The sequence below is a fragment of the Balaenoptera acutorostrata genome, chromosome 10 (genome assembly GCF_949987535.1).
Source record: "Balaenoptera acutorostrata chromosome 10, mBalAcu1.1, whole genome shotgun sequence".
NCBI classification, from domain to species: domain Eukaryota; kingdom Metazoa; phylum Chordata; class Mammalia; order Artiodactyla; family Balaenopteridae; genus Balaenoptera; species Balaenoptera acutorostrata.
The window spans coordinates 18,106,133-18,394,490 of NC_080073.1; the positions used below are offsets into that span (position 1 = coordinate 18,106,133).

A 288,358-nucleotide genomic window follows, 5' to 3' on the forward strand; every position below is an offset into this window, starting at 1 on the left:
AAGCCTGCGCACCGCAACGAAGAGTAGCCCCCGCTCGCCGCAACTAGAGAAAAAGCCTGCGCACGGCAACGAAGACCCAACACAGCCAAAAATAAATAAATTAAATAAATAAATAAGGACTTCACTTGTTCATTTTTTAAAACTTTGAACAATGTCTCAGGCTCCTATGAGTATGTGGGTGGGGGTGAAGAGTGCGGGGGTAGGTGGAGAATGTGATGCACGGTCATAAATACGTCTATTTTCACATATTCAAAACGGAATCTGAGTATCTTCTTTGGTGCACATGGAAAACAATTAAGTCCCATTATTAAGAAGCCAAATCTGGTTATTAATTGGAAGGGCATGAGTATGAGAAAGAACAAAGAATCAGAGAGACCCCCCCTGAATTCTCAGAGACAGGCAGTGGCTGCGCTCCAGGGAGCTGAGCCCCTCCACGACCAACACACTGAACACAAAATGTCATTTTTTTTTTTATTTTTAAAGGTCAAGTTTTTTTTTTTTAATTTATTTATGGCTGTGTTGTGTCTTCGTTTCTGTGCGAGGGCTTTCTCTAGTTGTGGCAAGCGGGGGCCACTCTTCATCACGGTGCGCGGGCCCCTCACTATCGCGGCCTCTCCTGCTGCGGAGCACAGGCTCCAGACACGCAGGCTCAGCAATTGTGGCTCACGGGCCCAGCCGCTCCGCGGCATGTAGGATCTTCCCAGACCAGGGCTCGAACCCGTGTCCCCTGCACTGGCAGGCAGACTCTCAACCACTGCGCCACCAGGGAAGCCCTCAAAATGTCATTTTTTGACACCCGATTTAAGATAGAACTACTGCTCCTCCCATCCCCCCACTCCCCATCTTCCTCCCTTGCTTCACCTAGGTCCTTAGAGGTAATCACTGTCTTACATGCATTTCTACTTACCTTGTCTGTCTTCATTAATTGCTGTGTCTCCAGGCGCAGGTTCATAAGTAGCCCCTTAATAAATACGTCTGGATGAACAAAGGAGCAAATCACTGCCTGGATTGACTGATGGCTCTTTCTCAGATGCTGGATTCTAGCATGCTGGTTATATCTTCTCAGAAATCTGGATGTGGGGCTTCCCTGGTGGCGCAGTGGTTGAGAGTCTGCCTGCCAACGCAGGGGACACGGGTTCGAGCCCTGGTCTGGGAAGATCCCACAGGCCGCCGAGCAACTGCGCCCGTGAGCCACAACTACTGAGCCTGCGCATCTGGAGCCTGTGCTCCGCAACAAGAGAGGCCGCGATAGTGAGAGGCCCGCGCACCGCGATGAAGAGTAGCCCCCGCTTGCGGCAACTAGAGAAAGCCCTCACACAGAAACGAAGACCTAACACAGCCATAACTAAATAAATCAATAAATCCAAAGTTTAAAAAAAAAAAAAAGAAATCTGGATGCATCCCAATCACGGAGGGCCGGCGGGAGTCGTGGCAGTGGCCACAGTGAGGGCATGTGCAAAGCGGTTGTCCCCCTTCATACTCTTCTCCCTCCAATCGAGTGATGCGCACCACGTGTGGCGAAATTAATCGCCACTGGAAACGTCTTTAAAAGGCTTATGTTGTGATCCCTCATTGAGACCACAAGTTATCATGTCCCCCAACCAAAATATATGTGTGTGTGTGTGTATGTGTTACCATGTCCTGAAAGTCACAGGAACAGAACAGCAAGGAGTAAATCTTTGACATTAGAAAAGCAAGTATTGGGCTTCCCTGGTGGCGCAGTGGTTGAGAATCTGCCTGCTAATGCAGGGGACACGGGTTCGAGCCCTGGCCTGGGAAGATCCCACATGCCGCAGAGCGGCTGGGCCCGTGAGCCACAACTGCTGAGCCTGCGCGTCTGGAGCCTGTGCTCCGCAACGAGAGAGGCCCGCGCATCGCGATGAAGAGTGGCCCCCGCTTGCCACAACTGGAGAAAGCCCTCGCACAGAAACGAAGACCCAACACAGCCAAAATCAATCAATCAATCAATCAATCAAACATACGCATCTGATTCAAGATCCTCATTAAAAAAAAAAAAAAGAAGAAGCAGCATTTAAAAAAAAAAAAAAAAAAAAAAAAGAAAAGCAAGTATTCATTATTGGGAAAACGACTGAAACTACATATTTTCTTGCCAAGCAACAACCAAGAGTTTTGCAGAGTCTAAGAAAGAAAGAACACCCACAAAGAAGTGAAGCTGTGTTTTGTTTCATTGCAGGACCATCACAAGCCACTGCAGGGCAGACAAACTGCAAAATTTGCCAGGAGACGGTGAGGCTGCTGTGACCCGCGAAAGCTCTGAGCAGGAATACCACTCAGCCTGTCTCATGCTTCCGTGGGAGGCTTATTTTCTTACTTTACGTAAAGTAGGGGTGTATCTTACAATTGAGATGGCTTGAAATATAGTATGTGGTTTGCCTGACAGATAATTCATCCTTCCCTCCACCACTTCCCCAGGGGCAAGGACATCTATTTCACACACAATAATTCTTTAAGGATTCCTTAAAATCCAAAGGCTTGTTTAGTTGTTGTTTTTTTCTGGAGAGGGGGGGGTTGGAGGGGCTGATTTTACATGTCCCAGTGTCAAACTGCTCACACCGAGCAAACAATGGCCACAAGTCAAAATATCATGAGGTCCCTTAAAGGAGGCCTGTTGTTAAATAAATTATGGTACATCTACCACTGAAATACTATGCAGCCGTTAAAATGACGGGGGTAGCTTTCCAGGTACTGATGTCAAAGAAGTATCACAAAAATATATAGGGAAGAAAAAAGGCCGAGGGTATCTCAATGTGTGTAATGTACATTCACTATGGAAAGGGAAGTCGGGGGAGACGTAGGGACCACCACGGTGGTTTGCAATGGAATTAGGTTATCTTTGGAAAGATACAATTTCTTTAAAATGCTGTTTTTTTGAACTCATACACAAGCAGCGCTTACTACATGCCAGACTCTTTTCTAATGGTTAGTCCTCATAACAGCCCCGTGAGGTTGGGACCTCCTCCTCATCTTACAGTCAGAGGTCACACAGCCAGCAAGTGGCAGAGCTGGGACGGAAACCCAGGGAATCTGCCCCAGGATCTTGACTGTCAGGCACTAAGCCCGGCTGGTACGGGCACCTCCCTTGGGGTTCAGGAGGAGGATAAAACTGAGGGATTTGGAAGGAACACTAGTAGGACAACAACAGTCTGGTATATACCGCTCTGCTCTATTTGAATTTTTGCCAGGTATGCATTGTCTAATTTTTAAAATAAATTTAAAAAGATAGAGGATATACTCAAAATGTCTAGCTGGAAAAACATGGGTGATAAAAAAAAGATGTGAAGCTAGATTGTGAAGTTCATGGAGTGTGAAACCAAGCGCTTGGGTTTGTGACTGACGAAGCCTTTTGATGTACCTGACCTTGGGCAGGTCTGAGTGTCTCTGAGAACCTTCAGATAACCGGAATGGCCTCCTCTCTGCTGCCCTACTAAGTCTACAGTTCTCCTAAGACAGCACCTAAGCGTAATAGGTAAAAATCATTGGGCTTTGGAGTTCACACAGTCCACTTTCTAAGGGTCCCAGGGCAAGTTGCCTTTCTTTACATCAAGTACCCCGTTTGTAAAATGAGATAATATTAAGCATCTCATAGGGTTGATGGGAAGATTAAATGAGATTATGCATGACACGTGCTAAGGATACATAGAGCATAAAGTCAGTGCTCAGTTGGTGCTTGCCATTATTACCAGGTACTGACCAGGATTGAAACCTCGACTTTGATTCCAGCAAAATTGTTGTATTCCCCAGGGACAAACCCTATCTCCCCCTCCATGACTCTCTTCCTTAAAAGAAATGCCAGGTCCTGGATTAGACCTAGCTTTATACCCATAATTACCTTGAATGCTCCCAACAATCCTACCAGGAAGATAGTTATTTCCCCCACTTTACGAATGAGGAAACTGTAACTTACCCAAGGAACCTCAGGTGGGGACTCTGAAGCTATGACTTAACCCACGCCTCTGTACTCTGCCCATTTATACCGTGCTACCTCCTTGGTTGTCCTGCTCACCTCTCAAGGCCAAACTGAACCCCACCTCATCTGAGACGCCTTCCCAGACTGCCACAACAGCACTAATGTCTGTGCTGTGCAAGTCGCAAGCTGCCTTTTGCTAAAAACTTGCAGTTATTGTTCTCCAAACATGACTGAATGGACTGAGTTTACTCTTGTAGCCCCCCAAATACACAGCAATTCATACAAGTTGCCACCTAAGAATTTTAGGTTCCCAGATTGAAAGTGGGAGATTATGTGCATTCCTAAATGCATATGTGAATTCTGTTGATGACAATTAAGCTCAACCTCCCATTCTATAGCACTGCAAGCAATGGAAAGAAAAACGATCCAAAATGAAGACGGCCAAATACTAACCATGTATTTACTCCTCAAAGTCTCAGCAAACATAGGCACCATTAAAGGCCTTGCAAACCTATTCAACCACCAAGATTTCTTGAAGCAAAGCATTATTGACCAACTATCAAGCCCCGTTATAGCACATTAAAGCAGGACTTCGCGGGGCTTCCCTGGTGGCGCAGTGGTTGGGAATCCGCCTGCCAATGCAGGGGACACGGGTTCGAGCCCTGGTCCGGGAGGATCCCACATGCCGCGGAGCAGCTAGGCCTGTGTGCCACAACTACTGAGCCTGAGCTCTAGATCCCTCGAGCCACAACTACTGAGCCCGTGTGCCACAACTACTGAGGCCCGCGCACCTAGAGCCTGTGCTCTGCAGCAAGAGAAGCCAAGGTAGTGAGGAGCCCACACACGGCAATGACGAGTGGCCCCCGCTCGCCGCAGCTAGAGAGAGCCCGCGTGCAGCAAGGAAGACCCAACGCAGCCAAAAATAAATAAATAAATAAATAAATAAAGCAGGACTTCGCTAGTTTAATGACACAACTTACCACTTCCAGAAACACCTGTCCCCTATCAGGCAAGTGTGTAGTGTGGTGACTTTCTATAGGTCAGGGGAGCTGGTCACACAGTCACAGAAGTTTGTCATTTGGATGCACATTTTCTGGCGATTCAGTCTATCTGCCCCTGGATTTAGGAACATCCAATGGCGTGTACTGCTCCCAAATCCACAAACTTTGCAACAATGAAAGGCTTCAGGGATGAACTTGGAACCCTTCTAAAGCAGGGAGAAAGTAGTCACAGGAATCAAGTGTTTGTGGAGCCAGTATCCACAAAGCCCATTTAATTTCAACTGTTACCACTTGCCAAGCATAGGACTAGCTTGCAAGATTATAAAAATCAGTAAACCAGTGGTGTCTTCTGACTAGGACACTGGAAATTACTGGCATTTTTGTGTATTTGTCATTATTTTTAGTTAAAAAAAAATGCATTGCCTTTGGGAAGAAAAACTCTGAAAGCGTACAAATAAATCCAAAGACCCCAGACTCAACTGCTGAATTTTACACTGGAAAAAAAAAAAAATCTGTTAAAATACGACAGTAGCGTACTCTTCATTCTAGATGGGCAAGTGGTCAGAGACCATGCTTCTTATTCCTAATCAATAGAAGAATCAGTCTTCATATCAGTAACCCAAAACTCTATACTAGCTATAGCATTTAGTAAATAATAAAGTGGGGAGAAGTTAGAGATCAAATATGAGAAGAGAAGCTGAAACTCAATATTTAAATTCAGAAACATGCTGATAATACTCCTATCTTCTGAGTTGAGAGCCACAGATGTCACCATTTACTATCACCTACTGTGCAGTAATACATATGAAGAAATGAGAACCCACAACGGAAAATGGAATCCACCCTCTCCACTGAGGGCAACTCTACACTTTTAACCATGTAGTTGTCTGAAACTGCCATTTCTAAAATGATTCTAATACAAATGGTGTAGATCTGTGCATGACAACTAGTGCCAGATTATGCCAAGAGAAATTTTTACATGGTAAATCTCTATTTTACAGATCCCAGGTACGAGTTGCCCAGCAAAGAACAATCGTCCATTCAACTCAGATGCACCATCTCTGCAGAAACACCCTGTTATCACTTAAGCAACAGACCTGTAATGAAGTCATGCAGCTCCTCTCCCTATGGATCAGGAAATGCTTGTGGATCTTAACCTACCTAAGGTGAGAGAAAAGGGGGCATTGGAGGGAGGGAGTGTGAGCTATTATGGCAAATAAAGTAATTCCACACATAAAGATATTCTTCTAGTTTATATTTTATTGCATTATGAAAATAATACATTTATTTGGCAAAGTAATCTAGGCTCCAAGTTGATGAAATAAAATAAAATTCTGAAGAAAGTGTACTAATTATTTTTAAAATGTGAAATATTAGATGTATTCTAACCAATACATACTAGCATTCTTGCTAGGCCAATAATCCAATAAACCTAATTATAATAATTCCATATGAAATTACAAGGTGTTTTTGCATTCATCCATTTTATGATCAGAACAAATCTCGAGAGAACTAAGCTTCATCTGATCAAAACCAATGTATTTAAGAAACTCCTGTTCAGAAGACATTGTGAAACACTATCCAAAATTTTTATTTCCTTTGGTTCTACAAATTGCATTTTTGTCCTTACCACGTTACATTTCTCATAATCAAACATCGCAGCTTTAGATTCTGCCCCAAGTATCTTTATAAGTAAACTAGTATATTACAATTACATTATTTGAAAAATTGCTGACTTTACAAATGCAAAAATGCATAAGTACATGCCTATCTACACCAGCAAAACAAAACACTCTGAACCTCCATGCTTTAACAGGCCACACCTTCTTACCCAGGGTTTCTGGGATGCCTTTCCAAGCCAGAGGGTTTTATAGCTCTGACAGGCAATTTCATTGCTCCATCCACACTTTTGAAAGGTGTAGTTACAATAAACCCTAAGTGGATTAAATTTATCTGATAATCAAACATTTAAAATATGACATTTTCCACTACTCATTTCTGTTCGCCAACATTTTCAGAACTGAAAAGATATATTTTTAAAAATGTACTGGGATAATGTTTTCACTGTCTCAAAAGGGAAAAGTGCTAAAAGTGTATTCCATGTATATTCTCGCTCTCCTCATCAGCATTTCAAATTCTTTTTACATGTTGGGTTCAGAGTCTAGAGTCTAACAGGTAAACAATCTGCTCAAGGCCAAAACAGAAAATAATATTTTAATCACCAAGGTCCTAATTCTTTAGATCTTTTAATATGACTTTGCTGATGTGTGTTAAGAAAATGTGCCTAAAATTAGCCTTCTAAAAATACACATCTGAATCAGTTACTATTAGAACTGACATTTCCATGAAGCAAAGTCTATGTAAGTGCACCTATGCATATACTCGAGGAAATTTACTTCCCAACGGACATCGTATCTCAAACCAGCTGAACAAGGTTTCCCAGTTTAACTACCTAAGTATTCCACCTATCCTAAAGAAAATATTCCATGAGCATTCTACAACTATCTGTATAAACAGCAACAAGTTAGATCTATGATCAACATAAGAATATCTAATAAATATTAAAACTATTAAACTATAGATTAAAATGCAGATCTCTCATAGAGTTGAGTGATGGCATTTTGGTACATTCACCATTATTGTACTTTATTTAATAAAGAAATATATTTGCCCTTGCCAAAATAGCAATTGCAAGTTTACAAATAAAACCACAGACCTCAAAGTCATGATGCTAAATCTTCAACTTATATTTAACAAAAGTAAATCAGTTTAAAAGTGGTCCATGGCACAATTAAAATAAAAAATATCAAAAGGTCACAGGATCTTAAAGAATAGGTTTATTGACAATAATTTCATAAATATTCTAAAGAAAATTTCAAAATTTCTAAACTTAAAATGTTTAAAATCTGCTCTCACTGGCAAAATATCCCTCAAGAAAATAAAGAAGAGGTCACTACAAATGAATGTCACATTTAAAATTTGCTTCATTTTAACATTTCTGCAAAATTTTTTTAAAAAAATTTACAATGTGTGATTTTTTTTTCCCCTCTTGGATAACAGTAAGTAAATCAATACTCAGTTTTTATTTCAACTATGAGACATAGTCACAAATATATCATCTAGCTGCTGTAAACCTGACAGTCAAGTCAGTCAGTAGTATCATATCCTACAGACATAAACGGAGCCAACTCATTTTGGTATTTTTAGTCATAGCAACTGAAGTAGGCAAAATGCAAAACTTGTGGTGGCCGCCCAAATCACCCCAGAGCATATGATACAGTGTCAGAAAATGTTTGCATCAGTTTTATAAGTTCATCTGTGTACTTCAGGTATCTGAAATTAAAAAAAGGGATTCTTATATATTTTGATAAAAATGTACTCAAATATTTCATAACATTAATATTTATTGCTTTATATGAATACTGTATTGAAAGCCCAAGCATTCAGTTTACACACAGAAATTATACAATTATATACCGCTTCACAAAGGCAGTGAACACATTACATTCTACAAAATCTACTTTACAGAAATTTAAAAATTCTAAATATCAAAAGGTACAGCTGAAGAAACAGGTATAAATTTGGCAGCCAGTAATTTAGACAGGGAAATTGCAGCTTGCATGACTTTAAATTATGTGAATTTGAAAATATTGAGTTTAGAATAACCATTGTGCTTTGTGTTGATCTGAAAAATATAACACTGGCTGTCGAAGAAGCATGTTCAAAAATATTTAATTCACTTCAAAATGTCATACAAATTACGGTGGTTTTTATGTACCCCTAAAGCTTCAGTCATTTAGCTCCGGTACATTACTAAAGTAATATATTAATTCTTCCAGTACAGTGGTGTTTCATACCATTGACATCTGTATACTCTAGAATAATTTAGAAAGAAATGTGTAGTATTCACACTGTTCAGAAAAGCAAGCAAAAGGTAAAGGAACCTGCCTGGTTCTTCTGAGATGGTCTCGTGTCAGCTTTATAAGCATTCATTCTATAAAATAGTAAGCTAATGTTTGAACACAATTTCCAAGATAAAGCACATTTTCTCATAAATAATGAAGTCTTTTTCTCAGGCACCTCAGAAGTATACAAAAGAATTTTAGTTTGAACAGATCTCTTGGAATGTGTTTAACCTGGTATTTCAACAGACTTAAGATTTCCAGGGTTTCACAAGGGCCAGATTTTATTTGAATTACTCAGAAGAGAAAGAAACTGTCTTCTGAAAGAGGTGAACTCAATCATTACCAATAGAAAAAGTATCCACTGTATTCATCTCTTATAGAAAAAGAAAAATATAACATTTCCCCCCTTAGAATAATATATATATATGTATATATGACTTAAAGTTCCATAGTACATAGTCAAACAATAAAATCTGGAAACCAACATGAAACCCTATAATTCACATGTTAAAATGTTGAAACTATGACCAAAATATGAAAACTGCTAGAGCTGTCAGAAAGAGACAAGACAAAAAGCTTTCTTGCATATGTATAAACTAAATGTGATAATCTCCAAAAGTTTTCAAAATTATAATTATCTTCCAGTTTAAAATTTTTAACTCTAAATTAAAAAAAAAAAAAAAAATCTATACACAAACCACTGATTTGACCAGACCAAAAAAAGTCAGCGGTAAGCAGGACCCAGAGGAGCTGATATTCACAGTTCTTACATGTACAACTCTTTCAGGATTTATCCCATAAAGTACTTTATTTTACAACCTGCTTCTCTTGTAAAACTAAAGGTCCACTTTATTACATAAAAGTTTTATACAGTGTAAAACCAGAACTGTATGTAAAATACTGCATCTAAATATTTCTAAATAGTTAGTCTTGTTCCATTGGTTCATCTGTGACTTCTGTGGCTTCCATGGATGATTCTGAGAGAATCTCTCCAGTTTTACTGGAATTGGATCCTATTAATTCTTCCGTTTCATGGCAATTGGAACTACTTACAGGGCCTGTATTTTCACTACCTTCAGAATGTAAACCTCTCTCAACTTCAGTCAGATCAGATTCCTCCATTTGATTATTTTCCTCAGAAGTCTCTTCATTCACAGTTAAGGCATCATCAGATTCTTTTTCTTGATTTTTTCTTTCTGGGATCATTTCTCTTGATGTCATAAAAGACTCTAAAAATAAGCAAATGTTGTTGTAGTTAAATTTGATTTTCAAAATACCTCCACAGTTAAGTTTCATGAATTCTGATACTCTACAGTTCAAATCATATCCCTGAAACTCAGCAGCAACTAGAGAACACATACAGGTGGGAGAAAAGCCCAACATCAGCATTATAAGGAGTTCCATTATGTTAAATTCTTTCACGCAAAAATGAAGTACAAGAATTTGGGGATCTCCTTACTCCACCCTTTTACAGATGGTCTCTAAATACCTTCTTCTTCCTCTTCATCCTCTTCTTCATCCTCTTCTGTACAGTGCTGCCTGGTACAACTACTTTCTTTGTCTTTATTCTGAGATGAAGATGGAGCTTCTGTTTCTTCTACCATAACTGACGAAATTTCACTGGAAGATGTTTGACTGGCCATCTCTCTGACGTCACTTTCTTTGTCAAACCTGAGTCTTTTTACCTCATGCCCCTCAGCTTCCACAGTATCTTCATCTGGATGTTTATTTTTTATAGGGCTCACTGAGGAACCTTCTGATTCAGATGTCGAAGAGTCACTGTAAATATTGTTTTAAAGTGTCATTAATAAGACTGTTTCTTCATCATCTACATTCTCATTTTTAAGGTCTAATAATGTTTAACTGTATTTCAGTGTCAAAGTTAAATTATAACATCTGGGCAAAGAAAAACACAAGAGAATAATTTCGAGGACACCTAAACTGTTTAATAAATATTTCCCACTAGCAACTTGTCAATAAGTTACATGACCTTTCTGTTCAATTCTCCAGTAAGTTAAATGTCCTCCTATAATAAAACTACAAGTCTTCCACAGGGACATACTCTTTTTTTTTTTTTCTTAAATAATTTATTGTGAAATATTTTTAAACTCACAGAAAAAGAACGATCATATCCCCCTAAAGCAGATCCCCTTAATTAGCAACTCACTGCATTTGCTACATCACCCTGTCTCCATCTCTGTTTATTCTTATCGTCATTAGTAATTTTCTGAACCATATGAGAGTAAGCTGTAGATAAGATGCTCATTATTCCTGAGTAAGTCAGAACATAGACACCTTTCTGCATCATCACCAATTTAAGAAATCAGTTCTGATAAGACCCTTTTGTCCAGGCAGGCCAATACTCTTTAATTCCTCTCACTCATTCAGTGTTCCTTCCCTTAATGTGATGTACAAAATTTGAGATGGGATATAAATAAAAAGGTTTCCTTTTATGATCTACAATGAGAAATGATTCACAAAATTTCAAGTCATTTATAAATCTTCTCTTTTCAAGTAACTTTCAAAAAGAAGAAAAAAATGTATCATGACCACTTTTGTAACACCCTATTATAAATAAAATCTCCCCAAATTAGCAGTTTAAGTCTTTTCTCTGCCCATCGTCAGCATGTGCTAATGCTGCAAAAAGCTGCAGCCCCTTTTAACTGCATTAAAACCTTTTCTACCCCTCAAAACAACAGTAAATTGTAAATAATAAATAATGAGGGCTGAAAAACTATCAATAAATGTTAACTCTTTTGGAAAACATGTTTTCTTTTAAATATAAATCACATACAAACCTGTGATTTTTGTCCTCATTTTGCTTTAAGTTTGACTCTTTGCTGTCTGTGCTCTCAGGTAAGCCATTTGTTGTCATGGGGACTGACAAAGAAACCTTTGGTCGATTAAGTGGCCTGGGTGTTCCAGGTCCATTTATATTAGACCTACGGTAAAATAAATGAACATCATTTTCCCATTTTTGTGAAAAGTCATCCCTCCCAAGGTTTGTTTATATGAACATATCACAGAAACATTTTCTTTAATTTTGACTTTCAGAACCATGGGTTACCAAATTAACTAATTCTGTTTGGTATATCCTAACCCGCCATAAAATTCCCAATTCTTAAAAAGTATATTGAATTTCCTACCCAAAATTAAGAAACTGCAACTCTTTGAATAATAAAAATCAATAATCTCACCTTTCAGTGTAACTTGGTGAATTTCCAGGAAACATAACACCATTCATTCGATTTAAACTATTGGAATTGTTCTTCCTACAAGAAAAAAACACTTTTATGGATAGTTTAATTCTTTAATTTTGATGAGAATCACGGGTCTAAAAGATCTTTTGTAAGATATCTCACTGTCACAGAACCAAATGAAAGACTTCTAAGAAAAATAACTATGGGATTATCTTACTATGTTATTTAACAATATACAGGTACATTCTTCAAGAGTTCTAAAACAAATTCACCGTTATTGGTCTATGAAATCAGATATTTTAACCATTAAACCAGTGTTTCTCAACAGGGGGCAACATCTTCCAACAATCCCCCTTCCCTCACTCCGCATCCCCAGGGGACATATAGCAACATCTAAAGAAACATCTTCCAACAATCCCCCTTCCCTCACTCCGCATCCCCAGGGGACATAGAGCAACGTCTAAAGAAATTTTTCATGGGAAGTGGTGGACACTACTGGCATTCAGTGGAAGCCATGGACAGTGCTAAATCTCCTGCAATCCCAGGACATCCACCCATAATAAAATACCAGTGGTGCCAAGGAATGTGCCCTAAACTGCTACCTTAATTTACTATGTAAATCTTAGCAACTGGAAATAATTTTCCATCATGAAGAGCGATGTCATCAAGTAGCTATTACAAACCTAAGAATTATGCCCTACAAATGACCTGTCTCGGAAGGGATACCAGGGTCCGACAGTACATAAATCCAACAGTGTTAAGACTGCAGTAAATCATGAATCTCTTTAATACAAACCTTTTCACTGGAAAAACATATAGGTAATGTTATTGGTAATATTCTACTTTGAGGACTGGATGGTAGTTTCATAAACATTTACAAATGTTATCATGCTTAATTACATATAAAATAAATGCAACCTATTTTTAAGACTAATACATTAGAAATGATTTAATAATTAGAATATACTAGAAAAAGAAAAATCTCTATACTTACTCTGAAGAAGGATAAACACAGCTAACAACCATCACATTCTGCAATAACAAAAACTGGTGATTAATATGAGGGAAAGTACCACAAAATGAAGTTTAATTATTTGTTTTTAATTTCTCAAAATCTCCCTGGTATTAAGTTTCCATTTTATTACATTTCTACCAATAAAAGAAATGGCTAAAAATAAAAATCTCTAATCAAGCAATGAAAACTGAAACAACAGCGAAAGACCAAACTCTAATATCCCACTAAACTATTTGATTTTTGCCAGCCTCATTTTTTTTTTTTTTTTGACTCTACTCTAGTTACTTTAGAGCCCTCACATTATGTATTACAGGTAATAGAACAGAACCACGGTCTCTTATTTGAGATAGAATCACACCAAGATATTTAGAGTTTGAAGTATTTAGGCCTACTATAACGAACTTCCTTTTAAAGCAGTACCCAATCAAAAGCTTGATGTATAGCATGATATACCTCAAGGAAAGAGACTCAAACCTTTTATATAATATAATCTTCCTGGTAACAATAACTTTATTAATAGTCAATATTCATTGAAAGTTTGCTGAGCCAAAGTAAGTGCTTTTACATTTAATCCTCCTCACAGCCTCATTATGATCCACACGATACAGATTAGGAAACTGAGACTTAGGTTATGTACCTGGTCCATGGTCACACAGCTATGATTACTGTGACTCGTTATCCAAAGATTGCCCAAGTGGAATTACTGAAAGTCTCTGAACTGAAAGTAAGTACTGAAGAACCATCTCAGTTTCCTGCCCTTCAGGAATCTTACTAAATTGAAGGTACAGAAGCTCAACAAAACACATTAATCCAGTAAGGCCCTAAGATCTATTATAAATCACTAGGTAATGATTTTGGATTCCTGCTCCAAGGGTAAAATAAACTGAACTTCAATTAGAACCTTAAAATAACACTAGACTATGTTTTAGGATCAATCACTAAAACCAATGGTTTTAACAAAACCACTGGTCCACAATCTTGGTTCCCATGGGGCTCCTTCATTCATTTTTCACTCCAGACAAGTCTATGTCTTGCTTTTCATTCTCTCAGACTGTTTCCTTTGTCCAGAATGCCCTGCCCCTTTAACATCCCCTCACCCACTAAAAACCTAATGCTTCTCTCATTCTTAAACATGATATATATTCTTCTCAGTATCTAACTTAAATGCTTTGTATTAGCGATTTTACAAGTTGTGCACCTCTGAACTCCAGAACTAAAGAAATGAATTCTGTGGGTAAACACGTTTGCAAAACCCTCTATTATTAAAATATCAATTATAGAACTTCTTGGAGCTATTAATATGTTAAGATACACTAAGAATTTCCACGAGACAATAATAAACTGCTTTTCCCAAGCTTAACTGACCTCAAGCATTCCTCCGCCTCCCTCCTATTAAATCTTTCTCTGAAACTTAGGACATAATTTGGAAAACAAATTGGGAAAAACTTCAGGTAGGCTGAGAAACCTATTTCAAGAAAAGGTGCCTGAAACAGAGCCTACTCAAAGTTCTTTTCTGAAATCTATTATGCTACAGTTTAATATAATTCCAATAATAAAATATATACCTTTTCTACTCCTCTGAGAAATTTGTCTGTTCCTGTATAGTTTCTCCTTGGATCTGTGAGCAATTCACATAGTCGCTGAATAGTAAAAGGTATACTGCAAAAGAATATAATTTTATAGTTTGAGGTCATTAATTATCAAGAAAATTAGGAACATTATTACTCCTGCTATTTCAAGCTTTATCTAGTCACCCCTGTGTTAAGCTACAAAAGAAAATGCTACAAATAAATGGATGAGTCACTTAAAAATAGGCAAGGCAATAAGCACACCTGTCCTCTTATTTAAAAAGAAAACAATGTTCCCTCCCTTGCCTTAAAAAGCAATAAAAAAGAACATTCAAAATTAACAGAAAGCTTCAAAACTGAGAAAAAATTTTAACATTCTTAATTCTGACAATTCAATTTTAAGTTTACAAGAGAGGCAACACAAATAATAATCAAGTAAGAGTTTATTTAAATACAGAAACTTTCTCAAGTATTCTTTTGCACACAAAGATTTTTTTAGTGTTCAAATAAAACTACAAATGTTTTGTTATCAGACAGAATAAGACAAGTGATTCCAATGAAAAAGTTTTATAAATATAGTTATGCTCCATAATTAAAATTTTATGTACAACCTACATGTTTCATCAAACTTAAAATACATACAAATACACTCAATATTTTGGTAGGTAACTTATTGTTTACCAAATACTTCAACCACAATCAAATTTTCACTTGATCACAGAAAATACAAAACTGAAACATAAATTGGACCTAAAATCATGTTATAAACAGCAGTGTTTATCTCACACACTATTAGCATTCCTGAGAGTTACAATATGAACAGCAAACATGTGAGCAGAGAGATGACAAGTGCAGCTAAAAAGTGTAAACGTAAACTTTAGACTTCAGTTATTTGCCACACAAATCTATTTATTCTCCTTATAAAGACAATTACAAAGCCTCAAATTAACAGAGTTATTATTCACAAAGTTATTTCTAAACGTTTACAGGCAGATCGACACAAAATTCTCTCCCCCCCACAAAGTAAGGCCACTAGTGATTAATAATGCAGGACTCAAAAACCCAGTCTAACTTCAAATTCCATGTTCTCCCTTCCACTACACCGCACATACGTAAAATCGTAAATGTTTATTTTCTAGTTGGACAAACGATGTTTAGTTCTCGTATTCTTACCACCAACACTATTCTTATGTTCTTTTAAAAATTCAATATACGACCTATGACAAATTTTGAAAAGGTATAAATATTATTCATATGAAAACAAATATTTTAGTTATGCGACAGACCAAGTATCAATCATCTCTCAAGTCGTATATCAAAGCCTAAAAGTCAGAAAACTATCATTCTGCCAAAAGATTGAGCACTAAGAGGCGAAACATGTGTCTCATTATCACAAATATTCAGAAGCAACCAGAAATACAGAACAACTTCTGATATTAATCAAGACTGCTATAGGAAAGTTCTTTGGTTTCTGAGAAAGAGTAATGTTTTTTTCTTCTTAAAATTCATAGTAAAGTACACTGTCAAAACTAATTATCTTTGTTTTTCCAAACTGTCTTTTTTCATATTTGACTGAAAGCTTCTTAATGGCAGGATATCTTCACATACAAGATAGTCAATATATAATTTATTTATATACAAATATATCTGAAATGCAGTACCATCATGGATTTCAAAATATTACTGGTATACCTGTACCTTAGCCCCTCTTTGAGTTCACTACCTTCCAAATCCTAAACACACACACACTTCCAAATGCTATTCCCTCATTAATGACCTCAGAGTGATACTAAAATTAAAAAGGAGTTTTTACACATTTTCCAAAAATTAGCAAAATAGCACCCAGTGTTAAGAACATTCGAATACTATTTAACCAGCAAATACTTAAACAGACATTGTCTAGTTAGGTCTATTCCTCCAACTAAATTTCTTTCACACACTGATACTAGTACTTTCTCTTAAAATTAACTTTAAAAGATGCGTATCTTCCAACTCCCTGCTTAACAATGTTTTTACACTAAATGTTTTGGCTAATTTTCTCTAGGAAGGCAGGTAAAATGTTAGTCAATTATTAACACTGTATGCGTGGGTGAATATTAATACTGCTTTATGAGGAAAAATGTATTATGTTTGCATAACCATGTCAGCCTATGACAAAATGAGTTTATTCTTAGACACTTTCAGAAGCTTTTAAAGTCATTTTACCAAATGTCCAATAGATGGCACTAAAATGTTATACAACTCTCCCTCAACTGAACAGGCTTAAAACACAAACATTACTTGCAAATCAAAGTATCCACTGGAAACAATATTATAATTCTGACAACTGCATTGAAGATCTCTTCATAAAGTTTGTACTTTTTAACCTTTTAAGTAAACATGAGAGCCTACTATGAAGCAGAAATATTCATATTTACTCAATAGCAGACCCGACAGACACATAATGTAAACAATTACAATTAAAAACAACCCAATTACAACAAGAAATGCTAATACAATTGTGTATACAGTGCTACGGAGACAGAATAAACTGTATGCCAGGGAATCGAGGATAAATGTGGGAACACTTAATTTAAGGTGGGTCTTTAAAAGGAGGTATAAGAATAAACCATATAAATCCCAAATGAACGCCTGGTACAACTATATGAAAGTTCTGCTTTCTGTTACTCTTCATTACACATAAGCACACAAGATATTTTATTCTAACTCTGGAGAATATTAACGCGTTACCCAATAAATATCACTAGCTAAATTAAGACACATGCTAAGAAGAAAAAAAAAAGCAAAAATGCATGCTGCTAACTCTCAATGAAAAGCATGAACCAGAATCCCGAAAACGGGAGAACGGGGGAGGATGTTCATTAGCAAAGATGTATTGTAATTTAGTAGAAAAATATTTTGGGTTATTTAAAATAAAATGCAGTCAGTTTACTCTGCAAGATGTCACCAATATATTACCTTATTTACCCACATCATAAGATGAAAACTAAGATTATATAAGGAACTGAAAGAAAAAAACTTTTAAAAAGGATATGACTAGCTTGCATTTTATTAAGCAAACCAAAAAAACCTATGTCTACAATGTCTAATAAAACTTAAAAAAAAACATTAAGTATTTCAAATTGTATTACTCAGAAATGGTACAGAACGCTATCAACCAGTCCACTTTTAATGCACAAATTACGTATAAGGCAGTGTGGCTTAAAAAAAGAATACTGGCTAGCCCACTGTGACACCTTGCCCGAGTCGAATTTACCTCTTTAAAGCCTTCATGTCCTTTTCTGGAAAAGAGAGATTCTGAAAGTGCACTTCTCGTGTGATTATCATGAGCACTGAATACGACATCATGCATATAAATCACTTAAGGCCTGAAATATTTTAAAGTGTTCAATAAATCTTAGTTCCTATCATCATCCTGATCCCATCTGACCTTTAATGTAGATTGTGAGAAGGCACAAACCCTCCAAAGACCAACTACAGTGAAACAAAGCAAAAAATGTTTTTAAAAATATTCTTTTTAGGACTTCCCTGGTGGCGCAGTGGTTAAGAATCTGCCTGCCAATGCAGGGGACACGGGTTCAAGCTCTGGTCCGGGAAGATCCCACATGCCGCAGAGCAACTAAGCCCGTGCGCCACAACTACTGAGCCCGCACTCTAGAGTCCGCAAGCCACAACTACTGAGCCCTCGCGCCACAACTACTGAAGCCCGCACGCCTAGAGCCCATGCTCTGCAACAAGAGAAGCCACCTCAATGAGAAGCTCGCACACCACAATGAAGAGTAGCCCCCGCTCACCACAACTAGAGAAAGCCCGCATGCAGCAACAAAGACCCAATGCAGCCAAAATTAAATAATTTTTTTTAAATTATTCTTAATTCCAAAGAAAGTAGCTAACCCTGATGAAATAGGATCACACATTTTACATTACTTATATACCTGAATTTGACTGCAATCTGTCCCCATCTACTGACTTAAAAAAAAAAAAAGACCAAGTCTTGTATATCTAAAACCTATGGGGATTCAAATACCAAGAAAGCTGCTGAACATCAGAGAAAGACATCTAAGCACAAATTAGAAATTTTAAACACTAACACTAAGCCCTAAACATAGAATTTTCTACCCTGTATTTTAACTTGAGAAAGACTCTAAGTAACTAAAATTTATGTTTTGTTTTTAATTTATCTTAGTCTGTTTAAAGGTTTAATCATCAAGATGTGCCAATATTCTGGATATATACCAAGGTATTAAGAAGGCATCCAGAAAAAAAGAAATGCACATTTCATTCAGAGTCTAAGATTTTAAAAATCAGATAACCTATATCTTGCCTTTATGTTATTATATAAGCAACGTTCCTCATAAAAAAAGATAAAGGAGTATAAAACACAGAGGCCATTAAAGTAAAAGGCTAAAGAGATAACCACAAAACCAGATATCCTGTTTAAAAACTGCTAAAACAACCAATCACTTTTTTTATGCATAAAGATGTGATTTTTACCACATCTTTATTTTCTATTAATGACCACATTTATACTGTGTCTTAGTTAACAGAATTACTCGTTTGACCTGAACTATTTAAGTAGAAATTAACTTATATATCTCTTAGATATCAAAGGTTAAATGGGTTAAGTTTTGTTTACTCTTAAGTCCTACAGAAGTCAGAAATCACCACTGGAATCTTGTGATATTATCTGACCTAAAACAATATGCTCTTTCTGGATCAGGCTTTATTTAACATCTGTATCAACATACACAACATAAATATTCATACGCATATATTTTACAACTCAAATCAAATGTTAGTAATTGAGATTTATTGAAAACAGCACTGTAAAATGGCAAGTATAGAAAATTAAGAAAATGAAGAATTAGCCTCTTACAATAATGGTAAATAACCGTAAACTAGTATCTATACCATTCCCCATTCCAAAACAAATCTATAGCAATTGTCAACACTTTTAATCAAGTTAACCATCTTCTACAGTGCCTGAATTACTTTACTTGCCTCAAATAAAAATGTTAAGAAAAATTAATTAGGTTTCTGCTATTTCCTCTCTTTTTTTTAATACAGCAGGTTTATTTCCTCTCTTTCAATTATAAAATTTTATTATAGAGCGCATCACATCAAACCTTATTACCACCAGACAAGGCAAGGCAGGAAGGAGAATAAGGAGGGAAGGGTACTAAATAATTCTGATTCTCAACTAGTTATGCTAAAAAAGGGAGTAAAGAAAAAGAAATAAACAAATCAGCTGAAGGATTCAATATGCTCAACAAATACTGGCACAAATAACTAATAAAAAAATGCAATAACTCTATTTTTCTCAACAGAGGAGCAGAAATACCAGCAAGCAATAAAATAGGTAAAAGGAGTAAAGGAACAAAGTAACAAAAGGCTGGAACCCATTCCATCCCTGAATAATCTGAGCTAACTGTAAAGCAAACAATACAAAATCAAAAAAGGAGTAAATGTTTTATATCTACAATCCAGATTTTATAGTATTCAAAACCTTGTATATGAACCTTTAAAAAAAAAAAAGTATGAAGAGGCAAAGTCTCAGGTGCAGAAACTTACAAGATATCTGCACTTGTGCACACATGCATATAAAACAATCACGTGAAAGTTTCCAGGACTAAGCAAAATCTAGTTAATTATGTACATTAAAATAACTTTAGAAGACGCACACGTAGAGAATGGACTTGAGGACATGGGGAGGGGGAAGGATAAGCTGGGACGAAGTGAGACAGTGGCATGGACTTATATATACCACCAAATGTAAAACAGATAGCTAGTGGGAAGCAGCCACATAGCACAGGGAGATCAGCTCAGTGCTTTCTGACCACCTAGAGGGGTGGGATAGGGAGGGTGGGAGGGAGACGAAAGAGGGAGGAGATATGGGGATATATGTGTATGTATAGCTGATTCACTTTGTTATAAAGCAGAAACTAACGCACCATTGTAAAGCAATTGTACTCCAATAAAGATGTTAAAAAAAATTTTTTTAATAACTTTAGAGAAGAAATTCTATAGTCAGACTATAATCATGCCAAAAGATATGCACTGGACGCCTTAGAGATGATGTAACAAAGATTTTTAGGTATCAAGTAGTTGTGCAGTGTGCCTAGAACCCCTCATAAATACACAGCCATGCCGTTTTAGGCAACTACCCACAATAAGTGAAACTTACTGCTTATTTTAGAGAGGGCTTAGGTCTAACAGACTGTCAAAGGTGGAGGAAGACTTAAGTAATTAATTTATATTCATTATTCTTCCATTTCAATAATTAGGATTTAAAATAATCTTTTTAAAACTACTAGGAATGTAAGTTATTCTCTCTACCTCTCGAAATCTCTCTCTGTGTACCATTATAGGAATGAACTACTAGCTACAAGCAATTTCTAAATTATATTCATGGCGTCTAAGACAGGAAGAGGATTTTCATAAATGGCCTCAGTTTGAGTAAGCCTACATATACTCTTGTTCATTATAAACCCACATAGAGGGCATAAAACGGCAACTGTCTTTTAACCGACCATTCATTGAAGTTTCTAATTTCGTTAATTTTTAATTTTTGGTGTTTCTCACCTAAGAAACTGTAACTTCAGTTCTGGAGAGTAGCTATAATCCATCTTCCCCTATAAAATTTTAAAGTTCAAAAGTAATTTTAAAAGGACAAGAAAATATGACTAAAAATTTTTTTTAAAGAACTTTAAGCATTCAACTATGTAATTCTATCTACCCTGCCCCATTAAACAAAATACAGATATAGAAACATGCTTTTATTCCTTTCACTCACTCATTCAACACCTGTTTGTTTGAAAACCTACTATGTTCAGGCATTCACTGTGCTAGGCCTTATATGGAAAAGATAGTCCCCCCTGGTGTCCAGAATCTGACAGTTCAGGAAGTCAAGCAAACAAGTGAATGGACAATTTCCGCTTTAAAGAGGGAATATTTATATACTGACAATACTAATTTTAGAAAACAGATAATCTTTTCATGCCAATATATGTATTTTAAGATATACACACCATGCGGCACATGGGATCTTAGTTCCCTGACCAGGGATCAAACCTGTGCCCCCTGCAGTGGGAGCATGGAGTCTTAACCACTGGACCACCAAGGAAGTCCCCATGCCAAAATATTTTGAAGCATTTAACACAGAGCTTTCACTAATTAAAAGCAAAAAACAAGAACAACAAAATGAAGTTACCAATAAGAAAATCACCAAAAGATTTAAAAAAACAAAAAAAAAACAGATATGAAACCACAATTCATAAAAGAGTCATTAAGGACATGGATGTTCAATTTCACCTGCAATCAGAGAGACACAAATTCACGTACATACCCACAAAAATACTGAAGAAATAAACTACGTGCATTTATATAAACATAGAAGCATAAATGAAAATATTTTGAGGTCAATTTGGCAATATTAATAAAAATTTTAAGTGTGCATACACCATGACCTAGCAACTCCTTTTCTACAAATTAAAAACAAAGCAACACCAAATCTATACATATATTCAACATATGACATTCATCAACACAAAAACGTATTTACAAGGAGGCTCACTACAAGCACTACTTGTAACAGCCAAAAAATAAATGCCCATCACCAGTGGGAACAGAGAAAATGAACTATATACATATAATCTGTTCACATAACAGAAAATAATGCTGCTATTTCAAACAGACAAACAGAAGACACAGCTGTAAATGTACTGATATAAAGAAGATTTCAAAGCTCTTCTAAAAGTAAAATACAACTAGCATATAACATGTTCCTATTTTCTTTATATATTCCTAGGACAACTGGGGATCTTTTTAAAACTATGAACATACTTACGTTTTTTATAATTTAAAAGATGATCTATTACAAACAGCAGAAGAGGTATATTGGCAAGGACATACTCTCAAACTAGCTAAAAAAGAACAAAATGCTACTTCTACCCACCACTCTTAGCAAAAATTTTTTTAAAAGCAACAGCTTATCTATGTCTATTCAAACACAAAAGTAAATTTGAAAAATATTACAGACATGCTTTTATGTACCATGTACCAATATATTATGATACAGGCAAAAATGGCTGAAATGAAAAATATTAATGTATCACTGATTAACACTTGGACTCTGAACTTCCCTGGTGGTCCAGTGGTTAAGACTCCACACTTCCACTGCAGGGGGCACAGGTTCAATCCCTAGTCAGGGAAGTTCCACATATCACATGGTGTGGCCAAAAAGTAAAATTAAAAAAAAAAGACTTGGATTCTGCCTGATTAAGAAAAATAATTCGGGGCTTCCTGGTGGCGCAGTGGTTGAGAGTCTGCCTGCCGATGCAGGGGACACGGGTTCGAGCCCTGGTCTGGGAAGATCCCACATGCCGCGGAGCGGCTGGGCCCGTGAGCCACAACTACTGAGCCTGTGCATCTGGAGCCTGTGCTCCACAACAAGAGAGGCCGCGATAGTGAGAGGCCCGCGCACCGCGATGAGAAGTAGCCCCCGCTTGCCGCAACTAGAGAAAGCCCTCGCACAGAAACGAAGACCCAACACAGCCAAAAAGAAAAAAAAATTAAAAAATCAGGTACTTATAAAAAAAAAAAAAATTGTTTAGAAAAAATTTTAAAAAAAAGAAAAATAATTTGTAAACTGCCTTTCTGAAAAATCAGAGAAAAAAGCATAAATTCAAAGTATTTATGGTTCAAAGATGAAAAATATTTTAAAAGTAATTATGTTTATGTATGCTGAGGCATTTAATGACTGTTCAAGTCATTTTCAGAGGTAGGTCGACTACCTATTTAGCAAATTAAAACATTATACGAATATTTAGATTAATTTAATACCTACATATCTGTGTTTCATCCAATTTAATTTGAAAGAATTGAAAATGGTATTACTAAATTCAGAATCACAAGTAGCTTCACACCTACAAAGCAGTGGTATAATTTAACCTGTTTCACCATAACTCGTAATTTTAAATGAGAGCCATAACTTATTGAAGTAAAAGATGAGTTACCATAATGTCTAAGTACTATCTGTCTAACTACCTCTGCACTATTTATAAACATCCCCAAGAAATATTCTTAACCATATTCAATTCAATAGTACATCTTACGTATGCTTCTAATACATAGCATGTCTTCATCTTGGCATGTGCTTTAAAAAAAAAAAATTAGTATTGATAAGTAAACATATGCATACAGTTAAAATAATTTTCAACAGTACAATAGGGTACACAGTGAAAATAAAGTCTCCCTCCAATCCCAAACCCCCAAGAGCAGCTCAATGATAAAGCTTTAATTTCTCCCAAAAGAAAAGTATTATAGGAACATACTTAAAACCAAAGCTTAAGAATTTGATATTTTAAGCCAAACTGTTAAGCAGGAGAACATGACATGTAATATAGGGTTAGGTGAATTACACTATCTTGTTGCAAATCCCATGTGATTAAGTAACTGAAGAAAAAAATGAGACCATTTATGCTACCTAAAAATACTCACAAATGAAATGTGATCAAATAAAAACTGCCCCTAAATATGAATTCATGGTAAACATACCCACAAATTCATTAAATTAGGTATTGTCACTCCACACTCCAAATTGTTAATGCCAATTTAAATACTGAACAATTCGTGCTTCCCTGGTGGCGCAGTGGCTGAGAATCCACCTGCCAGTGCGGGGGACACGGGTTCGATCCCTGGTCCGGGAGGATCCCGCATGCCACGGAGCAGCTGAGCCCGTGCGCAACAACTGAGCCTGCGCTCTGGAGCCTGCAAGCCACAGCTGCTGGGCCTGCGTGCCTGGAGCCTGTGCTCCGCGGCAGGAGAGGCCACCACGGTGCGCCCCCCGCCACGCTCCACGGCAGGCAGGTGGCCCCTGCTCGCTGCAGCTGGATTTGGGGGGGTGCCGCGCATAGCGGCAGGGACCCAACGCAGCCAAAAATAAAAATTAATTAATTAAATACTGAACAATTCAACTTAACAAATACTTCTTCCCTTCAATAAAGGGAACCCTAAAAATATAAAGTCGTGAAAAGAAAGTTTTTAAAATAACACAGAGTACGACACACAATTTAAAAGGTCAGCTTCATTTTAGTGGAGAGTAACTTTTCAGTACAATGTTTTACCAAGGGCTAAAAATGGTTACTTACTGGAGGGAAAAGAGGGACTCTAAAAAAATGTTTTAAAATAAAAAGTCACTAAGTAGAATCTTTTCATAAATTGTTACTTTTCATTTTAAAAGAAATGTTACTTATTTCAGTGATAGAAAGGTTCTAGACAAAGTATAAAGATTTATAATATCAAATATAAAACAGAAAGAAAAAATTTTAAAATATTTGATTAATGTTCCCACTGTCATACACATTTAAAGTCTAAATGCCACTGACCCACATAAAAGTGGTTCAAGTTTTTTTTTTTTAAAAAGCTGTCAATATTTTAAATACTTGTAAGCTGGAAATCAATAACTACTATATAGATCACAGGACATAGAACTTGTTCTAATGGATAATCAGTTATCAAACAACCACACATCAAAACTTAGAGAAAAATCTAATGTTCTCCTAAAAATTAAACCTTTAAAGTAGAATTAAATGCATACCCATTAAATCCAGTGACAATTTTCAGTATCCTTTCCTTCATTTCATCAAAGGGAATATATTCGACATTAGGGTTGGGAGGACCTCTTGGTTCAGGAGCTGAAGTTCTGAAATCATCCATCACTTTCTCCAGTTTGAAAATAAAATAGCCTTTAAACTGGGACCACTGAATCCTATAAGCAAAAAATTAAAAAAATATATAATACCACGTAGGGTCACAATTCTTGAACAAAAAGCACAAATACAGAATTTACCGTGACACTAATGCTAACAAAATTAAGATCTGGAAAAGTAGTCGTGAAAATGTCTTCGTTCAGTAGCCTGCACCACGCCTGATCAATCTGACTCACAAGGTCCAAGTTCGTTCCATCCAATTCTCCCAAACTCCTGACCCAAACAAAACCTAAATCAGATTAAAATCTTTAAAATTAACTACTTCTGGCTGAAAGCTTATTGTCTAAGTCCCCCTCTCCACATTTTTAAAACATTATCTTGTTCTGACTCTATCTATCCCTCATAACAAACCTAACCCAGGAGGCGTTACTGTCCCCATTTAAAAGAGGCTATTGGAAATTGGCCCAACCTTACATTTATAATTTTAAGTGGACAAATGAGAATGACTCCATATACTAAGCTCTTAACATCCAAGGTATAGTGCTTATATAGACTAGTAAATGTTTCTTGTTTTTTATCTCTTAAATAGCAAAATAAACTTAAATTTCTCCTTTTTCTTTTGCTTTTAACTAAAATTTTTAGTATTTTGTCATTTAAAAGGTATATATCATAGGTTCTATCCAAGATGTAGCCTGCAAAGTAAAAAAATACATAATATCCTTGTGTAATTTTCACATCTGTTCATGAACTTTTAATATAAGCATCTTTTTACCCCCCCTCTCTCACATTTTACCACTAATATAAGGATATTTTGTGACACCTGCCCTAACAGCCTAAAGTCTAGGAGATGCAAGAGTCAGGAAGGCCAACCATTCCTCCAAACACTATAACCATTACTGGCAGCAGACAGATCTCTTACACGGGAGATGACTTAAGCAAGATAAGACTGCTAGTCTGCAATCACTCTTCCATCCCATCCAGCAACCCTACAAATAAGGCAGCAGTTCTCAAAGTGAGGCCCAAGAGGTCAAAGCTATTTTCATAAGAATAGAGTTGACTTTTTCAATGACAGTAGGTGCAAAAGCAGCAGTGGGTAAAATGGACAACACTTCAGCACAAATCAAGGATGCAGTACCCAACCATACTAGAAGTAGTCGTTACCTTCTTTATCAACAGAGACTCACAGTTTAAAACAAAACAAAAAAACCTGTTTCACTGGAAAGTTTAATAAAACAAATTTACTAACTTAATTAAATCTGAACCTTTGAAAACACACACATCTTTTTAATATCCCGTGTAACAAGATAAGAAGTATACATAAAGGACATCTGTTGCATAACAAAACATTATGGACATCTCAAGTCACAAAAAGTTAAATACTGCTGCCCGTTGAATGAAAGCCGTTTTTACTTGAAAGGAATGTCAAACAAATAATGCTTATTCAGACCAAGAAAAATTGCTAGACATTACCTCAAAAATGAACAAGTGAGTCTATCACTTGAAGAAAATCAACTGCAATATTGGTGGCCATTGATAAGATTTCAACTTCAAAATAAAAATGTAAAATCTAGAAAATGTTTGTTCTTCACTGTGAGCTTCAAAGGTTCCTGATACATTCCCAAGACATTTCAAAACCTACCACTGTTGATATAAAAAATATTGTGACACACCCCCCCCAAAAGTATAGGCAACAAGAGAAATAAATTGAGCTGTATCAAAGTCAAAAAGTTGTGTATCAAAGGACACTATCAGCAAAGAGTGAAAAGGCAACCCACAGAATGGGAGCAACTATTTGCAAGTCATCTATCTGATAAGGTTTTAATATCCAGGACATATAAAGAACTCCCACAACTCAACACCAAAAAAACAGACAACTCTATTTTAAAAATGGGCAGGGCTTCCCTGGTGGCACAGTGCTTAAGAATCTGCCTGCCAATGGAGAGGACACGGGTTCGAGCCCTGGTCCGGTAAGATCCCACATGCCACAGAGCAACTAAGGCCGTGCACCACAACTACTGAGCCCATTTGCCACAACTGACATATCTGCACGCCTAGAGCCCGTGCTCTGCAACAAGAGAAGCCACCGCAGTAAGAAGCCCGCGCACCGCAATGAAGAGTAGCCCCCACTCACCGCAACTAGAGAAAGCCCGCGCGCTGCAACGAAGACCCAACGCAGCCAAAAATAAATAAATAAAAATAAGTAAATAAAAAATAAGTAAAAATGTGCATGAATAGACATTTCTTTAAAGATATAGGAATGGCCAACAAGCAAATGGAAAGATGCTCAACATTATTTAGGGAAATGAATATCAAAAATCACAGTAAGACAGAACTCCACATCCATCAGATTGATTGTTATCCAAAAAACAAACAAACCCCACACACAAAAAATAATAACTACTGCCTGGCAAGTATGTAGAGAAACTGAAACCCATGTGCATTGCTTGTGGGAATGTAAAATGGTGGGGTCACTGTGGAAAACAGCATGGCGGTTCCTCAAAAAAATCAAAGAATTACCATATTATCCAACAATTCCATTTCTAGACACCCAAAAGAGGTGAAAACAGAAACTCAATCACATGAAACTCACTTATACACAATGGTAGAAACTACCCAAGTGTCCCTCAACAGACGAAGAGATAACCAAAATGTGGTATATACAATAGGATATAGCCTTAAAGAAGAAGAAAATTCTGACACATACTAAAACGATGATTAATCTTGAACACATTATGCTAAGTGAGATAAGCCAGACACAAAAGAACAAGTATTTTGATTCTACTTTTAAGAGGTATCCAGAATAGTCAAATTCAAAGAGACAGCAAAAAGGCATATGCCAGGGTCCTGAAGAAGGGATGGGCGAGATGTTACTGTTTAAAGGGGTACATAATTACAGAAGATCGATAAATGGCCAATAAGCACATGAAAAGATGCTTGACATTATTAGTCATTAAGGAAATGCACATCAAAACCACAAGATACCATTCCACACCCACTAAAGTTGTTATAATAAAAATGACGGACAGTGCTCACTTCAGCAGCACATATACTAAAACTGGAGCAATACAGAACAGGATTAGCATGGCCCCTGTGCAAGGATGACACACGAATTCGTGAAGCGTTCCATATTTTTCGTGGATGGAGCTAGAGACTGTCATACAGAGTGAAGTAAGTCAGAAAGAGAAAAACAAATATCGTATATTAATGCATATATGTGGAATCTAGAAAAATGGTACAGATGAACTGGTTTGTAAGGCAGAAATAGAGACACAGATGTAGAGAACAAATGTATTGACACCAAGGAGGGGGGCAATTGGGGCAGGGGGGATGAACTGGGAGATTGGGATTGACAAATATACACCAACATGTACAAAATAGATAATTAACAAGAACCTGCTGTATTAAAAAATGAAATACAAAAAAAAAACTACAGGCTTCTTTTTTTCTGATTATAAAAGTAATAAAGCTCAATGTAGGTATGTCAAGCAAAACAGGAAAAATATAAAATCATCGGCAATCTCACCTCAACATGACCATCATTAATATTATTAATATCCTCCAGAGAGTATTTATGAATTTTCATATGCACTACTTCTTTCATTTTATGTAAATGAAGTTTGAATTATGTACATTTTCCATTCAACAATGTGTCATTCACATTTCCATTTTCAAAATATACTGACTTTCGTTATTCTAATGGTTCAGTCCACTGAATAGATGCATGACAATCTCTTACTGACATATATATATATGTGTGTGGCCGTGTATTTCGTTTATCTTTCACAGTTAATGCACTAAAACCTATATTCTGGTAAACGTTCTTGTGCATACCAATTTATATTACCAATAAAGGTATATGCAAATACTTCTAAAAAAAAATGATGGACAATAAACAAGTGTTGGGGGATTTCCCTGGTGGCGCAGTGGTTAAGAATCCACCTGCCAATGCAGGGGACACAGGTTCGATCCCTGGTCCGGGAAGATCCCACACGCCGCGGAGCAACTAAGCCCCTGCACCACAACTACTGAGTCTGCGCTCTAGAGCACGTGAGCCACAACTACTGAGCCCATGCACTACAACTACTGAAGCCCCACGCGCCTAGAGCCCAAGCTCCGCAACAAGCAAAGCCACCGCAATGAGAAGCCCACGCACCGCAACGAAGAGTAGCCCCGCTCACCGCAACTGGAGAAAGCCCACGCACAGCAATGAAGACCCAACGCAGCCAAAAATAAGTAAATAAATAATAAATTAAAAAACAAACAAGTGTTGGGAAGGATGCAGGGCAATCGTTGACGGGAAGTGCAAAATGGTGTTGATGGGAATGCAACCTACACATTGTTGATGGATGCAGGGCAATCGTTGATGGGAAATGCAAAATGGTGTTGATGGGAATGCAACCTACACATTGTTGATGGATGCAGGGCAATCGTTAATGGGAAATGCAAAATGGTGTTGATAGGAATGCAACCTATATACATTGTTGATGGGAATGCAAAATGGTGTAGCCATTTTGGAAAATAGTTTGGCTTGGCAGGTCCTCAAAAAATTAAAGAGAGTTGATGTGTGACCTGACAACTTACTCTGTTAAATGACTGAATTACATCGTATGTAAATTTTACTACTATTATTTTTAAAATATGGTGAGGGAGATTATCTAAAGCTAACTGCATGACTACGTTTTCCCTCCTTTCCCTAGTCTTCTTTGGGAAGGGGAATTTGAGATTTAACAAGCAGAGGCAGCATATTATAATCTCTAACATACCTAATATTAATTTCTGAGTAGTATACAATTGTCAATGATTACTCAAATTTATCTTTAAATTTCACTAGACTCCCTACAGTCATTTAACTAATACTTACACACACCAGGGGAGGGTACTGAAATAGCAGTCTTACACTTTTCATTTCTTAAATTAAGAATCTTTTTGTAGTTTTAATAATCACCCACTAAGTCATAACCTGTTTCATTAATTAGAATTTCCATATACACATGGGTTTCTTAACCCACCTTTCCACTAACTGCTTGAGAATCCACCCATGACATCCAAACAACAGCAGCAACACATTAATGGGAATAGGGAGACAAGGAGTGATAGAGACCAGGTAAAGCAAACTATGAGGAGCTTCAAAGACTCTAGGTCACCAATTCTAGGTCAGATGGTAACTAAGTCCCATAAAATGAAATGAATTACGTACAATTTGTATTTTAAGTTCCAAATGTATCAAGCACAGTTACTCTAAATCAGATCCAATAGATGCAAGTCAAATTCCTATGCCATATATAATTGAAAAAATGCTTCTATAAAATGTGAAAGATAATGTTTTTGATGTAACACAACTGATAAAAACAAAAGCAGAAAATGCTTCCCTGAAAATTATGTAATGTGAGCACAAAAACAGGCCAAGAGTAAATCAACTAAAAATTTGGCAACAGAAATAATTTTCTTAGGAATGTACTCACAGGACAAGAAACTACAAAACAAAAACAAAACAAACAAAAAAACCCTTATTTTTCACATGAAAATAAAATTATTCTAAACAGATGCTCATGAAACATAAACACGTTTTCAACTTTAGAATCAACTCCTCCACATAAAAATTTCCTCCAAAAGTAAAATACATACTCAGAATTTAAATCTACTTTGCTAAAATTAACTCGAGAATTTACTGAAATTCATTACTCATTAATTTTTTTAAGTAACTTAACCTCCCTTCACTTGCTTTTCTTCTCTTTCCCTTCATGCAGTTTCTCCTCTACGAAGGCAAAACAACTCTCATCACTAATAAATATATCCTCCTTCCAAACACCACACTGACCTTTTTCTTCCACAGGAACTCTCAAGTACTAATAAAACAAACATGTTTCCCTCACAATTCTCAGGTTAAAGGTATTTTTCAGAGACTCAAGAGCCAAAAATCCATCTCTTATTTCCCAGCTAGTTCTAGAACATTTTAGTGACCAGTAGCCACATCTTAACTTGTTGCCCCTTACAGTTCCAAATTCTATTAAGATTACTTCCTATTCAGACTAATTGCTTTCCACACAAAATCTGTGTGGGAAGCTAACAGAAGAGAGCACAGGAGAGCCCTACACTATCTCCAACGGAGAGCAGATACTGTACCATTTGTAAACAAAGGGGAATATGGAAAAAATGAATGAATGAAAACAAAAAGAAAATTAATAGGGCTGATCACTGACACAAGGTGACAGGCTTTGAATCAGGAGACTTAAAAGTGCCATAGAATTCAGTCGTAACTATCTGACTGGAGCAAACAAAGACAAGTAAATTTAATCTGAATACTGAATTACGTGAGTGATAAAGATGGGCAAAAATCAGAACACAACTGCTTACACAAAATCTTGACATTTTTAAGAACTTCCTTTAAATTACAAATCACTAGCTCAGAAAACCTCTACAAGTGGGGTCCCAACCAAGAGAATATTCCTTGCATAATTTATTTTGCATAATTATACCTTTAAAATATATTATACTTTATCAATTAATTGAGCAAGCATTAAAATGTCAGTGGAACAGAGAGCCCAGAAACAGACCCATACATAAATGGAAACTCAGTATATGGGAAAGGACAGATTTTTCAGCAAATAGTCTGAGAAATGACAGAGCTACTACAAACTTTTACTACAGTTTAAAAATTTAAAAGATGTCTGTTCCCCCCCTTTCTGATTATATAAATAGGACAGTCATCAGAAAAAATTACAAAACACAGAAACAATGAAAATTGTCCATAATGTGCCCAGTAGTCTTACTAAAGTACATGTTTAGTGTATTTTTTCACTAATATTTATTTATTTAAATTGGGTATCCTTGATTAATATCCCTTTGTTTCCCTACCTCATTCACTGTGGGTATTGTCACGGGACCAGTAGTCTCTGAAAGTAAGATTTTTAATATGTATCACATATGGTAGTACCATTATTTAATAACCACCATTTTAAACAAAGAATTTAGGTTTGCTTCCAGCTCATTACAATTAAAAATAACTGTGTTTAATATCCCAATAATAAACTTTGTCGGCATCTGTTTATTACCTTAGGATAAATTCCTGTAAGTGGAATTACTGAGTCAAAAGTATGAAATATAAGGACTTTTCATACATATATTCAAAAGCCCCTCAGAAATGCTGTACCACTTTATAGTGCCATCAGTATAGAAACACCTATTTCATTCCAGTATTACATGCTTTCAAAACTCTTGTATATTTAATAGCAGAAAAACACTTTAATTTGCCTTTCATTCATTGCAAGTGAAACTGAGTATTTTTACCTATGTTTACTACCCACAAAACATTCCTTTTGGGTCTGAATAGGTCCTTTGCAATCCCTCATCCTGTAGTCCCTCAATTTTGGCACCACTGACACTGTAAGCCTGATAATTCTTTGTCAAAGACGGATGTACTATGAACTGTAGAATGGTGAGCAGCAATCCTTGATCTCTACCCACTGGAAGTCATTAGCACCCAACCTTCAACTGCCCCCCAAATTCTGACAATAATAAATGTCTATAAATATTGCCAAGTGTTTCCTGGGAGACAAAAAGCATCCCCAGTTAAAAACCACTGCCTACTCCACCCCTTTAAAATTGTCTTTTTCTTACTCTCATGGTATTACAGAAAAAGTAAAATTACTATGTAACACAAGTATGAACATAACTTTTGCATTCTCATTTTGTACCAACTGCTGCAAAAATAAAAATTGTCTTCATATGAATGTTGAAGTGACACTAAAATATTTATCTAATTGTTCCTATGTTGAAATTATCTTTGAAATGTCATATATTTCTTTGCTCAGAAACTCATATCTGAAGATGGAATGGTACCTGCTCCAAAGCAATAAAATTATGACACAAATTCTGAAGGGTAAGTATTTGGCACTAAAAGTGAAGTTTTCAAGTTAAGAGTGCTAAATATCTAATGATAATTATACACAAAAAGGATCCAATCAGATGGAAAAGAAAGCTTCAGCAGGTAATGCTAACGTTCAGGTAATACCTTAGTGCAAACTTGGGTTTCTTCTTTGGCAACTTGTATATTCGTGATAAGGACTCTAACATGTCTAAAGATTCAAGTTGCACTCCTCTACTCACCCATCTCTCTCTACCAATTAAAACAAAAAGTTCAAGAAACAGTGTGTTCTGGGTTAGCTTGATTTATGCTTAACTCTTAGCTAAACTTTGACCCTTTTTTGAAAATCTTTCTCAAATTTACTAACAGATCAACATGGATCCTTCCCTTCCACACAGACAGTTGAACCAAACAAGTATGAACCAAAGATAGATCTCCTCTAACAGTATGACTCAGGCTGAAGACAGCCGATTTAGAATTCAGAGGGTACTAGGTTTTTTTAAATAGCACTAGTTTAATGGCTGCAGTGGATCTACCCTCCTCCCTGCTACTAGAGAGTAACTCTTCTCATCCCATTCACCACTGATGCTATCACTTCTTCCATAATCCATTTGATACTAATGCCAAACTGCCATCAACAGAGATGAGTCCATTCTTCTACCACCACATTTGCCAGAGCCTAGGTAGGCCATAGGCCCTTTTTTCATTCTACAAACTCACAATGTAATGTCAGTGTCAACAGCAGTTAGAAAGCCCAGAAACAATGTAAGACATTGATCCTTAACAAAATTAGTTTGAAAAACAAGATACATAAACAATAAATAGAAATAAAACAGCATAAACTATCAGATGCAAAGATTTCAGTGATGGTATAATAGAACAAAGAAAAAGGAGAGATGAAATGTAGGTTTAGAGCCATCAAGAAAAGCCTTCAGGACAAAGTGAGACTTTAAAAGGTGAACCTTAAAAGCATGAGTAGAGTACGGAAAAAGGAAGTGGGAAAGTATAGGACTTAAACATAGAAGTTTAATACGGACAAATGACTTTTTCAAACTCAGCACTACTGACAGTTTAGGCTACAGAGTTCTGTATTGTGGTAGGCTGTCCTGTGCATTGTAGGATGTTCAGCAACATCTGCGACCCCTACACTGTGATGCCAGTAATCCCCACCACAAATGGTGACAATCAAAACTGTCTCTAGACCCTGACAAATGAACCCTGGGGTTGGGGGGAAGGGAGGCTTGCTCCCAGTTGAAAAACACTGCAATACACAATCTCTTTTGTTGAGAATTACACTGGTTCCTGAAAAACAGTAAGGCTGGCAAAATCAGAGGTGCAACACCAAACTCTCAAAAAATTTGAAGAATAAAACAGCACGAATATATATATTTTAAGAGACAGAGGAGAAATTCTAAAATGTACATGAGTCATTCAAAAAACACTCATTAGCATTAAAATCTATCTCATGAATCACTTCTAGTCGTACAGGAAAATGCGCTGTGGAGATATGATCTAGAATTTATTTTTCCTCGGGTGTAGTCTTCTGTTGAGAAAGGTGAAGGGAAAAAAAACAACAAACAACAGCAAAAAGTCCTTCCACCTGGACCCAGATATCAATTCATGTGGTGCAAAGCAAAGGAAGCTTTAAATACTCAAGTTTTTAAAGGAGGTTGAATGAACATACATAAATGGTTTTATAATTTGTTAATGAAATATAAAATGAGTTAACACAGCAGTGGTGGTAGATTACTGTACATTTTAGTACACAGTGTTTCATCCTGGAGAATCCTTTCAGAGTTTGAAGGTGAAGCTCAAAGTGTCTTTATAGTATTTGCAATATTGGCTTTTTATAGTGTGGTATGTGTCTATTTTGTGCTATTCCATTTACAGATTATTTTTATTAGCGTTTTGAAGTATGACCCAGAGTTATGCTATCTTACAATTACTAATAAAGATATAATTATTTAGAAAGCATTTTTCTCTATCTACATACTCTCAAAACAAAGAAAAAATAATAACCACTAAAAGCATAGTATCTACTGAGAAAACAACTTGTACTCTAATCCAAGAACTGTCTGAACATGTGAAAAACGAACACATCAACACTGAAATGGATAACCCTTCCTGAGAATCTCCATCTGCATAAGATGAAACTAAGAAGATTAACTGTAAATTTTTTTTTCAGGGAAATGTTTTTAAAACAAGTAACTGACTAGCCCAAAGCTAACATCATGCTCAGTGGTGAAAAGCTGAAAGCTTTTCCTCTAAGATCAAGAACAAGACAAGAATGTGCACTCTCACCAGTTTTACTCAACATAGTACTGGTAGTCCTAGCCACAGCAATTAGGCAAGAAAAAGAAATAAAAGGCAACCAAGTCCAAAAGAAAGAGTAAAACTATCTCTATTTGCAGGTAACATTATATTATGTATAGAAAACTCCAAAGACACAACCAAAAGACTGTTAACACTAACAAATGAATTCAGTAAAGTTGCAGAATACAAACTCAAGATAGAAAACTCAAGTGTGTTTCTACACACTCATAATTCACTACTGGAAATAGAACTTAAGAAAACTATCCCATTTACAACAGCATCAAAAACAATGATACACTTAGGAATGAATTTAAGCAAGGAGGTGAAAGATCAGTACACTGAAAATTTTAAGACACTGATGAAGGAAAGTGAAGACACAAACAAATGCAAAGATATTCCATGCTCATGGAATGGAATAATATTGTTAAAATGGCCAAATACTACCTAAAGCAATCTACAGATTCAATGCAATCCCTTCCAAAATGCCAATGGCATCTTTCAGAGAAACAGGAAAAAAAAAATCCTAAATTCTTATGGAACCACAAAAAACTCTGGATAGCCAAAGCAATCTTGAGAAACAAGAATAAAGATGGAGGCCTCACACAATCTGATTTCAACTATATAACAAAGCTATAGTAATCAAAACAGTATGGTAGTGGCATAAAAACAAACAGATCAGTGGAACAGAACAGAGGGTCCAGAAATAAACCCATGCATGTATAAATACAGTCAATTAATTTTTGGAAAAGGAGCAAAGACTACACAAGGGGGAAAGGATAGTCTCTTCAATTAGTGGTGCTGGGAAAACTGAATAGCCACATGCAGAAGAATGAAACTGGATCACTATCTTATACCTACACAAAAATCAACTCAAAATGGATTAAAGATTTGATCATAAGACCCAAAACCATAAAACTCTTAAAGATGATTTTTTGGATCTGACTCTAAAAGCAAAGGCAAAAAATGCAAAAATAAAGAAATGAGACTACATCAAACTAAAAAGCTTCTGCACAGTGGAGGAAACCATCAATAAAATTAAAAGACAACCTATGAAATGGCAGAAAATATTTGCAAAGCAGATAGCTGACAGGGTTAATATCCAAGATATACAAGAAATTCATACAACTCAATAGCAAAAAAAAAATAATAACCTTATTTTTAAATGGGCAGAGAATATGAACAGATATTTCTGCAAACAAGACATTCAAATGGCCAACAGGTACAGGAAAAAGTACTCAACATCACTAATGCTGAACTGTACACTTTAAAAATGACTATATGTCAATTACATCTCAATAAAGCTAGCGGAGAATGATTAAAATGGCAAATTTTATATTATGCATGTTTCACCACAGTAAAATAGAATATAAATTTAAATAGCCATATTTAAAAGATACTACTTTTCAAACTGAGAGAGCCTCACAAAGGTTGACAAACAGATTAGGGATCAGACATCATAGTAAAACTGCATAATTCTGGAATCAAAAAGAAGATCCTGCAAAACTCCAGAGATACAACACAGGTCACATACAGGGCTTCAGACTTAACAACAGTGCAGGAAGAAAGCAACAGGAAAATGCCTTTAAAATTCAAAAAAACCTCTTTTCAACCTAGAATTTTGTACCCCATCTATCCATTTAAGTAAATGGGTAGGGGAAAAAAAACATTTTTGGACGTTGAAAGTACAAAAAAAGATGTATTTCCTATCATGCTTTCTCTCAGTCCACCAAAACAATGAAGTAAACCAAGAAAGAGCATGTGACATGCTATCAAGGAAACTAAAGACCCAAGACGAGGAAGTGAATTTCAGAAAAATGATAAAGGCAGATTCCAAGAGCGGAGGAATAAGGCAGGTCTAAGAGCAACCACTCCGGAATGGAGCAGTTAAGAAGGCTCCACAAGAGATTTTTTAAAAATATAGAATTGGTAGAAGACCTAATATGTCATATTTTGCAATGAGATCTAAACAACTAAAGTTTGGGGTGGAATTAGCCATAAGTATACAGAAAATTAAATGGAAAAAATAGCATTCACTGAGACAATGAATGTAACAAATGCTGAGCTGACCAAATTTTCAATATAATTATACTGAAGACACTGGGCAATGGAAGTGAGAAGTATGTATGTCTGAAGGAGAGCAGATAAAAACAACTAAATCCTCACTGCGATTATTATGAAATCAATAATTAATTCTAAAAATTTAAAGAAAAAGTGATTTTCTAAGACTGTAACTTAGAAATAGGCAGATTAACACCCCTTCCCCCAAGAAAACAATGATTTTAAAGTGGTTATCTCTAGGGAATAGGGGAAAAAAGGAAAGCACACAGAAGACTTTTTTTTGTTCCCTTTGTTACATTAATAAATTCCCTAAATCCCGTGCATGTAAAACTTCGATGAAAGTAAAAATCACATGGTAAAAAAAAAAAAATTAAAAAGCATTGGTGGGGCTTCCCTGGTGGCGCAGTGGTTGAGGGTCTGCCTGCTAATGCGGGGGACGCGGGTTCGAGCCCTGGTCTGGGAGGATCCCACGTGCCGCGGAGCAGCTAGGCCCGTGAGCCACAACTACTGAGCCTGCGCGTCTGGAGCCTGTGCTCCGCAACAAGAGAGGCCACGATAGTGAGAGGCCCGCGCACCGCGATGCAGAGTGGCCCCCACTTGCCGCAGCTAGAGGGAGCCCTTGCACGGAAACGAAGACCCAACATAGCAATGAATCGATAAATAAAAATCTTTAAAAAAAAAAAAAAAAGGAAAACAAAGAAACAGAACCACATATCCCTTTAGGAGTTGATATAGTGCAGCAAGATAACCCAGCTGTTCACACTTAAAAAGCATTGGTGCTAGAGCCTGAAAGCTTGGTTGGGTTCAAATTTTAGTTCAGCCACTTTTTCATTTGTGTGACCTAAGAGAGATAACTCCAGACTCCCTTTCTTTCCCATCTCTAAAATGGAGGTAACAGTATCTACTTCACAGAACTGCTGTGAGGATTACATTAGTGTAAGCGGACTGCTTAGCAAAGTGGCTGACACCTAGTAAGCACTCAATCAATCAATGGCTGTTTGTCCTCAAGAAACTCAGGATGTGGAGACCATCTGAGTAATATTGTAGAAATATGCAGAGTTTTCCAGACGGCTTTCCAGGTGTAAGAATGGATTGGGACAGTGAGAAAGACCTCTTTTAGGGCATAAGATGGTTGGGCTTATCTTATATACTGTCACATAACAGATATATAACAAATTGAGGCAATCTCTCCAGCCTAAGAGCACTTCTAGAGCCTCTTTAATTATTCCCTTCTATTAGAGAAAGGAGAAGATTTACCCAATATTCCTTCTTCACCCATTCACAAAATTATTTCCTTTTAGAAAGTAAACGTAATATTTTAGCTAACGTAAGAATTTAGAACAGGAAAAAAAAACCCTACACATCACGCAGCTTTGTCAAACCTTAGCTAGTCATATTTTTAATAGTTCTGAACTGGAAGATATTTAAATGTATTGCACTTACTGCAAAAATTCTTTGACTCTACCAGTACGTCCAATCCATTGATCCTACCACCTTTTTACTGTCCCTCACCAACTTCATTATCAAGATTAAATTATAATTAATCATTAAACATTAGTCATCCCCTTGCATACAGCTGATTCTCTAGCCCCTCTCTGGCTTCACTGTACTCACAAAATCAACTTTACTAGTAGGTTAAAATGCAATCCCCACCAAATCTGTGCCTACACAGCAGCACACATGGGCCCAAACACAAAATTAAAGAAAAATGCACCACTATGCTGGGTTGTTTCAAGTACACTACCAGATTAATATTTTATTTCCCTAGTTTATTCACTCCCAGACTCTTCTAGGTAACTATTTCATATCTTCTCTCTCCTCAAACCCCCACTGAGCTCTCCCTCACTCTGTCACACTTAATGACCTTGAATTTCCAGAGTCCCACCACATTTATCCACCTCTAGTAGGCTCATGCACACCCCGAATTCCCACCTGTTATAAACTACCCATGTTCTCATCTACTTACATGCCAGATTCTCCATTTGCACACCTACTCAAGAGCATCACTTGTGTAATTCTCCCCTTTCTTCTATCACAAATCAACTTTTTTTTTTTTTTTTTAATTAATTTATTTATTTATGGCTGTGTTGGGTCTTCGTTTCTGTGCGAGGGCTTTCTCCAGTTGTGGCAAGTGGGGGCCACTCTTCATCGCGGTGCGCAGGCCTCTCACCATCGCGGCCTCTCTTGTTGTGGAGCACAGGCTCCAGACGCGCAGGCTCAGCAACTGTGGCTCACGGGCCCAGCTGCTCCGCGGCATGTGGGATCTTCCCAGACCAGGGCTCGAACCCGTGTGCCCTGCATTAGCAGGCAGATTCTCAACCACTGCGCCACCAGGGAAGCCCCACAAATCAACTTTTTAAATCTCTAACGGATCCTTTCCACTACCTTACAAATACATTTATATTTCTCCCATCTCAAAATTTTGTTCTTCCCTCCACTTACCCTCCTAGTTCCCCCATCATTTATTTGCTCTCCTTTGAAGGAAAACTCCTTGAAATAGTTGTCTCCCTCCCATTATCCCTCAAACCCACTCCAAACAAGCTTTCAGTCCCACCACTAAAATTAATCTGCTCTAATCAAGGTCATCAATTACCTCCATATTGCTAAATCCAACGATTTCTCACACCTCATCTTAACAGCCTATAAAGAGTACTTCACACAGTTGATCCTTTTTCCTTAATTACTTTCTGATACTGTCTTTTAACTTGCTGATCTTTCCTACTCATTGTCCTTTTCTGGTTTCACAAAATGCTCCATGCTGGAGTAATCCAAAGCTCAACCAATCAATTCTCTGTCTACAGTTGGTGATACTGTCAAGTCTGGAGGTTTTAAATACTATTTGCCCATGAAATCTCCGGATCTCCACATCCACCCATTCAACCACCTGCTCCACATCAAAATAGCATTCAGCATGTCCAACAGTGAACTGCTGGTCTTTCCCACAAATTGCTCCTCCCACATCTCTTCCCATTTCAGGTGTGAAGAAATTCCATCCTTCTAGCTGCTATGGCAAACCGGAGTCATTCCCGACTCCATTTTTTCTCTCACACACCACACCCTATCTTCAGGAAATCCTGCCAGCTGCACCTTCAAAATGTATTAAAAATGTTGACTAATTCTCACCACCTCCTGCTACCACTTAATCCATCTCTTCAAAAACATTATTATCTTCAATAACTACTGCTTCTAGTTTACTTTACCTAAAGTCTATTGTCAGCACAGCCGTTCATACAACTCTCTTAACACTTAAGTCTGACAATGTCACTTTTCAACTCAAAACTCCACAGTGGCTCCTGATTTCACTCAGAGTAAAGTCTAAAAAGTCCTTACCATGGTCCACATTGCCTACATGATTTGACACCAATCCTCTTTAACCTCTCTGATTTCCTCTCCTTGGTCAGTCTACTCCAGCCACAGTGGCCACCTTTGTTAGTCTGCAAAAAGGTGAGAGACACTCCTTCTTAAGGGCCTTTGCACTGGAAGTCCTCTGCCTGGAATGCTCTTCTACTAAATATATGCATGGCCAACTTCCTGTCTCGCTCAACTGTCACCTTCAAAATGAGGCTTACTCTGACCACCTTATTTAAAAGTACAACTACCTCTCCACCCTTAAACTCTCATTTCCCTTACCATTTTTCTTATTCTTCCATTGCCCTTACAATCTAGTAACATAATACAAAATGTTATTTATTATATTTATCTATCTGCTCACATATTTGTTGACCAGTACATATCACAAGTACCAACAATATGTATGGCAAAAAATAAGTGCTCAATAATTATTTGGTAAACATCCTGAAGCCTACTCTGGAATAATATTCACAACCCACCTACAGTGGAAAAAAAGAAATCAGAAAGAAAAATACCACTTTCCAAGCAGATTTGGGAAGTATTATATGTGCAATTGTTTTAGCAATAGGAGCATAGATTCGTATTTGAACTGCAATGCTTAATAGTAATAGCAGCAAGCACATAACCACTAATGTCAAACACTGTTCTAAGCATTTTGTACTTAATAACTCAATGCTCACAACAACCCACGAGTCAGGTAGTATTATTTCACCCATTTTATTATCAATAAAGCAACTAAGAATAAAGTGGTTAAACAACTTGCCCATGGTTCATAGCAAGTAAGTAGCAGAGCCAAAACTTCAACCCAGGCACTCTGGCTTCAGAATCTATACTCTTAATAAGTCAATACATCTAGTTATAGGTAAAGTATAAGGGAAAAAAAAAAAAAACCCCACAAATATGCATCTCTAAGCTACACTGTAGTGGGAAAAGATTTTAAAAAGTCTACTCGCCTTCAGGGAATTCACAATCTAAACAAAAAATAATAACATAACAAAATACACATAAAATGATAGAAGCAATCATGAAGTACTGTAGCAGACTAAGGCACACCTAACCCAGGGTCAAGGAAAGCTTCCCAGACCCTTAGTATATCTCTTAAAAGATGAGCAAAAAGGAAAAGAAAGGTCTTTCTTCCAAGGAGAGGAAACAATATGGGCACAGGCACTAAGATGAGGGAGCATGATCCACCAGAGAACTGTGAGTAGTTTAGGAGAGCAGAAAAACAAAGGAAGCAAAACTGGGGGACAACAAGTAGAGACATGATCATTTTAAATATCATTATAATGATCTTAAACTTTAATTTGAGCAAGGAGAAAGGTGCATAAGGATTTTAATTATGGGAAGAACATATTTACACTGTAGCACAACCACTGCTAAGAGCATAGATTAGACAGACTTTCTAGAAAGGGCAAGTAAAACTCCAGTTAGGAAACTATTTAGAAAGCCTATACAGAAACTCAAGCAAGATGGGAATGATGGATAGACAATGTCTAAAGAACCATAACCTGATGTGGTCTGTGAATCCTCATGTCCATTCACACTAACACTACCCTATTTCAGGTTCTCATTTCCTCTAGATTAAACTCCTGTAATAGCCTCCTCAGTGACTGCCCTAACTCCCAAGTTTGCCAAGGCAAAGCTCTATCTCTCCCTTGCTCAAAAATCATCAATACCTTGTAAAGTCTTTGTAAATGCAAAATTCTATACAACAGCAAGACACTCTCTGATCTATCACAAATCTACCTTCATGGCCCTGCATCTTTCCTATTTCTTTGTTCACTGTTCCTTCTAGCTGGACTAAGCATGTCTCTTATACCATGAAGCTCTTCCTAATTCTCCTTGCCAGAAATCAACCTCTGACTCTACCGTTCCCAAAGCATTTAATGTGTAACTCCCTTAAAACAACTATTATATTCTGCTCCAGACCATGATCACTAGTTCTATGTCTTTTTTTCCTTACAAGATCAGGTTAGGAATCTTAGGAAGCTAAGAATCATATAACAGAATTTCTCTTTTGGGAGGGAACTGTCTTTGTCATGAAAACACTTTGAAACTAACTTAGCAAAAGCTGCAGCTTTAAATCATAATTAAGCGTTTCAGCAATTCAGAGAGGTTGGTAAGTATACTGAATTTCTCAATAATAGAACAGGGGTTAGTTCCAACTTCATCTAGATCCTTAAAGGTCAAAGACACTTCCTGCTGACATGTAAGTCACAGTTATAACCTCACAACAGTGAGATAAGTTTAATACACTTTACCTGTATGATGAATTGGGGGTACTGTATATGCATATATGCTGGTTACAGCATATACCAATGAACTGGTTCCCCACTTTCCCAGAATAATACAAGGATGGACCTCCAGTAGCCAGCTGCTTCCCTAACCACACCACCTGCTCCCCTTCTAAAAGTGAATTAATCCTGGGGTGGGCCAACTGGATGCTCTCCCCCAGAAATGTGAAATAGGGAGGAACAGGAATTTATTGGAACTAAGTCACCCCTTTGGCAGGAACCTAAAAAACATGTCCAGCAACTTCTACTGCTGATGCCCTGAAGTACCCCATCCTCATCACTGGCTTGGTGATATAGGTCAAACTTTGATTCCAAGTGCTACCTCAATATTCTTCCAATAAATCTTTCTTTCTCTTCTTGTTTTCTTTTGGGCTTACGTGAACCAAAATCAGTTTGTGTTGCTTTCAAGCAAAAAAGTTTTAAATTAATTTGATGCTTTCAAAAAGCTAAAGATTCCTTCAGAATTAAATCTTTAATGTCCTAGCTTTAAGCAGAAATCTGAGCTGTGAAAAAAAGGCTCTTCTGGATTTTCACATTACAACTTAAAAGTTTATTTCTTATATTTTCTAATTTAAAATGCTGTGATCCTAGTATATTAATTTAAGTCTGAGTGGGCTTTCCCGAATGAGCCATTTGAATATTCAGTCTAGCAGAACACCCATGGTATTCAGAGAACTGGGGTTTTAAATTTCTCCACATGTAACTCCAGAATGTCAAAGATCTGGCACGTCATTATACAAACTGAAAATCTCTTTACGACACATCATTTTATGGCTATTTTCTTCTTTATCAGAACTTCAACACTCACTGTAGTTTGGTGAATTTTATCTTTTTCCAATATAAATATCCTAGGCCTTCAAAATACATAAATGCTCCTGCATTGGCCCTAAAGCTTGATTTTCCTACATTAGAAATTAGATCTGAATTTAAAAATGTATGTATTTATGAATTTGAAAGACTAAAGGTTGCTTTCAGCCAATCGTATCTTCAAATTTTTTTTCAATGTGAGCTTTTCGCCTTTTAAAGGTATAAAAAGTGTAATTAATTGCTTAGTCAGTGAAATTACAAATTTAGAAAAATTAAACCACGAATGGTGAAACTTCGTAATAAAAACATTCGAACTGGAAACTAAAAAGCAAAGTTGATCCAATTACATTTGTAAAGGGCTACTGGCATTTCTTTTTCACATATGCCTGAAAAATGTGAATTTAATTCCTCAGAACACAAAGGTTTGCTCAAGTGTGCTTTAGTTTTTTCAGATGGCTTTTTTTAAAGCTACTATTAAATTCTCCTTTTTTATTTTACTGAAGCATATAAATATTAAGCATATTTGGGGGCACAGAAATGGGAGTGATTTTCACTTCTTTTATGAAATACTGCAATGTTCAAATTGTTTTAAATAAGGTACCCTATCCTGATCTTATAATTAAAAAAAAAAAAAAAACATTTTAAATACTCGGCCACATTTCTCAACACTATGCCTCACACCAATACCAAATTCAGTAATTTTAAAAATTACCACATTTAGAAAACTTCATTCCATTAATGCGATTCTATAATTTGAAGTTTTTGTACAGTTCAACTACAATGTTTCAAAAAGCAAAACCTTCAATCAGTCACAAACAAGAATATGATTTTATCCACAAATCCTCATACCAACAACTTTTAAAGACTACCAACTAAATATAAAAGGAATATACTTTTAAAATGTTTAAAATCTTTTCTTACTTGAAACATGCCAACACTTAAATCAATCTACTTACACTGTAAACTCAGAAGCCTTTCTTTTAAAATAATTCTTCCAAACTGTCTCTACTACCCATCCAAAACATTTAAATATGTACTTTTCCTAAACCTTCAAAGAGCTAACAACACTGTATTAATCAAATCTAAATCAGGAGCAACTGTAAGACTCTCCATTATTCTAAGAAAACTAGGACACTATTAACGTTTGCAAGACATTCACTTTCAAAGATATTAAAACGTGGAAAAAACACACGCTGATGAGGAATATTTACAAAAAATTAATTTTAAAACGTCTTTCTGGGTAGCAAAGAGATTCTAGGCTTAAACTATTAATTTAATAAAATTTGTAATTATGTCAAAATTTTGAGGTATATCTGGAATTTATATACATAGCAGAAAAAATTCAAAAAGCAACATCTTAAAGCAATTTCAATTTTATTCCCATCGAATCTAACCAAGCTCTATTGCACTTCACACATTATGAAGCTAGTATTACTTGACACTAAAGCTTTCACCTCCCCACACAAAACTTAAAAATAGAAATGTATATCAAAAATGATAATTATTGATATCAGATTACTCTTAGGCTTATAGCATATGCTGACTTAAGGATCAACTGAAAAAAATTACTCTCTTAAGGAACTACATTTTTAAGTTTCCCCAGTCCTAATTTTAAAGATAAACTTAACATAGTTTATACCGGCAAATACTGATAAAAGCAGTGAGCAAAATATTAAATGAAATGTAACACATTTAAAATAATAAACACTATAACGGACTGTGGTTTGTGTGCTCAAAAGTGCATCCCAAGGTACCTAGCACAGTACCCAGTACAGAATATATGCTCAATAATCATTTGTTGACATCTCAATAAAGATTTGAAGGAACTTAAGCAAACTTGATACACAGAAATTACACAAAAACTAACTTGAATAGTATATAACAAGGAAACCTCTGCATTCAGAAAATTTCACACCAGCATTTTTTACATAAAATGTCACATAATATGCATTTACTATCACATAGTATGCATTCAATAAATCCCAGCCCCTTTTCCTTCCACTTTCTTTTTAACAGTGTACACCTAAAATGTTTACTTCATAAAACTCAATTAACATCAAAATTTTTAAGAATACATCAGCATAAAACAATCCATATCTGAATGTAATCAGTAAATATAAAAAGACATACAAATCATTGGCGAACGTTACGGAATGTGTTTGTGTCCACCCAAATTTCTTATGTTGAAGTCCCTAGCCCACAGTGTGATGGTATTTGAGAATAAGGCCTTTGGGAGACAATTAGGTATGAGTGAGGTCCTGAAAGTAACACCCTCCTGATGGGACTACTACTTTTAGTATAAAAAATGGGGGGTGTGGAGGGCAGGCAGGAGAGCAGTCCGCCAGGCCCCACCCCCTCCATGTGTGGCCACAGCAAGAAGGTGACCTTGGGCAAGCCAGGAAGAGTTCTCACCAGAACCCAACCATGCCAGCACTGTGAGCTCAGACTTCCAGCCTCCATAACTATAAGAAAATAATTTCTGTTGTTTGAGCCATCCAGTCTACGGTATTCTCTTACAGTAGCCCAAGCTAAGACAGCAAGTCTACTACTTTGAAGGAACAGTGACATGTAATACAGAAGCATATAATAATCAAAAAACAAATTATGGCCTCTAAGGGCCTAGCTTGGTAGAAAAAATAATACTTATATTAAAGTACCCATACAGGGACTTCCCTGGTGGCGCAGCGGTTAAGAATCCGCCTGCCAATGCAGGGGACACGAGTTCAATCCCTGGTCCGGGAAGATCCCACATGCACAGAGCAACTAATCCTGTGCGCCACAACTACTGAGCCTGCGCTCTAGAGCTAGCGACCCACAGCTATGGAGCCCGCATGCTGCAACTACTGAAGCCCATGTGCCTAGAGCCCGTGCTCTGCAACAAGAGAAGCCACCGCGAGAAGCCCGCGCACCGCAACGAAGAGTAGCCCCCACTCGCCGCAACCAGAGAAAGCCCACGCACAGCAACGAAGACCCAACGTGGCCAAAAATAAATAAACAAACAAATAAATAAATTTACTTTAAAAAAAAAAGAAAAAAAAAGCTGGGCTTCCCTGGTGGCACAGCGGTTGAGAATCTGCCTGCCAGTGCAGGGGACACGGGTTTGAGCCCTGGTCTGGGAGGATCCCACATGACGCGGAGCAACTGGGTCCGTGAGCCACAATTACTGAGCCTGGGCGTCTGGAGCCTGTGCTCCGCAACAAGAGAGGCCACGATAGTGAGAGGCCTGCGCACCGCGATGAAGAGTGGCCCCCGCTTGCCACAACTAGAGAAAGCCCTCGCACAGAAACGAAGACCCAACACAGCCAAAATTAAATAAATAAATAGTTCTTAAAAAAAAAAAAAAAAAACTATCTCCAAAAATATTAAATTCACTTTACCACAAACAATTCTGAATAGAAATATTTTGTTGTTAATAAAAAAGCTACCTCACCCGCCTTCCCAGCAGTACACAACAGTGCAAAAATTACAAATACACCTGTAAAACCTCTTACATATCTCAAATTTCAAATCCTTCTATAATATGTAGTTTCTCGTTTCATCACCTGTAAATATTATCACCTATCTCCCAATACTGCAAAGGTAAGATTTTGGGGTGACAGAATAACAAATCCAAGATGCACGTATTAAAGAGGCTTACACATTCCACCTAAAATACATACATCAGTTCATCACCTATATGCTTCATATGTATACTGCAAAATTACAATTACTGAAAGGTTTCAGCATTTGGGGTCACCAGAAAATGATCAAAATCACAAATGTTAGGGTACATCAAGTCACCTACCTTACTGACCCTTTCAATAAATATCCCCTAACATAGTTTTTCTTAAACCACAAACCACCACACCCAACCTCCCCATACTTGCCACAATCCCTCCCCCAGGAAACCACCTGTGGTGTCAGTGCCTAGAAGGTCACATTATACCGTAGCACAAGGAAAGGAGGGGTGGACAGGTATGTGGGATCTGGCTTAGGTAAGCAGCATGAAAGTCTTAGAATTTACAAAAATAACAGCGGTAATAGATTCCTACCAAATGCATAGCTTCAAATTCTAAGTAGTTTTGTAACGATTCTAAGATAGCTACAGTAAACAGGAAAGATGTGAGAAGACAACTGAACGAGTGACAAGTGGTATAAAGTACTGGTTATGGGAGAAGCTGAAGTCAGAATGGCTGAGTTTAAATCCCAATTCTGTCACTCACCAGCTGCACAATCAAAATTATTTAAGTTCTGCAAGCCTCAGTACCCTTATTTTTAAAAAGGAGACACCTACTTCAAAGAGTAGTAGTGAAGATTAAATTAGGGTAGGCATACGAAATATTTGATAGTGTCTGGCACAAAAGAATCGTTCATTAAAAGTTTGCCTTTTAGGTGGCTTCCCTGGTGGCGCAGTGGTTGAGAATCTGCCTGCTAATGCAGGGGACACGGGTTCGAGCCCTGGTCTGGGAGGATCCCACATGCCGCGGAGCAACTGGGCCCGTGAGCCACAACTACTGAGCCTGCGCGTCTGGAGCTTGTGCTCCGCAACAAGAGAGGCCGCGATAGTGAGAGGCCCGCGCACCGCGATGAAGAGTGGCCCCCGCTTGCCGCAACTAGAGAAAGCCCTCGCACAGAAACGAAGACCCAACACAGCAAAAATAAATAAATAAATAAAAATATAACCCTTATGTTAAAAAAAAAAAAAAAAAGTTTGCCTTTTAGGAAGAAAAAAACCCGATAACCCCAAACAGGAGTTCTTATGTGAAAATCCTAGTCCCTTAAAGATTTCTCATTCACCACTTTACAATCAATCAAAGACTCTAACTAGGTAGGAGTACTCACAAGCACCACATACAACAAAAAATAACATTAGGAGAATAAGATTTAAAGAGTCAAAATACTCAAGAGGCTCCACCCCCTGCAGGGAGCCCAGACAAATCATAGGGAGATAGTACAAGTACAGGTACGCACGTCTGAGACAGTCTAAGTCAGACCTGGCCACAGGAAAGAAGGAAACGATAATAGCTGAAGCAAAGTTTTGGCAAGTAAAATGAACAGCTAGCTCAGTCCCAAGCATAAAGAAGCCTGATGAGATTAGGGAACTCTTGGACCTGAAAACAGATCACTGTTACTCGTCAGTATGTTTTCATTCTTAGGATTTCATTTCAGTAAGCTGCAAAAACTTTTAAGTATCAAAACTGGTATTAAATACATGTTATTTTTACTATGAATTTTTATTTTTTATAACACAGTATATAAACAAGGCATCTAAGATTTGCTGAATGCCTGCTATTTCACAAAAACTCTGCGACCTAAGTGTTGTTATTCATATTTTCAGCTGGGGAACAGAGGAAAAGAGGGCATAGGTGACTAACTTGTTCCATCATGGTCGTTCAAATAGGTTACAATGAAACTAGAATTTTAAGGACAGCCTGCTAACCTAGAGTCAAGCAGATTACAAGCACAGAGACAACAGAGATACCTTGACATACACAGCTCCAAGTGTGTCTTCACTCTACAATAAAGCTATCCCCCTCACCCCACCCCAACAAAGTCAAACTGCTAAGTGGTAACAAAAAAGCCCTACTTGAACTACCACATACATGGCACCTTTTTTAAAAGCAATGGGTCACTATTACTATTATTTTACATTTTTACTAACTGAGACTTAAATTAGCTCTTACACACTATACAGTCAATGGTGTATGTTCTCAATAATATTCAATCTATTTTGGTAGGAATGGAGTTTGGAGGGTGGTTACAAGAAGTGCCAAACCCAGGCAGCCTGATATACGAAAAGGATCACTGTGGGTGAAACCACAGAGAAGAAAGATGAGCAACTGAACACATCTGAAGGCCTAGCAAAAATGAAGATCTAAAACACATTTCTCACATTCATCAGGTATTTTAAAGTACAGTGCTTTCACAGGCATATGTATTAAATGAAATAACAGCCAATGTTCTCCCCTTCAACTGTCTATACTCTGTTTTAGTAAATGATTTAAGTTTTTTTGCTATTGGTACTGATTTAGGTAGACAGACACAAACATACACACACACTCACTCACTGCCCCCCCACCCACCCACCCCCCAATAATAAACTCCCATATCAGAAAGGTAAAAGACCTACAGTCCACAGAACAGAACAGAGGGAAACCACTGTAAATTCTGGACCATAAATTCCTCATCTTCTTACTAATAAGATGTTTTGAAGCCACATGAAGTTGGTGACAGGCTTCCAGTAATAGTCCATAAGCATTATGAACTCCAATTTATTGGCAGGCACAAAGAGATCTCTGGATATAGATAAAAAGGCACACATGTAGGTAACACTAAGACAGACACTCTGGTAACCGCTTTGTGGCTCTCATGAGTTAGTGGTAACACTGACTGGTCTCTCTCACCCAAGTACAGACAAGTGATTCTCAATTTTTTTACTGTCTCCAAAGCACTAACCTATGTAACATACTCCCAAGAGGTAACATCTTCACCATCAGCAGACATTTAACGACAACCACTGTGCCTGTGCCCCACCCTTTACCACTGTTACTGCAATACCACCCCTGGTAACTACTGCCACAACACAGACTCCCACAGGCTTCTGAAATGGAAGGAAACTTGGAAATCATCTTTTATAAGCTCCTCATTGAGTACCTGAGGGAAGTGTGGCCCACAGTAATTTAAGTGACTTACTGGAGACTAAAATAGTAGCTATGGGGAGGAGGGGGTTGTCACTATGCACAAGTCACAGCGTTAAGCACTTATAAAGTATAAACTCAGTGAACCCCCATAACATCCCTTGGGATGGATTTACTTTATTTCCCATATCTTACGATAAGGAAATCAAGGCACAGAGAACTCGGCCTTGGTGACAGAGTAACTGAGTGGTAGAGCTGGGAATTCAAACCCAGGTCTGTCTTGTGCTCTCGTGACTCTCCAACCAGATTAAGTACCTCAGACTTGCTTCATGAGCCAAATACACTCTATTTATGCCCAACACACAGATAATTCTAACTTTTACGCTCTCCCAAATTTTAAGTATCTATAGCTACATATTTTCATTTATTCAAGTCCTCACAAAAGCTGAGGCAACTACATGGTATAAGCCCCATTTCTGAAGTGAGGAAACAAGCTCACCAATTATTTGTCCTAATTCACACAGCTAATTCTGACAAGCTAATTTCAGAATCAAGCCATGCTCCTTCCCAGAATGACGTTACCACACGCTAACTCTCATGAAATTAGAGGACTAGCCAACTACTAGTAAAAACTGGACTGAACATGGAAAATATGAACTCACCTGCACACCAAAAAGATTGACGATTTGAATTTAATTCCAGTCAGAAAACAGAGTTGACACATCTAGCTTCCAGTGCATCACACAGTAGATTTTGTACAGCGTACATGACACATCAGATTTACAGGTTTGATGTGATGAAACAAATGAAAACTACAATTTTCTTCATGTTCCTATCTTAACCACTGCAGTTACTAAAATATTTAGATGCAAAAGGGCAACCATTTAACTAATATCTACTCAAAACCCACTGTGCTTCCTCTGTGTACCACTGTGATAATGATACATGATAGGAATTTAGATGGCACATGGGTAATTCATATTAATATTTTAGTATTTACAGATTTTAAACTGACATAGAAAAATATAACTAATGCAACAAGCCACTTGTTTCAGACCTCCTTATTTCTCACAAGACTAAGAGGAAGAAATTAACATGTTGATTATACTTCTGGGGAGGGGTCAAATGAGGGCTTAATCTCTATCTGTAGTATTCTCCCATCTTAAAAAAATCTGAAGTAAACTGGGGCTTCCCTGGTGGTGCAGTGGTTGGGAGTCTGCCTGCCAGTGCAGGGGACGCGGGTTCGAGCCCTGGTCTGGGAGGATCCCACATGCCGCGGAGCAACTGGGCCCGTGAGCCACAACTACTGAGCCTGCGCGTCTGGAGCCTGTGCCCCGCAACGGGAGGGGCCGCGATAGTGAAAGGCCCGCGCACCGCGATGAAGAGCGGCCCCCGCACCACGATGAAGAGTGGCCCCCACTTGCCGCAACTAGAGAAAGCCCTCACACGAAAGAAATAAAAAAAAAAAAAAAAAAAAAAGATCCACAACTCTGGGGGAAAAAATATTCAAGCAGATCAGGTGATTGTATTTAAAAAAAAAAAAAAAAAAAGAAAAGTAAACTGACCTCAAAAAGAGCATTAAGTAAATAATTATACAGATACTACAAGGATGTGGCAAAAAATCCCAAAGGCAGTATGTGAAACTGACATTTTAGAAACAATGTTCCAGTGTTCGATACTATGTTAGACAAAACAAAATTCCCTCCCTAAAGAAAGCCACAGAAGGATCTAACAGTCACATGGACTTAAGAAGATTTTATTTATAATAATGCAGATCTCAGTTGTTGATTACTACTACTTTTTAAGTAACTTTTATTTTCTTAGTAGTATTTCAAAATTGCTGAACACAAAGAGTTTGAAACTGCAGGGAGAAAAAAAAGTAGACTCAATATAAGCATTATCAACACAATAACAATTACTATTTATTGAGTAAATAAATAATGTTAACACTGTTTATGAAGCAGTGTATTTCCGTGTACTACATATTCATGCTATGAAGTACTACTATTATTCCCTTTTATAGATGAGGAAACTAACTTAACAGGGACTGACTTAAAAAGTTCTCTAAGGGACTTCCCTGGTGGCGCAGTGGTTAAGAGTCCGCCTGCCAATGCAGGGGACACGGGTTCGAACCCTGGTCCGGGAAGATCCCACATGCCACAGAGCAACTAAGTCCGCGAGCCACAACTACTGAGCCCGTGTGCCGCAACTACTGAAGCCCGTGCGCCTAGAGCCTGTGCTCCGCAACAAGAGAAGCCACTGCAATGAGAAGCCCGCACACCACAACAAAGAGTAGTCCCACTCACCACAACTAGAGAAAGCCTGCATGCAGCAACAAAGACCCAACGCAGCCAAAAATAAATTTAAAAAAAAGAAAAAGAAAAAGTTCTCCTAAATAGTGTAATTCTGAGAGGATGGCAGAGGTGCTACAATTTTTCATCTCTCCAAAACCCCTTATATCAAACGTAACTAGACAGCAAACCCAAAACCAATAAGCAAAAACATTTACAACAAAACTCCCTGACAAGGTTATCTCACAAACCCCAAAATGTAAGTTAATGAGGAAATACTTATGGTCACGTGACCTATACCATTATCAGAATCTGTACAAGAGAAAACAGAAGTCATAGTGAACAGGAAGGGCCTACAAATAGGAGAACCACAAAATAGCCAACAGGTGTTCACAAGAAATCATGGCAGGTCAATGTGAGAACAGTAGCTGAAACTGAGATAGGTTTTGCCCACTCAGAGTAATAAGTGAAGAGAAAGGACCTCCAGTTAGGGCTGAAAGGGACAAAGTCTTGCTTCATGAGCTCTTGAAAGTGACCCACCAGAGCTCCCGTCCAGAGGAGACCCCAAAGACAAGAGAAACAGACAACAGAGATGAAAGAAAGACAAGGTCCAAATAAAAGTATTGATAGAACAGAGCCTAGAAATTTCAGAAAGAACGCTCCATATTCTAACACTTCACAAAAATAATGAGCAAACTCTGTGAAGTTAGGACAGCTACTCTGAACCATGCCTCCTCCTCAAAGTGCAGAAAAACTATTCTCACATAAAAACGCAAAACAGAAAAGTATCAAGGTCAAATCTAATATGAAATTGTTGTAAGAAAAAAGGAGAATAAGGAGCAAAATAACATCCCTCAAGACAGCAAAGGGAAGCTAGAAAGACTTGCTCAGAAACAGATCAAAACCTTACACTATTTTCAAAATGAGCTAAACACATTGAGAAAAATGATACAAGTCAGAATTAGAGAAACTCAGAAAACGAAGCAATAGAATACAGCAAAGAATCAGAAAAGAAAGAATTACTTCAGGAAATACAAAGACTAAACTAGAAAGCACACAAGAACAAATGATCACAACACACAACGCAGTTAAGAATCCTTCAAAAGAGGAAATTTTAAAAAATCAAAATGGAATTAAATTTAAAATTTCACTTTAAAAGACACCATTAAGAGAATAAAAAGACAAGCCACACAGTGGTAGCAAGTATTTGCAAACCACATTAATAAAGAATTTGTATCCGTAACATATAAAGAACTCTCAAAACCCAATAACAAATCAAACAACCCCATTTTAACATGGGCAAAAATGTGAAGAATCAATTTACTGAAGGAGATATACCAACAGCAAATAAACACATGAAAACATGCTGAATATCATTAGTCATTAGGCAAATACAAATTAAAACCACTATACAATAGGCACCTATTAGAATATCTAAAGTGAGAAAGACTGACTGTACTAAGTGTTGGAAAGGATGTGGAGAAACCGATCTCAACTCCCATGATACTGGTGGAAAAGCAAATTGGCACAATCACTCAAGAAAACAGTTCAGTATTTTCTAAAGTTAAACATACACGTACCATATGATCCAACCATTCCACTCCTGGATGGATTTTTACCCAAGAAAAAAAAAATGCATACAAAGACACATGCACAAATGTTCACAGGAGCTTTGTTTAATAAAGAAAAAACTGGGGCTTCCAGGGTGGCACAGTGGTTAAGAATCCACCTGCCAATGCAGGGGACACGGGTTCGAGCCCTGGTCCGGGAAGATCCCACATGCCGCGGAGCAACTAAGCCCATGCGCCACAACTACTGAGCCTGCGCTCTAGAGCCCGCGAGCCACAACTGCTAAGCCCGTGTGCCACAACTACTGAAGCCCGCACGTCTAGAGCCCGTGCTCCGCAACAAGAGAAGCCACCGCAATGAGAAGCCCGTGCACCGCAAAGAAGAGTAGCCCCCGCTCACCGCAACTAGAGAAAGCCTGTGCGCAGCAATGAAGACCCAATGCAGCCAAAAATAAATAAATAAAATAAATTAAAAAAAAAAAAAACTGGAAATAACCCAAATGCCCATCAACCAGTGAGTGAAGCAAGAACTGTAGGATATCCATGTAATGAATACAACTCAGAAATAAAAAGGAATGAATTGTTGATTTCTGAACAACGTGGATCAATCTCAAATTATGTGGAGTAAAAAAAGGCAGACAAAGAATATACTGTAGGGCTTCCCTGGTGGCGCAGTGGTTGAGAATCTGCCTGCTAATGCAGGGGACACGGGTTCGAGCCCTGGTCTGGGAAGATCCCACATGCCACGGAGCAGCTGGGCCCGTGAGCCACAACTACTGAGCCTGCGCGTCTGGAGCCTGTGCCCCGCAACGGGAGGGGCCGCGATAGTGAAAGGCCCGCGCACCGCGATGAAGAGCGGTCCCCGCACCACGATGAAGAGTGGCCCCCACTTGCCGTAACCAGAGAAAGCCCTCGCACGAACCGAAGACCCAACACAGCCAAAAATAAAAATAAATAAATAAATAAAGTAGCTATAAAAAAGTTATAAAAAAAAAAAATGCAAAACTCTTAAAAAAAAAAAAAAAAAAAAGAATATACTGTATGATTCCATTTATATAAAATTCCAGAACATGCTAACTAATCTACAGTGACAAAAAGCAGATCTTTAGCTGCCTGAGGAGAGGAGAGGAGAGCACACACAGGGAGGGGAGATTACAAAGGGCATGAGGAAACTTCTGCGAGTATTGGATATATTCTCAATCTGGAGTGTGGTGATAGTTTCATGAGGGTAGATGTCAAAATTTACCAAACTATATATTTTCAGTAAACGAAGCTTACTGTTTTCAATAAATGAAGTTTTTTAAAATAAGCATTATTAAGTAAAGCTATTTTCTAAAAACAGAAATGAGGAAAAAAACCCAGGAATTCTTACCTTAAGAAACTCATCCATCCTAAAACATCAAAAAGATCTGAACTGCTATCTTTCAGATTTTCATTCTCGTATTTACAGTCTTAGAAGTTAGACAAAGCTCAGTTTAGCCATAAATGATGACAGAAACTGCAAATTTCAGTATCAAAAGTTAAGGCATGCCCAAGTTGATTTAAAAAAACAAAAAACCAACAAAGGCTAAATAAAGCTAAATGTAAAAACACCAGCTGTTTGAATCATAAATTAAAAAATATTTTCCAAACTCCATAAAGAATCTAACACCACCAATCATTTTAATACAAAATACTCTCAGTAAATGTACAAAGACCTAAAGATTTGGGTGGGGTGGGAGGGGTGGACAGGGATGGGACAACTGATGACCTTTTTAAGTCCTCTCTCAGGACAAATAATTGTCCAGAAAAATCAGGTTGAATTTCCCTAGCCACTTACTGATCCAGTCAAACAGGATATTAAAGAGCTTTCTTGTAGAAACTTTCAACTGTTTATACATTTACAGCCAAAGTATTTTATCAAAAAGGGACGGCAGTTTGTACACACCTGGTAAGAGGTGTTAAGTATTTAACTCCAAATAATCTTGTTTGTCAAAACTATGAAGTAAAATACTTTTCCTCTTGATACTGTAAAGAGGTATAAGTTTGGACCAACTAGCAATCAGTATAAATACAAATTAGTTATTCTGCATCAATTTTTTTAAATCAAGATGTTCTAAGAGACTATAATTCAGAGGCAAGAATTACCTTTCTTTCCTGAAGCGTTCCATTTTTTAAAAGCACTAATAGAAATTTAAGATTGAACACATCACAGTCACATTCCTAAGGTGACTGGTAATTTTAATAAGCACCAAGGAGTTTCAGCTTGTCTGCATGACCGTTAAAGAGGGTTGTTGTTTTTTTCCTTTCTAAAATCAGGCCAGTTATTAAAAGGCTACGCTGCAACCATAAGCAAATCTTGTGAGAAATGAACATTTGCTAATAAAGCCAAAGAAAATATACATCATTTGCTGAAGCTTACACTCTTTTATTAGGCCTCAAAAAGAATTTTAAAACTAGGCATGAAGTAAAGGAGCCAAAAGAAAGCCCACTTTTTAAAACTACCCCCCAAAAAAACCTCTCCCCTTCCTGTTCCCTGCCTCCTACATAAAGACTACAAGGCACCAAATCTGCACTGCTCTCTACAAATAAAGTTAGCCTGAGTGTGAAAACAACTGCCAAACAACTACACACACAACAATGAACTGAAATGTTCCTCTGAAAACAGTGCTAACTTCATAGTATAAGTTTCAGATTCACAGCATTTGGAAACAAGCCTAATAAAATGCTGAGCGTATGTTAACAAGTTAGCTATCCTAGAAAGTTTACAGGACAGTAAAGACTGTAGCATCTGGAATTTGTCAGATAATCATCCTGAGTGCTCAAGAGAATAAATATGTGACACTTCAAGCACCCACATATATAAATATGACAACAAAAGGTTGCAAACAGGACAATATGAGAAAATACCACCAATAAAAGAATCTGAAACAGAATCAAAGCCACAAAATTCTGGAAATAAGCCTGTTTGTTATGGCCAAAAAACAGTCATAATGGAACATGCATTCTTCTTTTTCTCTGGCTCTTCTAGACTAACACATTCTAAATGCGCAGAAGCATAAAGAAAATTTTAACAAAGTTTTAAAATTCGTTACTGGACACATACAAAGTAAATAAAGCATATACACTTAGTAAATACTTTAAATTACTGGAGCTTGTGCAGTTTAGACAGATGGAGTATTCAGTGCTTCTGAAATACACTCCTGTCCCTGTCCTGAGCAATTCTGAAGGATACACAGATCTATAACAACGATTACATGTTTTCAACTCACATTGTTTCTCCAGTCTTGGCTACATGACAAAGAAACTGATCCAGGACCGGACAAACTTCCTTTTTCCCCCTCTTCTCAAAATCTAGATAAGGGAAGAAAGAAAAGTTATTAGTATTTCTAAAAGTCCACCAACCATTTCCAATGCCTTCTAACAACAAACTTTCCTCCCAGTCCTTCCTCATATTAAGCAGCAATTAAAAAAAATTTTTTTTTAATTTAAAAAAGCCTCTCAACGAAATATCCACCTCTTACTCTCCAATTTCAAACGTCAATCTTCACAGGTAACGAGACCCCTCCTAAAGCGGGCACTCAACTTCGCCACAAACCAGCCCTAACGCAGTGCTTCTCAAAGTGTGGTCCGGGGGAACACCAGGACCACATTCATCTCAGAGACCGGCTAAAATACAAACCCCAGATCCCGACCCCACAGACTGTTTATTTACGTGAAGTTCATAAATCTGCGTTTTAAGAAAACACCAGCTCCCTCTCGTAGCCGTCCCCCAATCATCCTGGGTATCAAAGCCTAATTCTCAGAACGCCGAAATCATGCTCTCCTAAGTTTGAGAACCACTGTTCTCAAGCCTGTTGCTTGGAAGGCGAGCAATTCAGAGCCGGGAAGGCGACCACCTGAGAAGGAGGGCGCGTGGAAAGATGACTTCAGAAGCCCCGAAAAAGGCTCCCTGAGACACCTGAAACTTGCTTTGCCGCCCCCTCTCCTCCCCCCACCCCGAAACCTTTCACTTTTCTTCTCCCCCCCGTGGCCCGGCGTGCGGGGGCCTGATGGAGGACGAAGCCAGCTTGGAAGGGAGCTGCGGGCCCAAGACCCGTGCCCCGGGAGTGGGAGAGGGGCCGGGGCCCCCGCGAGAGCTTCCCGGCTCCCCTCCCCCAGCCCAGACGCCGGCGGCCGACACAAAGCCCAGAGCGGGGCGGGAGGGAGCTGCCCACGGGGCTCCCCGCCCCCGGGGAAGCGGGAGGGGGATGGGAGCCGGGGAAGCGCGCCCTCCCCCACCAGCCCGGCCCGACCCCGCGAAACCACTTGCCCCGAAGGGAGATAGGACCGCGGAGGGTGAGGAGGAAGGGAGAGGGGGCAGCTACCCCCACCTTTCAGCGCCTCCTGCAGCCTCTCGACGTCCATGGCTTCCCGGAGTCCCTCGCAGCCTCCGCCTCCTGCCGCGGGTCTCCCGGGGACCGGAAGGCCTCCCCCCACCCCCCCGACGCCCTCCCCCTCCCTCGCACACACTCCGGCACGCAGGCGACCGGGGGGGGCACCGAAGGGAGCCGGGGGAAGCGAGCGAGAGAGCGAGACCGAGAGAGCGAGCACCTCCCCAAGCCGCTACCACCAGCCCTCCAACATGGCGCCCGGCACGTCATCGCGCGCACGCTCCCCGCCGCCGTCCTCGCGCCCGCGGCGCGCCCAGACCCGGAGCTCGAGAGCGCGTGCGCGGCGAGGCGTGTGGCCCCCGGCAGTCCCCCGCAGACCCGGCAGGGCCGGCCACCCTGCCTCTCCCCGGGGATGGCCCTAGCTACCTGCGCCGACCTGAAGACGGAGTGGTGTAGGCAGGGGGGTGGGACGCAGACCCCCTGGATGTGAGTCCCTGCCATTTGCTAGCTGTGTGACCTTGAGCAATTTACCGAGCCTCTCTGAGCCTCACTTTCCCCATCTGTACGATGAAAGCACTAGTATGGACCACCCTATAAGGTGGCTGCGAAAATCAAGTGAGAGTGTGTACACTTGGCGGTCAGAGTACACATTTAAAAAGCACTCAGTATTACTAGTAATCGGAGCAAAAATACCTCCTTGCCTGAATCCAAAGCTCGTCGATGACCCACTCTTGAAGAGAAGCAATGCACACAGCAAAGGAATGAAAAGCTTAGGCAATAGAACCAGCTGGATTTAAAGCCCAACTCAACTATTTACTCCCTGTCTGACGTACTTAAACTCAGGTAGCCTCAGTTACCTCATCCGCAAAATGGGAGTTTGTAAAACAGCCCTGAGACTTGAGTGAAATGGCGACGGTGAAGCACTGAGCACACAGGGTGCCTGGAACTTAAGCACTCAGTTAATGTGGCTGCTGTTTTTATTATCATTATGATTTTGATTACGTTACATAAGCGCCCAGGAAGTTAGAGCGGGCAGAGACCACAGAAGTACTCTCCCGCCCTGACATTTTACAAATGGGATAGATGAGGCACGGAGAGCTAGTCTGGCGAAACAGCAGCAGAATCCAGAACATCTGGCAACTAGCTAGTGTGTGGACATTTTTATTATCCTCTCATGTCTGTGAGCTTTTCAAGAAAAAGATACCGAACTGTTCCACCTTCTCTTCTCAAAGCCTAACACAAATCTGTGAAAGGAAGGAAGGGAGAGAGGGAGGAAGGGAGGACAGAAAGCTGTTTCTTGACTGGTGTTAGAAGGTGCAAATTTGGACACAGCCATCACAAGTGCTGACCCTCTTAAAAGATAGTGGCTCTGACCCTGAACCTAGGTGGCAGATGTAGGCAAAAGCCCCCCGCTGCAAAAAAATACTTTTCTCGATTTTGCCATCAGAGAACCAGTCCTAATATCTTGAGACCCTTTCACTGTTCTAAGCATCCTGCTCCGTTACAAATAGCCTTGCAGGGGATGTATTAGGGTGGCATCATCACAGTGGGCCAACACTTTCAATGCCCTGGATTTAGTTTATTATGGTCCCTTCCAGTCTGAAGGGGCCTATCCTCTACATAGCAAAGCTTAGCCGCCACTCTCTCTGCCACCCGGTACTCTCTTTAAGCAGCTGTCTTCCCGTATGGCCTGTGCAGGACAATACAGTTGCCACTAGCCGTGTGTGGGTATTTAAATTTAAATTAATTAAAATTAAATAAAATTTAAAATTCAGTTCCTGAGTTCGTCAATGAAATTCAGTTCCTCAGTCATACTAGCCGCATTACATGTGTTCAATAGGCCCATGTGGCTAGTGACTTTTGCACTGAGAGAAGATTCCATGATCGCCAAAAGTTCTTCTGGAACTTTCTGTTAGAGAACGTACCATGCTAATTTCTTCCACCTTGCTCTGTCCCTTTTCATCAGCTGTTCCCCTCACTTGGAGATGCTTCAACTTCCAAAAACTGGATAAGGTCCATGAAAGGAGACAAAGTACCCACAGCAGTGACAGCCGAAGGGAATCAGGGAAAGTTTCCCTAGAGGAAGTAGAAGCGTTTAAGCTTGAGAGATGAATTCTGAGAGGAAGGTAGCCAAGTGAAGTGGAGAGGAGATGCTTTCAAAGAGAAAAACTCTAGGTGCACGGGCGCTGAAATGAGACAGAAGATCCAGGTAGGTTCAGTCTGGCTTAAGCTGAGAGTGCAAGGGCAGAAGAAGCAAGGGATGAGGCTGAAGAAATATTTTCTTTGGTTCATTTCTTCCTTCTTCCTTGGAATGCTTCTCTAGCCGGCATGCTTCCCAATGTCTGCGATTGCTAGAGCCTCCTATTGGTACTAACTCCCTTAGAGCAAAACAGAATAAAATGTGACGTCCAGCCTCCACGAATGACCCTGAAGATCCTAGCCTCCTGGGGTTCATGTCCCAGTGTAGTCTTCTCCCAGGTGAATCAGGGAGAGCGGGTCCGTGTGAACAATAAGCGTGGGGGAAGGGATGGTACTTGACTTCTGAGGCTAGCTCATAAAAGGTGCTGAGGCTTCTGCCCTGGGCGCTTGGATTGCTCTTTCTAGAGGAAGCCAGCTGCCATGTCACAAGAACATCAGAGCAGCCCTGTGGAAACGCCCAAATGGAAAGGATTGATGGCTTTAACGTGGGTCCTCGAGCCCCAGGAAATCCTTCCGATGACTGCAGCCCCAGCTGGCATCTGGATTGCAACCTTATAAGTGATCCCAAGTCAGAACCACCCATCTAAGCTGCACCTCAAGTCCTGATCCACAAAAACTATGAAAGATGACAAATCTTTATAATTGTTCTCAGCTTCTAAATTCTGAGGTAATTTGTTACACAGCACTAGATAAATAATGCATAAAGGAAAATATTAATAGTAACAACTAATATTTATCAAGTATTCTCTATGTGTCTAGCATTCTTCTAAGCACTGTATAAAAGTATTTAATTTAATCCTTGCAAAAATCCTGTAAGTGATATATTTTTAAAAATATTTATTTATTTATTTTTGGCTACATCAGGTCTTCCTTGCTGTGCGCAGGCTTTCTACAGTTGCGGCGAGAGCGGGGGCTGCTCTTCGTTGCGGTGCGTGGGCTTCTCATTGCGGTGGCTTCTCTTGTTGCGGAGCACGGGCTCTAGGCGCGTGGGCTTCAGTAGTTGTGGCACCAGGGCTCGAACCCGTGTCCCCTGCATTGGCAGGCGGATTCTTAACCACTGCGCCACAAGGGAAGTCCCCCTACACGTGATATTATCATCCCCACTTAACATAAGAGAAAACTAAGGTATAAAGAAGTGAACTAACTTGTCCAAGGTCACACAACTACACAGGCAAGGGACTGACCCATGATTCAAAGCCAGACTGGTTTCAGAGGCCCAGACTCTTTCTTGTCCTCAGGAAGTTTGCAAATGACCAGGAGAGATAAGACATAATTATAGACTCTGATGCAAAGTAGAAGGCAAGTATGCAAATCTGGTGGTCAGAGGCCTGCGACATCTCTTTCAGGCAGAGATAGAAGTTTTACTTTTTGGAAGGGCCTCACTTAAACACTGGAAAGGATTTGCACCAAAAGAAAAGAGGCTTCCAGGCAGAGGGAACGGTAATAACCAGGCAAACTGTCCATGAGGGCTTCCTAGGTACCGCAGAGAACGCGTGCTTGGAATCTGTTCCCCCACAGAGTCAGGGTGTAATGGAAGAGATGTCCCTTAAATGCAAACATGCAAGAAGACTGGCCCGTTCCTCTGAGGGTACACAAGAGGGGGAAAGCCTGATGACACAGAGGAGAAGTTAGAAGATAGAGACAGAAGAAGATCGGGAAAGAGAAAACAGCTGGGACTGTGTCAGAAAAAAATGTGCAAGGATCTTCAAATAACCCCAGGGAGAAAGACTGGAGTTGGGCCATGCCTCTGGGATGAGCCTGTGGGGAGGGACAAGAATGGGAGATTGAGGAAAAGTCTAGAAAAATCCACACACCGTCTACAAGGGCTGAAGGGCACAGAACAGGCTGCGTTAAAATACGAATAGAAAGACTTAGGCCTTCCCTGGTGGCGCAGTGGTTACGAATCCGCCTGCCAACGCACGGGACACGGGTTCGAGCCCTGGTCCAGGAAGATCCCACATGCCACGGAGCAACTAAGCCCGTGCGCCACAACTACTGAGCCTGCGCTCTAGAGCCCGCGAGCCACAACTACTGAGCCCGCGTGCCACAACTACTGAAGCCCGCACGTCTAGAGCCCATGCTCCACAATAAGAGAAGCCACTGCAATGAGAAGCCCGCGCACCGCAACAAAGAGTAGCCCCCGCTCACCTCAACTAGAGAAAGCCCGCGCGCAGCAATGAAGACCCAACACAGCCAAAACTAAAATAAAATAAAAAATAAAATAAAATTAAAAAAAAAAAAAAAGAAAGACTTGGAGGCTCTTTGATTCTCAGGGCCTTTTATCCATGCTTTTTAGTCTTTATTTGTATATCACAATGAGTGGCAGGATGAAGCTGAGGTTGGAAGGTGGACAAATTAGAGTGAATCCAGGTTTCTAAACAAATAGGAGAAGAGCTTCACCTATCCTCAAGGTTCACTTTTTTCCAAAGACTTTCAAAAGCTAACCGTTTCTTTATTGGAAATAAGGGCAACAAAGGGTGTGCTCCGAACGACCCAGGGTTGTTTCCTGCGGTGCCATGACAGTGTGGGGGCCACTGGCAGCCACTCTGGGCTGAGCGCAGCGTTAAGAGAGGAGGCTGGCCGAGAGTAGCAAGTACTGCCTGGGTGGATGCCTGGATGAAGTCTGACTGCAGTAGCGGGGGTGCACTTCAAACTGTGTGAACGAAATGGGAATTTATGAGGAGGGAAGGGTACGCCATAGGATCAGGGACTCTCTGTTCTGGAGGCCAGGAGTCTGAGATCAGGATGTAAGGCAGCCCACGTTCCCTCTGGAGGGTCTAGGGAAGAGTCTGTTCTTTACTTCTCCCAGCTCCTGCTGACTGTGGGCGTTCCTTGACGTGTAGCTGCATGCATCCCTCCCATCTCTGCCCCTGCGGTCACGTGGCCTCTTCTGTCTATCACTTCTCCCTTGACCTTACTCTTAAAAGGACACTAGTTATTGGATTAAGAGCCCATCTGGTTATCCAGGCTGATCCCCTCAGCTCAAGATTCTTAACTTAAATTACATCTACAAACACTCTTTTTCCCAGGAAGATAACAGTCACAGGTTCCAGAGATTAGGATGCAGACAGAATCATTTTGGGGCTACCATTCAGCTCACTATAGTAATTAAACGATTTTTGTGGGAAGGTCCTTTGACACTTTGTAAATATCCCATTTCTCATCAAATTTTCACTCCTGAGTTCTCGCCTCCATTGACGTTTCTTGGCTGAATTAATTATGACTATGATGGTTGCCAAATGGTGGTTTTCTAATTCCATCATTCCTTTTACATTTATTAGTTGGCATCTTACCAAAAGGAAAGTGTCATCTCCTCTCATTTATTCATGTTTTATTTATAATAATTTAGACTCACTGATTCCTATTTTATTCAATGGGTTATGATTCATTGCTATCATTATTTATTTTGATACCTAAATTGTCCTATACTTGGCCAGTGGGACCTTCTTCAAGCTGGCTTCTGCATCCTTTTGACATGTCCCCATTATTCTTGGAGCGCTTCTTTATGGTCGGGTACAAAAAGGTATTCCAGGCTCATCTTGCATCTTCCTTCCCCAGCCCTGGAATTAGCCATTTCTCCAAGAAGTCCCAATTCCTTTTCGTGGAGAATGCGATTTAGAAACCTAGATGAGGCTCCTAGGGTGTTCATGACCATTGGGATGTCATTGCTTCTAGGCCTTCCACATATATATTTATTTCTGTATCTAGCTATATCCATCTATCTATCTATCTGTCTGTCTATCTATCTATAGATAGATAGCTAGTGAAAACTATGAGTTCTCAGCTTCCAATTCCAATCCAACACAGGAGAATTCATTCTAGTTTTCTCCCTTTGCATACACATAACTCTCCAACATTGAACCTGGCTGCCATTCTCCTCAATATATTCTTTTATTCTGTCAATCTCCCTGTTATGCAAGCAACCTATCACCAGTCCCTTTAACAGTTGCCTTTCTCACCTGTCTTGGGCTCTGACACCCTGCACCAGGCTACTTTCCCCACCTCCTTGCAAATTCCTACTTTTCTTGGCCACACTTAACTGGTTTGAGGCTGAATTATTCCAGAAGGAAGGGTAAATATTATTAATATTTATAATAATAATAATAGTAATTTTAAACTTTTCAAAAAACTGATAAATAATGTTTTATAAAGCAATTCAAAGACTACAGGGCAAGCAAACATCCCTTAAGATGTTCTCCCCCAGCCAGTACCCACCACAGCTAGATGGAGCTTTATGAGTTTGTGGTGAATCTTTCCAGATGTTTATTAGGTGTTTACGTGTCTCACCTGTAGTATTACAACAGCCTCCAAATGTTCTCCTGCCTTCTGTCCTTGCCTTCCTACAATTTATTTTCAACACAGCAGCCAGGGTTTTCAATAAGAAGATCCGATCATGCGCCAATCCCTGCAGTCACTCCTCATTCCACTCAGAGTAAAAGCCACAGCCCTTGCCCTGGGGCCTCTACGCACAATCTGCCCCTCCCTCCCCCAACCTCGTCCCCTGCCCCCAGCCCTTCTTCAAGCACCCGGGCCTCAGTGGCCTCCATGATGTACTTTTTTTTTTTTTTTTTTTTAATTTATTTATTTCTGGCTGTGCTGCGTCTTAGTTTTTTTTTTTTAATGGGATTTATTTATTTATTTATTTATGGCTGTGTTGGGTCTTCGTTTCTGTGCGAGGGCTTTCTCTAGCTGCGGCAAGTGGGGGCCACTCTTCATCGCGGTGCGCGGGCCTCTCACTATCGCGGCCTCTCTTGTTGCGGACCACAGGCTCCAGACGCGCAGACTCAGTAATTGTGTCTCACGGGCCCAGTCGCTCCGCAGCATGTGGGATCTTCCCAGACCAGGGCTCGAACCCGTGTTCCCTGCATCGGCAGGCGGATTCTCAACCACTGCGCCACCAGGGAAGCCCCATGATGTACTTTTAACCTGCAAGTACACTCCCCACTTAGGATGGTGCCCTACCTCTTCCTTCTGCCTGGATCCCTCTTCCCTGGGGTATCCACGTGACCCTCTCATCCCCTTGAGTACCACCTTCTCAACGAGGCCTACTCAGGCCACGCTAAGTGCCGTGGCACCCTCCATCTTCCCCTGCACCCCTCAGCCACCTCCTCTCTCCCCAGCCCCCACTCTATTTCTTTTGCTCCTAGCCCTTCTCATCTCGTAACATATTATGTCATTTCCTTTTTAAATTTTGTTTATTGCATGTCTCTGCATCACTAGAACATAAACACCCCGAGGACAGAAAACTTTTGTTCCCTGGTTTGTCCCAAGTGTCTTGAAGCTTTATGCAGTGTCTGTAACACCACAGGGTCTCAATAAATAAATATTTGGTGCATGAACATTTATTGAAGTAGTTCTTCTTGGCTTAAATTTCTCTCCAAAGGTAACGTATTCTTCTGCAGTTTGAGTTTTGGTTTTTCACTTAACAACATGTCTTGGGATCTTTCTGTTTTATTTTAGATACACTAATTAAAATACTATTTTGCGTAGTACTTTGAAGTATAGATGGAGTATTATTATTCAACCAGTCGTCTATGAATCACACATACAGCTACTCCGGTTTTTCTCTGTTAAAAACCAGGCCTTGCATAATTCAAATCTCGGTGTCCTCCTTTATAAAATAGACAGTATTCACCTCATAAGACTGAGGATTAAAAGAGATCCTGGGGTAGGACTTGGCAAATCTTTTTTTTTTTTTTTTTTAATTTATATTTGGCTGCGTTGGGTCTTCATTGCTGCACGCCGGTTTTTCTCTAGTTGCGGCGAGCGGGGGCTACTCTTCCTTGCGGTGCGTGGGCTTCTCATTGTGGTGGCTTCTCTTGTTGTGAAGCATGGGCTCCAGGCACGCGAGTTTCAGTAGTTGTGGCACACGGGCTCAGTAGTTGTGGCTCGCGGGCTCTAGAGCGCAGCCTCTGTAGTTGTGGTGCGCAGGCTTAGTTGCTCCGCGGCATGTGGGATCTTCCCGGATCAGGGCTCGAACCCGTGTCCCCCGCATTGGCAGGCAGATTCTTCACCACTGCACCACCAGGGAAGCCCAGGACTCGGCAAATCTTTTATTGCATTTTTATGCTGTTATTATTACCTGTGCTGTTGCAGCTACTACTGCAAGCCTCCTCATGACCATTTCTCCAGGATAGTAATTGTTGGAGAGGCACGTTTTTAAACAGCAGTGCCTATGGACTTCCTCAAACAGAGCTGTCACCTTCTGAAAGTATGTCACTGTACACCCACCTGTGGACTCAGTAATTTTGTCAATCTGATGAGTATGAAAAATAATACCTCTGTGTTGTTTTTTGTTTCCAAGATGTAACTGTTAGTTGGAATATTTTTTCCTTTTTTTTTTTTTCTGCCAAGAGTGTAATTTCATCTTTTTTTCCATCTCAGTCCCTAAAGGCTTTCCAGACAACCCCAAATCACATTGATGGGATCTATCTTCTGGGTTGTCAAAAGCTATGTCACTTCTGCAATGGCCTAATTATATGTGGATTTTGTTAGTGTCACCACCCAAAAGTGTGGAGTAGGAAAGTGGGGAAGGAGTCAGCCTTGATCAGCAAAGTCGCAGACTTAGAACATAAAGCTGAGCCCAGGAAATTCTGAGAGTGTGTAGTTTATGCCAGAAACTGGTCTGTGGAGACTGTAGTTAGTTAGCAAGGCACAGTCTCCTGGACCTTACGGTCTAGTGGGACAGAGAAACGTAAAGGAAGTAGACAACTAAGTAAAGGCCCAGGATTTACAGATCGTAGTAAGTTCCAAGAAGGAAATATACAGGATAATATGGTATGAAAGCCATGTGGGGAAGCCACTTCTGGTGGGGTGATCAGGGGAGATCTGTCTGAAAAGGTGATGTTTGGGTTGAGGCTTGAAAATAAGCCATGTGGGGGAAGAGCTGCAGAAATTAAAGATGCAGAGGCTTTCAGACAGCAAGGGGAAAGATGTGTTCAGGGAAACTGGAGGAGGGCTGGAGGATGGTGGGTGAGGGAGAGGAGAGCAAGGATAAGGAAGGCAGAAGCTGGAAACTGTGATTCCTTCTAAGCCATGTTAATGAGTCTGGTTCTCATCTTTAGGGTGATAGAAAGTAGGATGTTTTAAGCAAGGAAATGGCATGCTCCAATGTGTGTTTGTCAAAATCACCATAGTTTCTTGTCTGGTCTTCCTTTCTAGGAGCGCCCAGTGCCTTCTCTTCTTTCAGGGGTTTCCAGTTCCTGTCATTTCCTCTAGCATCCTAAAATCTACAACTGATGACACATCACCTAGACTGTCATTCTCATGGTTTGGAGTGAGTTAGCATTACTCGGGGAGCTTGATAAAAATGGGTATTCTAGGCCCTTACCCCAGAGATCCTGACTTAGTAGGCTGGAGGTAGGAGCCAGAAATCTCCATTTCATCAAATTCCCAGGTCAGTGGTTCTCAAATCAGTCTGCATCAGAACCACCTGGAGGGCTTATGAAAACACAGATTACTGGGCCTCACTTCTAAAGTTTCTGATTCAGTAGGCCTGGGGTGGAGCCCCAGGATCTTTGACTCTTTTTTGTTTGTTTGTTTAATTTTTATTTTTGTCTGCATTGGGTCTTTGGTGCTGCGCATGGGCTTTCTGTAGCTGCGGCGAGCACATGCTACTCTTCATTGTGGTGCGTGGGCTTCTCATTGCAGTGGCTTCTCTTGCTGCGGAGCACAGACTCTAGGCACGCAGGCTTCAGTAGTTGAAGCAGGTGGGCTCAGTAGTTGCAGCACGTGGGCCCTAGAGCGCAGGCTCAGTAGTTGTGGCACGTGGGCTTAGTTGCACCATGGCATGCAGGATCTTCCTGGACCAGGGATCGAACACATGTCCCCTGCATTGGCAGGTGGATTCTTAACCACTGTGCACCAGGGAAGCCCCCCCAGAATCTTTATTTCTAACAAGTTCCCAAGTAATATTGATGCTACTGGTCCAGGAACCATGATTTAAGAACCATGGTCCAGGGTGATTCTAATAAAGGTGATCCCTGGGACCACACTTTCAGAAACACAGGCCCAGGGACTAAAGCTAATCTTGCTAGTATTCCATAAGTGTTCTTCCTAATATCTCCCAGCCTATCTCTCTGGCCTCATCTTGGTCCACCCACTCTCTGCCCTAGGCCAACCCCTAGCATTCTTTGCTCTTGGCACAGAAAAGTTCTCATCATTGCTAGAACTTGTCATGACTGCACTTGCTGGCCTTTGCACATGCTGTTCCTTCTCCTTGTAATGCCCTTCCCCCAAGCATTCCCTTAAGACCCTGCTCAAATGTTATCCCTTCTGTGTTGAGTGTTCCCCATCTCTCTGCTAGACATTTGTTGCTCCTTTCATTGGATTGCCTGACACTTTGTACTTATCTCTAACATGGGAGCATGAAAACTTTTTTGACCAAAACCAGTAGAAAAAATTCATTTTATATTGCAACCCAATAAACATATACTGATATATTACATATAATTAACATATGATTTTATAAAATAATACTGACCTTAACATGCACTCTGCTATTTTTTTTTAAAGCTGGCTGTGACTTTTTAAATTGATTGTGGTATGAAACACACAGCTTTGGGGGCTTCCCTGGTGGCACAGTGGTTAAGAATCTGCCTGCCAATGCAGGGGACACGGGTTCAATCCCTGGTCTGGGAAGATCCCACATGTCGCAGAACGACTAAGCCCATGCGCCACAACTACTGAGCCCGCGTGCCTCAACTACTGAAGCCCGCGCACCTAGCGCCCGTGCTCCTCAACAAGAGAAGCCACCACAATGAGAAGCCCGTGCACCACAAGGAAGAGTAGCCCCCGCTGGACGCAACTAGAGAAAGCCTGCGCTCAGCAATGAAGACCCAACATGGCCCAAAATAAATAAATTCATTAATTAAAAAAAACACACACACACACAGCTTTGGCACACTTTTCTCATACTACATTGTAGTTATTTTTGTATTTATCTCCTCAATTAAAGTGTAATCTGAAGGTTAGGGTTGGATCTTATTCATCATGTGTTTCCAAAGCCTACTGGGGCACTTAATAGATAGTCAATAGGTATTTATTGAATGAATGAATGAATAAATAAATGAATACAGGGCCTATTGCTTTTTTTAAAAATATATTTATTTATTTATTTATTTATTTTTGGCTGTGTTGGGTCTTCGTTTCTGTGCGAGGGCTTTCTCTCTAGTTGCGGCAAGCGGGGGCCACTCTTCATCGTGGTGCATGGGCCTTTCACTGTCATGGGCCTATTGCTTTTGATTGTCCTTATCCAATATTGATCCAAACATTAATATTTAGCTAAATACAAGTCAGTTGGATCAATGGTTGAATCAACTGGATGCCCATAGAGAAATCAATGAAGGTCAACCCTTATCTCTTGCCATACATAAAAATTAATTCAAAATAGATAGTGTATCCTCACATGGCTGAGAGAGAAATAGTGTCTCTCATGTTCCTTCTTATAAGGGCATTAATCTACCCTCATGACCTAGTTACCTCCCAAAGGCCTCACACCCTAATACCATCACATGGGGTTTAGGATTTCAACATATGAATTTGGGGGGGAGGACACACACATTGTCTATAACAGTATAAAACCTAAAACTATAAAATTTGTGGTATAAGACACAGGAGAAAAACCTTTGCCACTTGGGACAGGCAATCATTTCTTAAAACACAAAGCATAAAACAAAAAAGAAAAAGTTGAGAAACTGAACTTTACCAACATAAAATCTTTTGCTCTTGGAAAGACAAATTGAGAAAATGAAAAGACATGACACAGGCTAACAAAAAATATTTGCAACATATATATCAAAGGATTTGTATCCAGAATATGTAAAGACTCCCCAAATTTAAGAATAAGACATGAGGGCTTCCCTCGTGGCGCAGTGGTTAAGAATCCGCCTGCCAACGCAGGGAACACGGGTTCGAGCCCTGGTCCGGGAAGATCCCACATGCTGCTGAGCAACTAAGCCCGTGCACCACAGCTACTGAGCCCATACACCACAACTACTGAGACAGTGCTCTAGAGCCCGCGAGCCACAACTACTGAGCCCAAGTGCCACAACTACTGAAGCCCGCATGCCTAGAGCCTGTGGTCCACAACAAGAGAAGCCACCACAGTGAGAAGCCTGCGCACCGCAACGAAGAGTATCCCCTGCCCACTGCAACTAGAGAAACCCCACACCCAGCAACAAAGACCCAACACATCCATAAATAAATAAATAAATAAATAAAATTTTAAAAAAAAAGAATAAGACATGAAAAACCAAATTTTTAAAAAATGGGGGAACTTCCCTGGTGGCACAGTGGTTAAGAATTCGCCTGCTGGGGCTTCCCTGGTGGCGCAGTGGTTAAGAATCCGCCTGCTAATGCAGGGGACATGGGTTTGAGCCCTGGTCTGGGAAGATCCCACATAAATAAATTAAAAAAAAAAAAAAAAAAAGAATCTGCCTGCCAATGCAGGGGACACGGGTTCGATCCTTGGTCCAGGAAGATCCCACATGCCACAGAGCAACTAAGCCCGTGTGCCACAACTACTGAAGCCCACGTGCCTACAGCCCGTGCTCCGCAACAAGAGAAGCCACCGCAATGAGAAGCCTGCGCAGCGCAACAAGGAGTAGCCCCTGCTCGCGGCAACTAGAGAAAGCCCACGTGCAGCAACAAAGACCCAACGCAGCCATAAACAAATAAATAAATAATACAAATAAAAAATGGGCAAAAGATTTGAACAGACTTTTTACCAGTGAAAACATATGAATGTCAAATAAACACATGAAAGGATGCTAAACATCATCAGTCACTAGGAAAATGCAACTTAAAATCACAATGAGATACCACTTCATACTCACTAGACTGGTGAAAATTAAAAAGATTGTCCACATAATCTTGGCAAGCACGTGGAGAAACAGGAACTGCTAGTGAAAATGTAAGTGGTACAACCAACTTGGAAAACAGTTTAGCAGTTGCTTGAAAAGTTAAACATACATTTACCATAGAGCTCAGACATTCCAATCCTAGATTTTACCCAACAGAAATGGAAAAATATGTCGAAAGACATGTTCAAGAATGTCCATAACAGCTTTATTTGTAATAGCCAAGAACTGGAGACAAGCAAATCCATCAATAGGAGGATGAAATAAAAAGGAATGAACTATGGATACATGCAACAATATGGATGAATCTCAATGATGCTGAGTGAAAAAAGCCAAGCAAAAAGAGTACATGATGTATGATTCCTTTTATGTAAAATCCTAGAACATGCAAACTCATGTATAGTAACAAGAATTAGATCAACAGTTAGCTGGGAACAGGGGTGGAGGAACGGATGGATTGAAAGGGGTATGAAAAGACTATTAGGGATGATGGAACTATTTGTTATCTTGATTGTGAAGATGGTTTCAAGGGAGCATACATAAGTTACAATCAATCAAGTTGTACCTTTTAAATATAAGCAGTTTATTGCATTTCAATTATACCCTAACAAAGTTGTACAAAAATATTAATGACTAGCTAAACACAAGTCATAAATGCAAAAACAAAACAAAAATCCTAGTCTAAAATAGAATGCATTTAAAATGCATAGCTTAAAAAGGAAAATAATGGATAATAGAATTCAAAGCATTTGGGGATCTAAGGTGGGGGAGAGGGAGGAGGGCAAGGAAGAAGAAGAATTCTCATAATAAGTAAAATAAGATCATAAGTATTATTGAAATTCGATTACTCATATAAAAAAATTATCAGTTGCAGATGATGGAACACAGATTTCAGTACAGTGGGGCCCAAATCCAAGGAAAGGCTGGTAGAAGAGTGGGGAAGTGAGACAGAGAAGGGAAGGAAGCCAGTAAAGAATATATTATCAAGGAAGTTACTAGTGCGGGCAGTCTGAGCTTGCTCCCAGTGTAGAATTCTGCGATGGAACTCCAGAACAGACAACTAAGAGTTGAGAGGAGAAGGAGCTGGGGTATTTATCCACCAATTCCCGTCAGTCAGTGGTTGAGAGCTACTTCCAGATGTGTTAATTTTCCAACACTTCCAGACTGCCCATAGGCAAGTAGAGCAGGCTGCAGTGGAAAAGGAGAGCCTTCAGGCAGAGAGTCACAGGGGCTGGAAATTAGATTCTAAGCTGGCATGCATGGAAATAACGCGTGTTAAGGAAATAAGGCAGGGCATGCTGTGCTGGTCATCCATTGCACGCCACATACTGTGGTTATTTACATAGACAGCAACCTTAAGAAGTTTACATTTCAACATGTGATACACCAACTATTTTCCTAATTAGTTCTTGACTTTATCTAAGTTTCATCTCAACTGAACACGACCTCTTAATTTTATGTTGACTTTCTCCTAAATCACCACGCACATGCAAAGAACAGCAGAATATCAGGGGAACCATTATAAATAGCTATCAAGTTTTAAACTTGATTTTTAAATTTATTTATTTATTTATTTATTTATTTTGGCTGCACCGGGTCTTAGTTGCAGCACTCAGGATCTTTGTTGCAGCATGCGGGATCTTTTTAGATGTGGCATGCGGGTGACATGCAGACTTTTTACCTGCAACATGCGAACTCTTAGTTGAAGCCTGCATGTGGGATTTAGTTCCCCGACCAGGTGTAGAACCTGGGCCTCTGCACTGGGGCTGGATTCTTACCCACTGGACCACCAGGAAAGTCCCCTTGATGTTTTGACCCATGTTGACAATACCATTTTTTGGCTGCACTCAGAGACAATGTATTTTTCCAAAGACGGAATGATTCTATTGAAATGACATGAAAATTTTATGGCTGGAATCCTAGAAGGATGTGTGGTTTTCAGTAAAATATTAATGAAACAAAGCATTGTTAGAGTGACACATATTTCCCTTGGCATCGATTAAGCCTCTGAATCCAGAGCTATTTCTGGATTTTTCACTTACATGAGCCAATACATTCTCTCTCCCTCTCTCCCTCTCTATCAATTTGAGTTGTATTTGCTGTCACTTGCAATTTAAAAAGTTTTTAACTAATACAGAAATTGGCACCAGGAGTGGGGTTGTTTCCATGCATCCAAAATCCCACAAACGTCCACAACAGAGACATAAAAGAGAGATTACATGAACACAGAGCATTCAGGTAGAAAGGAACTTAAGCACCGACTGACCCAACCAAGTCATTTTATGGGCAAGTAAATAAATCTCCAAGATATTAAATAAATCAATATACTTTTAGTTAATGATACTTTACAGAATGGATTATTATAAGCCAGCACCCTGAACATTTGTAGGAGAAGTAGTTTTTGGAAACAACACTCAAAATAAGTATAGTGTGTTACGAAGCTTCTCTGATAGGAACTGGTCCCAGTTCATGGTGCAGCAGTATCACTTTACTTCTTTTCAGTAAATATTTTTGGAGCACCAGAAATGTATTAGCCATTGAGTTAGGTGATGCACATAGAGCAGGGGAAAAGAACAGCAAGGACTGTACCCTCAAAGAACTTTGTATCTAGTGGGAAAGGCCGTCAATTAACTCAGAGTTTCACGCAAATAAGTATTGTTCCTGTGATAATACATACCACAAAGAAAAAGTCCAGGATTATATGAGGGAATGTAAGAGGCAGAACTGCCTTTATGTAGGGGATCCAAGGAGCCTTCCACAAGGAAAGGATATTTAAATCGATACCTGAAGGATAGTAGAATTTTGCCAGGTGAATTTCTAGGGTAAATGATTCCAAGCATGTGCAAAGCCCCCTGATGGGAAAGAGCTCCGCTTCCTAAAGGAACAGAAAAACAAACTAGCATAAGTGAACATTAGGGGAGTGAGGAAGAAGAACTCAAATGAAGCCAGGGAGATGGGTAGGAGGTAGATACACAGGGACTTTCTGAGAACTTTGGACGCTATTCTAGGAGCAAAGGGGAAACACTGAGGAGCTTTACACAGGGTGGGGATGGGTTAGGGTTTGGAGGGGACCAGACTGAATGCAAAGAAATAAGAAAGGCATTAGAACAACAATCCAGGTCCGAGAGAAGAGGAATCCAGGGAGTAATGGTTTGAGTGGACACAACAGTGAAAATAGAGGAATTTCTGACTGACTCGGTGAATATTCTGGAGGTAGAAGCAATACAGTTTTTTGTTTGTTTGTTTTGGTACTAGTTTGAGTTGTTCGTGCTGTCACTTGCAATCTGAAGAGATGTACAGAAATCGGTATCAGGCGTGGGGTGCGTCAATGGGGATGTGATGATTTAGTGATGAGGGTGATGTGAAATTTGACAGAGGGCGAAACAAGTAATGAGCAGGCTTCTAGGATAAGGCAGGGGGTGGGTTGGTGACACTGACTGACTTAGGGAACCAGGAAGGAGGAGAAGAAGGGAGAACCTTATGAGATCATGATCAAGGACAGGAGGGCTACTTGTAAGCTATGAAGAGCTAAAGGGCGTGATAGGAACCAAACAGAAACAGGATAGCTTTGGGAATCGTGAAACTACTGAAGCCAGAGAGTTTCAAACTTTTCCACCTACGTTCCTCTAAAAAGACAAGGAAGGCAGAACTTCAGCATGTGGACCCTCTGGTAAGTAAACATCTGACCCCACGGCAGACTAATCAATAAAAATGCCGTTTTTTCAATATGATACTTTTTAAGAAATCCATCAGCCATTTATTTACTGGAGGTAAGGGGGCCACAAACAAGGAATTTTTAGAATCTTGGAATTTCATGTTTTTGTGTTTATTGCTCACAACAATCTATGAGGAATCCTTGTCCTGTTCTAGTAAGTGGGAAGTCTGAAGCACAAAGATGGTCAAAACGGTTGCCTAGGTCACATGCAGGCAGAAAATGGTGGAACTAGGATTTAAAGTCAATGTTGTCTAAATATAGTACCTGACTCTCATATCTCACATAATAATTTGATGTGGGTTCCCAGTTATTCCAGAAAACCATATCCAAATACCTTAGCATTTTAAAAAGTTTTAAAATATGAGGAGGAAACTCAGATGAACAGAATACCTTGTGCTGATTTTTAAGAGTCTAGGGATTGGGGGAAAAAACCCTTTATGTAGACTCAAAACCCTTGGTATGTTATTTTTGATTATCTTAGTAGCTAACAAGTCAGGTTCAATTTTGCTAAATAAAATATAAGAACGCAAGAACTAATTTCACATTTTCCAAATTTTCTTCATTGTATCTCAAACACCAGACACCTTTAAAACCAAATAACATAACTTATAGTGTGGTATTTTATAAACAAAGAAGATTTTTAATGATTTTTTAAAATAGGCTAAACTACTTGCTAAACCAAATATCTCTTTAATAGCTGGAAGGACTTAAATATTACTATTTAATATTATAAAATGTTGAAATCTTACAAAAGAAAAGTAACACACTTCCAAAATAACACCAAAAGACAAGACTTTTTTTAAAGCTTTTAATTAAAAAAAAAGTAAAACAGGAGATGGCATTTAAAAAGACAAGATAGTAATTAAATCATAATACTTATGTTCCTTTTAATTTGCTGTAATAATTCCTTTTCTTTGGAGTGTTCTTTCATATGCTCATTTCATCCCAAAGAAAAATCACTAAAAAATAAGTTTTCCAACATAAAAAATGCATTCAGGTTCTCCTTGGGAGCTATAAACAATTGGTGCACTTTTCAGTGACAACACAAACATGTAAAACTGATGACGCAGAAATTGCACCTGATTCTTACATGTTCATGCATATGGTGATACAAACAAAGTGCTTTATCTTGAAGACTCAAGAGAATATTTCCAGTTTTGACCTGTGAAAATTTCTCTGTTTGCCAGAGAAATCTCATCAGCTTTTTAAATGCCAGCACGGCAATTGTGAAATGATTTCACCTAAGGTGTCACCATCTATGATTCTTCAATTCACAGAGCACAATAGATGCTGGGTCTTTCTTTAAAAAGCATGTGAGGGGTGTGTGTGCGTGTGTGTGTGTGTGTGTGTCTGTACGTATTGTGTAAATTTTTTTTTAATTTTTGGAAAATTCTCATCATAAAGATTCGATTTTAGGATTAGAAGTTAGTTCTGCCTGCACAGGGATCCCCAAGTGCTCTGGCTCTGCCACTAATGCCAAGCATCTTGGTACCACTGAGAAGCTAACATCAAAGCCAGGAAGGGAAAGGAAAAAATGAAAAAGAGGAAGATGAAAAAGTAGAAGAGAAACAAGGACATAAAAAAGCTTGCTTACCGTACTGATAAACGGGGATATAATGATTTGTACTCTCATGGCATTCAACAGATTTCTGAATTCAGCATATTTCTGAATTCAGTCATGAAATCATATTCATTTTGGTTTATCCAACACATGCGATTTATCTGTTTTGTATAAGTATCAGGCAATATTTATACATAACCCTAAATCTGTGTGTATGTTGTGGCATCTTCAGGGTGGGTTGGAGTGATTATTCCATTATTGGATCACTATTTTGTGACTGTGAATAAGGTTTTACACAGTTTGCTTGTTTTATAAACACCATAACTGCAATGAAATAAATATTCACACACTTCTACAAGTCCGTATAAATATCCATTTCAATAATAAATTCAGTAGAAGTCACGACAATTTGCAGTGGAAACACTGAATATGGAATAGACATTTCAAATAAATAGTTAAGCTTGGAGCAATATACCCTAAATGCTAAATTGTCTTGGAAGTTGAAAGAAAACTTAGATTTTCTAGCCAGTTAATTTTTCAAATACTGGAATTTCTGACGTAAGTCACAATTTCAGAGATTTATACTGGGGAAAAGAAAAACTCAGCAAGAAAAATATGGTCAGCATTTCTAGTGACCCTGCTATTGAAAGTTCCAATATCCATGCACACAAAAATACTACACTTTGCTATTAGAAAGTGTTCTTTCATTCTCCAATGGAACTCTGTAGTCATGCCTTACACAGAATTTTAAAGGAAACAAGGAGAGGACAGGGGAAGACAGAAGGACAGAAGAGACCCAGTCTCACGGTCGTCCCACAGACTCGACGTACCACAGGGGGCAATGTAACCTTTGGCAAACTTCAGACCACAGCCGGCATGTTTCAGGAGTCCACTGAATTAAAACTGTGGTTATCATATTCCAAAGGCGCTCACGTAGTAGTTTTCTGGAAATTATCAAAGGCAGAGAAAATACTGCCTCCTGGCGACATCCTAACTATAAAAAATAATTAGCACTTTTTGGCATGGGGATTAGAAGATCAGAGTTTTTCTAAATTCTCCACCGAACTCACCTAACATTTCAGGATACAGCAAAGGAAATCCCAGGGAGAAAACCACACCAAATTCTAAGGTTTCACAGTCTCATAATGCATCATTCGAGAACGTTCTAGAGTTCTATCATTGACCTTCGCTGGAAATCCTATCGTGCATCTTCAGACTAGAACCCACAATTGAGAGTTGTGGGTAAGCCTGACTCTCATAAAAGAAAAGGAATTGCTGTACGCCAAGTCTTTACAAGCAGATTTTTTGTGGGACTTGCCAAAAGAGGAAAGGAACTTCTTTAGGTCTGTGAGCCACCAGCAAATCTGAGTGACATCTGTGGGGTTTGCTGGCTGTGCTGAACAAGTAGAAAGAAAACTGTAATGGAAGTCAGGGGATCATCTTCACATCCTGGCTCTTTCACCAAAATCCTTTTTGTGGGATACAGAATGCATTTTCCCCGTCCAAAGCACAGTCTCGAAATTCCCCCCACATGCTTTAGAAATCAAATAATGAATGATGTCACTTTCAGTGGTAAAATGAGGAAACATAAAATACAACAGCAAAGACAAGAGTTTCACACCATAATGGTAATTTCCCTTAACAAAAATAACAAACCACAGGTCACCCAACTTATCAAAAGGAAAGTACGGGTTATTACTCAACCATTTTAGATTTAAATTTGTTACTACCATAATGGTGCTGCATACTGATATTGATTGATACCTATATATTCTTTGGTAGTGCTCAGACTTTCATATATTTTTTCAGGGTAAGACTTTTTCTGCTGTTATAGAACCTACGATATCCTACTGGATTCCAATATATCGGATACCATATTTGCATAACCAAAACAAAAATTTTCATTTTATACTTTCAGATCACTGTCTATATATGATGAAAAATATTTAATATTTTTGTTTTCAAAAATTTCTCTGTGAAACGGGATGTATCTTATACACATCTGTGTGTCTTACAGAACAGTAATTATATGGAATATATTTGTTTCTTTGTATTACAATTTCCTTATTTGCCCAGTGGAGATGATACAGGCCCCTACTAAGTTCACTAAGTTGTTGCAAACATCAAGGAGATCATTTATGCACACATTTTTTTGAGATAAATGAAGCATTATGCAAAATGCCCTTATGCTAATAGCAGCTACAGGAGCAACTAGGGATTAACTTTGATTCCTTTGGGGAAAGAATACCGAACATCCTCTACTGTAGCTAGGTGATAAGACACACTTTGGCTAACAGCCAGATAACCCTAGAGAAGAAAAAAAAAATTTAAGAGACCTTTCTAAGGCTGGTGGGAAGATGAATTTTCTTGCCAGTGGAATCCACTGAACAATTTATTTGTACACATTACATTCCAAGTCGGCCTTTAATTTCCACCTATTGCCCAAGAGTTTAAAGAGAGAAGGCCACACCTACTAAAGTAAGAGAGAAAACGCTTTTGTCTCTGGGTCAGCACAAAATCACATCTCTGCTAAATAGACCGCTTAGGTTTAACACAATTACTGAATTTCCTTTCAGAAGCTGTGGGTGCATAGACATGTCTTATGATTTGGAAAAATCTGAACAATTTTTCTTAAAAGACACCCCCAGATATGCTTCATCCTTTATCACTGCCCAATTAGCTAAAATCCGAATGCTTCTCCCCGATGTATTTTTTTTGAAGTAGAAAAGGATAGCTTTATTGCTTTGCCAGGCAAAGGGGGATAGAGCAGGCTCCTGCCTTGAAAAACTATGTGTCCCCACCCCAGAGGATTTGATGAGGGGTTTTATAACAATGGTGAGGCGGGACGTCTGACAAGATTAGGGTGTGAGCAGGGCTTGTGCTCCCTTAATCTCGTCTCACGTGGTCGGTCCCCTAATCTTGATCTCTGTCCCCGATGTATTTTATTTTATTTTATTTTATTTTATTTTATTTTTATTTTTTAAAGATTTATTTATTTTTATTGATTAATTGATTGATTGATTGATTGCTATGTTGGGTCTTCGTTTCTGTGCTAGGGCTTTCTCTAGTTGTGGCAAGCGGGGGCCACTCTTCATCACGGTGCGCGGGCCTCTCACTGTCACGGCCTCTCTTGTTGCGGAGCACAGGCTCCAGACGCGCAGGCTCAGTAATTGTGGCTCACGGGCCCAGCCGCTCCGCGGCATGTGGGATCTTCCCAGACCAGGGCTCGAACCCGTGTCCCCTGCATTAGCAGGCAGATTCTCAACCACTGCGCCACCAGGGAAGCCCCCAGATGTATTTTAAATAAAGCGTTGTAGGCATCATCATTTTGTCTAAATTTTTAGTCTCCTACATAACAATCTCAGCATAGGGTCCCACTTTCACTTAGACTACCTGTTTTAGATACATGTTTATACGATGGAAAAGACAAAGGCAAGTAAAAAAAAGGCTAGAAGGGACTACACTAAAATAAAAATCTTTTTCCCTGGTTGATAGGATTATGGTTAATCTCATCTTGATTTTGGTCCAATGATCTATATATTCTCTGTAAGTTTTAAAAATTTGTTTTCCAACAAGCATGTATTTCTTTTATAACAAGGGGTGGGGCGAACCCATTGCATAGAAAGAGTCTCAAGAAAAGTGGACAAAATGTACCACATCAGATGCCACTGACGTTGTCTCAGACACTTGGGAATCAGAAGGCTCACAAGAGTTCCTTTTCACAGCTAGCTCAACCTACTTCAACAATGTTAAGTGAGCAACAATATCATTTTCTAAAAAAAACAGAGAGAGATAAATAGCACTTTAGAAAAAAAATTAAAGCATATTTCCATGCAGGGGCAACTGATTTAGCAACATTTAACAAGTCTTTTTAAACTCAGTTGTCATAGAGCACCATGAAATATTCACATAAAAGAGATGCAGGCAGCTTGAAGATGAGTATTTCCTCGTTCATGAGATGCCTAATTGACTTGCGACAATAGGAAATACTCAGCGCCTCTGGTTCGGGCCAACATGGATGATGACATGTTTCTCATAAGCCCTTTTCATGGTTTTCTCAATTTGCTTCAGAAAAACTTGTGGGATTCGTCCACATAAAGTGTGCACAGTCTCCAAAAACTTCAGCTGAAGAGGGTAATACATGGATTGAAAGAGATTGTCTTGAAAGGGAAACTGAAAGATGAGTTAAAAAAAAAAAAAAAAGAAAGAAAAGTGTATTTTAGTTACTGGAATGCCATTTAAAACGCAAATAACTTACTGAGAAATGACACAGGGAATTACTGTAAGCATGCAGGCACAGCTTGGTACGTTTTTGGATACAGAGGAAGGGACCTCCGAGGACCGAGGTTCAAATCCTGATTCAAGGTTCAAATCCTGATTCAGTCCTGTGCAACCCCAGGCAATCACTTACCCTTTTGGGGCCTGTTTCTTTACTTCTTAAAAAAAAAAAAAAAAAAAAAAGATGATTTATTTGGGTTCTAAAAGCTCTTAAAATCTAAGAGTGAAGTATATTTCCCAGGACAGGATATTCTATAGCATGCTCTTGCCGAGTAGAGGCAAGACTCAAGTATAAACAACAAGGTCCTACTGTATAGCACAGGGAACTATGTTCAATATCCTGTGACAAACCCCATAATGGAAAAGAATATGAAAAAGAATACATATATGTATAACTGAGTTACTTTGCTGTACAGAAGAAATTAACACAACATTGTAAATCAACTATACTTCAATAAAATTTTTAAAAAAGATTCAAGTAGATACTTGAAATCTACTAAAATAAAACACTGAATTGTTCATATATCTTGCCTTTGTAGCAATCTTAATGAAGGAACTATGGTAATCTCATGAAGTTCAGAGTTTAACAATTACTAGTGAAATGTATCATCAGTGAACTTTATTTTAGTAATTCAGGTACCAAATATTGGTTGTTGGTTTTTTCCCACTTAATATTGGACTTTAAAAAGAAATTATCAAAAAAATAAAAAAAATAAAAAAATAAATTATCTTGTTTTCCTATGGAATGTGTCTGTATTTCCCAAAATAAATCTTTCAGACCACCTAATTATGAGCATGAGTGCAAGTTTTATTACAATCTTGTCGAAAGGGAAAAGGCCTCTAGTAGGTCAAGTCAAAGATTCATTGTTGGCAAGGACATTCTAAACAAAAAGACTAGAGAAAAAAACAAAAGGGAAATAAGAATGATGAAAAGTCAGATACTATTGCCTGACAGCAGAGTGGGTGGGTGTCTAGTTTCCTAGAACAAGTCTTAATCCCTTAAAGTTCATCAGAAATATTGCTTAAGCGTGTTTATCAGAAACGTGAATTTCTTCCCAGAAGGAGATTACACATTATGTAATGCAAAAAAAGCGTTCTGTCCGAGACCATGTTTGGAACACTTTTTCTTTCACAGCACAATTTAGACCATTGATAAACTCCTTTTCATCACTGTATCCCCAGTGACAGGAACCGAATAGGTCAAAACCGTGGAGCCCTCCTTGATTCCTCTCTTTCCCCTACATCCTTCACCTGGTGCAACAGCCAAGTACCGTAAACTCTACCTCTACAGCACATCCCGAGTGCGGCCTCTCATCTTCCCGACACCACACAAGTGCACGCCAGCCCCATCTCTCACCTGGAAGGCTGCAGTAAGTCTCATAGATAGCCTTTTTGTTTTCACTCTTGCAACCCCTGCACCAAGTTACCATGGAGGTATTTTTAAAGCATAAATCAGAGCACATCGTTTTCCTGCAGGGGCTTCCTGCTGCAATTAGAGTAAGATTCCAACCCCTCTCCTGTCCCCAAAGGTTCAATGTGACCTGGAACTCTCCCTGCTCATCTCCTCCTCTCTTCCCTTTTCTGTTCATTCTGGTTACTGTGGCCTCTTCCCTGTCGGTGGGCACACAAACTTACTCCCGACTCAGGGACTTTTCCCAGGTTATTTCTTCTACTTGGCAGGATCTCTCCCCAGATTGTCCCAGGGATCAAGGCTCAGGCTGGCAGAAGCCTCCCTGAGGACCTGAGCTCGTGAACCTTCCTCTCCATCCTGGATGCCCATCACCCTGCTCTGGTCACCTTTTAACCTTCCACTATCTGATAAGAGTTTTATTGATTTCCTGGTTTATGTGAGTACTGTCTGGCTTCCTCACCCAGAATATACGCTTCATGAGGAGCGGGCTTCGTCAGTCTTGTTGACTTCTGAGTTCCCGGAACCCAGAATTGTTCCTGCATAAAATAGGCTCTTCAGAGTGATTGTTGAAAGAATTACTGGCAGAATGTCTGCCTCGTATATAATTTTCCTTGGGTCATGATGGGGGGAGATCACACTTACCCTTCACACAAACATACACACAGGGTTAGGGTATGTGAGTATGTGTGTTTGTGTGTGTGTGTGTGAGAGAGAAAGAGAGAGAAGGGGAGGGAAGAGAAGGAAGAGGGAGGGACAGGAGGAATATTTTCAGAGAGAGATAAAGGAAGAAAGACATACAGTGAAAGAGAGAGAGAGGAAAAATATTTATAGAGGGGAAGAGAGAGAGCAAGTGAGAAAATGTGGACAAGATAAGAAAAGAGTGTGAAACTTCTAATTATTGAGAACAACTCTATGTTGGGTGCTGTACTAAAAGTGTAAAAACAATCATTTTGTTGAATTTTCACAACACGTTTTATGAGGTAGATAATATTATTATCCCCATTTCACAGATGAGGAAACTGAGGCTCAGTAAGTCAAGAGCACAGAGTTAATGACTAATCACCAGAAAGTGACAAAATTGGGACGTGAACCCAGGTCTGTCGATGCCCAAAGCCAAGCTCTGACCCCACTGCACTGGGGTGCACAGTGACGAGTGGAGAAATAGGTCTTTTATGATGAAGTCTGTCTATATTTACTCGAGTTTCAGGATGGGGTTAGTGATTGTCCTGATTGAAATACATGAACGAAAATTGTCTTTTTACTCCCAACTGAGGAAAATCAGTGAGTGTATTATGCAGGAGCATTTATGAAACAGTTATTTGGCCCTCCTTCTGATCCACCCAGAAAACAAACAAGACCGATTGTAATTCTAGAACCGTAGTTGCTCAATCCCAGGCCAGGGCTGACAGATTACAGAACATCCTGGGGCATGGCTCTGATGTCCACGTCTGCTGCATTCTTATTTAACTTCCACTTGTACTCCTGAATGGGTTTTCGCCTGGAGTCAGTGTTTGAATATTTAAATGTGATATCACTAAGTACAGAACAAATCTTCTGTGTAATTAAATCACCTGGCTTTTGAGAAACAACAGCAGGAATCCCAGGAGAAGAAAGAGGTGTTAGTTTATTGGCACGTGAAATTCTTTCCCTCCACAGAAGACAATTCTGGGGATTCCAGAATTGGAATTCTCTGGGATTCTCCTTAGCAAAATGCATACTTTCACACGTGCAAAAACGCATTACTATGTTGCAGGATTCACCCTCACCTCATTCCTGCCAAATCCTTTTCATGAATCATGACCCAGATCCCCAAGGAAAAAACCCTCTAATAAAATCTACATGCCTTCTGTCAGGGGTTGGCAAATTTTTTCTGTAAAGGGCTAGATAGTAAGTATTTCAGACTCTGTGGGCCGTACAGTGTGTCATAGCTACTCATCTCTGCCTTTGTGGCATACCAGTGGCCACAGACAATACGTAACATGAACAGTTGTTGCTGTGTCCTGATAAGACTATATGAACAGAGAAATCTGAATTTCATAAAACTTTCCTGTGTTACGAAATATTCTTCTGTTCATTTTTTCCCCAACTATTTAAGAAACCATTCTTACCCCACATGTCTTTCAAAAACAGGCCAGACTTGGCCCAATGTTTGGCCCAAGTTGGCCGACTCCTACACTCTATGTTTTGGAATGAAAGTTTCAAAAGGGAAATCTCTGAAAGCAGCTGTTGCTGGTTCTGCCCCAGCAACTTCAAGGGGAAAGGCAATGTGGAAAGTAGTGTTTCCCAAAGTGAGGGATCCAGGTACCAGCAGGCAGTACTTGACGTGATATTAGGTGGTGAACCACAAAGCAAGGTCCTTTCGACCTTCCCAGTTACTGCAAGGAAATTATCACATAGGTCTTTAACTGCTCCTGCTAACCAACCTCCTCACGGGAGTAAGAGGGGGCCTCAGCTCCAGGCCAGAATAGTTGGCGTGATCTGCACTCAGCCAGAGGCTGAGTGAATTACAAGGCTGTCTGGCAGGTCTTGGGGTGGGGGGGCGGGGGAAGCTGCCCTCCCAGACTTGGTGCATGGCAGCGAGCTGCAGTTTTCTTTGTGTGTATAAGCCACCATGGCTTATACGCATGTCTGCATCCCTGCCCCAAGCACCTCCATGTGGAGGCCTCCTTTGGGAGGTGTGTGTGGGGGAGTACCTTTCTCCTCCTCCCCTCTTCCTTCCCTCTCCTCTTCCCCAAGGTTCATGGGTCCGTAAAGATGCAAAAGCCTTTTATTCAGGAGATATTCCTGCCTCCGTGCTGCAGCCACTTGACCCTCAGCCAGCATCCTTTGGTGTATAAAAATGGACCACCGAGAGCCGGTGCCTCTTCTTGCCTCTTGCTTGTACTGCGGCAGTCCATAAATAAAACCTTGATTGTCACTTTGGTTGGGCTCCTGGTCCTAACTCAGGAGTCCCCAACTCCTGGTCCTCGAACTGGTACCGGTCTGCGGCCTGTTAGGAGCCGGGCTGCACAGCAGGAGGTGAGCGGAGGGCGAGCGAGCGAAGCTGCATCCACTGCTCCCCATCACTGGCATTACCGCCTGAACCATCCCCCACGCCCTCCCACCCTCCCACCCCATCCGTGGAAAAATCGTCTTCCTTGTAATGCGTCCCTGGTGCCAAAAAGGTTGGGGACTGCTGTCCTAAATGACCACCTCGACACCTGCTTGTTCAATAGGGTGGAGTTGGCAATCAGGCAACACACTTAGCTTGAGCTGAATAATATTTTATTTTTATTGTATTACCTATATCCTAACCTCTGATCCTTTATTACGGCAAATGGCACAGAGTTTCTCTTTCTTTTTTTTTTTTTTTTTGCTTACTGTTTTTTGGGGGGGAGGATTTTTTTTTTTCATTCAAACAGGAAGTCACAAAAATTATAATCATCCTCATCAGTTCACTCAGTCCCATGTAATTAATTTTTTTTTTTATCTTGATCTTTTGTTAGCACTTTTATGAATTCATCAGTTTTCCATTAGAGTTCTGAAAATGCTTATTCATTCAGTTCAGCAGTATAGTCAGTTACCAAGGGTTTCCCTTTCTGATAGGACACTTCCTCCTTCAGCGAATTTATTTCAGAGAAAAAAAAATGAGTGACTTTCTTGGAAATATTAAGTCAAGAGTGGACAAAGTATAGTATCAGGTGGCAAGTGGATGGAGTGACATAGCGTGAGTGAGGCTGGGGAAAAGTGGTTAGAACTCAATGCTTCTGGGAATTATTTGGCCTTCAAAGGGACGGGTGACCAAAGCGCCTGCACTGCTTCATGCTGATAAGTACATGTCTGCTGAATGGGGGGTGAGAACACACTTACATCTCGGATTGCTTCATAGAGCGCTTTGAAAGTTGGCTGCTTCTCGTCATGGTAGACGCCTCGGTTCCCATGCAGGACAGACACGCCTTCCCGCTCAGCCGCTCTGCAATTGCTTCCGTACATGCAGTGATCAGGACGGTAGTTCCACTGGCAGGGGAACACGTACAGACACTCTGGTGGTGACAAGAGAAAGATATGTGTGTACAATCAGTGTCAGCGATGAAACCAACGTTTCCATAAACTGCACACCACACAGGATTTCAAAGCACGTGACTGTGCTTGTGACTTGTAGCTCAGATTTTACCACGTTTGTCGATATTCTGAGATCAGGAATTGAAGGAGCACACATTAGTGATGTTGGAGGTTTTACCCCAAAGAGGAGGGCGATATAGCATCTTAGACAAGAAAGCAAATAAGGGCAGCAGACAGCCTGGATCAGAATCCCAACTCTGTCACTCAAAAACAGTGCAACCTGGGCCCAGTGACTTAACCGTCCTGTGGTTCAATTTCCTCATCCGCAAGATGGATGTAACAGGATTGCCCTGTTATTTTGATGATTCCATTTTTAAAAAGCTCATGTAAAATGCATAGCAGAGTGACAAGCACACGGCGGTGGTCCATAGCATTAGCAGTTACAATCAACTCTTTGAAAAGGTTTTGTGAAATGGACCAACTTGAAAAATTAGAGACAAGATTGAAGCAAAGGGTCTTCCCTGGTGGCGCAGTGGTTAAGAATCTGCCTGCCAATGCAGGGGGCACAGGTTCGAGCCCTGGTCCAGGAAGATCCCACATGCCCCGGAGCAACTAAGCCCGTGTGCCACAACTACTGAAGCCTGCGTGCCACAACTACTGATGCCCGCGCGCCTGGAGTCCGTGCTCTGCGACAACAGAAGCCACTGCAATGAGAAGCCCGTGCACCGCCATGAAGAGTAGCCCCCGCTCGCCGCAGCTTAAGAAAGCCCGTGTGCAGCAAAGAAGATCCAACGCAGCCAAAAATAAATAAATAAATAAATAAATACATAAATAAATTTATAAAAAAAAAAAGATTGAAGCAAAGGTTCTTCTTCAGATTAAAAAGCAACCAACCAACAGAAACAAAGTGAAGGAAAAAACAACAAACAAAATACTACAATAGGAAAACAACAACAACAACAGAAAGCAACACAAAAAGAAGTCCCCCTGTCAAGATGACTATGTACACTGTGGGTGAGCATGTGCACACGTGTCCTTGTGCGTGTTTGCATCTCTAAGCCAGTGGTTCTTAGCCAGGGGTGATGCTACCCTGCAGTCTCCCGGGACCACCTGGCGGTGTTTGGAGGGAGACATTGGTCGTCATACATGACAAGGCTGCTACTGGCATCTAGTGGGTAGAGGCCAGGGATGCTGTAAATATCCTCAGTGAACAGCAAGCCCCACCACTGTAGTAGTGCCAAGGTCGAGAAACTCTGCTCTAATCCTGATGGACTCAGTAAATTTCCTCTTGGTGACTAGGGATTATAAAATCAGCAATAAGCTCATAACCCATGAGCTTCCCGGCTCCTGCTTCCTGGTGGCTTTAAGGGCCAAGGCTAGAGGAGGATGGATCAAAGTTCTCTGCAAACGTGTGCCACTGACCATGAGAAAGGCCCCGTGTGACAGCACAGAAGGCTTAGAGCAAATCAATTACCAGTGTCAGAAGAGCGTCATAAAGATGTGCTTGTTGGTTGGGTTGATGGCATTCCCTTCTCATGGAAAGGACCCCTGCTTAGAGGTTATTTACAGAAACCTTCGAGATGGAAAGCAAAGAATGAAGACATCATCGGGCATCCCCTCTGGCAGACGGTGTGTAATATTTCTACCACTCAGAAATTACATGCCACTGGGGAATTCCCCGGCAGTCCAGGGGTTAGGACTTGGAGCTTTCACCGCCGAGGGCGCAGGTTCAATCCCTGGTCATGGAACTAAGATCCCGCAAGCTGCATGGCACGGCCAAAAAACAAAACAAAACATAAAACTCACAGACTGCTGTGACATCCAAGCACCCTCTAATTCCTAATTGTTCACAACACACTATGAGATCTTCCTTTTCTTGGGAGAACTCCATTCCACCAGGATGTTTCCCTTACTTGCATTCACCTCCACGCTTGCGCATACACAATCCACAGCTGGGAGAGACCAGTGCTCATCTTGAAGTTATACTATCAGGGTCTGAATCCCAACTCCTCTATTAGTTGTGTGACTTTTCTGCACTTCAGTGCAGAGGGTGGATGTGAGCACAGTGGGAGTGAAAATATCTAAACATGTTTTTGTGCTTCTGAACTGTGACCTGACCCCAGCCCAATAGCTGCCTTTTTTTAATCCAATGAGTCACTTCACTCCTTTCTGATACCTGCCCGGCCATTTGGATTTGCAGTCCCTGCTTAAGCACCTGCCAGTATTCTCTGCTGACTGAACTGCCCTAGACACTACCTCTGTTTTTGTAAACGCACGGACTGATGGAATCAACAAATATTTATCAAATGCCTGCTATGTGTACAGGTCCTGCCTTCATGGAGTTTAAGATTGGTGATGAAGGTTTTTTCCTCTTCCTAAGTAGTTTAAGGACTCCACTACAAAAAGAAAACTTTTCCTCTCTTTGCAGCCTCCTTAGAGGACCGAGCCCATTGAGGGCATCACTGAAAGGCAAAACACAAAGACACAGAGTCTAAATAATATGTTACTAAAGAACTGATGGATCACTGAAGAAATCAAATAGGAAATAAAAAAATACCAGAGACAAATAATAATGAAAACATGACAATCCAAAACCTATGAGATGCAGCAAAAGCAGTTCTAAGAGGGAAGTTTACAGCAATACAACCCCATCTCAAGAAACAAGAAACATCTCAAATAAACAACCTAGGGCTTCCCTGGTGGCGCAGTGGTTGAGAATCTGCCTGCCAATGCAGGGGACACGGGTTCGAGCCATGGTCTGGGAAGATCCCACATGCCACGGAGCAACTAGGCCTGTGAGCCACAACTACTGAGCCTGTGCGTCTGGAGCCTGTGCTCTGCAACAAGAGAGGCCGTGATAGTGAGAGGCCCGCGCACCGCGATGAAGAGTGGCCCCTGCTTGCCACAACTAGAGAAAGCCCTCGCACAGAAACGAAGACCCAACACAGCCAAAAATAAATAATAAATTAAAAATAAATAAATAAATAAATAAACAACCTAACCTTACCCCTAAAGCAATTAGAGAAAGAAGAACAAAAAAACCCCAAAGTTAGCAGAAGGAAAGAAATCATAAAGATCAGATCAGAAATAAATGAAAAAGAAATGAAGGAAACGATAGCAAAGATCAGTAAAACTAAAAGCTGTTCTTTGAGAAGATAAACAAAATTGATAAACCATTAGCCAGACTCATCAAGAAAAAGAGGGAGAGGACTCAAATCAATAAAATTGGAAATGAAAAAGGAGAAGTTAGAGTGGACACCACAGAAATACAAAGGATCATAAGAGACTACTACAAGCAACTATATACCAATTAATGGACAAATTCTTAGAAAGGACAAATTCTTCCAAGACTGAACCAGGAAGAAATAGAAACTATGAACAGACCAACCACAAGTACTGAAATCGAAACTGTGATTAAAAAATCTTCCAACAAACGAAAGTCCAGGACCAGATGGCTTCATAGGCGAATTCTGTCAAACATTTAGTGAAGAGTTAACACCTACTTTACTGAAATTCTTCCGAAAGCCTTTGTAATAAGACAGGTAGGGTCAAAGTTGGCTCCTACCACCTCCTAGTTCTAAAAACTTGGGTGAGTTGCTGAAACCCTTGGCCTCAGTTTAGAAGCACTAAAGAGAAGTTAAATGATGCAGATTTGAATCCCAGTTCTACCATGTGTTAGCCATGACCTAACAGCAGAGTGGCTAAGGAGCAAGCTTTAGAATCAAGCTGTTGGGTTTCAGTACAGAACTCTGCCATTAGTTGCATGAACTCAAGCAAATTACATGATTTTTCTGGGCCTCAGTTTCATTATCTGTAAAAGGGGGAAGAACTGTAAATATCACTTGTAGGATTTGGGGAAGTATTAAATGAGTTCATATCTAGAAGTACCTGGAACAGTGCTTGCTGCACACAGAAGGTACACCCCGTAAATGTAAGCTGTAATCATTACTATTATCATTGCTATTGCCATAACAAGAACTATTGCATTATGCTACTAGAAGGATAAAACAAGATAACTTAAATGGAATGAGCCTGGCATCCTTCCGGACACATAGCACATTGGTGGTAAATGTTTTACAGCAATTGCCTCTAGACATGCAGGTGGCCAGACTTTCTTAACCTTTTATGAGTCACAGATCTCTCTGAGAATCTAATGAAAGCTTTAGACTCTGCCTTTGGAAAAATATATGAAGAATATCTGCTTACAAATTTAGGGGTTTGTAGATTTCCTGAAGATCAGCTAAGAACCACAGCTACTGAATATCACACGTGAAATTCGGTCCCAGACAGAATTCAATTCACGTGTTTACCTTCCCTTCAGAATTTTCCAGAGGAAGAAACGCGAAGTACTGTGAGAATAGAATTGAAACAAGTATTTGTTCACCACAGTGCAAGGCATTGGTGTCACTGGGTGATAAGGCACTGCCCCTGCCCTTGGAGAATTTATACTCTTCTAAGGGAGATACTACAGAAATGAACTTTTTTTATTAGAGTTTATAGAAAGGAAGGCATTTTGGTAAAGCTTTACTTAAACTTAGACTTATATAGTAAGGATAAGATTCTGACAGTTAGAAATAGAAGCCTGGAAGAGCATTTGAGGAGGAGAAAATGGCCTGATCATGGCGAAGAGTTTGGAAATCAGAGTGTGTTTTAGAAAAGATAAAGTATTTAATTTTGGGGGGGCAAACTCGATTTCTTCAAAGAGGTAAGATAATGGTAGGAAAGTTGTTATATAAATAGACTGCTTTGCCCTAAAATATTCAAGAAATATAAATCTATATTAGGTTGCAAATAATCAACTTTGATTCTAGCAGGTGAGGCAAAAAATATTTTTTTTTCCTTTGGAAAGAGAGGAGGTAGCTCAAAAAGTCAGAGGGAAAGCTGAATTGGGGCAGGAAGTGGGGTGGCTCCTGGGATCTGGTGTGGGGACTAATTACTGTCAGCTTCTCGGCATTGCTGCCAGGATGAGCCAGCCTTGCCTACTTTCTGCTCTTGGATTCCCAGACTCAGGTTCCCAGGAGATGGTCTGACTAGTTAAGTGCGAGTCAGGGGTGGGCAGGGCTCTAAGACTGCATGCAATGGGGGAAGAGTAATTCCCCTGAGAAAACTGCGTGCTGTTACTAAAAGAAAGGGCAATCAAGAGTGCACAGGTGGACATTTCGATGAACCTATTTGCAGGGCAGGAATAGAGCCACAGACGTAGAGAACGGACGTGTGGACACAGAGGGGAAGGGTAGGGTGGGATGAAGTGGGAGATTAGGTCCGACATAAATACACTACCATATGTAAAATAGATAGCTAGTGGGAACCTGCTGTATAGCACAGGGAGCTCAGCTCTGTGCTCGGTAATGACCTCGATGGGTGGGATGGGCGGGGGAGGGAGGTCCAAGGCCGGGGAATGTCTGTATACATATAGCTGATTCACTTCATTGTACAGCAGAAACTAACACGACATTGTAAAGCAATTATACTCCAATAAAAAGAAAAAAGAGTGCATAGGTGAAAATAACAGATGTGCCTTTTCATTCACAGATACGTCTGGCGTGGGTGACATTGCGAAATCTCCTTCTCCATGGGGTGAAGGAGGAGGAGAGGGGCTACACCAGCACCCTGGGCTGGGCTGAAGATGGAAAACCTCTGTAGAGCAGCTGATGAACACGTAGCGTGGATTAATGATGGTTATTTGGCACACGATGAATAACTATACTGAAACGAATCTAGTTTAAGCAAGATTATCATGGCTGTCAAAATCTAATGCTTAAAAATGACAGCACGGTGAAATGTGCAGGTTATTTTTTTCTGCTGCTGAGGAAATAATACAGTGAATGGTTTTTAAATTCCAAATCCCCAAAGCCTCAAAACACTGCAATTTATTAAAAAAATTTTTTTCAAGCCAATCTCTCTTCAAACCCTGGGTCTTTGCTATTTTTCCTCTCCATTTTACGTAGATAAAGCAGCTCATTAATTGATTATTTATGAGTCTGAAATCCCTTAGTGATCCTTTTCCGGAGTCTATGTTTATTTCCAGAGCCTCCTAACTGCTTGCAAAGTACTGTGTGAATTGATTGCTCCTTACATTTCTGATCATTTCCTACTCTTGGGGTCTCTAAGATTATGGAATAGTTTATGTCTGATCATTTTAACTTCCTGGTGGAATAGGCTTGCTACTTACTTACTACACTATATCAACAGAACGGAGGCTGTTTGCACGACTCATAGCGTTTTGTTTGTTCTGCTTTGTTTTTTAATGTCTCATTCTGGAACTGAGCTTTCCCGGCCTCCTCTTCTTCCTTCTTCCAGAATGTACCTTGTTCCAGAAAAGGGCAATTTATTCCTCCAAGAAGATGTCTCTGATCACACAATTTAAAGATGGAACCCTTGACAGTTCCATCAGCCTTGACAGTGGCTCTCTCAACCCCTGATTTGTTTCCTTCATAGCACTGATCACAATTTGTGATTTCGAATGACTCATTGTTACTCTTTGGAAGTTGACCTCTCCCAATTCAAGGTAGGTTTTGTAAAAGTAGAGACTCTGTCTCCTCTGTATGCTGCCATATCCCCACTGCCTAGCCCTGTGGCTGGCACCTAGTAGGTAGGTGCTCACTGAATGAACAGGAGAATCAAAGCATAGACATTCCTCTACCCTCTGTAGCTTTCCCCTTTCTCTGCTTTCTCCCTCTCCTTTCTCTCCCCAACATCCCTTCCTCTCACTTTCCTGGCTGTGCTCTTTCTCTTCCATTTCCTTCCTTCTTCCATTCCAGTCTCTTAATCCCATTCCTCCAACCAGCCAACACCTCTGAAGATCAACTCCAGTTAAGGCATTAACCCTCACACTGGAATCACTCAATGAAGACAAAGTAGACGTAACCCCTTCTCACAAGGACCCTACGATCTTCATTCTTGAGCTTCGTATCAGAGCTCATGAACTTCTCAGACTCCCAAAACAATGATCTGTTTCCAGCTTTCCAGGACAGTCCTAAAACCAAATAATTGGGCCTGTCCACCGCAAAACACATTCACAACTACCAGCTGCTGGAAGCTTTTGGTGAGGTGAGTATATAGTGTGGTTGCACACCCAGGCAGGATGAGAACAAGGCCTGGCAGGGCCTCTGAAGAGGCCTGTTCCATGTGACTGCGTGTCCTGCTCTCTGTGGCCCCAGCAAACCCTCCCGACTCCCTAGTATCAGGTTCAACTCATGGACGATCTATGTACATTCCATGCGCGTTTCAGCTCTTCTCTCTCTTCGTGGACAGAGCCCTAGTGCTTCTCCTCTGGCTGGATGCCCTGCCTTGTCATCTATACTTGGCTGGTTTCATTTCTTCCCCTGGCCACCCCCACTTTTCTAGAAATTGCTTTGAAAGAAGGGACAGACCTCGGTGGTCATGTTTGAGAGAGGAAAATGCCACGTGATCTTGCTATTCTGGCCCCTGAGGACCGGATCAAGGGTGGTCTCCCCATCGAAAGAGAACCGGTTCATAGCTGGGCTGGGAATCAGTTAATAGGCTGGGACAGGCCAACCCTCCGTCCCCCCTCTCTCTCTTACCTTCAAGAATCCGAATTAAGAAACCTAGTCAACCCATCATCATTGGCATGGGCTTGTAAGGTTGTGTTGACTTGGGGTTGGGCCATGTACAAGCAGACATTATTGCTGGACAGACGGAATGGAATCAGATGGGCATGGAGAGAAGCAACACAACAGACACCATGAGGACTCTGAGGGATGAAGAAATGAGCTTTGATCCTGAGCAGCCGCCCAGAGATGGTTCTCATGAGGCCTGGCATGATCTGACCCATGTGTTCATGGGACTAGCACCTGGACCTTTACTTAGCTGGTCTGAGTTAAGTTTTATTCCCTGCAACCTAAGTGCATGAATCCAAGCACATCTTTCTACATAGCCTTCTCTTTTAGCCCTTGTCAAATCTACCCTTTCTACGGAAGTCTGCTCTTGACTCAAATTCACCTGTAAATATGTGAGTTCAGTCTTTCACCCCTTGAAGAAGTTGCCGTGGCTCACCTGCCAGGAAATGTCCCGTGGGATGAGCTACCTGCATGTCCCCCATGGGCTTCAGCTGTCTTCTTGTGAGTCAGTCTAGTACCCAGCACAGCAATTACACATCCACAGGCATTTACTATCTAATTATAGAAAGAGTTTTAAAACATTTTTAAGCTAATGGCTTTTAAACACATTTTAAAAGCGATGGGATTGGCTACGAGAGGCTATAATAATAAAAACATTCTAGATATGGGCTTGGGTTTTGTGTGTATTGCTTCACCAATGGCAACCCAAAGAATCATAACAATAAGCATGTTTATCTCCTGAGTCATGGCCAATTTTCTCTCTCTCCTTTCCAGGGATAAAGGTGACACACTTTTTTTTTTTTTCAAATATAGTTAGTTCTGGTTTATAGAAAATGCTCCCAATCAATATAAACAAAGAAAAACCTTTCAATGTGATGGATATCACTGGATTTCAGGTCAAAGAGCTCATGTTTGATAAAGTACCTAGATAAAGTATGAAAGATCAAAGGCAGGCCATACAAAGAACAATCAAGGAATTACCTAATACTCACTGACCTAAAGTTAGGAAACTCGGTTATTTACTTGCTACTGCTCAGACCCAAGATTTGGAACAACTTCATAATTAGTTTATAATATCCTTGTACTCAGTGGACCTAAGATGGGCAGTGTGATGCCATTAAACTCAGCTGGTTTTCAGCCCTAATTAAAGACAAGGGGCTCGCATCTAATGGCAGAGCTGCTTGCAACCGTCTTTGAGTGTTATTTACTCACTGATCACGTCCTCAAATAATCTGCAACAGGCTAAGAGGATTTCTAGGGAGGCAACTATGCGAATGTTTTGAATTCCTTAGTTTGGGAATATGGACAGATAGGCTTATGGAAGAGAGTTTAAGCCACACAACACAGAGGAAAAAATGCAATATTTAAAGGGCAGAAATAATGCAGGAGAGAGAGACACATTTGGGGATACCTGCCCAGCTCTCTAGAATCCCCCCTTCTCTGGGACCTTCCCCTCACCCCCAAAGACACGGGGCCACAGTTGGAGTGGCCTGGGTTTGTGCCCCTGCTCTGGCACTCATTAGCTATACCACAAATTATTTAACTCTCTTTCCCTTGGTACCTTTGTCTATAAAATGGGGATTCTATTCTCAGGGTTGTTGTGAGGATTCAATAAGAAAATGCTTAGAACAGCACCTGACACTCAGAAAATAATCCATGTCAGCCATGATTCCTTAGCTCCATGCTCCTGGCCTAGGGGACCCACACTGCCAACATCTGATTTCTCCCCCAGGAATTTGGAACTGGGATGAAGTTAGTCTTTCCATGTGGCTGGACGTGGAGCATGAAACCTTGGTACTTTGCTTTGAGCACAGAATGAGACCCTTCAAAGAGAGGAATACACAGTCTCACCAGGGGAAGCAAAGTCCAACCTGGGCTCCTCATCCTTTTCCCTCTCCTGATTTAGGTCCTGGGCCCAGCCTGCTGGCCTTTCTGCCCTAGGTTTCTACAGGACACCAGTTTGCTTATTAAAAAAAAGTATCCTTTGTGCTTAGACTAGCTCCAGGGACCTTTTATTTGTAGCCAAGAGTCCTACTCAGTATAACTACACCTAGAAAAAAAGATGAAATCCGCTTTAGAAGAAAAAGGAGGGGCAGACTTTCAAATCCCCGTTGATCCCTGTTGCTATCAAAGTGAAATGGATTAAAACATGCCACAAACGAACAGCCAACACATCCCCTTCATCAAATGAATTAGTATTGGGACTCTTTGCCAGAAATGTACCCCGTTCCATAACAACCTGCTTTTTTTCTTTTCCAGGATTTGCTCCTTTTTGATCCAAGGGCATGTGAGATTAGGTTTTATTTCAGAATTTTGTTAAAAAACAACAAAAAAAGGTACATACACAGAAGTCTTTATAAACAGGAGTCTCTAGTTCAGAATTTTTAAAGACACAGGAGAGGCCTGAGGAGGTTGGGGTGAAGAGTGCTTTTTTCCCTAGAGATCTTTCTCAAAGAGAAAACATGGTTTTGGTTTTAATACCATTAAATAAGGTTGTAGCAAAGATGAAAGAAAAGGAGGAAAATTTTTAGCTTTAGGTGTCAATACAAAAACACAGACCAGAAATCTACATCTCCTTTCCTTCCCCAACTACCCAAACACTGACTTAACAATATAAGAAAAATTTCTTTAGCCCTAGGTGAAAAGAAAGAGGGATGTGGGAATCCAAGTCCTTCTTCTAGACCCTTTTAACCCTGAACAAGTCACTTTATTGTAAGGATCCCAAGAATCAATTCCCTTCAATCTAGCAATTGTTCAGGCTATGGCGGGCCTCATGCCTAGATTATAATGTTTTCATTTAGTCCTGTGCCGCCCATTGATTTTGCCTGTACTTCTTGGAAGAATGGCGCGGCAAAACCTAAAAGATATTCTTGAAAAACGGAGCCCAGTGTCGGGGGTTTCAACATTTGGCCTTTTGTGTCAGCAGCGAGAGGACCGCCCGCGTGAGACCCTGGGGAGGGGGTGGGGTGGGCGATGAAAAGGCACCCTTTGCAGGGGACACAGGCACAATTCAGGCTTCGCCAATGCAGCCCAGGCTGGAATGTGCTCTGTGGGGCGAGGTGGGCGGACTCCTCCGAGAACTGCATTCTTGAAAGAGAACCTACCTGGGTTGAAATAAAAAATAATATTTAATAAGTCCTGGTCTCCCCACGTGATGGCATTCTTGTACTTCTGGTACAGAGGGTACAGCATGTCCTCCCAAGCCAAGCCTGTTGGAATCATGCTGTTCTGGAAAAGAGAAAATCATCAGAGCGGCTAAGGCACGGCAAATACATCTCATGCGCTGAGAATCAATGTACAGGGACGGGTTCTCCCCTTCACCGCCCTGCTCCCCAGAATGAAAATGAAATCAGCAGAGGAGGGGACCTGTTGGCCTCAAGGCATAGGACAAAGCAGAACTAGGGCTAGCGATTACAGGTGTACACATGGATGGTAGATGGACCAGAAACTGGCAGTTGGGCCTATGGCTTCTGCTCAGAAAATCATGCCCCATGTGGCGGAGGGATAAATCAGGAGCTTGGGATGAACATACACACACTAGTGTATATAGGATAGATAACCAACAAGGACCTACTGTAGAGCACAGGGAACTCTACTCAATATTCTGTAATGGCCTATATGGGTAAAGAATCTGAAAAAGAGTGGATATACATATTCACTTTGCTGTACACCTGAAACTAACACAACATTGTAAATCCGCTACACTCCAATAAAATTTTTTTTTTAATTATTTACTTTTAAGACAAAAGCAACATATTCAGACTAAATATTCAAACAGCACACAAAGAAGTGAAAAGTAAAAATATTTTTCCTCCTGCCTCCTGCAATTCCCATTCCCACTTTCCCTAGATGTATCCACAATTAATGACCAGTCTCTTAGATACTCTTCTGGAAATTTCTAAGGCATAAAAGGGATCACCTCTATGGCATCATGCTCTGTTGCATTTAATTTTTTCACTTAATATTTTTTAGAGCTCTTATCTCACTTATAGATTTGATCTAATTCTTTTTAATAGGAGGATAATTTTTTTGACTTGTTCTCTACTGATGTTCACTTAGGTTCTTCCAGTTTTTTGCTAGGATAAAAGACAAGACCATGAACAGCCTTGTACGTTTATCTCTGTACATTTACATAAATATATCCCTAGGGTAACTCCAAAAAGTTTTCCAGGGTTTTTGAAGCCTGGGATACACAGAGCGTTTAAACATGCAATTCAGAAATGCAACATAATATTCCCCAATAGTAACTCTGCTGAACAGTTTAAATTCCATAATCATCTGGAATTTTCCTAAGCCAACAAATATTCCATAACTCTCCAAATACTCTTCTCTCCCCTGGCTTCTTCCATTCTCACCTGCAAGCCAGCTACTTCTAAAATCAATACACTGACACTCCTGGAACGACACTGTTGAGGAGACAAAATCCCAATGTTTAAACAAGGAAATATAACATACTTCCTTACCTTGAACTGGGCACTTCTTATCCGAGTTAAGTTCATCAGCATGACTCCTGAGTTAACTCCCGCGGAGCCATAGAAAGGGTGCCGAGCAAAGCGGCTGTACCAGCCGATCTTGGGGATTTCATGCTCGGGGGCCATGGCCGCAAGCTGTGTGGAATTAAATTGCCTCAGAAGCTTCCAGATGTCATCAACAGGTCTCAGAAAGAGAACATCGGTGTCTACGTAGAGGAGGGAGTCCACATCTTTTAAAATCACCTTTGTGTGTATTGGGTGAGGAGGGAGAAAACAAGAAACAAAGGAAGTGGCCTGATAAGTCATCGCTGCCAATGATTTTGTTGATTAATGTTAATTCTAGAAAGGGTCCCACTCTTAGCTTCCATTCCTCCCTTCTCCTTGGACTTCAGGGATAAGGGTCAGTCAAAGGGTAGAGACTCAAAGGAAGATCCATCTTGATTCAGACTGGTCCAATTCCAGGACCCTGGACTATATTTGGTAAGGGTTGAAGGTCGCAAGGAATGAAAACATTAGCAAATGACTGTGGCTTTCTTCTCCTCCATCCTCCAATAAGGCCATCTGTCTTTCTCGGTTTTTTCTTGGAAAAGCTAGGGCTAGCATTAGACTACTTGAAGTGGACAATCCGTAGATTAGCTCATGCCAGGCTTTTGGGTAAATACTCTGTCTCTGGATCCATTTCTTTTAGTGTTGATGGATATGGCTCTGCATCTTTTTGAAATAGTATTTTCAGCTAAGATTTAGACTTGGAAATCTTGGCAAAACAAGTCATTGGCCAGCTTTGTCTGCAAGGATTGGCAAACGTTTTTCTCTAAAGGGCCAGAGAGTAAATATTTTAGGCTCTGTTGCAGCTACTTAACTGCTGTTAGCATAAAAGCAGCCATGGACAATATATAAACAAATGAGCATGGGTGGTTCCAATAAAACTATTTAGAGACAATAAAACTGGAATTTCATTTAATCTTCAGATGTCACAAAGCCTTCTTCTTTTGATTTTTTTCAACCATCTGAAATGTAAAAGCCATTCTTGACTCAAAGGCTGTGGTTTGTCAACCTCTGTTGTAGATCATTCAAGCCAGCCACCTTAAGTAAATAAGTTTTGCTATGCTAAATGCTTAGTTTACCAGAATTTTGCCCTGGGGTTTGAGACTTTAAAGTCGTAGTGAGTAATAGAGTTATTTGCCTTGTTTTGCCATTGTTCCCCCAATTTAGAGGTAGCTGAACCAAAGAAGGATCATCATCCTAAAACCACAACACTTGTTATGGACTGAATGTGTCTTTACAAAATGCATATGTTGAAGCCCTAACTCCCCAATGTGAGGGTATTTGGAGATGGGGTCTTTGGGAAGTAATTAGGGTTAGATGAGGTCCTGAGGGTGGAACCCTCAAGATGGGATTCATGTCCTCATTAAAAGAGACACCAGACAGCTTGCTCTCATTCTCTCTCTGTCTCTCTGTCTCTCTCTCTCTCTCTCTCTCTCTCTCTCTCTGCCACATTAGAACATAGTGAGAAGGCAGCAGTCTGCATGCCAGGGAGAGTGTCCTCACCAGAACCCAACCATGTCAGCACCCTAATCTCAGACTTCTAGCCTCCAGAACTATAAGAAAATAAATTTCTGTGGTTTAAGCCATCCAGTTACAGTATTTTGTTATGGCAAGTTAAGACACCACTCCATTGAGATCCTAATATTTAAAACTGATGAACATGGGCACTGCATGATACAGGCATCATGGGGATTTCAGTCTTGAATAATTTCAAAACTTACATGATTAACTGCAGGATTTACCTTTCCTTCCTCATCTACTAGAGGAATAGAATTTACAAATCAATAAAATGAAATAAAAAAAATAATGATCATCTACCATGTCATAAAAGAAGACATCCGTCTTAACAGTTTAAAGATCCTAATTCCAGAATTAGGATGAATTCTTTAAAATGAACACACAAACGTAAACAAACATCTACCACACTACACTTATTTTTTCTTATTTAACCATGGACAGGTAAAAACTTTGCCACAGATTAGCACCAGTCTGCTGAGTTGTTTTCTTTTTAAATCACAACTCCAGAGCACTGTGGAAGAAGGGCAAACTCTCTACAAAAGTAATAGTAAATTATACAATCATGATGCAAGTTACTTATCACATGGAAATACAATTTTGATGTTTTGCGTGCTCAAGACCATCCAAAGAACTCAACATCCTGCCAATCCTATTTTACTGGGAAGGAAAACTAATGCACAGAAAAGTGTTCTGTCCTAGTTAATGTGTCAAATAATGCTAACAATCACTGGATTTGGGGCTAATAAAGTTGCAACACGGTAAAGTCACTTTCCAGAATGTGTTTAAGGAAATGAGAGACTGCACAGTGTTTCACTAAAAAGCTAATTTAGAATTACAGAATCAGAGGACGAGAAAGCTATTTCAACCCATGTGAAAGAGAACAGATTTCTCTTTATGGCTGATTATCTAATAAGGCCTAAATAAAACTGTATTAATATTAATGTTTTAATCAATTAAGGGTTATGCAGACATCTAGTCCCTAAATTCAAGCTCACTGACGATTAATTTTTTTCTCGGTCTTAAATCAATACTATTGTTAAAGCTTTCATCACTTTCTTCAATAAAATAAAAGTGTTACCATCTTTCATCAAAACAAAAAAGAAAGCAAGAAGAGTTGAAAAAAGGTCTGGAAAAGGAAAACTAAAAAACCCTTCAGGATGGAGGCATTCCATCATGAAATAATAAGCAAGATAAATATATTCATTATACAGTATAGAAGCCGGTTAAAAATAAAGCAGGGAGAGGGGCGGGGTCCCAGGTAGGAAGGGGCTTGCAACTTTAATTAGGGACGTTGGGAAGGACTCGCTGAGAAGAAAGAGGGCAAGTACAAATAGCGGAGGCTGGACCACTCTTAGAACAGCAGGGAGCCAGGGCGGCTGGACCACAGTGGGCAATGAGGAGCCAGGGACGAGGATGGAGCAGAGTGGGGGCCGGTCACTTCACTTAGTTAGGGCTTTGTTTGCCTTTGAAAGAACTTGTTCTTTCACTGTCAGTGAGATGGAAGCCATTGAAGGGCTTTTACCAGAGGAGTGGCATGGTCTGACTTGGATTAAGGATCACTTTGGATGTTACACGGAGAAAAGACAATTGGGGCACACAGGGGAAGCAGGGAGACCAGTTAGGATGCTATTTTAATAATTCAAGTGAGATGCGATGGCGGCTTGGCTCAGGTGGTAACAACCCAGGGAGTGAGAAGTGGTTGAATCCATAACACAGTTTGAAATGGAGCCAACAGGATTTCCGCAACAGATTGGATGTGGAATGTGAGAGTAAGAGAAAAGTCAAGGGCAACTCCATGGATTTTAACCTGAGCAACAAGTATGATGGAATCGCCTTTAACTGAGATTGCACCTGATGTGTGTCAGTCCCGAGTTACCTGCCTGGCCCTGGCACATAGGTACTGGATTTGGCAGATGCTAAAGCCTCGCTCCCTCCCTCTTCCTCTGCATCTGCCCTTCCTGAAATATAAAGAAGATTGTAGTGGTCCTAGGAAGGGATGCATTGATGGCGGATTTCTGGGGTGATGGTCGTTTGTCTAGTTCTCGACCACAGTAGTGGTTACACAGGTGTGAGCGTGCTAAACTAAGCATACAGCGTTTTGGGGGGCTCTTTTTGGTAGGTAGATCATATTTCAAAACTGACACACAAAAGTAGCCCTAATGGTATATCTCAGAGACGGAATAGATGATAGTCCTTAGGAATCCTGAGTCTGGCATTCCTGAGTTCAAATCCTGGCATCATGTGCCCTGTGACTCTGGACAAGTTCCTCAGTTCCCCGTGCATAAAAAGTGGAAAGCAAGACCTCCACCACGGCTCCTGTCTTTGGGTTGTCACTAACATCCAGTGAAATAAAACACACACAGGGAACTCGGTACAGCGGCTGGTATGTAGTAAGTATCCAATAAATAGCGGTGTTGCTACTATAAGAAGTCTCCGTGTTTTTTCTTTTAAAACTCACGTGTAATTAGTTACCATTCACATCAATGCTCACAGCACTTCAAAGCATGTGTCGACCACAAAGTGTCTTTTATATAAACAAAGTCAAGCTGAGAAAAGTTGAAGTTTTCGAACATTTCTAATATCGTGATCCACATGTTACCTCGACTGAAAACAAGAGCACCAGGCCTTTTTACTCTTTACCTGAAAAAATAAAAGACCAGGAGAAAAACTCCACTCTTCCTATAACATTGCGTCTCTGGAGGCTAATTCTGCAGCAATTATTGGTGGTATTAATTTGAAGAGGATCATTGTGGCCACTTTATAATGGGCAGAGGAATATTTACCGAAAGGACGTAAAATTAGCCATTCTAATTCCCTTATGGCAATTAGCACTAGAAATGAGCCCTCTGTTTTCTTAGAGAAGGGCGAATAGAGGACAGACGACAGCTATTTGTATATGATGCCGCTGTGGCCCCGTCCACCACCCCAACCTGGGCAGCTGCCTCTGGCCACGGGCAGCAAGATGATCAGGGGCCACTGGCTCTCCTTCAAGTTCATTTTGCTGCAACCTTGTTCTGACTTCGACAGTACAACTTTGTGGTTGAAAGTTCGGGGTTTGAAATCTAACCATCTGTGTTTGGATTCTGTTTCCACTACAAACTGTGGTCTTGGGCAAGCTGCTTTAAGCCTTCTAAGCCTTAGTTTCCTCATCTTTCTTTTGGCCGTGCTGGGCGGCATGCAGGATCTTAGTTCCCCGCAGGGATCGAACCCGTGCCACCTGCAGTGGAAGCGTGGAGTCTTTAACCACTGGACCGCCAGGGAACTCCCTGTTTCCTCATCTTGTAGATGGGATTGGTCACTCGCTTCAGAGTGCTGCCGGGATGATTAAATGAGATAATGCATGTGAAGCCCCTGACATACACACAGTAAGGACTCAATAAATGCTATGTGACATTCTTATGGGCTCACTCTCAGGAGGGCTAGCTCCTTGATTCATAGCCCAGTAACTGGCTGCAGTAGTGGTGGTAGTAAAAGAATGAGGCCTGTGCTCTGTTCCCAAAGAGCTTTGGTGGGGGAGACAGATAAGAGGCAAAGCAAAATAAGATGTGGCTAACGGTAGGAGTAGCACAGAAGCACTTGGCAGGGCTGCTAAACCATTCTGGAGTGAAAAAAGGACAGAAGTGACAACTAAGCTGAGAGATAGGCAAGTGAAGAGCAGGGCAAAGAGTACTGAAGATAAATAGAACAGCATGTGCAAAGGCCCAGAGGCCAGGAGAGAGCAACACACCAGGGAGGATGGCCAACTGGTTGGTGGGGCTGGAGCTTACAGTGGGAGAGCCAGGAGCCAGGGGTGGGGAGAGATTAGGCTGGCCAAGTGGGCAGGGGTCCGATAGCAGGAGCTATGCTGACAAATTTGGACGTGATCCTAAGAGCCATGGGGAGATGTGAAATGACATGAACCAGAAACCTTGAGGTCTGATGTTTCCTCTCCTATCCCCATTGCCCACATCCAATCCTCAGCAAGTCCCATATGCTCTTCCTCCAAAATACATCTGAATCTGCCCATTCCTCTCCCTTTCCACTGCCTTACCCTGAGTTCAAGGCACCATTGCAGCTCCCCTAGAATTCTGGAAGGGTCCATTCACGGGCCTCCCTGTGCACACACTTTCCCCTTCAATCTATTCCTCACAGAGCGGCCAGAGGGATTTTTAATCTCCAGTGTCATTTCTTCTTTGACCCATGGGTTATTTACAAGGGTGGCTGTTTAATTTCCAAATATTTGGGATTTTCCAGATATCTTTTTATTATTCATTTCTAATCTAATTTCCTTGTAGTCAGGGAGCACACTCTGCATGATTTCAATCCTCTCAAATTCACTGAGACTTGTTTTATGGCCCACATATGTATGGTCTATCTTGGCGAATGTTGAATGTTTATTGTTCTGCAGTTGTTGGGTGGAGCATTCTGTAAATTCTGTAGCTGCCAATTAGGTCAGTTGGTTGATAGTGTTGTCAAGGATTTCTAGGTGCTAACTGATTTTCTGTTTGCTTATTATAACCACAGGAGCTCTATGGAGTTTTATCTTCAGACACAAAGAAAGAGGGGAGAAATATGAAGTTACTGCAAATTCGTTTACATCAACAGATATGATTTGGGAGAGTTCCCTGGTGGCCTAGTTTTTAGGATTCTGGGCTTTCACTGCCATGGCCTGGGTTCAATCCCTGGCTGGGGAACTGAGATCCCACAAGTCACGTGGCACAGCCAAAAACAAACAAACAAACAAACAAAAACAGATATGATTTGGGAGCCATCATTTATTTTCACACTAACAGACAATTATCAAAAGAGGAGTGTTGAAGTCTCTCACTCTGATTGTGGATTTGTCTATTTCTCTATTTCTCTAAGCATGGTTTTGCTTTGTAGATTTGGAAGCTCTGTTGTTAGGTGCATACTCATTTAGGGTAGATACACCTTCCTGATGGACTGAGCCTTATCGTTATGAAAGATCCAGAGGGCTTTTTAAAAAAACTTACATTAGAGGATGCCTCTTTCATCTTTAAACCCCTTCAAGACTTTTCACTGTGCTTTCATTACACATGAACCATGGTCCCTAAAATGCTCTGCAGGATGGACACACTCTGTCCCTACAGGGGACCAAGTTCCTATCAGTGGTGATCTTTCACCTCCTAGCACAACTTTCCATTATGGCTCAGTTACTGTCAAAGTCAACAGAGGGTGAGGAGGAAAATGCACTTAATAGGAAGTTAACGAGCTCCTACTTCTCTTCCTGCCTACAGCCAGGGTTTCCTCTGTCGAAGATGCTCTTAAGTCTTTCTTTAGATAGAAACTAACACATAAGTCCCCCCCCCCCCCCCCCCCCCCCGCCCCTTTCAGAAAGAAAACATAAAGTAGAAACTATCTCATTTAACAAGGGAATCATCTTTTGGAATGTTCTTTCTCACTTCATTCCCGAAATTCAATGCACCCAAAGTGAAGAAGATAATGTGCTCAAATTTGCTGAAAAACAGTATCAATTATGAAATACATGTGCAGCCCTGATGCTTTATTCAGTTTCATTGTTTGTGAGTTCACATTTTAGATAATTGCCTAAAGTATCAAAACTATGATTAGGGTGAAAATTAATGATGTCCCCAAATTGTATCTGTTGATGTAAGTCAATTAGCAGTAACTTCACATTTCTCCCCCTTTCCTTGGGTCTGGAGATTAAGCTCTAGGGAGCTCCTGTGATTTAGGATCAGCATCTTCCCCCGCCTGTGAGTGAAGTGCTACCAACAGCTTCCCGGATGTGAGGCAGAGCTTTCCACTTACCATTCTCGAATGCCCAGCTCTAACTCATGCTGTAGATCTGAGCTCAGGGGTGACCTCCTCAGAAAGGCTTACCCTAGAGCCTCCTTCCTCTCTCCCTCCAGGCTCCCCATCACACCACTCTACATACCTCTGTCTGCAACCAATGGCCTTTTGTTAAATTATTTTCTCCTCTGTTGCTTGCTTCCTCCAACTAGAATAGAAGTTCAGACAGGACAGAGACCTTCTGGGTCTAGTTAACTCCTAAAAGTTTATGTGCCTAAGGCAATGCCTAGTAGCCATATTAGGCATCCAATAAATATTTACACAAAGTAAGGAATTCAACTGCTGAACTGTTTCAGAAACATTGTAACTTTAAATATGTTTCAAGGCCGATTGCAGAGGAAAGGACAGGCCCTGAGAGATAAGAAGGTCTGTGAATAGTTGAAGAATAGAAGACCCAAGTTCCTGAAGAGAAAACCAACATAACCCCTACCATGCTGAATATCATTCTTTTGCTGGTGTGGTCCAGGGCGGCACCCTCCAGGCCTCTGTTGATGGTACAGCTAAGTCACTTTGTATGTATATCATCCCATTTCCTTACCTCCCTAGCATTTTTAAAAGACCCTAAAAACTAAAGGAATGGAACTGGAGCTGGAGGAGGCAAAGGACAGAACAAAAGCAAAGACAAAAACGCCATTTAGATTCAAGTAGGACTGAATTCCAGAGGAGGGAATCTTTGTTAAATCATGTTAGTGATAATTAGGAGAAGGAAAAAATATTCGAAGAGGATTAAAGCAGGAAGTGGAAACAGAGAGGAGGAAAGGACAAGTTTCAAGAGGAAGTAAAAAAGAAACACGTCTTTTTTTGTTTGTTTTCTTACCAAGGGGGAAACATCTCCTACATTTATGAAAAATAAAGACTTGAATATAACTAAAATAGCAACAATTCATTTGTACAATCTGAAAGCCACAGTCTCCATATACACTAAGTCAGATCATGACTAAAGAAACGAAGGTCTCCATGGAAAGGCACAAGAAATGCAGCCACCGTTTCAGTCTGGGAAAATGAAGAAGTTCTGGAGATGGATGGTGGTAGTGGTTTGCCCAACAATGTACTGAATGCCACTGACCTGTACACTTAAAAATGATTAATTAAAACATTTTATGTTATGCATATCTTACCACAATAAAAATGGGAAAAAACGAAATACAGATACCACTATTACATTTTTTCAATTCAAACAATGTACTCAATGGTGTTTACTCACCTATTTCTTTCTACCTTTGTGAATTTTTATTTCCCTCAACAAAATGTATTCTAGGAGTTATTCTAAGATGATCTTTAATTTCCACAATTCTATCAGGTTCCTGTCCTTTATTTTTTCTTCTTTTCCTGTTTTGAAGAGTAATTCGTTCCTAGAGCACACACCTCTCCAGGTGAGATGTCCTTCAAAGCTGACCGAGAGCCCACCTTTGCCAATGAAGGAGCCTGGGCAACGTCCCCTGCCACCTGCCTCCTTCTCTCTCTAACAGAGAACTTTCCCCGAAGGGGGTAGATTCCCGGGAAAATGTTTGGGGTCCCCTGCCCCTTCTCATTCTACAGAAAGATAAATTGAATGGGATAGAATTTCTCAAGCTACTTGGACTTTCTCCTCTTGGACCAAAATTCCCAAGTCTCCAAATCAAAATCAGAACAAAAAGGAAATTCTACGTTTCAATACATATTTGCAATTTCATCAAAATAAATTCCCTTTTCCTCTACCATCATGTCACATTCCTTTTCAAAAAATGCATACTGGACCTATCTTGAAGCTATTACAGAGAAAATAATTACTGGGGAAAGGGAGAAAGTCAGGTGATGACAGACATGTCCACTGATGGCTGGGTAACCTCTCAGAGATCCTCTAGTAAACAGAGTGGAAATCTGAGAGACGCAAAAACCATGGTAATTTAATCCTCATTTCATCCTCATGACAACCTAATGAGGTAGTACTATTATGACCCCCATTTTATAGATGAGGAAACTGAGACAGAGAGAGGTTAAGTTCCTTTCCCAAGGTCACACAGCTATAGAAAATATTCAATCAGCAGATATTTTTGTCAATAAAGTAACTTAGAAACATAAAGGAATAATAATCCCTCTGTTTTTTTTAGCACGTGTTATGTGCTAAGCATCATTCCAGCCATTTCCTATACATAGTACATTGTTTCCAGTGCCTCAACAACCCTGCCAGAGTGGTATTATTAATCTCATTCAATAGATGAGCTTAAATAACTTACCTAAGGTTAGCACTAGTAAATGGCAGCACCTGGATGAAACCAGGGCTCTCTGACACCAAAGTTCACACTCCTTGTGCTCTACCATGTTGTTTTTCATCCACCACAAAGCAGTAATTGTACTTGTTCACAACTGGAATGATGGATGTGACTAGTGCTAGAGCAATTGTTCTTAAACCTCAGTGTACATGAGATTCATTTAAGAAGCTGGTTTGAAATGCAGATTCCTAGGCCCTACCTCCAGATTCTGAATTATTAGGTCTGACCTGGACCCCTAGAATGTGCCTGTATGTATGTATGTGTGTGTTTTTAAAATTTTTTATTTTGAGATCATTTCAGACTTATGGAAGAGTTGCCAAAAGTCCAGAGAGCTCCCATGTACTCTTCACCGAGCTTCTCCTGTGTTAATATCTCATATAACCGCCCAACATTTGTTAAGACTAAGAAATTAACCTTGGTACAACTCTATTAACCACAGAATTACTCTGATTTTACCAGTTTTTCCACTAATGTCTTCTTTCTGTTCCAAAATCCAATTGGTATCTCACAGTGCCTTGAGCTGTTAGGAGTACTTACTCTTCTCCAGTCTGTGACAGTTCTTCAGTCTTTCCTTGTCTATTCACGAGCTTGACAGTTTTGAAGAATACTGGTCAGCTATTTTGTACAAAGTCTCTCAATTTGGGTGTTTTCTCATGATTAGACTGAGCTAATGCACTGTCAGGAAAAATACTACAGAGGTGAAGTGTCCTTTCTCTGTGCGTGCCCGTCTCTGGGTGTACATGATGCTGATATATCAATACGTTACTGGTGACGTGACCCTTGATACCCTGGTTGAGGTTCTGTCTATCAGTATTCTTCACAGTAAACTTACTATTTCTCCTTGGTAATTACTAAATATTGTAAAGGAGACACTTTGAAACCATGAAAATATCCTGTATCTGGTTAAACTTATACCCCCTAATTTTAGTATTCACTGGCAGATCTTGCCTGCAGCAATTAGTACTGTAGTATTCTGATGGTGATTTTCTATTTCCCTCATTTCTTTCTACATGTATTAATTGAATTCTTCTGTAAGAAAGAGTTGTCATTTCTCCCCATCTATTTATTTGTTCAGTTATTTATTTATATTAGTATGGACTTATGAAAATTATTTTATTTGGGGGTTAAAATTTGATATATATTTTAAAATAAATAATTATTTATTTTGTTGCTCAAGCTGTTTCAACTTTGGTCATTTGGAGCTCTTTCAGATTGGCTCCTGTGCGCTTTCAATATGCACGCCCTTCCTTTTTTTCCACATCCTTACTTTCTAGCACCACAAGACACTCCAGGCTCGTCTTGCACTTTCCCTGCCCTCTGTTCTAGAATCAACAAGTTCTACAAGGAGCCCTGGTTCCTTTTATTGGAGGATGGAATTTAGAAACCAAGATTTGGGTGCAAGGTGTGCTCATTGCTACTGGGGTGTCACTGCTTCTAGCCTCTCTTAGTGGATCTCTAGGAAGTACTTGTATGTATACTACCCAAGGTATACATACATATCTCTATCTATCTAGTTAACTACCTATCTATCTATTAAAAAAAACATGAATTCACATTGATACCTGATCTCACGAGGCTGTATGTGCCTTTGAAAAATAATTTGTTAAAGAAACAGAAAATTTTGAGCTTAGATTATCAGGGTATTGGGTTGAGTTTTGAATTATTGGGCATGATTTTAATAACTGAGGCTGGAGGTGGAAGAGTGGAGAGGCGTGGTCCCCAAGCAACAGTATGGAGGGGGTTAATCTACACAGCATCTTGGAAAGACCATGGCAGAGCAGCCTGGCTGGAATGGGAATTCATGATTTGGAATAATGCTGAAAAGTTAATAGGTGCACTCGGTCGGAATGCAAAGGGCCCTGAACACCAGGCTGAGGGGGTGCGACTTGATCCTACAGGGACTCTGGGAAGGCTCTGGGCTGAGAATCCACATGAGAATATCATTCAGAAACCAAAAATCCAGGAGTGACATGCACGAGGGAAGGGACACAGATGGCAGGGATACAAATAAATAGATCAGTTCCATCATCATTTTCTCTACTATCATTGCCACATTTACTGTTTGTATTAATGTAAATATACACAGAACCAGCACACCTGGCCAGAAAGAGGCCAGCACCTTCTGTAATTCTCTGTAATTCTGGCATGCCTGTATGTATTTGCAGATGTGAACAAAAAGTTTCTATACATTACGAAAAGCTTTGATGCTCTTTTTTTTTTCTGACTGGCTTGCCATTTAAAAAAATTGTCTAAATGATACAATATACAAATTCATGCTTGTGTGTTATAAAAGTATGGACAATTTAGCAATCCACAGCATAAGAAATTCAAATTTTTCTTTTTCTGCCTATCCCCACCACACCATCACTCCATGCCCCTGCAACCCTCTCTCCTCTTTTTCCCATTAACTAACCATAATGGTTCAGTGAATATCACCCCAGACAGTTTCTACACATTTATCTATATATGTGACCTTTGCAAGGCCAGGAATTCAGACCTCAACCCAACTGTTACCTCCTCAGAGAGCCCCACTCCCCATCACTCTCTAAACACTTTAATTTTTCCCCATTATTCTTATTACTACCTGAAATGAACTTTAATTGTTTTTGTCATTCTTCCCTGACTAGGATGTAAGCTCCATGAAAGCAGGAAATCTGGATAACTTGTTCACAGCCATATTTCTAGGGCCAGTCACATAGTTGGGGCTGAATAAGTATTACCGAATGAATGTTTGTGTATATGAATGTTTGTGTGTATACATACACACACATAAATGCACATACTTTTGGATTTTTTTAAATTGAGGTACAGTTGATTTACAATGTTGTGTTTTATTGGTGTACAGCACAGTGATTCAAATATACACATATATATTCTTTTTCATATTCTTTTCCATTATAGTTTATTACAAAATATTGAATATAGTTTCCTGTGCTATATATAGTAGGATGTTGCTGTTTACCTATTTTACATATAGTAGTGTGTATCCGCTAATCCCAAACTCCTAATTTATCCCTCCCCACCCTTTTCTCCTTTGGTAACCATAAGTTTGTTTTCTATGTCTGTGAGTCTGTCTCTGTTTTGTAAGTAAGTTCATCTGTATCATTTTTTAGATTCCACATATAAGTGCTATCATATATTTGTCTTTCTCCGACTTCATTTAGTATGATAATCTCTAGGTCTATCCATGTTGCTGTAAATGGCATTATTTCATTCTTTTATTATTAGATTCCACATATAAGTGCTATCATACATTTGTCTTTCTCTGACTTACTTCATTTAGTACGATAATCTCTAGGTCTATCCATGTTGCTGTAAATGGCATTATTTCATTCTTTTATTATGACTGAGTAATATTCCATTGTATATATGTACCACATTTTCTTTATCCATTCATCTGGCAATGGACACTGAGGTTGCTTCCACGTCTTGGCTATTGTAAATAGTGCTGCTATGAACACTGGGGTGCATATATCTTTTTTTTTTTTTTAAATGATAGTTTTGTTTGTTTGTTTTTTAAATTTATTTATTTATTTTTGGCTGCGTTGGGTCTTCATTTCTGTGCGAGGGCTTTCTCTAGTTGCGGCGAGCGGGGGCCGCTCTTCATCGCGGTGTGCGGGCCTCTCACTGTCGCGGCCTCTCTTGTTGCGGAGGACAAGCTCCAGACACGTAGGTTCAGTAGTTGTGGCTCACGGGCCTAGTTGCTCGGCGGCATGTGGGATCTTCCCAGACCAGGGCTCGAACCCGTGTCCCCTGCACTGGCAGGCAGATTCTCAACCACTGCGCCACCAGGGAAGCCCCCACATGTATCTTTTTGAATTAGAGTTTTCTCCAGATATATGCCCAGGACTGGGATTCCTGGATCATATGGTAACTCTATTTTTAGTTTTTAAGGAACCTCCATACTGTTTTCCATAGTGGCTGCACCAATTTATGTTCCCCCCAACACATACTTTTGGATTTTTAAAAATACCAATGGATTCACTCTATGCATACTTTCTGATTTTCTACTTTGAGATATTTCCCTTTTGTTTTGGCTGTGCAGAGAACAAAGAACTTTCTGTTTGATTCTATATATTCTCAAACATCCTTTATAATGTTAAAATAGTTTAAGGCAGGGGAGAGAGTTATGAACACTTGAAATGTATCATTCCCATATAGTGTTTTCTTCCCTGTTCCATTGGGAACTTGTACAAAAAAAATATCCACTCTTGATTAGATAGTGACTCACCACTTAAACTGTTTTGAGATTTTTAAGGGTCACTAAATTGCTAGCTTAAAATGCAGTGGCCCAGGAGAAAAATTACATCAATTTTTATTTTTGCTTCTATTGTGCCCTCTTGTGGAATGACATATAACTCACATACTCATTTTTGTGAAGTTTTAACAAAGAGCAGATTGTACCCATGTCCTGGCTACTACATTCAGACATGTTCCCATCAACGAAGTAGACTCTTCTGATCAGTTTAATCTCTGATCTCCATGCAAACTAGATTCAGATTGCCTCTGAGTTGGGCAAATCAATGATGGCTTTGTTCAGGATGCTTCTCCTAAAAGTCTGGCTCGTCAAGCTTGTGTTTGGTCTTTGATTTCATCATCTCAGCTGTTGGGTCAGCTGTTATAACTGCAAGCAGGACATTTTCCATAGGCCTTGCGTTACTAAAGGTGTCTGGTTTCTCTGGCATGCTCTGAGATAATGGCTCTCTCAGATCTTCCATCTGCTTCCATCCCTTTGGCTTGTTTCCTCCTCTTATCAGGTGTTGCAATCCCAGCCAGCAAGTACACACTATCTTCTCTTGCAGGCTATAGACATCCTGTTAGCCCTGGCAACTGTCATTTAAAGCAGAGACCAGTTTCTTAGTCAGATGATGCCTTCCCAGAGAATGTGCTCTCTGCTAGGGAGTTGCTGGAAACAGGATCATTGGGTCACAAGGAACTGTAGCTCTTCCCTCGCATTGGACTGGTTTTCAACGAATGTTTTCATTTTCCCTATATTTGAGAATCAAATCCAACTAACATGTACTGAATATATACTGGGTTCAATCTAGCAAGTTATAAGTGTTAAATCTTCATATCCTCTCTACGACCCTTTGATGGACTTGGTAAAGCCCTTATTGTAAGTCCATTCATTCATGCATCCGATCGTCCATCCTCCCTCCCTCTTTCCCTCCCTCCCTCCTATCCTTCCCTCCTTCCTTTCCTTCCTTCCTTCTCATCCAAACATTCCAATGGTTTTACTGAGTGCCTTCTGCTAATATGTGCAGGGCACTACTCTACTTGTTGGAGACCAAAGACCTTTCCCATGATAGGGCTTACATGCTAGTGAGAGAAACCCAAAAATAAAACGAATAAGTAAAGTAGGTAGTATTCTAACTTTAAAGATAGCAGCATAGAGGAAAAAATAAAGTGAGGGAGGGGAGCAATTTTAAGTACAATAGCTTGACTGAACAAGTGAGTCTGAACAAAGACATGTGTACTATTTTTATACCCATTTAACAGATAAGGATGGAAGGTTCCAGGGAATCTTCCAAAGGAGGTATTTTGGAACATTTTGGGAATCTTTTCTACAAATACAGGAGAAAATTCTGGCATCTAGACACTACAGGAAGCAGGGCAGAATGACTATACTATGGGAGAAACTTGGGCTCCAATCCAGGCTCTAAGATTTACTCCAGGAAAATGATTTAACTTCCCTCAACTTCAGTTTCCTTGTTAGAAAAAAATGGTACCAATTAGTACATTCTTCAAAAAGTGAAGAGTTGATGAAATCATGAACCTGAGGATCCCAGCATGTACTAGTGTGACAGTCACTGCCTGGTCACTGCCCACCAACCATTCAGATCTCTCCTTTCAGTGGTATATCCTGCAACCATTCAGATCTCTCCCTTCAGTGGTATGTCCTGAAGACCTGTCTTAAAGCCTCATTTCTCGCACTGCTTTCAACTGCACCCCACAGTAAGAAACGCATTTATATCATGATACTAGGAGTACGTGCACACATAAATATATAAAATGGAAACATTTTCAAAAATATATTTGTCCTTACTATAGTGACGTATGTCCCTTATTCGATACTACTTTAGTTATTTAATTTTTTAAAGAGCTTACCATTAGCCACTAAACTGATGTCAAGAGTTACCAGTGAGTAATTTTCTAGTATTTGAGAAACACAGGGGTCGAACTGTTAACAAAGGCTTGGTAAATAATTTAACGTAGATAGACAGACAAACAGACATATGAACAAATACATAAAAAATGTCCTCAACATCTCCCACCACATTTCCCTCTCTCACTGAAAACAACCAATTCCAATTCTTTAAACTGATTCTTTGGGTATGTACCTCCACACCTCTAAATAACACGCTAAAAGAAAAACAATTCTCTGAACTCACAACTTCTGGCACCAAATGTGTGGGGCTTTTCCCCACACCAACCAATTCGCCAACACTCCAGACACCAACTGGGTGTCCTACAATTCAATTATGACACTGACTACGTAGGGTGAGGTCCAGAAGGGTCCTGAGCCCAGGAGCTTCTGTCTCCATAAAGTTTGCACCACCCTCCCAGCACATGGATGTGTTCACCCATCCAAAATCTCTCTGGATCTCATCGTTTACAGATTTTTATGGAGGCTTCATCACGTAGGCATGATCAATTATTAACTCAATCTCCAATCTCCCTCTCTCCTCCTAGAGGATGGGGAGTAGGGCTGAAAGTTCCAATCATGGCTTGGTCTTTCTAGTGACCGGCCCTCATCCAGAAGCCCACCAAGAGTCATCTCATTAGAAAAAAAAGACATGCCTATTAACCAGGAAATCCCAAGGGACTTAGAAGCTCTATGTAAGATGCCTCTATCACACCCATTATTCAAGAAATTACAAGGGTTTTAGGAACTCTGTGTCAGGAACCGGGACCAGAGACCAAATATATATTTCTCATTCTGTCACAAATGCCTCATCTACTGACTTCTTACCCTGGAAGAGAATTTAGCTGCAGTACTCGGGATCTTCACTGCGGCATGCGGGCTTCTTAGTTGTGGCATGCGTGCAGGATCTAGTTCCCTGACTAGGGATCGAACCCGGGTGTCCTGCACTGGGAGCGTGGCATCTTACCCACTGGACCACCAGGGAAGTCCCGAAATTTTCTTGAAGTAGTTTCACTGTTGATTTCCTATCCTTTGTGTTCTATGTTCTCTTTCCAGGGCTCCTGTTCTTTAGATGTTTGATCTATCCTCTAATTTTCTAAACATTGTATTGCTATCCTCCAGATCATTGGTTTTTATTGTTTTTTAATTCTACTTTCTGAATAAAAACCTTTTCTCCCAATTCTTCTATTGATTTGTTCATTTCTACTACCACAGTTTGAATTTATGAGGTTTTTAAAATCCTCTGTTTCATTTTTTAAATAGAATCCTATGCTTCTTTATGTAATACCTTCTTTTATTTCTCTGAGAATACTGATAATTTTTTTAGAAGTTTTATTCATCCTACATAGATGATCTTCTCTATGTTGATGTTTTTCTCTTTATTTGTCTTGACCTCTGTCTTTCCTAGTAGAGGGGGTTTCTCCAAATATCTAGTGATTTCTGGATTTCCATTAAGATTTAAGAGCAGTTTGGAAGTATATGGAGGGAACTTGTCAGCTGTATCCTTCAGTGTAGGAAGCTCTGGCTGGGCCACCTTCGTGGGGAAACTCCTGATGTCAGTGTCCTTAAATCCCCAAAGATATTTCTTCCAAATCTCTGTTTGGAAGACATAATTTTCCTTGTAAGGTTTTGAGAGCTATATGGGAAGAAAGGTCTGTGGTCTCAGCATTCATATTTAAGTTTTAGATTGAACCTCATGTTTCAACATGATGCCCACCACTATGCCTGGATTCCTATAGTCCAGAAATAATCTATTTTATCTTCTCTAGAAACGGAACCTCCATTCTTTTGCCCAGGGAAAGAGAGAGGCAGAATCCCAGTTACATGATATAAAATTGGCAATCTGGGGGTCTAAGTGTTCCTCAAAGAATCTTGCAATGAAACCACTGATTTTAGGAATATTTTCACTGCCAGTTCCAGCTGGTGCCACCAGTTCTCTGGCCTTTTGGGATTGTGTCATGTTAGTCCTTTGCTCCTGGGCTTTCTCCATTGCTGGTTAATGATACAGATGTCTCAAGCGGACTAAGTTGGTTACCACCAACTTAGTGGTAAAATCTATTTCAAGCTTTAATTGCCTCCTCTTCTGTACTTTTTATCCTAGAATAGAAGGTTTATGCTACTTATAAAGTAAATTATCCATTTTAGTATAGTTTTGGGAAAGAATGAATATAAATCAAATATTTTTTGTTTTTTTTTTTTAAAGAATTGTGTTGCATTCTTTTTTAAAAATATTTATTTATTTATTTATTTTTGGCTGTGTTGGGTCTTCGTTTCTGTGCGAGGGCTTTCTCTAGTTGGGGCAAGCAGGGGCCACTCTTCATCGCGGTGTGCGGGCCTCTCACTATCGCGGCCTCTCTTGTTGTGGAGCACAGGCTCCAGATGCGCAGGCTCAGTAGTTTGTGGCTCACGGGCCTAGTTGCTCCGTGGCATGTGGGATCTTCCCAGACCAGGGCTCGAACCCGTGTCCCCTGCATTGGCAGGCAGACTCTCAACCACTGCGCCACCAGGGAAGCCCCTCATTGTAGTTTTGATTTGCATTTCTCTAATGATTAGTGATGCTGAGCATCCTTTCATGTGTTTGTTGGCAATCTGTATATCTTCTATGGAGAAATGTCCACTTAGGTCTTCTGCCCATTTTTGGATTGGGTTGTTTGTTTGTTTTGATATTGGGCTGCATGAGCTGCTTGTAAATTTTGGAGATTAATCCTTTGTCAGTTGCTTTATTTGCAAATATTTTCTCCCATTCTGAGGGTTGTCTTTTCATCTCGTTTATGGTTTCCTTTGCTGTGCAAAAGCTTTTAAGTTTCATTAGGTCCCATTTGTTTATTTCTGTTTTTATTTCCATTTCTCTAGGAGGTGGGTCAAAAAGGATCTTGCTGTGATTTATGTCATAGAGCGTTCTGCCTATGTTTTCCTCTAAGAGTTTTATAGTGTCTGGCCTTACATTTAGGTCTTTAATCCATTTTGAGTTTATTTTTGTGTATGGTGTTAGGGAGTGTTCTAATTTCATTCTTTTACATGTAGCTGTCCAGTTTTCCCAGCACCACTTATTGAAGAGGCTGTCTTTTCTCCATTGTTAATCTACTTTCTATCTCTATAAATAGATTTGCCTATTTAAGAGATTTCATATAAATAAGATCATAGAATATGTGTTCTTTTTTGAATGGCTCCTTTCATTTTGCATAATGTTTTCAAAGCACACCCAATGTTGTAGCTTGTATCAGTACTTCATTCCTATTTATAGAAAAATATTATTCCATTGTATGAATATACTACATTTTATTCATCCAGTCAACAGCTGATGGATATCTGGGTTGCTTCCATCTTTTGGCTTTTATGAATCATGTTGCTATGAATATTTGTGTACATGTGTTTTCATTTCTCTCCATTATCTAGGAGTAGAGTTGCTGGGTCATATGGTAACTCTATGTTTAATCTTTTGGGGAAGTGGCAGACTGTTTTCCAAAGTGACCACACCATTTTACATTCCTACCAGTAGTGCATGAGGGTTCCAATTTTTCCACATCCTTGCCAACACTTATTACTATGTCTTTTTGTTTAAAGCCATCCTAGTAGTGTGAAGTGGCATCTCAATGTGTGTGTTTTTTTAAATTAATTAACATTTATTTATTTATTTTTGGCTGCGTTGGGTCTTCGTTGCTGCGCACGGGTTTTCTCTAGTTGCGGCAAGTGGGGCTACTCTTTGTTGCGGTGCACGAGCTTCTCATTGTGGTGGCTTCTCTTGTTGCAGAGCACGGGTTCTAGGCATGTGGGCTTCAGTAGTTGTGGCACGTGGGCTCAGTAGTTTTGGCTCATGGGCTCTACAGAGCAGGCTCAGTAGTTGTGGCTCACGGGCTTAGTTGCTCCGCGGCACGTGGGATCCTCCCAGACCAGGGCTTGAACCCGTGTCCCCTGCATTGGCAGGCGGACTCTCAACCACTGTGCCACCAGGGAAGCCCCTCAATGTGGTTTTGATTGCATTTCCCTGATGACTAATGATATTGAGCTTCTTTTCACATGTGTATTGCCCATTTTTGAACCTTCTTTGGAGACCTGTCTATTCAGATCCTTTGCCCATTTTTAGTTGGGTCATTTGTCTTTGATTACTGAGTTGTAAGAGTTCTTTGTATATTCTAGAGAAAAGTACTTTATCAGATATATGATATGCGAATATTTTCTCCTATTCTGTAGATATCTTTTTGCTTTCTTGATGGTGCTCTCTGAAGCACAAAAGTTTTCAGTTTTGATGTAGTCCAAGTTATCTAGTTTCTCTTTTGTTGCTTGTGCTTTTGGTATCACATCTAAGAAACCACTGTCTAATCTAAGGTCTTGAAGATTTACTCCTATATTTTCTTCTAAGACTTCTTTTTTTTCAGCTCTTATATTAGGTCTTTGATCCATTTGAATTAAATTTTACATATAGTTTAAGGTACAGAATATAACTTCATTCTTTTGCATGTGGATATCCAGTTCTTCCAATACCATCTGTTGAAAAGATTACTCTTTCCCCAACTGAATTGCCTGGGAACCTTCGTCTAAAATAAATGGACTGTGAATATGAGGGTTTATTTCCGGACTCTCAAATCTCTTCCACTGATCTATACTTCTGCCTTTATGCCAGTACTACACTGGGATAGTTACTGTACTTTTGTTGTAAATTTTGAAATCAGGAAGTGAGAGTCTTCCAAGTTTGTTCTTCTTTTTCAAGATTGTTTTGGATATTTTGGGTGTCTTGAATTTTTAAAAAAACTTTATATATATATTTTTAGCAGTTTTAGGTTCACAACAAAATTGAGAGGAAGGTACAGAGATTTCCCATACACGCCCTGCCTCCACACAAGCATAGACTCCCCTACTATCAACGTCACTCACCAGAGTGGTATATTTGTTACTAGGGATGAACTTAAAGTGACTCATCATAATCACCCAAAGTCCATAGTTTACATTAGGGTTCACTCTTGGTGTTATACATTTTATGGGTTTGGACAAATGTATAATGACATATATTCATCATTATGATATCATACAGCGTATTATCACTGCCTTAAAAATCCTGAGCACCACATATTCATCCATTCCCCCTCTCCAAACCCCAGGCAAACACTTTTTACTGTCTCCATAGGTTTGCCTTTTCCAGAATGTCATATAGTTGGAATCATATAGTATTTGGCCTTTTCAAATTGGCTTCTTTCCCTTAGTAACATGCATTTAAGGTTCCTCCATGACTTTTTATGGTTTGATAGCTCATTTCATTTTAGCACTGAATAATATTCCACTGTCTACATGCACCACAGTTTATTTATCCATTTACCTCATGAGGGATATCTTGGTTGCTTCCAAGTTTTTACAATTATAAATAAAGCTGCTATAAAGATCCAAGTGCAGGTAGACGTAAGTTTTCAGCTCCTTTGGGTAAATACCAATGAGCACTACTGCTGGGTCATATGGTAAGCACAGATTTAGTTTTGTAAGAAACTGCCAAACTGTCTTCCAAAGAGGCTGTACCATTTTGCATTCCCACCAGCAATGTATCACAATGCTTGTTGGTCCACATCCTTGAGAGCATTTGATGTTGTCAGTATTCCAGATTTGGGTCATTCTGATAAGTATGCAGTGGTATCTCACTGTTGTTTTAATTTGTATTTCTCTGATGACATATGATGCGGAGCACATTTTCATACGCTTATTTGCCACCTGTATATCTTCTTTGATGAGGTGTCTGTTAAGGTCTTTCACCCATTTTAAAATCAGGTTATTTATACTCTTGTTGTTGAGTTTTAAGACTTCTTTGCATATTTTAGGTAACAGTCTTTTTTTTTTTTTTTTTTTTTTTCATGTAATGTCTGAAACATTTATATTAACATATTTCCATACATATTTCCATACAAATACAAATATAAGATTTTTAGAAATTTCATGTAATGTCTGAAACATTTATATTAACATATTTCCATACATATTTCCATACAAATACAAATATAAGATTTTTAGAAATTTCATGTAATGTCTGAAACATTTATATTAACATATTTCCATACATATTTCCATACAAATACAAATATAAGATTTTTAGAAATTTCATGTAATGTCTGAAACATTTATATTAACATATTTCCATACAAATAACCCAATGAAAGTTTAGTATTAGTTGTTTTGTTTGTTTTTTTATACTGCAGGTTCTTATTAGGCATCAGTTTTATACACATCAGTGTATACATGTCAATCCCAATCGCCCAATTCAGCACATCACCATCCCCACCTCATCGCAGTTTTCCCCCCTTGGTGTCCATATGTCCATTCTCTACATCTGTGTCTCAACTTCTGCCCTGCAAACTGGCTCATCTGTACCATTTTTCTACGTTCCACATACATGCATTAACATACGATATTTGTTTTTCTCTTTCTGACTTACTTCACTCTGTATGACAGTCTCTAGATCCATCCACGTCTCAACAAATGACTCAATTTCGTTCCTTTTTATGGCTGAATAATATTCCATCGTATATATGTACCACAACTTCTTTATCCATTCGTCTGTTGATGGGCATTTAGGTTGCTTCCATGACCTGGCTATTGTAAATAGTGCTGCAATGAACATTCGGGTGCACGTGTCTTTTTGAATTACGGTTTTCTCTGGGTATATGCCCAGTAGTGGGATTGCTGGGTCATATGGTAATTCTATTTTTAGTTTTTTAAGGAACCTCCATATTGTTCTCCATAGTGGCTGTATCAATTTACATTCCCACCAACAGTGCAAGAGGGTTCCCTTTTCTCCACACCCTCTCCAGCATTTGTTGTTTGTAGATTTTCTGATGATGCCCATTCTAACAGGAGTGAGGTGATACCTCATTGTAGTTTTGATTTGCATTTCTCTAATAATTAGTGATGTTGAGCATCTTTTCATGTGCTTCGTGGCCGTCTGTATGTCTTCTTTGGAGAAATGTCTATTTAGGTCTTCTGCCCATTTTTGGATTGGGGTGTTTGTTTCTTTGATATTGAGCTGAATGAGCTGTTTATATATTTTGGAGATTAATCCTTTTCCGTTGATTCATTTGCAAATATTTTCTCCCATTCTGAGGGTTGTCTTTTTGTCTTGTTTATGGTTTCCTTTGCTGTGCAAAAGCTTTGTAGTTTCATTAGGTCCCACTTGTTTATTTTTGTTTTTATTTCCATTACTCTAGGAGGTGGATCAAAAAAGATCTTGCTGTGATTTATGTCAAAGAGTGTTCTTCCTATGTTTTCCTCTAAGAGTTTTATAGTGTCCAGTCTTATATTTAGGTCTCTAATCCATTTTGAGTTTATTTTTGTGTATGGTGTTAGGGAGTATTCTAATTTCATTCTTTTACATGTAGCTGTCCAGTTTTCCCAGCACCACTTATTGAAGAGACTGTCTTTTCTCCATTGTATATCTTTGCCTCCTTTGTCATAGATTAGTTGACCATAGGTGCGTGGGTTAATCTCTGGGCTTTCTATCTTGTTCCATTGATCTATGTTTCTGTTTTTGTGCCAGTACCATATTGTCTTGATTACTGTAGCTTTGTAGTATAGTCTGAAGTCAGGGAGTCTGATTCCTCCAGCTCCATTTTTTTGCCTCAAGACTGCTTTGGCTATTCGGGGTCTTTTGTGTCTCCATACAAATTTTAAGATGATTTGTTCTAGCTCCGTAAAAAATGCCATTGGTAATTTGATAGGGATTGCATTGAATCTGTAGATTGCTTTGGGTAGTATACTCATTTTCACAATGTTGATTCTTCCAATCCAAGAACATGGTATATCTCTCCATCTATTTGTATCATCTTTAATTTCTTTCATCAGTGTCTTATAGTTTTCTGCATACAGGTCTTTTGTCTCCCTAGGTAGGTTTATTCCTAGGTATTTTATTTTTTTTGTTGCAATGGTAAATGGGAGTGTTTCCATAATTTCTCTTTCAGATTTTTCATCATTAGTGTATAGGAATGCAAGAGATTTCTGTGCATTAATTTTGTAACCTGCAACTTTACCATATTCATTAATTAGCTCTAGCAGTTTTCTGGTGGCAGTTTTAGGATTCTCTATGTATAGTATCATGTCATCCGCAAACAGTGACAGTTTTACTTCTTCTTTTCCAATTTGTATTCCTTTTATTTCTTTTTCTTCTCTGATTGCCGTGGCTAGGACTTCCAGAACTATGTTGAATAATAGTGGTGAGAGTGGACATCCTTGTCTCATTCCTGATCTTAGAGGAAATGCTTTCAGTTTTTCACCATTGAGAATGATGTTTGCTGTGGGTTTGTCATATATGGCCTTTATTATGTTGAGGTAGGTTCCCTCTATGCCCACTTTCTGGAGAGTTTTTATCAGAAATGGGTGTTGAATTTTGTCAAAAGCTTTTTCTGCATCTATTGAGATGATCATATGGTTTTTATTCTTCAATTTGTTAATATGGTGTATCACATTGATTGATTTGCGTATATTGAAGAATCCTTGCATCCCTGGGATAAATCCCACTTGATCGTGGTGTATGATCCTTTTAATGTGTTGTTGGATTCTGTTTGCTAGTATTTTGTTGAGGATTTTTGCATCTATATTCATCAGTGATATTGGTCTGTAATTTTCTTTTTTTGTAGTGTCTTTGTCTGGTTTTGGTATCAGGGTGATGGTGGCCTCATAGAATGAGTTTGGGAGAGTTCCTTCCTCTGCAATTTTTTGGAAGAGTTTGAGAAGGATGGGTGTTAGCTCTTCTCTAAATGTTTGATAGAATTCACCTGTGAAGCCATCTGGTCCTGGACTTTTGTTTGTTGGAAGATTTTTAATCACAGTTTCAATTTCATTACTTGTGATTGGTCTGTTGATATTTTCTGTTTCTTCCTGATTCAGTCTTGGAAGGTTATACCTTTCTAAGAATTTGTCCATTTCTTCCAGGTTGTCCATTTTATTGGCATAAAGTTGCTTGTAGTAGTCTCTTAGGATGTTTTGTATTTCTGCGGTGTCTGTTGTAACTTCTCCTTTTTCATTTCTGATTTTATTGATTTGAGTCCTCTCCCTCTTTTTCTTGATGAGTCTGGCTAATGGCTTATCAATTTTGTTTATCTTCTCAAAGAACCAACTTTTAGTTTTATTGATCTTTGCTATTGTTTTCTTTGTTTCTATTTCATTTATTTCTGCTCTGATCTTTATGATTTCTTTCCTTCTGCTAACTTTGGGTTTTGTTTGTTCTTCTTTCTCTAGTTTCTTTAGGTGTAAAGTTAGATTGTTTACTTGAGATTTTTCTTGTTTCTTTAGGTAGGCTTGTATAGCTATAAACTTCCCTCTTAGAACCGCTTTTGCTGCATCCCATAGGTTTTGGGTCGTCGTGTTTTCATTGTCATTTGTCTCTAGGTATTTTTTTATTTCCTGTTTGATTTCTTCAGTGATCTCTTGGTTATTTAGTAACGTATTGTTTAGCCTCCATGTGTTTGTCTTTTTTACGTTTTTTTCCCTGTAATTCATTTCTAATCTCATAGCGTTGTGGTCAGAAAAGATGCTTGATATGATTTCAATTTTCTTAAATTTACTGAGGCTTGATTTGTGACCCAAGATGTGATCTATCCTGGAGAATGTTCCGTGTGCACTTGAGAAGAACGTGTAATCTGCCGTTTTTGGATGGAATGTCCTATATATATCAATTAAATCTATCTGGTCTATTGTGTCATTTAAAGCTTCTGTTTCCTTATTTATTTTCATTTTGGATGATCTGTCCATTGGTGTAAGTGAGGTGTTAAAGTCCCCCACTATTATTGTGTTACTGTCGATTTCCTCTTTTATAGCTGTTAGCAGTTGCCTTATGTATTGAGGTGCTCCTATGTTGGGTGCATATATATTTATAATTGTTATATCTTCTTCTTGGATTGATCCCTGGATCATTATGTAGTGTCCTTCCTTGTCTCTTGTAACATTCTTTATTTTAAAGTCCATTTTATCTGATATGAGTATAGCTACTCCAGCTTTCTTTTGATTTCCATTTGCATGGAATATCTTTTTCCATCCCCTCACTTTCAGTCTGTATGTGTCCCTAGGTCTGAAGTGGGTCTCTTGTAGACAGCATATATATGGGTCTTGTTTTTGTATCCATTCAGCCAGTCTATGTCTTTTGGTTGGGGCATTTAATCCATTCACGTTTAAGGTAATTATCGATATGTATGTTCCTATGACCATTTTCTTAATTGTTTTGGGTTTGTTTTTGTAGGTCCTTTTCTTCTCTTGTGTTTCCCACTTAGAGAAGTTCCTTTAGCATTTGTTGTAGAGCTGGTTTGGTGGTGCTGAATTCTCTTAGCTTTTGCTTGTCTGTAAAGCTTTTGATTTCTCCATCAAATCTAAATGAGATCCTTGCTGGGTAGAGTAATCTTGGTTGTAGGTTCTTCCCTTTCATCACTTTAAGTATTTCATGCCACTCCCTTCTGGCTTGCAGAGTTTCTGCTGAGAAATCAGCTGTTAACCTTATGGGGGTTCCCTTGTATGTTATTTGTCGTTTTTCCCTTGCTGCTTTCAATAATTTTTCTTTGTCTTTAATTTTTGCCACTTTGATTACTATGTGTCTCGGCGTGTTTCTCCTTGGGTTTATTCTGTATGGGACTCTCTGCGCTTCCTGGACTTGGGTGGCTATTTCCTTTCCCATGTTAGGGAATTTTTCGATTATAATCTCTTCAAATATTTTCTCTGGTCCTTTCTCTCTCTCTTCTCCTTCTGGGACCCCTATAATGCGAATGTTGTTGCGTTTAATGTTGTCCCAGAGGTCTCTTAGGCTGTCTTCATTTCTTTTTATTCTTTTTTCTTTAGTCTGTTCCGCAGCAGTGAATTCCACCATTCTGTCTTCCAGGTCACTTATCCGTTCTTCTGCCTCAGTTATTCTGCTATTGATTCCTTCTAGTGTAGTTTTCATTTCAGTTATTGTATTGGTCATCTCTGTTTGTTTGTTCTTTAATTCTTCTAGGTCTTTGTTAATCATTTCTTGCATCTTCTCAATCTTTGCCTCCATTCTTATTCCGAGGTCCTGGATCATCTTCACCATCATTATTCTGAATTCTTTTTCTGGAAGGTTGCCTATCTCCACTTCATTTAGTTGTTTTTCTGGGGTTTTTTCTTGTTCCTTCATCTGGTACATAGCCCTCTGCCTTTTCATCTTCTCTGTCTTTCTGTAACTGTGGTTTTTGGTCCACAGGCTGCAGGATTCAGGTAACAGTCTTTTATCAGGTGTGTCTTTTGCAAATATTCTGACCCAGTCTGTAGCTTGTCTTCTCATTCTCTTGATATTGTCTTTCACAGAGCAGAAGTTTTTAATTATAATGAAGTCTAGTTTATCAATTATTTCCTTCATGGATTGTGTCCTTACTGTTGTATCCAAAAGGACATCACCATACCCAAGGTCATTTAGGTTTTCTCCTATGCTATCTTGTCAGAGTTTTATAGTTTTGCATTTTACATGATCCATTTTGAGTTAATTTTTGTAAAGTGTGTAAGGTGTGTGTCTATATTCATTATTTTGTATGTGGTCATCCAGTTGTTCCAGCACCATTTGTTGAAGAGACTATCTTTGCTCCATTGTATTGCCTTTGTGCCTTTGTCAAAGATCAATTGACTATATTTATGGGGGTCTATTTCTGGACTCTCTATCCTGTTCCATTGATCTATTTAAGGTTTTATTTCTATGAACTGGTATAACATCTTTCTTAAATGTTTGGTAGAATTCACCAGCAAACCCATTTGGGCATGGTGCTTTCTATTTGGAAGGTTATTAATTATTGATTCAATTTCTTTAATAGATGTAGGCCTATTAAGAACATCTGTTTCCCCTTGGGTGTGTTTTGACAGATTGCATCTTTCAAGGAATTGGTCCATTTCATTTAGGTTATTAAATTTGTGGTCATAAGAGTTGTTCATAGTATTTTTTTAATTGTACTTTTAATGTCCATTAGAAAGAATCTGTAGTAATGCCCCTTTTTCATTTCTGATATTAGTAATTTGTGTCATTTCTTTTATTTATAACTTGGCTAGAGGCTTATTGACTTTATAGATCCTTGAATTTCCATATAAATTTTAGGATTAGCTTGTCAATTTCTGCAAGTTTACTGAGGCTTTTATATGGCCTAACATATGGTCTATCCTGGAGAATGCTCCATATGCACTCAGATGGATGTGTGTTCTGCTGGTATTGGGTGGACTGTTCTACAGGGGTCTGTTGGTCCAGCTGGTTTATAATGTTGTTCAAGTCTTCTATTCCCTTGTCGATGTTCTGCCTACTGCTTAATCCATTACTGAATGTGAGGCATTGAAATCTCCTACTCTTATTGGTGGATTACTTATTTCTCCCTCTAATTCTGTCAGCTTTTGCTTCAAGTATTTTGGGGGCTCTGTTGTTAGGTGCATGAATGTTTACAACTGTTATATTTTCTTTGTGGACTAACACATTTATCATTATAAAATGTTTCTGTTTTTCTCTAATAATGTGGCTTTTTATATTCTATTTTATCTGATACTAGTATAGCCACTACTGCTTTCTTGTGGTTGCTGTTTGATTGACATATCTTTTTCCATCCTTTTGCTTCCAACCTATTTGTATTTTGAATCTAAGGTGTGTCTCCTGTAAACGGCACACAGGATTGTATTCTTTATCATCTATCTCTGGCAATTTCTTTCTTTTGATTGGATTTTTACCCATTCTTATTTAATGTTATTATAGATAATAGTTGAGTTTATGTCTGCTATTTTACTTTTTGTTTTCAATATCGCATGTCTTTTTTATTCCTGTAGTCTTCTTTTAACTGCTTTCTTCTGCACTGAGTATTTGCTAACGTAGCATTTTAATACATTTTTCACCATATTTTTTGAGATATTTCCTTGGCGGTTGCCCTAAAGATTAACATATATGTATCTTATCAGAATACACTTCAGATTTATATTAACTTCATTCCAGTGAGATATACAAATGTTAGTCATATATAATTCTATTCCCTCTTCTCCATTTTATGACATTGTTGTACATATTGCATCTATACTGTTACAAACCCAACAGTATAATTGCTACTTCTTAAAATTTTATGTGTTTAAAGAAGCTGAGAGAGGAAGAAGAGCAAGTATATATTTATGGAGTTTGTTATATTAACTTTTTCATATGCCATTTTAAATTTTCTTTATTTGGTCCTGTGGATTCAAGTTACTATCTGGTGTCATTTTCCTATTCCATACAATTTTTCTCCATTCCAACCTCCTTTGTGCTATTATATATATATATATATATATATATATATATATATATTTATATATTTATATATTTATATATTTATATATTTATATTTATATTACATTTCTATAGTACAGGCTCAACACATGATTATTATATACATAATGTTTTATACAATTGTTTTTAAAATCAATCCAGAGAATAAAGGGTAAAAAATACTCACTTATATTGTCTTTTGCATTAATGCCTTTATTGGTGCTTTTTTTTTTTTCTTTAATGTGTTTTTGAATCACTGCCTGGAGTCCTTGCTTTCAGCCTGAAGAACTTCCTTTATTCTTGTGGTTCTGCTGTAAATGAATTATCTCAGATTTTGTTTATCTGGGAGCAACTTTATTTCACCTTCATTTTAAAAATTATTTTGCTGGATATAAGATTTTTGGTTGACAGTTCCCCCTACTTTTTGGCACTTCAAACAATGTTATCTCATGGCCTTATGGCATCCACAGTTTCTAATGAGAAGTCAGCAAATTATCTCATTGGAGTTTCCTTACATGTGACAAGTTATTTTTCTCTTGCTGCTTATAAGATGTTGTTTTTGTCTTTCAGGACTTTTACTATGATTTATCTGTGTGTGGCTCTCTTTGAGTTTATCTTACTTGGAGTTAATTGATTTCTGATGTGTAGATTGTTTTTCATCAAATTTGCAAGTTTTCAACCATTATTTCTTCAAAAAAAGTTTTTTTTATATTCCTTTCTCTCTCTCCTCTCCTTCTGGTGCTCTCATCATACATGTCCTGGTGGATCTGATGGTGTTTCACATCTCTGAGTCTCTGTTCAATTTTATTTGTTATTTTTCTCTGTTCTTCAGATTGTATAATCTTTATTGATTATCTTCAAGTTTACTGATTCTTTCTACTTTAAGTTCAAATCAATAGTGAGCCCCTCTAATGATTTTTTTCACTTCAGTTATTTTACCTTTCAACTCCACAACTTTCATGTGGCTCTTTTTATTTTTTTATTTTTTTTTTATTTTATTTATTTTTTTTTTAATTTTTTTTTCCCCCTACTTTATTTATTTATTTATTTATTTTTGGCTGTGTTGGGTCTTCGGTTCGTGCGAGGGCTTTCTCCAGTTGCGGCAAGCGGGGGCCACTCTTCATTGCAGTGCGGGGACCGCTCTTCATCGCGGTGCGCGGGCCTTTCTCTATCGCGGCCCCTCCCGTTGCGGGGCACAGGCTCCAGACGCGCAGGCTCAGCAGCTGTGGCTCACGGGCCCAGCCGCTCCGCGGCATGTGGGATCTTCCCAGACCAGGGCTCGAACCCGTGTCCCCTGCATTAGCAGGCAGATTCTCAACCACTGCGCCACCAGGGAAGCCCTCATGTGGCTCTTTTTATAAAAAATAATTTAAATTTCTTTATTGATAGTCTCAATTTTATGAAACATTGCCATCACATCTTACTTTACTTCTTCAAGCACAGTTTCCTTTTGTTGCTTGAATATATTTATAATGGTTGTTTTGAAGTCTTTTTCTACTAAATCTGCAGCTGGGTCCTCTCACCAGGCAGTTTCTGCTGCCTGCATTTTTCCCTGTGAATGAATCACACTTTCTTGTTTATTTGCCTGCCTCATATTTTTTTGTTGAAAAAAATTTAGATAATATTTTTAGCATGTTAACATATTTTAGCATGATAATACATTTTAGGATTTTTTAGCAACTCTGGATAACTCTCCCCTGCCCACCTCATGCCCCAACTCAACGTACAGGGCTTGTTGATGTTGTTTGCTTGTTTATTTGTTTAGTATCTTGACTGGACTATTTCAGTGAAGTCCACTTTATCCACTGTGTGAAACCTACGATGTTTTTCCTCAGTGGGTGCAGCCTTGTGCATGATCACAGTCACCCAGGATGACAGTGGTTTTATCAGGGCTCTCTCTGATTGACTCTTCTTTTAATCATCCTCTTAGGCTGTGCATCTCTGTTGGTATTACACCCAGCTATTAGCCTTCACTAATTGCCAGCTGATTGCTCTACTGTTTTTGACAACGGCCTGAGCTCAAGTTGATCCTGCAGTATGATCCATTAAATTTTGGCCCATTTGCAGGGATACTTTTTGAGGTTGGTCTTTGAACTTTGTTCTGACACCAGGAGGGCACTTTTTATTTGTCTCTTTCCTTGGTTGTCCCTTGTAAACTAACTAGCTTATCGTTTAGCCTGTTGCTCTCATGAAGTTTTCTCTTAATGAACAGAGCCTCTGAACCCTTGGACATACTTACCTGAAATTTAAGCTCTGTAAGACATAGCTAGTAGAGATGAGAAATGCTGATGACCTGCCCCTCCCAAGGAAATACCATATCCCTCAACTGGGAGCTGGGAGGATCCCTGTGTTCTTGACTGAATTGTCTAGAGTTGGGTTTCCATCATGCAGAGCTAGAAGGGGAGAGGGAGGGAGTGGGTCATGATTCAAGTGTCACAGACTCTTGCTCGTTCTTAGTAAGTTTTAGTAGATTTTCTTGAGTAAGAAATCTGGTTCTTAATGTGCTTAGGCCCTTAGGACAATTTCCAAAGACTCTAGATAGTTGTTTTAAAAATAATGTTCACAGTTATGCTTGTTTCACTGGGGAACAATTTCCAGAGATCTCATGCCACCATTTCAGATGTCATCACCCTCCCAGGCTCTTTTTCTGCTGCAGTAGCTAAGCTTTTAGAATTTGTCTCTCAGGCTGCTTCAAGCAATCATCATTCTCACAGAGTGAGCCCTGCAGGGGACGGGGAGAGAGACAGACAGAGCCCTGGTGACATTATAGGAGCCTTGGGATCTAGCTGTGCTTGAGATGAGCCCTCTGATCTGGACTCCACAGTCAGATAAGTGAATAAATTGCCTTCTTTGCTTAGCTTGTTGAAATTGAGTTCCTCTCACATGTAACCAAGAGTTGTAACTAATACCCTGAATGTCAAACTTTTAATAATGTGTGAGTAAATGATAAGTACTGTGGAAAGCTTGTTCAACAAAATTAGTATCTAGGGTCATTTTCATGTGATATTTAGGTAGTTAATCTCATCCTGATAATTTATGGCCTCTGAGTGCTTGATGAAATATATAGACATCACTTATGGTGATTCTAATTGATGTTCCTCTTAATAAGGATTTTTAATACATTCCTATTCACCTGTCAGTATTTGTTGCTATCCAAAGGGTTGTTTCCAAGGAAGTCTCAATGTTAATTGCTAATTCTGAGGTATAATATTAATAATAATACAGAAGCCTAACCTTAATCATAAAAAGTTCTAATAAGTCAGGTAAACCTCTCTTTTCCATCGGTCTATGGCAAACTTATTAGAACATTTCTGGTAAGCATACAGTTTTCCAAATATTTGAACCAGATAAAGACCTCTTTAACAAATTAGAAGTAGAAAGAGGGAAGACTTATGTTGTTGCCCTTGATGTGATATAGAAAATCTAGGTAATTAAGATTTTTGCTTATTTGGCATGCTACTACTTTGATATATTAAAGAATGGGACAAGTTTGTTGGAAACATAAGAGTTAGAAATTCTCAGGATGTATTTATAGTTCAAGACTGTGAGCAATTTTATCCAGTCTCTCTTGATAATATTCTTCCCTAACTCCTTCCTTGAATGTGGATACTTATGACAAGTTTTATGAGCAAGACATCAGACATTATTATAATCCTGGAACTTACAAAACTTGGTTAAAAAAGTCTTTCTCTGGATGAGGACTGGAAAGCGCCTTAACCTACCTCATATTACCATGTTTGGTGCCACTTGCCAATAAAGGCTCTGTAGATTCTGTAATCCAGTGATCTCTTGTCATATTTTAAATACCTCTAGGATCTCCAGAGGAGCACATTATTGAGAAGACAGGTCTTTATAATCAAACAGGCACAGTGTGTAACAAAATGTAGAGATCCATTATGCAATCTCACTAATTCCTATTAAATGAGGAAAAGGTGATGTGAATTCACAAAACTCAATTATTCTTATAGAATAAAGCCTTTTGGCCTTCACTAAGGAAAAAGGGAAAAGTCCTCCAAGGTCAATTTTAATTGACAGATTTGATTTATTTGTGATTGGCATATTGTTTTAAATACTTTGAGCTTCTGAATTACCTGAAAGCAGAATGCAGTCTAGGGAGCTTAATCAAATCATCTGCTGTTTACTTTGCACTAATAATGGTCCTTAGATCCACCATTCACAGAAATAGAAAAGTAAGCATCCACTGATTTAGGACTTCATAAATCTTGAATTGGTGGGATCTGAATTCCACTAATTGTACTTGAGAATCTAACAGTCTTGAGTTGCAAAGACTCATGCTCTGATTAGTAAAATCTTACCTGAGAAAGGGTTTCATCTACAGGTTTGTGGTAGATGACACTCCCTCAGAAAAGAGGTAAGGGCTTCCCAGGTGGTGCAGTGGTTAAGAATCTGCCTGCCAATGCAGGGGACACGGTTTCGAGCCCTAGTCCGGGAAGATCCCATATGCCGCGGAGCAACTAAGCCCATGCACCACAACTACTGAGCCTGCGCTCTAGAGCCCATGAGCCACAACTACTGAAGCCCACACACCTAGAGCCCATGCTCCGCAGCAAGAAAAGCCACCACAATGAGAAGCCTGCACACCGCAATGAAGAGTAGCCCCAACTCCCCGCAACTAGAGAAAGCCCGCGCAGCAGCAAAGACCCAACGCAGCCAAAAATAAAAATAAAATATTAAAAAAATTTAAAAATTTTAAGAAAGAAAGAGAAGAGCTAAGACTGTGATTCTCAGTCAACTGACTGACCAGGGCTAGAATGTTTGCATTTTATTTTATTTTATTTTATTTATTTGGTTGCACTGGGTCTTAGTTGCAGCTCGTGGGCTCCTTAGTTGTGGCATGCGAACTCTTAGTTGTGGCATGCATGTGGGATCTAGTTCCCTGACCAGGGATCGAATCTGGGCCCCCTGCATTGGGAGCGCGAAGTCTTAACCACTGTGCCCCCAGGGAAGTCCCTGCATTTTAGAATCTCCATCTCCTCTGCAGTGCCTCAGCAGCACACTAATCTGGTTTTATAGAGACGAATTTAAAGGAAAACATCACCTAGACTTTATTTCAAATTACCCTGAGGATCAATATATCTCACTGATGTCCAGAAACTCCATGTTTATAATCTGCTGTTATGATATACAACTCAGGGAAGGTAAATGTCCTGTCAACCGCAATCTCTCTTTATTATTTTTAAGGAGGGCTAATTTCCATTATCAAAAGCAGATAAGGAATGCCAGCACTCATTTGTCATTCAAAATGGAATAGACTTGTTTATCTGGGGATGAATGAAAACCATCATGTGGTGGGTTTGTTTTTTTAGTAGTGGCAATAAAGTCACAATTCAAGGTCAGGGAAAATTCAAATGTGTTCTACTGGGTTGCTACTATTTTTTTGCATAGGTTGGGGAGACAATTTTCCAAAAATAACTTGGGATTTCTAATATTTTTTCCCCTAAAACAGAGATAAGAAGCAGAAGCCTGAGATTTTCTCTCGTCTTCTAAAACAGTAGTTAGTTTTCATTTCACCAATCTGGAGATTTTGGTTCTGATTTGGGGTAGTCTTTTCTTACTCCCATTTTTATGCAATGACTCCCATCTCACAACCTGTATAAAAGGCTGTGGCATGTGAAAAAAAGGTCATTTAGTAGTGAGTGGGCTTGTGCAGCTAATCAGCACCAAGAGTACAGCCAGACCTTGTTTTTTTCACAGGTTCTGTACAGGAAATGATAAAACTGCCATTTGCCATTTGGGATTTCAGACCAACAGATGGTAAGACCTCCCTGTGTGGGTGTTTCCCAGGCACCTCGAAATCAAAATATGACCCAAATTAAACTCATCTTCTCCCTTACAAATAATGGTCTTTCTTTAGCCTTTTCCATCTCTAAATAGCACTGCCATCCATTTTGCAGGCTGAACTATAAGAAACTGCCTTTTTTGTAGGTCATAAATAGCTGAATACTGGCAATTTCAAACAGATCAACCTCCATAGTTGTTCAGGTCAGAAACCTGGGTGAAATCTTTATCACCTCTTCTCCCCTTCAACTCCCACAGCCAGCCAGTCACGGGGACTGGTAATTCTATTTCTCAGGCAAGGTCTGCATCCATCTCTAAGGCAACCGCCATAGCCGAAGTCAGTATTAATTGGCCTCAGCAATTCCACTGTCCACACTTCAATGAACCGGTGAGTCCTCTGTATTACCCAAGTCAGATCATCTCACTTTCGTGCTAAGAATTGTTCAATGGCGTCTCACTGCCCTTAACGCAAAGACCAGACACTCCAACATGGTTTATAGAGCCTGCAAGCTCCAGCCCCTGCCGACCTCTTCTATCCTATCGCGCTCTATTTTCTGGTTACTGGGACCTTCTATCTTCTCAAACATGTTCCTGTCCACTTTTGCAGTAGGGCCCCTTTGTACCTACTATTCCATTTGCCTGGAACCCTTTTCTCTCATTACCCACCCCAGGCCCTAGTCTCTCAGTAACCCCCTACTACTCCTTCTTTCATGTCTCAGCATAAAAGCCATTCCTCAAGAGAACCTTCTAGACATCCCCCAGACCAGAGTGGAACCCCATGTTACATACATCCATGAGACTCTGTTCTCCACCTCAGCATGGATCACATTCCTAATTACCTGTTCAATGCCTTGCTAGACTCAAACTCCAAGGAGGCAAGACCAATAGATAACTAATAAGGACCTACTGTATAGCACAGGGAACTCTACTCAATATTCTGTAATGACCTACATGGGAATAGAAACTAAAAAAAAAAGTGGATACATGTATATGTATAACTGACTCACTTTGCTGTACAGCGGAAAGTAACACAACATTGTAAATCAACTATATTCCAATAAAAAAAAAAAAAAAAAAGACCACAACTGTCTTGCTCACCACCATATCGCCATCACTAAGCCAGGGCTTTGCACCTAATGGGCGCTCAATAAATGTTTACTGAAGGCATGACCTTCACAAATGTCAAGGTTGCAATTCACAGTTCAAAGCTGCCATCTTTGTTCACTGATATTCTCAGTTTGGGAATATCTTCGGTGATTTTTCTATTTAGAATTTTAAAGAAGGAAACAAAAACATTCAATGTGAAAATTCAAAATGGAAAAGGTGAACCAGAACTCTGGACCTTCTGTGAATTATGCCCTAGCATAGCTACATCTAGAAATAGTTATTATTATAAGAGAAATAATAATAATCTAAAATAACATTTATTGAGCACCAACTATGTGCCAAGCTTATGGAGGAAAGTGAGGCTTAGAGAAGTTAAGAGATTTAGTGAGGTCCACACAGTTAGTAAATGGTGCATCCATAGTCACAAAGACCCATAATCCAAGACATGCTTTGGATGTTCTCAGTCCCTCAATCTTTGGGAAAGACAATTTCTCAACCACAGGGACCCTCTCTCTACACCCTGAAGACTAAGGGCATCAACTACAGAATCCAAGAGGAACATATTTTCCACTGTAATTAAAATGTCTCTAAACACACCCTAGTTAATTCCATGATGTTTCCAAGAGCAATTCTCTCCCAAGCAGCATCTTATTAAAAGCAGGTGTTCCTACCGGAAGAAAGAGTCTCTGGGCAGCACACGGTTTGAATAATTTCTTCCATTCCTGAGGGTTTCCAACCGAAAATGTGATGGGGTAGATTCTGTACTCAAACTTCTTTGTATATGAGTCTGGCCACTGTCGTAGCTGAAAGACATGGAAGGTCAGGGGAGGGTGATTAGACTCCAGAAATATGAAAAACACCTAAAGCTTCTGCATGGCCAGGTGGAAATTATTCAGGTAGCATACAAAGAAAGTCTAACTTTATCGCCACAATTTATGCTCACTGAATAAAAAGACCATTGCTAAGATTTTAAAAAATAACATCCAGAGTTGGCAAGGATGATGGGAAACTGGCACCTAAACTGCAAGGGTAAATTTAAACAAACTTCCAAGATGGCAATTTAGAGACTAGTGACAACAAATCCCAAGACAGAGGCACAAGGACTTTCACCGAAACATAGTTTGTAATAAAAACAAACAAACAAACAAAAAAAGCTTGCTCAATACTCAATGCTCAACGATAAGGAACTGGGAAGATGTATTATGATGGAACTATGCAGTGGACTAACGTACAGTTAAAATAAAGTAGATCTATATGTGCTGTCATGAGAAAATGGTTACGATATATAGTTAGGTTTTAGTAAAAGCAAAGTACAATACGAAATTTATAATATGGTTCTATCTTACAGGGAAAAATATATGCATACACTAACACGCAGAGAAAAATCTGAATAGATACGCGCCTAATTGTTAAACGTGGGTACCTGTGGTGGAGGTGGTGGTGGTTTCATTTTCTAAGTTTATATTTCTTTGTTCTTTAAGACTTTTATGGACAGTGTATATTACTTTGTCTGCATAAATTAATTTTATAATAAAATTATTTTAATTTATAGACTTTATTTTTCAGAGCAGTTTTATGGTTACAGAATTGAGCAGGAAGTACAGAGACAGTTCCCATATACCCTCTCTCCTTCCCCTCCCACCCCCCAGTTTCCCCATCATTGACATCTTGCATTAATGTGGTACGTTTGTTACAACCGATGAACCAATATCAATACATTGTTAAGAAAAGCTCATAGTTTAAAGCATGATGTTCTGTGTCTACCACTATAGTATCATACAGCATAGTTCCACCGCCCTAAAAATCCCCTCTGTTCCATCTATTCATCCCTCCTCTGTCCCTCCTTTTCATCTCTGAACTACTGGCAACCACTGATCTTTTTACTGTCTCTCAGTTTTGCATTTTCCAGAATGTGATATGGTTGGAATCACACAGCATACAGTCTTTTCAGATTGGCTTTTCTCCTTGGCAATATGCATTTAAAGTTCCTCCATGTCTTTCTGTAGCTTCATAGCTTATTTTTTTTTATCACTGACCAATATTCCATTGTATAAACATATCACAGTTTGCTTACCTATTTATCTATTGAAGGACATCTTGGTTGCTTCCGGTTTGGGGTGACTATGAATAAAGCTGCTCTAAACATTCATGTGCAGGTTTCTGTGTGGACAATTTATCAATTCATTTGGGTAAATACCAAGGAGTGCGATTACCAGATTGTATGGTCAGCCTACATTTAACTTTCTAAGAAACTGTCAAACCGTCTTCCAAAGTGGCTGTACCATTTTGCATTCCCACCAGCAATGAGTGAGAGTTCCTGTTACTCCATATCCCCTTCAGCATTTGGTGTTATCAGTGTTATGGATTTTAGCAATGCTAATGGTATGTAGCTGTATCTCATCATTTTAATTTGCAATTCCTTAATGACATGTGATCTTAAGCATCCTTTCATATGCTTATTTGCATATGTATCTGTGTATCTTCTTAATTCTTTTTAGTTAATGCCTTCCCAGTGCCACAGTAACTCCACTTCTAAGAACTTATCCTAAGGAAAATTCCAAAAGTACATACACACTTATTACAAGGTTGTTTACTGTAGCATTGTTTGTAACAGTGAAAAATAGGAAACAAGGTAAATAAGAAATTGGTGAAATAAGCTCTGGGATAGGCTTACACAACAGAATGCTATGCAGCTACTAGTGACAATGTTGCAGTAAAAGGTCAGCAAAACATGGTAGTGGAAGAGCCAAACCTAGCCTGCTACAAATAGCACACAAGCCAAGAATGGGTTAAACATTTTAAAATAGTTGAAAAAAATAAAAACAAGAATAACATTTTGTGACATGTGAAAATCACATGAAATTTGAATTTCACTGTCCATAAATACAAATTTTATTGGAACATAGCCACACCCATTTCTTTAGGTATATCTATGGCTGCTTTTATAAGAAGGAATACAGGTGAGTAGCTGTGAGACCAGATAGCCTGCAAAGCCTAAAATACTTACTGTCTGGTCTTTCACAGAAAAAGTTGGTCAACCCCTATTTTAGAAGAAATTCAGTAATATAAGTAACAGTGATAGAAAAGAATATATAGAATATAATCCCATTTCTGATGTTGATATGACAAGAAAAGAAACGTAAATAAATACACCAAAATTGTTCTCCTCAGCATTAATATGATGGTTGATTTTTTTCATTTCTGATTTTATAACTTTTTTTGATAGTTTACATTTTTACTCTCTGTCCACTAATATAACTTTTTTTTTACAGTGTACATACATTGCTTATATAGTCGCATAAAATTTTTTGAAAAACCACACCATTGGGAACACTTTAAATTTGCAATTTTGAGATGGATATTTGGGAGAGAAATCTTCAGGCATAAATACCCAATACAAGTGCACGAACACATCAGAACTGACACTGGGCATGAACATTCAGTGCAACAGTACCAACCAATCAGAACAGACACTGGGCACAAATACCCAGGACAACTGCCCAAAATCATCCCTGAAAGGAGAACGGGAAGGTCCCATAGTCTACTGATTCCCTTGACTCTTTGATCTGTAGCATCCTATCTTCTAGAAGGGTTTATCTACCTTTGCCAATCCATGTCTTTTAAGTGGAATATCCAGTCCATTTATATTTGTTCCTATGTCTACATTTGAATAGTATACTGACTCCAGCCACTAGAAATTCCTGTTGACACCTCTTCCTATGTCAGAGCTACACTCACACACAAACACGATGTCAATGCCCCACGGGGCCCCACCTATCACCAGAACGGATTGGTGGCCATCCCCGCTTCTGTGTCGCACTATTTCCTAATTCTGACTCTGGGGCAGGAGCACAGATTAACCAAACTTAAATCATATATTTGATCCTGAACTTCCTGGAGAGGCTAAGAAATCAACCAGCTGGCATTTTCAGCTTTTATACTGGGAGATGACAAAAATAAATGAAACTTTCAAATATTAAATACCAACAATGGAGACAGTAAATACCACCAGACAGTATACTTAAGCAGCTTTAAAAAAATTTCTACTTAAATGTAACAGAACTTGTCCACAATGCCAGTTTCCAGAGGGATAATGATGGCAATTAGCATTTTGTTTTGTTTTGACCCTGAGGTATGCGGCCCTGAGCATCTCCAGAAGTTATCACAAGACACTCTGGATACTCCCACAATGCCTCAGTGTTGAAACTGACAGCCTTCAGAAGGATGGTATAACCTGCCCCTCCACACCAGCATCTCATGTGGCTGAGCGGAAACCAACTGCTGCTGATCTATAGCTTCAGGGCTAACACAGTGCCCAACCCAGGGAGATGTTCCAAGGAATCTTTGTGGAATGAGAGAATAAATAGGTTATCTGATTCAGCCTCACAATTACACTCTGCAATAAGCAGAGCAAGAATCGTTTGTCCCTGTTGTATATCTATTATAGATTTTTGCTTGATACAGATGAAGAAATCGAGACTGAGAAAAGTTCTGTGACTTATGGAAGAGCCAATATTTAACATCTAAACTTGCACCATAATCCCAGCATGGAAAAGAAAGGGGTGACTCCATATGCCCTGCCGTGATGTGAACACCCTATGATAATCTCCTTTGCCAATGAAGCTTCACTGGTCTAACAAAGAACTGAGGAAATAAGCCATCAGAGGGATAAAGTCAGCAGGGCAACGTAAAACGTGGCTCAACTTCACAAGTATCTGCAATATTTCCCCATACTTTACCTCCTAATTTATAATGTCCCAGGTACTATGGCTCATAACAAATTACCCCAAAACTTAGTAGAATAAAACAACCATTTATTATGCTCAGAGATTCCAAGGATCAGGAATTCAGACAAGGCACAGAAGGCACGGCTTGACTCTGCTCCCCAATGTCTGGGGCCTCAGCTAGAAGGCTTGGAGGCTGGGGGCTTGAATCATCTGAAGGCTCGTTCTCACGTGTCTGGTGGTGGAGGTCAGTTACCGACTGGGGACCTCAGCTCCTCTCTGTGTGGGCGAGTTTGGACTTCCTCACTGCATGGTGGCCAGGTTCCAGGGCCAGGCATTCCAAGAGAGAGCCAGGCACAAGCTGTATCCTTTCAATGATCTAGCTTCAGGACACTTGGCATACTCTATTTTATATACACATACATATTATGTATGTAGACGTATTAGCCCTTGCCTTATAACAAATTACTCCAAAAGCTAGTAGCTTAAAACCACAAACATTCATTAACTCACATCATTTTTTAGGGTCAGGAATCTGTGAGTTGGGTTGTTCCAGCTCAGGACCTCTCATGAGGGTGAGTCATGTGAAGGCTGGATGGGGCTAGAGGTCCTGTCTCCAAGCTCAAGCACACGAGTGTCGGCAAGAGGCCTTCATTCCTTAACACATGGGCCTCTGCAAGAGCTGCTCTGACATAAAAGCTGACCTCCAAGAGAGAAAGAGTGCAACCAAGATGGAAGGTGCAGTGCCTTATTAAACCTAATCTTAAAAGTGACATAGCATCACTTCTTCCCTATGCTACTGGTCACACAGGCCAGGCCTGGGACAGCGCAGGAGGGAAATATACAAAGGTGTGAATAACAGGAGGCGGGACCACCGGAGGCCCTTTGGAAAACACAATCTGTTACACATCTATAGTTACACATACACATCTTCCTTCTCTTGTCTTTTTTAAGTCCAAGCCTGTATTGTGTTCTGCTCTATCCTCGTGCCCCAACTTTTAGCATGCAGTAGGTGCTCAATAAATACTTGTCCAATGGATATTGTACATGACCTGACTAGTGTTGACCCATAGCCACTTCTCCTCCATTCCTTCATGTAGGATACCTCTCAGCCTCCTTGGAGTTGGGTGGGCCTTGTGACCAACTGCTTCTGGACAGTTAAATAGGGGCAGAGATGTCACTGTCAAGCTGAGGGAGTGAAAAGCACAGTGGGGATCCGATAGTCCCAACCTTTCCTTTAGTGGCATCTCAAGAACTGCAGAGGCCAAATGTTCCAGCAGGTGCAGCTACGTGCATGAATGGTCTCTGTCAACTGTGGTCCCAGGCTGAGGGGGCCGTGCGGACAGGCACCCTGCTGGGCCTGCAGGAGACATGCAGCAGGCATGTGGAAAGTCTCTGAGCTTTCTGGAAGCTGTCACTGTAGCCTGAGCTAGCCTATCAAGATTACAGATAAGCATCTCTTGTATCACTTCTGCTGCTCCCAAGCTACAGAGGGGGAAACCGAAGCCCAAAAAGCCCACAAGACTTGCCCGAGATCACACAGCAAGAGTGGAGCTAAATTTTGAATTCAAGACTTCTGTCTACTAGTTTGGGAGGTAGTATGGTATAGTGGTTAAGTTCGTGGAGGTCTGAGTCAGTAACCTTGAACTGACACCTGATGAGCTAATCACTAAGACTCTCTGAGCCTCAATGATCTCAGTTAGTAAAACAGGGACATGGTTATTACCTTCTTCAAAGGATTCTTGTGAGGATTAAGTAAGAGTAAATCATAAGTCATAAGCCCTTGATAAAGGCTATTTTATTTTTAAAATTATTATTACTACTATTATTGTTATTATTATTAATTATAATTCCCCTTATACCACAGCTTCAGAGAAGCTACCTATGTGTGTTTCAATGTTTTTCTTTGCCCCTTTCACGGACTCAGACCTTTCTCAAGCCATTTTCCAATCAATTTCAAAGCCCCAAGACTGTTCTTCCCTGACTTCTCTTGGTGAGGATGTCGAGGTGATTTTTTTTCTTCATTTTTTTTTCTTTTTTTTCTTTTTTTCTTTCTAATAAGCTTTCTGTTATTAGTCTTTCTCTGCCCAACATGCTGCTTTGCCCTTTCTCATCAGCATGGCTACCCCAGCGGCAGGATGTAGCCTGGTGACACAAGTCGGTAGATACAAAACAAAAGAGCTTCTCTCTCTGCCAGCGCACAAGAGCTCACCGCAAGAGAAGCCTCTCCAGGAAAACAAAGCTCGGTCTGCAGTCACACACGTACCAAGCCTGCGGAGAAGAGGCATTTCCAAAGCTCTCCTGCACTGGGAGGAAACTGTTACTTATTCCTCAGTACAGGAAGAGTCAAATAAATGATGACCCAGCCACATGATAAAAGACTGTGTAGTCAGCAAAAAGGGATGAGGTGAGAATCTAGGAGTCCTCACCTGGAACGATGTTGATGTATGGCTTTAAGTGAGGAAAAGCAAGTTCCAGAATAATACATAGAGAGTAATCTGGATTTTGTAAAAGAAATATGTTTTGATAAATAAATATAATAAATAAGTATATTATATATTTATATATACAATAAAAGAATACATGCATGTGCATGTGTTATACATGTATGTGTCTATACTTACACAAATATACATGTATACACACAAACATACACAATCACACAGATATGTAAACACACACACACCTGCATATGAAAAAACATATGGGAGAATCACTCAAAAGTGTTTGACTCTGACAGTTTCTTGTGTGGGAAAGAACAGTAGCAAGGACTTCTACCTTTTTAATTTATAACCTCTATACTGTTGGAATTTATTTTGATGAGCGTATATTATTTGTCATTCAAAAAACGTACATACATAGATAAAAAATAGCTACGTGACTTCCACTAAGAACAATGTCAATAACACCAGGAGGGATGGAGCCCTAGGTCAAGTGCTTTAAGTGCATCACCTCATTTAATCCTCACCATGTCTCTCTAAGGGGGGGTGTAATTACCCCTATATTATAGACGAGAACAGTAAGGCTCGGAGTCAAGGGTTCATGGGCGCACAGCTGAGTATGCAGCAAAATAATTAGGAAACAGGATAGGCATTTCCCGCAATGCAGTCTGTCTGCACTCAGTAAACACCGTGCCACAGTTTCTGCACATTCACCTGTTTGTCAAACTCGGGCTTCAGAGAGTCTTCGGTGAAGATGTGAAATTTCATCTTCCTGTGGCTGAAGAGCACAGCCGATTTGAGCATGACCAGTGTCTCCTCCAGCCGATTGCCACAGGCCACCACGGCCAGGTGGATCCAGAGCTCGGGGGGCAGCACAGCTTGGAAACTCCTGAGTTCTCCAGGCCTCCTAGAAAGAAGAAAAACAGGTGAAAGCTGTTATTAAACTCATAAAAGAAAAAAAAAAACCAGCTAGTGAAGGGTTGGAACATTTCAAAACATGAACAGGCACAATCTGTTATATTTTATAAAATGATAAGCATTTTGACAATTCTTCCTGCTTAGAGAAAAATACCGTTTATTCCCATATTTATCCTGGCAATAGCAGGATGAGTCACTGTTTGGACTGCTATAGGTGTCTGAGGCTTTTTCCGCCAGCATTCAGCTGTCTAGTGCCTGCTGGCTGCCTACTGGCCCATGTTTGGAAATGGTATTGCTAAACTCTGACAGCTGACACAGGGCTGTGGAGCTCCCACTCACATGGGCCATGGAAATTAGATTTGAACGCAACTTGAACAAGAGGAAGGTGGGCGGTGGCTTTCCCATGTGAAACGAGCAACATGATACTCCCATGATCTGGACGGTTTCAGCTTGCAGTGGAATGCATGACCACCGGACCAAAGGAAAATCATGCACACCCGGGAAGTGAGCAAAGAAAACAACGCATGGGCCTCCATTCCATCTTGGGAGAGTCTTAAAGAAACAGGTGTTAATCCTAACTGTCTCGCTCAAGACTGCGGAGCTGGTAGGTATGAAATTCAGCTTCCAGTGTGAAATGCATATTAACGAGAAGAAGGCAGGAGAGGGGGCAGGTTAAGCTGAAAATTACCAAGGTATCAAATATCCAGTCAACAGCTGAGAGGGGAATAGGGTCCAAGAAGTCCAGAATCATCATCCAGCTATTTCCTCGTAATAAAAGATTTGTTCCAGACAAGGAGACACAGCCAAGCCTCAGACACACCACTGAGAAACATTTGCAGGCAAGCTGGAAGAAGTTGGCCTGGAAAAGGTGCCCTGAGACAAATGAAACTAATTTACTTGCACAAAAGATCTGGAGACCAGGGGAACTTGGATGTGGAATGCTACCTTCCTTCCAAAAACTTTGAGTTCAATCAGCGTGCTGCTCCATTATTCACTGCTCGGTCGAATAAAGGCAGCCTTGCTCCAGATTTCTTTCACCAAGAGGAAAGTTGAAGATGTGGGTGGAGCACTTTCGATAGCTTTCCAGTTTGATTACTTAAGAGCACGCTGAATAGAAGCACAGCCTCCTGGCTTAGTTAAGCCCAGATTCGGAGAGTTACTGAGATTCCAGTTATTTCGGGGATCGGAGGAAAAGACAAGTAGAGATGTCCTACGTATCTCCTGAAATTGTCCACGTCTCTTCATGCCCCTGCTGCTACCTGATGAGATCACCATCTTCCCTCACCTGATCGCTGTGACAGCCCCCTAGATGGTCCACCTGTCTCCAATCTGATCCTTAACCCCCATCCTATGATTTCTTCTTGTGGGTGCCAGAGTGACGTTCTTCTAAAAATGCACATAGGATCGTGTTATTCCCTTGATAAAAATCATGTAAAGCTCCTGACTGCCTTCAAGGTCAAGTCCAAACTGCTGACTGTGGCTCCTACTTGTATCTCTTGTAACTGCCTCTAGCACCCCCCGCCTGCATGGGCAGCCATTCATAATCACAGTCACACTTACATTGCAGCTCTCCAGCTCACTCCTAGTCATGAGACCATGCTGGGTTGCCTTCGGGCCTTGGCACATACACTGTCTCTCAGAAATGCTCTTCTCTGCTCTCTTTGCCTTGCTAACTGCAGCCCATTTATTAGTCCACAAATCTATACTGAGTGCCTACTACGTGCCAGACACCGTTCTTGGTGCCAGGAAGACAGTAGTGAACAAACCAGACCGAGATGCCTGCCCTTGCAGAAGTTACATTCTACAGGTGGTAGGCAAAAGACAAAGAAAGAATAATGGTCATAGCAAACAATAACTAAGTAACTTATACAGAAAGTTATCCAGTGGTATAAGTGCTAGGAGGAAATAGATAATGGAGCCAGGAGGGATACAGGAGTGGCTGATGGGCTGGAATACATTATATAGTGCAAAGTTAGGGAAGTCCTCACTGAGAAAGTGAGATCTGATGACAACCTGATGGTGGGGAGGGCAGGAGGGAGTCATGTGCTTTTCTGGGTGAGGAGGATTCCAGGCAGAGGGGACAGTCAGAGCAAAGACACTAAATCAGGAGCATGCCTGGTGAATTCAAGGACCCTTGCCTTCAGGACTCAGATGTCTTCTCTCCCTCAGCTTCATGGATGGGTTTTCATACCTGCTATTAAAGCCAACTCCCAACTAATTTATGCAAAGGGATGGGAAGGATGTGTCACAGATAATGCTAAAATCACAGTCAATTAAAAAAAAAAGACAGTCAAAATACCAGCCAAAATATGCTACAAAAGAGATTTAATGCAAACTCCCTTGCTTAAAATTATGTTCAATATCTAAAAACACAGGTATCCAAAGGTACTAAAATAATAAATACAATAGCTTAGATATCTTAAATACGAACCATTACCCCACCCCCAAATAGAACAACTCCGCCTAGTTTAGCTTTACACCTTGGGCTTCTACATAAATTAAAAGTTTTAACCTCAGTAATCAGGGAAATACTAATTCAAACAATAAAGAGATTCCAAGTTATTTTTGCACTGGCAAAACATAAAAAATAAAAGTTGGACCATACACGTCTCAGAGTGGATATGGAGGTGGGGGACAGCTCAGATGCCGCTAGCGGCAGTGTAAGTTGACCCAAACACTTTGGAAAGCCTTTTGGCAACATCTATCAGGAGTGAAGATACATATATATATGCCCTCACTCTCTGGTTCTACCCCTACATATGTGACCTGAAGAAACTCTTGCACGTTTGCACAGGACCCACACAAGAACGCTCACAGCAGCCCTGTGTATAATAGTGAAAAGCTGGAAAAAACTTTTCTGTCTACACACAGGAGAATCATGAATATATTTGACAAGTTTAAGTGGAATACTACACAGCAGTGAAAACGAACAACTCAGAAAGTCACGTGTCAACATAAGGATAAAGAGAAGAAAGAGCAATTTGTAGCAGGATACTGAGAATGAGACCATTTCGATGAAGCTTGAAAACCAGCAAAATAGCACTGCATGTTGTTCACAGACATATGGAGTAAAAGTCATCATGCATGAAGGATGAGAAACATCAAAGGCAAGGCAGTGGTTATTTCCAGGGACTTAAGTTTTTATTTCTTAAGATGAGTGCAGGGTTCACAGAAATTCATGATGTAATTGTCTGTTTTATTCATATGCCCAAATTATTTGACATATACATTTTTTTTCTTTTTGATTAAAAAAAGCTTGCACCTCCCTGCAGCACAGTAGGCCACTTCCTTTCTTTGCAGATTTCAGTGATATGGGACTGCACGGTACACAGAGCAGGGGGCTGGGGCCTGCAATCTTTTTTGGTGTCTGGTGACAGGTACTTAAAAAGACAAATAAAAGCCTCTCCTGGTGGCAGTTCAAGTACCAGCGGCTGGGGTTTAACGAGACCTTTGCTGCCCCTACTGTGTTACCTCTCACGTTACATTAAAAATCCTGGGCTTCAGGTAATAAGCGTCTGGGCTGTGTGGTCACACGGAATAATCAAGTTTAAGGGTGCTGAAACGGTGTGCTTTTCACCAGATCTTACCAACAGCACACTCAGCCCCTCTCAAATGTCACCTGAAGGCTCTGCAAGGATCAAGGGAAGTCCAGTCTATGAACCTAGGACTTCTTAACCCCTTGAGTCACCAGGTGTTGGTGGCAAATGGGAGATGGGGAACTGCACTTCCCCTGCTCTGACTGGTGGTTAACTATGTTCATATTTACACTTTATAAAAGAAGACTGGAGTGGACGTTTGCTGTCCAGGATTTTTAAAGACCTGTTGCTGAGGCTGGAGCTGATGGCAGGCACCTTGGCCACCACACTGGTGGAGCCTGGAAGGCAGTCAGCGGAGTAGAAAGCAGAGCTATAAGATGGTGGGTCAGATCTCAGGTGGCATTACTTGAGCACCTGAATCCAGGTGCACTGACCCTAACCCTGGAAGTTCATTGATCAAGCCCATAAATTCTCCTCTACTTAAGTCAGTTTGAAACAAACTTACAACTTAGCAATCAAAAGTGTCTTAACGTAGGTCTTAAAAATAGGTTTCCAATCACCTTGGACTCACTCCGCCTCTCTCATATTCTCATCGGGAGTCATCCTTGAAATGCTCCATGAATCCATTCCCTCTCCGTAGCTCACTGCTAGGACCTTGATCAAATCTCCATCACTCTACCAGTTTCATAGGTGGAGGAGACACCAGATACCATCTCGCACAGCGGATTCCCGACCTGGCTGCATATCATCATCACGGGAGGTGCTTGTTAGTATTGAAACCCCAGCTCACAGAGATTCTGATTCCGTGGGTCTGGGGTGAGGCCCCAGAGTTTGCATATTAACACACTTGGACCACAACCACCTGCAGTTCATCTCCAGCCAGGAACTCATCATCTGAGCTGACCTCTCACCTCTCCTCTGTCTCCCGAATTCTTCCCCGAGCCCTCAGGAATGCCCATTCTATCCCCTGCCTTTTCTCACGGTCTCCTCTTCACCTCTCGCCTTAATGAAAACATGCTGCCTTGTGAGGACGCCCCCTCCCCAGCAGACCCCTCGAGTGGCAGCTGTTCTTCCTGCCCTGTCCTAGGAGCCTCAGGGCAGTAGGCGGGGCTGGTTTTCTGCTTCTCACTGCGGCGCCCAGACACGGACCACGTCTCCATGGCGAGGTCCGTGGATGCAACTATTCCACCCTCCTCGTTGCTGTCATCTCTCAGCTGCCGGTTTACTCCTCGTCATTCACTGAGGAGTTGAGCTTCTTGCCCACACTGTTTCTCCTCACCCCAGTTCCTCAACATCCTTCGGGACTTCATCTGCTCTTTAGAAGATGGTTCCCGATCCTTCAGTTTTTTTTTTTTTTTTTTTTTTTTTAATTTTATAGCTACTTTATTTATTTATTTATTTATTTTTGGCTGTGTTGGGTCTTCAGTTCGTGCGAGGGCTTTCTCTGGTTACGGCAAGTGGGGGCCACTCTTCATCGCGGTGCGGGGACCGCTCTTCATCGCGGTGCGCGGGCCTTTCACTATCGCGGCCCCTCCCGTTGCGGGGCACAGGCTCCAGACGCGCAGGCTCAGCAGCTGTGGCTCACGGGCCCAGCTGCTCCGTGGCATGTGGGATCTTCCCAGACCAGGGCTCGAACCCGTGTCCCCTGCATTAGCAGGCAGATTCTCAACCACTGCGCCACCAGGGAAGCCCGATCCTTCAGTTTTGTGAGCTGAACACCCTGCCCCTTTTCCTTCTCACTTCCTGAAGCACCTAGTGCTGGGCTCATATCCTGGACCTTCACACAAACGGTTCCACCTGGAATGTTCTTCCATAGCTCTTTGCGAAGCCGCCTCCTTCTCTTTTGGACAGTAGAATGGCCTCCCCTCACACCTCATTGAAGGAGCACCGTCCCTTTTATTTTCTATCACGGTCTTTGTTTATTTCATTCCAAAAATGAACCTCAGCTGGTGATTATATATTCTTTCATTGTAACTTATAGCAAGTACACAATATTATTTACAGTCAATATAAGACAGTGTATCAATAAATAAAAAATATCTTTAGAAAAAAGACTGGAATAAAACACACAATGCACATTTTCAACTTAAAAAATGTAAAACATGTGTTGAAATAGTAAAGTTGGTACATGAAAAAAACTTCTTGCCCCATAAAAAACGGGGTTTTTTGCATGTTACGTTCTGGTCTTTATTCCATTGAACACATATTTTTACAGCTGCAGTAATGCTGTACATATAATTTTATATGCTACTTTTTTCATCTGATTCTTTTATTTTTCTTGTTACTTTTTAAGCCTTCATGACCATCATTTTATTCCATCCAGCTAAAACACCATGGCTTATCATCATTTCCTTTGTGGTGTTGTTTCCAATTGTTCTCAGTTATATATATTAAAAAATCTTGCACTAAGCATGGGTGGGCCAATAGATTTTTTTCTTTCTTTGCATTATTTCCTTACACTACATTCCCTGGAATGGATTTACTGGGTTAATAGCTATTACCCTAGCAAGAATGTAGTAATTTTGACAGTTTCTCAGATTTACCCAAGAGTTCTTGGAAAACACCAGACTATGAGAAGGAAAACAAAAAAACGTAACAAACATTAGCCCAGCCACCTCTGAGCTCCTTGTATGAGGTAACCGTGTAGCTGACTGCTGAAACAAGATGAAACACACTTGTCTATGGCATCAGTGCCTCCAAATTCCTTGTGTTCTGAAGGGGTGATGCTTAGGTTGCAGTTATCATTTAGACACTGCATCAAATAACACTGAGTCTCACAGTGAGAAGTTATTCCATTTTCAGTTCTTTTTCAACAAGGGCAATAAGAAAGTCTCAGTTGATGCCAATATGTCTTGAACACCTTTCTTTTTCTCAATATTTATTTATTTTTGGCTGTGCTGGCTCTTAGTTGCAGCACGCGGGATCTTTAGTTGTGGTGTGCAGACTCTTAGCCACGGCACATGGACTTCTTAGTTGTGGCATGCAGACTTCCTAGTTGCAGCATTCATGCGGTATCTAGTTCCCCGACCAGGGATCAAACCCAGGCCCCCTGCATTGGGAGCACGGAGTCTTAACCACTGGACCACCAGGGAAGTCCCCTGAACCCCTTTCAGATGTTGCCTAATCCTCCCTTTCAACTGAAAAGACAGCAGACTTTAGATACAGAACCTTCAGCAGGAGTATCAAGTTAGAAATGAACAACATTGTTTGGTTTTCTTAGTGCTTGATTTGACAATTACCTTCTGTTTATGTTTTTGCTGACAATTCATGGTGATGTTATAAAATTTCCTTTAAAAACAAATATACTTAGGATGTGGAGAAATTAGCACCCTCAAACATTGCTGGTGGGATTGCAAAATGGTGCAGACACTTCAGAAAGCAGTTCTACAGTTCCTCAAAATTTTAAATATAGAACTACCATATGACCCAGCAATCCTATTTCTCGGTATCTACCCAAGAGAAATGAAAGCATTATGTCCTCACAAAAACGTGTACATTTATAAATGTTCATAGCAACATTACTCACAATAGCCAAAAAGTCCAACCCAAATGTCCATCAAATGATGAATGGATAAACAAAATGTGGTATATTCATACAATGGAATATTATTTGGCAATAAAAAGGAATGAAGTACTGATGCATGTGACAACATGTATGAACCTTTAAAACCGTGAACTGTGAACCTTGTGAAAATATAAAAGACCGCATGTTTTATGACTCCATATGTATGAAAAGTCCAGGATAGAAAAATCCATAGAGACATAAGGCAGGTTAGTGGTTACCAGGGACTCACAGAAGGGACAAATGGGGAGTGACTGGTTTTATGGGTATAGGGTTTCTTTTTTGGGTGATGAAACTGTTCTGAAATCGGATAGCAGGGGTGGTTGCACAACTCTGTGAGTAAACTAAAAACCTCTGCAGTGTACACCTTTTAAGGGTATTTGAATTACATTGCAATAAAGCTGTTTATTAAATACATAAAGGCACACGTTTATAACAAGGATAGATTTAAACTTTTTCCTTTTAAAGTTAGCATATGGTAGTGCAGTCATGTTAAAAGAATCATGATACTGGGCTTCCCTGGTGGCGCAGTGGTTGAGAATCTGCCTGCCAACGCGGGGGACACGGGTTCGAGCCCTGGTCTGGGAGGATCCCACATGCCGCAGAGCAAATGGGCCCGTGAGCCACAACTACTGAGCCTGCGCGTCTGGAGCCTGTGCTCCGCAACAAGAGAGGCCACGATAGTGAGAGGCCCGCACACCGCGATGAAGAGTGGTCCCCCCTTGCCACAACTAGAGAAAGCCCTCGCACAGAAACGAAGACCCAACACAGCCATAAATAAATAAATAAATAAATTTATTAAAAAAAAAAATCATGATACTGACGTGGGAACAACTGAGGCTTGGCAAACGCCGCCCCCATTGTCCTGGCTTAAGCCAGCCCTGTGATCCAATGAGAAATGATGCTCATAATGACACAGAAGGCTCACAGCAGAAGCAGCCTCACCACCTCCGCGGTGCCCGAGACGAAGCATCTCCTTAATTGCTTAAAAAGTCTCAAGCGTGTGACTTAATTAAACTTCAATTTCTGGAGTGTATAAATAATGAAATACGGCATTTGTGTGTATGCTATTTACTTTGGAGCCTATTACTGCAAAACACACTGAATTATTAAAGCGAGTAATTGCTTCTACTCAGACCCTCTTTTCTGCCCTCTGCTGCTACCTCTGTTTCCAGGGCTTCTCCTTCACTGACAGGCTAAGTTAACTCAGGTAAACCTGATGCTATGATACGAGCCGGCAGTGTGAGCTGGATGGAAAAAAATCACAGTTCTTTCAAACACAGCCTGAAACAGTTGGTGACTAGTTTTAACAGGGAAGGAAACACAGAAATATGAGGGTGGGGAGGGAAGCAGACAAATGTTAAGAGGTTGAATATGCTCACCCTAGGAGAAGACTTGACTAGCAGAATGCCACTGCCCTCTCCCCTCGTCTCTTACAAGACGAAGCCATGGCTATCTGAATGTGGAAGTTTGCAAGTGAGGTCAGAGTGGCAGTTGAAGACGTGGAAATACCTTGATTCAGCCCCTAGCAGGAGCATCTGGTGATGGGTGGTTATATCTGCCTTAAGTGTTGGCAGCCAGAGGCACTAGTGAAGCTCTTCACAAACCACAGGTCTGGGAACACGGGAGACCCTTGACAAAAAATGTCCGCCCTGAAGCTGTAAGTAGAGCCTTCACTTAGCAACCCAGACGTGACGCTCAGGACTGTGCTAACAGTTAAATCACTTTTAACAACCCATGGTTTGGAGTTAAATCAACTATCTTTAATCTTCCAAGACAGACAGAAAAGCCTGAAGTCCCAGCATTACATGAACAGTGTTGACACAGTGCCAAAAATATCTGCCATGAGGGGGAGGCTTGATAAAATCATTTGATAAGTGCATCCAATTACTAATAGTTTGTATTTAGTTTGGATCATGATATTTGAAACATGGCTGTGTTCCTAAACAAAGTCTAGGTCTAATGCACAGGAGGTGTTCAATGTCCAAAGTTGGTGACTTTGTGCGTCTCTAGGTGTATGTGTCTGCTTTTAGCCATCATTGTACACATACACATGCTTTATGATTAGGAAGTAGCAGAGCAAGGATGCAAACTCAGGGAGCTGGACTTAAGAAGCCCTGCTTTTAGTTATGACGCTGTATTTGGGGTCACACACAAGCGAGTCAGAAAAGGAGCCCCTCCAGGCAGATGAAGCCTTGATCTCTACTCAGAGCTCCTGACTCAGTGATCCGAAGGTGGGCTGGATTTCAGTCCTCACCCACAGCCCCGCCAGGTGTGACTCGCACGGCACACCTGCACCATCTCTACCTCCATAATCCATCCTCTCGCCCTTAGCTGAGGTCATGCACAATTGGGTTTATAATTCTTCTCCTTCCAAAACTCTAGGATGCTGCCTGGACTGATTCTCATTTCATTCTTATCCCCCCCACCCCCACCCCGTGATCGTTCCTGACACACGGGGGATTCTATTTCTCCATCTCCCTCTTCTTTTCAAATTAAGACGTTATTGAGATTTAAAAAATATGAACCAGCAGCGCTGGTTTGAAATAAATGTCTGGTGACATACGAGGGAGAAGAATGAGGATAACATATTCTGCGAATGGGTACCTCTATCTCATTTCCTGAAAAAGAGCATAAGGGACTTACCAATTTAAACGAAGGAAAAGTGGTCTCCCCAGCTAATTTCCATCCTCTTATGGCTCAGGCCAATAGGGATTTTAAATTTTTATGATAATTAATATACTTTAAATTGTTTTATAAATATATAAGTAATGCATATATTTATCACAGAAAAAGTGTAAAATACAGACAAGCAAAGGTGGGCGAGGGGTAACCAAACCAACTTCATAACCTCTGTTAACGTTTTGGTATACCATCTCCCAGAGTTATAACCACTATATGTGGGTGTGTGTATATAAATATGTAAATATATAAAAACCTTTAAAGAATGGGATAATTTTTATAATCTGGTTTTTTTCCCTTACAAATACGAACAATTTTCAAATTTAAAAAAAGAAAAGAGATTTTATCAAAGGGATCTTCTTCAAAGGGATTCTGGAAAGCCATCAAATATTTCAAATTTCAAGATTTGTTCCCAAGTACAGTATGGTTGTAAGCAATATGGATCTAGATGCACACAGACCTGGTTTCAAATTCTAGGTCTGCCACTTGGCTGTCCCATCTTGGGCAAACACTTTACTTCTCACCCTCAGTTTCCCCATCTGTAAAAAGGGCTTGTTGATTCTAATGGCTCTTTGCTTTTGGTTTTGGTGTTTCTTACCAGCGTCCATTTCCAGGTGTTTCTGGTAAGAGCACCTCAGTTTTCTTCGGGGGAAACTACGGTTCTCAGTTCATGAGGTTTGGAGGGACTGAAGCATCCTCCCCCAGGTGCGGCCATCAGGGGCTGGTGTGCATGTGATCCAAGCCAGGGCGGTTAGACGCAGCCCTGGGACTCTTGCTGGATGGAGTCTTTCCCTTCAAGGTTACTAAAGGAGGAGGACTTAAGCCCAGACCCGTTGGAACTATCACATGGAAAAATCTGATCTGAGAGTGTGGCCCACACAGAAGGAAGCAGAGTTAAAAGATGGAGGCAAGATGGTCACACATCCTGGACACACCCATGACTGAAGCTTTATCTCCTTTGCACATCACAGTTTTATGAGCTAGTAAATCCCCTTTTATGATTAAGTGATATCAGCTGATGAGCTGGGATTCCATCACTCCAAATGAAAACGAATTTGACCTATCCAGTAATAGTACCCACCCCTTAGGCTGTTATGAAGATTAAATGAAATAACGTGGTGAAGTGCTTCATACGGTACCTGACATGTTTTAAGTCATCATTAAATATTAGTTGTTATCATCATTATTATTAAATATTAACTTAGAGGCAGCAGAAGCCTTCATTTTTCTCCAAATATTTTATGTCCATGCTCAAAATGGGCGAGGCAGAGCAGCAAAAAATTTATTTTAAGTGTCAATACTCTAAAGTATTGCAAACGAGATTTGAAGTGTTTGTACATTTTTAAAAGTTCTCAGACATTAACACCGACGTCCATTAACCCATTCCTCCTGAGGGATGAAATTTGATACTTGAACACTAAGGCTTGTTACTTTGGAACCAGTGGTCAGACAACCCGGCTCCTTTTAATTCCCACAAAACTGGGATGAGGAAAAAGCAGAGCAAGGGTTCAAGCCCAAGCAGAGACACAGGCCCCTGAAGAGCAGTGTCTGTGAACAAAATTCTGCATTTTGGTGCCTGAGGACACCTCCTAATTCCCGAAAACCCTTCACTTACCCTCTGCTTTTCTAAGCTCGGAAACAGTAGTTCTCTGCCCTTGAGTAGAAATCAAAGTTACAGACAGCCTGACTTCCAGGTCTCAAAGTCTCCAGAACAATCGCCCAACTCAACCAGAGGCAGCGAAAAGGGTCCTGTCCCATCTATTCCCCGAGCTTTTACTAAGGACCAGGACACTGGGGTTAGGGTAGCATTCATTATATGCGGAAGCTGTCTTCATTTCCTCAAGACACAACCCAGGGAAAAGCCTGCCTAAATCCACATCTTAGCTCTGGCTAACATTTGCTGAGACCTTCTCGTGTTGCAGGTACCGTGCCAGCCTTTGACTCACATCGTTTCACTTCCCTGTTGAACTTAGGAGAAAGCCTAGATTGGCTGAGGAGCACTGACTCATTCAAAGCCACACAGCCAGTCAGCTGGATCTAGTTAGGATTCAGTTGCTAAATAATAAAGCAACCATGGACACTAACAGGGCTCAGAACAGTACGTCACTTGCTGAGTGACCACCACGAGCTAGCCCTGTGCTTGGTGCTCTATGTGCATTATTACAATTTTAGCTCTTTGGACCTCAGTTTCCTCTTGTATAAAAGGAAATCACGCTTCAGATTATGTGTTCTCTATTGCCTCCTATTTATGGAAAGCTTGGACTCTAAATTGTACCATGATGAATTTTCACCAGAAGATGACAGTCTTCTGTGTTGCTAAAAGAGGTCGGGGGGAGGAGCATCCAAACATCACCCTCAAATACACCACAGTCACTCTTGACTGCCAAAAAAAATCACGGACTCCCAATAACGGCATCAAGTCAAGAAACTCCTCTTTCCAGGGGGCAGTTTTCGAAATTTAATCGTATGAGATAAATCAAGCGCTGGGGAAGATCTGGAGGGGAACATAAAATGAATTCCGTCTTCAACTGAAGCCTCTTATTTTCTTTTTCTTTTTTTAATATTTTAAATGGTGGCAAGATAGATATAACATAAAACTTTACCTCTTATTTTCCTACAGTAAATTATAACATGAAGAGAAGTATTTCCAAAGAAAACAAATCTGTTCTCAAATTTTCTTCCAAGGACTCTCACCTATGGAGTTTCTAGGGAGATGTGTCAATATGGCCACTATTTATGGAATTTTCTAAAGGTGCTAAAAGCAGGTGCTACATCTCCACATCAGTCAGGACGTTATGGTGGTGAGTGACAGAAACTCAATTCATGGACGCTAGGACAGGGATGGGACAGTGGCAAAGGGCAGAAGCTGGCCTTGGGAACAACGTCAGAACCCACCCCCACCCCAGTTGCTGGATGTTGCTTCTCACCCCCCTCCAGGTCATCCTGGGTCCATGAACTCTCCATGCAGACCAGCTTTCTCCACCTGGCAAAGACACAGCTGCCGATTCCTGAGTTTCCTATCATACAGCTGCAGCCACTAGAAACAGTCTTCCCTTATGCTGTCTCTGACCCCAATTTTTAAAATCCCTAAAAAAAGGCTCTAATTTGGCTTAGGAACCTATCCCAGAATCACCTGCCGCCTGGGACAAGGTCAGGTGCACAGAATGGCCACTCCAGGGTGTGATGGACCTTCATTTCCTGTGTGCCCCCTACAGCCATTCCCCTCTCTCTCCATCAACAGCACTGAGGTTATGATTTTTTTTTTTTCTGAGGTTATGATTTAAAGAACCATCTGGTTCTGTTAAGAGGATTCTGGATTCAAATAACAGAAACCTCAACTCCAGCGTGAAACAGAAGGGCCCTAGATAGGGCAGGCCTCTGGATCTGTGGCTCCCAGGACTCAGTACTGTCCTCAAGGACCCATAGTCTCCTTCTTTCTCTACTCTACTGCCCAGAGTGATGACTTCAACCAAAGCTGGTTTTCTAAGGATCGTGGTGACAACTGGGACTATTTATTTCCTTGTTCATATCTAGAAGATAAAGTCTTTTGTCCAATAATGTAAAATAAGTCCTTCCCTTCTTATTCCGTTCCCTTCTTAATCAGGAGCTGATTGGGCCAGCTTGGGTCATGTAACACCTGTAGACCAGTAAGTATTGCCAGAGAAATGAAAGTATGTCTTAGCCCTGGATATATAGTTTACACTACGACAGGGATGGGACTGTCATGGCAGGCTTAGACCATTGCCTGGAGGTACAGTTCACTGTCAAATTGGGGGTGGGGTGGGAGAACGGAGGTCAGGAGCCAAAGACAAGTCTATTACATCACCCTCCCCCTAGTGGTTTAGGTGGTCTTGGCTTCATCCCTAACTCAAGGGGTGGCCCTTGCTTGGTTTACTTCAATTAGCTAATCCCGTCCCACCCCTCTACTCCTTCCCATTTCCTCATCCACACTGTAGGCATTTAAACCAACCAAAGCCAATGAGATGGGAGAAAACTTTTGCTGGTGCTTCTAGGGAATAAAAACACTCCCTCATCCAGAGAAGCAGGATGATCCTGGAGCATCTTGTAGAGCCAGAGAGTAAGAAAGTGCTCAGAAAGGCAAAACTGAAAACAAAAAGCCGAAACACAGTGATGGGGGTCTACCAAAGGAGCAGAGCAGCCAACTGAAAGAGCTACTAATCACCCAGAATGAAACAAGTTCAGCAACAAAATAAAGTCATACTGGATTGTAACTCAAAGTACAAAATCAATAGCTACGAGTCCGTCCTGACTTATGACTGAATAATAAAGGGGGGAGAAGAAACACAACATCTCCCACACAAAAGAATTTCAAATTATTTATATAGAGATACTCAGCCCTCAAGGAGGGGGAACATAAATCCACACTCCTTAGGTGGGAGTTGTGAACAGTGACTTCCTTCTAAAGAGTAGAGTAGAGTGAGGGGGGAAAGAGTAAGTCTAGAGTGGAGAAAGCTGACAAACACTAGCTCAGCCAGTGACCAAGGTCAACGTTAAATCATGTCGATAGTATATGCACTTGATAGGACGTGATGAAAATGGCACTTTACCGCTACGGTTTTCCTCCAGATAACCCATAACCCCGGTTATCACCATGAGTAAAACATCAGACACATTCCAACAGCAGAGCACCTTATAAAATATCTGACCAGTGCTCTTCAAAACTCACAAGGTCATCAAAAACAAGGGAAGTGGGGCTTCCCTGGTGGCGCAGTGGTTGAGAATCTGCCTGCTAATGCAGGGTACAAGGGTTCGAGCCCTGGTCTGGGAGGATCCCACATGCCACGGAGCAGCTAGGCCCGTGAGCCACAACTACTGAGCATGCGCGTCTGGGCCTGTGCTCCGCAACAAGGGAGGCCGCGATAGTGAGAGGCCCGCGCACCGCGATGAAGAGTGGCCCCCGCTTGCCGCAACTAGAGAAAGCCCTTGCACAGAAACGAAGACCCAACACAGCCCAAAAAATAAATAAATAAATAAATAATAATTAAAGGTGCTAATAATTAAAAAAAAAAAACTAAGGAAATCTAAATACATTAAACATTAGTAATAATGTATCACTATTACTTGATAAATGATAACAAATGTATTATACCAGTGTAAGATTTTGCTCAGAGAGGAAACTGGGTACAGGGTATATGGAAACTCTCTGTACTACATACTCCCCAACTTTTCCACAAATTTGTTCTAAAAAATAAAACCTCTTAAAAAGAAAAACATTCCCTCTCTTGGAAGGATGTTACTATTAGAGATCCTTACTATTTTCCTAAAGGGTGTAAGATTGTTTTGAATATTATTAGATAACATGTAACTTAATAATATAAGTAAGGTCTTAGTATCAATATAGTGCTGGCACAAGGGGGGGTTGCTGCATTTACTCATTCAGTAGTTCATTTGACAAATATTTATTGAGTACCTACTGTGAAATCATCTCTGTTCTAGGTGCCAGTGGTACATTGATTAGTAAGACATGAAGTGTGCATGAAGGGGGGAGGAGCAAACAAAGTAGGATTTTCATACAACGATGAGTGCTATTTAAAAAAAAAACGAAATAAGAGTAAGGAGGTAGAAGATGATGGGCAGGGTCCTTTTTTCTAGGGCAGCTGGGAAGATCCCGCTGAGGACAGAATCTGAAAGCAGACCTGAAAGAAATGAGGGAGCTAGCCACACAAGGTGTGAGCAAAGAACATTCCACCACAGGAAAAAGTAAACAGTGCTGAGGTAGGAATGAGTGCATTTGAAGGCCAGTGTGGCTGAAGCAGAGTGAGTGAAGTGGGGAAGGGTAGGAGATGAGGTCAGAGAGCTAAATGGGCTGAAATCAAACAAGGGTTCAAAGGCCACACTAAGAAATTGAATTTTACTCTGTATGATGGGAAGTTAGGCCCTGGAACCAGCAAAGTGACCCAGTTACATATTTAAGATTATTCCAGCAGCTGTATGGAAAATGGACTGTAGAGGGCGCTAGAGTGGAAACCCCAAGCCAGAGAGAAGCTACTGTAGTCGTCCATGTGTCAAACTATGGTGTTTAGCTCAGTGGTAGCATGGAAGTGGTAGATATAGTGGGACTGGGGTTATATTTGGGGATAAAACCAAGAGGGCTTACTAACTGAATACACGGAGAGGGTGAAAGAGGGGTCTCACGGACCAATCAACAAAAATGAATTTGACAAGAATCAGGACTCACAGTGACAAAATATCATAGATGGTCCCCAAGATCTAGAAATCTGTAATGTGTTCTGGGGCGACCAGCTAATTACAGGATGGCCACAGACTTGGCATTTTGCTGTATAACATCATCCCTCTTTAGTGAGACATTTATTCAGGCTTGAACCCTCTGAGAAGACTTGTCTCAGAGACCAAAGAGAACTGCAGGAAGTGCTGTCTCTTGATGAGCAAATACGCACGCTTCCTCTCGGGGCAGCTCCAGAGGCTGCCAAGTGTGTAATGTGTTTCTGTGTTGTCTCCCCTCCCCCCTCCCCCAAATTCTGGGAGGGAAGCAACTCCATTCACCATTGCACACTGAGTACCTGCCCCAGGATACATGTGCAATAAACATTTGCTGAATGACTGGGGAATAAAATGACAGAGGTAGCCTAAGTCTCCCTTAGAAGCCATATTTTAAGAGAAAACAGCAATAGCCAGGCTAACACAGAGACGAAGAATAAAGTTCAGGAGGGGGTTGAGGCTGACTAATCACTTGGAGCTCTAGGCTACAGCCAGTAAATGAGAAACAGTGATTTTGCAAGAGATGGCACAAAGGGCTAAGCAACAGTCATTGTTGGGATTTTGCAGCTGAACTTGTTGATCTCATCACAGGACCACCAAATGTCAGAGCTGGAAGAGATCTTAGAAAACTTGTAGATCGACCCACTCGTTTACAGATAAGCAAATTAGGGTGAAATGGCTCAGGACTAGCACCCAATCCTCCGGACTCCAGATGCCAAATTCTTTTTCCTATCACACAGATGGGCAGTTATACTGAACTTCCTCTTCCGTACGTAGGCTCAAAGAGGAGTTTTCAGAAGCAAGCTGGAGAGATAGTCTTCTGAAATCCGAAGTCTATACTAATGTAAAATTCTCATTTTAGAATTCAGTTCCATGAAAAATAAATGATCCCTCTTGATAAACTTTTCCCCTTATCATTCAAAGAAAATAAGGCAGCCCATCACAGTTCCCTTTTTGACATGGCTACCAGGAAGATTAGAGCTAAATTGAACACTTAATCCTCATAACAACACTGGCCTCAGTGGTTAAGAATCCGCCTGCCAACGCAGGGGACATGGGTTCGAGCCCTGGGCTGGGAAGATCCCACATGCCACGGAGCAACTAAGCCTGTGCGCCACAACTACTGAGCCTGCGCTCTAGAGCCTGCGAGCCACAGCTACTGAGCCCACGCGCCACAACTACTGAAGCCTGTGCGCCTAGAGCCCGTGCTCCACAACAAGACAAGCCACCGCAATGAGAAGCCCACACACCTCAACAAAGAGCAGCCCCTGCTCGCTGCAACTAGAGAAAGCCCGCGTGCAGCAATGAAGACCCAATGCAGCAAAAATAAAAAATAAATAGAATTCAGATTTGGAAAAATTAGTAATTAAAAAAAAAAACAAAAAACAGTGGCCTTAGTTTTTGACAAAAAGTACTTCTTTCCCACTCCTCCTTATGACTTTTCATGTTTCATAAGTATTTCAATGGCCTTATTGTATATGTCTCTGTTACTGTTAGTCGTCTCAAATTTGTTTTGGAAGGCAGCCAGGTCTAAATCACCAAAAAAAACAAAATAGAAGGAAGATTTCATTTCTCTTGTGCACTGGAACGGCTACTTATAGTGTGGTGTACGTTTTCAGATCCCACCCTTGACCTAAAACTCAGACCTTACCTCCTGGCTTTATATTTATAGAAAGGAGAGCCCACCACAGGACAGACTGCATACAAATGACTAGTTATAAAATTGTAGGTCTGCCTGCTAACTAGGCAAGTCCCTGGAAACTTCTCCGAAATGAAAACAAGATGTGGAAGGAGAGTGCCATGCTTGCTGTGCTGACGTGGCAGGATTTCACTTACACCAGGACCCTGGGGGGGGAGCAGTGCAGCCTGGCCTGAGGATGGTCAGCAGGTGGTGGACTGGGTCCCACCTAACTCCACACTTTCTGCCGACTACTCCCCAGGCTCGAGGTACGAGATCACGTACGTAGCCTTCGTCTCTTCTGGATTCTAGCCACGTAAAGAGATTAAAGCACTCATTTTCTGAAAACATGAGACTTTCTTTTCCCTCCCTAAAATGAAATTCCTCCTAAACCACAAAAATTTAACCCAGGCAGGATTAGGAAAGCAACAAAGGCATCCATGCAGAGATCTTTCCTCTTGCTCCCTTACTGCTCTGTCACTATTTCTGTCCAGGTAGCAAACGAAACATTAATAAGTCCCTGAAAATGTCAACTTCGCCAGAGGACGCTAGACTTTCATGTTTATGCATTCGAGCCTGAGACTTCCTGTGGCTTTTTTGTTTTTTCCTCTTTCCTGAGTTTGAAAATTTTGTTCTTTATTCTTATGGTGTTGCCCATGATTTCCATGATAATCTAAGAGATAACGTTTAGAAGAAAAATGGCTTCAGGAGGTACTGTTGCTCATGGAAATAGTCCTTCCCGAAAACAACCATTTGGATTCTGTTCATGATCTCTTCCGAGTCAGAGCCAATTTGTTCAGACAGAGACAAGAAGATGCTGCCCCAATGTTCCCAACACCTTGAAGGATGAAGACAGTTCCAAAAATCTACGACGTTTCTTCAGAAAAATTTCAGGAAAATTATGAATGCAGGCAAGCCTAGTGTATGACATCTGCATTAGTACGAAAGGGCTCAACCTGTACCAAGACTGCTGGGATCTGTATCCTCATGGAACCTTGGACAAATTGCTAAACCTTGTGTAATATTTTCCTCATCTGTAAAATGGAGATAATATTAGTGCTTAATCGGTGCTTACTTCACAGAGCAGGGTCTCAAAGTTTGGTGTGCATCAGAAACAAGGGGAGGGCTTGTTAAAACACATACTACTGAACTCAACCTCTTGATTTTTGATTTCGTGGGCCTGGGTGGAGGAGGGGAGGGGTGAGACTCAGCATTTCCAATAAAGCCCCAGGTAACTCTGGTGCTGCTGGTTCATAGAGAACTCCAAGAGAACCACTATCACAGGGTTATGGTGCAGATGGCGTAGTTAATGAACGTAACCTAAGTGTTAATAATGACTATTTTAATGTACTGTGGTTAACACTATGCCTCGTAAAAAGTTAGCTGTGATCAATGGTGTCCATTCTAATTATCTTCCAAGTTGTCCCATCAACTTACAAATCATAGCAACTTTGCAGTTAAACCGTAATAGAATCCATTACAAGAAACCTCAGTACATAGGAGGGAAAACCCTATTAACTTCCTAACAGAAATATCCTTATTTTAAAGAGTGAATACATTCATAAGAGATTGTAAATGGTTCTAAATAGACTTAAAAGCAATTCTATACACCACTGGGGTTTTTTCCCCTAAAACTTGTCCATACTCATCTGTACATCTCTTACCAGGCAGAAGAGAAACAAAAGCTGACACAGCTACTTACTGAGGTTTCCTGACTTTTCTCTCACTTACAGTAAAAACGCCAAACCAAATTTAGTCATTACGGTGAAAAAGAAGTCTTCCACTCGTTTCGAGTAATTAAGGAGCCCAGCAAATGTGGACGTTGCAACTGGCAGTTAGAAACATCAACAGTCTCCAAAGGGTAGAGGAAACAGAGGGCTACAAGACAAGGGGATTGTTAAAAAGCTCTCCACAACAAAGGAAATGAACGCAAATCCCTAACCTGCGGGCGTTCCAGCAACCCTAAGGCCAAAGATGAAAAGCTGTGGCGGGTTAAGCTCTGCGCAGATAAAGAGGATATCAGACAGAATGTCGAAGGCTAAGATGTTTTCCTTGCAGGGCTCTGACCACACATGAGTCTGAAAAAGAAGGAGGAACAGGGAAAGCCCCACGCTTCCAAGGAGAACACTTCTTAGTACACTCAGGTCGAGCGCCTCTTCTAAGCACAGGCGGAGATTCGCGGTTCAATGAGAGGCAGCCAGTACTTAGGAAACATCTAACTTTTCCAACTCAATCAGATCTAAGTTTTTGGTAGAAATTCTCCAGTGAAACATGAGAGTTAGATAAAGCATTCTTGCATCGTGATGGCTTTTGAGAAATTCGACAAAGGGCGCATGTTTGCAAGAATGCAAAAAAAAAAAAAAAAAGCCTTTGCCCTGACAGTTAAAAATGTACCATGCAGACCACTTTCCCTGACATTTCTCTCTCCAAAAGGTACGTGATGACCAGCACTGCGCTGTTACCAGGACTCCACGAAGACGGTTTTTCATTTCTAGCGGGGAAAGAAAGAAAAGTGGGCAGCCCGTGGGTGAACTTGGAGTTTGTCCCTCCAGCCCACAGCCTCCCTTGGACGGGACACGGGTGGAAGGAGGGAGACACGGGTCCGCGGATGGGATTCTGGGGCTGCCACGACTCACCTCGCCAACTTCTTCAGGCTCGCGGCGCCCCGACGGCTGCCTCGGGGGCGCGGACGCGGAGGCCGGCGCCGGCGAGCGCTCTGGCCGGCCCCCGGGAGGGCACCCGGGCCCGGAAGGCGCGCGGGGGCCGGCGCGGGGCGGCGCGGCGGGGCGGACGCGGGGCGAGCGAGCGGCGCGGGGGCTGCGGCGCGGCGGGCGCGCAGGGACAGCCCCGCGAGCAGGAGCGCGGCCAGCGCGAGCAGGAGCAGCGCCGCCGCCTTGTTGCGGAGCTTCATGGTGTGGCGCGGCGGCGGCGGCGGCGGCGGCGGCGGCCCCTGGGCAGCGCGGCCCCTCTGCGCATCGCGGCGCGCCGGGCGGCGGCGGCGGCGGCGGCGGCGGCGGCGGGGCGAGGGCAGCGGCGCGCGACGGCCGCCTCCTCAGCCACCCGCCGGGGACTGGGGTCCGAGCGGCTGACGGACGAGCCGGCGCGCGACGGAGGAGGAAGAAGGGGAGGGAGGGGGAGGCGTGAGCCGGCCCGAGGAGGGGCAGCCCGCGCCTACCGTACTGTGTGGAGTAGCCGCCCGTCCGTCCGCGCACCCGCCAGCCGCCAGGCGCTCCGTCTTCAGGTAGGGCAGCCTACAAACCTCTCACCTCCTCATTCATCCATTCATTCACTCATTCATTCATTCATTCGTTCATTCATTCATTGTCTCCCACTCCGTTCCATTCCCTCGTTTACTTCCTCAATTCCGTCACTCATTCACTTACTCTCCCATTCCATCTTCTCTTCATCGGATTCTCTCATTATTCCATGCATTTGCCCCATCGTTTATTTTTACCCATCTATCCACGCACTCGTGCACCTATCCATACATTCAATCAGGCAGGAACATCTCTGTCCCGTTTTCGCAATGCAGGGCCTGGCACTTGGTGGGTACCTGTAGGATAACCACTCCAGATCCACATTGTCTAAACAAGTTACTGAGTGAATTCTAGAGTCTGGGTTTGAAATCTGACTCTGCCGCTCATCATCTAGGCTAGGTGATCATGAGCAAGTGGCACAACTTTCTTGAGCCTTAATTTCCTTATGTGCAAACTGGGATTGTATTGCTGCCCTCCGCAGAGCCGTTGTGTGGACATTACATTAAACAAAGCATTCGAAGAAACTTGCACAGTGCCTGGCTCACAATTGGTGCCCAATACAAGCTCTGTGATAATTAGTACAATAAAACAGAGCTTGTCATATATACATAAATGCACATTTTTTCTTTCTGACATAGATTTGATATAGAGTAATATTCACAACCTAGTGTAGAAATGAATTCTTCTGAGACTTTAACAGCCCCAATCACCAGATCAAGTTTCCAGAGTTTCCCAACTCTTCTTCCAGGGCATCGCCAATCATAAATGGGAAGCGTGAGGGCACCTCCTCTTATTATTCACCATGAACTGACAGCCAGCATTCTATTAACTCTCTTTTCTGCTTGGCCACAGGACAAGGAACAGCAGTTATGACAATGTCTCTGAGATTCTACAGGATTCCATGTTGCCTTATAAATCGTCTAAAATTCAGGTATATTCCGAATGGTTCTCATATTAGCATTACATTTTAATTCTTTGAGATCCCATTGTATTTAAAGTTCTAGGAATGAGAATATTTAAACACCTGGAACCTCTGGCCAAGTAGGCACCTAAGAGATGGCAGGATGCAGGCTCAAGGTGTGCACAGCAGATGTTGCAGGTGAACGAGCACAAAAAAATCCATCGATTTCCACTGAGGGTGAGGTATCGTCCCGCTAGGATGCATTTGGAATTGTGGGAAGGATGTTTTGGGTTGTCACAATAACTGGCAAGTTCTACTGGCACATACTAGACCTCCCACAATGCTCAGGACACTCCAGCAGCACAAAGAATTGTCCTGGGCCAACTGCCAACAAGGGGGCACTGTGGAGAAACACTGGGCTAGGCTAAAGCCTGGTGTTCAGGCCTTCCAAGTTTAGAAATGGCCACTATTATGTTAGTATGTGGCCCAGTGAAGCAAGAATTCCCAAACTCTGTCTTGCCACTTCCTCTGTTCCTCAAGGAGACACGTGCAATAAGAATAAAATAAGGCAAAGTAACACTTGGCTGACAGCTAAGGTTTTGGCCTCAAACACCAAAGTAGAACTTGGAACAACTAGGTTTGACCAAACAGAGGGCTCTGTTTTCTTTAACTTTGCTGAAACAAAGGAAAGGCCTGATTTATCTCCTTCCCCTGAGTCCAAATTCATGTTTTGGTTACCATTCTGATATCTAACATCATGGAAAAAAGATTCCAGATACCATATCTATGAGTCATCCCATTTGTCACTTGGATGTCAAATATACCAAATGCTTGTGTATTTGTCCCCCTACCCCAGAAATCTGTTTCTCCCCTTGTCTAGATACTCAGTTGCTCAAGCCAGAAATTAGGTGGGAACCATCCTTGGTTTCTCTGTTTCCTCTCACCTCCTGTATTAGTTATCTGTTGTTGCATAACAAACTACCCCAAGTGTGGTGGCTTAACATAATACACATACAACCTCATGGTTTCTGTGGGTCAAGAATCCAGCACAGTTTAGCTGGGTCCTCTGCTTCACAGGCTCTCAAAAGGCTGTAATCAAAGTGTTGGCCCGGGGGTGGTGGTCTCATCTGAAGGCTCAACTGGGGAAGGATCTGCTCCCAAGCTCACTCACATGGTTGTCAGAAGGGTTTCAGGTCATTGGACTGAGGGTTTCTGGTCCTTGCTGGCTCTTGGTCAGAGGCTGCCCTCAGTGCCTTGCCAGGTGGCTCTCTCTATCAGAGTAAGTACATCAGAAGAGCCAGAGAGAGAATGCCATCAAGACAGAGGTAACAGTTTTTTATTATCTATTTTTGGAAGTGACATCCCATCACTATGCCATCTTCTCCTTGTTGGAAGCAAGGCATTAAATTCATTCTGCACTCAGGTGGAGAGGATTACACAAGGGCCTGAATACCAGGATTACTGGGAGCTGTTTTAGAAGCCTGCTTCCCTCACCTCCCATATCCAAAGAGTCAGCAAGTTCTGTTGACTCTGCCTCCAAGACATAATCGGCATCTCTCCACTTCTCTCCTGAATTGTCAATAGTGTTTGCTTGACAAGATCAAACCTTGCCCAATTCCTAATGGCCTTGTTCCCATAGTATTTCACATAAGTTAGTCCCACTCCATCCCCCATGACTCTGAATTATATAAGTGGCTCTTCTATGGCCTAGAAACTTTCTAATTGATCTCCTTGCTTTTTCCCATGGCTTCTTCCAATCCTTAAACCAGAATAATCTTTTAAAAACATAAACTGAATCCTATTTCTCCTTTGCTTACAACTCTTCAGGGATGGCAACAAATTTTTAGATATAATACCCAAGGCACAATCCATGAAAGAAATGATTGATAAGCTGAATTTTATTATAATTAAAAACTTCTGTTCTGTGAAAGACAAAAGTCAAGAGATTCGGAAGACAAGCTACAGACTGGAAGAAAATATTGGCAAAAGACACATCTGACAAAAGACTGTTATGCAAAACATGCAAAGAACTCTTAAAACTTAACAATAAGAAAACAAAGAACCTGATTTAAAAATGGGCCAAAGACCTTAATAGATGCTTCACCACAGGTGAAGAAACACGCCCTGATTGTCACGGTGTGGAAAAGTACTCGGCAACCTGAGAGATTATTCAGGTGATATACAGATGGCCAGTAAGCGAATGAAAAGATGCTCCACATTCTTTCACCAGGGTGGTTCAGTGACTAACGCTCCGCGCTCCCAATGCAGGGGGCCCGGGTTTGATTCCTGGTCAGGGAACTAGATCCCATATCCCGCAACTAAGAGTTTGCATGCTGCAACTAGAAAAAGATCTTGCATGCCTCAGCTAAAGACCCTGCATGCCGCAGTGAAGATCCCATGTGGCACAACTAAGACCTGGCACAGCCAAGTAAATAAATAAATATTAAAAAACAAAACCAAAAAACAAACAGTGAGATACCACTACACACCTGTCAGAATGGCCCAAATCTTGTACCCTGACACCACCAAATGCTGACGAGGATGGGGACCAACAGGGACTCTCATGCATTGCTGGTGGGAATGCAAAATGGTACAGACAGTTTGGCGGTTTCTTACACAATGAAACACACCCTTAACCATACAACCAGCAGTCACACTCCTTGGTATTTATTCAAAGTAGCTGAAAACTTATATCTATACAATAGCCTGCACTTCAGTGCAGGTTATTACTAATTAGTTATTAGTAATTTGTAATAGCAGCTTTAATAGTAATTGTGAAAACTTGGAGGCAACCAAGGTGTCCCTCAGCAGGTGATGGATCAATAAACTATAGTGCATCCACACAGCTGGATGTGGACTTTGGGTGATAATGATGTGTCAATTCATATTCTTCAATTGAACGAATGTACCCCTCTGGTGCTGAGGTGTTGATGGTGGAGGAGGCTGTGTATAAGAGGAGACAGTACGTGTATTGGAATTCTCTGTAGTTTCCCTTCAATTTTGCAGTGAACCTAAAAAAATTGCTCTTAAAAAAAAAATCTATTCTTTTAAAAAGCAGGTATGGGATTTTTCACTCAAGTACTCTGACTCTACTGTCTGTGTTGTTAACCATGCCCCCCAGAGTATAATGTATATATGTTGCTTGAGCAAAGAGAAGGCTGTGAAATGACCTCTACAAGAAGGTAGCCAATAAATACCACAGTGGGCAGGACAGGAGGTTTGGGGTTATGTCTGTATCAGTTAGAAGGAACGGAAGAGAATATCTGACTAACTGTGGCTTAATCTATGGCTTTTCCAACTTTAATGGGTGGACAAATTATCTGGAGGTCTTGTTAAAATGTAGATATCAAGGTAGTGTGTCTGAGCCATGGCCTGAGAGTCTGCATTTCTAATAAGCTGTTAAACATTGCTTCTGCTGCTAGTGGTGATCCAACATTTTAAGTAGCAAGGACTTGAATAATAAAGACATCTTTATCTTACATAGTAAGAAATCCAGAACAGATGGAGGACAGGGGTGGAAGGAAATGTTTCCACTGGATACCTACTGTGAACATTTTTGTGTTTGTCTTTTGGTGAGCATATGAATGCATGTGTGTCGGATATATACTAGGATGGAAATTGTTGTGCTACAAAGTAGGCATAAGCTTACCTTTAGTGGATGCTACCCAACAGTTTTCCCACGTGATTTTATCAACTTACCCACCTACCAGTAATGCATGAGAGTCATGGTTGCTAAACATCTTTGCCAACATTTTGTTTGTTTGTTTTGTTTCATTTTAACCACTCTGGTGGGTGTGTAGTGGTATTGTAGTTTTAATTTGTATTTCCCTGAGGACTAATGAAGTTAAGCATCTTTTCATGTATGTATTGGCCAATTAGACTCTTAGTTTATGTCTTTTATGAAATATCTGCTCCAGTCTTTTGCTCATTTTTCTGTTGAGTTGCCTTTGATTGATTTGTAGGATTCTCCAGAATCTGCATAAAGAACCCTTATCAATAAATATAGTTTCATTTTTAAACGTAAATCTTTGATTAACTTGGCATTTATCCTGGGTGAGTATGGGCCCAACTTTTTTTTTTTTTTCAGATGGTTGTCTCAACAGCAGTACTGCACAGTCCATCTTTCCCCCATCAATTTGAGATGTCGCCTTGGTCATGTGCTGCATTCCTAGGTGTATTTTGAGATATTTCTGGGTTTTCTATTCCATTCTGCTTGTCTGTCTCCCGTGTGAGAGTGCAATTTTACATACTTAGCATTAAAACATGCTTATATATCAATCAGGATGAGTCCTATTGTTTTAGAGCTTCCCAGGCTATTTTTATTTGTTTTTCCATATGAACTCAGAACTAGTTTGTCTCATTTTAAAATTAAAAGAACAACTTTATTGGCATTAAGACAAATTTTTTTTTTTTTTTTTAAAGTTTTTTTTTTTTTTTTTTTACTTGATTTTATTTATTTATTTATTTATTTTTGGCTGTGTTGGGTCTTCGGTTCGTGCGAGGGCTTTCTCCAGTTGCGGCAAGCGGGGGCCACTCTTCATCGCGGTGCGGGGACCGCTCTTCATCGCGGTGCGCGGGCCTTTCTCTATCGCGGCCCCCCGCCGTCGCGGGGCACAGGCTCCAGACGCGCAGGCTCAGCAATTGTGGCTCACGGGCCCAGCTGCTCCGTGGCATGTGGGATCTTCCCAGACCAGGGCTCGAACCCGTGTCCCCTGCATTAGCAGGCAGATTCTCAACCACTGCGCCACCAGGGAAGCCCAAGACAAATTTTTAAATTAACTTACAACAAATTAACATCTGCACAATCTTGTTTTTCCAATCGAGAGTGATTAAATGTCCCTTATTGGTTCAAATCTTATTTGGTATCCTTCAAAGATGCATAAACTTTTGATAAGCATAACTGAGCGGGTGGGAAAATGAGGAAAATCTCTGAGGCCAAGAAACTACAAGAAAGTAAGAAACCTGAGAGATTATTCAGCACTGTAGTCAAATTTTTCTTTGGACAGGAAATAAAACCTAGAGCCCAACCAAGCAAGGTATGAGGTTGGAGTGGGAACACTTGAATAAACTGGGTCCCCCAAAGAGTGACACTCTGACTATAACAGTCACAGACTATATAAAGCATCACTCAGCTGAGCAATACCATCTTATCAGGCCCATCCCTAGAATTCTCAGGGTCTGGGGCAAGAGTAAAAATGGAGACCCACCATTATAGCACAGGGAACTCTGCTCAGTATTCTGTAATAACCTATATGGGAAAAGAATTTGAAAAAGAATAGATACATGTATATGTACAACTGAATCACTTTGCTGTACACCTGAAACTAACACAACATTGTTAATTGACTATACTCCAATATAAAATAAAAATTAAAAAAAAAATGGAGACCCACCTACCATACGCTTAACTATTTACAAGTTATAAGTCAAACTAACCACTGTCAAATGACATATGTTCTATGCTCCTGCATGGCAAATATGTTTTGATAACAACCTTGAAGTCCAGGAGGAGCTTTAAGATTTCTACATGTATGCCTGGGGATGATAGAGAGCAAGTACTCAGCCCCAGCCTTGAGCTCCTCCCCTCCTCCCTCCACCCTGGCCCATGCATGGGCACCCCTGTCCATATGTCTAAGCTTTGTCCACGCCACTGCAAACAGCTGCCCTTTGGCCACGCTCAGGTCCAAGGGTGTGTACACTAGGGGCCTTTCGCCCTCAGAAGGACCACTCAGGAAGGAGGCCTGCACCAACCCTGGAGATGGGCTCAGGAGCATTTAGATAAGGAATCACAGAGTCTTGGCTATCCAGAGTGTGTTCTAGAAGGAGGAGGGCCCAGGGCTCTGGATGGGCACTGCCTGGCAAGGGCCAGAGTGGGTCTCAATAAAACATGGGGCCTAGCAGGAGCCACTCTACCTGTGGTTTGAGGACAATAAACGTCCTTGCGCTGATGAGGGGATTTCTCAGCGGAAACTGGAACGGACTGTACAGCTATGACATAGGACTTTGGATGTCTCCGTAGATGGTAGTATGGAGAGATGACCATGACTGAGGATCACACAGGACTGGGCATTCCTGCACGTGTCTGTGTAACAGAAATGACTCCAAGCATCAGATGCCCTCTCAGACCCACCCCACTCTACTCAGTTCCATGATGTTTGCAAAACTTCCTAGAAATAAAATGGCACCTTGGGGTGAATTAGGGAGGAAGAGAAAAACCTTAACCCCTTGAATTTACCCCAAAGAGATTAAAGAAAAGCTCTGAAGTGACTGAGTTTACCATAAATTGACAGGCACACTGCTGCTAGAGAGAGAAATTAAATTCAGATATGGAAAAATCAAAGTTACATTTTTTGGTACCTGAGTTGAAAGTTCATACCTAACACGGATTGTATTGGTGCTTTGTAGGTACACTAGGGTTTTAAGATCCATCTACTTTTTTTTTTTTTAATTAATTAATTAATTTATTTATGGCTGTGTTGGGTCTTCGTTTCTGTGCGAGGGCTCCTCTAGTTGTGGCAAGCAGTGGGCCACTCTTCATCATGGTGCGCGGGCCTCTCACTATCGCGGCCTCTCTTGTTGCGGAGCACAAGCTCCAGACGCGCAGGCTCAGTAGTTGTGGCTCACAGGCCTAGTAGCTCCGCGGCATGTGGGATCTTCCCAGACCAGGGCTCGAACCTGTGTCCCCTGCAATGGCAGGCGGATTCTCAACCACTGCGCCACCAGGGAAGCCCAGATCCATCTACTTTTGAGAACAGCCTGACTCACAGTTCATGACCATCTCATCACAGGGACAGGAGAAAGAGTGCAGAACTCCCATCTGAATAGAACGTGGTGGTCATGTGGGGGGAGTAGAAGATGATAGACAAAGAGGGACAAGAGGGGGCTATTGATACATGGATTCCTAATAAGTAACCCCAAGGTCTCTTCAACCAGGAGTTCTCTTGGTGAACTCAGAAAACAATTTTGCTATTAAAATGTGTGAATTTTATCTAAATTTCCAGGATACACATATTAACTAAAATTAGACCTCTGAGGATTTTTTGTTGGGGAACTGCACAAAAAGAAACAAGATAACATTGAAGGAAGACTAATGCTGCTATGTATTATCATGCTCTAGTCAGCTCTGATTACAGCAGGATGTTATTGGCACTTAAGTCACTTGATGAAATAGAGTAGAAACCTAAGAAATGATTCTGGATAATATCCATCTGTGCTGTGAATTAAAGAATGCTTTTTAAGTCAGTGTGGAAGGATGACTTTGGGGTAAACAAATGCCAAAATACCATCAGGAAGAAATAAAAAGTTGAATATAAACAATAAACCATAAAAGAGCTGAAAGAACACAGAAGTAAATAGTTTTATGAATTTAGTTTGGAGACAGCTTTTGTGAGCATAGCCAAAGTCATTGTTGTTTATAATGGCCAGCAAATTGGATGTAACTGAATTACCTAATCATTGAGATCAGATAAATTGTGGTACCTCAATTCAATACAATGTAATTCACATAGAAAGGTTATTCATGACAACATTAATTTAAAAATAAGCTATCAAGGGACTTCCCTGGCTGTCCAGTGGTTAGGACTTCACCTTCTAATGCAGGGGGTACAGGTTTGATCCCTGTTTGGGGAGCTAAGATCCCACATGCCTTGAGGCCAACAAACCAAAACATAAAGCAATATTGTAACAAATTCAATAAAAGACTTTAAAAATGGTCCACATCAAAAAAAAATCTTAAAAAAAATAAGCTATCAAAAAGGTAATTACAGTTTAGTCTTATTATAAGAAAAATCTATGTATTTAGCAAAAAAGTGTAGAACATTAATAGTCTGGTTAATGGTGAATTTATATTCTTCTTTATGTTTTTCTGTATTTTTTTATTTAAATAAGCAATCGCCACAAAACTCCCAAAACTTCTGTGAGACTTCTCTATACTAAGCAGTCCTTACTACTTTTAAAAATTAGTGGAAGCAGCTTTATTCACGATAGCCAAAAAGTGGAACCAAGCCAAATGTCCACTAACTGGTTCATGGATAAACAAATATGGCATATCCATACAATGGAATACTATTCAGCAACAAAAGGAAATTAACTACTGATTCACATTACAGCGTGGATGAACCTCAAAAACATTATGCTATGTGAAGGAAGCCAGACACAAAGGACCACTTATTGTATGGTCCAATTTACCTGAAATGTCCAGAAAGGCAAATCTATAGAGAAAAAAATGTAAATTATATGTGACCTGCAACTCAAAGCAGGAAGAAAGATTAATTGTAAATGCAGAGGGATTTTGTTGGGAGGGATGGGAATATTCTGGAACTAGATTAAAGTGATGATTGCACAACTCAGTAGAAAAAATCGCTGACCAGTACACTTAAAACAGAGTGAATTTTATTAAATGTAATTTATGCCTCAATAAAGTTTTTTTAAAAACTTAATGGAGAATTTGGTGAAAATTCAGAGCCTAAAAGGTTTAGAGGTTTTGTTTTGGTTTGGTTTTAACATGGAAGGAGAGGATGAGGAAAGAATGATTAGAGACTTTACAACTACAAAGGAAAGAATCTGGCATTAAACACTACAGGATCTGTCCAGATATTTACCAGATATTAAGGATGGATATACCATGGTGTTTGGTTTTTTAAAAAATTAATTAATTAATTTGTTTGTTTGTTTGTTTGTTTATGTCTGCATTGGGTCTTCCGTTGCTGCATGCAGGCTTTCTCTAGTTGCGGTGAGCGGGGGCTACTCTTTGTTGTGGAGTAGGGGCTCTAGGCGCACGGGCTTCAGTAGTTGTGACATGCGAGCTCCATAGTTGTGGCGCACGGGCTCTAGAGCGCAGGCTCAGAAGTTGTGGCGCACAGGCTTAGTTGCTCCGCGGCATGTGGGATCTTCCCAGACCAGGGCTCGAGGCCATATCCCCTGCACTGGCAGGTGGATTCTTAACCACTGCACCGCCATGGAAATCCACCATGGTATTTTTGATGCCAGGAGAGAAAGCTTATCTAGATTTAGGCACAGAATCATGATTCTATTTCCTTAGCCAACTGTGGGCTCCTGGAGAAAAGAAACCAAGTCTTAGCCTTATTAACTTTTGCTACCAACTTGCTATGTGATCTTCCCCCAATCACTTCATTTCTCTGAGTTTCAATTTCTTTATCTTAAAAAAAAAAAGTGGATTGTACTAGATGGTTTTTATAGTCCTGTTCAGCTGCAAAATTACCTTCCTTGGCGTTCACCACCCTTATCAATTTGCCCCAACCTGTTTTCCAATCCTAATGCTTGTTGCTTCAGTTTTTGTATCCTCCACATCAGATAAGGTGACCTGGTTCCACCCCATTTATCTGTAATTTTTCTCCCGGGAGCCTTTGCTCAGGCCCCAGACTTACCAGAAATGAGAGTTTTCTAATTGTTCCAACCCCCATGCATTTCTCTATTTCTGGATCTCTCTGACTGAATTTCTACACTGTATTGTCTTTCATTGCTATTCCATTTATACATTGCTGCATTGCAAACCTCCCCCAGACCTACCAATGTGAAACAACAATCATTTTCTTAGGCTGACAATTTTGCGAGTTAGAAAGTAGGGCAAGCACAGCGGGGATGGCTTGTCTCTCTTCTGATGTAACTGGGGCCTCAGCTGGGGTGGCTCAGATCCTAGAGGTGGGTGGGATGGAGCCATAAGCCTAGAGCTGTGTTTCTGGCTGACAGTGAGATTCCTCTGTTCTTCTTCATGTGACATCTGCTGAGGCTTGAAAGTCCAAGGTGACTTCTTCACTCTTGGGAATGGTGCCTGGGCTGGGATGGCGGAGGCAGCTAGGGCCGGCCACACAACTTCTCCGTGTGGCAGTTTGGGCTTCTCTACAGCCTGGTGGTCTCAGGAGTAGCTGGATTTCTTGCACTGTGGCTGGCTTCCTTCAGAGCATGCATTTCAATAGTGCAGTTGGAAGTGGCAAGGTTTTTTTATGACCTGGCTCTCAGAAGTCATGCAGGGTCACCTCTGCTGCATTCTGTTGGCTCCACAGGGCCAACCCAGATTCACTGTGCAAAGGGACCACACAAGGGTGTGATTACCGGGAGTAGTGGCTCATTGTGGGATGACACAGCTTTGGAAATAAGCTACCACAACTGCTAATCCTTCTGTGTTTTATTTTCATAGCTAAAGTCTAAATTATTTGAAGTTAGAGATCATTTCTTTCATCTTGTATTATCTCCTCTCTCTCCTCTTCCCAGATCATCAAGAACAGAAACATGTGTTTTATAGATGTTGGACTAGAGGCGGGATAAGCTCAGGGGTCCCAATCCTGGCTGTGCAACTTATAAGCCATGAGACCCGGGCAGTCATTCAACCTCTTTAAGTCCAAGTTTCCTCATCTATAAAATGAGGGTGCTGGTGATATAACGGCTGTTTCCTCCTAGAGCTGAAATAATGACATTGTTTGCAAATCACTTGGAAAAATGGCTCCTATGTAATAAGTGACCAATAAATACCAGCTATTATTGTTGATTAAATTTATACCATAAATTTATAATAACTTGGGGACAGTATTGCCCAGAGGAAAAGGAAAGAACCCAAGCACTATTTTCCAGGGTGAAAAAAAATTCCATAAACTATGATAATGAAGGCAGCAGGCTCTGTCCAATTGGTTGGAGACGTCTGATGCCGTGAAGACGTTAAGTTTAAATTTTCTTATTTCTTCATGTCTCATATAAAGAAAGAAGACATCTAATTGGCTACAAATTATGACTTAAAAAATCACAATAAAAAGGTTGTTAAATACTGAGATGACCAAGAAAAGCAAGTGTAAATAAACAAAACCCATAAGGAAAAAATATTGATTTGAAACGAAGAAAATGTCAAGGTAGGAGAAGAAGTGTAAATAAATTGAGGGATGAATGAACACTTAGAAACTATGCAAAAACCAGAGTGCAGAATGGAGCAAAGCCAAGGGAGAAGATTAGGAGAGGATTCAAGGCTAGGTCTTCATTATGTACCATTGACAATGACATAATTACTACCTACATTTCAAATACTATGGCCTCTAGTTGAAAGGATTTATTCTTATTTAGGAAAAAAGTGACTAATGTGAACTATTCTGGGAAAATAATATAAAATAATCCAGTTATTCTATTTCAGTTTTACAGAGAAGTACTTACAATGAGTTTACAATACACATAACCAACAGAAATTGTTTCAAATTGCACAGGGACCTATTTTTCTCCTCCTTAGAGCTCATAGTTTTGCTTAGTATTTTCTCCAAAAGGCTGGTTTTCTTCTGCGTGGCTGCAATAATCAAAAGGCATTCAGGAAGAAAGAGAGTCTTGGCAACAGTTTTTTTTAAATATAGGAAAAATCATGGCTTCAAGACCCCTTGGTGAAGAAATGCCAGGAAATGACACTGCAGAAAAATCAAGAAGTAGGCTGTTGAGTTAATTTTAGGAATTTTGATATTGAAAGCAAGGTGGGCATTCCACTCTATTTGGAAGAGTGGACCTGTAGCACAGACGGCATCTTAGATTGGGGCTCCTGGAAACAGACTCTAAGGAGGACCATTGAGTGAAGGTGGTTTTAGGAGGGATGCCTTGGGAGATATACCTGTAAAGAGAAAGTGACACTGGACAGAGGCCCACAGTGCCATTGCAACCAAGGCCTCTGCCAATCCTGCAGGGAGCTTTGGAGCCGGGATGGCTTTCAGAGTTGTCCCATCTGAGGCAGTGAGCCGGACCTTTGTATCCTGCATTAGCCTTTTGGAGGTGGGTAACTTTGGACAAGGCAGTTTTCTGCGGTCAAGGGCAATGCCCTGTGAGGGACACGGCTGTGAGCCATCAGCAGCCTATACTCCCAGCATCCAAGGGTGAGTCAGCTCTTCTTATTGTTTTCTAGTCATGCACAGAATTTCTTTTATTATATATTGATTAATTACATACAGTAAGGTGCCCAATCTTAAATATGTGTGTGGCTCTATGAATTTTACGTAGTATATATCCACATAATTCCCACCCAAATCAAGATATAGAGTAAATATTTCTCACCCAGCAGGCTTCCTCATGCCTCTTCCCAGTCAATAACCATCCCCACAAAAGTAATCATTATTCTCACATCTATAACCATAGATTGTTTTGCCTGTTTCTGAACTTCATGTAAATGGAAATGTCTAGTATGAACTCTTTTGAATCTGGTCTTTTTTTTCCTGACATATAAATGTTCTTTAATAACTCTTTTATCTGAGCGATTTTATTACTTAGAAAGGCAGAGGGTATCTGTTTTTTGGATTTAAAATTTTTTTTTCACTATTTTTAAAAAATTGAAGTATTGTTGATTTACAATGTTGTGTTAGTTTCAGGTGTATAGCAAAGTGATTCAAATATATACATATATTTGAACATATAGATATATTTATATATACGCTTTTTTCAGATTCTTTTCTATTATAGGTTATTGCAAGATATTGAATATAGTTCCCTGTGCTATACAGTAGGTCCTTGTTTTTTATCTGTTTTATACATAATAGTGTGTATCTGTTAATTCCAAACTCCTAATTTATCCCCCCCACTTTCCTCTTTGTTAACCCTAAGTTTGTTTTCTATGTGAGTCTATTTCTGTTTTGTCAATAAGTTCATTTGTATCAGTTTTTTAGATTTCACGTATAAGTGATGTCGTGTATGTGTCTTTGTCTGACTTGCTTCACTTAGTATGATAATCTCTAGGTCCATTCATGTTGCTGCAAATGGCATTATTTCATTCTTTTTTATGGCTCAGTCATATTCCATTGTATATATACCACATCGTCTTTTGGATCTGGTCTTTTTGACTTAACTTGCCTATGCGATTCATGCATGTTGTGTATAGCTTTAGTCCATTCTTTCTTACTTCCGTTTAGCAATATTGAGTGAATATACCACAATTTGTCTATTCTACTCTTGATGGGCATTTGAATTGTATCCAGTTTGGGCTGTTATGAATAATGCATCTATGAGCATTCCTGTACATGTCTCTTAATGGACGATTACCACTCATTTCTGTTATGTATCAAAGAGAGGAATTGTAGGGTACTAGGGCATACATATGTTTGGCTTTAGTAGATACTGCCAAATAATTTTTTAAGGTGGTTGTACCGATTTACAATCCCACCACAATCTTTGATGCCAAAAGAGCTGGGTAGAAAGTATTTGTGTGTGACAGACTAAAAACATGTTCACTATGAATTAAGGAAAAGATTAGTTATGTTAAGGATAACAGGATTATAAGAACTTTTAAAAAAGTAACATAAAAACTTGTGTCATGTATTCTCCATAGATATTGTAGATACTTTTCTCCAGTAGTTTTGAGGGACTGTAAGGAGTGTTAAGGGGTTCCTCAAGATGTGCACATAGGTCAGGTACCTTCAACCTATTCCCTAGAATCAGAACCTGAGACAAAGATTCGGATGCATGGGATTTATTGTGGGGTGTTATCAGGGGAAACCTGCAAGGGAGGAAGTGAAGGACAGGGAAAGGGGAAGCGCTGAGCAAAGATGTGGGCAGGGAAAATCTACCCTTGGCCCTATCCCTTAAGGAACTCTGGAGCATAAGCCACACCGGAGTCATCTGCCCTTTAAGGCAGTCTTCTGTACCCCATACCGGTCCTCACAGTTGTGGTGGTAATTACTTCCAGGAGCCTCCCATCAATCTAGGGCAGTCATTCTCAACTGTGGACAATTTTGTCTCCTAAGAGACGTTTGGCAAAGTCTGGAGGTATTTGTGGTTCTCACCATAGCAGGGCTGGTGTTGGAATTGAGAAGTAAGAGGCCAGGGATGCTGCTAAACATCTCACAATGCACAGGTGGGTCCCCCACGGCAAAGAATTATCTGGCTCCAGATACCTGAGGTGGAGAAACCCTGGACTAGAGAAAGTCTTTGGAGAAGAGGTCATCCCCAATGTTTGCAGCCAGTGACAGATGGGCTCCCCGGTTCCATAAAGAACATCTGGGCAGGGCATCAAAACGGTACCTTCTGTAGATGTCTTTTCGATATACAACATTGAACAATGAAGGAAGTTCATGGGACTTCCCAGGAGGTCCAGTGGTTGGGACTCCAGGCTCCCACTTCAGAGGGTGCGGGTTCGATCCCTTGTGGGGGAACAAAGATCACGCAATGCTGCACAGGGCGACCAAAAAAAAAAAACCAACAACAATGAAGGAAGTTCAAAATGCAGTTTGGTTAGCATTCCCCTGTGATCTGCATTTCATCTAATGGGATGGGACTAGCATCTTGAAATATATGTTGCTAAGCCCTTAGCTACACACTGCACAAAAATGTCCGAAACAAAACAAAACAAAAATACCCTGGGATCAGCTGTAACTGTTTTAGATTTTCTTCAGAACTTTACTGAGTTTGTATACAATTGGAATCAGGCTAAATCCTACCAGAAATACCCATGACTGTGCTATATTATTGCTAACACTGTGCCCTTTTAACAACTGTAATTTGAATGGGCTGACGGATTGGTGCAAGGATCAAAAGTAGTTGTGCTTAACTATAAAGGGGTTTTAAAAACTTTGGAAACATCACCAGTGTTAGATTCATGGTCTGCTCTGTCTGCATCCTGTTGGGACCATCCCTTAATCCTCTTTTACAATCCAGTATTTATCTGTAAGTTATCCATGAATTCATCCAAGCCCTCTTAGAGTTAGTTTATAACTCAGAATTGCAAAACTTAGGATATCTAGTCCCATTGTATATAAAAGGATAGTTGTTTTTCAAACTTCAAAATGTGCTATCTAGTTTGTATTCCAACTTTTGTATTTTTATTCTAGTTTTGTGATCTGTGCTTATGATTTTACTATTGGTTTCATTTTTTTCCTCTCTCAAAATGAATCATCACCTTGTTCACTTCTTAAGAATTAACACTACTAACAGTGATAAATAAGAAGGGTATAATTATGCTATAATATTCTTGACAAAAAAGTAGTCAAATTGAAATATTATAATGCTAAGTTAGGTGGAAAAAGTGAAAAGAAGAGTATGATACCATTTTTGTTTAAAATCGTTCTGTACTTTTTATGAATAGAAAGATACTTTTTATGAATTTTATGAATAGACTGAGTCTGAAAAGATGTATTCTAAAAAAATAACAGTGGTTAAGGTGTAGTTTGCAGGTTCTATGTAAGAGCCCACCATCTCCCCAAAATGGCTCAGAGAATGAACTAGAGTTATAAACAGCTTATTCAGGAAGCTATTTCCAACATAGGTTAAAAGTACGTTCTTTAAGATAACATTGTCTTACTTGCCTAAATGCCTGCCACCTTCTGGAAGCTAGGAGCACTTCATTAAAAGACTCCTAATAGTAGCACTTTGTAATAGGGTTGAAACTGGAATTGTTTATGGAAAAATTTTTTTAAAATTTGACATTTAATCTTGAGGCTTGTGAATCACAATCAAGTTTGTTAGACCAGAAGAGGGGCTAATCTAATATAATTGGAGATGGCAGGTTATATGCTTGTCCTCAATAAATTGGCCACAGAAAAAACTATTTTTAAAGTAGTGAAAGGCCATCCAAAAGTAAGACTTAAGAAAATGGAAAAACAAACAAAAATAAATAAATACAGCAACTTCAAATGCTCAAAAATGATGAAAATTTTCATTCTTGTTTGTTTTCCCTCTAAAGCAGAGTTAAAATGAAACGTTGAAATGATTTGTTTATTTTCAAGCAATGTCTATATCTAGAAACAGGAACTCAACTGGATCTTTGAATCGATATTGATATGCCTAAAAAAGTACCCAAGAAAAATAATAAAATAATGTTGCAGATTTACATTTATAGTGTGATAATGTACCCATGCACATACAGATATAAAGTAACAGGGTACCTAGAAATATGTACATAGAAATATAAAAAGCTCTGCAAGAGTGGCTAGAGGGATTACTCTTGGGGAAGCAGAAGAAAAGACCAAAGTTGGACAGCAGTCAAGGGAACTTTATCTGTGGTATTCTGTTTTTTAAAAAAGAGAATGAGCTTCTAACTTGTGTAATTTACCACTAATTAGAAATCCAAGTAAACAAATCCCTGTTATATATATATCAGTATTTTATGATATAGCAAATGCAATATATATTTCATATAAATAAATAAATAACAGCAGCAATGTACCATATAGTCTTTCTGTGTTGCAATCTTGTGTGTGTGTGTGTGTGTGTTGCCAAACAAAGTGTAAAACATCCAGGAAATGCATAGCTCTCCTTTGTAAAGTGCTTTCAAACAGACTTTCCTCATGCATAGCTTTTAATAATTTAAAAATATTAATGCTTGTGACCTCCAGGAATGAGGTCCCATGGTAAATGTAAAGATTCTTTTTAGAGAAGCTGATTTGGAATGATCCAGCCAAAGGTCTATCTCAAGGGACCTTTTGAGAGCTTTACTATTTCCAAGTTGGTATCAATTCATTTTCCTTATTGAGTGCCTATTATTTATAAGGCCCAATATGTTCTAGAGCAGCGAGACTTGTGCTTCCGATGGGAAAAAAGTTGGGTATGTGGTGATATTAAAGGGAGGCAGCTCTATAGTATTTTAGAGCTTGGGCTCAGTAATCAGACTCACCTGGGTTTCAATTTCCATCGCACCACTCACTAGCTGTGTAATCCTGTGCAAACCATGGGGATATATAAAGCCAAGTTCATGGAGCTGTCAGAATGGGGAAATGAGATCATTATAAAGCATACGGTGCAGTGCTGGCACACAGTGAGTATTCAGTCAATTCAGTTAACTCCTCTGCCCCCCAAGGAATGGATGAATGTGTAAAGAGTGGTCTTTAAACTGTTTTACACGTAACCTCTTTGTCTTTATCAAAACTCCTAGATTTAAGCGGAATGATTTTTATTTTGAATTTTTTTATTTTATTTACTCCTGTTAATATGCTTTAATGAGTCTTAATTAATTTTCAAGACTCATAAAAAATTGGAGGTTGAAAAGGCTTTTGAGGTTATCTGGTCCACGGTCCCCAGAGATGACTTTCACCCATCTTCCACTGATACTTAAACCCAGGAAATAAAAACATTTCCTGGACTATTCTAGTTACTGGTGGAATAACAGGAAATAAAATGAGAGGGAAGGAAGGCCAAGGGAATATGCATGGGAGGAGGGAGACTAGTGAGAGAGGCATTGGGAGAGTATGACCAGCATAGAGTAAAGAGGGGAAATACAAGGAAGAGAAGGAAAAAAGACAGAAAAGAGGACCTCGATTAAGTGTAAGGAGAAAAGTGAGAAAATGAAAGAGGGGAAAGTACAGAGGCATTGCAATTCGTCAATTACAGGCACTAACTGTTTAAGAGTCAGACGTTCTGGGTTTTGGTAATTGTGAAATGCATGATTATAAGACATATTGCTTAATCTCTGTGAGTCGTGTTCTTCGGAGTTCGTGGTATAGATTAAACGAGTTAAGTGGGATGGACGCTCTCTAAACGAGAAAATTCTTTTAAAATAGGAACTAGGAAGAGGAGAGAAAGTGGCAGAAAAAGATACAGGGAGAGGGACGTGTAGGGGGAGAAGGAGGAGATAGAAATCGGTAGAGAAAGACGGAGAGGGAGAGGGAGAAAGGGGAATTGTTGACAAAGCAGGTGAGAACTAAGGAAAACCACAGTAACGATGCTTCTGTGGCTACTGCGGTGACGGCTCCAACACACCGAACACTGACAGCTTGCCAGGTATGTTGTTAGAGCTTTACATGCATAATTTCATGCTGTACTCACATCATCTCTACGACTCTATGTTCTAGCCTCATTTTATAGAAGAGGTATCTGAAGTACAGAGAGGTTTTGTAACTTTCCCAAGGTCTTACAGCTGCGAATTGGAGAGAAGGGATTCAAACGCGGGTCTCTCTGCCTGCAAAGCCAATGTTCAAATCATCTCTAAGAACCTCCAAAGAGGCTTGGTGGGTCTAAGGCGGACTCTAGCCCAGGTTCTTCCAAGTTATGCCCTGGGTTCAATTTCTGCGCCCAAAGGCTCATTCACTGTGTTCTTTCTCCACCTCCCCACTAACAGCGTCCCGTCTCCACGGAGATCGCCGTGGGGCGGGACTTCCTTTCTCACGCACGAGCATTTCCGCCTCGAGCCGGAAGCGCCGTGCCTAACAGAAGGGGTACCGGAGCGTGGGGACTTCTTTGAGAGTTTGAGTGGCAGGACTGCGACTGCTGCGAGGGTGACTGACTTGGGCACCAGAGTCCGGCGTGGTGATGCTGACCCCGGCGTTCGACCTTAGCCAGGACCCCGACTTCCTGACTGTCGCCATCCGCGTGCCCTACGCCCGGGTCTCCGAGTTCGACGTCTACTTCGAGGGGGTCGACTTCAAGTTCTACGCCAAGCCGTACTTTCTCAGGCGAGTTCCGGGTGCCTGGCTCCGGGAAAAGCGTGTTTTGGGGATTCATTTATACATTTATTCACTCATTAAGTAACTGCTTATCGAGGGAGGATGAAAGAACAAGAGAGCGCTTCTCAGCATCACGACTACGTTTTCCCGAGATCCCTGCAGCACGTGCTGAGGAAGCGAACTCTTCCAGGCGTGCGCTCTGGATGCTGCAGAAGCTCATCCTTTCTTAAACCTTACATCCCCGCCTGGAAGAGATTCCGGAGCCACTGTAAAACGTGGAGTTTGGGACCATATCGCCTTTCCATTTTCCGTCCTGTTGCCCTAGTTCTTGTCCCCTTTTCTGTTTTCTTTTCGCTCTGCGTTAGTCGTCCTTGCCCTGGGACGGCGCGCGCTGCCTTCCCAGCTGACCCGTCCATTTGACTTTTCTCAGTCCACGTTCTGTTCCCCGACCTCTTGGCTGACCGCTCCCTATTCCCTGAAATTTTCGCCTTCTTTGGCCCCGCCGACGCCAAAGTCGTCTCGTTCTCCTACCTCCTCGTTGTCTGCTTCTCTGTTTGGTTTTGCCCTTTCGTTGTGATTGTCGTCCCCCAAGCCTCAGGGAGGGACCTTCAGCACTTGTCTGTTTGCATTTTTCTCCTTGAAGAACCGTAGCAGCAGTGGTAACAGCTAACCCCTTCTCCTCCCCTTTCGTGTGGCGGGCAAGCAGTGCGTGTAAGTGGCAGGTTAAGTACTTGTGTGCATTGTCTCATTTTACCTGGACAGCGATCCATGGAGATAGGCATTATTATTAGCCCCATTTTAGAGAGGACACAGCCAGATTATTCTTTTTTTTTTTTTTTTTTAGAAATTCACGTTCTTTTATTTATTTATTTATTTATTTATTTATGACTGTGTTGAGTCTTCGTTTCTGTGCGAGGGCTTTCTCTAGTTGCGGCAAGTGGGGACCACTCTTCATCGCGGTGCGCGGGCCTCTCACCATCGCGGCCTCTCTTGTTGCGGAGCACAGGCTCCAGACGCGCAGGCTCAGTAATTGTGGCTCACGGGCCCAGTTGCTCCGTGGCATGTGGGATCTTCCCAGACCAGGGCTCGAACCCGTGTCCCCTGCATTGGCAGGCAGATTCTCAACCACTGCGCCACCAGGGAAGCCCAGCCAGATTATTCTTACTTAACATTGTCAATACCTTGTTCTCTCCTTTCTGCCGAGGGAAAATCCATTCCCTTCATCTTTCTCATTCCAGCCTAACTTTCCTGTCCAACTAAATACTTTCCCAGCACAGACATTGCTCTTGAGTGGAGCTGGTTCCTTCACTGGGCCTGAACCAGTTTTGCTCAGGTATCTATTAGGCCTTAACTTAACCCACCTATTTGAATATATTGCATTTCCCTACTTCTTCACTCTTTCGTTCTTTGGCTTGATTTATCTAGCTCATGGTATATTCCAGACTCTGTTTTTGGTATTGGAGATGTGGTGGTGTCTTACGTAGTTTTCATTCTTGTGGGGAGAGAAAAACAATAAACAAACAAGTAAACATATAACTACAAATTGTGGTAATTTCTCTGAAGGAAAATAAAGTGCACTGATAGAGAATAAAAAGGAGCCTGTGTTTATACAAAGTGGCCAAGGAAAGCCTTTCTGAAGAGGTGACATTTAAGCCAGAACATGAAGAATGGGTAGAAGATGATGATGGTGTTAGCAAACATTTATTGACTTTTTACTTCGGGTTAGTGCTTTATGTAAATTATCTCACTTGATTTTAGGACAGTCCTACAAAGTAGGTTCTGTTATTTAGCCATGTTAGAGATGAGAGCACAGAGGCTCAGAGAAAAGATTAAATGAGATAGGATTGTAAAATAAATACAATACAATAAAAATTTCAAAATAAAAGCCACTTGCTTAAGTTTGGGAGTTTTGATGAAGACAAAGTAAGAGGACATGTGTGAAGCAATTTAAAGAGTAGTTTTAATACAAATTCATCCATTCCTCGGGTAACAGAGGCTTGGGAGTTGTGGGTCTGAGCACACTTAAGTTCTGTGACTTTTGGCAAGTTATTTAGTCTCAGTTTCCTAATCTGTAAAATGGGACTAATATTGGTGATCTTACAGAGTTGATGTGAGGATTGAGATAATACATGCGTGATCCTTATTACTGTGCCTGGTAATTATGTGTTCAATAAATGGTAGGTATTATTATTTATTAAGAGCATCTTACTGTTGCAGTTATCTGCTGCCAAATAACCAGTCAAACCTAATGGTGTAAAACAACAATCATTTAACTCCCTCTCCTGGTTTTTGTGCCTTAGAAATTTGGTAAGGGCTTGGCTGAGCTGTTCTGGCTTGAGGTCTTTAATTTAGTTGTAATCACATGGTGGCTAGACCTGGGACAGGAAGGGCTGAAGCAACTGGGGACTGATAGGGTGGGTGGAGGAGGGAATCTCTTCTCGTGTGGTCTCAGGACCTCCCTGTGTGGTCTGTTTTCATGGTTTACTTTGTGATTCCTTCAGGGAGTTGCACCACTTCCATGATACCTGAAGGTTTTAAGAGCAAATACTTCAAGGAGCAAGGCAGAATCCATGTCATCTTTTATAACCTAACCTCAGAAATCACAGTGTCACTTCTGCTATATTATATTGGTTAAAACAGTTCCAGAAGCCCACTCACTTTTAAGGGGAGGGGACATAGAAGGCACTGGTGGGAGGAGTGATGTGAGATGGGCCATCTTTGGAAATACAGTTTGCTACAGTATATCAGAGATGGATAAAACCTCACCCCTCTCCTTGAGGAATTGAGAGTCTAGCAGGGAAGGCAGATCTGTGAGCAAATATGATTTCACCATCATGCATTACGAATTTAACTCTATAGTTACAAAGAGTTTAGGAAAAGGGAGACGATAATAATAGTTTACATTTTCTGAATGCTTGCCTACTGTACTAGCCACTAAGCTTTTTGCATTATCCTTTCTTCCTCACAGTAACCCTAGGATAGATTCTGTTATTTTTCCCTTTTTATAAATGACGAATATGAGCCTTGAAGTTAATGAACTTGTACCAAGAAAGTTACAGAGCTAGTAAATGGCACAACTTGGACTTAAGTCCACAAATGGACTTAATTCAGATTCTGAGAGTAAAGTTAGTGTTTGTATCCATGATAACAAACTAATGTATTCGTAACTGAATCTTTAGGCTGAGTTTAGAAGAGATTTTTGTTTGGAAAATGTGTTGTAGCTTCAGAAAACATTGGGATCAAAGGTAGGTAGGTTGGAAAGCCCCGGACCTTTTGGGGTCTGCCAAGTTTGATGATGATGATGATGGTGATGATGTTAGAATAGGTAGCATGGAGGAGGGGAGTGTGGGAGGAAAGGAGGTTCATATTTTAAGTTTGGAGTGGAATGGAGCTGGCCTCATATGTAGTACTGGTGAGTTTAAATTATCTAGTCAGTATCAAGGCAGCCATAGAAGCTTTTTTAATAGAAAAGTGACAATCAAATTTCTGTTTTAGAAGAATTCTTTTGGGGCCTCAGTGGAAGACTGACTGACCCAGGGTGAAACTGCAAACAGGGAAATCAGTTCATGTCCTTTAGTAGGAAAGAGGGGGAAATCCCCATATAGTATTAATGAGATATGAGAAAAACACTTTTGCTTTCTGCCTTTTTTTTTTTTACTACTTAAAAGTAGTAATTTGCCCAATATAAACAGTTGGTTTTGTTGGTTCTTTATTCTTTCTCATTTCTTGATTCTTTTTTTTTTTTTTTTGGAAGCTCATTAGTATATTAGTTTTATTGAACCCATGCTGTATCAGGCACCAGATATATAAATAACTCTCACTCAGAAGGGAAAAAACTATAACAGTAATGATAGCTAATATTTGTTGTGGCTTTTCTTTTTAAGTGTTTTATCAGTGATGAGCGCCTATTCAAACAGAAAGATGAGTCATCTCAGATTTCTTCTTAGCTAGAGAAGAAATATAAGTTATTTAGTTTGTAAAATTTAAATGCTAGGATTATCCTTTTAAAATTGTTGATTTCAGTGGTTGATGTTTACTGTCACGGATGGTCCCTTATGATGCTTTGTAACTTACGGACTTCATGAGACCTTTTATTAAATCTGCAGATTAACCCTTCCTGGAAGAATTGTAGAAAATGGAAGCGAGCAGGGATCCTATGCTGCAGATAAAGGTATTGCCTTTGGAACTTTGGTTAGTTTTTTTTCTTTGGATTCTTCCTGTTGGAGTAGTTAAATAATAATCTCATGTACTATGGGGACCTTTAGGTGTATGGCAAGTGCAATCTGCCCCTGTCACTTTTTATTGTTTCTTAATGTCCAATGCCTGTTATTCATGGATTTTTAACAATTACAATTTCCTCAGTCCTTTAAAGTACTTCACAATATTCTTTAAAGTAAAGTTCAATTAGTTATATACTCTGGCTTTGCTTTCTAGAAGTTTTATTTCCTGCTTCTCCCTCCATTTAGTAAGTGTTTAAAAGTTAAAGTTAGATTGTGGGAGGTGACTGATTAGAAAAGATGTGGATGATTTTTGTAAGTTGTGAGTCGAATGTTTCTTGTACAGTTTTCTTTTTTTTCTTTTTAAAAATTTAAAAAATTTATTTTTTTATTGAAGTGTAATTGATTTACAATATTGTGTTAGTTTCAGGTGTACAGCAAAGTGATTCAGTATGTATATATATTCATATTTATATATATGTATTCATATATATATTCTTTTTTCTTGTGCAATTTTCAATCTTAAAATTTAATTACATGTAGGTGAGAGAGAAGCTGTCCATAGGGGGCATTTAAGGGCTGATTGAATTTTCTACTCCTAATTGATAAGCCCTTCATTTCAACTCGTCTTGAAACCATTTATTTTCCTTCTGTAGAAACCACTGGATTTTCCTTTGTCACTGGATCTGGAGTAAGAATAAACTTGTGTACTGTTGTGTGATTTATTCAGTGACTATTTATTGACCTCAGTGAACTAGAGTAAGTGAGGAAAGATAGGATGAAACAGTTAAATGACAGAGTTCTAACCCATAGCACAATATAACTAATGTGGTAATAAAGTATAATGAAACTGCCTTTCTAGGTAGTAAATCTGCTTTTAATTGCAGTAAGTTGCATACGGAAGCAAAGTTATTAAATCTTGAAAGTACATGGGGGTTTAAGAAGGTTATATATATGGAAATATTTGGGTTTAGTTGTAGCTTATACATTAGAATATGGGTTAAGTGCACTGAAAGAGGTAAACTGTTTTAAAATATGAGTAGTGAATAACGTAATCCATTCATAGACAAGCCTAGATGAAGCTGATAAACCCAGTCAAGGAAAGAAAAGGAGTACCCAGATGGAATTTGGGTCTGCGTTAGACAGATTTTAGGGATATATCTCTTGAGATATCAAGAACTTTATCAAGCCATCATTGCCTTATTTAAGATTTCATGTATATTTGAAACTGCTGCTATTCTTCATTGGATTAAATATCCTGATTTTCCCCCCGAGTCCAGAAATAAATCTTATGAATAGCTACGGCTAACCCTAAGCTATTGCCTTCTCAGGCCATTGTGTTTTTGACTTGAACCTTTAATATTATAAATAGGTGAAGGTGATATTGGGTAGGATTTAAGCATTCTGTGGCTTTAACAGATTAATTTCTCATAGAGGTGACAGCTGAATCAGTGGTTCTGAAAAATCTTGTTTGAGCCTTTTTCACTAACTATATAATAAGGGCGTAATTTTGGAACTCTATGTAATAGAATTACAGTTTACCAAGATACCTGTTTCTTAACTGTATTTGTGAAGTCTTTGAATTTTTAAATCTAGCTAAGCATAAAACAAATTTTATCTTTAAGGAATTTTTACCATTCGATTGCCCAAAGAAACTCCTGGCCAGCATTTTGAAGGGCTGAACATGTTAACTGCTCTACTGGCACCAAGAAAATCCAGGACTGCAAAACCACTTGTGGAAGAAATAGGTATGTTTATTGCCTTTGGGAAGAAATACAGGTAAACGAATATTTGGAATGCTGTGTGTTTCTAGGGGAAAAGGGATATAGCAAACAGGAAATTGGAGAAAATACTTCAGGTGACAAGATAAGGAGGTCATGTGACACCATGTGAAAATAGATCATTTGCTGACACATAATTTAAAGACATAAACAACTCTTTTGAACCTGTAGGTCAGTCATGTTTTGGGACGAATTGAAATAGCATCTCTGTGTTTGGCAAAATATTGGCCTCTTGAGCTAAAATCAGAAGCTTACAATTCAGTGTAGTAAATATAAAGGGAACACTGCCTAGGTCAAGAAATGGAACATTTCCCACATCCTGGAATCCTACCCTGGTTATTTCACCCTCCTTACTCTCCAAGGTGACCACTACCCTCAGTGTTGCCTGCTTTTGAATTGTATATATAATTCATACAGTAGGCGTTGTTTGCTGTCTGGCTTCTTTCACATAACATTTTTGTGAGATTTATCCACATATAGCTGAGATCTGTTTTACTTTCATTGCATTTATTATTTATGCATCCTACCACTGATGGAACTTTGGGTTGGCTCCATTTTTTTTTTTTTTTTTTTCGCTAATAAGAATAGTGAGACTAGGAGTGGGCGAAATAGGTAAAGGGGATTAAGACATACAAACCTCCAGTGACATAATAAGCAAGCCACGGTGATGTAATATACAGTGTAAGGAATATGGTCAATAGTGGTGTAATAACTTTGTAAGGAGACAGATGGTGATCATTTCGTAATGTTTGCCAATGTCAAATCATTATGTAGTACACCTGAAATGAACCTAGTATGGTACATTAACTGTATTTCAATTAAAGGAAAAAAAAGAATAGCGGGGCTATTCATATCCTTATACATGTCTTTTGGGGTACATGGGCAGGCATTTTTTTCCTATACTTTTTCTTCCCCAAGTTGTACCTAGGAAATCCAATGCTTTAACAAATTAGTATTTCACACATTTAGGTGCTTCTGAGGTTTCTGAGGAAGGAGTAGAAGATGACGATGAAGAGTTTGATTGGGAAGTTGAACAGTCCCCCTATGAAGAGGTACCAGAAAGTACTTTGAATCCGGAGTGCCGCTATGGGTTTGGAAACTTACGCTCAGGAGTGTTTCAGCGGTTACAGGTACGTTTTTCTAAAAGACTTCGGTATATACCAAGGGTTTTACCATTTGTGTATTTTAATTTCAGTTCTGCTCACACCTGGAGGTTTTTTATGAAGATTGTAGGAGGTGACGTATTTAGAGCACAAACCACAGCTCCTTGTACGTAGTCGTTAGACGGACGTTCACTCCCTTCCATTGCACTGGCTGTGCTGCCCAGTCTCACTGCGCTTACACATGGAAGGCGTCCTGGTCTCTTTTTTTTTCCCCTTCATTTGTTATTGTAGACATGAAGTTTCCAAAATACAGAACAGAACCCCTCTCTCATCATACTTCCTGAAAAGCTTTATGTTTTATACCTCTAAAAAATGAAAATCGTATACTTGTGGCTTGATGTCTCTTCTGTTTTATATGTAAATGAGACAGAATATTCCTGGTGAGAATGGGTTTGTGGCTTTTGATGAAATTGTTTAGTTCTTGATATACAGTAGGCACGTTTGTTTATTTACTCTTGATGGGGGTTGAATGTAATCTCTTGTTAAAATCTGATCATTTGTCAGTTAGGCTAAAAAGGAATGACATTACTCTTTCTGTTCCTCAAACAATGTAGTAAATTCTACTTCATGAATGAAATGGAGATTCTGGATTATTTTCTATTTATGTTGTATTATAGAAAACAACATAATGGGGTCTTAATTTTTTTTTAATGAAAGAAATGGTGGCGAACAGTTTTTTATTTTAACTTCATCCCTGTCTGGGTAGAGGATGTTAAACCTGCTTAGCATGTGGTTTATGATAGTAAGACATATTTGAGTCTGCTAAGGAAAGTTAAAGGACCTATGTTTTAGTCCCACTTGTACCTCTGTTTAGATTTCGGATGCAGGCCAGTTATTTGACCACAAATAAGTTTCGTCTCCTCTTTGTAAAATAGGGATAAATTTGCTCACCTACTTTACAAGGCCATTTAGAAAATTTAAGGAGATGCTACATTGTGAAAACTCTTTGACAAAAAGAATAGGATGCTAAAAAGACCTCTGCCCTTGAGAAATGTAAAATGCTCTCAAGACTCCTTAAAGGGAACAAAACTGGGAGTTACTTAAGAGCAGATATTGCTGATGAGATACTTCGTTCAGAACCTTATGTTTTTCTGCTGAGTTACGGTTTCTCTGTATTCTCTCTCCCTGATCACATTCCCAGGTCATCTCTGAGGTAGTAAGAGTAGAGTCAGTTTTTTCTACAGCAGAAACTGCAGCAAATGGATCTTAATTGTTTGGCCGAGAGTAGTTTGTGGTCAGTCTATTTTGGGATTACCCGTCTAAAGCTATAAAGGAATGAGAGAGAGAGAAAAAAAAAAAAAAAAAAAATATATATATATATATATATATGTATATATATATATATTCTTTTTCAGATTCTTTTCCCTTATAGGTTATTACAAAATATTGAGTATAGTTCCCTGTGCTATACAGTAGGTCCTTGTTGGTTATCTATTATATATAGTAGTGTGTATATGTTAATCCCAAACTCCTAGTTTATTCCCCCATCCAAGACCTTTTTCTGCTAGTAAACCAGCCAGAGGAAACTGAGACCATTATTGCATAAATAAGAGCTTTGAGAACATCTATTTTAAAATGATGTGTTTAAGAAACCACTGTTTTCTCAAATAGTGAGAAAATGTTTTCTCACAAGTTTATAGTTTCTCTTGTGCTGCCTTTGGATGAGAAAATATCCATAAAGTTTTGCTGACTACTCATATTTTACTAGTATTTTTAGTCTCTTTCCACCACCACCCCTTTAAATGAAATAGAGCTTCATTTTTCTCTGATGATAAAAGTGATACGTATTCATTATGAAAGTACAATATAAAAGAAAGTAAAACATCATCCATATTTCCAATACCCAGGTATCTTCTCTGAATTGAATAATTTAACCCTTTATTGGGGGAGAAGGTATAATCCTTCATATTTTTTTTCCCACCAGCCATTTACACAGGGTTGGCTTGTGAGTGTCTGTATTTTATACTGATACTGAGACGGAAATAAAAATATGTGTGCTGAAACAAATTCTCTGTCACCCCCCTCCCCATACAGACACGTGAGCGTGCGCTCTCTCTCTCTCTCTCTCTCTCTCTCTCTGTCTCTTTTCTGAAGTTGCTGCCAGCCACAGGGCGCCTTTGGAAAGCTGCCCTGGCCACTCCAAGTCAGGGCTTCACAGCAGGCTCCTGGTGACAGTGGCTGCCAGCAGCAACAATCCTAGAGTCTCCGGTCTTTAAATAGCTCTCCTAGCAGTGACCTTAGCAATGCTTTCAAAACAGAAAGAGAATCACTTTCACCCTGCTGTAGTGTGTCATTTCTCATCCTCTTTTCTTCCTTCCCTTTGGTTGACTGATTTCACTACCCCAAGCTAACTTCACTTTTTAGTTTGTTCCAGTTTCTCTTGAGGGTCCAGTGGGCACAGGGCCGCTGCGGATGATCGTGCGAAGGACAGGCCTGGGCGGGGCTTGCACTGCTGTGGACGTTCATGTTCTGCGGGGCACGAACGAGCTGCACAGCCGTGTGGACGCCCTGAGTCTGGAGGCTGGGGGGGGAGGGGGAGAATTCTCTTCTGGCTGTTGAATTCTCACTCCCACAGGAGCAGGGGCCTTGTCTGTAGGTTTATTTCCAGGTCTCCAGCACCCAGAGCAGCATCTAGCCCAGAGCAGACCCTCACACGCTGTTTGCTGAATGAGCAATTTGAAACTGAACACCAGGCACAGTGCTGGGGGTACAGTAAGCAAGAAGATAGACCAGATCTCTGCCCTCATGGAAGATTCTAGTGGAGAGACAGATAGTAATTGTATAAAGTGCAAATCAACAAGATAATTTCAGATACAAGTGAAGGAGAAGGGGGTGATGTGAGAGCCGGGGCGGGGTGGTGCTGTTTTGGCCAGGAGGCCCCGAGAAGGCCTCTTGGAGGAGGTGACATTTGCACTGAGTCCTGAATGACGAGAAGGGTGCTGTAAACACAGAGACTCAGTGTTCCGGAAATGGCAGGAAGTCTGGTGTGTGGCTCCTGTGTACTTGAGCCGGAGGGGAAGGTAGGAGATGAGGTTGAAGTACAAGACAGCAGCTAGATTCTGCAGAGCTTTGAGCCATGGTAAGAGTCCGGGTTTATTCTTGGTGCAGTTAGGGTTCTGAGATGCCTGGGGTTACTTCGGTCCAGTTATCCTCTGAAATGTGAGCTTGAAAGATTATACCCCGTTGTTGACCTTGTATCTGGTCCAGGTGAAATAATGAAGCAGGACATTATAATCCTCCCCGGCTCCCTGATTTTTTTTTTTTTTTTTCTTACTACTTGCAAGTGAGGAAGCTGAAGAGGAGGGAGGGTATGTGCTCTCAATAGGAAGTCAGCCCCTGAGCCACCGGGAAGAGCAGTGGAGCAGGGAGTCAGAGAGAAAGAAACTGACATTCTTGAATGATCATACCCCGTACTTAACGCCTTGCTCATATTACTTCATTTAACCCTTCTAACAGCCTATGGGAGACAGAATGCTGTCCTCCACCCCCGCCCCTGATGTCCACGTACTGACCCCCACGTACTAATTACATGGCGAAAGGGACTGCGCACCCGCGATGAGGCTGAGGATCTTGCGATGGGGCGATTATCCTGGATTATCCAGGTGGGCCCTATCTGAGCACAGGGTCTTTACAAGAGGGAGGTAGGAGAGTCAAAGTGAAAACAGAGCAGCAAGCGCAGGATGACGGAAGCCGAGGGAGAAGGAGCCTTGTGATGAGGGGCTGCCAGGCCAGGAGTGAGGACAGCCGGCCTCCAAGGTGGAAAGGGCAGAAAAACACACGGTCCCGCGGAACGTCCGAAAAGGCACCAGCCCTGCCTTCGCCTTCGTTTTAGCCCAGTGAGACTGACCTTGGACTTGTGACCTCTAGACCTGTACGTTTGTGTTGTGTTAAGCCACGTTTGTGGCAGTTTGTTACGGCAGCAGGAGGAAAGTAGTCCCAGCCTTGTGACGGAGGTGTGTGTAGTTTGTTCACAGGATGCTGAGGCTCAGAGAGGCTGCACAATTAGACTGGACCTGGCTTTTAGATTCAGTTTGTCTAACTCCAGAGTCACAGTTCTTCTGCCTCATCAGGCTGTGTTCAGACATGTGTGTGTGTCGTGGTGGGCAGGAGGCAGGGAGCTCCTTGGGGCTCGAAGGAGGGAACAAATCCGGGAACTGGAGGCTGCTGGGGAGAGGGACTTGGGGTCCCCGGGCAGGAAGCGGCTCCGAGTGCTCGTCCAGCGGAGGGGAGTCCTCGGCTCCCGCGAGGCCCGCATCACCCCCCTCCTGGCTCTGTGGCTGAGGGGCCGATGCCGGGCAGGTGAGGAGGCAGAGAAGCGAGGAAGCGTCCAGGTGGTCCTGCTCAGGGGAGAGATGCTTCTGATGGGTGAAACCAGAGCTCTGAGAGCGTCTTCCCATGGAAGCCTTGCTGCACGCTTGTACACTTTGTGTTGTGAGTGCTCTATTTACAGTTTATTTTGCATTGAATAAACTTGCGGGTTGCCCCGAGAATCTCTGTTATTTATCGTAGTATGTCTCTAGGAAAATACATTCTGAGTCTTCCAAAAGTAAATTGTAAAAGCACTTTCGGAATGCAAACTTTTCTAAGTTTGGGGACAGCCAGTGATCTGATTTTTGCCCAGAATGTTTGTACTTAAAAAGTATTAAGATGTTCTGGATGTGACTTCCAAAAAGTTCCCTGGGCCCCTTCGTTGTACTAGAATGTGCTTATATTAAATGTTGTTGATGTTACTTGAGCTCAGTGGATTGTGATAGGGGTGAGAGATTTTTTTTTTAAGTGCAGAAATTACGATTGTGTGCGGAGTTCTGTATCCTAGTCTCCCTGGCCGATTCTGTGTAGCTGGTTTCATTGTAGTGATTTTGCTGTGCTATAGCTGTCGACTTTAAGCCTGGGTATTAGGCACTAACCTACCATTCAATTTACAAGTCTGTTCTAATGGTTTGCGTTCACAACTGTCTACCAAGTTATTTCCCTTGACTTCTTTTCAGCTAATAGTCTTCAAGCTGCTTCCGGTTTGCCTACTTATCCCTTGCGGTCGGTAGTAGGAATGGGCAGACTGAAGAAAGAAAAGAAGATAGAGCTTTAGGAGTATTTTGCATTGTACAAAGTTTCTTTTCTTCATAATTCTGATCAAAAGAAAAAAGACCATGTGGTATTGTAGGTGGTTTTACTAATACACCTGTTTTCTGTAGGGTTGGGCTTAGGAAACAAGCCATATAGCAGTATGTATTCATCCAGGTGAAGATGATTACAGTAAGGTTGAATATTACTTGGGATTGGATTTGTAAATTTTCAAATGGAAAGTCATATCTATCAAAATTGCCCTTAACAGTTCTCGTTAGGGGTGAGAAGGGACAAGGAAATAAGGACAGAGCCCAGAGTTGGCTTGGCCTTGGGGGGGTCGACTGGATAGCCTGCATTTCTGTTCAAGGCGAGTATTTACAGGGACACGGAAGTTAGCAAGTTTTGGTTTGCTGACTGTGGCACCCCTGGCAGCAGGAGCTCTGTCTTGGGTCTAGAAATTTATTTCAACTTGCCTTTCATAACTTTCAAATCTCTGGGAGTAAATGGGGGAATGAATGCAGAATTAAATGTTCCTGTTTGCTTGCAGAGGATTATTCTGTTTTTCATGTTAAACTTCTATAGCCTTAATCTATGTTAACCAGTTTGTTTGTTTTAAGGATTAAATGAAATAATTGATGTGAAAGCTTCTAACCGGGCCTGGCAAGTAGTAGGTGTCTAACAAATATCTGCTGGATTCGAATCTCAGTGTCACAGGTGGTATCACGGCTTACCGATCAATTAGATTCTTCCTGTGATTGGGCATTTTGTCCAAAATGAGATTTTTCACGGCTAAAATAGGAGATAGCAATTATTCTTTCTTTCCTGGGTGTTCTTAGGATGAATTGAGTGATGTTATCGATCTTAAGGATCCAGATTTCACCCCTGCAACCGAACGAAGGCAGAAGCGCCTGGCTGCTGAGCTGGCCAAGTTTGATCCAGATCATTACCTGTGAGTATTGAGGGTTTTTTGTTTTTTTTTTTTGAGGATTGAATAATTTACTTGACGTTGAGTATTTAAAAATTTTTTGAGTATCTTTTTAACTGTTAGGTATTTGCTTTTTTGGGCTCTAGAATTTAGTGATGGCTCACAACCTTTGTTGACATTTGAATTAACCTACAACGGTTATACCTCTGTGATCTTTGTAAGATACTGTTTTTCATTACCTCATTCCAGCACCAGAGAAGTCTTTTGATGTACTTTGAGTTTTTTCCTCGCCAAACTTAAAAATAGAACATTGCATTCATGAGAATATGTACCATTCTTTTCAGAAGACTCTTTGTTGTGATTAATGGTATATATAATTGAAAACATGTTTCAATTTCTTTTAAGAATTTGAATCTACATGTCCCACGTTTCTTGGCTGATCCAGGGTTTTCCCAACACTTTCATCCACTGGCACCTGTAATCGAGGATCTGTTTCAAATTAACAAATAACTGTTCATTAGGGTAGGATATAAATAAAATCTATTTTTAAGTTTTGCTGTATTTCCCACCTGCATTAATTGTGTCTTGAGCCGTCATGTGTCTCTGTCAGGCTTATATTTGTCTAAGGAACGAATCTAATTAATGGGTAAGTAAATAATCACTTGCCTCGGAAAGATTGTGATGTCTCTCATCGGCCACGATAGCAGCACTTCTTTCAAGGAAGTGGTTGTCCCCGGGCCTCTGTGGGTACTCGGTGGCTTTCCTAGGATGTGAGTCGTGTTTTGATGTAGACCTCAATTATTATTCTTCCCAAGCTCTGGGCCCACGATTTTTGAACTGTTACATATGCAGCCATCATCATCGTATTCCCTTATACTTGTATAGTGCTCTCAGCTTGTCAAGTGCTCTCGTGTGATTATTTAATTCAGTTTTCACAACAGCTGAGGAAAGGAGGTTAAGGGACTCATCCAAGGTCACACCACTACTAAGTGGCTCGGCCAGGACTTGAAGAGCCTTTCCCTTTGTCATTTTGTATTTCCTTTTCATGTACACTATTTCAGTTTAACTGCTGCTGCTCTTGTGATTAACATTCTGTCTCCTGTGACACAGTGGGAGACTAATTGGAATGGCAGAAATATATCCTGTGATGTGCACATGGGCTGAGTGATGTGTAGTGATGAATGGGGGAACTCTTCGACGTCCCGAGGGAAGCTCAGTATCGAGCAGTGTGGGTTATATTTTGGAGGACATCTGGGAGATTCAACTCCATTTACATTGCCATTTCTAATTACCTTTATCTCTCCAATTGTGATTTTAAAGGTCCACTGAAGAATAATTTGAAGAAACGCATTTAAAATCATGCTGAATATTTAAAGCAGAAAAATTTCATTGTCAGCAAATTTCCCGGGCAAGCATGAAAACAGATTGAGCTTTACAAGACAGAAATTTCGAGTGGGAGAGAGCTTAATTAACAGAACTGCCTATCTCTTCTCTTCTAAAACTCGAAATATAGCGATATGGCCTGAGAGAATTAAGAAATTGGAATTTATACTTAGCAGTGGGATATTAGAAGCAGCCCTTATTTTTCTCCATCTTCTGGTTCTTTATCCAGAAAACCACATTTTCTTTAATAGTATACATGAAATGTTCTTCGCATTTCTCCAGGAAGAGTTTTTTTTACACGAGTGGCTTAAATTTAGTCACGGGCAAGTTGGAGAGTGGGTATCAGGAGGTAAAGGTTCTTTGTGACTTTTCTGGTAGGAATAAGACTTTGGCTAATTGTCACTTTTGCGTTACTCATTATTTATATTAGCTGACTGACCACCCAAATGTATTATATTAAATGAAGTGCAAGCAAAATTCTTTTAAATTTTCAATTAAATTTTTTTAGCTCAGTGCTTTTTTTGTTGTTCTTAATGGTTAGTACAGTGGAAGAAAAAGTTTATTTTAAATTCTTATCTACCATGCAGACAATACATTGCATGTATTATATTAAACATTTACATCAATATACGTAAATGGGTAATACATAATACATATATATGCCTGTGTAATACATAATATATAATATATTACATTAGCATAATATATGACATTTTCAAGTTGTTTGACTTGTCCTCACAAGTCATGATGTCTCTTCATGTTGTCGGATTTTTTAGGAGCTTAAGGAAAACTAATTTTAATTTCATCCTAAAGCAGAAAGGTAAATTGACTATATACAAAAATTTACACATTTCAAAGGCATATATAAATGACTTCAGATTATTATTGTTTTTAAAATCCTCTGTTGTAAAGTCTGGGTACCAGTGTGTGATTTTTTTTGCCCCCTATGTTTTGCAGCCCAGCAGAATGCTGGGCATATAGATATGATCCATAAACAATTATTTTTTTTTACTATCCATTTCTTACCATTTATGATTCCTTTTGCGTATTATTTTTACAGTAAAATATGTTGAAGGCATCTTGAAACATTCCTTCATAGTCCTTTCCCTTTTGCTTATTATAGCTAAGTTTTCATATTTCTCTTGCTGAGAGTGGTGTTTTTTTTTCCTTCCCAGGCAAAGTGTTTTTTAATTGTTGGCATATTTTTTACTTCAACCAGTTCATAAAATCTCATTTATTTCCTTCTTTGGGAGAAAGTAAAAGAATTTAGTCAACATTCAAAATATCTTATGAGATAAGAAAAGGGACAAAAATGATCGTATAGCATTTGGGGTGCCTTTTTTTGGAACAAGAGAAGGCCCTCTTTATTTATTTGTTTGTTTATTTTTTATTGAGGTATAGTTGATTTACAATATTATATTTGTTTCAGGTGTACAACATAGTGATTCAAAATTGTTATAGATTATACTCCGTTTAACATTATTAAAAAATATCGGTTATATACCCTGTGCTGTACAGTATATCTTTGTAGCCTGTTTATTTTATACATAGTAGTTTGTACCTCCTAATCCGGGGTGTTAAGTAAAATTGTAATGTACAGCGCTATACATTTGTTAAAGAAGATGATAGACTGATCAGGGTTCTGGATTTACTGAGGAAATCTCAAAATGACAAGTAGTAATTAGAAGGCTGAGAAGAGGATCATCTGCTTCCAAGGTGGCTCTTTATTCAAAACAGTAACCTTAGGAAAAAGCCCTGGGATAAACATGTCACTTATTCATCCCTTCACCTATGTACTTTTTTGTTCAACAAATATTTGTTTGAATGACTTCCGTGCCAGGCAGTGTTGCAGACAGCAAGGAGAGTGTGGTGAATACAAGGTAGCTGCCCTCATGCGGCTTACACTCTAGTGGGGAAGTGGATAGCATTTGGACTGTGATAAGTGCCATGAAGAAAAGCCAGGTTAAGGGTTTAGAGAGCGACTGGGCATCTCACTGACTCCTTTGTTTCAACATATTCAAAATCGAACTCATCATGTTACCTGTAAAGTCTTCCTGAATTTTCTAATTGGTGGAATGCCCTTTTTTTCAATCCCAGTCACCCAGGTTAGATACCTGGGGTTCATCTTTGACTTCATTCTTATCCCACCCTTTCAATCAGTCCTGAAATTGTACCGTTTATCTCCTTGCTCTGTCCTTCACTCCATCTCTTCCTGGCCCTTGTCTGTGTCTGGCTTGTTGCCGCTGTCCCCTAACGCCCAGCTGGCATCTCTCCTTCCAGCCTGCACTTCTGCAGATCCATCAACCATAAGACTACCAGCATGATGTCTTAGGTACTGAGAGTGAAAATCTGCTTAAACCCTTACTGGGTTCTCCTTTGCCTACAGCATAAGCTCCTAACTCCTTAGCATGTATAGAAAGTTCTCTGTGATCTGGACGCCACCTGCCTCTGTAGCATCTCTTTTGCCACCCCCTGCCCACGTTTCATACTATGGCGGTGACGAATGTTTGCATCTCCCCGCCTGTACTACACCGCTTCTCACACACTTTTTACTCCTGGTTTCCCTTTGCTGGCTATTTCCCCGCCCCATCCCGCTTTCCCTGAAAAACTTTGACTTACCCTTTAAGGCTGGGCTCAGTTGTCACCCCCGGCACCCTCCCTTCCAAGCTGGCGTAGGAGCTGCTCGTGTGTTATAGCTCATCTTGTTTTCACTGCATGGTTTTGTAACATGCTGGGTTTGTGTCTGTGGTTCCCGCTAAATTGTGGCGCCCCGAAGGGCGGGGGTGAGCCCTGCTGATCGTCGTCTGCCCGACCCCGCATGTAGAGGGCCCTCAGTGAATGCTCGTTGGATTAATGGCATTTAAAAAGTTGAAAACAATTTATTCGGGAAAGTAGAACATCAGTTGACTACAGATCTTGGGCATCATAAAGAATAAACCGTCCCAATTTAGATGAGGGACTGTATTAGTGAGATTTTACTCAAAACACTCTGAAATTTTTTTGTGGGGCAGGGCATGAAGGTGGCAGAGATACTGTTCTACAGAAGCAATTTTCCCCATTATTTTTCTCCTGGGGAGAAAACAGCGTCCTTTCAGATGGGCTCTTCTTCTTCTACCCTTGACTTAAATGTCCTTGGTATCCCAGCTTTCGACACCCTTTCCTCTCACTGTGCCACTTCTTTCTCCCTGGGCGTTCTGTCCTCTTCTTTGGCCTCAGTAACTGTCTGAATGCTCAGGACTCCTAGGTGTCTCGAGCATCAGATTTGCATGTCTGACCGCCTGTTGGACAGGCCTCTGTTTGTATGTCCTGCAAGGACACCTCAAACAGCCCATCCCAAAGCAGAAGCCATTCCCTCTCCAGTCGTGTCTGCTAACATCCCATGTTAGCAGAGGGCACTGCGGTCCACCGAACTGTCGAGGCCAGAGTCCTGGGCAGCAGCCTGATCCTGACAGGAAGTGATATTGAGAATTACTATTTCAAGATAATTGCTGTTCAGTTTTGTCCAATATGTGCCTTATGTCCTCAGTCATAAAAATGGAATGTTTGTATTGGTTAATAGCTTGGGTTTCAGACTGAGACTTCAGTGGATCCAAATTGTGGCCACACTTCTTATTGGTCCTTTGACCTTAACCATGATATACAATTTTTCCGACCCTCAGTTTCCACTCACGTAAAAACGGGAGTATTAATAGCACCCCTTCCTGTGGGGGTGGTGTGAGGATTCCCGGAAATAATCGACGAAGAGCACTTAGTGCAGTGCTTGGCACATCCAAAGAACGCGGTAAGTTATCTGTGATCTTTCTAATTTTAAAAATATTTCAGGGGCTTCCCTGGTGGCGCAGTGGTTGAGAATCCGCCTGCCAATGCAGGGGACACGGGTTTGAGCCCTGGTCTGGGCAGATCCCACATGCCGCGGAGCAACTAAGCCCGTGCGCCACAACTTCTGAGCCTGCGCTCTAGAGCCCGCGAGCCACAGCTACTGAGCCCACGTGCCGCAGCTACTGAAGCCCGCGTGCCTAGAGCCCGTGCTCCACAACAAGAGAAGCCACTGCAATGAGAAGCCCACGTACCGCAACAGAGTAGCCCCTGCTCGCCACAACTAGAGAAAGCCTGTGCGCAGCAATGAAGACCCAACGCAGCCAAAAATAAATAAAATAAATAAATTAAAAAAAATTTCAATATCTCAGTTGAAAGAAAAAATATTTAAGATCACAAAACTGTGAGCTAGGAAATCCAGTTTACGAAAACAGCCAGTGTCTTGAGGTTCTAATTACCTGAAATATAAATGAATTTTCCACCATGAGTTATACTTTTTGTCATTCTTTTCCCAAGAATATCAGTTTCCAACTTTGAGTGCAAGACCGTATAGTTTCTGAATAACTGTCCTCCAAGAGTATATTTTGAATGTAGCAGTTATTTTTCTAGTTAAAACTGAGAAAGTAAAGTGCGGGAAAATTAATTTTCTGTTCTCTACAAAGGTTGCTTTTATCTTTTGCAATAGTTTTAAATTAAGGAACTATTAAGATTAGCATAGCTAAATAAAATAGATTGCATCATGGAAGGAAACATGAGTGCACATGCTAAAAAATAAGGGGTGTGTGTGTGTGTGTGTGTGTGTGACATCTGTGGATATGTAGTATCCAAATCTTCTCATGTGTTTATTTATTTTTTGTTGGTAGAGTTAAAAGATGCTTTCCTTTAACTATAACCTTACAAAAATCTGTGATATTTGCAAACCTCACACAAGCCCTAGGCTTCAGTCCATTGTGTGTTCAGATTCACTTCATCCCACATGGCTGTGGTACAGGGCATGGGACTTCAGAAGGGGACTGGTCTTCTCTGTACTTTCTGTCTAGAGAGATCACAGATGTCAAATATCCCTTTAGTCCAGTGCTTACTTTTTATTTATGACCATTAGTAACCACAACGAAAGTAATAGCAGTGCTCAGTCTTTCCTTGAAATGTACTTTGAGTCTATATTTCTACTGCAGATGTGATAAGTTAAGGTAAAATTTTATTTTATTTTTTTTTTATTTTTTTTATTTTTTTAAAATGCTTTCTTTAAGAAATACAGTATAATCTTTTTTTTTTTTTTTTTAAAGAAATTCACGTTCTTTTATTTATTTATTTATTTATGACTGTGTTGAGTCTTCGTTTCTGTGCGAGGGCTTTCTCTAGTTGCGGCAAGTGGGGACCACTCTTCATCGCGGTGCGCAGGCCTCTCACCATCGCGGCCTCTCTTGTTGCGGAGCACAGGCTCCAGACGCGCAGGCTCAGTAATTGTGGCTCACGGGCCCAGTTGCTCCGCGGCATGCGGGATCTTCCCAGACCAGGGTTCGAACCCGTGTCCCCTGCATTGACAGGCAGATTCTCAACCACTGCGCCACCAGGGAAGCCCAAGGTAAAATTTTAAAAAGTGAACACCAGCCTAATTCTGTGTAACAAGCCCCTTCATATTTTTTTGTTTTCCAGAGCTGACTTTTTTGAAGATGAGGCAGTTAAACAGGTTTTGGAGTATAGTCCTTGGTGGATTGATCTGTATTCAAAAATGATGGCTTCTTTGGGAAAGAGTCAGGAACAAGAAAATCTTGCTGCGTTAGGTAAGAAACTCAAAATTAGGTCATTTGTTTACTGCCTTTCCTAAGCACACAATTATAATTGCCTCATAGAGTGAAGGTATTATTTTGATTTGCTAGTTTTGGAAATGGATCTTCATCCCAGACTGGGAAATGCCACTCAATAATTACATTTATTTGTCTTGGAAAATTCTTTTGGAATATGTTTTACTTTTGAATCATTGGGGTCTTTTAAAATTTTTTTAAATTTTTTATATTTTTATCAAATTTAGGGACACTAACACACAGGATATTTGTAGTTGTTGAGTAATCTGCTTGAGAGATCTGACTCTTCCTCTGTGGCAAGGGCGTTTGAGTATTAGAAACGGTGAGAAGAGACCCAGTTTTCAATCCCTTTGTCTGTTGAATGAATTTGGTAAGTTCTTCCTAGTTTTTTCACATGTGGTTTCATGTGGAAGCAGAACTAATTATCTTCCTTTCTGTACCTTCCAGAGAGCAGGTGAGCCAGTTTTTACCAGTGAAGGCTGAGCTGGGGGGTTTTATGAGCCACAGGAGACTGCTGTACCATATTTAATATTAAGCCAAATGTTATACACAGAGTCATTTCCTAGGTGGGCATTTTAGTAACACCTTCTCTAAGTGGGAGGTTGGTGTGTTCAGGCTGTAAATTAGAAGTAAAACGATTTCAAATAGGTCAAGAATAACAGGTCAGTGTTTCCTGTTACACTGATTAAGCTTTTAATTATATATTAAAAATACTACACCTAGACTTGTGGTGTGGTGGTATATAGAAATGCTGAATTTGTATATACAAATCAGTATTTGTATATACAAATCACTTTGTAGTATATACAAATGCTGAATTTTAACGTTGTATACTTGAAAATTATATAATAAAAAGTATATGTATTAAATTTTTAAAAGTCTATTCTATGCAGTATTTGAGAATGAACAATTTTACTACCCCCCCCAAAAATTTAGTGTTTAAATGAAAGGAATACACACACACACACACACACAAACACACACGCAAATACGTTAAATGGAATATAGAATTTCCCCACTCCAAATTCCTCTTCTTGAAAGTAATCACTATAAACAATTTGGGGTATTTTTAATGCATATCCTGACATCTAAATATTTGCTTTAAGAAATGTATACACATAGATTCATATACACTGTCTTCTCACTGCTTTCTCCAGTTTGTAGTGTATGTTTGTTGTACATCTTCCATCAGCACTTACAGTCCTACCTGAGGCTTTTAATGCCTGCCTAGTGTTCTGTTGTATATTTGTGTCATGATTAGTGGCCATGTGGTCTGTTTACCACTGGTGGGCATTCGGGTTGTTTACAGGGTTCTGCAGTGGTCTTCTTTGACCACTCATTCTGAAGTAGCTGTTGCAGCACAATATTTTGATCCTCTGCATAGCAATGCAATAGCCTGCTATTTGCTCTATTTCTAGAGCCTAGAAAGAACCTGTTATGTAACAGGTACTCAATAAATATTTGTAGAATAAATAAATATTGCAGTAAATATTTTTGTAGTTAGGTTTCATTAGAGTTTAGGTGATCTCTACCAGGTTGAAAAATTGCCACTGTAATTTTTTGGAATGGACTCTATATTGCACAACGGAAACTCATTTATAAATAATGACTCTTGTTTACATTGTTTTCGACAAATCCTTGGTTTTATATTTGATTTGAGTTTAATAATCTTTCAGAGACCTCCCATATCATGTAGGCAAATTTTCAGGTACAAGATTGTTAACACAATTTAGATAGTTAACTGTATATGCCGTGTGGATCTGCTCAGAAAGTTTGCTCAAACTTAAATCATCAGTGCTCTCTAGTGAATCATTTTCCCCAGTTTGGGTTCAGTATTTTACTGAAATGGTCTGGGGAGGAATTGGTGGTTGTGTAGTTAAGTTTTCTGTCCACAAGGGTGCGCTAGTTGCCCTAAAAATCAAGAGACGGGCATTACCTTTGATTTAACTTTTAACTTGCTCTGCTTTGATCAGTTGCAGCTTGTCCTAGGTCCTGTTTTCTGTGTCAGCCGTGCTTTGAGTTAGTTCTCTATGTGTAATTTTAACAGAAGGTTAAGCCAGTCGATGCCTTTAACCATTGGCCTTCCTGACCCTTTATCTGACCTGTGGCATATGTCCAGACTGGTGCTTCAGGCACACTCATATTCTGCTAGCTATTACGGTGATTCATTCTAAGAATCCCCTTTAAGAACAGCAAGGGCATGTGATAAAGGTAGAACAACTTGCATTCTGTGTTGTACAGAAAGTACCTCTTGTAAATGTGCCAAGTATCAGGTTATGCATAGAAGGTAAATATGGGTTTCTGGGTTTAATGCCTTGCTCCTCCACAGGCTGGCTGTGTGACTTTGCAGCTTCTCTGGGTTGCTGTGGAAATCCTGTACCTACCTCATAGAGTTGTCATGAGGATTGAACTAGACAATGTACTTAAAATCCTTAGCATACTGTAAGTGTTGGAAATTGTCATCATAGAGTAAATCAGTGGCAGGAGAGCCAGGAATTGACTGGCTTCCTTTTGAAATCATAATTTTTATACATTTACACAGCTTTAAGGGGAACTTCATTAACATGATTCCTCTTTCAGTTTCTTTTTCTTGTTCAAATATTTGAGACACCCAGAATTGGAGGCATGAATTGAAGTGTGTCGAACCAGGCTCAAATAGGAGAAAAAAGAAATAAACCAAAAAATAAACCTTAAAGTTCTCAGCTCACTCAAGCAGCGTGATGCTGCTGTAGTTTTTCCCTCCGTCCTCTTCCTCTTTTTTCTTCTTTGCCTCCCAGGCCTTCCTCTCTGTCACTGCAGTGGCACGTTGCCAGGCATATATAATGGTGCAGGTGAGGGGTGCACCTTTGATTCCTCCTCATAAAATATTAAGCTGGATTGTCTTGATTTCCAGATAAGCCTTAGGTGGTGAACTTTGCCCCCCGTCTTTGCCTTGCCAAAGACAAGGTTATGGCTCTTGTCATTTTCATCGTCGCCCTGAGTTACAACACGGAGACTTTCATTGCCATCTTCAATTTTGTAATGATCCGGATCTTCCTCCCCAAAGGCTTGTAAATGGAAGTGTTAAATGCTGTACTCCCACTGAGCTCTGGTTTCACGAGGATGGACTTCCCGCATTTCCCGTGTTGTCTCTCAGTGGTTAATCTCAGCCCAAGAATCTTGGCACACGATTGCTTGTTATGACACCACATAACATTTATAGTCAGTGAGCTTCCTACCAGGGACATCCTGTTTGGCACCGGTGTTTGCAGAGCTGTCAGCATCAGCCCTGAAAGCTGCAGCCCTGTGGAGCTGCCCATGTGGGCCAAGGGTTTGAATGCAGCACATTTTCTTCTGATTCCCTTGATCTGTTTCCAGAAAGTGGACAATGGAATGCATTTGCATTCCTCTGAGAGGAGCCAGCTCATGGATGATTTAATTGTTGACCCATGGAAGACAGGGATGTTTGGGAGGGGAATTAGGCAGAAGAGAAGACTTAAAAGTAACAAAACGAGGTGATGTTCGAAGTGGAGTGACAAGGTCACTTTCCACTTTGATGGGAGCCCCTGGGTAGTCCTCAAATGTTTCGATGGGGCTTTTCATGTTGGGAGTTGGTCCTGGGCCCTTTGCTTCAGTGTTAGGGCACCAGTTTCTTCCCCAAATGAACTGAGCTTTAAGCTGGCTTTTGTTTGACTGTAGATTATGTATAGAGGTATAATTAACCGAAATGTTGTGAACTATCAATATATAGCAAAGTTGCTTTGTCGTGTAGCTAAGTCACACGAGTGCTTGACAAATGTTACTTGTGGTGGCAGTCATCCAAGTATTGCTGGCACCGTGTCTGTAGTTATTTCTAGCGTTGCTGCTTGGTTAGACCTGACTGTGTGCAAACCTCCCCAAGATCCCCTTTGGGTGATATTATTTACAGCTCTAATAAAAAAGGCCTGGGGGAGCTCAGACTTTCGGTTTCTCTAGTGATTTCCCAGGCTGTTGTTATTGTTATTTATGATCTCTGGTTTCTTTGAATTTCAGAATTTAAATACTTCTGTGTATTATTAATGAAGTACTTAGGCCAAAATGGGACTCAAAACCACTCAGAAAAAGGTGGTGGTGTTTTATTTTTTTTAATTTTAAAATTTTATTTTATTTATATATATATATATATATATTTTAATTTTACTTATTGTTTTTGGCTGCGTTGAGTCTTCGTTGCTGCACGCAGGCTTTCTCTAGTTGCGGCGAGCGGGGGCTACTCTTTGTTGTGGTGTGCAGGCTTCTCATTGCAGTGGCTTCTCTTGTTGTGGAGCCCAGGCTCTAGGCGTGTGGGCTTAGTTGCTCCGCGGCATGTGGGACCTTCCCGGACCAGGGATTGAACCCGTGTCCCCTACATTGGCAGGCGGATTCTTAACCACTGCACCACCAGGGAAGTCCCAGTGGTGGTGTTTTAAAGGAAAGTTAGGGGCGCCCAGCATTCAAGAATTCAGAAGAGTACATTCAAGTCGGCCTTCCTTGTGTGTACGGTTGTGGGAAGTGACCTGTGAGATGTGGAAGCACTTACCTGTGGGTCATGTAACATCAGAACCCACAGTTCCCAGGTCATCCTTTTACAAATCATTGAACAGGTGTGATGACCAAAGAGTAAGGAGTAAACATGTGGATGAGTTGATGTGTCGTTCAGCGGTTCTGGGCACGCTTACCGTGTGATTCAGACTTCCATGGAAGCAGAAGTCTTTATTAACCAACTAGGATCTAAAGGCTTTTTCTCTAGTGAGATACTATGGTCACGGACACCTGGCACTTTCCTATTAGCTAAACTAATGAACGTCTCCAAAACTGTACCTAAGGGAATACCGTCTCAGCCCTTCTAGGGGTCTTCAAATACTTTGTGAAATAATACGTTCTTCATGTAGTGAAGAAATGTTCCTTCTTACAGTTTCCTTACATCAGACCACTTTAAGTGAACCGAGAGCTTCTCTTTAAATTGAGAAATCTTCATATGAGCCCCGTAATGGGACACTCAACACCCAGTTGATCTGTCACATGAATTTCTTTTTTGAATGTCAATCTTTAAAGAATGCTTCACTTGACACTCGCCTGCATTAAGTTTAAAAATGTACACATTTCTTTATATTGCTGGCCAGCAAATTAAATAAATACATTCTCATAGTTATTTGTTGTTTATGTAAGCAATGCTTGTAGAAATACATTTAAAACTTTTTTTTAAACATAAGGTTTTTAACATGGTTGAAAAAAATACATATTTTATGTCAAAACCTTGTTGGTTTTTTTTTTTTTTGGCACTAAGTGTATTTTAGTGAGTAAAGGAATATTGTTTCTCATAATTTCTAGTAAGTGTATTTCAGATTTTTTTCCCCCAGAGGACAGGCTGCTAAAAAGTGCTGGAAGGGAACCTTACAGCAAAAAGAAGCCATGTTAAACTTAAGGCTCCTAAGAGAGTACAAAAGTGAGTTTGGAAAATGATAGGTGAAAAGGGACCATTATGTGGGAGTAATCAATCATATTCTTTTCCTTCTGGCTTTTGCCCAGTTGTGATGAACAGAAGGGCAATCTTTTGTTGAGCAGAGACAGAAAGGGACTGGGACTTGACTAGGTATCAAGAGAGTGCTTTGGGAATATTAAAAAAGGCAGTTTAATAATTTTGGGTCTCTGAGAAGGTGTCAGAGACACGTGTCTTTTTTTAACCCTTCTAAAAAGAGGCTTCCTGAGTTAGAGCTGGGCTCATGCCCACTTGGCTAGCGGCCGAGTTTCCTTTCCTTCCTTGCGCCTGGGTGTGGTCATGAGACTGAGTCTTCAAGGATGGGAAGTGAGGGGCCGTGCTTGCTGTGTGCACTTTCCGGATCAAGTCTTTAGAAAGAAGGTGTTTGTCCTCCTCTTCTGCTTTCCCATTGGCTGGAAAATTTTAAAACCTGGAACAGCATCTTGGACCATAAATGGAAGTCATATGGTGGAGACTCTGGTGCCCACCCATCCTGGGTCATTCACTCCGATTAGTAGCATGAGAGAAAAACTTCTGTCTTACTGAAACCACCGTATTTTGGGTCTGTCTAATACAGCAGTTTAGCCTGTCCTGACCTGCATGTAATGGACAGTTCTAAAACCTGGAGAAAAAGGCTTCAGAGTTCTTTTGGCAGTGCTCTGATATGCACTGGTACTAGAAGCCGAATGCTCCTCATGACTGGGTTGAGCAGCTTTTCAAATGAATTTGAAAGTGGTTGTCTGATAGGACATGGAAGGAAAATTAAGGATTACTTTGCTAGGGAAGAGATCGATAACGCTCTGATCTAGTGGTGACAATATATCTAGATGCTTAAGTTTCTTTAAAAATTGTTGTAAGAAAGTAGTAGGCTGTATTTTACTCATACTAACTAGGAACTCAGCCCATCTATGTGATTAGCTGTTACTCTCTCTGTAAATCTTGCTCTAAGACAAGACGTATTTTACTTTCTACGTATAATAATGAGGAACTGATAATGCTCATGTTTTGTTAACTTGAGAAGATATATATTTTATGATAACTTACCTAAATTGTAGACATTAAAGGCAACTTGGAAGGAACTACAGTCTTAGACTTGCTTGCCTTCCCAATATAGACATAAAGGTGTTTTTTTTAATCATTAGCATTTATTAAATATCTTAGTTTTTTGGTCTGGGTAGCCAACATTTGGTAAGGTGACTGATACATAAAAAGAAATAGCTTCTCACTCTTCTATCAGTAATTTATTGGGAATGGGGAAAAATATTATATTTGCAGGTGACAAAACCCGAAAGTGCTTGGAAGTAGTTTTTAGCAAGAAAAGCAGCAGATTTATTTGATAAAATCGGTGGTTCAATACCGTGGAAAAGATGGATTACTGAACAGACTGTGCTGGCACAGTTAACTCGTCATCTGAAATTAACGAAAACCTTAAAACTTGAAAAAATAACTTTCAGATGGATTAAAGACTTAAATTTTCTTTTATTTTATTGATTTATTTTTAATAGATCTTTATTGGAGCATAATTGCTTCACAATACTGTGTTAGTTTCTGTTGTACACCAAAGTGAATCAGCCGTATGCATACATATGTCCCCATATCCCCTCCCTCTTGAGCCTCCCTCCCATCCTCCCTATCCCACTCCTCTAGGTCATCCTAAGCACCGAGCTGATCTCCCTGTGCTGTGCTGCTGCTTCCCGCTAGCTAACTATTTTACATTCGGTAGTGTATATATGTCGATGCTACTCTCACTTCGCCCCAGCTTCCCCCTCCTACCCTGTGTCCTCAAGTCCATTCTGTATGTCTACGTCTTTGTTCCTGCCCTGCAACTAGGTTCATCAGTACCATTTTTTTTTTTTTTTTAGATTCCATATGTATGCATTAGCATACGGTATTTGTTTTTCTCTTTCTGACTTACTTCACTCTGTATGACAGACTCTAGGTCCATCCACCTCACTACAAATAACTCAGTTTTGTTTTAAAGACTTAAATTTAAAAGAGAAAACAAGTGAATCTTAAAAGCTGAGAGATTCCATGTACAATTCAGGGATTGGGGAAACCTTATCAAAGGCTATAAATTCATAGTCTGGTGAAAAAAAAGATAGATATACTGGACTACACACAAACATAAATAATTCAATGGCAGAAGATCCCCTAAACAAAGTCAGTAGAGATACCGTAGATTTGGAGAGATGACTGGGGTTCATATCCATAATAGACGACTTCTTAAATATTTGACAAGCCATCCAGAAAAAACTGGGCAAGACATTTCTCATGGGTAATTTACAAGAGAGCAAATCCAAATTGCCAACAAACCTATGAAATAATGTTCAAAGTTTAGCAGTTAGAGAAATACTAACTGAAGTAACAATGGTATGTCACTGTATTAGTTTCCTCTTGCTGCATGACACATTACCACAAATCAGAAACACAGTTCTAATTTGACTCAGTTTCCACGTGTCAGGAGTCAGGCATGGCTTAGCTGGGTCCTCTGCTCAGGGTCTTGGAAGGATATAAACAACTGTTGCCATCTTTTCATTTTCTTTTTTTCAAAAATAGGTGTTGGCAACCATGATCCTTTTTGGAGTTCAGGGTCCTTTTCCAGGCTCACATGATGGTGGGCAGAATTTGATTCCTGCGGCTGTAGAACTGAGGGCCCCCATGTTCTTGCCGGCTTTCAGCCGGGGTCACTCTCAGATCTTAGAGGAACCCACAGCTCCCTGCCATGTGGCCCCCTCACAACATGGCATCTTAGTTCTTTAAAATCAGCAGGCGAGTCTCTGGCTCCAGTCTGCTGATAATGTAGCATAATCATAGTAATTATAACACCGTTGGCATATTTTTTTAAATAGAAGCAAGTTGCAGGTCCTGCCCACACTCAAATGATGTGACTCATTGGGGGTCATTTTAGAATTTTTCTTACCACAGTCACTTCACATCCATTAAACTGGAAATGATTTTGATTTTTTTTATTTCTTTTGATTTTTATTTATTTGGCTGCATCAGGTCTTAGTTGTGGCATGCAGGATCTTCATTGAGGCATGTGGGATCTTTTGTTGTGGCGCGTGGTCTCTTCGTTGCAGCACATGGACTTCTCTCTAGCTGTGGCGCGTGGGCTCCAGAGCACATGGGCTCGGTAGTTTGCAGCACGCAGGCTCTCTGGTTGAGGCGTGCGAGCTCAGTAGTTGTGGCCCGCGAGCTTAGTTGCCCCGCGGCATGTGGGATCTTAGTTCCCCGACCAGGGATTGAACCCGCGTCCCCTGCATTGGAAGGCGGATTCTTTTTTTTTTTTTTAAATTAATTAATTAATTTATTTATTATTATTTTTTTTAATGCTATTCTTGTCTGCTTACATTCTTTTTATGTATGTATGTATGTATGTAAGTATGGCTTTGTTGGGTCTTCGTTTCTGTGCAAGGGCTTTCTCTAGTTGTGGCAAGTGGGGGCCACTCTTCATCGCGGTGCGCGGGCCTCTCACTATCGCGGCCTCTCATTGCCGAGCACAGGCTCCAGACGCGCAGGCTCAGTAATTGTGGCTCACGGGCCGAGTCGCTCCGCGGCATGTGGGATCCTCCCAGACCAGGGCTTGAACCCGCGTCCCCTGCACCGGCAGGCAGACTCTCAACCACTGCGCCACCAGGGAAGCCCTGGAAGGAGGGTTCTTAACCACCGGACCACCAGGGAAGTTCCCTGGAAATGATTTTTAAAAAAGCATTTATTGCTGGGAGCGGGCAAGAGATATGTGTAGGGAAGGGAACTTCTATCCATGACTATTAGAAAGGAGAGTTGTAGCCCTTAAGTAAAGTATCTCTTAAAAACAGATAAACTTTTTGACCCAGTAAATCTACTCTTGGGATTATGTTTTATGGAAATAAAGCCTCCAGTATCCAGGGACATATGATATAACATTTATTGCAGCATTATTAGCAGTGGCATAAAGCTGGGAGCAGAGTGAATGCCCATCAGTAGGGGGAGTGGTTGGATAGAGCATGCTACACCATGGAGTATTCTACTCCTTTACAAAATTAGCTAAGTACCAAGTGACTTGGGGGGATTTCCTAGAGGTATTGTTGAGTGAGATAGGCTAGATGGAAAAAAAAAAATCGAATTCTCTGGGTGGGGGGGAAGGTATCAACTCGCTTGTATACACATTTGTGTGTCTGGTTGTAAAGAAAAATAGGAAGTGATATATACTAGATTTTTTTAACATGGGAGAGGCGGTTGATAAGGATGGAAAGAGAGTGCCAAGCAAAGGGAGAAGAGGAAACTTCCTCTTCCCACAAGTCTGATATGTGTGGTTTGGTCACATTTGCATGTTTATGTAAAACTTTGTTTCTCTGTGTAAATAATATTAAAAAAATACTATGCCCTTAAAATTGACTAATATGTGGGCATATTTCTGTTTCTTTGTATAGAACTTTCACAGTAGATAATGAATATTTACAGAGTGTTTCATTTAGCTATTATATGTTTTCTGTTGTCAAAATGTAATTATCTGAAAGTCAATAACTCTGTCATTTAGATGCCTTGAGTAGAGAACAGTGTAGCGGGAAAAGATCAGTGGCTGGGGGTGTGGGTCCGGAAATAAGGAATAGATATTGTTTAGACATTTTTTTCTTTTTTTTAGCCCTACTAGGATTTAAGCAAATACATAGCTCTTAATAAAACTGTGACATCTAGTTAAAAAGTTGTTTCTATGTCCAGAGTTAAATAACTTTTTATTTCAGCTTCTGTAATCCAAGTTATAATTTTGACGAATCTTGTGCAGTGGGGGTTTTACAGCACGTAATGGAGCTAATTTTTAAATGCATTTTATTCTAGTGTCTTTTTCTGAAGAAGAGAAATATCAGCTGCGAAAATTTGTCAATAAATCTTACCTGCTGGACAAGAGAGCCTGTCGTCAAGTGTACTACAGTTTGATTGATATCCTTCTGGCATATTGCTATGAAATTCGTGTCACCGAAGGAGAGAAGAATGTAAGTGCACGTGTGTCTGTGCGGGTTGCCATAGACTGTTGTATGGAGTAAACTGTATTAATGTCATGAGTGAGACCAGTCGTGATTAGTTACTTAGTGACGCTCTGGGCGGAGGTGCACAGGTGTGTTGGTGATGGGTACCAATAATGTTTTTATTTGGTCTTTTTTTCTTCTCTCTTGGCTTCAGTCTCTGCCAAATAGCAGAGTATGGAAGTAAAGCTGAGGGTAGAGAAAAGGGATATCCTGAGCTCTCATCTCTTTTAGGAGATGAACTGACCAAATGAGAGGGCTGTTGCTACATGACACTTGACATTGGCAAGGGGTAAACTTTACTATACCCATTTCTAGTCTTTCTCCGAGCTGTCCGTTAATAGACGTAAGGTATAGTATTTTATAAAGAAAGGAATGTGAGCATTTATCTGCAGGTGTTCCTCAGTTTAAATAGTGTGTGTACTTCTGACAAATTGTATGTAAATCAGATTTTTAAAACCTGGATTGTATCTTTTTGGTATTCGGTGAAATCCTATTATAAAAGTAAATCCTTTTGTAAAGTATGTTATTTCTTAAATGATCTTTTTTAAAAAATATAGACTGTATTGTATCTCTTCTTAAACCACACTTGATTTTGTAAATGAAGAGCTAAACTTCTTTCTCACCTATGTCACTGATTGCATACATTTAAAACAAGGCTGGAAAACAAAACAAAACAAAACAAAAAAAACTTTCCAGTTAATATGTCCCTGCATCTGTTTATAGTAGTCTTTGCTCAAGGGATTATTTTTGAGCTGTGCATATGCTTCCCTGTTTTTCATTTATTTATTAAACAATTTTTTTTAATTGGAGTAAAAGTTGATTTACAGTATTTCAGGTTTACAGCATAGTGATTCAGTATTTTTATACATTTTACTCCATTTAAAGTTATAAAATATTGGCTATATTTCCCTGTGCTGTACACTATCTTTTTGTATTTATTTTATACATAGTAGTTTGTACCTGTTAATCTCCTACCCCATCATGCCCCTCCCCCTCCCTCTTTTTAAATTACACAAATAATTCATATCATTGTGAAGAAAAATACACACAGGAAGAAAACAGTTAAAATTTCCTGTCATCTCAGCCATCGGAGGTAGCCACACTTACGAGGTGGTATTTCTCTCCTAGGCTTCTTTCGTTGTGTACGTGTATTTACATTGGGTTATAATGTATATACTATTATTTAACCTGCTTTTCTCACTCACCATCATAGCATGAGCATAGTGTTAGGATAAGGATTTGATATGGGCCAAACTTTTTGCTGCTGGGATTCTGAAATTTCAAAGGTGACTTTTGAGATTTGCATTTGTCTCCAAAATGAATATTAATGAGTGTAACAAAGGCATACTCTAACTGAAAATGGGTTTTGTTTCCGCTCATCTTTTTAGAATACGATAATCAGCGAAAATGTTTTCGTTGACAAAAAAGTGCTTCATACTGCTTGAGAAGATGAGTGAGAGTGTTTAGTTATACTCGATATAACTTCGCATTTTTGATTTGATTCTTGGATTCACGTATTTGAAATCATTAAGTCTTGCAACTTCAGGATCTTCTCTAGAATGCACTTATTCTCACAGGCCTTCTCTGAAAGGCCAAATTCTTGAGCAGCTTTCTAAGTGCCAGAAAGAGCACTTCAACATTATCTTTGAGTCTTTTGGTAGATTACTTATAGAATATTTGGGAGGCAGGTAACCTAGTTGAGAAGGACAGAAATTGAGCATGCACTGCTTTGCTTTAGTTTCAAAGTCCTTGCTTATGTGCTCTTGTGTTCTGGTACTCTTATCAGTGCAACAGCTTTACTTTATAAATTTCCAAGGAAAGTAGGCAGAAACTTTCCTTTGATCTCCTTGACATCAGTAAAGCCATTATTTTCCTGCAGTCATAGATGCTTCTTAGGTTTTACATATGTCAATACTATTTACATACTAGTTGAATAAGTGGATATATTTGCTTTAGTTTTGAATGACTTTACCTCTAATGTGACACTATCCTTTTCTTCAAAACAAATAAAGGTTGAATCCGCATGGAATATCAGAAAACTGAGTCCAACACTCTGCTGGTTTGAGGTATGATTGTCAGTTGCAGTTGTTTAGATTTTGTTTGTTCAGAGTTATTTTTTTGTTGTTATTAGCTCATTTGGGGGTAATTCAAGCAATTCCTTGACTTTTTAAAAGTGGTAGCTTTATTGTACGAAGTTTTTTTCCATCTTTTTAGTAAAACTGATTTTATTTGTTACTTTTACTCCAATCATAGTACACTAATAAGGCCAGGTGTAGGGTATCTTGGAAGTTTGGAGAAGGAATGGGTATACTGTCCGTTGCGGGAAGATGTTGGGTTGAGTTTGAGGCGTGTATGTAAGTCGGCATATACTGGGGCTCAGAGCTCAAAGATGGGCAGAAAACCTAGGTGATACTACTATTAAATGTCACTTACCATGAGGGGCTGTGCTAATAAGCCTTTTATGTATATTACTTCACCTATTCCCTTCTGTTGAAGTCTGTGAGATAGAATTATTGGTATTTTACAGATGAAGAAACTTAGATCATATAGCTTAAATAACTTATCCTAGGTCCTACAGTTAGTATGTTTAGATCTGATAACTCTTATAGTATAGTAATAATTGCTTTTATATCTATTTTGTAGAAAATAGTTGTGTAGGGCTCACCAAATATAGCAAAGAATGGTATCTTTAAACTTAGTAGTTTTGGGACTTCCCTGGTGGTTCAGTGGGGAAGACTCCGTGCTCCCAATGCAGGGGACCCGAGTTCAATCCCTGGTCGGGGAACTAGATCCTGCATGCATGCCACAACTAAGAGTTCGCATGCCGCAACTAAGAGTGCATGCCGCAACTAAGACCCGGTGCAGCCAAAATAAATAAATAAATATTTAAAAAAATAAATTTACTAGTTTGAAACACACTGTTGTCCATCAGATCAGAAGCTTTAAAACAGTGTTTATTTAAACAGTTGATCATTGCATCGTCTATTAAGGCAACTAGTTTTGTTTCTGTTTTTTTTCCAGTTTGGATCCTAGACATTGTACATTTTAAGTTGGAAAATCAAAGTTGTTTCATGGCATCACTTTATTCAAATAATAGATAACATGTAAACAGGAACTGAAACACTTAACTTTAGCAAAGAATCTTGCTATTCGTGAATGTCCATGAACCAACAGCTTGACCAGTGTCCTCTGCTGGGAGCTTGATGGAGAGTCAGAATCCCATTCCAGACCCTCTGAGTTAGAATCTTTAGCAAGATCTCCAGGAGTTCATATGCATATTTAAGATGGAGAAGTGCTGTTCTCCAGACTTCCCTTGAGTTCTACATATTTCCATAATCAGCATATAATGGAGAAACTGGCTTTTGTAATAATTGCATTGATTATTCCAATATTGAAAACAAAGTAGTTGGTGACTAGATAATTTCATAGTCTAGTTATAAAAGTCTGCATGAAGAGATTCACCTATTTATGATTTTATTTTGACATTTTTATTGTTTTTGAGATAACTTAGAATTGCCAGACATGTAACTAGCTCTGTCAAACTTTCATAAGTGTTTAGTTTTTTGCCAGAAGTTTTTAGAAATTCATCATTCCTTTTTAGATATAAAGTATCCTCTGTTGGGTACTCAGTATTCATAATCAGATCACTCATTTGTTAAGGATGAATATACATGGAAATGATGTATACTCCCTTACTTTTAATTTTTTAATTTTTATATGTGGGTTACATTTTTAATACATTTTAAATCAAAACCCAATTAAAAAACAATTTTGTAGAAAATTGCCTTTGTTTAATGTTTCTGATAAGTTTTGCATTGTTAATGGTATCATTACCATTAACCAGTACCATCCAGGATAAAGTCTTTTTTCCAGAAATGAGTAGTTTTCTCTTTGAAAAGTGAAAGCAAATTACTGAAGTAAATACCATGTAGTACTCATGCCCAAAGCAAAAAACCCCAAAAAACAAAAAATCAAAAGAGGGGGAAGGGGGAACTGAGAACACACTTCACTAAAGGGTTCTATATTTTTCATCTGCATTATCTCGAATGGTCCTAAAAGACGAAAACATGAAACATATATCATTTAGAAATGTCTTTTATGTGCATCTGTATTTTGTTAGTGCCATGTGTTTTACATTCATATTGGTAATTCTTAAAAGACTTTTTAAAACTTTCCTGCTACGTATGTGATTTCTAAGGAGCATTTGTGATACGTTGATAAAGTATGAGAAATTACAAAGACTGAGATAAAAATTTTATTGTAAGGTTCACAGAAAGAGTCTCACTTCACGGCTTTGTATTTGTCTTCCACTTGGCTTCATGTTGATCCAAACTTAGTTTTTAATTGAGAATAGTTTTACATTTCATTGTGTGCTTTTGTTTTGTGTAATATGGAAACGATTACTCATTTAAATGATACTTCACAGACTTGGACTAATGTTCATGAAATCCTGGTGTCTTTTGGAAGAAGAGTTTTGTGCTATCCACTTTACCGCCATTTCAAGCTGGTGATGCAAGCCTACAGAGACACTATAAAGATGTTGCAACTAGGTAAGATGTTATTATGCTTGCAAATTTGAGAGTGAAAAGTTAAACACTTTTAGTCTGTGAGGATATAATCATGATTTTTGCTTTTTTTTTTTTCCCATACAAAAAGAAGTAATGAAAATCATCCGATCCAACCACTTTTACCTCCCAGGTTTTATATAAAGTAATAGTCCCTCCATATAGGTGTATAATCACACAGAGAAGTATGGTACTCTTTTCAGAGAGGAGTGGGGAGGGTAAATAGAGACAGTTTTCCAAACCATCTTGTGTTATAGTAGATTGTAACGTGCAGTATTTCTGTGGCATTCAGGTGCCTGTAATTTTCTAGGCATTATTCTAGTATTGTGAGTATAATAATAAATAAGTTCCCTGCTCCTATGAAGTTTACGGTTTTGCCAGGGTGACAGATGGTAAGTAAGTAAGCAATTCCAACATTGAGTGAAAAGATCTCTGCTGGGGGAAAGACAGTGATCATAGGAGGGGGCGTGGAACCTGGACTTGGGAGATCAGGAAAGGCTTTGCAAAGAAAGCACAGCTACTCTGAGGACTTTTGACTATTGCTATATCAAACCCGAAAAGACGAATATTTGCTATTTTTAAGGATCTGGCAAATTCTAAGCTCTGAAACAAATTCCAAAGTGCCTATAACAGCATCATTGGATTAAGTATATAGTTTCCAAGGTAATGACTTTGAAGGGGCAACATCCATTTGTATGTCTTAATTCTGGCACATTTATTCAAAAGTCACTTGCTGTACTTTATGGTCATTTCTTATATTTTTCCTCCGGGAGTCTTATCATTTCTTTGTCCTTAGATAAAAATGCTTCTGGGGGTTTAGTTTTCAGACTTGAGGATAAGAAGGAGAAAGAAAGGAAGAAGTTCTTTCCTTTATATCTAGGTGACTTCATTGGCTTAACGGGAAGAATCACATCTCTTATGTTTTGTCCCTCCTAGAGGTTTATCTAGGTTTTTCTTTGACTTCTGTGTAACCTACAGTCCTCTTGCTCTGGGGGAAGAAGTCATGTTTGAAGTAGATTCTTTCAAAGTAGATAATAATTGTAAAAGTGAATCATAGTTAAATGAAAGATACTTTTTTATTCATCCTGTTGGTTCAGACTGGCCATATTTTATTTTAAAGGACTGTTGATTATAGGACAGCAGAACTGCTACCTTTGAGGAATCTGTCTTCTTTAACAGTGGGAAACAAACTGCTTTTTTTTTTTTTTTTTTGCGTGTTCTTTCTTCTTGCCTTCTGTCCAAGATATTTTTTGAACTGCAAAAATTACCTTGAAAAATTAATCTACTGTAAATGACTGATTGTTGAACTTGAGTTACATCACAATTAATTTCTTGTTTAAGTCATGCTAGATTATCCACGCATTATTCATAGAGTTAAACAGTGAGAATGCAGTTGGTGATTATCGTGTTATATCGTGGCTTCGAGATGAAAAACTGGCAAAACCCCCCATGTACATGTGTGTGCACACACACGCGTGCACACACACCCTCTTACTTGTTACTTTTCATTCTGGGAAATAATCTAGTTCTCTGGATTTTTATTTGAAAAGTAAGCAGTTCTGTGATTCATAACCAAAAGTAAATTTGATTGCCTTGACTTAGACTGTAGTCAATTACTCACAGTTTTAGTAGGTCGGAATTGAAAATTTAGACTTAACTTTCCATCATTATCTATCTCACAAAAAATAGGCTTATCAGCTGTGTTGTAATAGCAACAGAAAACCTGAGGTAGCACGCTGAAAATGAATACCAACCCTCTATAAATCACGCACAGTATGTTCTGTGGCTAATTTAGGTTGTGGCTCGTTAGTGCTGAAACAGAGAGCTGGATTGTCTAGAGTTCACACCATAAGCTAAAGGGATGACAAGTTCTGGATGAGAATTGAAACCTTTGTTCATACAGGTGGGTGACACTGGGATGCCTTTAATGCCATGGAAGAGTCTCAGTTGTTTAGACACCTTACAATTTAAGTGCAGGTAGCTCTGGTTTGGCATTTAATGTTTTCCAAGAATGAGTTCATGCCTACTTATAATTCAAAAGAGTGATCACACTTTTATTATAAAGGTCAGTATAGTGCTTCCATAGTTGAAAGTAATAAATAAGTCTTGCCCCAGAAGAAATACCAATCTTAAGTGAAACACGCTTCCAGAACCAATGAAGGAAGGCTGGTGTCAGAATCTACAGAAGATTGACTAAGAGCTAAGTTTTTAAACAGCCATGCATTTGTTTTACCTGACTTCACAGAGGCCTTTACAAAGATTCTTTACTGGGTCTTTGGCTATTTTCAATTTTACATTCTCTGCTGTACCTTCCCCATCCCGGAAGACTGTACATTTATCTCTCACTGTTACTGTATGTCTCGCTCAACTTCCTGCAAGGCCAGAAAACCTACTTTGTCCCTGTGAGTGTTATTTTAGTGCTTAACATAGGGCCTTGCATGTGGAATTGCTCTCCCTGAATTGATAATCTTGGGGCACATGATCATCCCCATTTTTTCTATCTGTTCCTGTCTCTTTAGCAATTTTCACTTCCTCCTCCTTGTTCCATTCTTTGGGGAAGAGTAGGAAGAATCCTTCATGGAAGCATCACTTAGGTGCTGTTACTCACTGAAAAATCAATGAACAAAAGGAATCAAAAGAGAACAGCTTTTCTAATATGTCTTAAGAAATTTTATTCTCTTTAGAAGTGACATAGTTTAGTATTTGATTATACATTGTTTATACAACTTACCATTTGTACTCCTGTCTACGTTTCATTCAGCTTTCTAAAGGGATTCTTTACTCTTCTTTCATACTCTTGTGCCGCTATTGAACGTATAATGTAACTGTTAGATTGAAAGGGCTAAACTTCAAGGGGTAAAAGGGGAAAAACTTAATTTTTTCTCCCTGTTCCCCCTTTGAGCTCATTCTGTGGAGTCTTTGATTGTTTCTGGATGGAATATATATCCTATAAATATCACATCACACACGTATATCCTATAATATATGATAAATATTCTGTAACTTTTTCTATTGCTTTAGATTATAAGAGGAGTCTGATTTCAGTACTCAAAGTGTTTCCTTTGAACTTGATTAAAAAAATAAATCTTGCCTTCCCCAGCTCGGGCCCGCGTCAGGTTGGGAAGCCAGCAGTGGGGAGGGGCCCCTTGCCCTGCTGCAGAGCGCTGCTTGCTTCCAGAGCTGCCCTCCACTCGGCCGCGGGCTGCTCCTTCCTGCTTCTGCCTGGGGGCCTGTATTGAGGCTCGGGTCAGACACCAGACTTTATATCCCCACAGCTTCCGGGCCAGGTAGGTTACGTTCTCCAGGGTTCCTCCGCTAAAACCCCCTTTCTCTTGGGGGTTTAAGGTGGTAGGAAAGTACCTTCTCCTCTCCCTCGTGAGTGGTGGTAGAAACCCCATAGCACTCCAGCGACCTTATCCGAAGAGACTTTCTGGACCTCTTTACACTTAAATTCCCGGAGGTGAATATTGTTCTAAGGGGTCATAAATCAGTTTTTGGTTAGTGTCTCTACAAGCTTAGTACAGAGGGTTTTAGCATCTCTTGTTACTATATGGGAACACTCGATATCTCTTTTGTCCTTTGTGAACCTTATTGGAAGTGAGTCAGAGAGAGTCCTGCCTTAACGTGCTAGCACAGTAGGCATTCTAGCCGCAGCACCCTGTTGACTCCTTTCTGTGTGCCAGCGCTAGGCTCAGTTCCTCATTTCATCCACACTGTCTTCCTGAGAAGTCGGGATTTCTGTCTCCATTTTGCAGATAGAAGACAAGCTCAAGGAAGTTCACTCCACTTGCCCAGGGTTACCCAGCTAGGAGTTGGCGGAGCCTGCACTGGACGCCTGGTCTGTCTGACTCAAAGTCTGTGCCCTTTGAAGTGTTGAAATAGTTATAGTAAAGGAAATTATATGAAGCCGGGATTCACTTCACAATAATCCGCAGTGGGTCGGGGGAAAGTGGGCAGGGTGTGGAGGAAACAAGGCTGGCCACGAGTTGGTACTTGCTGAAGCTGGGTGATGAGTACTTGGGGGTTCACTGTCCTGTGGTCTCTCTTTGTACATGTTGTGATCTTCCTTTATAAGAAGTTTGTTTGTTTGTTTGTTTATTTAAGTCTGGACTCTTAACCCCTATACATCTGTGTTTTAAATTTATTCACCATTTTGTAGAAAACATACTTTTTGTTCAGACAGTTGTATTAATTATTTTGGCTAATGAAAATACACATTTGAAGATATTATTATTTCTGGTTCTGTTTTGTTTTTAGGGCTAACCAGAAACCTGCCTTTCCATGAACATTTGGGGTCTGATGCCTAGTGGCTGCAGGGCAGACTCTAACCTAAGAAACAGGCTTCTGGAGATTAGTTATCGTTACCAAGTAAAAGCTGGCATTACTTCATATAATTAATAGCCCTTACATATTAGTCTCACTGGGCTCAATAATCAATTTTTCAGAAATGACTGCTTTACTAACCTCTTCTGTAGATAGTTGTAATAACACAATCGATGTGAAAGAAAAGAACCACAGCACAGGACTTGGGGGCTGATCTTTTCCTTGAAGGAAAATGATTGTTCAAGAAACTGAGCTATGGCCAGTATGTTGTGTGAGCTCTGAGTCCTCAAGCAACCTGGAAGATGAGTTTGTTTTTAGTGTTTGAATTATATTTAGTCCAAAGTCCAAATGCTGCTTTTTTATTGCATTGTAAAGATTACTCTAACTTGAAACCTAGAAGATGAAATAACTAGGAGTTTTCGGTGTTGACATTTATCTGTATTTAATTTTTGTGGCTTCTCTATTATGGACATTTTAAGGAACCATTAGACCTTTTAGTTTTTCCTCCTTCAGTGCATTATGTAAAATGATTTTGAGGTTTATTCAACAAGTGTTTGTTGAGCACTTGCTATGTCAAGGTGCTGAGCTGGGTCTGAAGATCCAGGAGTGAGTAGGAAGGATGCAACTTGCACTCAGAGAACTTAAAATTCTAATGGGGGCCCTGGAATAACACAGCCACCAGGTTTAAAAAAAAAAAATTACATTCGTAATAAGTAGCTCAAAGCAGAAATACAGCGGGAGAAAACATAAAGCCAGGAAAATTGGCTGAGCTTTAAGTCACATAAGACATGTAACCTCCTACAGAGGGGAGCTTCTGCCTTATTTGACTTCTGATTATCGGCTCCTCCTCAATTTCCTGTTGCTCTGAAGTACTTGTACATTGGTTGATGTGTCCATCTATTTATTCATTCAGTAGGTATTTTGTCAGTACCTACTAAAAAGCTATTTATTATGTACAAAGCGCCCTGTACATATGAAGAGCAGCAGAAAGCTGAATTAGATTCATGTACTGTATTTGGAAGCACCTGCGTGAGTAGAGGAGCTAAGATGTCCATCACAAATGTAAAATACAGGGTAGGCAGTGGTAAGCACCTTACACGAAATGCCAGCTAAGTAGTTCAAAACAGGGAGAGGTGACATTTCATTGGGGATCAGAGAAAGCTTCATTTGGGACATGAGATTTGAATTGGGACTTGAAGGATGGGTAGTATTGGACATAGGAGGGTAGGAGAGTGTTCTAAATATTGTGAGTGCGGAGCATGAGGCAGTTCATAGAGGAGCATGATTTCATCAGTGCAACTTGGGAGTTGATAGGCTCTCTGACCCTGAGATTTGCTCTACAGCCTCTAAAACTAGTTGACAGTTCCTTTCCTACCTGAGTCAGCTGGTCTCCAGAATTGATTTCTCTGCTTCCCTAATATGATCACTTACTTCCCTGCTCCCCAGCCAGGAGATGATAATTCTTTCTGTTTTCTTCTTCATTCTAAATTGTGCTTGAACTTTTCGTTTCCTAGTCAATTCCCCATCACAATTAAAATGTCTCAAAGAATGGAACAACCGTAGTGCTTTCAGGAAATTTCAGTAGCGTGGAATTCAGATCAAATATTGAAGTACTTTTGGTACCTGCTTTTGCTGACTGCTTACTTGCATACCAGCTAACCTAAGAAAGGAGGGGCTTCGGAGCCCTGAAGCGTGGGAGCTGCAGCTGGAACGTGTGTGGGAAAGAGTAGGACTCTGCTGGGAGGTCCCCATGTGCCAGTCTTCGGCCTCACTCTTCTGGGTTTCTTCCACCAGGCAAAGCAAATTTCTTTTACTCGCACCTCTTCATCAGAGCCTAAATTTGGGTTCCCAGTCTTAAATTGGCATCTTCTTGGTAGCTATCTGTATTATTTACCCTCAGAGCATTTGTGGGTTTATACATACACTTTTGTATGGAAGGATGCTGTGTATGTGCATAAACATTAAAGGGAGGAAAATCAAATTCCGATCAACTCCATAGACACTTGTTTCCTCTAAGGATCCTGTTAATCATTAAATATTGTTAATCGCTGAAATTTTTTTAGATTGCTCACGTCGTAATCGCTGGGTTACATTTGTATAAAACATTCTTTGTTCCCTTAAAATACTCCCTAGGGGGCAGCATTTCCTGTATGGTTTACAAATGCCTTTTAATTGCCACAAATGATTAAGATTTATGGTTATTCTGCTCCAAAAAAATCACTTAAAGTGTCTTACGGGTGGGTGATGGCTCAAAATCCACTGCTGATCTCTTAAATATTTACATATATGTGTGTGTGTTTGTATAGATATATCTATCTATCTATCTATCTATCTATATATATATATATACATATATCCAATTTAAATCTACATTGTATTTCCTGTACTATTTATATAAGATTTTTTGTTAATTTCTGCAGTTTCTGAGCTGAGCGGTGTTAAAGAACCCCCAGGAGGTTAGTTACATGGTTTGATATTATGGCTTTTAAAAAAAACTTCTATGGTTAGTGCCTCTTTTAATAAATCTAAAGTCAGTTTAGAGATTTTTTTTTTATTGATCTGAATTTTTAAGGAAGTAACTGTAAGTTTACTTTCTTTAAGTAAGCGGATAAAGGCAGGAAAATGTATATATTTAAGACAAATTTGGGAGAACAAAGAGAAAATATTTTATTTACCCTCATGAGTGAAAGTCTTGTTGCATGGTGATACTGAGACCTAGATGAAGTAAGTTGAATAATACTTTATATATTAAATGGAAATCATGGAAGAATCCTATTTTTGCGAGTTAGGGTTTCTTTAAATAGGAATTAATACTAAAAAATAACAAGCAAGCAGATACTTATTCAACAGAAACAAGTCAAATCCCTTCTCAGTGCAAGGCATTAAAAGAGAATCAGCAAAGAGTTATGAGACTATATATGACTTGACCTTGGCTCTTGAGTTTATTGTGTAACAGGAATGATAAGACAAAAGATAGTATACAAAATATAAGTATTTGTAATATACAAAGGAGAAAAATCCCTTAAGAAAATACCTTAAAAAAAAAAAAAATACCTTAACTACCACCCACAGGCCAAATCCGTGCTGTATGGCTTGTGAGTTATAAATGCTTTTTACATCTTCAAATGTTGAAAAAAAATCAAAAGGAAAATAGTATTTCATGACACATTTAAATTATATGAACTTCAAATTTTGGTGCCCATAAATAAAGCTTTATTGGAGAACAGTCACCCTCCTTCACTTGGGTATTGTTTATGGCTGCTTTTGTGATACAATGGCAGAGTTGAGTAGTTGCAACAGATTATGTGGCCTGCAAGGGCAAAATATTTACCCTCTGGCTCTTTAGGGAAAAAATGTGCCTCTCCTTGCTATAGGTATACATGAAGTTGACCCTCGAACAATGTGGGTTTGATCGTGGGCAGGTCCACTCCTAGGTGGATTTTTTTCAGTAGGAAATACTGTAGTGCTACACTGTCCGTGGTTGGTTGAATCTGTGGATGGGGTGGAACTGCAGATACAGAGGCTGCCTATAAGTTCCATGCGGATTAATCCCTTCGTTGTTCAAGGGTCAGCTGTGTACGGGATTGGAGGGGAGCCTCTCCAAGTGAGCCAAAGCCTTTGGCTGCCTTCCATTCCGGATAGTAGCCTGTAGTGAAGGGGATCCTGTCAGCTGTTCTGTCCTGCCCACGGGATGAGACAGACCTGAGCTAGTTCGTTCCTGTTAGAGTAGGTCCTTCAACATTAGGAGAAACAGAGATGCCTACTTGGCCAAGCAGGCGAATGAATGAGGGTGGCAGAGTTGAAGAAACATGGGAGCAGCGAGGCCTGTGTGAACTGGAGACATACATGCTCCATCAGTAGCCTGTTGCTGCCATGTGGGTATGTAGAGCTGCCGCCTTTAGGGACTTAAAAAGAAGTAGAAAGTCATGATCTTTAATATAAAATTGCTCAAAAGTTTGAATGTGAACAATGATGTGAAGATTTAATGTGATACTCTAAGAGCCATGGCATGTCTGGGCACCCAGGTCATCCTGTGTGGGCCATCAGTTTATGATTTTGACTCTAAAGCAAGCTAAGTGCCAGCCTGATTTCTCACACCCTCTTGGTCCTGCCCGTTTCCAGCTGCAGTGAGGCCTTGTACCGGGTCTCTGCTCCTTCCAGCGCAGCTTGAGACCCAGTCTCACCCTCGTGTGGGTTCCAAGATGAGGTGGGGAAGGAGGTAGAGGTCCTGCATTCTTTTAAGTGACTATGACCAGGAACCTTAAAAAAGCAAAACAGAACAAAACCCAGATCCCTTACCTCTCTTTCTACTTACTTTTGTATTGCTCCCCTCCTCAGCTTAGCCTGGTCCCGGTGGAGGGGATGAGTCCCAGGATTCCAGTACCATACCTCACTCGGACTCCAAAGGGTGCTTTTGATATGGGGGAGGGGAGGGGCTAGACAGGGCAGAAGCAAACAGCCTGATGCGTGAGGTGCACGGCCCTTATAACTTCATGAATGTGTAGGATTTAGAAAAGAAGTGGAGGAAGGTATTTCCTGAGAAAGCAGAAAGTAAAGAAAATCAGGGAGAGGAAAAGAAAAGAGCTATACGTTAAGAAATGACAAATATTCTGCTTTGTCTGGAAGCCTGGGCTGTGAGGGGAGTTGAAGGAAGAGGCGGGAGTGGTGTGTTGGGGAGCACGGTGGAGAGCCTGCAGTGCTTCCTAAGGAGACTGGGTCTGATTTTTTTTTTTTAATAATTTTTAAAGGTTACATTCCATTTACAGTTATTATAAAATATTGGCCATATTCCCCATGTTGTACAATATATCCTTGTAGCTTATTTGATACCTAATAGTTTGTACTTCTTGCTCCCCTACCCCATCTTGCCCCTCCCCCTCCCCTCTCCCCACTGGTAACCACTAGTTTGTTCTCTCTGTCTGTCAGTGTGTGTCTTTTTTTTGTTGTATTCACTAGTTTGTTGTATTGTTTAGATGTCACATATACGTGATACCATACAGGATTTGTCTTTCTCTGAGGAGACCAGGTCTTATTCAGTGAGGGACCACTGCAGAGTTTGGCGTTGGGGTCTGTGACAGGCCCATGGAGTCAGATTGATCTGGCAGGAACGCCAAGGGTAGAGTCATTGCAGGGGGTGAGATTCGAGGTGTGGAGAATGGAGGAGACCGCCATTCTCACCTGAAGCCGAGTAGTTTGGGGACAGGTGCTGGGTCTGGACTGGGGTGCCAGCAGGGGTGCGGAGGAGGAAGGAGTATGTGGGCACGTGCTTTGCAGGTAGGAGGGTAGGAGCTAGTCAAGGGAGTCCCGGGGCCCTTGATCCCATATGACCTGATGTCCTCCTTCCCTTGTCATCTGTAAAGTGCTTACGTGTCCTTGTCTCGCTGAATTCCCACAGCGGTTCTGAAGAATTTCCCCTCTCCATTTACAGACGTGGAAACAGATTCAGATTAAGTACCAAACAGCTAAGAAATGACACCAAGGGCAAGCAGATTCTGGGCTGTACAACTGTTCCACAGTGCAAGAGTTATAATTGTTATTTTTACTTTGTAAAGAAATTAGCTAAGAACTGCACAAGATTATTTTTATTTTTTTTTTTTTTAAAAGGATTTTCTTATTTATTTATTTATTTATTTATTTATTTATTTTTGGCTGTGTTGGGTCTTCGGTTCGTGCGAGGGCTTTCTCCAGTTGCGGCAAGCGGGGGCCACTCTTCATCGCGGTGCGGGGACCGCCCTTCATCGCGGTGCGCGGGCCTTTCTCTATCGCGGCCCCTCCCGTCGCGGGGCACAGGCTCCAGACGCGCAGGCTCAGCAATTGTGGCTCACGGGCCCAGCTGCTCCGTGGCATGTGGGATCTTCCCAGACCAGGGCTCGAACCCGTGTCCCCTGCATTAGCAGGCAGATTCTCAACCACTGCGCCACCAGGGAAGCCCTGCACAAGATTATTTATGTGTAGCCTTTTAGTGATCTTTCCTTAGCCTTTTAGAATTTTGGGACTAGAATTCTAAGACCTTAATTTCATCATCAAAGTTTTCATGTAACTTTTTAATATAAATTAAACTTACATGTAGATAGAGATATGTAATCGTCTTTACTAGATTCTATTTCCTGTACACTGATTAAAATGTAAAGAAGCGTAACTCAGTTCTCCCAGTATGTAAACCATTCAGCCATCAGCAGACATTCTCAACTGTGATACGGTGAGGGTGTCGAAAGGCTTTGGTTTTTTTCCTTTTACCTTGACCTGGTCAGTATTTCCCATCACCAAAAGGGACTCCTGAGTCTGGTCGGACTGGGTTTGTTTTTCTCCTTTATGAGCCATTTAAGGAATCCAGTTGTCTTTCTTCCTATATGTTTCTTCTCTCTGACTGCATGTACAGTCTTAGTTTTCCCAATTGGAAACTAAGCTAATTCCAAAAAAAAAGTCAGAATTTTTCATATTAAGTAATAGCTCCTGGGAAAATGAAGTATAATAGTCTTAATTAAAGCAGCAATGCAAAGAATTTATTTTAAATTGAGCTACCAGGCATTGAGATACATGCTGTATTCATAAGGTGGAATAGTTGAAATAAAATTTTATCCACAGAATTAAGAAGTTTTAGATGCTTATGGATTTAAAAAAAAAAAATTCAGGTCTACATTGCAACTGTTCCAAGAGCTTTTTTCCATGCATGTTCAACTTCTTAACCTTTCTACTTTTATACTTACTGTATAGATGGGATTTTTTTTTTTAATGTTCTACCTTGAACTTGGATGCCTCACTCTTAACTGTCTGAAGAAAAATTAGTCATGCTGCCATTACGTAATTTTGATGACATCCGACCATGTATTTCTAAACTGACACAACCACTGCTTTGACAGGTGACTTAAGGAGGAGGATAGAGTGGTTGTCCAAGCTGTCCTTTCAAACCAGCAAATCTGGCAGGGATTGTTAGAGCAGAAAAGGCAAAAAGCAGCCTTGGGTTAAATTTATTATTTGAACTTCTGATGGTGTGGTGATAGAAGAAAGTTGGCACAGCTACATCCTTTTCTTGTCAGGGAATAGAAATAAAAAGGGGAGGCAAACCCATTGTATAGCCCACATCTGTCATGACATCATGGCTTAAGTGTACAGATCACAAAGGTGTTACAACTAGTACGTGTTAACTGAGCAATTTGACCAGGTGCTTTTAAACTTAGGGTCTGTGTGCGCCAGGCTACATTAACAGCCAGCCTTTACTGAACAGGATCCTACAGTTTGCCAGACATTGTTCTAGACCAGGGAAGACAGATGAGAAGCCGTGTTCTTTCCTGTCAAGGAGGTTGCCACACAATGTGATAAATAGTGACACTATATATTACGCAGTGGCTGGGAGGCAGACGTACCTATTTTCATCCTGACTGTTGCTTCCCAGCTGTGATCTTGGACAACTCTTTCATTACATTGAGTCTCAGTTTCCTCATGTATGAAATGAGCAAGAGGTCACCAACCTTAGTAGGGTTAAATGATGCAGTGTATGGAGAGTACTTGGTGCAGCAGAATTGGGTAGCTATTAACTACCGTAAGGGACAGTGTGGCAGGTGTTATAAAACAACTCAAACTGGCTTGGGTCGGGGTTGGGGTTCGGGCGAGTGGGAAGCCAGTTCCTAAGGAAGTATATGCTCATTTTGAGACTTGATGGTAAGTTAGGTTTGGGTTGAGGGTTGTGCATTCCAGGCAGAGGGAACACTTACAAAGTGTATGTTTGCTTCGTATTGATTTTGTTTGTGGCTATACAGATAGTATATGTAATTTTAATAACAAAAAAGAATCTAAAAATTTATTTAGGGCTGTGAATTTGTGCTCAAAATAACAACTATCATGGCTTCTAGTATTTGTTTCTTATTACAGCCCCAAAATGTAAGAGCTTAAATGGCATCTGAGGAAGCTGAGGATAAAAATACTAAACAGACTGAGAAGCTTTCATAAAGTTAAATTTAACGCATGCTTGTGTTAATTGTTAGGGACTGGACTTTATGCTACTTCCTAACAGGGCCCGATATTGAAGCAAATTACCACACTTTGATTCTCTTAACTTGGATTAATTTGACACAGTTCTTCTGTCATCTCTTTTTATGGTCAAATGATCTCTGAAAATTAATGTTAAGAGTAATTCATGAATTATCCCTTCTGATAATGTGGTGTCATCAAAAATCCCAGAATTCTAGCCAGATATCTACTAAGTTACGCATTTTAGGATGATAGCCCTGTTGGCTTTCATTTTGAGATGATTTTACAAATGAAGACCAAGCACTGCTTTCCTCCAGGTGTTTTGAATAACCACCTCTTTTTCCTTTACTCTTTTTGGCTTCTTGTCTTGTATGGCTCAAACTTTCAAGGACAGAAATAGATACCCTGAAAACCACAGCCATATCATTGCTATAATGTACCAAGAGTTGAAAAGAAATTCAGCTCTTGCTATATAGAGTTAGCAGTTTATATTATTTTTTTTCTATGCTGGCTTTTAGCCAGTGAAAACATCCACTATCCTTTTAATCTCCTAGAGATGGGAGCCATTTCTTAAGAGCCTTCAACCATGAGCTGGTCTGTTAGTGAGCGATTATGGCCAAACCTCGTCGGCTAATAGGAAGATTTCAAATAGCCAGTGGATTCTAATTTAGAACAGCTCAATCTTGTCTCTGGTTTAAGATATATTAACCTGAGATGCCGCATCTGTCCAGAACAGGAAAGCACATTGTTGTTAGTTTACGTTCCCTTTAAAGAAAAGCTGGAGAATGCGTAGCCAGAGACTGTGTTAAATACTGTTTACTGCCTACCTGCTTGCTACTATCATCCTTTTTTTTTTTTTTATGTTGTTATTATGTTTCTCTGTTGTCATTAGACAGTCATTTTCCCTGAGGTAAAACATTCATGGCACTTGTCATTTATATGCCAGGTTACTAGTTTTAAACTGCCTTCACTGGTTTTAGACTCTCTTGGAGAGATCTTGGTGTCAGAAGTCTTTGCTCCATGGATAGGGTTGGCTTCAATGAGGACGAGATTGAGCATAGAGAATCCCTAACTCTTTGGAGAGGCCTGTTATTGCATCTCTGTGGTGAAAATAGTTACCATGGTTACTGTGCAAGGTACCTGCTTTTTCCTGCTCTGGACCAGGCAGTGAGCTGGCAAAAAACGGTCACTTTCCTGCAGTGCCTTTGAGCAGAAATGATTCTCTCGGATTTAGGCCTGAGCAGTTTTTTAGGCGCATAGGATGTGTGACGAGCCCATGACTGGATAAAGCCCCACAGGAGGCAGGTACACTGAGTCCCCTTCTAACCACTGGCTGTGTGACAGCCTGGAGGAGGGCCAGCTCTTTCCTTTGCTGATAGCTGTTGGATAAGTGGTTGGCAACCTGAGAGAAGGAGCAGTCAGTGCAAGAGAGATGTTTAAAAAAAAAAAAAAAAAAAAAAAGCTGCATGCTTCCTGAGCTTCTTGGCTGTAATGTAATCATCTATTGATGCTGTAATCATCTAAGGTGATTTAGTGGGAACACACGAGGTCAAGTATGGCCTTGGGGTAACAGTACACAATGTTGGGGGCAGGATGGTTTTAATGTACTTTTTGTTCTAGAGTGTCAGCTGCTGGGAGCCTAGTTTTCTTTTACCTTATTTGTCACATAGCACACTGTGAAAATAGTTTGAGAATGAAAACACAAGCTTTTGAAGAATGTGTAACTTTCTCTTTCAAAACTGCCTTGCATGTGATTTTCTAGAATCACCTGATCTAAATATTGCTTCTCAGTTGTGCAAAAATACAAGGTAAAGAAGATTGAAATAGGAATTTAAAAATTTTAACATTCTTTGTCAGTGTTTCAAGGGTTAGCTATGTAGTCAGGAATGTCTGACTTTCTGTTAAATAAATAAATGTTTATTGTGGAGAATTTTGAAAATAGGGGAAAGTTTAAAGAAGAATAACTGTAATCCCATTTGTGAAACAGTGCCTGGCACACATTAGGTGCTCACACATTTGTTCAGTGACTATAGAGACGAATACTATTAATATCATTTGGGGGTATTTATGTTTAAGAGTTTTTTCCATGTGTATTTGTCTTTTTTTTTGTTTGTTTTAAGAAAATAGGGATCAAAACATGTAAGTACAATGCAGCTTCACTTTAAATTTTAAAAATTGATTACTTTGGGTGTTGCTATTATTATTGTTGTTGTTATTTTGTGATAACTGGAAGATTTCAACTTGCCTGTGGCCCTTAGCAAGGGACAACCTCGCTTTAGGCATGTCTGCAAAACGAAACTAGGAAATTTTTTTTTTAATTTGAAGATTTAAATGGCTTTATTCAGTGATTCATGAATCGGGCAGCATCGCATCTAGCAAGTGTCAATAGAAAAGAGCTCCTCTAATTTCATTAGGTAACGGTTGCAATGGGTTCTCATTAAATATGTGACCTTAATTCCACACTCCTTTTCAGAAAACTCTCTGGCGTGTAGGGTCTTCTGTCGCTGCTGTGCACACCTGCCTTTAGGTGTTGTCCCCGCAGTCCTGCCTGATTGCGTTCATCTCCTCCTCTTTGTCACAGCCTGGCTTCTCCCAAGCTCGCCCGTGTACTCCCTTTGTTCTTCTCCTGGAACCATCTGCTACACCTAAATGGTCTTTTTCTGTTGTGCCCCAGCCTACCCTGTTTTAAGTCCCACTCTGCTCCTTTTCACACCGCCCTCCAAGCTGGCATACCTACCCCTTTTCTTCACTTACTGAATTATTTGCTGTGAGGCCCAGCTCCAAGTCCTGCATTTTCTATTAACCCGCTTCTGTTAGTAAGGCATGTCCTCGAGAGGCAGTATTCAGGGGCATCACGCTGTAGAGGAGCTTATACAAGCTTCAAGTGAATAGTTTATTTTTTGGGTAAAGACCTATGGCTGACTTTTAAAACTTTAAGTTAGTAGTTGTCATAAATCCCCCCGTCCCCCTCCCCACAAACAAGCGAGAGAGAGAGAAAGTAAGAAATTGGCATATGCTTGCCCTGATATTTTTTCTCTGTTGCAATTTAAACTGTTCCAAAAATTCTCACAGTTTAGTTAGTTCTCCCTTGATTCTTTTCTGTTTGGATAACACGGCTAACTTGGTTTCATAATTTTGTGAGTTTTGATTGTATTCTCTCCTCCTGTCATCAGACTCTGCCTTCTAGGCCTGGGGGGGCTGGGGGGATCCCCACTCATCATTAGATGTAGTTGCCCTGGGCCACTTTGATAAGACACAAAGACCTTGACTTAACCAAGTGTAGTTTTAGGCCTTCTAAGTATTTCTTTTAACCCATTGAGCAATGGAGCGTTTATTGACATTCCTCCCCTCTGCGTATGAGGAAGCCACATAGTGAAAATTTTTGAAAAAACATGGCCCCTGTTTTGAACTTACTACCTGCTTAACTCAAATAATAAAAACGTGATGTAGACCGAATGGCCCAAGAACACATGGGTAGCATAGCGGGTAGCTTCTGGAGCCAGTAAATTCAGAATTTGGATCCTGGGCCCTCCACTCAATGGCACTGTATCTTAACAGTCCTTGAGCCTCAGTTTCTCCTTCTGTGAAGTGAGCAAAGGAGGTTATGAGGAGAATCAGCCGAGTTTCCTTTCCACTTCTCTCCTTTGCAGGGTTTAGTAAGAGCTCTGACGATTAGGGAAGTCAGTCCGGGATTCCTGCAGGGTGAAGACTTGAGCTGGGCCGTGAAGGCAGGCTAGGATCCCGCTAGGTGCAACAGAGAGGAAAAGGCCTTCCAGGTGTGGGGAAGCAGTTGAGCAATGGGCCACGGACAAGTCCACAGAGCCTTGAAAGCAAGCGCAGGGAGGGCCCTTGATGAAAGCAGTGCATCAAAATGCATGTCAGAGGGCTCGGCGGGAGACAGTCCGAGGGACGCGGAAGAATTTATAACCTTGGCATGAGTGAGGATGGGTGGTCGGGGAGTGGTGGGGAAAGGGCAGCTACAAGAGGCATTTGCAGAGAAAAATCGTCAGGACTTGATGTGTGAGGCTAGGGGATGGAAGACATTGTGAGGGTTTAAGCAGGTGATTACTGTGTCATTCATTCATTCATCCTTAAAATACTTAAATTAAAAATGTACTGCTACAAGGTTCTATTCTAGGTATTGGGTATTGGGTATTGGGTATTCTAGGTCTAGGTATTTAATGACTAAATAAAACAGAAGTCCCTGCTCTTATGAATCTCACTTTCTAGTGTTAATTGTGTTAAAAATTTAGTGGCAGCAATTTTGGCATCTTGCGATGTCATTAGGTAGCTCATGATCCTTTTATCATATCTAAAAGTCAAGTGGGAAATGTCGATGAAAGCACATCCAGTGTCTTCACGAAATCAATATACAGTATTTTCACGTTTTAGGACTATAACGATAAGAATAAAACAGTGAAACTGAAAATGCCGTATTTCACAGATCTAAGGAAGTGGTACTATTGTAGATTTAGTAATTTGCCTTATGGTTAATAAATTTCAGGGACTGTCTTGAAGTTTGGAACACCTAGGGAATTGTTGTTGAGTTGTGCGATTCCTTTTGTAGGCTTGGGTTTGGATTAAAATTAGGTTCATTTAACAACCAGGAGGAAGTAATTAGGTTGAACAAGACTTCAGTATTTGATGGCTTTTTTTCCAAGTGATTTTGTCAGCTTGTTTTTGAAGTAGGGCTATGATATTTTAGTTTTCAGTCTGAGTTTTCTTCAGTTCTTCAAGGTGAAAAAATTTAAGTTCGTACTAGATAATTCCTTGACAAAAAATGTTGATGTAAGAAATAGAGACATTTGAAAACTAAAATATAATTTTCCATGGTATTTTGAAAGCTTGAATTAGAAGAACATTATCTAATTAAAGTTATGATGCATTTAAATACTCATTTACTTAGGAAACTTCTCTCCCTGTCATTTAATGTACCTACTCATGTTTTATGTTATTTTTAAGGTAACCAGAATTAATCAGCTATAACAATAGAGTATAAAGATTTTTTCGTAATTCTTAAGGAAAGGAATAAAGAGGTTTGGACTTAATAGTACTGATACGATTTCTTGCAATAAAAGAATGTGAAAAATATTCAAAAAATGATTAAAACTGAGCTGCCATAAATATATTACCCCTCAGTGTGTGAATTTCTCAGTTAAAAAAAAAATCAGATGTTTTTCCTTGAGGATGATTTGATTTTTTTTCAATTTCCTTCAGGTAAAAGTGCAGTTTTAAAGTGTCTACTGGACATTCACAGAATTTTTCAGGAAAATGACCCAGCTTACATTCTAAACGATCTCTACATCTCAGACTACTGTGTGTGGATTCAGAAAGCCAAGTAAGTTTTCAGTTACGAATTTTACATGCTCCCATTTCCGGAACACCTACTTACCCGGGAGGAAGAAAATGAAATAACCTGGAGGATAAGTTTTAATCAGGGACAAACCCGTACAGCTGCCAAACACTTGAAAAGTCCTGGGTCAGCACGGGGAACTTGGTGAAGTTGCTTAGGGAGGAGGTGCAGATGACAAAAAGGTTAATTTTCCTAGAAAAAAATTGGTACCGCCTGGAAAATATGCGTTAAAACCGACAGTTGTGACTCTTCATTGGTATGCTATTGACTGTCCTCAGTGAAATCTCAAGACGGGTCTATCTGAACCTGTGTCTGTGGTTTAATTACAGTGGGGTGTGAATGTGAGTGTGTGTGCAGGCATATGTGTAAACATCACAGGATACAAACCCAATCAGATCTAATCACAGCGAGAGCTGTGCCCTCTTTGGTTAATCACTGGCTTACGGAATCCTTTATTCAGAGTAGAAGAACGAAAGTCTTCAGAGCCTAATAAAATGCATCTAAGGGTCTGAACATTTACAAATGGCCTCCTTGAACTTGGTATGTAAAAAATTTTTTAATTGTTTGCCATTGCCTCACTCAAGGAAGCCTATCAAGTTTAAAAATGCAGTGAATTTTCATTCTGTGAAGGGTGTTCTATAGACCAGATTCTTATCAGATGTGCCCCAAATATCCATTTTAGTAGCGAGAGACTGTTAATGGAGACCATACAGAGAGAGCCTTTGATTGGAAGAATTCTTAGGTGCTACAGAAAAAGCATCATTTGTGACTTAGAAGAAAAATGATCATGGTATTTTTACTGTTAGCGTGATTGGTAAATGAATGCTTTAGGATGGCATTTAATGCCTGTTTTGAGTGAACCATTATATAGAATTTATTTTTGATTTCTGTTCATGGGGAAGCAATTATATTGCAGAGTGAAATAAGAAAAAAACTTGAGGCTCTACCTGTTGTGAGCAAAGTGCTTAGGGACTGCTCAAGATATCGCCAATAACATACAGCAGGCGGCGTCAGCATTCGAGTTGGAAATCTAGATTTCACCAGATGGAAAATTGCATCTTTAACCCCTGAGGTCATGATGGTATGTCATCACTTCATTTGATCCTCCTGCTAATTGAGCTTATCGAGTACCCTGCTGCCATTTCCTGTTGTTTTCATAATAAAATTAAATTGAAATAGCCTATTTGTGAGGGTTTAGGTTTTTCTTTTTTCTTTCAGGGTGAGGATTTTATAAGCATGTAATGAGCATCGACGTTTGCGCTAGGATCCCATTTCTGTGAGTGCCTCCTTGCTCTCTTTGTGGCATTCTTTATTGACTAGAGAGAAGATCGTATTTCATTGAACTAGAAGGGTATACGCCCTCAAGTTGATGTGGGGATTGATAGGACTTTTTTTCACTTAAAAAAATTTTTTTCCCTAGGTTTTAAGTTGCAGGAAATGAAATGACATTCTTAGGTTTCTAGTCATTGTTATGATAATAGTAATTTTTAAAAAGATGTTAATGTATTGCGAGCAAGGTAGAAGAGAGAAACCAGCAGGAACTCTTCAAATTACTTTGGAAAAAAAATTTTCACCTTTACCAATTAGACTGTAACTTTCCTATCCCTAAATAAGCAGTGTCGTTTTCACTTTGTGTGTTAAGTTTTAACTCTAGTCTAGCCCAGCTGTTTTCCCCTCCCCCTTGAAGTAAGAGAACCTAATTTTAATTAAATTTTCTAATTTTATTCTTAATTTTTCGAACTTCCCAGTATCATCTTTACTGTGAACTTTCTTGGCTCTGAATTAATAATACTGTGGTGAATGTCCATAATTTCCATAATTAATTTCTTCCTTACTTTTCACCTTCTATTTTATTTCTTTCCCATACAGTTTATTAGTGAAATCTAGCACCTTATTTTTATGTATTAAAATAGTTCTGCATTTTTCTTAGTCTCTCTTTGATGTTTTTGATTATAATAATAATGACTATGTGAAATTTTATTTGAAATACCAGGCAAGTGCTAAATTCTGACTAGCATTCCATTTTTACAGTCAGACATTTACTTTGGCAAAAACTTACTGGAATATGGGTAGCAAAGTCATTCTTATACTGAATTAATGAAGTTAGGGCAACAACTGTGGTAAGTTTTGCTTTAGTGCTTCGTAATTAGTTTTCCTTGTGATATGTGTCTTGTAGAGCACATTTGCAGAGCTTAAAAACTGAAGCTCCTGCATTTTTGAGTTATGGACTCTGCACATTATTTTTCTGAAAAGGAACGCTTCCTGCCATCCTTCGCTGTAAGCTTCATTGGAAGTTTCGAGTGTGGTGGGCCCTGCAGCAAATATGCCCTGGGTGGCAGCATGCAGAGTGGTTTGCTTGAGGTCATGTAGCTTATAAGAGATAGGTCTGTGATAGTCTCAGGTCTTCTGGCTCCAGATTTCATGTTTTTCCAGATATACCACCTAGACAAGCCGTTGTCTTTGCCCATGGTATGGGGGGCGGGGGGAGGCGGTGTGCAGGGAGCCCTCCCTGTAGAGCGCTTTTCCTATAGGAAGAGGGATTAAGGACTTATCTGTCTTCCTCCGGGATATTCCCATAGCACTTGGTTTAGAGATCACTTGGGCACATGTCCTGTCTGCCTCACATTGGGCATACCTCTTTCTCCCTCTAAAATTTTAAAGTCCATGTGAATGAGCACCTATCTGGGCCCATTACAGTCCCTTGTGAGCACAGTAAATTTTAGTTGAATTGAATGGTATCTAGTAGAGCCAGTTGAAGGAGCATTTCATTTTTTTCTTTTTGAACCAAACTGTAAATTAGCTCTAACTTATTTTTATTGACATTTTTAGCTACATTCAGTAAAAGACTTCACCCTTCCCCTCATTTCTTTTCCGGCGGGCTGCACTCACCAGTAGCATTGGTAGTTCTGACCTACTGAAAGTTTAGCGTTTTACACCCTTTGGTTTAAGCTGGGGTGGAAAAGCTTGTCCTGTAAAATATGTTCCAGTCCTGCGTCTCATGGACCGTAAGACCTTAGCAAGTCACTCCATCACTTCATCTAATGCACCCAGTGTTAGTATTTTAGTATTTTCTCTATTTTCCAGTGCATTTTTTTAAACGTTTCTTTAATTAATTTATTTATTTATATTTATTTTTGGCTGTGTTGGGTCTTCGTTTCTGTGTGAGGGCTTTCTCCAGTTGCGGCGAGCGGGGGCCACTCTTCATTGCGGTGCGCGGGCCTCTCTCTGTCGCGGCCTCTCTTGTTGCGGAGCACAGGCTCCAGACGCACAGGCTCAGTAGTTGTGGCTCACGGGCTTAGTTGCTCCGTGGCATGTGGGATCTTCCCAGGCCAGGGCTCGAACCCGTGTTCCCTGCATTGGCAGGCAGATTCTCAACCACTGCGCCACCAGGGAAGCTCTCCAGTGCATTTTTAAACCAGTGGAAATAATACTGCACGTATCATTTTGTAACGTGTTTATTTATTTATTTATTTATTTATTTATTTTTGGCTGTGTTGGGTCTTTGTTGCTGTGCGCGGGCTTTCTCTAGTTGCGGCGAGCAGGGGCTACTCTTTGTTGCGGTGCGCGGGCTTCTCATTGCAGTGGCTTCTCTTGTTGCAGAGCACGGGCTCTAGGTGCGCGGACTTCAGTAGTTGTGGCTCACGGGCTCTAGAGCGCAGGCCCAGTAATCGTGGCGCACGGTCTTAGTTGCTCCGCGGCATGTGGGATCTTCCCGGACCAGGGCTCAAACCCGTGTCCCCTGCATTGGCAGGCAGATTCTTAACCACTGCGCCACCAGGGAAGTCCTGTAACGTGTTTAATACTTATAATAGTACCCTATAAATCATTTTCCTTTATAGCATAATATCCATAGCATAGTATTTTTAAAAAATAACTAATTGGTTCCTCATTATACAAGAAGTGCACGCCCACTGAAGAAAACTTGATACTTTATGGTTTTAATGCATGGTGTAATTTGAAATGACACGGGATAGAATATGGTGTTATTTTGTTTTTCTGCGTGGAAAATTTTTGGTTGTCAATTTTGTTTTAGAAGAAATTAAGATCTAAAATCCCAGCTAACCTTAGTACAAATCTGAGCTTGTCATGAAGGTTCTGTATCTTTGTGTTCTCTAGTGTAGTTTTTTAAGTAGGTACTTATGGGGGAAAAAGAAAATGTATGTCTTTGAAACACTGAACCTTTTTACATTGAACTGATAGATGGTTTACTGTGATTAATACTCTCCGTGCGTTTGTTTTTTCACTGCTTTTTCGCATTCTTTCCTCCGCCCCCCCCAAAATGAAATCTTACTTTGCAACCCTTTGGACATTAATGTGCAAAGTTTGTAGAGGGAAACAACTCCATCACTTAATAGTTTTGTTTTATTTGATAAATCCTGGACCTCAGTGTCCTCAATTGTGAACAAACCCGAGCCATTTCTGCACTGAAATCTTAAAATTTTAGAAAACTTAGGACCTTATCGTTGCTTCATACTGCTTTGCTTCCTCTGTGTATGTGCTTTGGTAGGGGATAGGGTTATGTTCCTGAGAACAGTGTAGATCTCTTCCTTTTGGCTTTCTCTTGTTCCTGGTTTATCTGTCAAAAGCCGTGGGAGTGGGGGTCACTCATATGCAGAGGTAAAACATCAGCACTGAATGTAGAAACGGAATTATTTTATTTTTTCAACCACTAATTATTGAGCCCTACTCTATGCCAGGTACTGAGATAGGTGGTGGGGATACTCGGTGAACAAGGGACACAACACCTTGAAGCTGATCTTCTTGTGGGGAACGTAGATAGAAGGAAAATGTTATGCCGTAGCCTGATAGCAGCAGCTACAGTGGGGAGGTATGGGCGCTATGCGAACACCTAGGAGGCCATATGCCTAGTCTTGGGGTATAGGAAACCACTTCCGGAAGGAAGAGTTGAAGCTGAGAGCCGAAAGGTCAGGAAGGGGTGGTTGGATGCAGATGGGGAAGCAGGGGTGGAGGGCATTTCAGACAACAGGGACGGAGGAATGTGGCCCTTTTAAAGAACTTGAAAGCTCAGAACGGTTGGATCTTGGTACAGGAATGAGAGGAAGGAAATGAGGCTGGAGAGTTCTTGTAGATCCTTGGCTACATGAAGATGTTTGAGGTTTGTCCTGGGAGAGTGTGGAGCAGCTGAAGAGTTTAAGCGATGGAGTGTCTGTGTGAGCGACACAGTGAGATTTAGATTCTGGGAAGATCCATCAGGTTACATTGTGGGGAATGAATTGGGGTGAGGGCAGAGCTCAGACTCAAGGCTGAAAGGCTAGTTAGGAGGTGAGTGATCCAGGCAAAAGGCAGCTGTGGCCTGAGCCAGAGCAGTGAGAGTGGGGAAGGAGACTAGTGGTCAGGTTTAATGGGTAGATGAGACAGGACTGAATAAGGATTGGATCTCAGGGGAGAGTGAGAAGGGGGGCAGTCAAAGATGAGGTCTGGATTTTGACTTGGGCCAGTTAACTGGGCCGTCGGAGGTGCATTTGCTGAAATTAAATCATACTGGAGGGGGTAGGTTGGAAGAGAAGTGAGAGGGAGGGAAGACGAGGAGTTCAGTTTTAGAAATGTTGATTTGAGGTCTCTAAGGAGTATCCATAAAGAAAGAGTCGGGAACATTTGGATCACAGCTGGAAAAGATGTATAGAGAAGAGTTGGACAAAGAAGGGATATGAATTAATAGCAAAACATAAAAAATGGTATCTGGTTGTACAGTACTGTTACACATATGAGTATAATAATAATCAGGAGTGGATGCATTCCAGGCTGGGAAAATAGCATCATGCAGAGGAGTAGACAAGTCAAACATGTAAGCAACGTGGAGAACACATTTCCTGGTTGTAGCTCCAGTGGCTTAGAAGGGCAAGAATGGACGTGAGGCATTTTAGCATTTGGATCACAGTTTTATCTGTCCTTTAGTTTCCCTTTATTATTAAATAAGAGAGTCTGCAGTTAGCCTGAGGTCATGATGTTTTAGTAACAGGGCCAGATCTGAAACACTTATTTCTCCCTTCGGTGTGCTGGAGACTGTCGTGGTATTTTTGACTTAGAAATCACTTGGTGGGCTTCCCTGGTGGCACAGTGGTTAAGAGTCTGCCTGCCAATGCAGGGGACATGGATTTGAGCCCTGGTCCAGGAGGATCCCACATGCCGCGGAGCAACTAAGCCCGTGTGCCACAGCTACTGAGCCTGTGCTCTGGAGCCCGTGAGCCACAACTGCTGAACCCACGTGCCACAACTACTGAAGCCCGCACACCTAGAGTCTGTGCTCTGCGGCAAGAGAAGCCACCACAATGAGAAACCCGTGCACCACAACGAAGAGTAGCCCCCTCTCGCTGCAACTAGAGAAAGCCCGCACGCAGCAACAAAGACCTGACACAGCCAAAAATAAATTAAAAAAAAAAAAAATCACTTGGTTACATATGAGAAACCCAATCGGACTTTTATAGTAAAAATGGGGACTTTATTAGGAGGCTACAGGTTATCTTCTGAGACCCAGGTGCTGAGTACAGCTGGGCCCCATGAGCTCAAGGCACGAAGTGTGGGGTTGGCTTACTTTCTGGTGACATGTGGTCCCTCGAGTTGCTTATTTCTGCAAGTCCCTGCTGCTCTTCTCCCTTTGATGCACGCGGAGGAGAATGGCTCTTCTACAGCTCTGAGTTTCCATGTACCTAGTTTCAGTAGAGATGGACTAGAGTCCCTTGTTTATGATTCCAAGGGAGGGAGAATGTGGTTGGACCAGCATGGGTCCGTGTTTTTTCCTGGTCTAGTTGCCTTGGTCACAGAGGGCGTGGAGTGGGGGTGCCCCCTAAAGTGGTACACACATGGTCCCAGGGCCCACTTTGTCACCAGTGAGTGGCCTTTCTCAGAGCAGGGTGCCTGTGGGGCATGTGGACCCCTTAAGAGGATGCTGCTGGAGTTCCATGACACCATTCTGAGCCATAGCTAAGGGCGAGCCCTGACACCTACCACTGCCTGTGTCACTGATACTAATAATGAAATACAGTGCTGAGGCTGATTTCAGAGGGCTGTTCAATTCAGGCATACCAGATGATCATCAGGCACTCTAGGTGGTTTCACTTCTGCAGGGGAAGTTACTTCTCTGACAAATGGTACAACATTAAGGGTTACATTAGCTGCTAATGATTAGCATGTAGAAATTTCAAGAAACAATTGTGCAGAATTTCAAGCAAGTTAAACCGCCCTTGAATTGAAATCATTCTTGGTAAGGTGCTTATTCGGGCCTGTCAGGTTGCTCCTCGGTTTTACTGTTTATTTTTAATTAAATCCACAAATTCGTCCTGGATGGGAGTGGGGCTTATCTCCATAAGAAAAGATTAGTACATGCCTATATCCATTCACCGTAGCCCTTCAGTGCGGTTTCATATAGAAAGGATTTACTTAATGGTTCTTCACCTTATCACCGGTAGTTCAGCAATGCCCACTGGGGACTGCTGCTCTTCATTAGACTTCTCTAACGAGAAATGTGACAATAAATCATGAGATTACGAATGTTCCTAAAGATTTCAGGACAAAATAAGCCTTTGTAAAGATATGAATGCTCCACGTAACTGTACACATTGAGAAAACTAGCCAAAGAATTCTTTATCTGAATGTTCAGGTTTTGTGGAGCTTTTTGTTGTTGTTTTACTTGTTGTTTGTTTTTTTTAAATGTGTAATATCTATCCTTGTTTTTATTTTTAAGGTGACCTTTTTAATTTTAGAATAGTTGTAGATTTACAGAAAAATTGTGAAGGTGGTACAGAGAGTTCCCAGATATGCCACATTCAGTTTCCCCTATTATTAACTTCTTACATTGGTATGGTAATTTGTTACAATTAATGAAACGTTATTGATACATTATTATTAGCTCAAATCCATAGATTCATTTAGCTTTTCCTAGTTTTTACCTAATGTCCTTTTCCTATTTTAGGATACCACACTTTGTTTCGTTTTTTACCAAGAACTGGAACTCCAATCAGTAAAGCTCCGTTTCTTGCACATTTTGTTTTTCCAAGAGCTTAAATGCTATTGAAAGGCAATGAAATATTATTGAGATATATTAAGATGCCTGAGGGGCTTACTACATACAAACATTCTAATCTAGACCTTGAAAAAAATAGGTTTGGCAGATGGGAGAATGTTTAGAATTTTGGAAGCATAATTCATTTATCATTTTTACTTCTACCTGTACTGTGGGCATTGTGATTTTGCTATATTAATAAAAATAGAGAAGGTTTGTACAAATAAAGTGAGCAAGGCTTTATATTTTCGTATTAATTTCCTAAAGGTGGTAGACATTAGAGGAGAAAGTGTGAATACAAGTTCTTATAAAAAAGATACAGACTTGCAGGGGTGACTGGGCAGCTCCCAGACTGGGAAGTGAGAGCATTTATCTGTACAGGGAGGCTTGTATGTGTCAGGCCATTCAAGGACTACGGCTGCGTGGCTGTGTTTGGTTTTTGTCTCTGTCCTCACTCGTTTTGTTTCCAGATACTTGGCTCCAGACTTCTTAAATCCTTGGTTTTGGCTTGCTGGAGCCCTGGCTTTTCACAGAGTGTAATTAGCTACTATGTGAGCAAATTGGTATTTTCCTTCACCTCCCTGTTCTAATGTACTTCTGCACGTCACAGGTCTTGGGAGGATTCTCGGTGGAGGAGACTGGCACGATCAAGTGAGTTCAGGTGGGAATTGATGTAGCCAGGCTTTGTGAACCCGTCTTCTCTGCTTCAGATAGAATTTTCCTTGCGCCCGGATGCTCTTCACGTCTCACTCAGAGAAGAGGCTTACATTGATTAATGTGGCATATGTGTGGTTATCTTACTTAGAAAGTGCTCTGTTTAAGGAGAGCTTTGTCAAGAGCGTCCTTTGAATGGAGTCACAAGAAAGCTTTTTAAAAAAACTGACAACTTCAAGTACAATTTCCTTTTTCTTCTGCCAAATATGACTGAAACCCAATCCTTGTTATAACATAATTATCTCAACTGAAGCCAGCCGGGAGTTGCTGCCTTAATGTAAGGGGTGTGAAGTCCCCTAAACAAATAGAAGATTAATTACATTCACAGCATGTTATGAAGGTGATGAGATTGATTGTGATCATTTGACTGGTCCCATTTCCTGCTCTGACTACTTTTCCTGAATAAATAGAAGCTGGGAAAATTATAAGTAGAGCTTTAGAGAGTACTGTTGTGCCATGGGTGGGAAAAGGGCCTCCTTGAGGTATATTTGTAGATTGTAAGTGATGTATGATGTTAATTGTAGATAATTTTATCATTGATTATTTGCTTTCTCAGTTTAAATAGCTTTCCAAGGATAGTTTTTATCTTTCAAAATATAGATATTAACAGAGCATTGGAGGAATTTGACAGAGTGTATTTTAAGTGTATAGATTTCAGCAATTTTTAAAAAGTTTTATTTATTTATTTTTGGCTGCATTGGGTCTTCATTGCTGCGTGCGGGCTTTCTCTAGTTGTGGCGAGCGGGGGCTACTCTTCATTGCAGTGCGCAGGCTTCTCATTGCGGTGGCTTCTCTTGTTGCGGAGCACGGGCTTTCGGCGTGCAGGCTTCAGTAGTTGTGGCACACGGGCTCAGTAGTTGTGGCTCGCGGGCTCTAGAGCGCAGGCTCAGTAGTTGTGGCGCACGGGCTTAGTTGCTCCGTGGCATGTGGCATCTTCCCGGACCAGGGCTCGAACCCGTGTCCCCTGCATTGGCAGGCGGATTCTTAACCACAGAGTCACCAAGGAAGCCCGATTTCAGCAAATTTCTGATCCATTTTTAGATGTTTTTACTTAGTGTGGCCTTTTGGAAGGTTTAAACTAAAGAAAATGTCAACTCTTAGATACTTATTATGTTGTTTTTTCCTCATAGAAGCTTCTGCTTTTGTTAAAATGATAAATTAGTATTTTCATGAGGCACTGTTTTCTATTTTTATTATATGTTTGTCTTACCTCTTTTTCCTGGATAGTTTTCTAATATTGTAAAATTGTGATTTTGATTTAGACGTTTATTCTCCAAATCTTCTATTATAGTGGCCTCTAAAGTGAGCTTCACTTAAGGCCATGGAGTGCGTAAAACAGTCTTTCTAGAGTGCAGGAAGACTATAATCTGTGTTTATTGATTAAGAAGAATCTTAAGCTTCACTAATATCTAATGTATGGATCAGTGGCAAAAGTCATGTTTTGTGGGTCCCAAACTTTTTTAATGATGGGCTACTTGATCCAAAGTTTAGAGGAATAACCATCTTTATTTCCAAAGGGAAGCACTTAGTACATTTATTCTCAAAGCCTGAATTATGGCCTGGGAGGGGTTGTCTCGCCTAAGAAACTGGAGTTGGGGTTCAGGGACTCCAGTTAGCCTCTGCCAGTTGCTTGAACTTAGTTGAAGACATAGAAACTCAACTTCCAGAGCTTGAGATTTGTGCCAGATGTAAAATGGTCCCTTCCTGCTTCAGTTTTATGTTCTGTTTGATGAGTGGAGAGAAAGAAGCCTAACTCGGGAATGCAGAGCCTTTGTCATGATGATAGCATGTATTTCTTGTGCCCAGACACCTTGTCTTTTGCTTTTGGGTTTCTTATGTATTAACTTAAAACGTGAAAGAACAAAAAGCTGACTATCCTTATGAGAAAAAAAGAATGAAATTTAAAATGGATGCTCATATAGGTTTGGGAGTGAGGTATAATAGAGGTTCAGTCTCAAGATGTTATGATTCCATGAGGAGTGATTTTGTGATTTCATTGTTAATTACTGATCCAAAGAAAAAGAGCCAAAGAAATCTGGACTGTGAATGTCCTAAAGGGCAAAGGACTTATTCAACTTGGTACCCTGGCACCTAGCAGAATGCCGGTCACTTATTAGTAAATGCTCATGGAACTGAAAATTTTCTTTCTAATTCAGTAAAAAACTTCAATGAAAAGTAGCAGTTTTACCCTCTCTTTACACGATACTAAACCCCTGTCTCTGGAACCTTCAGTGTATGTCCTGTTCTTCTTGTCCTAATCACAAGATAAGGATACATGCACTTACCTACACAGATGTTATGTGTCCAGATGGATGTCAAAGGAAACAGAACTTTTTGCGGGTGCTTATCTACTCAGGTTTGAGAAAGTCAAAATGGGCTGGAGGTGTAGGAGAGAGAGCAGTGTGTGGAGGTTCGGATGGTTGGGTGGACGGATGTTTGGGTCACTTCCATGTCTCCTGCTTACTGTTGAGCAATACTGGCCCAGAGGTTGGTGTGGGGACTGCCCTGCAACCTCCCCGAGGAGTCAGGCGCAAGAATTGACCATCGGGACCAGCAGCCACACACTGCCCCCAAATCCCGAGACAGAGAACATGAGCCAGTTGAGGAGGAGGAAGGTACTCTGGCCTTCAATTCCAGGACATTCCCCAGGTCATCTCCAAATTACACACCCGAGCAGGAGACAGATAGGCGATCTACTGTGTAACTGAAGGATGTGTCATGGATAGCCATTCAATTTAATTCTCGTTCCAAAAGGGAGATACCTATGTGTAATAGTGTCTTAGATCACACCTTGTTTATCTAAAATATTTATAGGTGTAATTGCTTATTAATTATTAATAATGTATTAATGATAATTATTTAATTATTAAACTCAATTATTTATAATTATAAATATTTCTTTTCTTTGTGGTTCATTTGTTTAAATGAATTCAGAGTCTGATTGAATCCAAAATTTATTGAATATCTACTATGACCGGCGTTGTACTCAGTGCTGGAGGTTAGATCAAGGTCAGAATTTCCACATCAAGGAACCCACTGTCTGGGAAGGTTAAAGATACTACACTATCATGAAAAATCATAACTGGAAAGTTAAATGGCAAACGCCACGTGTATAGAGCTGTATATGCTGAGATGGCTCAATCACATTAAGAAATATGTATTGGGCTTCCCTGGTGGCACAGTGGTTAAGAATCCGCCTGCCAGTGCGGGGGGCATGGGTTCGAGCCCTGGTCTGGGAAGATCCCACATGCTGCGGAGCAACTCAGCCCGTGCGCCACAACTACTGAGCCCGTGTGCCACAACTACTGAAGGCCGCCTGCCTAGAGCCCATGTTCCGCAACAAGAGAAGCCACCACAATGAGAAGCCTGCGCACCGCAATGAAGAGTAGCCCTCGCTCGCCACAAGTAGAGAAGCCGGTGCGCAGCAACGAAGGCCCAATGCAGCCAAAAATAAATGAATAAAATAAATAAATAGGGCTTCCCTGGTGGCGCAGTGGTTGAGAATCTGCCTGCTAATGCAGGGGACACGGGTTCGAGCCCTGGTCTGGGAAGATCCCACATGCCACAGAGCAGCTGGGCCCGTGAGCCACAACTACTGAGCCTGCGCGTCTGGAGCCTGTGCCCCGCAACGGGAGGGGCCGCCATAGTGAGAGGCCCGCGCACCGCGATGAAGAGCGGTCCCCGCGCCGCGATGAAGAGTGGCCCCCACTTGCCGCAACTAGAGAAAGCCCTCGCACGAACCGAAGACCCAACACAGCCAAAAATAAATAAATAAATAAATAAAGTAGCTATTAAAAAAAATGCTTTTAATAAATAAATAAATAAATAAATAAATAAATAAATAATTTTTAAAAATAAAATAAAAAATAAAAGGCTGGCCAACATGGCTGTTCGTTCTAAAGTGATGTTACTTTAAAAAAAAAAAATATGTATTCACAGAACAAAAACCCTAGAAGGAAGCACATTAATGTTGATAAAAGTTATCTCTGGCTTGTGGATTTACGGGTGGCTTTTCTATTTTATACTTACTTTTTGGGTGTGTTTACAGTGAACATGTATTTTATTTTTTCCCTGATGGGTATTTTAGGAAATTACAAGGGTGATATCAGTGCTTGTTTTTCTTTTTCCTTACGTGTAAGAGAATATTACAGAACTGAATGAAGTAAAAAGTGTGGTGATCTGCACTTAAGGCCCAACTAAATCAGTAAACGAATGAAAAAAGAAAGCCCTTATGTCCTGAATGAAATGAAATAGACATAGTAAATAGATAATCTATCAGTACTTGCTTGAGCTTTCTCAAATATGAACTTAGCATTTAAGTCAAGTAGTAATTTGACATTATCTTCAAATGTGGAGTTTCTCTCTGCTGGGTGCACCATTTTATTATTTATTCAATATAAAATTATAGAGCAGAAAAAAGACACCAGACCATTAGACGTTTCCTGTGTATGTGTTCTCAGTTTTACAATACATCAAGTGGCAGAATATACTCTGATATCATGGCATACTTGTCCTTTGTGTAGGTGAACTGCTGTTAGCCTTGTGATGGATGAAATATCACTTTACATCACAGATTTGTAATTATGTGGTGTGCCTTAAATGACAGTGAAATGTGAAAAGTGATGTCTGTTCTGATGATCTTGTTTTCTTCAGGCTCTTTCTTGCCCTGTAACCTCAAGCCACATACACACCCACAGTTGTTCTTCGGCGATCTCATTTTTGATACCTTCTTAGAACTCAAAGACACTTTGAGCAAAGAATAAAACACCATCTCACATCTAGCATTAAGTACCCTTGGCCGTTCCAAGTAAGCTTGCCAGCCAGTTTAGATTTTCTATCCTTAGAATATCCTAAAGCTTCAAGAAAATAAGGGTTTAGTTCTTACTGAAAGAAATTCACTTCATTTCTAACTTGATGTTTAAAATTACAGTTGTCAGCACACGTCCTATATACCTGTTTTAACAGATAAAACAGTTAAAGGATTTCACTTCAGCTGGGTAAGCTAAAGCCATCTGAATGAATAAAACTATTGGGAAAGGGTCTCCACTTGACTAAATACTGGATTAATAAAATACAAGCTTTCAAAACTCAAGAAGTTGTGAAGCTTTTATTCTGAACACATCTGTACTATACATACTTATGCTTCAGAAGCGTTATCGTAACCCATGATTTCAGATGGAAATTTCAAATCTAGAATGTTCAGGAGGTACGTACTAGGTTTATGTTACCTTTGTATCAGAAAGATCCAGTCTTGCTCCAGGTTTATGGGAAAACATTTTTGTTTTTATTTTTAAACACAAGCTTACACAGATCTTCCATCATGTTTCCATTGATCATACTTTTTCAAAGGTCACCTGCCAGTCGAAGATGGGCTCTCGCCTTGAGGCTTGGGAGTGAGAGGTGAAGCCACACACCTACTCTGTTTCACATCTTTGGGGGTCTTGTTACCAAGTGGCGGTGATGGTGGTTTGTAAGTTGTGACTGCTTTAGGCTAGAGTATCTGTTCTCCCAACCATCTGTTCATTCAACAGATATTTTTGAGTTCTTACTATGGGCAGCATTCCGTGCTAAGGTTCTGAGCCTCCAGTGGTAAGCAAAAACCAGACATGCTCCCACGCCCCATGGAATTTATGGTCTAAGGGAAGGGAGATGTTAATCAAATAATCGCATACACAAAAAGTAAAAGCAAAACCTTGGAAAGTGCTCCAAGAAAAAAGATTCATGCTCCTGTGAAAGCACATTATAGCCAACCTGGTCTGGTGGGGGGATACGAGGAGGGGGCAGGTAATGACCGGGGAAGCTTTCCTTCGGGAAATACTTGCTTTGAGTACCAAAGTACAAGCAGGAGTTAACTTAAGGTGATGGATTTCACAGAATGTAGTAGGCCCACTACTTGCAGAGGTCGTGTGGCAGGAGGGAATTTTGTATGTGTTCAAGAAATTGAAAGAACATCGGATGTTCAGCCAGGGTGGCTGAAACATAAAAGGTATATATGTGTGTGGATGGATCAAGGTGCGGCTGGTGATTCAGGCAAGGCCCAGACTGTACAGTAGCTTCTGCATAATGTTAAGAATTTTTAATCTTGATCTTGAGAACAGTGGAAAGCTGGAGAAGGATCTTAGGCACACGATGGGAGAAGATCACTGGGGTAGTAGTGTGAATTGCATGTTACAACAGCTAGAAAGCTCCTTGTGAGGGATGAGTGTAACCTGACCAGGGAAGTAGGATTTAGGGACTAAAATGGATTTGGGGGGAGAGAGGGAGAAGCCATCATGGAGGGCAGTGCCTGAGTCTGTGGCTTGCGCAGCTGAACAAGTGATGAGACCTCATTTGGGAAGAATAATTCTCAGGCAGTTGGCTTTTGTTAGAGAAATTCTTCTGTTCACAGAACTTAGCCTCTTTTGTGGTGATCTGCACTATAGTTCATAATTCTGGGTAATGGCTAGTTTTCTTTCTTTGTCTCTGTGCGTTTTTTTTTTTTAAATTAATTAATTAATTAATTAATTTTTGGCTGCATTGGGTCTTTGTTGCTGCACACAGGCTTTCTCTAGTTGCGGCGAGCAGGGGCTACCCTTTGTTGTGGTGAGCGGGCTTCTCGTTGCTGTGGCTTCTCTTGTTGCGGAGCACGGGCTCTAGGCGCGCGGGTTTCAGTAGTTGTGGCACGCGGGCTCAGTAGTTGTGGCTCGTGGGCTCTAGAGCGCAGGCTCAGTAGTTGTGGTGCACGGGCTTAGTTGCTCCGTGGCATGTGGCATCTTCCCAGACCAGGGCTCAAACCTGTGTCCCCTACATTGGCAGGCGGATTCTTAACCACTGCGCCACCAGGAAAGTCCCTTTTTTTTTTAAAATAGAACTATTGGGTTCAGTTATCTACTGAAGGTTACCTCTTATTTGCCTTTTTTTGTATGTGTATAGAGTTTGGTTATTTTCTTAAAATATTTTCTTATGAAATATAAAATACTAAAATAATATAAAATATGTGTACAGTTTAAAGAATAATAAAAAAGTGAACATGCGTGTACTTACCACCAATCTTAAGAAATAGAGCATTACCAGTTTCCTAGAGGTACCCCATGAGACCAGTCCCAATCATATTTCCCTCCTCCCTCTGGTAACCACCATCCTGAATTTTGTATTAATCATTACCTTGTTTTTCCTTGTGGTTTTGCCATCTGTGTATTTATCCCAAGTTTAGTTTTAGTTTTACTTGCTTCTGAACTGTATGTAAATGGAATCACACTGTATGTGTTCTTCTGTTACTTGCATTTTTCACATAATGCTTTTTCTTTTTGGGGGGATTTAACCATGATGATGCACAGAGGTGTAGTTTATTTTCCTGCTATCTGAATCGACTGCAGTTTGTTTATGTATTGTAATGTAGACTGGATTGTTGATGAATGGTTCCCATTTTGGGTTATTAGGAAAATCCTGCTCTGAACATCTTTGTTCATACTTCATGGTGCACTTGTGCAACTTTTTGAGTAAGCCCTATACCCAGGAATGGAATTGCTGGGATTTAGGGGATGGTTGGAGGCCAGTTAGACTTTACTTGGTAATGCCAAAGTGTTTTCCAAAGTGGCTGTACCAATTTATTTCAACTTATACTCCCACCAATGAGAACTTCACTGGCTCAACCTTCACGCCAACACTTGTATTGTTCAGATTTTAAAATTTGGCATTCTCCATGGGTGTGAAAGAGTTTCTTTTGTAATTTTCATTTTCATGTTCTTGGTAACTAATGAAGCTAAGTATCCTTTCATGTATTTGTGAGCCATTCATGTCCCTTCTTCTGTGAATGTCTGTCTGTTGTGTTGCCTACTTTTTATTAGGGCTCTCTTTTTCTTTTTGATTTTTAGGTTTCCCTGGTATTCTAGATACTAGTCCTTTATTGATTAAATATGTTGCAAACATTTCTCCCCAGTTTGTAGTTTATCTTCCAGTCTCCTTGTAGTGTCTATATAAACAGAAGTTTTTAATTTTAATGTTGTAGAATTTATCGATATGTTCCTTTATGGGTATGCTTTTTGTTTCTTGTTTAAGAAAGTTTTTTGATTTGCTTGTCATAAAGATATTCTCATATAGTGTCTTCTAAAATTTTTATTCTTTTGGGTTTAGCATCTAAGTCTTTAGTCCACCTGGAACTGATTTCTGTGTATTTTATGAGATAGGGGATCCATTTTCATTTTTTTCCCATATGGATAACCTTATCCCGGCTTCATTTATTTAATAGTCCATCCTTTCCCCATGCATTCTGCAGTGCTCACTCTGTCATACATCGTTTACATATACACATGGATCTGTTTCTAGGTTGTCTCTTCAGTTTCACCGATTTACTTGTCTATCATGTGCCAATACCATACTTTCTTAATTACTGCAGCTTTGTATCTTAGAATCAGCTTGTCAAGTTCCATGAATAACACTTTGATTGGAATTGCTTTGAATCTATTAATCAGTTTTTGGGGAGACTAAAACATTTAGTCTCTTTGCGATAACATGGTGTGACTCTCTAAGTTTTCTTTAATGTCTTTTAATAAAATTTTATAATATGCTCCATAAAAACTTTATATGTCTTTTGCTAGATTTATTGCTTTATTTTTTGAGTTGCTATTGTAAATGGTATTTAAACAATTTTTTATTTTCAGACTCCTTGTTTAAAGTATATAGAAATGTGATTCACTTTTTTATATTGATTTCTGTATACAGCTACCTTGCTAAACTCTATTATTAACTTATGTACAGGTTCTCCCCAGTTTTCAATATAGGCAATAATAGCAGTGCAAATAATAACAGTTAGGATTCTTCTTTTCCAATCTTCATATCTTTCATTTCTTTTTTCTTTTTTGTTATTCTTCTTCATCATATTGTACTGACTAGATCCTCTAGTAAAATACTGAATAGATATGGTGGTAACGTACTTCCCTATCTTACTCTTTATTTTTTAGAAAAAGCTTTCAACAATTCACCATTAAATGTGATGTTTGCTGCAGACTTTTGTAGATAGCGTGTATCAAGTTAAGAAAGGTTCACGTTATTTGTAGTTTGCCAAGAGTTTCAATCCCAAATGGTCATCAAATTTTATTGCATATTTTCCTCATCTTTTGAGATGACCTTAAGTGTTTTCTCCTTTAACTTTTTAGTGTAATTAATGGCATTTATAAAATTTCTAACTTAAATTAGCCCTTGCACTCGTGGGATAAACCTATCTTCATTATGATGCATTATTTAAATAATGATGCTCAGTTTGGTTTGCTAACTCTGTGTGTGTGTGTGTGTGTGTGTGTGTGTGTGTGTGTGTGTGTATTGCATGTGCAAGAGAGAGAAACAGAAAACCAAGAGAGAAAGACAGGGAGGGAAGGGAGAGGGAAGGGAAGGGAAGGAGGTTGGCCTATGATTTTCCATTCTCGTACTATCTTTATCTACATTTGTTATCAAGGTTATGCCAGCCTGATAAAGTGTATTGGGGGTTGTTGCCTTTTCTGTTCTCTGAAATAGCTTATGTAAGATGGAAACAATCTCATCCGTGAATTTTCAGTAAAGTTCACCCCAGAAGCCATCTTGACTTTTTTCTTTTTGAAATTTTTTAACTATTCATTCAGATTTTCCAATTGCTATACAAGTATTCTAGTTCTCTGTTTCTCCTTGAGTCAGTTTTAATAGATTATATTTTTTTAGAAGTTTGTCCCTTTCATCTAAATTTTCAAAACTTTCTAAAGTTGTTCTTATTTCCTCTTATCTGTTTTCTTCTCTACAGCATCTATAATTTTCTTACTTTACGTTCCTGTGTATTTGTGCTTTCTTGTTTTTGTTTCTTCTTTTTTTGATCAATCTTGCAAGAGAGTATATTTGATTAGTTTATCAAAGAACCAATATTTTACTCTCTTGAATCCTCTCTTTTTGTCTTCTATTTCATTACTTTTTGCTTTTATCTATGTCATTTTATTCCTTCTGTTTTGGGAAATTTGTTATGCTGTTTTTTCTGACTTCTTATGTAGATGCTTAACTGATTAACTCTGGACCTTTCTTCATTTAAGTCTATAACCTTTCCTCCAAATACCTGCTTTGTATGCATCTTCAAGGTTGTGAAATATACTGAATTTTCATTATTATTCCATTCCAAAATTTTCTGATTTTACTCATGAAATGTTTAGAAGTGTGTTTCTCCAAGTGTATGGGGTTTTTATGTAATGTCTTTGTTACTGATTTCTAACTTCATTGCATTTCTGTCGGAGAATTTAATTTGTTGAGATTAATTTTAGGCCTAGCATGATCATTTTTTGAAGCTTGAAAGTAAGGTTTATGCTCTGATTGTTAGCTGCTAATTTGTATGTCTGTCTGTTGTTGAAACTTGTCAGTTGGGCTGTTTAAGTTTTTATATCCTTAGTGATTTATTTTGTCTGTTTAATCTATCAATTTCTGGATTGAAAGGTGTGTGAAAGTCATTATATTAGTGAACTTGTCAATTTCTTCCTGTCGACCTGTGGTCAGTTTTTACTTTATGATTTGAGGCATGTTATTTGGTGCTATTAGTTTACAATAACTAATATTTTGTCTCCCAGTTAAAGCTCCCTGGAGAACTGCAGTGTTTATTATGTAGTAGTCTTCTTTTATCACTGATAATGCCTTTTTGCCTTACAATCTATTTTGTCTGATACTAATATGGAGATCCCAGCTTTCTTTTGGTTAATATTTGCCTGGCATATTTTCTTTCTGTCCTTGGAGGAGTTAATTTTTGTGAACATTGTTTCAATAAACTTTCGATGACTGGTTTCAGATTCAAAGATAACTACAAAATCTTATATTTTTTTGTATACTGAACATGTGATATAAAGCTGTGATGGATCAGTAATTTGGGAACCAGTTTAGATGTTTTGGGGGTTTCTGGTCTTACTATTAGGTATGTTGTCCTGTCTGGGTTCCCTGATTCAAGTGTGTCTGTCTCTGACACCCCACTCCACACTTGATCAATCCAGCAGGTCTTTTTAATTTGTCCTATATAACTTCTTTCACTTAAATTCCTCTTTTTGGTGTCACTGCCTTTCCTTTAATTCAGGCCTATATTTTCTCATTTCCTGCCAGAGTGTTCCCTGTGTTTTCCTTGCCCCCAGAGTCTCACTCCCTGTCTTGTTTTTTTCCAACAACGATGCCAATCCTGTCATCCTGAAATACCATTTTGATCATGGCTGTCCTGCTCAGCAGTTCTCCACAATTGCCCCTTGCCAAGGTTAAGAGCCTAAATGAATGCCTGAGCTGGGTTCAAGACTCTTTGGGTCCTCTTCCTCATCTTTTCTACTTCTTCCCTCACTCCTGCTGATTGGGCACCCTCCCTCTCTCCTTCCAGATACACTCAGCATTTCCCAAATTTGCCAAGAGCTTCAGCCCTTCATTGCCTTTGTACATTCCATTTTCTCTACCAGAAATGTTACATTTTGCCTGAAGCTTTCTCTAATGACACCAACAAAGTCATCTCTCCATTGTAAGGCTTGAAGCTAACGCTGGCATCACTTGTCTTGGTGATGATCATTGTAATCCAGTCAGTCATAGAGTTGAGATGTCTGGCAAAATCTCCTCCTTTGCCAGCCTTTATTTTGTGGGTCGGTTCCCTGTGCACTGTCGACACTATGTGATTTCTAGTCCTTGGCATGAGACACTTGGCATGTCTGGAGACTGACTGATGGAGGAGGGGACTGGTTCTACTCTGAAGCACCTTAGATTGTTTGAAAGTTCTCCTTTGAATTGGACTGAAATCTACTTTTTTCTCATTAGTTTTAATTCTGGACCCATATGGAATAATTCCTTTCTCTCTTCAAATACCTGCTTTTATCTGTCTAGGGGATTGCTATTGCATTCCTTCTAAGTCTTCTCGATCAGCCTCTTCTGCCTTTAAATGATTCTTACAGGTCCAAAATTTCTAATTCTTTGCCCTTCCTGGTCTCTCTCTCTCTCTTTTTTTAATATTTACTTAGTTATTGATTATTTATTTATTTTGGCTGCACTGGGTCTTAGTTGCGGCATGCGAACTCTTAGTTGCGGCATGTATGCGGGATCTAGTTCCCCGACCAGGGATTGAACCCGGGCCCCCTGCATTGGGAGTGCGGAGTCTTACCCACTGGACCACCAGGGACGTCCCCCTTCCTGATCTCTTTTTAAAAGGCAAATTGTACTTTGTCAGTGCCTCCCCTCTCCTTTTTGGGGTCAGTACCCTTTTAAAGTATCCTCCAGGTTAAATATAATCCTCCAGGTTTGGCCAGAAGTTAGAAAGGAACTGTCGCTCTCTTTTTTTTATCACCATTCCTGTATTAACGTGGTCTGGGAGCTCATCTACTTATAGTTGGAAACCTCAACACACTCCTTATTCCTAGTTTACCATTAACCAAAACCCTTAAGATTTTTGTCTCAGACGTTGTTGAATTAATTATAATTTATCTCAGACGTTGTTTAATTATTTACAATTATAATTTCTCATGTATCAGCTATTGAGAACTTTGTATCTGTTCCCTGGTTTTTACCCTGTTGAATTTGGTTTTGTCCCATGCACCTGCTTTAACCTTTTTGGAACTAGAATCTATCATCCCAGCTATTTCCTATCTTTTCCTAATCTTTTTACTTTTGTAACACTCTTTGTAAACTTGACTCCTGAAATCCAGTAAGTAATCATTTTTGGAGCTTCTTCTGTATGCGAAGCACAAGATGAGGGACCCGGGAACTGAAGAGGAATTAGTAAGGTTTCTGCCCTTAAGGAATTAGAATGAATGTTTTATGTTTTCACCTAAGACAGTGAATACACGTTGAATGAAGAAGTCTGGCTTCAAAACTTTTTACTCTTCCACTAGGTCCCTTCCTTCAGGTTGAAATTAATCTTACCTGCAAGGTCAAATGTGAGTCCAGTCAGCTTTATAACCATACACCCCATGTTCTGTACTTCACCCATAAAGAAGCCACAGGAGACTGTCATATGCCTTCCTAAAACCCAGGCACAGTCTTTGCCCAGGGCTCCCAGGCTGAGGCCAGTCCAAGGGATGGCATCCATTTCTGTGAACCCATGCGAGCTCCTGGGGACACCACTTCATCTCCTAATGCGCGCAGTTCATGGGTTTTGAGTTCACTGTCTGCAGTTTCATCACTTTCCTTCTTCACCGTCTGAAAGATAAGCAAGATGCGTTTGCCTCTTTCCTGTCTTCTGTGTGGATGTTGGAGGCTAGAAACATTGTTCTTATTCCCTCTCCAGTTTTTTCTGTGATCAGCAAAATGCCTTTTCTGTTAGTATTAATCTGTGTCACAGTTTTTACCTTCCATAATAATAGCTGTAATTTTATGGTACTTCCTGGGCCTTTTTCTCTTTTCTTCATCATTCTCATTTTATTGAACAGACAGCCCTTGATCAGATTGACAGCGAAGCAAACTCCTTCTTCTTGGGACTTCTGAGATATAGTCTGGTCCAGATGAAGCCCTGATCATTCTGTCATCTTAAGCCATGGTCCACAAAACCAAATCCTGTTTTTGATTTGAAAAGGCTGAGGTCGGAAAGTTGTCCCTTGCCATTAGAAATGTAGAGAGGCCATCGAGTATCATGGTTAAGATTATGGGAGCCAGTTGGGCCATTTGGCTGGCTTCAGATCTGTATGGCCTTGGACAAGTCATTTAAACTTTCTGTGCCTCAGCTATCCACAAAATTGGTACAGTTAGGCAAATTAGATGAGCTGACACATGCAGTATGCTTAGAGCATGTTAGCACAGACTAAGTAGTCAATTAATGGTTTGCAAACAACAAAGTTCCTCCATTGATGCATTGCTTGCTTAACAATGACATTGGCTGAATCAGGCAATTGGTCCATGATAATAATAATAGCTTACTGCATGCCAGGCATTGTGCTAAGTGCTTTATATTCATCATGTCTCTTAATCTCATAGGTTTTATATGATTTGGGTTATGTCCCCATTTTATTACGGCCCCAGGTTACAGGTATGGAAACTGAGGCTCAAAGAGATGAAGAAACCCAGGCCTGCTTGTCAGAACCTGAGCTCCTAACCACCTTGCTGTGGTCAGTCAGTCCCCTGTCGTCTTCCAGAACATTAACCCACCCTCTCTGTTAACACTGCATGCGCTGTCTCTGTTGATGAAGTTCCAGTGTGGTTTCTATTAATGAGCCTTTAGTCTTGCTGGGGAGAAAACATATGCAAATGGCAGAATTAGTGGATTACGGAGAGACTCCGCCTCATTGCCAGTGATACAGCCGGTGATACAGCCATAAGAAAGATATTGATTCAGGGACTTCCCTGGTGGTCCAGTGGTTGAGAATCCGCCTTCCAGTGCAGGGGACGTGGGTTCGATCCCTAGTCAGGGAACTAAGATTCCACATGCCACGGGGCAACTAAGCCTGCACGCCACAACTAGAGAGCCCATGTGCCACAACTAAGACCCAATGCAGCCAAAAATAAATTAAATAAATAAAATAAAATAAAAGGTATTGATTAAGAGAAGAGGGAACTTGGCGTGGTCTACAGGGCTGAGTGGAGTGGGGGCTTGACCTGGGAACTAAAGATGGGTGGGGTCTGACCAGGCACAGAGAGAAAGAAGGGAGGTGTGCACGGCAGGGACACAACTTGAGGCAAGTCCCCGAAGTTAAAACAGTTGTGCTGGGAGTAAGAGCAGTGGTGAACTGGTCACACTGGTGGAGCGGAAATGTGCTGGGGTATATAGAATATGTTAGAGTGTTGGGGAGATGCAGCTAAGTCTGCAGCATGTAAGAGTTGCAAGCTGGTGGCCCTTGGGTCACTTGGTTCTCAGTGAGTTTTCTAAAACTTCGAATTGGTTGCTAGCACTTAAAAATTGGAAGATTTTATGTCAAAGTCTGGATTTACAGCTGCTCTGGAACTAACGGAGAAGTTCTGGCAGTTGCTGAGCCCACGTCCCCACTTGGTGACAACTGGCCGGAGCTGAGGCCAGCTGTCTCCCCTGTACGGGACAAGGGTGCTCCATTCCGCACAGACCCCCGCCCCTTCCATGCGACTCCATCTGCCTGACCGGTGAGGGCAGCAGAGTTTGTGACCTTGGCCTCATGGATACGGGCTCCGAGACTGGCTCAGAGGACCCTGTCCTTTCTTCCTTTCAAACTGCAGGCTCCATGAGAGCAGGATCCAGGCTTTGCTTGGGCACTGCTGCGCTGCTCGGGCTAGAAAAACGCCCTGCAGATCTCGGGCCCTCAATCAATGCGGCACGTGGGTGGCAGCAGTGACCACGTTACAGTGGGCTCAGCTTCCGAAGCTGAACACAGACGGATGAGGTGCACAGCAGTCAACCGGGTGGCTCATTTTAAGCCCTGTTTTTAAAAAGGCAAACTGTGGATGACCCTTAAGCAGCAAATAGGCCACTTACGAAGTCGAGAATGGTCTGTGTGTGTGTCAAGGAGAAAACTGCTGGTTGTTCTTTGCTCTGTTTCCAGCTCCATTCCCGGACACAGGGAGGTACGCTCTTGTTCTCTTCTTCTTCGGACACACACTAAACAATAGGAGTAGAAAATGCATCAGGAAGACCTAAGGCACATACTTATCGGCTTCATTCAGCAGGAACAGCAGCACGACCGAGAGCACAGCCAGAGCTCCCGGCCCTGTGCGATTTCACAAATCCTGAAAAACCCTAGTTGCTTTTCACTAGGGATGTGATCTTTCCTCCTGGCTGCGGATGGCAGCTCTCCGCCACGGCTCAGTTTAGCCCGGGTTCTTGTTCTGTTTATTTCTTTCTTTCCCTTTCTTCTGCACGTGGTGTTCCTCTGGGCTCCGTCTGCACGCACCTTGCCATGGGAGCCCCGGAAAAGAAGAAAGTCCACCCGCCTCTCCCCCCGGGCTTGGCTCCAGAAAATCAAAGCCGAGCAGAGGCAGCTCTTCTCCGCCTGCAGCAGGGTCAGCGATTTGTGTAATGTTTTCCGTGTCAGCTTATCTCTGCCGGTTTCTTGTGTCTGTGAGCACGGGGAGGAAGTGCCGCATCGCCATGGCTGCCTTTTTAAGCAGGTGGGAGCCGCAGCTGCGATCAAAGCCCAGCCCCGCGCTCCCCGCCGACAGCCGTGCCTCCTTTTTTGTCAAGTGTTCCTGGTGGGGCTGGATTCATCCCTTTGGAGTGAGGTGGCTCTACGAAAAGACTTACCCGGATGCCCCCACAAGGAACGAAAGGAGAAAAGCCCTTACGTCTCTCGCCCCACGTGGGAAGCTTTTTGATCACGTCGTTTGACTCTAACCATAATTAGGCTTTTGCATCCCGTTCTTGTAGGAACACGAAATGCCGTTCAGCCAGCAGGTTTGGTACTCACAGCCCTCGAACTGGGGGGTTTCAGTTGTACTGTGTCTTCCTGTATTTAGTCAAATGGTATTTTGGAGCCACTTTCTCATTCTTATTTTTAGTAATCAGTAATTTTCGTAGATGGTAATTTGGGTCTGATTGGACATCTTGGCAACTCTTCAGTTCTAATAATAGCAGAGTTTTTGCCTGTATGTCTTGATGCTAAAGTGAACATAGAATTCGTAAGCGATGTCCAACAAACTGATTTTTGAGAGTCATGGTCACTACCTTAAAGTAGAGAATAAATTTTAGTTCCCATCCTGATACAAGTATCCTAGAAGGCTTAATTTGCGTAAATGTTTTGCCAAGGATTGGATCCCCCAACACAGGAAAGATTCTTCAGTGATTCTCCTGGCTAGTGTGGTCTTCCAGCATCTTGTTTCACGTAGGTAATAAGCCCTCTCAGTACCCAGATGGTGTCACTGCTTCGGTGGGAGCTAGCACACAGCAGGTTGCGTGTTAGAAGCCCTGGCCATCCCCCGGATTTACCCTCTGGCATCAGGCACATGTTGGCCTGTGAGCACTGGTGAAGTGTAGAGAGTCATGCGTACCTGCTTAGCCCGCGTGACTGAGGAAAGGATCACACGGGCTCACGCATATGAAAGCGGTTCAGAACCCTCCAGTCTGGTGCCTGTGTGGAATACTAGTGCTCCAGGCTGTGGTAGCCCTGTGCTCTTAGCTTTGTCTAGGCCTCATCTTTGTCACAGAAAGTTAGGGCTTTCGATTCCATCTTGGTAGTCGAATTTTGTATTCATAGCCACGTGAGGCTATTTTAGTGTAGATTAATTAAAATAAAATAAGATTTAGGATTCAATTCCTCGGTCACGCTGGACATTTCAAGTGCTTAGTTGCCACATGTGGCTCGTGGCTACCATGTTAGATAGTACAGATCTAAAACATTTCCATCATTACGTAAAGCTCTGCCAGACAACCCTGGGCTCAGTTATCTATCAGGTTCCCTCCAACCTGCGTTTGTGTAGACTTCAACAGAGTGGCTTGCTCAGTCCTTAAAGGAGAATTAATTGTGCCTTTAATGCCCCATCCTCCACCTGTACCAGGGGCGTGGATCTGTTGTAATCTGTGCCCTTGTTTCCCTGGTGGCTGAGCAGGAAGCCTTCCTATGGCATCTTTCACAGTTTCTTAGCAGAGAAAAGTTAGCTATAGAAAGATACGTTCTTGAGCCCTTAAGTAATTTTATCTAGCTTATATTTATAGTATGAAGTACTATAAAATTCTGGCTTGGCCAGAATTTTTCTCCTCTTTTACTAAACCTCTGGGTCTTCCTTTTTAGAAATAAGATAGCCCGTTGTCATTTTCCTTGAACGTGGGACATCACAAATTGGGTGTCAGGCTCAGGTGAGTGGAAGGTAGGAGAGGCAGTTTTCTAGGCATGGATACACGATCTGGAGATTAGAGACAGCTACGTGGGAATTGACATTGACATGGCTTTCAGGCTGGGAGTAGGGGTTGGATGTGAGTATTGTACCAAGTTCAGTGGGCTGGAGGTTCAAGCCAGGAAGAAATGGACTAAGTAAAAAGCAAGAATAAAGCCAGGTCTCACACTTTAGGCTATTCAATATATTTGGTCCCTTATGTCACCTTTCAGTGAGGTCTTCTCTAAACACGTAAAAATTGAATCCCCTCTGTCCTTAGCACTCCTGGGCCACTTTTCAGCTCTGTTTTTTCCATAGCAGTTATACCATCTAGCACACTCTGTATTTACTTAGTTTCTGTTCGTTGTCTATCTTTTCCTAAACAAGAGTATAAGCTCCATGAGCGTGAGGGTCCTTATCTGTTTTGCTCAGTGCTTGGGCACATAGTACTTTCAGTAGATATTGAATGAATGAATGAATGAGAAATGCGTCTGCCGCGTTGTTTCAGTGAGACCTGGAGGGAGAGGTCACTTGTAGGAGAGGCCCATACTCGAGGTAAGGAAGCAGTGGGTGGAGGGCAGGGCGGGGCCGGGGCAGGCATGGGCTGGGGTCTGACGGGGCTGGGGAGGGAGTCGGGGGGAGCAGACTTCTGGAGCCTGGCCTTGGGAGAGATCTCTGCAGAGGTTGAAGATTTTGTGCAAGAAAGCAGCTGATCCCAGCTTTGTAGAATCGGTGCTGGGAGATGAGGTGTTTCTGAGAACGAGCCTCAGGATCAAGCGGGCCTTTAAGAAAGGCCACGGAGAGAACTCTTGAGCCAAAGGGCCATTAGAGAAGGGCTCCTCGCACCTTTGAGCTGGAGCCAAGGTTGCTGAGTGGCTGCAGGCTGAAGCTTCAGAGCTGACCCAGGAGCGGGGGAGAGCCTCATGCCAGTCCCAGCCTGCCAGCTGTTTGGTCAGATTGAGTCAGCGATGCTGAGAACTGTAAAGCGTAAGGTGCTCATAATCGTCGCTCTGACGCGGTCACGGCTGTCTGAAGCAGTGCTTCTCAGACTTCACTGAGCATCCAGGTCCCCTGGGAGCTTGTTGAAATTGCAGATTCTGAGTCAGGGGTCTGGGACGGGCCCTGGGCTTTTGCAGTTCTCACAAGTGCTGGCACGATACTGCTGCTGGTCCAGGGACGCCACTTTAAGTAGCAAGGCTTTACTAAGGAGAGAAACTAATCTGTGTCATCGATATCAATTACCTTTATTAAAACTATTCTAAAATTCTCCTTGGATAGGCTAGGGACTGTCACTTAAGGATGTTCCGATAGACAAATGCTTTTCACTGTAGTTGAACTGAAGTAGTTTTTGAGAGAACGTAAGCAAGCATTAAGAAAATTGGCCTTCCCCAATTTTGGTTTTCTGTAGATGAGTGCTTGTCAGCACTGTTGTCCAGTCTGGCTTTCGAATCCAAGGCTTCCTAGGGCAGTTCTTGAAAGTCCAAGCCTGAGCAGACTTTTACGTCCATTCCCTACATGCGAGAGGTGGTTGTGCCCAGCAGGGTGTGGTGTGTGTGCTGAGCCGCTGACCAGCTGGTCTTGACAGGGGCCTGGATCGGGGTTAGAAGTCTGCTCTTGTGCGAAGCAAATGGACTCGAGGACACAGGGAGGGGGCAGGGGAAGCTGGGACGAAGTGAGAGAGTGGTATGGACTTATATATACACTACCAAATGTAAAATAGATAGCTGGTGGGAAGCAGCCACATAGCACAGGGAGATCAGCTCGGTGCTTTGTGACCACCTAGAGGGGTGGGATAGGGAGGGTGGGAGGGAGACGCAAGAGGGAGGAGATATGGGGATATATGTATACGTATAGTTGATTCACTTTGTTGTACAGCGGCAACTAACACAACAATGTAAAGTAATTATACTCCAATAAAGATATTTAAAAAAAATAAATAAATAATGGAATTTGACCTGTGCGTTGTGAACTTGCTTTGCAATGGTAACTCCTTTATCCTTTCCATTTTCTCCCTTCTGCAATGAGAATGTCTTTTCTACGCCTGTCCAACCATTGTATTTTGCAACAGATAACTTGTTTTTTAGTTTCACAGGTCTGTGGACAGAGAGGAATTTACCCCAGGATGGAGCATACCCGGAGTCTCACCTAAACCTGACTGAGATGAGATTTAGATGAGATTTTGGACCTAGAATTGATGTTGGAATGGATTGAGACCTTGGGGATGTTGAGATGGGTGAATGTATATTGCATGTGGGACAGCCATGAATTGGGGGGGCTAGAAGACAGGCTGCACTGGGTTGGATAGTGCCCCTCCAATTCATATCCTTCTCAGAACCCTAGAATGTGACTTCATCTGGAAATAGGGTTGTCGTAGATATAAATTATTGTTAAGATGGGGTCATATTGGTGTAGGATGGACCCTTAATCCAATATGACTGGTATTCTTATGAGGAGAAGAGACACAGAGACACATCCAGAGGGAAGACAACCATGCGAAGAAACAGACAGACAGACACACAGAGAGAATGGCAGGTGGTGACAGAAGCAGAGTTTAAGAGTGATGTGTCTATAAGTCAAGGATTCCTGGCAACACCTGAAGCTAAGAGAAAGGCATGGAACAGATTCTCCCCTCTGAGCCCTCAGAAGGAAGCAGCCCTGCTGATACCTTGATTTTGGACTTCTAGCCTCTAGAGCTGTAAGAGGATAAATTTCTGCTGTTTGAAGCCACCGAGTTTGTGGTAGTTTGTTATGACAGTCACTGGAAACTAATACAGGGAGTTTCCGGAAAATTATTCTAATGATCCATGGACTAGGTGTTGTTTTTCATAATCCAGCCCCAAAGAATGGTATTAAGTCAAGTTGAAAATAGGATGAAAAATTATTTCATTGGCCCAAACTCAATATGGCATAAATGACTCTTTTTTTTTTTTAACATCTTTATTGGAGTATAATTGCTTTACAATGGTGTGTTAGTTTCTGCTTTATAACAAAGTGGATCAGCTATACATATACATATATCCCCATATCTCCTCCCTCTTGCATCTCCCTCCCACCCTCCCTATCCCATCCCTCTAGGTGGTCACAAAGCACCGAGCTGATCTCCCTGTGCCATGCGGCTGCTTCCCACTAGCTATCTATTTTACGTTTGGTAGTGTATATATATCAATGCTACTCTCACACTTCGTCCCAGCTTACCATTCCCCCTCCCTGTGTCCTCAAGTCCATTCTCTACGTCTGCATCTTTATTCCTGTCCTGCCCCGAGGTTCAGAACCTTTTTTTTTTTTTTTTTAGATTCCATATATATGTGTTGGCATACGTTATTTTCTTTCTGACTTACTTCACTCTTTATGACAGACTCTAGGTCTATCCACCTCACTACAAATAACTCAATTTCGTTTCTTTTTATGGCCGAGTAATATTCCATTGTATACATGTGCCACAATTTCTTTATCCATTCATCTGTCGATGGACACTTAGGTTGCTTCCATGAATGACTCTTATCTTGCAGTATTTTCTGTATGTCAGATGACATACAGAATCGGTAATTTCTTGTTCAAAGAGATCAGTTGTTTCTGTTAATGACTGAGATGGAAATGTTTTTTACTCTTAGAGAGTAAGGGCAGGCAGTTCTGTGTTCATCTGTGCATCAATTGCTGTTTGTCTTTCAAGGCACTTTTCAGAGTAGAGTTTCACTAGCAACTTCTACCTAAAGCTAATGCATTACCTTGTATTTAGATCGGGTTGCATAAATGTATTTTGGGCAGGGGAGTTTGAAGTTTGGAACTGGTTCTTTTCAATAGAGAAGAATTATGATCATATGTCATTATCGTCATTGCCTTTTGAAAAGAAAGTTGATATACTGTTTGTTCCCAGAAAGAACCCGAGTGTGTTTGTGTGTGTGTGTGTGTCTGTGCTTTGAAATTAAAAGGCCAAGTCAGCGTATTCCATCAGCCAGTATGAAATGTGTCTGGAGTGGCCTCACTGGAGTCCTGTCCTACATTATCAGTTGCTGGCTCTAGTGTCAGTATGTCATGCCTGGCAGGTTAGCAGGTTTTGGCAGAGGAAATGAAACCTAGTCAGTTACTACAAGATTTATAGTAGGCCTGCTATTGCAGGAAGTGGTGAAAAGTTGATTGATAGTTTGAGACAAAACTCTACAGCAAGAAACAGGATGTATGCTTTCTATTTATACCTAGTTTTCTTTTTCCTGCATTTCAGGGCTCCTTTTGCACTTTGTTTTGGCTGTTTCATAAGGCTACGGTTCCCTTTATTTTTTTCCCCCTAAATTCAGTCACCAAATATAAAATAATTGAGGAAATTTTATATCAGCTTAGCCACAGTAAAGGCATATACCCTCAGCTGTTACTATTACTCTTTCATGGCAGTTGGATTTACTGTAACTTGTCAGAAGGCAGTCTTTAATTTAAAAAGAATTCCTCCAGATAGGATATTATTTCACATCTATAAACAGAATGGAAGAGATTTTTTTTTTTTAAAGCTACATGGCAGGATTACATTTCCAAAAATTTTCTAAGAAAAACCTGTGTTGAGTATAATTCTATTAAAATATGACATTAGTAACGATCTATCATGTGTCTTTTAAATGCTGAATCTCTTCACTCTGTAATTAATACATCTTAGCAGGTAGGAGTTCTTCACTTAGATATAAAATATATACTATAAGTACAACTAGTAACTCAGCGTATGTGTTCATTGAGTATATCCACATGTACCTGGTTTTTGTAAGCGTTCTGGTTAACTAATAATGTCATTTGACAAGGCTTTTTGACATGGCCTAGCCTGGTCTGTTTTGAGTGTGACAGTGAAAAACCACTAACTGCGTTAAATGAGGTGTTTTCCGAAATGGAAAGGCCATTACAGAGTTAGATTCTAGAATTTACAAGGAGTGGCAGAGTTAGAACCAACTCCAATTGTGCCCGTGTTTGAAAGAACAAAGAGGCTACTCTTTCATGGCTTAATTTTTTTCTCCAGAGGAATAATTTCCTTTTCTGTGAACAGTGACTGCTAAGTTATCTGTGTAAAATAATTGAATAGAAACAAACCCAACTTTCATTCTTCAGGCTGTTGGGTCATATTCTACACCAATGATATTTTGAACATTTTAATTAGTTTTTTATCCCAGCATTCCTTAAGAAGAGAGGTCAAAATGCTTCTTCTGTAAAGTTTCTATCAGAAGTTTAATATCAATTTGGGAAACTAGACAGCTTGAAGTAGTAAAAGTGGGATAATAAGAAATAGAGGGACTTCCCTGGTGGTGCAGTGGTTGAGAATCTGCCTGCCAATGCAGGGGATACGGGTTTGAGCCCTGGTCTGGGAAGATCCCACATGCTGCGGAGCAACTAAGCCCGTGCGCCACAGCTACTGAAACCCGGGTGCCTAGAGCCCGTGCTCCACAACAAGAGAAGCCACCGCAATGAGAAGCCCGCGCACCACAACAAAGAGAAGACCCCGCTCCACTCAACTAGAGAAAGCCCGTGCGCAGCAGCAAAGACCCAACGCAGCCAAAAATAAAATGAATAAATAAATTTATTTAAAAAAAAAAAAAAGAAAGATGAATCAGGGTGGCAAGGAATTAAAAAAAGAAACATATAATCCATTTTTTACACACATTATATAAATGGGTCATTTTAAACATAATATAGTGCTAAAAGTGAGAAACAAACTTTTCTCTGAAGAATAAAAAGTCATCTCAGCTGGTAAGAGGCACGAGTTTCTGTTTGGGTCCTGTGCCTCATCCTTGCCACTTTCCTGCCTGTTAGAGTTGACACTTTTTAGTCCCAGCATTGTGAGGGATGCTTTCTGAAAAGAGCCAAGATGACAGGTAGGGAGCTTTGAAATTCCAAATTTATGCAGTTATAAGTGACAGATGTAATGTTTTTATAGTAGACAATAACAAAGATACAAATAGTTTTAACTTGAGTAGATATATCTACTGTATTCACGAATATCCGCAAAAATAATTCACATTTTTTCCCCTGGGATTCTACAACCTCTGTAGGTAAAGCTTAGATGTATACTCCATATAAGATTGCTGAGCTAAAGGGACCAGTCATAGTTTCTCTGGAGAATTCTGGGCCTTAGGCAAGTCAGAACTTGCTCCTTTGAGGTGTTGAGTGGTATCACGTTGGGAAGGAATCAAGAATGTGGGCTTAAGAAGGGAAGCTTTTCAGAGCCTGAGAATTCCTGGGAGGCCCTGTGGTAGAGAAGAGAGAGTGCGGGAGCTCAGAGGCCTGGGCTTCCCGTCTTGACTGCCCCTCATCAGCGGGGTGAACTTCAGCTGGTCTCTTAACCTCTCCAAGCTTCTGTTTCACCATCTGTCACGTGGGGAGAGAAATGAAGCTGATTCATAGGGTTGTCGTTAGGAGCAAGTGCAGTGAGACGTTTGTGGAGCGTCGTCCTTCATATAGTGTCGAAAGTGTTTATCATGGCTCTTAAACACGTGAGGTGCGTGGTTACTGAAGTGTAAAGGCTTTTATTTCAGATTTTTATCTTGCATATGATAATTTAATGCAAGGCATTGTCTTCTTTCCTAAGTTCATGGCTCTTTAGCTCTTAAAGCTGTGTGTCATTACCCAGAGAGGACCTTTTTCAGTGAGAAAGATGGCAGTGAACTAGTCCTTAGGCTGGCAGGGCCTTGCAGGAAGGAGGTTTTAAACTGGTCCACTGGCTCTGACCAGATCCGTGGCCACTGGTAGCCAAGGTTTCAAAATATATGGTGGACATCATCCACAGCTGTCTTGGACATGGATGTAGATTATATTGCAATCATCTTACTTCATAACTGTGTTTTTAAAGATGTCTCAAACCCACCAGAGTTCACTCAGAGTTATAGCCCTTTGGGAATCATTCACCAACTCTAGTGGATCTCATCCAGGTTTTCCTCTCTACCCCGGACCATCTTTCCTTTTCTAAGCTCTGGGAATTCCAGCACCAAGACATAGGGTTTTCCTCATTTAAGAGAAAGTTGTGCATCCATGACGGCCATTGTCCTTGTCCTACCCTCCCTTGGACACTGACCGCAGTGGAAGCTTCGGGTCCTGGTTACACTTGTGGAGGGCTGGGGGCGGGGCGCGGAAGCTCGTTGTTTTGTTAAGTATTTTGAGACAAAGGGGTCTCAGGTACATCCAGGCACTTAGATGAAAGTCCCCAAGTCCCCGTCTATCACTTTAGCTCTATTGAAATGAAGCCTCATTTCCCCAGTATTATGGGATGGACTTCGCTTTGACGAATGAACTTATCCTGTGAACTCACCTCATCCAGTTTGTCTCAAGCCACTAATTTAATCTTTGGAGCTAGGGAAACCCAGAAGACATGTCACTCATTGCCACTTTTTTTCACTTGTCACACCAGATTTTCCTCTATGGAACAGCAAATATATCGTTTTTGGAGAACTGCAGTATGCTTTACACGTTGCTTCAGAAACAGAACTACTAAAATGAATCCAAGTTAACGAAAAAGTTTATCTGTTCAGTATAATATAATGTTATAATGTGGCAAAAATATCCTCTGAAATAGCATGATATGGTTTTCTGCTAAAAATAAAAAGCACTCCATGTCGCTCTCTGATACTGCTTTTTTTTTTCTTTTTTAGTTAAAAAATTTGAATAGGTATTCCATTCACATAGGTTTAAAGATGAACAATAAAAAAAAAAAAAAAGATGAACAATAGTGCTTGGTTCAGCAGCACAGATACTAAAATTGGAACAATACAGAGAAGATTAGCATGGCCCCTGTGCAAGGATGACACGCAAATTTGTGAAGTGTTCCATATTTTTATATTGTGTGATATTGCTTATATGTGGAATCTAAAAAAAAGGGTACAAATGATCTTATTTACAAAACAGAAATAGAGTCACAGATGTAGAAAACAAAGTTATGGTTAACAAGGGGGAAGGGGGGGAGGGATAAATTGGGAGATTGGGATTGACATATACACACTACCATATATAAAATAGATAACTAATAAGGACCTACTGTATAGCACAGGGAGCTCTACTCAATACTCTCTAACGACCTATATGGGAAAAGAATCTAAAAAAGAGTGGATATATGTATATGTATAACTGATTTACTGTGCTGTACAGCAGAAACTAACACAGCATTGTAAATCAACTACACTCTAATGAAAATTTTAAAAATAAAAAATAAAAACCAATATGCGGTGACAAGTCTCCCTCTCACCATCATCTTCCATCTTTCCAGCTCCTGCAATGCCCCCCTCCACATAAATATTAGTGTTTTCTGTAGCTCTCCAGAGTTCATGGATAAGTGTACAAGCAAATAAAATATGTTTTTATTTCTTTCCTTTGTTGTGTGTGTTTAACATAGAAGGCAGCATATACACATGGCAGGCCTTTTGTTGTTAAACAATATATCTGGGTTAGCCCCTGGAGAGCCTCATCCGTTACATAGCTGTAGACTTTTCCCTCGTGTGGATATGCCATAGCCATATGCCACGTTGATGGACATTTGGGTGTTTCTTATTTTGGAGTATTAGAAACAATGCCACAGTAAATAGTACCTTGGGCCTGTGTCGTGTAGCCTACGTGTTTAATTTCCAGATGCGGGTTTGCTTGGGTCAAGGGTATGTACGTTTTCAGTTTAGAAAGGTATTGCGGGGTTCTCCTTCATCAGGACTGTAGCTGTTAACTCTCTCACCAGCAGTGTATGAAAGCGCCTTTCCTCCACAGCCTTGCTGGCAGTGTTACCAAATGTTTGGATTTTTGCCAATCTGATAAATGAAAAATATATCTCAGCGCGACTTTTATTTGTATTTCTCTTATTTGACTGAAGTTGTCGAACATCTTTTCATATATTTAAGAGCCATTTGTATTTCTTTGTATGAGAATTGTCTGCTTGCGTCTTTTGCCCATTTTCCTGATGGATTATTATGGGCATTTTTAAGAACTCTGTTAGGGGAACTAGGCCTTGTTTTGTGATATGAATTGCAAATATTTTTCTCAATTTTGCATTAGCCTTTTGACTTTTCCTGTAATTTTTTTTTTCTTTTTGCCCTACAGAACTTGTTGATTTTTATTAGTTGAATTTATCAATCTTTGCCTTTCTTTTGTGGCTTCTGGATTTTGAGTCCTAGTTAGAAAGGCCTTCCTCGTTCTAGGCTCATGAGGGAACTCTCCTGCGTTTCCTTGTAATACTTGGTTCCTGTTTTCCATTCGTATCATTGATCTGTTTGGGCATTCATCCTGTGTGCCATATGAAGTGTGGATCCAACTTTATTTTGTTATCTCTGTAAGCCGTGGACCCTGTTATCCCCAGACCAGGTAACGAGCAGTCCTAACGTGTCTTCTTAAAATGGTCTTCAAGGTCCAGAAAGTTGGCAGCTCTTGCGGAAGCCTTAAAGAAAGCATCCCCGAGCAAGGCCCAGCTGGGGTTGGAACTGCAGGAACTGGAAGCGGCGGCCCTCTTGGTCCAGGAGGAAGAAGCTGCATCGAAAGCAGGAGCCCGATGCACTTCCGGGCAGCAGACGCCTTCCTCCAGCTCTGAGACAAGCGATTCGGAGGAATCAGAGAGCAGCACGTCATCTGAGACCGAGGACTCAGCCTCGGAACACGAGGAGCCCAGAGGTGGTGAATCGGAGGCAGGGCCTTCCTGGCTCAGTCCCTTTGTTGAGGAAAGCAGCACGGCCCTGCTTCCTGACCACGGTGGGATGTGCAGAAGCGTGGTCCTCCCAGGATCTGATGATGGTCAGGGACAGCCGCTCGCCTCTCCCCGGGCTCCTGGGGCATCTGAGCCTCTAATCCAGGAGCTTGGAGAACAACTGGAGACTTTGGTTCAGATTTCTGAGCCCAAGGGCTCTGCTGCTGGACAGCGTGCTGAAGAGAGACAGCCGGCAGACACCCAAGAATTGACTCTGAGCGGTCTCATTCGTTATTGAGAATTACGTCAGATCTGGTTTTGTTGACCGAATGAGAATTCTTCATTTTTCACTTTGTACTTTTCCTTAGTGTATACAACATTGTTTGTCAGTGAGCTAATGTTGACACCAGTCGGTTTTCTTGTTGCACCTTTAAAAATAAAGTTCTAAAGTTTTTCTTAAAGCAAAGTGTAATTAATATTTGGAGATGAGAATAATAGTTCTGCCAGAATCTCTAGGAGGTAGAGCCCTAAAATATTTTGAATAGCTTTACAGAGATACGCAGGACATACAGTAAGCCGCAGACATCTTAAGCAGATAGTGTGATAAGTGTTGACAGATACATACACCAAATAAAACCAGTACTGCAGTTGAGATGCTGTACTTACCCCCCATCTCCAAGTGTCCTGCTGCCCCTTCGTCACCCCTCTCCCGCCCCCGCCTCTGCACGCCACCCACCCCATTCCCCAGGCAAGCCTCCGTCTGCTCCGTCACTGTACGTTAGTTTGCATTTCCTAGAATTTAATATAAATGGAATCGTATAACATGTACTCTTCTTTGTCAGGCTTATTTCATTCAGTATAATTATTTTGAGATACGTTGATGTAGCATGTATCGAGGTTTTGGGGTGTTTTTTTTCCCCATATCTGAGTAGTATTTCATTAAATGGACATTTGGGTTGTTTCCAGCTTTCAGCTGTTCCAAATAAAGCTGTTATGAACATCTGTGTGCAAGTCTTTGTGTGGACATATGCTCTTATTTCTCTTAGGTAAATATCTAGGAGTGGAATGACAGAGCCGTATGGTAGGTGTATGTTTAACAGTTGAAGAAACCGCCACACTGTTTTCCAAAGTGGCTGTACCGTTTAGCACGCCCACCAGCAGCCTGTGAGAGCTCCGCTTCTTCCTCATTCTTGTCATCACTTGGTGTGGTCCATTTTTAACATTTTTACCATTTTAATAGGTGTGAAGTGGTATCTCCTGGTTTTATTTTGCGTTTTTAAGACTTGTTACGTTGAGCGTCTTTTCACATGCGTATTTGTCATCCACATATCTTTGGTGAAGTGTCTGTTCAGATCTCTTGCCAATTTTTTTAAGCTGGGTTGCTTTTCTTATTTTTGAGTGTGGAGGGTTCTTTATAAATTCTAGATACAAATCCCCAGAGGAGTCATCCTTGCATGCCTGATAATCTTTGATTGGATAAACATTGTGAATTTTACCTCGTTGGGTACTGGATATGTCTTCTTATAAATATTCTTTAGCTTTGTTTTGGGATGCAGTTAAGTTACTTGGAAATAGTTTGATCCTTGTGGGTCTTGCTTTTGTAATTTGTTAGGCAGGTCTGGAACAGTGCTCCGTCTAGGACAAACTATTTCCCCGTCCTAAGGAACGATTTTCCCACGCCCCAGGGATTATGAGTGTTCCAGTCCGGCTGATGGAAGTAGACACCTGTGTGAGTGCTGAGCACTGGTCCCTCTAATCCTTTCATGTGCTTCTTGCCTGGTCTCATATATAGGCTGTCCTCTGAGTCCTCGACCCTCTCCAGGTATCTGGGGTTCTCTGCAGCTCTCCCCTCTCCCGTACTCTGTCTTGCAGACTCAGGCTGCCTTGGACTCCCCAAGCCCCCAGCTCTGTCTCCTGAACTCCGGAGTCCATTGGGTTCTGCCTGGGTCGCCCCTCCCTGTGCAGCCTAGACATTCTTCCAGGGCAGTAGGCGAGGCCCTCGTACTGCTCCTGGGGTTTGTTTTCCATCCCTCGGGATCACTGTCTTTCATTGCCTGATGTCCAGTGTCTTGAAAACCATGGTTTCATGTATTATTTCTGTTTTTCTTGTTTGGTTATGTCAGGAGGGAAAATTGATCTGGTCCCTATTACTCCATCTTGATTGGAAACGTAAGCCTCCATTAATAATTTAAATGTGAATTTTCCCACTTGAGTGTAAGCTCCTAGGGAGTGATGTCTGTGTCGTGTCTTGTTACCACTGAATCATCAGTGGCCGTATTCTCAGAGCTCCATAAATATTTGTTGAATGAATGAACAAATGAAATAAACCAATTTGCTTTAGGGAGGAAATGAAATGAAATCTGATATGTATTAATCTCAGTAGCATTTTTATTTCAGGAAAGGGTATGATCCCTTTTACTCTGGGTCTGTATAGGTTGCAAGTATTTGTATTTCCACTATAAATTCCAGTTTGTATTAACAGGATAGTTGGGGTGACTGTGCTATTTGACACACATGTTAACTCCTGAACACTGTAACAGCTTTTTTAGAATGTGTTCAAGACTTTTCTCAGGCTCCCCAGAGACCTTCAAAATCCCTGTGACCATTGAAAATGCATTTCTCCTCAGTAGCACATGACCTGAGGCCAGTTTGAAAATGCATTATCTGTTATTCCCCTCATTTACTTCTACTGACGTCAAGTTGAGCAAATCCACTCTTGTCTAAAAGTTTAAAGCCGTGGAAATTTCTCCTTCCATCACCTTCTGTCCTTACTTAGGAATCTAAACAGGATCTACTTTGGTGAGAATTGTCTTGGGTAGAAAAATCCGTTCCTCTCTTCCTCAAAGGATGGGTAAACATGATCCTTCCCGGACATCCTCAAAGCAGAGGAACTCGCTGAACGACTCTCATGAGTTTTAAAAACAATGTGAGTGAGCGCCTTAATTTTAGAGTCCGTGTCTGCCGCGTTACTTTTACCCTTTCTTTGTTCGCAGAGGGTTAAAGCTTTGTAATATCGCATGACCCTGTCTTTGTTTAAGATGAGTTAAGAACACTATACCTTGTCTGTAACCCAAAACACATCCAAAAGTGCTGCCTTTAATATTTTTTTTAACTAGATGACCTGCCAGGCAACTCGAGGGATTTCCTATAACCATATGCATTTCCCAAGAACCCTGGGTGATGGAAGAAAAAATAAAAAGTTAGGGAAAGCACAGGGAGGAGACCTCAGCAGCTGCCTAGCTGCAGCTCAGTGGCAAGAACCAGGGCCTTGGGGCTGAGGAGATAAGGCATTGAGACCCGGAGCCATAGTTCGAAGGTATGCCAACCTCTGAACCTCTCCCTTCCTCTTGGAAATGGGAATACAACGACTTTTTTTGCTTATCTTACGGGATGATGAGACTGCATGTTCAAAACACTTTATCAACTGGAAAGTATTAAACCAGCATAAGAGTTTATTATTATTGTCACACGTCCCAGAGCTGCACGGGGCTCTTTTCAGCTACCTGACAACAGGTTGCTGGGGGAGCCAGCCCTTGGAAAATGAGAGCCCTGTCAATCGCTTCTGAGGCGTGCTCGTGGTAAAAGTCTACACAGTTCAGCAGATTAGACAGAAATATTAATTACATCAGTGAATCACAGCACTGCCTCATCTTCTGGGAGGGCATTATCATTGACCTGTTTTCTGTGTTCTGTCTCTTCTCCCATTATCCTTGAAGAACGACACGGGGCCTCGCTGTGGGCATGATCGGTTTTAGGTGCCAGGGACTACACTGATATCATCTTTCACTGGCACGGGATTAATTTACAAATGACACAGGGCTACTCCTACCACATTCTAAATTGGTTGAACAGCTGGGGGGTGGTTTTCACACCTGCTAGTGAAAAATCCATTTGAGTTGCATGGATCAAATTCTATTACCAAGAATTGGGCATAGGAGAGAAAGGATCAAGTTTTCTCAGCCATAAGACTTTGTAAAATTCTTCTAAATCAGAGGGAACTCCTGGATATCTATTTTGTTATAAGAAGATTTTTATTTTCTATCTTGTAACTAGAAATTGACCCATATAGTCAATGGTGACAAAAGATACGTCTAAAAGAAATGGAAATGAATGAAAGACAATATAGGAAGGAAACTCTAGGCAGCTTTAGAGTTGCCGCTGTATTAAAAATATACCAACTCTTCAGAATATATTAATTATAAAATCTTGGAAGATGCAGACATCCTCTTGTATAAAATGATCTGTCATGTAATGTCATTGCATGTCTGATAGAGTGAAGTTAAAGCTTCAAAAACACAAATCTCTGTGACTGTTTGGTCAGGCGTCTCCATGAAAGCAAATCAAAGATTGCAAATCTTTCCTTAACATCGTTCCATCTAGATCCCCGATGGAGTTTTTGTTCGTGATCGGCTGCTCCGTTTCCCGCCCATTTTCTAGGTGTGTTATATATAGTTTCAATCCATACCAAATGAAGGAAGCATTGATTAGACTTGATTTAAGGCAGCAAGTGATAAATGAAGCTGGAAATTGATTCATGCCTCTCCAGTGACTGGGGCTCAGCCATCCACAGTTGACACAACTCTTGTCTCAAGGCTGGAGAAAACAAACAGGGAAACACATGTCAAACAGATAAATGACTCGGCTGTTTTGAACTCTCTGCAGAGGCCATTTGTTTCCTAGATAAGGAAGACTGCTCTCCAAAGTCATGAAAAGATAAGCTGGAGGAAAAGGATGAATGTGGGAGCAGATGCCTTAGCACTTGGAAAAAAAACAGACCGAAAGGATGTACCTCCCAGAAGAATCTTGCTACGTGGATCCGCTTTCCTTTCCCCCCAGAAAATGCTGGAAGCAGTGATTTGGCCACGCGAGCCTCGGTCCTAGCTGGGACCACGTGCTGAAGGCTCTGCCTCTGGTATTTTAGGTATTCCAAGTGGTAGGCCATTGTCTCTTAAGCTCTTTCCAGGGGGACATTCCCCACCCCTTGCTGGAGTGAGCGTTCAGGGGAAGGAGGAGCTGAGCGACTGGAGAGCCCTGCCTGTAGTCCATCTAGCCTGAAGCTCCAGCAGTTTGACCACCAGCCCAGAGACCCCCGGAAAACAGGAGCCCTGCTGCAACCCAGGGCCTCCCGTGGAGCCTCACCTACAGCACAGGGTTCCGTATTTACTGTCTTTGTTTCCGTACATGCTGCGTTTTCCCACCTCCACCTGTTTGCTCGTGCACTGCTTTCTCTTCTCCCTGGGAGTTTGCCCAGATTGCCCCGTGCAAATGCCACCTCCTCCAGGAGGTCACCCTTCATTCTCCCTGGCTGGAAATAATTTCCCTCCTCTGAACTCCCACTGCATCAGGGCCAGGTCCTGCTGGAAGAGCCTGGAATCCAAGGAAAGCCAAAGGGATTGGAGCAGGGAAGAGAGATTCCTACCAGGCTATCCCTTAGGGCAGTGGGTTCCAGAGTTCGGTATTCAGACTTCTGTAAAATTAAAATTAGAAACAAGAAAACGAGGGTGGGGGGTAGGGAGGAGTACAAGGCTGCCAGTGTTTAATTTTGTTCATAGATGTATACAGGCCGTATTCTACTGAAACCATGCTTCCATACAAACATGTTATCATCAGAAATGTAAAAGGACCTTTCAGAATAATAGTCCTCTAAATCCAACACACTTAGCTACAAGAAAAACTCTCACCTGAGAATCACAGTTAACTGTTTGGCATCTGTAGTTCCAGTCTTTTTTCTGTGTATTTGTATACAGATATATACCCACATTAAAAACAAATTAGAATCATGCACTACATAAATTGTAAATCCATTTTTCTCTCTTAACAAGAGGTCATGAATATTTTCATAAGTCATTGAATAACCTCCAAAAATAAGGCTTTTCCAAGCCGCATTGATGTAGTCTTATTGAAATAGAAGAGACTACTCTCAAATGTAAATTGTATTAATCGGAATTTTCCTGCTGTGTAGTGTATTTGCCAAGCATGGGCACCTAGATTCTCTAGGTACTTCTTGGCAACTTTTCCTCAGTGGCACTACTGCAGCCTGGTGTATTTTATAGAAAGAATACCCTTGAACTAGAGAAGAGACAGGATTTTCATAACATCCGTCACTGTGGAGCCACTGCATGGTACCAAGCTCTGGGCTAGGCTTGTCTTGTCCTAAGCATGTCAAGCAGGGCCTGTCTCCACATGGGGGGCCTGTCTCCACAGGGTCTGTCTCCGATGGGGGCAGCTCTGGGTATGTTGAGACCAGGTAGCTCTGTTCTTAGCTGACTGGATCGGGCTTGAACTTGACCCAAGGTGGGATCTGCTAGTCCGGAATGCTTTATGAAAACCAGGGATTCTTGATTTTGGCAACACCCTTGGATCATCTGAGAAACTTTAGAGAAATACTGATAGCAGTCTTCTCTGAAGACAGTGGAATCAGAATCTCTGGGGATGTCTAAACAGGCAAAAAGTGGAATAATAAGATTCCTGTTCGATTTCGGCTTTCGGCTCAGAGGAGGTCAAGGTGCGACTTTCTTCAGTCCTCCCAAATCCGGGTTCATCTGACACCAGCCGCCTCCACCGTGCCGCCTAAGTTCCACCCCAACGAGATCAAAGTCGTGTACCTGAGGTGCACTGGTAGGGAAGTCAGTGGGACATCTGCCCTGGCCCCCAAGATCGGCCCCCTGGGTCTGTCTCCAAAAAACACTGGTGATGACATCACCAAGGCAACTGGTGATTGGAAGGCTCTGAGGATTACAGTGAAACTGACCGTTCAGAACAGACAGGCCCAGACTGAGGTGGTACCTTCTGCTTCTGCTCTGATCATCAAAGCCATCAAGGAACCACCAAGAGACAGAAAGAAGCAGAAAAACATTAAGCACAGTGGAAGCATCACTTTTGATGAGATTGTCAGCATTGCCCGACAGATGCTGCATCGGTCTTTAGCTAGAGAACTCTCTGGAACCATTAAAAAGATCCTGGGGACTGCCCAGTCTCTGGGCTGCAGTGTTGATGACCATCACCCTCATGACATCATAGATGAAATCAACAGTGGTGTGGTGGAATGCCCAGCTGGTTAAGAACTGCGAAGAAAAATAATAAATTGTATTTGACAAAAAAAAAAAAAAAGATTCATGCTCTCAGAAATCTGCACTGGGAAATGCAGAGGGCATCAGGCCCTTGGCAGCAGATGTTGAGGGTGAGAGATGCATTGAAGGGGATCTGGAGTTGGTCTTGCAAACTCAGGAAGGCAAAGAAATATGAGTTTAGAAGGATCTATGCAGTGGAGAAAAGATACAGGAGAGGGTTGAAGACACCAGCTGGTCATGGAAAAGAGAGTGGCTGGGTGGAGAAGGATGCAGACACACAAAGCTGTTAAGAGGACCCAAGAGCAGCCTTGGATCCCTACACCACCCTTTCACCAATTCCAGTTCCATTAGGCTTGACTGTATGCCTGTGCTTACTCTTTGAGATCAGAGAGCATCAGTTTCCCTTATTGCTGGTCAAATCAGAGGTCTTTCTTAAAGTAACAGGAAACCTGAGACAGCTGCTTCAAACTGTAAAGAGGGTTTATTAGTTCATGATGAAAGTCCGGTGATAGCGTAGATTTCAGGAGAGGCTTAACCCAGCTGCTGACTTTGTGACCAAAGCCCTGTTTCTTGTGGTTTGTCTGCTCTACCATCCTCAATGTTGACTTCATCCCAGTTTGGACACCTCTCACATCCCAAGGCGGCTGCCAGCAGCCCCTGCAGCTACCTACTTTCTTCTTAACATCCATCCAAAAAAGAGGGTATTCGTGTTCCAGCATCTGCAGCACGTGTCTTCAGGTTCACTCTGATTGAATCAGTTTAGGGACACAATCATTCACGGTTGGCCAATGAAATGTGCTGGCTGGCTTTTTCTCGGTCAGGTGGCCAGCCCTGGAGCAGGACAGGCAGAGGAGTGTCAGCTCAGCTCGCAGCCCAGGGAAAACCTGCTGGGGAGTGTGGCGAGCAGACAGCTACAGGCCACCACAGCTTCACTTCTGATCCAGCGCAGCGCTCATGCGGGGGCCACATGTTCCCCAGGCTGTCCCCAGGTGCTAGTGCTGGGCCATTGCTACCCAGCGTGGGACTCCCCTTCACAGCTCTGAGACTTTCTCAGGCTGAGGACCCTGTGGGGCTCTCCACCAGATCTTCCTTGCCTCCTTTCTTTCACATATATCAGTCCTCTTTCTGCTTGAGGCCCTCTCCTACTCCTGTTTCCTCTCCTCTTTATCCTTCACAGAGGATGCACTTGTAATTCTCTCTTGGCTTCTGCTTCCCACAGGACCCCCTTGACATACTCTGGTTTTCCAAGTGAACCTCTAATTTCACAAAGGAGCTCAGCTCAAACGTACTGAGTCCCACAGTGCCTGAGGGGCAGAGACCATCCCCATTGCTTTACAGAAGAGGAGACCAGGGTTCCAGGCTGAGTAGATTGCCTGATGTCACCCAGGCGGCAAGGGGCAAGCCTTGGATTCCAAATCGGATCTTCACCTCTCTGCAGCCTGGGCTCTTTATAACCTTAGATGCTGTCCTCGAGGAGCCTGGTGAGGTGGCCTGAGTCACTCTAGGTCACCCGGCTCCTCGTGGGAGGAGAGGCTGAGTCCCAGCGTGTGTCCACTCCAGAGGGCTTTTCTTGACTCCTTCACACCTGGGGGACGAGGGCTGTCGGTGGAGATCGTCACTGTCTACCGCGCAGGCTGGGGGACCCACTGACCCGCGGAGCTTGGGGACTTGACAGGTGAGCCGTCAACATGCCTGTCATCCTTTGCGCATAACTCATCCTGGCACGGTGTTTTAAAAGGACAAGTCAGACGTCTCTGAAGAGGGCCGGGAATTCAAAGCGCGGCAGCAGGCGGGCGGTCCGCCACCCGGGATGCGCTCGCTTGGCCCCTGCTCCCTCCGGGCTGGGCGCGGGTGTGAGGGCCGCACGTCAATGAGGACGCCTGTCCTCCGTGACGTGAGCCCCACCCCCTCTAATCCGCCGCATTGTCCACTGAAGTGTCTAATTATGTGTCTTACAACCGCAGAACTCCCCCCAGAGCAACGGGGCCCTTCTGGCAGAATGAAGAGGATGATCGCTCCATCTGTTCCTCCGGCGCCGTCGGGAGGCGGGCGAGGGGGCGCGGGCGGGGCTGCGCGACTGCGCGTGCGTGAGGGCGGGGGCGGGGCAGGAGGGCGGTGGAGCGCAGGTGCCCGGAGAAAGGGGATCCCAGCGGCAGGTGCAGATGCCAAGCTCGCCGCGGCTGAGTATATGCTTAATTACAGTCGACGAAGGGGGCTGTTTTAGTTAAGAATTATAGGAGGCAGGTTCAGATGGAGCTCTGAGCCGAGCTCGAGAAGGTAGGAGGCTGGGAGCTGCCGGGGAGGGCAGACATCTGCGTCTTTAATTGGGGGTGGGCGCGCTCAGAATTTCCTGATATGTAAAAATAATCACCTGGAACACCGGGAGGCTGTAATAGAGAAGTCAGAGCGCCCGCTCCCACCCCCAAAGCCGACTACATTGTTTGGCCTGAAGCAGATCCTTAAATCACAAGCGTATTTCATTCCCCTCCCAATAACGTTATTTCTCTGTGTGTGGAGACCTGGCTTGAGGGGCCCGTGGAAGTACCACCTGGAGCGGAAGGCACAGAGGGGGCGATCAGAAGTAGGCTCTCTTTGGAACCAAACGCCAATATGAGCTTTACCGTTTTCAAAGTGTTTTCTTCTCCGTTGCCTGGTTTTCAACAGGGGTGGGCCCATTTCAAAGCGACGAAGCGGAGAGGCGCTCAGGCTTTCCCGGGGGAGGACACCGCGCAGCGGGACCCGAGGACTCAGTGGGAGTCAAGGAACACTGCGGAAGAAAGGATACGTGGGAGTGGGTTAAGGAGACGGAGGGTGGGGTGGGAAGACCGTGTCCCATGTGGAGAGATGTGATGGGTGAGGGAACCAGATTGCTCGGATGGCTGGGACAGAGAGGGGGGCGAGTTAGCCACCCCAGCGGATTGGAAAAGCAACCCATAGAAATTACATGCCTCTGTGGGCCCAGACTTGGGGGCGGGGGGGCGGGGGGAGGAGGGAGAGAGAGAGAAAGAAAGAAAACCCCGTACACACAATAAGTGAAAAGCAATTGAATATTATAGTCCCTGATGAATTTCATTGTAAGGCGCAGCAAATATTGTAAATCCGTCCCCCTTCCTCTCTCTGTTTCTTGCTCTCTTGTTCTCTATCACTCTTTTATCATAGTCTCTGCCCGCCCCCAAATGAAGAGTCACCTTTCCCCTCCAAACCTCCCTGACTCTCTCTCTTTCACTCTCTGCCCCTACAGTTAACCTTCCTTTCTTCCTCCTTCCCCCTCTGTGGCTGTGATTTTGATCCTAGAGCACCCTCTTCCCTTCAATATAAGTTCTGCTCACTTTTGGCTCCTTCCCCCTTGGACGGTTTAGGGCAGGAGTCCACAAACCAGACCTCGCTCGGGCCAAATGCATCCCATCACCTATTTCTGTACGACCCATAAACTGAGAATTTAAAATATATATATATGTTTTTAAATGATTGAAAAGAACGTGTAGAAATTTTTTCCTCTTGTCATATGTTACATCTCATTGTATGTTTCCCTGTGTAATAGCCTTGAATTTGCTTCTTGGCCCACAAAGCCTAGACTATTTTACCATTTGGCCCTTTTCAGAAAAAGTTTGCTGACCCCTGGTTTAGGAGAATTGGGTTATGGGTACTTATACAGTAGCATTTTGGGTGCCTGGCCCGGGGCTTCTGGGGTTTTCCAGGCCCTCCTAGGGGGAGGGTCTGAGAGAGGCTGGGGTGAGAGGGGTGAGGCTTCTGTGTGCCAGTCTGGGAGGGCAATTAAGGGGAAGGGGATGGAGGCTGCTTTAAAAAAAAAAACCCACTGGTATTTGTCACAGGGGCCAGCCAGGGTCATACTTGTTTTCCTAGGATGGGGAGTGACTTAGAACTACCTGATCATTCCTGAGATTAGGAATGGTGGAGTTCTGCTTCAGGATCGTCTTTCCAAAAGCTGTGGCCCTTTTGTAATCCTTTCTGGAGTCCTTCTCCCATCTTCTTTTCTGAACATTTTTAAAAGCTTGTCATACGAAGCATCTTCCCATAATCACCTGAGCTCCTGGGCGATAGTAGACATGTCTTTTGGTCTGTCTGGCATCCTCCCGGGGAAACCATTCCTGTCCCACTCTATAATAATGGTGCTCTGTCCCTGACTGTCTGAAGGGCTGACACTACACTCTGGTCCCACCACAGGGGTGGACCCATGGCAGTAAAGCAAATTACAATAAAATGAGGTATATCTGTACTAAGCATGGAGCCCCTGACACTTACTGAATTGTGAGAGGAGCCACCCAGGTGGGCACCATGCCTGGCACTGCCCCTTCACAGCCATTCTGGGCAGTGTTCATTGCAGTCATCACGGCCAGCACAGATCTGTCTTTAGGATGGAGTGGTCAGATACACATCTAACAGTTTCGAATTTCTCTTAGTTATGTCCTAAAGCTGTGACAGTCAGAGTCAGAAGGTCGCAGTGTATTGAACACCTGCTGTATTCATAATGTGCCCCAGCACATGTTCTTCTATAGGCCTGACAGTATGCTTTTACTTTTAGTATAAAAGTCTCTCTGACTTAGTTTTTATTCTTTTATTAGGGGTGATTTGCTAGGTGTAATTTATAACTTTCTCCCTATATGAGATTGTTCATATCAAATATGAAAATACTACTACTAATATTAGTGACAGCTCACACTTATTGAACACTTACCCAGTGCCAGGCTCTGGACAAAGGGCTTTAATGGCCTGATCTCCTCTAATCCTTACTACAACTCAGGGATATGGGTGCCATTAGTCCCATTTTACAGATGACAAAACCAAGTCTCTTGCCCAAGCGCACAAAGATATTAAATATTGGCATTAGCAACGAAACTTGGTTTTACTTTAAAAGAAGACTAATAATATGGGCTAGAGAAATGGGGAGCTTTCATGAAGGACACCCATCACGTGCTTTGAAGACAGGTCAGGATTTACTGCCCATTAGCTCTATGACCTTGAGCATCTTACCAAACTTCCTTGGGCCTCGATTTCTTCACCTCTAGAGTAGGGGTGATAATTTCATCTTGAGGGAGAGAATCAAATGAGAAACATAACGTTCCCGGCACATCGTTAGGGCCACAGTTGGAGCTCAATCCCTTTTACTTTTTCTTGCACCGGAGGAGACTGGATCATCCTGGTTTCCAGAGAGTCCATGCAGTGGAATTTAAGCTCCCTGAGAAGTTGGTTTTTGGTCATTTTGTTTATGCCATATCCCCTGCAGCAGAACGGTGCCTGGTACATCACAGGCACTCCATACGTGTTTGTTGAATTGAGTTCTCTCTTTCTGTGAGTCTGCAGTTCTGTCACATGTGACTAACAGTGGCTTCCCAAGGGCTGGTTGGGACCAGGGGGCGGAGGGGGATCCAGGAGCAAAGCTTTGCTTGGAGGAGGGGAGAGATCCACCCTCAGCTCACTCAACAGCCCTCCAGGAGCCAGATCTAGTGGCCTGCAGTGTTGTTAAGAACTCAGCCCTGGCCGCCCTGCCTGGGAGAGCAGCTTGGGAGTTAGTTGCCGGAGATGCCTGATGCGTGTCCTGAAGCAGTCAGTGGATGCAACTCCAGCCCCACGCCTCTTTCTTCCTTCTCCCAGGCTTGTCCGGGCCTCTGCCTGCGAGACCTCACCCATCTGCACGGCGGCCGGGCTCAGAAAGAATCCTTGTTCAACGCCAAGTATCAGCAGGGCTCTCAGGGTGTGAATTATTCATCGACAAGCCCAGCACCCATCTGTCTCCAGTCAGCGCTGCTGGCACCTCTCCGCACCCAGAGCTGCCCAGGGCATCCCCGTGGTTTCCTCGGAGTGAAGACGAGCCCCTGAGCCTTCTGCCTTAACTGGAGAGATGATGGGGCGAACAAGAGGCTCTAAAGTGTGTATTTGAAATCAATTTGCTCCTTGAAGCGGCATGAAAACGAAAGGCTGAGGGAGGCCCACTGTGAGGGGATGGCCCCGGGGCCACGTCAGCTCAGGCTCCGCTAATGACCTGTGGCTAACAGCCTTCTCACACCTTTGCTCCGAAGAGGTTGGCAGAGGCCGGGCGGGGGGCGGGGGTACGCGGCTTTCTAGTCTCAGAGGTTTCACAGGGCACAGCCTCTGAGAATCAGGGACAGAAGACAGGGGGCCTGAACACTTGCACGTTTGCGGTGGCCGCCCTGGGAGGCCCGGTGCACCCCGCTGGCTCCTGGGGAGGAGCAGGGGTGGGGGAAAGGCAGCAAGATTTCAGAGATTTAAAGAAGAGGTTCAGTTGCCTGTGAACGCAGCCAGCTTCTAGAAATCTCCGGAGGTTAACAGGTGTGGCAGCAAATCTGTAGGACAAGAGGCAGAGGAAGGCATGTATATGGGTTGCTGGTTAATTCTAAGGGGCGAAATGGCCATTTTCCTATGTTGAAATAATAAGGCAGGAATTATTCGTGTGCATCTTTCATGACCAGTGACTGAGGGTCTCCAGGGGAAAAAAAATAGGGGCTTCCTCAGGAGGGAGGTATACTCTAGTAAAGAGTTCCCCGAGAATAAGTAACAATTGTGACTTTTGCCTCATAGCAGGCTATTTAAAGATGTTGATTGGCTCTGGTTTCTCTTTTAGAGCCACACACCGTACATTATATGTTGTATCAAACATTACATCGCAATCACATCATAAGTATATATATATATATTATATATACTATATATTATACATAATACCCATATTATATATAATATATATTATACATATATATTATATATAATACCTATATTATATATACCACATATATATTATAACGTACTCCTATCATATGTATATATGTAGATATATTTATTTTTATATATTATCTATATTTTAAAGAAGTTTTAGAGGTTTGCTTTTGAACTTACTTGGCTATGAATAGTCACTCATTTAATTTGCTATTGGCTCTGCTTTCTAAGTTATCATCATGCATAATCAAGAGTTCTTGCAAAGCAAGGTAACCAACTCACAGATTGTCTTCGTATGTAATACAGTCTTTATGAAAACTAAACTTGACGGTGAACAAAATGGACCTAATGTTTGTAAACATTGAATTAGACATTTATTCATTCTGATTTTGCATATTTTTCTTTAAATGTTTCAAGCCAGTGCCTTTTATTTTTTCCTCTTCTCTGACATGTTTGTGAGACCTGGAAGGTGGCGTGTGCGTGTGTGCCTCTGTGTGTATGTATGTGTGTGTGTGTCCACGCACGTGTGTGTATGCATGTGTCCTAATGGATAAAACAGGCTTGCTTGGCTGGGGGTGGGTCGATGGGGAGCCTGGAGGAGGTGCTGTCAGGGTCTCCAGGCTTCCAGAATCTTATTTCTGCAGGTCCTCCTGGCTCTTTCCCTTGAGTGAAACAATAAGCTTGGCAAGGTTTGTGCTTAGGTAAGGAGGCCCAGGACTCACGGTCAGTCAGCACCTCCAGGTGAGGAAAACCTTAGACAGTGCCAAACCCAGGAGGACCTGCTAAGAAATCCAGTGACAACCATGGCCCTTACACTCACAGCACAAAAGTCAAGAAATACAGAGAGAAGGCGGGTACCCTCTCCTGGCGTGGGGTCTCCTGAGGGGGGTGTGTGTGCATCACTTCACCCAGCAGAGGAGTAGTGGAGTTGTTTTCATGCCAGCCTGAAGAGGAGGGAGGGGAAGAACAGATGGGACGGGAGCTTTGTCACCATCACCTGATCTGATCGGTGGCCTCCTTTCATTAACATTTTATAGCCTGGCACTAACAGCGGGAGCATTCAACACTAGCATGGGGTTGACCCGGTTCTGAGTATCAGGGGGCCTCGGAGACGCCTGCGCATGCGTTCCAGTCTGGCCCTGACCACTCGGTGAGCCCCGCTGGCTGTCTGGGGAGAGGGGCGCAGGAGGAATGAGGAGGGACCAGTACTGAAAGGGCACCTTCTGACTGCCAGGCACTGCACCCATGACTTACTCCTAACTTTATGCCTCAAGCAATATGTGTCCTTTCTCAACTGAGGCAGTGGAAGCTACGGAGTATTAAAATGTTGAACCCAAAGTGACACAGCTAGGATGTGGCAGTGGCGGGATTCGAACTCAGAGCAGTCACACTCAAACCCCGCACTGTTTCTTTCGTACTCTGCTGCTGCCTGGAACTCCTTGGCTCTCAAGTATGTTGGTGGAATTTCTGGTATGCCTCAAAAAAGATGAGCGTCCCTTCCTGTAAATCATTCCTTCCCTGAAACTGAGAAGAGAGAAGAGGTGGATGCCGTGGTGCCTCTGTGTCGGGCAAAGATGCCCAGCAGAGGAATCAGGTGGGGGCTGAAGTCTAGCCTGCATGTCACCTGCCGGTCGGTACCCTGGTGTTGGGCTTCGTCAGGCCAGAGAGGGTTGCCTGTCAAGTCCTATGCCCCTGAGACCACATCTACCCAGACAGGTGCCGCTTAATAAGTTGTACAAAGACACTGTCTTAGTTTGGGTTTTCCTGGAAGCAGACCCGGAGACCAATATTGCAGTGCAAGTCTTTTGTCTGGGAGGGGATCCCAGGAAGCGCTAGCAGGGAGGAGGGAAGTAAGGCAGGGAAGGGGGAGGCAGAATTATCCAGGCATGTATCAAGGTGGTTATCACTGTGGACAACCAGAGCCCCGGCTCGCCGGGGAGCTCTGGGGAACAGCAGAGAACATTGCCCTGAAGTCATCCCGGTGCCTCATCGGCCATCACGCAGGGCTGCTTCCGGGGGCTGCTCCGCTTTCCCCACACGCAGGTCATGCTCTCGGGGCGGCGGACAGCCCTCCCGCCTGACTAGCAGCCCTGGTTGCAGGTGTGTGCAGAGGACATCTGGGCGGGGTGGAGCCAGCGTCTACCCGGGCGCCCTTTACGTGAACCCGACACCGGGTCCAAGACTTGTATTCTGCTGGATCTAATCGACCCTAGTGATTATCTATGCCCCCCAAGCCCATTCATCAACTGCAGTGTGAACATAGACACCCATCTGTGACATTGTCTGGAGAAAAAGCCCATGGCCGCTAAAGCATCAGCATGACATAAAGCCTCCCGACTTTATAATCAAGTCTGGGCTCTGTTCCTGGCTCTGATGGACCCTTTCTTCGTTTTCTGCCTCTTTCCCTTCCCGCCGCCCCCGCCCCCCCCCCCACCTTCGGAAGCCAATAAGGAAATCCAGGTTTCCTGGCTTCCTGCCTTCCTGTTTTTATCCTCTGGACCTCCGGAAGTGTTGGCAGGAACAGGAGGTGGCCGCCTGGAGTGACGGCACGAAGC

At 40.8% G+C, this 288,358-nt stretch overlaps 3 protein-coding genes and 2 non-coding genes across 8 annotated transcripts; 4 read left to right on the top strand and 1 right to left on the bottom strand.

The window, feature by feature from the left end:
- Positions 1-8,315: 8,315 nt before the first annotated feature.
- Positions 8,316-163,605, bottom strand: PPP4R2 (protein phosphatase 4 regulatory subunit 2). 4 transcript variants are annotated; one of them, XM_057554046.1, is made up of 15 exons: positions 163,283-163,605; positions 142,745-142,937; positions 135,537-135,668; positions 98,949-99,200; positions 97,590-97,713; positions 86,714-86,886; positions 74,684-74,774; positions 57,741-57,822; positions 25,215-25,385; positions 14,615-14,708; positions 13,029-13,066; positions 12,032-12,106; positions 11,633-11,776; positions 10,324-10,613; positions 8,316-10,063 (listed from the first exon to the last, which is right to left on the bottom strand). In XM_057554046.1, exons 1-15 carry the CDS (start codon positions 163,555-163,557, stop codon positions 9,759-9,761), a joined length of 2,439 nt encoding a protein of 812 aa, XP_057410029.1. In that variant the 5' UTR covers positions 163,558-163,605; the 3' UTR covers positions 8,316-9,758. The 4 variants fall into 4 exon arrangements, with proteins under 4 accessions (XP_057410029.1, XP_057410030.1, XP_057410031.1 ...); XM_057554047.1 differs by lacking the exon at positions 163,283-163,605 and adding an exon at positions 143,103-143,224; XM_057554048.1 differs by lacking the exons at positions 135,537-135,668; positions 142,745-142,937; positions 163,283-163,605 and having other exon boundaries at positions 97,590-97,708; positions 98,949-99,087.
- On the top strand, positions 28,352-28,459 carry LOC114239175 (U6 spliceosomal RNA). Its single transcript, XR_003624373.1, has one exon. It is a non-coding gene; the product is annotated as a U6 spliceosomal RNA (small nuclear RNA).
- A 19,287-nt stretch (positions 163,606-182,892) lies between the features above and the next one.
- SHQ1 (SHQ1, H/ACA ribonucleoprotein assembly factor) lies at positions 182,893-273,044 on the top strand. Its single transcript, XM_028169109.2, is given in 12 exon segments — positions 182,893-183,151; positions 187,249-187,313; positions 188,985-189,107; positions 190,110-190,270; positions 196,204-196,316; positions 203,148-203,275; positions 213,591-213,745; positions 215,791-215,844; positions 218,205-218,328; positions 235,852-235,972; positions 271,768-272,271; positions 272,273-273,044. Coding segments are annotated over 12 exon segments (1,731 nt in total). The 5' UTR covers positions 182,893-183,008; the 3' UTR covers positions 272,313-273,044.
- On the top strand, positions 270,112-270,218 carry LOC114239165 (U6 spliceosomal RNA). Its single transcript, XR_003624363.1, has one exon. It is a non-coding gene; the product is annotated as a U6 spliceosomal RNA (small nuclear RNA).
- A 5,212-nt stretch (positions 273,045-278,256) lies between the features above and the next one.
- LOC103004950 (60S ribosomal protein L12-like) lies at positions 278,257-279,101 on the top strand. Its single transcript, XM_007192645.2, has 2 exons — positions 278,257-278,272; positions 278,485-279,101. The coding sequence occupies exons 1-2, from the start codon at positions 278,257-278,259 to the stop codon at positions 279,099-279,101; spliced, it is 633 nt and encodes a 210-aa protein (XP_007192707.2).
- Positions 279,102-288,358: the final 9,257 nt, after the last annotated feature.

What these genes read in the sequence shown, in the direction of transcription:
- PPP4R2 (XM_057554046.1), bottom strand. Translation starts at nt 163,557, where the DNA reads ATGAAGCTCCGCAACAAGGCGGCGGCGCTGCTCCTGCTCGCGCTGGCC. An exon ending in CCCAGAGACTCTTTCTTCCG is followed by an intron (nt 99,201 to 135,536) that starts GTAGGAACACCT and finishes ATACACACAAAG; the next exon opens with GTGATTTTAAAAGATGTGGA. An exon ending in TGTGTTTATCCTTCTTCAGA is followed by an intron (nt 12,107 to 13,028) that starts GTAAGTATAGAG and finishes TTTTTCTTGTAG; the next exon opens with GAAGAACAATTCCAATAGTT.